At 45.7% G+C, this 232,001-nt stretch overlaps 10 protein-coding genes across 17 annotated transcripts in view; 4 read left to right on the top strand and 6 right to left on the bottom strand.

Annotated features, from left to right (window-relative positions):
• Positions 1 to 11,140, bottom strand: part of MCRIP1 (MAPK regulated corepressor interacting protein 1) — a 58,404-nt gene extending 47,264 nt beyond the window's left edge. The window contains exons 1-5 of one of the 4 annotated variants that reach the window (XM_056549875.1): positions 10,531 to 10,648; positions 8,988 to 9,061; positions 7,615 to 7,733; positions 5,013 to 5,114; positions 1,935 to 2,261 (exon numbers count right to left, since the gene is read on the bottom strand). In XM_056549875.1, the coding sequence (XP_056405850.1) occupies positions 2,197 to 2,261; positions 5,013 to 5,114; positions 7,615 to 7,733; positions 8,988 to 8,995 (294 nt within the window). In that variant the 5' untranslated portion in view covers positions 8,996 to 9,061; positions 10,531 to 10,648 and the 3' untranslated portion in view covers positions 1,935 to 2,196. The other 3 variants (XM_056549876.1, XM_056549877.1, XM_056549878.1) reach the window with 3 other exon arrangements.
• A 12,441-nt stretch (positions 11,141 to 23,581) lies between these two features.
• Positions 23,582 to 39,412, bottom strand: PPP1R27 (protein phosphatase 1 regulatory subunit 27). The gene is made up of 5 exons (XM_056550378.1): positions 39,390 to 39,412; positions 36,174 to 36,233; positions 35,526 to 35,662; positions 31,080 to 31,230; positions 23,582 to 24,303 (listed from the first exon to the last, which is right to left on the bottom strand). Exons 1-5 carry the CDS (start codon positions 39,410 to 39,412, stop codon positions 24,180 to 24,182), a joined length of 495 nt encoding a protein of 164 aa, XP_056406353.1. The 3' UTR covers positions 23,582 to 24,179.
• A 1,949-nt stretch (positions 39,413 to 41,361) lies between these two features.
• P4HB (prolyl 4-hydroxylase subunit beta) lies at positions 41,362 to 67,698 on the bottom strand. The gene is made up of 11 exons (XM_056550689.1): positions 67,466 to 67,698; positions 52,407 to 52,613; positions 52,084 to 52,217; positions 49,515 to 49,655; positions 47,414 to 47,518; positions 46,539 to 46,664; positions 46,059 to 46,259; positions 43,407 to 43,527; positions 43,138 to 43,319; positions 42,513 to 42,596; positions 41,362 to 42,283 (listed from the first exon to the last, which is right to left on the bottom strand). Exons 1-11 carry the CDS (start codon positions 67,602 to 67,604, stop codon positions 42,206 to 42,208), a joined length of 1,518 nt encoding a protein of 505 aa, XP_056406664.1. The 5' UTR covers positions 67,605 to 67,698; the 3' UTR covers positions 41,362 to 42,205.
• MAFG (MAF bZIP transcription factor G) lies at positions 67,656 to 129,422 on the top strand. 5 transcript variants are annotated; one of them, XM_056550694.1, is made up of 4 exons: positions 67,656 to 67,789; positions 74,310 to 74,406; positions 127,148 to 127,211; positions 127,982 to 129,422. In XM_056550694.1, exons 3-4 carry the CDS (start codon positions 127,173 to 127,175, stop codon positions 128,432 to 128,434), a joined length of 492 nt encoding a protein of 163 aa, XP_056406669.1. In that variant the 5' UTR covers positions 67,656 to 67,789; positions 74,310 to 74,406; positions 127,148 to 127,172; the 3' UTR covers positions 128,435 to 129,422. The 5 variants fall into 5 exon arrangements, with proteins under 5 accessions (XP_056406669.1, XP_056406668.1, XP_056406667.1 ...); XM_056550693.1 differs by lacking the exon at positions 67,656 to 67,789 and adding an exon at positions 67,847 to 68,070; XM_056550692.1 differs by lacking the exons at positions 67,656 to 67,789; positions 74,310 to 74,406 and adding an exon at positions 123,538 to 123,718.
• On the bottom strand, positions 109,041 to 121,657 carry ARHGDIA (Rho GDP dissociation inhibitor alpha). Its single transcript, XM_056550690.1, has 6 exons — positions 121,504 to 121,657; positions 115,144 to 115,351; positions 112,351 to 112,434; positions 112,183 to 112,259; positions 112,034 to 112,097; positions 109,041 to 110,787 (listed from the first exon to the last, which is right to left on the bottom strand). Exons 2-6 carry the CDS (start codon positions 115,331 to 115,333, stop codon positions 110,588 to 110,590), a joined length of 615 nt encoding a protein of 204 aa, XP_056406665.1. The 5' UTR covers positions 115,334 to 115,351; positions 121,504 to 121,657; the 3' UTR covers positions 109,041 to 110,587.
• An 8,067-nt stretch (positions 129,423 to 137,489) lies between the features above and the next one.
• Positions 137,490 to 151,502, top strand: SIRT7 (sirtuin 7). Its single transcript, XM_056549755.1, has 10 exons — positions 137,490 to 137,762; positions 137,836 to 137,973; positions 139,618 to 139,722; positions 140,962 to 141,032; positions 141,119 to 141,191; positions 141,462 to 141,560; positions 144,023 to 144,259; positions 145,102 to 145,182; positions 148,373 to 148,479; positions 151,107 to 151,502. The coding sequence occupies exons 1-10, from the start codon at positions 137,685 to 137,687 to the stop codon at positions 151,291 to 151,293; spliced, it is 1,176 nt and encodes a 391-aa protein (XP_056405730.1). The 5' UTR covers positions 137,490 to 137,684; the 3' UTR covers positions 151,294 to 151,502.
• A 156-nt stretch (positions 151,503 to 151,658) lies between these two features.
• PCYT2 (phosphate cytidylyltransferase 2, ethanolamine) lies at positions 151,659 to 182,008 on the top strand. Its single transcript, XM_056549754.1, has 13 exons — positions 151,659 to 151,791; positions 164,799 to 164,887; positions 166,576 to 166,737; positions 168,763 to 168,829; positions 168,908 to 168,998; positions 169,078 to 169,122; positions 173,020 to 173,158; positions 174,894 to 174,976; positions 175,154 to 175,231; positions 176,169 to 176,234; positions 178,645 to 178,710; positions 178,951 to 179,039; positions 181,013 to 182,008. Exons 1-13 carry the CDS (start codon positions 151,712 to 151,714, stop codon positions 181,113 to 181,115), a joined length of 1,158 nt encoding a protein of 385 aa, XP_056405729.1. The 5' UTR covers positions 151,659 to 151,711; the 3' UTR covers positions 181,116 to 182,008.
• A 14,530-nt stretch (positions 182,009 to 196,538) lies between these two features.
• NPB (neuropeptide B) lies at positions 196,539 to 199,116 on the bottom strand. The gene is made up of 2 exons (XM_056550049.1): positions 198,655 to 199,116; positions 196,539 to 196,803 (listed from the first exon to the last, which is right to left on the bottom strand). The coding sequence occupies exons 1-2, from the start codon at positions 199,108 to 199,110 to the stop codon at positions 196,675 to 196,677; spliced, it is 585 nt and encodes a 194-aa protein (XP_056406024.1). The 5' UTR covers positions 199,111 to 199,116; the 3' UTR covers positions 196,539 to 196,674.
• A 5,521-nt stretch (positions 199,117 to 204,637) lies between these two features.
• ANAPC11 (anaphase promoting complex subunit 11) lies at positions 204,638 to 207,521 on the bottom strand. Its single transcript, XM_056549874.1, has 2 exons — positions 207,264 to 207,521; positions 204,638 to 205,056 (listed from the first exon to the last, which is right to left on the bottom strand). Exons 1-2 carry the CDS (start codon positions 207,370 to 207,372, stop codon positions 204,911 to 204,913), a joined length of 255 nt encoding a protein of 84 aa, XP_056405849.1. The 5' UTR covers positions 207,373 to 207,521; the 3' UTR covers positions 204,638 to 204,910.
• A 7,674-nt stretch (positions 207,522 to 215,195) lies between these two features.
• Positions 215,196 to 225,010, top strand: ALYREF (Aly/REF export factor). Its single transcript, XM_056549871.1, has 6 exons — positions 215,196 to 215,625; positions 215,708 to 215,839; positions 221,613 to 221,760; positions 221,839 to 221,902; positions 221,987 to 222,170; positions 224,610 to 225,010. The coding sequence occupies exons 1-6, from the start codon at positions 215,401 to 215,403 to the stop codon at positions 224,622 to 224,624; spliced, it is 768 nt and encodes a 255-aa protein (XP_056405846.1). The 5' UTR covers positions 215,196 to 215,400; the 3' UTR covers positions 224,625 to 225,010.
• The last annotated feature ends 6,991 nt before the right edge of the window (positions 225,011 to 232,001 follow it).

Genomic DNA, 232,001 nt, shown 5'->3' with positions numbered 1-232,001 from the left:
CTTCTAAACTGGGCGTTTCCCGAGACAGGTATCATCAGAGACCACTTAGACAGAATAGAACAACTCAACTTCAGAAGCTCATAAGTACTGAAAGGATTAAGATTTTTTAATAGAAGTAATTTACAAATCTGTTTAACTTTCTGGAGCCAGTTAATATACATAAAAAAGTTTTTTCCTGGAATACCCCTTTAAGGGTCTATTACAGCGTTTCCCAACCAGGGTGCCTCCAGCTGTTGCAAAACTACAACTCCCAGCATGCCCGGACAGCCGTTGGCTGTCCGGGCATGCTGGGAGTTGTAGTTTTGCAACAGCTGGAGGCGCCCTGGTTGGGAAATGCTGATCTATTCACACCTACGGTATCTTGTGCATTTCTGCTGTACAGGATTTGAAGCTACAGAGTTCAGTGTAAAATAAATGACTGATCACAGTTTCAAACATGCGCAGGATAGTGTACATGTGAACAGTCCCTAATGGTCAGTTCACACATGCATATTTTCTGCTGCGGATTTGTCTGCCAGTTGAACTCAATGGGAAGCAAAATCTGCTGCAGAAAATCTGCAGCAGAAAATATGCATGTGTGAAGTGACCCTTAAAAAGGGGTACTCTAGAGGAAAATCAACTAGTGCCAAAAAGTTAAACAGATTTGAATATTACTTCTATTAAAAAAAAAAAAATCTTAATCCTTCCAGTATTTATTAGCAGCTGTATGCTATAGAGGAAATTCTTTTCTTTTTGGATTTCTTTTCTGCCATGACCATGGGCTCTCTGCTGACACCTTTTCCTCTTTCCTCTTTTGTCTTGTCCACAGTGCTCTCTGCTGACACCTCTGTCCGTGTCAGGAACTGTCCAGAGCAACATAGGATTTTCTCCTGCTCTAAACAGTTCCTGACACGGACAGAGGTGTCAGCAGAGAGCACTGTGGTCACGACAGAAAAGAAATCCAAAAAGAAAAGAATTTCCTCTGTAGTATACAGGCGCTAATAAGTACTGGAAGGATTAAGATTTTTTTTAATAGAAGTAATTTACAAATCTGTTTAACTTTCTGGCATCAGTTGAGTACCGGAGTACCCCTTTAAGGGTACGTTCACATGTACAGGATCTGTTGCATATTTTGCTTCCCATTGAAGTCAATGAGTAGCAAAATCCGCAGCGGAAAATATGCAGCAGATACTGTACTATAAACGTACCCTAAGGATAGAGTCACGCGTGCAGTATTTTTTTTTCTGCATATTTTCTGCAGCTGATTTTGCTATCAATTGACTACAATGGGGAGGAAAATACGCAGCTGCAAATACGCAGCAAAATATGGCACTTGTGATTCTACCTTAAGGGAATATTCCATTGAGTATTTATTTTTTATTTATTTTTTAATAATTAGCCTCAGAATGCTGTAAAATAAAAAAAAAAAATTATAAGAATAAAATTTTAATAATAAAAAAAAAAAAAAAACTATACTCACCTTCCCCCAGCATTCTGACCCAGCCAGGTCCAATTGTGCAGAACTTCCTGGTGTCAGTGTCAGCACAGCAAACTGTCTGCCCAGCCTATCATTGGCCGCAGTGGTGTCCCGCCTCGGCAGGAGATTCCCAGTACTGACACCACAAAGTGCTGCGCAGCAGGACCTGGCTCGGTCACAATGGCTGTGGGAAGAGCAGGAAAGATGAGTATAGGTTTTTTTTTCTATTTCACAGCAGCCGGAGTCTAATTTAAAAAAATAATAAATAAATGTAAAAAATAAAAGACAGGATACCCCTTTAATATAGTGATCTCCCATCTCTCCAGCTGTTGCAAAACTACAACTGCCAGCATGCCCTGCCTTTCATTAAGTGCAGACAGAAGCCAGACACCAGGTTATAAGCCATTTAATATCCGGACAATCTTGCGGAGTTTGGTAACCCAGGTATAGCACAATGCACAACAGCATTGATACATACCACTAAACCAGGTCCTCAATCAATACGGATTGCAATGATCCCCTAGAATGTGGGCATCAGATGCACTGGGGTAAAGGGGCGAACACATGTGGGGATAGGAAAGGTCTAAGGGGCTTAAGGGGGATCAAACGGAGAACAACTCTGCCAAGTCCACACGGTACAGTCCCAAAGTTGTCCTTTTATGTCATCAATGAACAATGAAAGAGAATGAAAGTCCAAAGTATGTGTCAGTGGAGGGAAGAATCAGCCGCAGGGGAGAAAATTAGGATTTTTTGGGGTCTTGTGCGCTTCTCCTCTTCAGGTCATTGAGATCAACGGGCTTAAAAGCTGGGAAGACAGAAGGTAAAAATGATTAACATGTAAAATAATGAGAAGAACCTTTATCTGAAATGGGCACTGTCCCTGCAGCTACTGCCCGTGGGTCTGTGGGAAGACAAAATACAGGGAGTGAGGGCAGGATAAGAAGGACTCTGTGCACACTCCTGGCTTGTCAGTCATCATGGGAGTGAGATGGGAGTGAGTAACAGAGCCTCAGTGTACAGAGCCCCGCCTGTCCTCAGTGTACAGAGCCCCACTCATCCTCAGTGTACTGAACCCCGCTTGTCCTCAGTGTACAGAGCCCCGTCTGTCCTCAGTGTACAGAGCCCCACTCATCCTCAGTGTACAGAGCCCCGTCTGTCCTCAGTGTACAGAGCCCCACTCATCCTCAGTGTACTGAACCCCGCTTGTCCTCAGTGTACAGAGCCCCGCTTGTCCTCAGTGTACAGAGCCCCGCTTGTCCTCAGTGTACAGAGCCCCGCTCGTCCTCAGTGTACAGAGCCCCGCTCGTCCTCAGTGTACAGAGCCCCGCTCGTCCTCAGTGTACAGAGCCCCGCTCGTCCTCAGTGTACAGAGCCCCGCTCGTCCTCAGTGTACAGATCCCCGCTCGTCCTCAGTGTACAGATCCCCGCTCGTCCTCAGTGTACAGATCCCCGCTCGTCCTCGGTGAACAGAGCCCCGCTCGTCCTCGGTGTACAGATCCCCGCTCGTCCTCAGTGTACTGAACCCCGCTTGTCCTCAGTGTACAGAGCCCCACTCATCCTCAGTGTACTGAACCCCGCTTGTCCTCAGTGTACAGAGCCCCGCTTGTCCTCAGTGTACAGAGCCCCGCTTGTCCTCAGTGTACAGAGCCCCGCTTGTCCTCAGTGTACAGAGCCCCGCTTGTCCTCAGTGTACAGAGCCCCGCTTGTCCTCAGTGTACAGAGCCCCGTTTGTCCTCAGTGTACAGAGCCCCGCTCGTCCTCAGTGTACAGATCCCCGCTCGTCCTCAGTGTACAGATCCCCGCTTGTCCTCAGTGTACAGAGCCCCGCTTGTCCTTAGTGTACAGAGCCCCGCTTGTCCCACCCATTTTGTTCCTATATTGTGTCTCTGCACAGGGAATAGCTGCAGGGACAGCATTTTTAACCAATTTATATTACAAATATACAAATAATGTTATCTAGATGATATAAAACATTTTTACAAATGATACTGAAACGTGTTTTTTAAATCTGTTTCTATTTTCTGTCTTTTTTTTCCCATTTCATTGTTTTGTACATTATTACAGCACAGCAAAGTTTACAAGGCAACTACTGGAGAAAGGCTGCAGGGTGGGCCCTCAGGTGGGCTCAATATAGTCCAAATAGAAGACAACCCCTTTAAATAATCAGCCAGAACCCCTAAAATGTCTTCTTATTGGGATTCTAACCAATTGGCCAAAATAAAAAGCAGAGATGTTGCATCTAGTGTGAACTTCTGGCTCTAAGCTATTTTAGGCTTAAAGAGCACCTGTCCCAAATAAAACTTTTACTATAGTGTATAATTAGCAGACACTTTCCCATTAACTTGCTTTTAAAATTATCAACATAAATATGTTTAAAATGTAATAGAAAAAATGGCCAATAGGTGGCTCGGTTCTGTTCCATGCCACAATTAATACAGTGAGTTTGGTCTCCTCCCGGCCTTGCAGGAGTCCAAACTTAGGAAGTGTTTCTCTGCACTAAGCCTCACTGAAAGCTGCACAGAGCCTCACTGAAAGCTGCACAGAGCCTCACTGAAAACTGCACAGAGCCTCACTGAAAGCTGCACAGAGCCTCACTGAAAGCTGCACAGAGCCTCACTGAAAACTGCACAGAGCCTCACTGAAAGCTGCACAGAGCCTCACTGAAAGCTGCACAGAGCCTCACTGAAAGCTGCACAGAGCCTCACTGAAAGCTGCACAGAGCCTCACTGAAAGCTGCACAGAGCCTCACTGAAAGCTGCACAGAGCCTCACTGAAAGCTGCACAGAGCTTGAGGTCTTCTATTCATCACAGCACTGCAACCATTTGAGGGCGAAAGTTGCCCCCCAGCAGGCTTCAGTGACGCCATGCCTGCTGGGAAACGCCCACTTTCTCCTGCTGGGAGATTGAACTATGTGAGAAAGAAGAATGGTATGATACACAGCTTTTTAAAGCTCTGAATTTTTTGGGAGTGGGAGGAGTGTTAGGAGAAGTTAGGGAACAGAGCCTGATGTAGTTTAGAAAAGTTTATTTGGTGACAGATACTCTTTAAAGGGGTACTCCGGTGGAAAACATATGTCTCTAAATCAACTTGTGGCAGAAAGTTATACAGTTTTGTAAATTACTTCCAAAAAAATCTTAACCCTTCCAGCTGCTGTATGCTCCCGAGGAAGTTATGTAGTTCTTTCCAGTCTGACCACAGTGATCTCTGCGGACACCTATGTCCATGTCAGGAACTATCCAAATCCGCACACCAATCCTCTCCAATTCTGGACAGTTCCTGACAAGGACAGAGGTGTCAGCAGAGAGCACTGTGGTCAGACTGGAAAGAACTACACAACTTCCTCTGGAGCATACAGCAGCTAATAATTACTAGAAGGATTAATATTTTTTATATAGAAGCAATTTACAAATCTGAATAACTTTCTGGCACCAGTTCATTTGAAACCATTTGTTTCCTATCTGAGTACCCCTTTAACCTTCCTTGGTTTATCTGACACTGAATTAGGTGACTCTCACAATTTTTCTTTCTTCATTTTATACCGGCATTAACACTAACATTTCAGGTTGTTGCTTGGCTGTTTCTCCACATATTCTTCCACAAGTCCACGGTCTACACCAGATACTTGGTTTCTCAGGTCCCGCTCCACACACTGCCACGCTGGAAAGACAAAAACAGAAAGAGGAGGCTGTTACCATAGAATTATCAGCCCTTATATCAGAGTTTCCCAACCAGCAGACCTCCAGCTGTTGCAAAACCACAACTCCCAACATGTCTGGACAGCCAACAGCTGGAGGTACAATGGAGAATTCCTGAGGAAAATATATTACATATATATAAAATGAAAAAAATTATTCTATATTATATATATATATATATTTCATGTTCTATTTATTTTTTTAAATACTAGCCCCAGCAAAATTATATATTTATTTATTCTTTTGCTGGGGCCAGTGTTAAAAGAATATATATTTATTTATTTATTTTTTATTTTATATATTTCATAATTTTTTTTATATGTACAAAATACATTTTTATATTTATACTATTTATTCTATTAAAAATAAAATAAATACACTGGATCTGTTGGGGATATTTTATATATATATATATATATATATATATTTTTTTTTTTTATTAGTTAATTAATATATATATATATATATATATATATATATATATATATATATATATATATATATATATATATATATATATATATATATACACATACATTTTATATCAAAATACCCCTTTAATACATCATAAAAACAATTTTGGTGAACATTTGTGCACTTTTCCTCTGTTATCTGTCTCTACGCACGCCCTCTGTCCTAACACCTGCACCCAGTTGGCTCCTTTCTAGTAAGAATAAAGGGCACCTATTATTTTTAATCTTTTTTTGACACATCATTACGGGGGGGGGGTGTAAGCATCTTTATCCCCATTGAACAAAACTTCTCATATGTCACTATCACATATCATACCTTATTGCTCTATGATGACTATTACATCTTGGTGTCATTGGGGGAGTCGGATGCATCAAACTGACTCAGTGTATATGTTTACTTCAGGGATATGATCCAGTTAAAGGGGTTCTCCGGTAGAAAACTTTTTTTTTAAATCAACTGGTGCCAGAAAGTTAAACAGATTTGTAAATTGCTTCTATATAAAAATCTTAATCCTTCTAGTACGTATTAGTGGCTGTGTACTACAGAGAAAATTCTTTTCTTTTTGGAACACAGTGCTCTCTGCTGACACCTCTGTCAACAGTACTTATTAGCAGCTGTATACTACAGTGGAAATGTATTTCTGTTTAGGTTTCTTTTCTGTCTGACCACAGTGCTCTCTGTTGACACCTCTGTCCATGTCAGGAACTGTCCAGAGCAGCAAATGTTTGTTATGGGGATTTTCTCCTGCTCTGGACAGTTCCTGACATGTACAGAGGTGTCAGCAGGGAGGACTGTGGTCAGACAGAAAAGAAATCCCATAAGAAAAGAATTTCCTCTGTAGTATACAGCCGCTAATAAGTACTGGAAGGATTAAGATTGTTTTTAATAGAAGCAATTTACAAATCTAAGAACAAAGGAAGATGGATGCACTCACCACTCCAAAGACGTAACAAAAGGACTTTATTCGGACATGCGTCCGAATAAAGGACAGGGGGTGCAGGATGCCGCCAGCATTCAGGTTACAGCCGTTTCACCCGCGCATGCGGGCTTCTTGGTGTGGTCTGAAGAAGCCCGCATGCGTGGGTGAAACGGCTGTAACATGAATGCTGGCGGCGTCCTGCACCCCCTGTCCTATACGCTTCTTGTAGCGTCTCTACAACTGATGTCCGAATAAAGTCCTTTTGTTACGTCTTTGGAGTGGTGAGTGCATCCATCTTCCTTTGTTCTTGGATATTGCAATGCGCCTTGTGCTTTAACCTGGGTAGCACCACCACATTAAACGTCCATTCTTGGTCACCATTCACACTGCGGTTGTCTAGAAGAGGGTATTATTGGTGAGCCCGGAGTATCCTGCGGCTGTGCCGAACGGACTCTGTTTCTGCTTAAAGGGGTTATCCAGGAAAAAAATTTTTTTTTAGATATCAACTGGTTCCAGAAAGTTAAACAGATTTATAAATTACTTCTATTAAAAAATCTTAATCCTTTCAGTACTTATGAGCTTCTGAAGTTAAGGTTGTTCTTTTCTGTCTAAGTGCTCTCTGATGACACGTGTCTCGGGAACTGCACAGAGTAGAAGAGGTTTGCTATGGGGATTTGCTTCTAAACTGGGCGTTTCCCCAGACACGTGTCATCAGAGAGCACTTAGACAGAAAAGAACAACCTTAACTTCAGAAGCTCATAAGTACTGAAAGGATTAAGATTTTTTAATAGAAGTAATTTACAAATCTGTTTAACTTTCTGGAGCCAGTTGATATATAAAAAAAATAGTTTTTTTCCTGGATAACCCCTTTAATGCAATTTACAAATCTGTTTAACTTTCTGGCATCAGTTGATTTAAAAAAAAATAAAGGTTTTCCACCGGAGTACCCCTTTAATGCTATGGATAGACTGCGCTGAACTCTAACCCACTCGATCCTGGTCTCCCCTGACTCAGACATGGCGGGTCGGTCCTTATAAGACACTTGACAGCATCTGCTGCCGTTTCCTACCTTCGTAGATAAAACGCACGTTCTCCTCATGAGCTGGGGTGAATATGTCGCTGCTGCTGGGAGAGCGCGTGCTGCTCGTTGGCCGCTTTCCGTTATACACTACGCGAGACACCGGGGAGCTTAGAAAAATAAAATACAAAAAAATTAAGAAGCATTTGTTAAAAACCAATTAAATTGCTATAAATCCTCTTTCATAACAGGACACGGCAAAGCTGCTTGTTTAAAGGAGTTGTTGGTTTATTTATTTTCCTGCTCACTCTGCACAGACCAGATTTTAAACAGAATGTTTTTGCCCTTTAACCCCTTGAGGACACACAACATAAATTGCGGCGTGTTCACCGACTATGAAGCGAGCGCTGGAGCTACGCTCGCTTCATAGACTGTGGTTCACGCCACTAATGGGTGGACAGCAGCGATCATTCCGTTTACCCCTTTGCTACAGTCATCACTGCATCTAAAAGCAGTGGTCTCAAACTGTGGCCCTCCAGATGTTGCAAAACTTCAACTCCCAGCATGCCCGGACAGCCGTTGGCTGTCCGGGCATGCTGGGAGTTAAAGTTTTGCAACATCTGGAGGGCTACATTTTGAGACCACTGATCTAAAGTCTTAAAAGGGGTACTCCGCCCCTAGACATCTTATCCCCTATCCAAAGGATAGGGGATAAGGTGTCAGATCGCTGCGGTCCCACTGCTGGGGACCCCGGGGATCGCCGCTGCAGCAGCCCGCTATCATTACTGCGCAGAGCGAGATCGCTCTGCACGTAATGACGGGCAATACAGGGGCCGGAGCATCATTACGTCACGGCCCACCCCCGTCAATACAAGTCTATGGGAAGGGGGCGTGGCGGTCGTCACGCCCCCTGCCATAGACTTGCATTAAAGGGACGGGCCGTGATGTCATGAGGGGCGGAGCCATGACGTCACGCTGCTCCGGCCCCTGTATTGCCCGTCATTACGCACAGAGTGAACTCGCTCTGCGCAGTAATGATGGCAGGGGTGCCGCAGCGTCGATCCCCGGGGGTCCTCAGCAGCGGGACCGCGGCAATCTAACATCTTATCCCCTATCCTTTGGATAGGGGATAAGGTGCAAGGGGCGGAGTACCCCTTTAAGGAAGGTTGCCGGTGGAATGGGTATGCACATCAAACCCCCGCAATGTGATTGCAGGGGTCCGATGAGCTAAAATGGTGGAGGAGGTCACTTTCTCTCCTGCTGCTGACCGGATCATGGCTCCAATGATTTAGCTTGGCCAATTTCCCTGTACAATGCTATTCCTTTTATGTCTCTTAAAAGGTGAGGAGGAAAAATAATGAAAATAGGGCTGTGGTATAAAAACACCCCCATGTCTCAATGTTTTATCCTGATCGGACACTCACCTGGTCATTGCTGAGCAGTCGGGGGGTTTTGTCTGGAAAGCGATGTGCACTTTCTGGTCAGAAGGCTTGGAAATCTGAGAAGAAGAGAGAAGTCAGATTCAGGTATATACAGAACACACAGAGATCATGGAAGGGCCTATCACATGACCCACTATACATGTCCTGCACAGGACTGACAGACCCTTCACAAGCAGATAAAAGTCTACACCAGTGTTTCCCAAGTGTGGTCCTCAAGTCCCCCCAACAGGCCATGTTTTCAGGTCTTTTACAGGTGATAATTGTGGTGATGCCGGATTCACTGACCATAATTATATCACCTGTAAATGACTAAGGAAATCCAGAAAACATGACCTGTTGGGGGGACTTGAGAAACACTGCTCTACACCCTCGGTCAGAGCTTTCCAAATTCTTCATATTGGTAACACAATCCTCGCCGTACCACCAATTGTAAATTTCCCTTTATCACCCCCAGTGCCATTTATCCCCCCCTTCATCACCCCCTGTGCCATTGTTCAGGGATATCATCTTTTTGCCAAAATAGCGCGTTTCGACCACTGCATGGCGGGGCAGCCGACACGCCCCCTAAATCCATATCTATGGCAGAGGCGGAGACTGCTGAATGCAGCGCTCTGGCTCTCCCATAGAGATGAATTGAGGGGGCGTGTCGGCTGCCTCGCCATGCAGTGGTTGGACACGCCCCCTGGCCGCTGAATGTCGGGGTCCCCGTACGGGAGATCGTGGGGGGCCCCAGTGGTCGGACCTCCCGTGATCTGAAACTTATCCCCTATCATTAGGATAGGGGATAAGTTTTTTTTTTATCCCGGAGTACTCCTTTAAAACCCCCCTGCTTTATCATCCTCTTGTACCATTTCAATCCCCCTTTATCACCCTCTGAGCTACTACATCATTCCCCCTCCCCGTGACATTACCCCCCTCCCTCTGATCCCGCGCTGTGCCTTTGTATTAACACCTGACCCGTGTCTCTAGGAAAACTCCGGCAGGCGGCATCTCGGGGGGTCCGAGCGACGTCCTTCTGCGCAGCGCAACACGTCGTAACGTCAGGGGCGTCACTTGTCAGTCCCGGCCGCCATCACAGGTCACTGTTCAAGATCAGCAGCTCGGGCTGCAGCCACTTTAGAACACTGACCAGCGGGGGCTGCCGATGCGGGTCCGTACACACACCAGGGTGCTGCCGCCAACCCACTAATGTGTCGCTGCTCCTAATTTGGAAAGCCCGGGCACTAGGACTTTAAATTGTGACCCTCCAGCTGTTGCAAAACTACAACTCCCAGCATACTGCGAGTTGTAGTTTTGCAACAGAGGCTGCAGTCACTTAGATTACTGTGCCTCACAGGAAAGGAGGTAAAGGGGCTGTTTGGCCATCGGAGGTACGCTTAAGATTAACCCTTTAAGGACACACTCAGTAATTGTACGGCACTGCAGAGAGTAACTTCGCGCCCATCGCCGTACATCCGCGACTATGAAACAAACACTGCCTGTGAACACTGGGGGCGCTGTCTGCCAGGATAGGACGATTGTGTACATGTATATAGCCTGCATGTATTTCTTGGTTCCCAACTGGAATGCTATGGTCGTCCGGCGGGGAAGATGGCAACCTGACCCACAAGGACCCCTGTTGCTTAGCAACAACACTTAGGGTAAGAACAGGTAGTGGTCTCCAAACTGTGGACCTCCAGCTGCTGCAAAACTGCAACTCCCAGCATGCCCGGACAGCCAACGGCTGTCCGGGCATGCTGGGAGTTGCAGTTTTGCAGCAGCTGGAGGTCCACAGTTTGGAGACCACTGATAACTGCTCTCTACAATCATTAGAACACGCTCAAGCACTGTATGAGGATTGCTGAGACTTGTAGTCACACATACACCGGGGCTACATCCGCTAACCCCCCACCCTCACATACTACGGACCAGCAGAGGAGCGAAAAAAAAGCGGTAATACGGTATAACCGCCGCCTTCCGGTTAAGCAACAGCCACTTCCGGCGCCTTACCAACTACCACTGTTGTTTTTGTTGACGTTTCTCCGGTTCCCCAGCTGGCAGGCCCGGAGCGGAAGTGACGTCACGGCAGGCGCGCCCACGAGCGGAAGTGCTCAGAGGTGGCGCGAGCGCGCGGGGTAGACAATAGGGAAGAAGGCCGGTGGGCGCATGCGCCAGCCATCGGGCCACGGCGATTTAGCTGCAGACTGGAGCGCCAGTCTTTACGCAGGAAACATGTGACCTCCACTTCCTGTGTAAAAAAAAAAAACTTGAAGCATCAATGGGAGGGATAATGTTGCCCCCTAGTGGTCGGTTACTCAAAAAAAAGATAAAATCCCATTCTTAAAATCTGTATAGAACAAGAGTGGTGCAACCAATCAAATGGCTTTTTTCATTTTTTCAAAGGCCTTGTTAAAAATGAAAGAAGCAATCAGATTGGTTGCTATGGGCAACTGCGCCAATGTTCTTTTACACGGGTTTTGATAAATGATGGGGGGCGCAGACACTAGAAGGTGACAGGCAGGGCCCCACCTCCAGCGCGCAATTAACTGAACACAGCAACGGAATTTCGCCAGGCGATACTACAGGAGCGACTGGACCGAATTTAGTCAGCGAGCCCTCTTTGGGTGATCAGGGTGTCAGCTTTCCTTTAACGCCTTAAAGGGGTACTTCGCTCCTAGACGTCTTATCCCCTATCCTTTGGATGAGGGATAGGATGTTTAGGGGCGGAGTACCCCTTTAAGGCAGTGGTCTCAAACTCTGGCCCTCCAGATGTTGCAAAACTTCAACTCCCAGCATGCCGGACAGCCAATGGCTGTCCAGGCATGCTGGGAGTTGTAGTTTGGCAACAGCTGGAGGCACACTGTTTATGAAACACTGATGCAACAACTCAACCCTGTATGTGTTGTGCTGTGATTGGCCAGAGAAGTAAGGGAGGAATTATTGGTGTGTGTACTTCTGACAAACAGCTTAGCGCTGGGGTTGTATGCTGGGAGTTGAAGTTTCACAACATCTGGAGGGCCACAGTTTGAGACCACTGCTTTAGGCCCATTTTGGCCTTGAGGGCGCAGGGAATTTTCATTTTTGCGTCTTCATTTTTTTCTCCTTGCCATATAATTCCATCCACAGACCCATACGAGGACGACTAATTCTTCTTTCCATCCGTGACAGAAGACCTGGTCCTTTCTTGTAGAGGGAAGCAGGACCATGGGTGATTTCCACTGTGCGCTTTAGCCCCAAAACGCGTTGTCCTACTGTATTCTTATCACTGAAAGATAGAGACCCCTATGGAGAAATCTCTACAGTCAGTGAGTTATTTTTCGGGTTGGGCAGCCATTCTGCGGTTCCAAACCCTCATTTGTATCTTGTGTTCCAAATATTCGAAGTTCACATCAGCATTGCGATTGGCGGAGGGTAATTGTCTGGTGAAACTGCCCTAGGGGGCGCATCACCTCTCTCTTTTTGTTTTTATTTTAATACCAAGTCCACATGATATATCAGTGGTCTCCAAACTATGGACCTACAGCTGTTGCAAAACTACAAATCCCAGCCGAAACGCGTCAGCTTTCACGTCTATGAGTAAGGCTAGGTCTTCCACGTCTATGGGGGGTGGGGCTCTTGCCAAAACAGGTCAAGACTATATACATGTGGAATGTCTATGTGTCTGGCTATTGGCGAAATACGTCAGGCTATATACATGTTGTACGTCTATGAGTAAAGTTATTGCCAAAACGCGTTGTCTATATACATGTTACACGTCTATGAGTAAGGCTGTTGCCGAAAAAGGTCAAGACTATTTACATGATGCACGTCTATGTGTGAGGTTATTGCCAAAACACGCCAGGCTGTATACATGTTGCACGTGTATGAGTGAGACTATTGCCAAAACGCGTCAGCCTATATACGCGTTGTATGTCTGAGTAAAGCTATTGCCAAAACGCGCTGACTATATACATGTTACACGTCTATAAGTAAGGCTATTGCCGAAACAGGTCAAGACTATATACATGATGCACGTCTATGTGTGAGGCTATTGCCGAAACCCGTCAGACTGTATACATGTTGCATATCTATAAGTAGGGCTATAGCCAAAACGCGTTATTTATATACATGTTACACATCTATGAGTAAGGCTATTGCTGAAACAGGTCAAGCTACAGGCTTGTGTTGCAAAACTATAACTCCCAGCATGCCCGGACGGCCATTGGCGCTGTCGGCACTAACACCTCTCGGTTACGCGCCGTCACCATTGATGGCAACGCGTATCCAAGCAGAGCTGTCGTGTCAGGAACTGTCCAGAGTAGGAGCAAATCCCCATAGCAAACCTATCCTGCTCTACAAAGTTACTGACATGGACAGAGGTGTCAGAGAGCACTGTGGTGGAGCATCTAGCAGCTGCTAAGTACTGGAAGGATTAGATTTTTATATAGAAGTAATTTACAAATCTGTATAACTTTCTGGCACCAGTAGATTTTAAAAAAAGTGTTTTCCACCGGAGTACCCCTTTAGTGGTGGTGCAACATATCCGAATGTGCTTTGCATTCTGTAGTGTGAACACGCCCTCATTCTTTCGGCAGAGTCCCAATTTAGCCTACACAATCAGTCAATGAAGACATAAAAAGCATTACTTACATGGGATATATATATATATACTAGCTAAATACCTGGCGTTGCCCAGTTTTTCCTTCCTAATCCTTGTAGGGGAGGAAAATAAACAAAGGAGGAAGCTTTTGACTTCATATCCCGTCCTCATATATTGTTGTCATATCCCAACCCCATATCCTGTCCTCCTATCCCGTCATCATATCCCGTCCTCCTATCCCGTCTCTCGACCTCCTTTCCCGTCTCTCGACCTCCTATCCCGTCCTCATATCTCGACCTCCTATCCCGTCCTCATATCTCGACCTCCTATCCCGTCCTCCTATCCCGTCCTCCTATCCTGTCCCGACCTCCTATCCCGTCCTCCTATCCCGTCCTCCTATCTTGACCTCCTATCTTGTCCTCCTATACCGTCCTCCTATCCCGACCTCCTATCCCGACCTCCTTTCCCGTCCTCATATCCCGTCCTCCTATCCCGGACCTCCTATCCCGGACCTCCTATCCCGACCTCCTATCCCGTCCTCCTATCCCGGTCCTCCTATCCCAACCTCCTATCTTGACCTCCTATCCCGTCCTCCTATCCCGACCTCCTATCCCGACCTCCTATCTCGACCTCCTATCCCGACCTCCTATCCCGTCCTCCTATCCCGACCTCCTATCTTGACCTCCTATCCCGTCCTCCTATCCCGACCTCCTATCCCGTCCTCCTATCCCGTCCTCCTATCCCGACCTCCTATCCCGACCTCCTATCCCGACCATCTCATCCTCCTATCCCGACCTGTAATATGTGTACCAGGTATTGAAATATCTCCAGCCATACAGAAGTTATGTGGGAACATACATTTCCCATTGATTTGCATGGGACTTTAAACAAAAACCCCGACCCTCACAAATGGGGGTAGTTAAGGGTTAAATGAACTATCCTATATTTTAAGTGGACATATAAGTAACATGTGACCAAGTATTATGGAAATATCTCCAGCCGTTTGGAAGTTATGCAGTAACATATATTTCCCATAGACTTGTATAGGACTTTAAACATAAACCCCGCCCCTGGCAAATGGGGGTGAGTAAGGGTTAAATCACCTATCCTATGTTTGTTGGTGACATATAAGTAACATGTGGTCAAGTATCATGACTTTCTCTGGCTTCACATTGACACCATGACCTATAACAGCAGTGTTTCCCAACCTGAGTGCCTCCAGCTGTTGCAATACTGTAGTGTGAAGATGAATATGCCTCCGCTCCCCTGCATGTACTTTTAAAGATCGTATTCTTATGTACCAACAATCAAGAATCGGGCAAGTGCTCCAGATCTCCTTTTTTCCTGTGTTTACGGTTTCATGCACCACGTTGTCTTATGTACAGATGAATCTCACCATACGCCTGCAAGTGATTGACAGCCAGGTAGCTGTCTCCTACTGGACTTTCTTAAAATTTAAAACATACACTGAGATCTTGTAAAATGTAAAGGGTTAACATTTCTTGTACAGTGGTCCCTCAAGTTACAATATTAATTGGTTCCGGGACGACCATTGTATGTTGAAACCATTGTATGTTGAGACCAGAACTCTATGGAAACCTGGTAATTGGTTCTGAAGCCACCAAAATGTCATCCGAAAATAGGAAAAAGTGAGGATTATAGAAAAATAAGTAGATAACTAATATAGATAAAGCAAATCCTTACATATAAAAGTAAGAAAGATCTGCTGGGAGCTGTAAATCACTGTCTATGTCAGTGCTTCTCAAGCAGGGAGCCTCTAGCTGGCGCAAAACTACAACTCCCAGCATGCCCGGACAGCCAAAGGCTGTCCGGGCATGCTGGGAGTTGTAGTTTTGCAACAGCTGGGGGCATCCTGCTTGGGAAACACTGGTCTATGTAGAGGACAGGAGCTTCTTCAGGGTCCTGTACAGTACACAGTGTCCTAAAAAAGTAATGGAGTCTCCCTTACTTGGTGTCCAAAGGAGCAGCTAACCCTGGTACAGGTAAAGAGTACAGAACATGTAATACCTCCCTGTACTGTAGGGGGCGCTACCAGACACCAGTTAGTACATACACTTCTGTAATACAGGTAAAGAGTACAGAACATGTAATACCTCCCTGTACTGTAGGGGGCGCTACCAGACACCAGTCAGTGCATACACTTCAGTAATACAGGTAAAGAGTAGTACAGAACATGTAATACCTCCCTGTACTGTAGGGGGCGCTACCAGACACCAGTCAGTACAGACACTTCTGTAATACAGGTAAAGAGTACAGAACATGTAATACCTCCCTGTACTGTAGAGGGCGCTACCAGACACCAGTCAGTGCATGCACTTCAGTAATAACATGTAATACCTCCCTGTACTGTAGGGGGCGCTACCAGACACCAGTCAGTGCATACACTTCAGTAATACAGGTAAAGAGTACAGAAAATGTAATACCTCCCTGTACTGTAGGGGGGCGCTACCAGACACCAGTCAGGGCATACACTTCAGTAATACAGGTAAAGAGTACAGAACATGTAATACCTCCCTGTACTGTAGGGGGTGCTACCAGACACCAGTCAGTGCATGCACATCAGTAATACAGGTAAAGAGTAGTACAGAACATGTAATACCTCCCTGTACTGTAGGGGGCGCTACCAGACACCAGTTAGTGCATACACTTCAGTAATACAGGTAAAGAGTACAGAATGTGTAATACCTCCCTGTACTGTAGGGGGCGCTACCAGACACCAGTCAGTGCATGCCCTTCAGTAATACAGGTAAAGAGTACAGAACATGTAATACCTCCCTGTACTGTAGGGGGCGCTACCAGACACCAGTCAGTGCATACACTTCAGTAATACAGGTAAAGAGTAGTACAGAACATGTAATACCTCCCTGTACTGTAGGGGGCGCTACCAGACACCAGTCAGTACATGCACTTCAGTAATACAGGTAAAGAGTACAGAACATGTAATACCTCCCTGTACTGTAGGGGGCGCTACCAGACACCAGTCAGTGCATGCACTTCAGTAATAACATGTAATACCTCCCTGTACTGTAGGGGGCGCTACCAGACACCAGTCAGTGCATACACTTCAGTAATACAGGTAAAGAGTACAGAAAATGTAATACCTCCCTGTACTGTAGGGGGCGCTACCAGACACCAGTCAGGGCATACACTTCAGTAATACAGGTAAAGAGTACAGAATGTGTAATACCTCCCTGTACTGTAGGGGGCGCTACCAGACACCAGTCAGTGCATGCCCTTCAGTAATACAGGTAAAGAGTACAGAACATGTAATACCTCCCTGTACTGTAGGGGGCGCTACCAGACACCAGTCAGTGCATACACTTCAGTAATACAGGTAAAGAGTAGTACAGAACATGTAATACCTCCCTGTACTGTAGGGGGTGCTACCAGACACCAGTCAGTACATGCACTTCAGTAATACAGGTAAAGAGTACAGAACATGTAATACCTCCCTGTACTGTAGGGGGCGCTACCAGACATCAGTCAGTGCATACACTTCAGTAATACAGGTAAAGAATAGTACAGAACATGTAATACCTCCCTGTACTGTAGGGGGCGCTACCAGAGACCAGTCAGTACATGCACTTCAGTAATACAGGTAAAGAGTACAGAACATGTAATACTTCCCTGTACTGTAGGGGGCGCTACCAGACATCAGTCAGTGCATACACTTCAGTAATACAGGTAAAGAGTACAGAACATGTAATACCTCCCTGTACTGTAGGGGGCGCTACCAGACACCAGTCAGTGCATACACTTCAGTAATACAGGTAAAGAGTACAGAACATGTAATACCTCCCTGTACTGTAGGGGGCGCTACCAGACACCAGTCAGTGCATGCCCTTCAGTAATACAGGTAAAGAGTACAGAACATGTAATACCTCCCTGTACTGTAGGGGGCGCTACCAGACACCAGTCAGTGCATACACTTCAGTAATACAGGTAAAGAGTAGTACAGAACATGTAATACCTCCCTGTACTGTAGGGGGCGCTACCAGACACCAGTCAGTACATACACTTCAGTAATACAGGTAAAGAATAGTACAGAACATGTAATACCCCCTGTACTGTAGGGGGCGCTACCAGACACCAGTCAGTGCATGCACTTCAGTAATACAGGTAAAGAGTACAGAACATGTAATACCTCCCTGTACTGTAGGGGGCGCTACCAGACACCAGTCAGTGCATGCACTTCAGTAATACAGGTAAAGAGTACAGAACATGTAATACCTCCCTGTACTGTAGGGGGCGCTACCAGACACCAGTCAATGCATACGCTTCAGTAATACAGGTAAAGAGTACAGAACATGTAATACCTCCCTGTACTGTAGGGGGCGCTACCAGACACCAGTCAGTGCATACACCAGTAATACAGGGGTTTTACCAGTGAATGTTCTTCCAGACATTGACACATTTCACAGATCTGGACTGTCTGTACATTTTATGTTGAGTCTGGTTTCAAGTTACAATGGTCCAGAAAAGACCATTGTATGTTGAAACTATTGTATGTTGAGGCCATTGTAAGTTGAGGGATCACTGTATATACTGTACATAGTTGAACGGTGCTTTGGTCACATTGCTACTCCTAGCCAGTCATTGCAGGAGAAAGTGTCTATCCCAGAAGAAGGGAGGACCCAATTTGTTAGAACCAGTTGAAACCAGGCAATTACCCGAGACACATGTGTTTCTGAGCTCAGATGCTTCTGGGAAGACAAGAGAAGCTTGGCCAGAGTAACATTTCACAGCCCTGTACTTGCCGGGAGTTCCCATCAGCCGGCAAAGTGTATAAGATATAACTTCTCCTATATCCTTACAGAACGAACAGGACAAGAGCAGGAACAGTGACTTTGTTTTGGTTAAAAGGGGTACTCCGGTGGAAAACAATTTATTTTAAATTAACTGGTGCCAGAAAGTTATACAGATTTGTAAATTACTTCTATTAAAAAATCTTAATCCTTCCAGTACTTATCAGCTGCTGTATGCTCCACAGGAAGTTCTTTTCTTTTTGAATTTATTTTCTGCCTTTCCACATTTCCATGTCAGGAACTGTCCAGAGTAGGAGCAAGTCCACTCCTGCTCTGGACAGTTCCTGACACGGACAGAGGTGTCAGCAGAGAGCACAGTGGTCAGACTGGAAAGAACTACACATCTTCCTCTGGAGCATACAGCAGCTGATAAGTACTGGAAGGATTAAGATTTTTTAACAGAAGTAATTTACCAATCGGTTTAACTTTCTGGCATTAGTTGATTTAAAATAAATAGTTTTCCACCGGAGTACCCCTTTAAAGGGGTTCTCTTCCCCTAGACATCTTATCCCCTATCCAAAGGATAGGGGATAAAATGTCAGATCGCGGGGGTCCCGCTGCTGGGGACCCCCGGGATCTCGGCTGCAGCACCCACCTGTACGGCTTCCGGCAACGCTGGAGGCTTCGGATCCCGACCACAATGGCGGAAGAGCGTGACGTCACGACTCCGCCCCGTGTGATGTCACAACTCCGCCCCCTCAATGCAAGTCTATGGGAGGGGGCGTGACAGACCTCCCATAGACTTGCATTGAGGGGGCAGGGCGTGACGCCACACGGGGCGGAGTCGTGACGTCACGCTCTTCCGCCATTGTGGTCGGGATCCGAAGCGTTGCGTTTCCGTACAGGTGGGTGCTGTAGCCGAGATCCCGGGGGTCCCCAGCAGCGGGACCCCCGCGATCTGACATCTTATCCCCTATCCTTTGGATAGGGGATAAGATGTCTAGGGGCAGAGTACCCCTTTAAGGTGGCATGTCATGTGGCATTTATTAACCTAGGTATGACCTTTACAACAATTGAGTCTCTGTTCCTGCTCCCGTTTCATCCCGGCTGTGAGGATATCGTTGTACAAGATTCCTATCTCTGTAACAGAGAACTTCATCTTCAGCAAGAGAGGAGAATGCTAAACAAGGGCCTCTCTGAATTACACTGCTTTATTATACGGCTGTGGTCAGAGTCCGTGCTGCCACGTCAAGACTTCCCCGGATGCATCTTCCTGAGTGTCGTGTCACAGACGCCACCGCTGAGTGAGTAAAGTGAAGTCTACATTTTGTACCTTGCACCACGGGGAACCAACCGGTGATGAGCCTCATCGGTCTTTTCTGTAATCTCTGGTTCTCAAATTCTCAGTCCGATAACATACACATAAATCTGCATTTTTCATCACACGTACACAAGTCAATGACACATGAAGATTGTTAAATACGGTAAAGCTGCCATTAAAGCATCAACTAAAGGGACAGTGACCAAATATCCATTCTCGGGGCTGAAAAGTTGTAACATTCAAAGACATCAGAAAACAACTGTATTGCAATGGAATTGAGCAAAGAGTTCGGTAAAGTTTTCCAAGTTGGTTCCTGGAATCCTGATGTCCGGAGGTCTCATTCCTACACTTTATATATGGGAACAGCTTCACCGACAAAAGGGGTGGGGTCACAGAGGAACCACTCTAAAGCACCACCAGAGCCATTATAGGGGCACTCCGCTGCTCAGCGTTTGGAACAAACAGTTCCGAACGCTGGAGCCGGGAGCTTGTGACATCATAGCCCCGCCTTATCATGAAGTCACGCCCCTGCCCCCTCAATGCAAGTCTATGGGAGGGGGCGTGACGGCTGTCACGCCCCTCCCATAGACTTGCATTAAGGGGCGGGGCTATGACATCACAAGCTCCAGCGTTCAGAACAGCTTGTTCCAAACGCTAAGCAGCGGAGTACATCCAGGGGTACTCCCGTGGAAAACTTTATTTTATTTTTTTTAAATCAACTGGTGCCAGAAAGTTAAACAGAATTGTAAATCACTTCTATTAAAAATTCTTAATCCTTCCAGTACTTATTAGGGGCTGTATACTAAAGGGAAATCCAAAAAAGAAATGCATTTCCTGTGATGTCATGACCACAGTGCTCTCTGCTGACCTCTGCTGTCCATTTTAGGAACTGTCCAGAGCAGCATATGTTTGCTATGGGGATTTTCACCTGCTCTGGACAGTTCCTAAAATGCACAGCAGAGGTCAGCAGAGAGCACTGTGGTCATGACACCAGAGGAAATGCATTTCTTTTTTGGATTTCCCTTTAGTATACAGCCCCTAATAAGTACTGGAAGGATTAAGATTCTCCGGCGCTCCTGTCCTGTATGTTTTACTGCACGTTTAAGAAATAAAGACGTTGTCGCTAGCTTGGATGAGTGCCGCTTATTTTCTAAGGCTCTCCTGCACGTTTGAGATTTGTAAATTACTTCTATTAAAAAAATCTTAATCCTTTCAGTACTTATGAGCTTCTGAAGTTAAGGTTGTTCTTTTCTGTCTAAGTGCTCTCTGATGACACGTGTCTCGGGAACTGCCCAGTTTAGAAGGTTTGCTATGGGGATTTGCTTCTAAACTGGGCGTTTCCCGAGACATGTGTCATCTGAGAGCACTTAGACAGAAAAGAAAAACTCGACTTCAGCAGCTCATAAGTACTGAAAGGATTAAGATTTTTTAATAGAAGTAATTTACAAATCTGTTTAACTTTCTGGAGCCAGTTGATATATATATAAAAAAAGTTTTTCCCTGGAATACCCCTTTAATATACATAAGTACAGTGGCCTCCAAACTGTGGACTAGAGCCCTGCATCAGGATTGGGATCCCGCGGGCCATGCAGGGTCCAATAAAAAACTGCCATGCAGTGATGAGGTTGTTACAGGCGGTCAAAGAACATATAGTAGGTCCCACTTCTCTGTGGTCAGACAGAAAGGAAATTCAAAAAGAAAAGAACTTCCTGTGGAGCACACAGCAGCTGATAAGTACTGGAAGGATTTTTTTAAAGATTTTTTAATAGAAGTCATTTACAAATCTGTTTAAACTTTCTGGCATCAGTTGATTTAAAAAAAAAAAAATGTTTATATCAGACCATTTGTCCAAAAACAGATATTTTGTAGTACTGGGACACTTTTTTGGGAGGATGTCTTGACCATTCCGAAGATTACTTAGGGGTATGAGAAAAAGAAAAACGGGGAGAGCACAGTATATACAGTAAGTAGCTAGTATTCGTGACATAGACCTATTGCAGGAGTAAAGGTCCTGGGTCCAGAAGTCAATGATACATGTGGGGTAGTAGTATCGATAAAGAAGCATACGTAAAAGAGCATACGTGCACTCACCGCTAAGTAGGTATCTGCCAGTCTGGGATCGCGGACTCTTGAATTCAGACGCTGTGGAGCGCTCAGAGGCAACGCCTCTGAGCGCTCCACAGCGTCTGAATTCAAGACCCCGTGATCCAGGACGCACAGATACCTACTTAGGCTGGGTTGGGTTCACACCGCGTTTTTGCCATACAGTTCGCGTATCAGGTTTTTGATTAAAAAAAACGGATTCCTCAAAACCGGACTAAACTGTATCAAAATGTGTACAAATTTAATCCGTATACGGTTTGAAAAATGATGTCTGGTTGCATCCGTTTTTTTAAGAAAAAAAACGTATAAGTTTTTAACTTTTCACTCCATTATGAATAAAGTTTCACTTGTTTGATTGAAATTCCAAGAAAAAAAAAACTGTGCAAAGTCAAAAACCGTATAGTGAAAACCTGATGGAACCGTTCGCACATACGGTTCTGTACAGTTCCCATTGACTCCCATGTTAAAAAAAATATATATATATATATATATATATATATGTTTCAATACGGTTTTTCACCCGGACCAAAAACCGCGGTAGGCTACAGTTCTGGGTACGGGAAAAAAAAGACAAAACCGTACAGGACGCAAAACGGACACAACCTGATGCATCTTTTGGCATACGGTTTACAATGGAGAGTCAATGCATACGGTTTTCAATACAGTTCCGTACGGTTTTTAACTTGAAAAGGTATACGGGAACTGTATAGCAAAAACGTGGTATGACCCCAGCCTTAGGGAGCACGCACACCACGTTTTTGTAATACAGTTCCCGTATACGTTTTCAAGTTAAAAACCGTATAGAAAACCGTATGCATTGATTTAACATTGTAAACCGTATGTCAAACGCATCACCTGGTTTAGTCCGTTTCGCGTCTTATACGGTTTTGTCCGTTTTTTTTTTACCCGTACACAAAACCGTAGACTACCAAGTTTTTTTGGTCCGGGTGAAAAACCGTATTAAACCGTATACGTATTTTTTTTTTTTACATAGGAGTCATTGGGAACCGTACATAACCGTATGTGCGTACGGTTCCATCCGGTTTGCACCATACGCTTTTTGACTTTGCACAGTTTTTTTTTCTTGGAATTTCAATAAAACAAGTGAAACTTTATTCATAATGGAGTGAAAAGGTAAAAAAGTACAGTGGTCCCTCAACATACGATGGTAATCCGTTCCTAACGACCCATCGTTTGTCGAATCCATCGTATGTTGAGGGATCCGTGCAATGTAAAGTATAGGAAGCTGTACTCACCTGTCCCCGTCGCTCCAGACCAGGTCCTCACCGCTCCCGATGCTGTCCCGCTGCTCCGGTGTCTTCTTCGCGATCCTCCGGCTTCTTCCGCATCTTCTGCAGGGTCCGGGCCTCGCTTTCTGGTGACGTTATTACGGTGCTGCGCCGGCGCGGCGTGCGTAGTGACGTAATAACGACGCCGGAAAGCAAGGCCCGGACCCTGGAGAAGATGCGCAAAACACCGGAGGATCGGGAAGTGGACCCGGAGCAGCGGGAATAGGTAAGTGAACCTGCCCGGGATGCTTAAACTGCTATCCGACAGCAGCTTAAGCATTTTGCGCTGTCGGATAGCAGTTAATGCGATGGCCCCGACATATAAAAGCATCGTATGTCGATTTTATCATATGTCGGGGCCATCGCAGGTCGGGGGGTTACTGTATACGTTTATTTCTTTTAAAATAGATGCAACCGGACATAATTTATCAAACCGTATACTGGATGAAATTTGTACGCACGTTTTGATACAGTTTAGTGCGGTTTTGAGGAATCCGTTTTTCATCAAAAACCTGATACGGGAACTGTATTGTAAAAACGCGGTGTGAACCCGGCCTTAGCGGTGAGTATGCTCTTGTATGTATGATTCCAAAGATTACATTGACTCATTGGATCCCCACCATAGACGTGAAGGTGATACCTCTGGCTGCTCCGTTCTGGTGTCTAGAGTTCATGACCACGGCCGGTTAGGGGTCCCAGGACTTTTCTGAATATATTCTATCCAGTGCTGAACCTGTTTATGTAAAATGAAGTCATACACTACTTAAACACATGTGTATATATATATATATATATATACATAAATGTATGTACATTCCAGGACACTTCACAATCATACACAGAGTGATGTCACTTGTCCTGATGTTTAGCGCCTCCAGGAAGAGCCGCGTTCGCACCGGTGAGAAGTCCGCCGATGGTCGCCCGGCCAAACAGGCCTTTCCCTTGGGGCGGTAAAGATAAGTTCTGCTCGGTCACCATGCCGACCTTTCCAGTAATTTTGGTGACTGTCAAAACTCCTCAGGCGTGAGAGATAGATTTAGAAGGTGAGAACGCGGAAAAGAAATCTCTGCAGTCTGCGTCCTCTCACCTTGAAGGATCAGCAGAGGATATGAACGCCCCCCCCGGATCAGAGGTCGGTCAGTCGCCCTCCTTAGTGGAGAAAAGCTGCACTAGCTCCTCGCAGTCTGAGTCTATCAGTTCACAGGGCTTCTCTCCATCGCTGTTCACAACGTCTTTTTCTGCGCCAATTGAAAGCAGGTACCTGGGTGGAGATAGAAGGAGTATGTGGGGTTATATATATATATATATATATATAAATATATATATATATATATACACATATATATATATATATATATATACATATACATATATATATATATATATATATATATAATACATACATGGTTATACAATTGGTCTCATATTATGTTGTACAGAACAAAATGAGATATTACAGTGAGTGCAGCCTTTAAAGGGGTACTCTCCCCTAAGACTTCTTAGCCCCCTATCCAGCGGCGGGACCCCCACAATCTTCCTGCTGCACCCAGTGTTCGTTTAGAGATTCGGAGGCTCGTGACATCACGGCTACGGCTACGCCCCCCTCAATGCAAGTCTATGGGAGGGGGCGTGACAGCCGTCACTCCCCCTCCCATAGACTTGCATTGAGGGGGCGTGGTCGTGACGTCACGAGTGGGGCGTGACCGAAACGTCTTGAACCTTCGCCCTGCCAGACATCCTGCACGGATCAAAGTCCGCTAAGTGTATCGGATGTCTTGGGTGCCGCATCCGAGATCCCGCGCTCAGACATCTTATACTCTATCCTTTGGATAGGGGATAAGATTTCTGGTTAAGGAGTACCCCTTTAAATAGGTCAACCAGGCCCAGGTTTCAGATGCATAGCTGAGAAGGGGTAGGCAGATTTAGATTTTGAGGTGAATTTAGTCAGGTTAAAGGAACCATTAATGGGATTGTCCAGTTTTAAATGGTGCTTTGGTCACATACTACTCCTAGCCAATCAGTGTCTATCATTAACCTCTTAAGTGCCATGATCAATAATGATGAAAACACTAAAGAGCCGCAATGACTGTCCCCCTGCCCAATCGGCACATAATATATTTGTGCGGGTTGTCTGTGAGTACACAGCCCATGCGCGCACAACTCGAACATCCCTGTGTGTCTACTCGTAGTGACGGATTGCCGCTACCAGCAGACAAAGCAGGATACGCGGGAACAGCAGGGGGCACACTCTAGGGACGGTCAGTAGCCCATCCGCAGCGTCAAATACATTACGTGTGACCCTGCCCTAAGCATGGATATGGATTTAATCGCATTGACCCACAGAATAAAGATTACATGTCCGTTTTACCGTAAAGTGCATTGCGTAAAACCAAAACATTTTATTTCCAATTATATATTGTTTACCCTACATTTTAAAGGGGTACTCCGGTGGAAAACATTTTTTTTTTTTTTTTTTTTTAATCAACTGGTGCCAGAAAGTTAAACAGATTTGTAAATTACTTCTAAAATCTTTACCCTTCCAGTACTTTTTAGCAGCTGTATGCTACAGAGGAAATTCTTTTCTTTTTGAATTTCTCTTTTGTCTTTTGCACAGTGCTCTCTGCTGACACCTGATGCCCGTATCAGGAACTGTCCAGAGTATGAGAAAATCCCCATTGCAAACCTATGCTGCTCTGGACAGTTCCTGACACGGACAGAGGTGTCAGCAGAGAGCACTGTGGACAAGACAAAAAAGAAATTCAAAAAGAAAAGAATTTCCTCTGTAGTATACAGCTGCTAAAAAGTACTGTAAGGGTAAAAAAAAATTAATTTAATTTACAAATCTGTTTAACTTTCTGGCTCCAGTTGATTAAATAAATAAAAAAAATTCCACCGGAGGACCCCTTTAAGGTAAAATGAAAGGTGTCATTGTGAATTACAATTGGCCGCACAAAAAATAAGCCCCTATATGAAAAATAAACACTATATAAAGAGGAGGAAACACAGAAACGCAAAAATGAAAATTGTCTGTGTCCTTAGGGGTTAATGAAGTTCTTATCCTAAAATAGGGCATTCACATGTTTAGACCTATAATAAATTTGTATTTTTCTTGCCAAAAAATAGGAGTAAATCCCATCCGAAAAAAGTCTTTCCCTACCTTTCCCTATGGGATCGGCTCCGGTTTCCATGGAGAATGTGAATCCGATGCGGCCTGAAATAAAGCCGTATGAAGGTGCCCTGAAACAGTCGCCTGGGTGAAAGGATTTGGCGCGACCGCTGCCAAATAGCTTGTTCCCGTCTGTGCTGCCAGCGCTGTGCCCGTCTAAGTGAGCTGATCAGCTGGCTCACGTCTGACCGCCCGCTCGCCGGGGGTGCGCTGATTCACAGCCGCTCCTAATGGGGGTTCTGGGCACATCCCTAGAAGCTCAGATTACGCAGCTTAAGAGATGAAGGGCGATGAGGCTTGGCAGGACTTACCCCAGGACTTTCTCTGCCTAACATTAGCCATAAGTTATATAAATACATTCAGATGGAGAGCCAGAGTATCACACTGAGACAATCCTTTCTTAAAATGATATTGATGTGATACGGGCAAGTGTGGGCGGCTTTGTTATGGAGATGCTGGGACTCTACTATGGGGACACTGCGACTGTCTGCATACGGTAGGTTTACATTGAAGATCATACTGGGATTTTTTTTTTGCATAGAATAAATTTCCCCTCCATACCCCCTGATGAAGCAACAATGAGTGAAACACGTCGGGGTGCGAATACAGTGGATCTCAGGCATTATACATGTCTCCATGTGAATTTTTGAGGATGGGGAATTGTTATTTTTTTCTAACACTTTCTGTGCTATGTAGCCTCTTCGTTTTTTTGCAGTGCTTTTTTTTTTTTTTTGCCTGTTTGTTCCCGGATACGAGACGCATTGTATTGCCCTTTTTCCTATGTTATATCCTGGTTAAAGGGGTACTTTGCCCCTAGACATCTTATCCCTATCCAAAGGAGGGGATAAGATGTCTGATCACGGGGGTCCTGCCACTGGGGATCCCTGCGATCTCGGCTGCAGTACCCCAGACATACCGTGAACGGAGCGAACTTTGCTCTGTGCCAGAAGTGTAATGATGCGGGGTGGAGGCTCGTGACGTGATGGCCACGCCCACTCACGGCAAGTCTATGGGATGGGGCGTGACGGTTGTCACGCCCCCTCCCATAGACTTGCAGTGAGGGGGTGTGGCCCTGACACCACAAACGGGCAAGGCAGTGACGTTTTTCCCCTGTACGTAGGACCCCCTGTAGGCAGTTAGCCCTTTGTATAAAGGACCCCCCCTGTAGGTAGTTTACCCCCCCCCCCCCCGGTAGGTAGTTTGTCCCCTGTATATGGGATCCCCCTGTAGGTAGTTTGCCCCCTGTATATGGGATCCCCCCCTGTAGGTAGTTTGTCCCCTGTATATGGGATCCCCCTGTAGGTAGTTTGTCCCCTGTATATGGGATCCCCCTGTAGGTAGTTTGTCCCCTGTATATGGGATCCCCCTGTAGGTAGTTTGTCCCCTGTATATGGGATCCCGCTGTAGGTAGCCTGCCCCCTGTATATGGGATCCCCCCCCTGTAGGTAGTCTGTCCCCTGTATATGGGATCCCCCCTGTAGGTAGTTTGTCCCCTGTATATGGGATCCCCCTGTAGGTAGTTTGTCCCCTGTTTATGGGATCCCCCTGTAGGTAGTTTGTCCCCTGTATATGGGATCTCCCCTGTAGGTAGTTTGTCCCCTGTATATGGGATCCCCCCCCCCAGTAGGTAGTTTGTCCCCTGTATATGGGATCCCCCCCCTGTAGGTAGTTTGTCCCCTGTATATGGGATCTCCCGCTGTAGGTAGTTTGTCCCCTGTATATGGGATCCCCCCTGTAGGTAGTTTGTCCCCTGTATATGGGATCCCCCTGTAGGTAGTTTGTCCCCTGTATATGGGATCCCCCTGTAGATAGTTTGTCCCCTGTATATGGGATCCCGCTGTAGGTAGCCTGCCCCCTGTATATGGGATCCCCCCCCCCTGTAGGTAGTTTATCCCCTGTATATGGGATCTTACCCCCTGTAGGTATTTTGCCCCCTGTATCTCATACCCCCTGTAGGTATTTTGCCCCCTGTATCTCATACCCCCTGTAGGTAGTTTGCCCCCTGTATCTCATACACCCTGTAGGTTGGGCCGACAGCACCTGCTCATACCCTGCACCCTGTCTGTAGCCCTATTCTCTGTAAAATGTAGCTCCGACCCCCATTCTTCCGCACCCATGCGCTGGCTGAACAGCTTCCCCCCCATCCCTAACACGGTGTAGTGTGTGACCATACGCGTCACTCAGCCTGTGCTATAGTGTTATTTGGTGCTCAAGGACACCATATTACGGGGTGCAGTATATCAGTAAGGGCCCTTACCCAACTGTGTTCTGCTTTTGCCGGAACAGGAGGCAACAATGTCAGGGTTTGATAGCAAGTGGTAATATGTACGACGTCCACTAGATGACGCTATATAACCAGAGCTATGTCTGTTCCACATTAACATATCATTTACTTGGAGAAGGAATAGGAGAAGGGGGGGGGAATACCACCAGGCATTTCAAGAAGCGGAAAGCTATGCACAGCCTATTCTTGAAACTACGACTGGTCTACGAAGACTGTCATGTGATGCAACGAGGGGACAGGACAGGCCCAACGCATGATCTCCTCTCCCGCAGCATGTGAATGTGTCATTCCACCATGATACAGGATCAAATAAATCCCTCCCTAAAACAGCGTTTCCCAACCAGGGTGCCTCCAGCTGTTGAAAAACTACAGCTCCCAGCATGCCGGGACAGCCGAAGGCAACAGCTGGAGGCACACTGTTTGAGAAAACACTAGTTGGGGAAACACTGATGAAAATCATCAGCCCAGTATGTGTTGTACTGTGATTGGCCAGGGAAGTAAGGGAGGAATTATCTGTGTGTGTACTGTTGGCATACAGCAGTTTTGAAACAGCTGGAGGCACACTGGTTGCAGTTTTGCAAAAGCTGGAGGCACACTGGTTGTAATTTTGCAACAGCTGGAGGCAGACTGGTTGGGGAAACACGGATGAAAATCATCAGCCCAGTATGTGTTGTGCTGTGATTGTCCAGAGAAGTAAGGGAGGAAATATCTGTGTGTGTACTGCTGGCATACAGCTTGGCTCTGTTTGTTGTCTAATGTTGCAGAACTGCTTCTACTACCAGGATCTACACCTGGCACCTTGGCCATCATCTGATTTGGGGGCAGGTCAGGCATTGGCATTGTTTCTTGTACACAATGACTCTACATTTTGATTCAGGAAACCGTCCCTTTACTTGACAAGTCTATCCAGGTTGGCAGCCTTAGGCTACCCGAGCATGCTGGGAGTTGTAGTTTTGCAACAGCTGGAGGCACCCTGGTTGGGAAACACTGTTCTAAGCTATTTAGGTTACCTTAGCCTTACTCATAGACATGCGGCACGTATATAGTCTGACACACTTCATAAATAGCCTTACTCATAGACATGCAGCACGTATATAGTCTGACACACTTCATAAATAGCCTTACTCATAGACATGCAGCACGTATATAGTCTGACGGGTTTTGGCTATAGCCTTACTCCTAGACATGACGCACGTATATAGTCTGACACACTTCATAAATACCCTTACTCATAGACATGCAGCACGTATATAGTCTGACGGGTTTTGGCTATAGCCTTACTCATAGACAAGCAGCACCTATATAGTCTGACACACTTCATAAATAGCCTTACTCATAGACATGCAGCACGTATATAGTCTGACACACTTCATAAATAGCCTTACTCATAGACATGCAGCACGTATATAGTCTGACGCACTTCATAAATAGCCTTACTCATAGACATGCAGCACGTATATAGTCTGACACACTTCATAAATAGCCTTACTCATAGACATGCAGCACGTAAATAGCCTGACGGGTTTTGGCTACAGCCTTACTCATAGACATGCAGCACCTATAAAGTCTGACACACTTCATAAATAGCCTTACTCGTAGACATGCAACACGCATACAGTCTCACGTGTTTCGGCAATAGCCTTACTCATATACTTGCAATATATATATATATATATATATATATATTCTGATGCGTTTCGACCATAGCCTTACTCATGGACATGCAACGCATATATAGTCTGACACATTTCAGCCATAGCCCTACTTATAGGCATGCAACGCATATATAGTCTGACACGTTTTGGCAATAGCCTTATATAGTCTCACACGTTTTTTCTATAGCCTTCCCTATAGGCGTATGTCTGTGAGACTATATACATATGGTATTAGATGGATATGAATGTATTATAAAAGCTGAAATAGAGAAGTTCTTTACAAAATAGCCAAACCAGCTCTCATGATATGAGATGTGCACTGAAGCACATAGCAAACTTCTTCTTTATTTCAGCATTTAAAATACATGCATTGCCTTCTAATGAAACATGTACGTAGTGTGACGGGTTTCGGCCATAGCCTTACTCATAGACATGCAACATGCATATATTCTGCTGGGTTTGGGCAATAGCCTTACTCATTGACATATTAGTAAGAGCAATGCTGAAACGCATTAAACTCCAGCTGTTGCAAAACTACAACCAGTTTGCCTCCAGCTGGTGCATAACTGCTGTCTGCCAGAAGTACACACACAGGTAATTCCTCCCTTACTTCTCTGGCCAATCACATACTGTGCTGATGATTTACATCAGTATTTCCCCAATCAGTTTGCCTCCAGCTGTTTCAAAACTACAACTCCCAGCATGCCCGGACAGCCAAAGGCTGTCCGGGCGTGCTGGGAGTTGTAGTTTTGAAACAGCTGGAGGCACGCTGGTTGGGAAACGCTGTTCTAGGATGGCTATGCATGTATTTTAAATGTTAAAATAAAGAAGCATTATTGGGATCACACAGTGCTGTAACTTATTTATACAGAAGACATAAACATAGGAGGGAGGAGAGGATGTTATTCTAGTGTCACATGATGTTAGGTTACCTGGCAATGTGCGGATGGGCATCACTACAGGCCATATGTAAGGGGGTCCAGCCGTTTTCATCCCTCTGCTCTATGTCCGCTCCGTATTTCACCAGCAGCTTCACACAGTCTAGGTTCCCAGAGAGGACGGCTTCGTGCAGCGCACCCATACCTGAGGGATGGAAACAAGTGTCAGATGAACATTTTATACCTTTTTTTAGTTTCTAAAATTATTGGACAGGGGTCTCCAAACTGTTGCATGCTGGGAGCTGAAGTCTTGCAACAGCTGGAGGTCCAGTGGGAATTCTGGGAAGTATATGCAGAGTTGCTCTCCCAACACCTTTTCCAGGCAGGTTTCTCTTAAAAGTCAGTGTTTTACTATAAAGAGTCTTAGAACATGACTGGGAATGTATGTCAGAATGAAGGAAAACCCATGTGCAGGCAGCTGTTTAGGGATTATTACTCCTTGTCAGTACAGAGATGGGTGCTTGCTGGCTAGTAAGACACCTATCATTGTTGGACTAAAGGGGAATGTTTGTCCTTGAGGAGAGCGCTATGAAGACTTGTGGAGAGTTACAGGCCATTCACGATCCACTGGGAATTCTGGGAAGAAAGTATATGCAAAGCAGCTCTCATACCACCAGCCAGACCCCCTCTCTTTACTGATCAAGAGCAATAACCCTTTAACAGCTGCCTGCAGAAGGGTATTCCTTCATTCTGGAATACATTCCCAGTCATGTTCTAAGACTCTTTGAAGTGAAACACTACCGCTATCTGGGAAATGGTGGTGTGAGAGCAGCTCTGCATACACTTTCTTATAAACAATTGTCTACAGATGAGTACTTCTTCCTTCTGGTTTGGCATACATTCCCAGTCATGGTCTAAGACTCTGAAACGTTGACTTTTAAGGGACAGCTGCCTGGAATAGGTGGCGTGAGAGCTGCTTTCCATGTCCTTTTTTGCCAGAATTCCCAGTGGAGCATAAAAAGTGTCCACACGTCTTTATGATGCTTTCCTCAAGGAGAACTATACCTCCTTTGGTCCTACAATTATAGGCCTCTAACTAGCCAGCCAGCACCCTGCTCTGTACTGACAAGGTGCAATCACCCCAAAACAGCTGTCTACAAATGGATATTCTTTCCTGCTGGTGAGATCTCTGTCTTGGCATACATTCCCAGTCATGTTCTAAGGCTCCATGTACAAGAAAGGTACACAGAAATGGTGGCGCGAGAGCTGCTTTACATATCATTTGTTCCCTTTTATTAAAAACTGTTTCTTTACATGGTATTATGCCCCCAGATGTAATAGGGACAGGCCGCTTAGTAAACATGACACATCTTTGACCGCCTGTGAGCCACGGTCTATGTCAGCTATAATTTGTGTTATAATTAACCCTCATTTTCTGGTGTAAATTATAGTAAATGGCTGTGAAGACCTCACCCTACCCTATTAAGAAAAAGTGCAAATTTGTGCTCAAAGATGTTTGTGCATAAATGTGAAACCTTTGTATGCTCGAAAACTGGTATATGTGGTTTGCTAAACCAACTCCCAGCAAAACTACAACTCCCAGCATGCCCGGACAGCCAACAGCTGTCCGGGCATGCTAGGAGTTGTAGTTTTGCAACAGCTGTAGGCACTCTGATTGGACATGTGAGACTGACAGTGACATATTGAGTACATTAATACACCCAAATTTTCTCCTTAAAGGGGTACTCCACTGGCCAGCATTCAGAACATTTAGTTCCGAACGCTGTGTGCGCGCTGCGGGGGTTGACCACGCCTCCCTAATGCATGTCTATGGGAGGGGGCGTGGTAGCCGTCACACTCCCTCCCATACACTTGCATTGAGGGTGCGTGACGTCACGAGGGGGCGTGGCCGACCCCCCCGCAGTGCGCACACAGTGTTTATAACTAAATGTTCCGAATGCTGGCCAGTGGAGGACCCCTTGAAAGCGTAGCTGTCATTTCAGGTGACTTTTCAGGATAAGCTGCCCTGTGTGTCTGTGTGTACATGAGGAGCAGCACTATTTCTGCCAACCATATAACTTGTATTTGGTATTTTTCAGCGGATTTCTGCTCTGCAGGCTTCATTACTAATTTGCAGTTCTCCCAGAGCTGGAGGGCAGAGCTTCTTTCTTTTCCCTCCATTGACTTGTATCGCCTGTCTTGAGCTTCCACCTCCATAGACTTTTATTGCTTGTCTAGAGCTTCTTCCTCTCCCCTCCATAGACGTGTTTTGCTTGTACAGAGCTCCCCCTCAATAGACGTGTTTTAATTGTACAGAGCTCCCCCCTCCATAGACTTCTTTTGCTTGTCTGGAGCTTCTTCCTCTCCCCTCTATAGACTTGTTTTGCTTTTATGGAGCTCCTCCTCCATAGACTTGTTTTGCTTGTATGGAGCTCCCCCTCCATAGACTTGTATTGCTTGTATGGAGCTCTCCCTCCATAGACTTGTATTGCTTGTATGGAGCTCCCCCTCCATAGACTTGTTTTGCTTGTATGGAGCTCCCCCTCCATAGACTTGTTTTGCTTGTATGGAGCTACCCCTCCATAGACTTGTATTGCTTGTATAGAGCTCCCCCTCCATAGACTTGTATTGCTTGTATGAAGCTCCCCCTCCATAGACTTGTATTGCTTGTATGGAGCTCCCCCTCCATAGACTTGTTTTGCTTGTATGGAGCTCCCCCTCCATAGACTTGTTTTGCTTGTATGAAGCTCCCCCTCCATAGACTTGTATTGCTTGTATAGAGCTCCCCCTCCATAGACTTGTATGGCTTGTATGAAGCTCCCCCTCCATAGACTTGTATGGCTTGTATGGAGCTCCCCCTTCATGGGGAGGGGTGAGAAGAAAAGTTTGATAACAGGAGAAAGAAGCATTTTTTTGTTAATAAGATATATTACAAAGTTTCTTATATTCGCTTGTACTGTTGATCTATGCAGAGTTTGTTCAAATAGCCTGATTAGAAGAATATTTACCCCTCAGTTGTCGAATTCTGAATATCCACATAGATAATTAACTATAATACAAGTCTATGGAGGGGAGAGGAGGGAGCTCAAGACAAGCAATACAAGTCTATGGAGGGAGGAGGAGGGAGCTCAAGACAAACAACGCAAGTCTATGGAGGGAGAGGAGGGAGCTCAAGACAAGCAATACAAGTCTATAGAGGTGGAGGAGGACGGAGCTCAAGACAAGCAATACATGTCTATGGAGGGAGAGGAGGGAGCTCAAGACAAACAACGCAAGTCTATGGAGGGAGAGAAGGGAGCTCAAGACAAGCAATACAAGTCTATAGAGGTGGAGGAGGACGGAGCTCAAGACAAGCAATACATGTCTATGGAGGGAGAGGAGGGAGCTCAAGACAAGCAACGCAAGTCTATGGAGGTGGAAGCTCAAGACAAGCAATAAAAGTCTATGGAGGGGATAGGGGGGAACTCAAGACAAGCAACGCAAGTCTATGGAGGGAGAGGAGGGAGCTCAAGACAAGCAATAGAAGTCTATGGAGGGGTTGGAGGGAGCTCAAGACAAGCAATACAAGTCTATGGAGGGGGAGGAGGGAGCTCAAGAGAAGCAATACAAGTCTATGGAGGGGGGAGGAGGAGCTCAAGACAAGTGCAACAGAAGTCTATAGAGGGGGAAGGAGGAGCTTAAGACAAGCAATAGAAGTCTAAGGAGGGGAAGGAGGGGAAGGAAGGAGCTTAAGAAAAGCAATAAAAGTCTAAGAAGGGGGAGGAGCTCAAGACAAGCAATACAAGTGTATGGAGGGCAAGGAGGAAGCTTAAGAGAAGCAATTCAAGTCTATGGAGGGGAGAAGGGTGCTAAGTCCACCAGCTCAGGGAGAACTGCAAATAATAAATGAAGCCTTCCGAGCAGATGTCTGCAGAGAAATACTATGTACAAGTTATATAATGGCCAGAAATAGTTCTCCTCGTGTACACACAGTCACCTGGAATGACAGGTACGCTTTAAAGACTTACAAAGATGTCCCCTTAATAGCATGTTATATGCAGAGGTATAGAGCAGTGGTCTCCAAACTGTGGACCTCCAGATGTTGCAAAACTAAATTTTGGAGACCACTGATATAGAGAATAACCCCCCAAAGATGATGTAAAGTCATCTCCTCAAATGCAGAGAACCTTGGATGATTCTGCTCCTGGACGGACCTGCTTATCTACTGTACCCAGAACGGCACCAACGAAACTGGAAGTTTCCATATGTTCTTGTCACAGCACAACAACAGCAAACAAACAAGTGTCAAGCATGTCACCGACGCCATCGGTGGAGAGGCCTTGACAAATATGCCTAAGACTGGAGAAGTCCCAGGAGACGGGAAGCCACGGTGCATAACATCTCCGGCTATTTTTACTTACGGTTGCGACCATATTTTTTTTTTTCTTGCTTGCTCCAAAAGGACCCAAAACTCCTACTTGACCAGAAAGGCGATCAAGGAGATGGAGGAGACGTCCTCACCTGTCAGGTAGATTGTATCCAACGTCACCTTCCGGGCTCGGATAAACCTCCCCACTTGCTCCAGGTCGCCCTGTCGTATGTGATCCAGAAAGAGCACGTCGTTCGGGAAGCGCACCGTCCGCAGGCTGCGCGGCCCCCTGCGGGAAGAGTAGTACCTCATCCTGAGGATGCCGTGATCGGGGGTTGCGGAGGGGGAACTTAGCGCCAGCGCTGTCACTTGAGTTAATTCCGATTGAGCAGAAAATTTTGGTAAATTTGTGCCAAATTCCCCCCCCAAGCCACCTTTTTTAAGGAATGATGACTTCTGCAAGACAGATCCGAGTGCTGATGGCCAATTACTCGCATAGAGCGGCGGCACACGAAACCCCCCACTTTTTATAGCTCTGCCTTCCCATCTATTTAAGGGACTCTCATCTCATCGCACTGTAAGGCAAGCGACCAGCGCAGACGCCCACTGCAGTTCAAGAGAGGCTCATCTTACCAGGTCAACTGATCGTGAGAGCAGCTGCTGCTCACAGCCTCGCAGGGTCACAAGCAAAGATACCAAAAAAATTGGCTGCAAGTTTTGGGGTGGGGAGAGAGAGAGAGAGAGAGTGCGACCTTACGAGTAATGAGCGGCAGCACGGCAAAACACCATCAGACACTTACCCAGTCCGCCCACTGACTAGGATGTTACAAGGTGGCAACGCTAAATAGGGGTCAATAAAGCTAGGTCAGTCCGTCTAGCCAGGTTCTGAAATAAAAAAAAAAAAAAAGGGGGAAGGTTTAACGCCGGAGTGAAAAAAAAATGGCTCCAATAGTGCCAAGAAAGAAACATCTCCCTGCTGACAAATGGTACATGGTTTACATTGCAAGACAGATTAAGAAAAGAATTAGAAGACTTGAACGTGCGGGGCTGGAAGAGACAAGAACTAAATGAGTTATAGATAATATCAAGAGGACAAAAACAGCAAGAAACAATATAATGGAAGATATATAAATAATACCAAATAAATAATATAATGGAAGATATATAAATATAATAGTAATGCTACAGAAACAGTATAATGGAAGATATATATATATATATACTAAATAAATAATATAATGGAAGATATATAAATATAATAATACCAATTAAATAATATAATGGAAGATATATATATATATATATATATATATATATATTAATGCTACAGAAACAGTATAATGGAATATAAATAAATAATATAATAAAATATACATATATAATAATAATACCAAATAAATAATATAATGAAAGATATATATACCGTATATATATTATATATATATATATATATATATATATATATATATATATACTAATACTAAAGAAACAATATAATGGAAGATATATATATAATACCAAATAAATAATCTAATGGAAGATATATAAATATAATAATAATGCTACAGAAACAGTATAATGGAAAATATATATATATATAAATTTATAGATACACACACACTAAAGAAATAATATAATGAAAGATATCTATATATATATATATATATATATATATATATATATATATATTAACATTAAAGAAACAATATAATGGAAGACATATTTTTTATTATATATATTTTGCATTGTAGTTTTTCTTTAGTATTATTAAGTATGAATCTTCCTTTATTTATTTATAGTGTTATTATATATTCATCTTTCATTGTTATTTCTTTAGTGTTATATATATCTTTCACTATATTGTTTCTTTAGTATTATTATAATATACAGTATGTATCTTTCATTATATAATTTATTTGGTATTATTATTTTAAGAGCAATGACATCCCTAACCCCTTAAATGGGTACTCCGCCCCTAGACAAGTTATTCCCTATCCAAAGAATAGAGGATAAAATGTCTGATCATGGGGGGGGGGTCCCGCCGCTGAGGATCTCAGCGATCTCCAGGCCGACGCTGCAGTGTTCATAAACACGAGAGCCTGGGGCTTCTATGTTTATGACATCACACCACGCCCCCTCCATTCATGTCTATGGGAGGGGGCGTGACGGCTGTGTAATATCCTTTGGATAACATGTCTAGGCGCGGAGTACTCGGCTGTCCAAGCATGTTGGGACTTGTAGTTCTGCAACAGCTGGAGGAACACTGGTTGGGAAACACTAGGGTAGAGAGTCTAGTCCAGTACTCCCCCTGTTGCAAAACTACAACTCCCAGCATGCCCAGACAGCAGTTGTTTGGGAAACACTGGTCTAATCAGTATGAAAACAACTGTGGATCTGCAAAAATTCTGCTGCTTAAGTTCATTTTTATGCTGGGAGTTGTAGTCTTGCAACATCTGGAGGGCCAGTTTGAAGACTGCTGCTTTATACAATGGATGAAAAGGGCCACTATAGTACATCGCTACCCTGGACATACACTACAGCCGAAGGCTGTCCAGGCATGCTAGGAGTTGTAGTTGGGAAACACTGCACTACACACAGTATGACTAGTATACAAAGCCTCCATACTGTTCCAATGTGCAGGAAGCGAGTGACCTTCCCAAATTCAGCATGACCTGGACGCTGGGGGTCACATACGTCAGGGATGGCAGACGCCAGACTAAAAGGTTTGGATGTTGACCTACAGACCCTGTGAGCTTACGCTGCTTTTTATGTGTGCAGTAATATCTATACCCACCTTAGGTGCACGATTTAGTGCGGGGTTTGCAGCTGCAGATATAAAGGGGTACTCCAGTGGAAAACAAAATGTTTTTAAACCTACTCGTGCGATAAAGTTATACAGATTTGTAAATTACTTCTATTTAAAAATCTTACAAAATCTTAAGTTGTTGTGTAGTTCTTTCCAGTCTGACCACAGTGCTCTCTGCTGACACCTCTGTCTGTGTCCGGAACTGTCCAGAGCAGCATAGGTTTGCTATGGGGATTTTCTCCTGCTCTAGACAGTTCCTGATACGGACATCAGGTGTCAGCAGAGAGCACTGTGGTCAGACTGGAAAAAAAAAAAAAACTACACAACTTACTGGAGCATACAGCAGCTGATACGTACTGGAAGGATTAAGAACTTTATATAGAAGTAGTTTTCCAAACTGTATAACACCAGTAGAATTGAAAACCTTTGTTTTCCACCGGAGTGCCCTTTTAAAGGGGACCTGTGGGCAATATACATATATATTTATAGTGTGTGTGTGTGTGTGTATATATATATATATATATATATATATATATATATATATATATATATATATATATATAAAATAAAGGGCCATTGCTAGACATCTTATCCCCCTACCCATAGGATAGGGTATAAAATGTCTGATCACAGGGGTCCTGCCAAGGAGACCCCCACGATCTCCATGGAGAGGGGGCATGACAGCTGTCAGGATGCTGACCTGACTCGTTGGCTGTCTGGGCATGCTGGGAGTTGTAGTTTTGAGACACTAATTGGAAAATACTGGTCTGTGCATCATCCTGACCCATTTTCAGGCTTACAGGAGTGGAATACAAGTAGGCCGAAAATTTTATATATTTGTAATCAGCATTTTCAAACCTACTGTATTCAGAGGACTATAGATTTTGGGAGGTTTTTCTACTGTAAGGCTCCACACCACGATTTGGCCTTCCGATGCATAGATACGATTTCGGAAGCTCAAATCACCTGAAACTATCTGTGCAGGGACAGGTCCTGACCGATACAGAGCCATTAACTATTATGGGGCCGCGGACCCGATATAATCTGCTAGTGACCACCACCATCTGGTCATTTTCTCAGCACGTCAGATTTTTGACACCGACTGAAAATCTTTGCAGACCACAAGCTTCCGAAACCATATCTATGCATGGGAAGGCCAAATCGTGGTGTGAAGCCAGCCTAGATGAAACAAAAATAAACTTTTTCCTACCATCTTTCCTTTGAATTAGCCATTACTCGTATTGTTGTGGTCACATGACCCAGCTGCTGTATTGGAATGCATTAACAAAGCAGAGCTGAGATGAAACCAATGGCACTGCAGGAATAGAGGAGATTGGGCATTGTATAGGCCAGCGGTTTTCATTCCGTGTTCTGCAGGAGCCTGCAACAATGACCAGCCATGCTTCACTGTAACTTTACTAGCTGGGACTATGTACACACCCTGCCAGGAGGAGAGGCAGAGCCCCCGGCCATTCATTCTGCCAATAGCACTGCAGCAGGTGGGCAAGATGTCTGCCTCTCCTGTAAGTGCAACCAGCCCAAGCAGCAAACACAGTAACCATTAAGCAAGTGTGATCCATGTTTAGGTGGGTGTTTGCTTTAATACGTGAACACTGCTATCCCTGAGGGGAGAATGGAAGGTACACATTGTGGGGTTGGCTCAAACACAACGCTAGGCATGAGGGTAATTCACAAGGCTGGCGAGGGCTGGCAGGTTTACCACCACAATAGAGATTTACATTTTGGTAAACTCCACCAGATGTGTGCAAGTGCTTCATTCACAAGGGTCGACATTTATCCATTTTTTCTGTAGGTATCCGTTCCAACGCCATTTTGGAAGATTCTGAAATTAATATCCGGACATCGCTTTTGATTTCTTTTACTAACGTCATAAGGCCAGACCCGCCTGCAGAGGCGGCTGTATGAAACCACTCACTGTTGTAAAGTCATTACCAACAGAATACTGATCTGTGTGAACAAGACAATATTCAGGAATAGAAAAAGAATAGAAATAGAATCCAGCACCACCCTTATCATAGGGTGTATGCGGTATTACAGCTTGGTTCCACTTCAAATGGAATGGGGCTGTAATCTCTCACCCAAGACTGTTGGTGCTTTTTTTGGAAGAAATCAGCTCATTCTAATCCTGGATTACTCCTTTAATGATGTCTTAGTATCAGACACCAATTTGTACCACAGTACATGGGAAACTAGTGTTAGGCTGGGTTCACATCACATTTTTGTGATACTGTTTTCAATCTGTTTTTCTAAAGAAAACTATGGCAAAAAAACAGATGACACAGTATGGGGGAAAGTACACTGTATGAGTCATTAAACCGTATACTGTTTTTAAAACGGCATACAGTTCCGTCAATTTATAGAAAAAATACGTTTTGGAAGATGTCCATTTTTAATGGGAAGGGTCTTCGGTGGGGACTTTGCACATGCGCATTTGCATCCTTAAGTAAAAACCATATACGTTTTCCCATATGTAACGTATACATGTGCGTTTCCCATTTAAGTCCATGTTAAAAAAAACGTATGCGGTTGCAGTATGGTTTTTAAACTGATGTCAAAACAGTGGTTGACCACGATTTGGTCTCCGGTTTAAAAACCGTACTGCAACTACATATGCTTTTTTTTTTTTTAACATGGACGTCAATGGGAAACGCACATGTATACGGTTCCATACAGGAAACCATATATGGTTGTTATTTTGCACATGCACATTTGCATCCTAAAGTCCCCACCCAACACCCCTCCCATTAAAAATTGACAATTTTCAAAAAGGTATTTTTCTTCTATAAAAACTGACGGAACTGTATGCACTTTTTAAAACCCGTACAGTTTATTTTCCCATACTGTTCCATCCATTTTTTGCCATACGTTTTCTTTTGAAAAACGGTATAGCAAAAAACGTGATGTGAACCCAGCCTTAAACTTCAGTCAATGCATCTAAACCAGACATCTTGACCATTGACTGCTTTGGTCTACATAAGCTAGGTCTGCAGGTGCCTGGAAAAGCTGGATACAAACAAACACTGTCTTCCTAGACTTTTCTAGGCACCCAGAGCATTTTATACAGAACAAAACAATCAAGGCGCCCAAGTTAAGATTTACTGTAAGTTCACTGAACCCCATCAGGACCCACCGTGTGGAGGAGGAATATAAAGACCCAAATATTTTTATTAAAATGTTTTTTTTATTTTATTTGGCCAACACGCCCAAACTTAAATATGATGGAATGCTTTTCGGGATCAGACGTTTCATACCTCTAGTGACAAAAAAACAAAAAAAAGTGTCATATGTTGCAATCTCAGAGGCTGTAGTCCCTTAGGACAAAAACACAAATGGCATTAAATGTATTAAAGTACCAGTGTTGATGAGGGGAAGGGTGGGGGCTGCATCCGGTGGGCACCTATATCAGGGAGGACCTCACACTGCATCAAATACTGAAAGCTGCCACAAGATACCCACAGACTATTAAAGGGCAGCATGGAAAAGGTGCTGAACTGGGGGGAGACATTACTGCATATAAAGCTCTAATTAGGGACCCCCCCAATTCTAATTAAGAGTGGCTGTGATGGGAGAGGAGGGGGCAGCCCTTATTCAGGTCACCGGCCATGCAAATTTGCACTCATTTAGTTTTATGACATTTACAATTAAAAAATAAAACGTAAAACAGGACATAACACAATACAGAAAGCGACAAGTGCCAAAACTTACATCAGGGCAAAAAATTACTGAAAAGTGTAAAAAAAAAAAAAAGAAAATTACACATATATATACGCATCACAGTGAAAAATAAACTCTGCAGACCATAACACATTAGGTCATGAAGCTCCCATACCACCTCCCGCCCCCCCATAAATTTTAAAGGACCCTAATGTACAGATTGGGACGAAGAGTTTCCCTGGATTTTTCAGAGCTCTGACAATGTAAAACATTCCTAGAAGTTTTTAATTTCCTCCCCTCCATCCACTCTTAGTGTCTTCTGGCTGCTGTGGACTTTAAGCTCATTGTCCCTTATAATTCGTCTTTTTTGTGGTCATCTTCGTCATCATCCAATTCTGGCTCGTCTGCCTCATCCAGGTCCTCGAGGTCCTGTAGACATTGCAAGAGTTAATAGATATTGAGACTGGGACCACACGTGTTAAAATTGGAGCAGCGTTTTCCGATCAGTATGCCTCCAGCTGTTGCAAAACTACAACTCCCAGCATGCCCAGACAGCTGTTGGCTGTCTGGGCATGCTGGGAGTTGTAGTCTTGCAACAGCTGGAGGCACCCTAAATGGGAAGTGCTGCTGTGGAGTTAGTCTGCAATAGACATCTTACCTCATCTGCTGCTACATCTTGTCCACCACTTGTCAAGAAGTTTGTAAAGCCATCTAGTGTTCTCTCCCCATTGTAGTCGACCACCTGGAACAGACCGGTTATGAGCCAAACCATATAAATCAGTGGTGTGGCCAAGATAAGTGTGGGATTAAAGGGATTATCCAACATAAGGTGACACTACTATTTACCTTTCATACAGTAATGACACTCTTTCCAAGTATCTGTGCTTGTGTTGGTGGCAAGTGGCCATTTCCTGTTTCTATGCCCTCCTTCCAACTACAATCCCCAGGAGCCCTTTTCTAGGTGGGAGGAGTCTTCTCTCTACCACACATCACCCCGCCCTTTGCAGCACAGCTAAGCTCACTTCCATGTGTGCTGTGCTTTAAACTACAATTCCCTGCAGCCCTGTGGAGAATCATCTTCACTGCTCTCATTGAAGCACAGACAGGCTCCCTTTCAACACCTGACTAGTGATGTAATGTCATGGGCCACACTGCAAGCTGGGAAAGGCCCGAGAAAACATCTTGTATACTGCTAAAAATTTAAAGGGGCAAAGATCACAGAATTGCAAGACCACCAACTTTACAGCCCCAGTAGCATAGTCAAAAAACAGCCTTTAACTTACCTTCCTCTCTGATCCCGCAGGAAAATATTTTAGTGTAGGGAAGCTGTGTATCTTGACTGCTTCGATTTCATTGGCTGTGGAATCCATTTTAGCAATGACAATGTTCTCATGGTCCTTGAACTTCTCCCCCAACTGGTCCCAGATTGGTGTCAGCTGCTTGCAGTGACCGCACCAGGGAGCATCTAAAGAGAAGATCCATCACTCAGTATCATTTTCTTTCCTGGGCAAACCAGAAATGAGCAGGAATGGAATTTTAGCCTTATACTCACAGAACTCAACAAATACATTCTTGTTCTCATCAAAGGCCACTTCTTCAAAGTTCTTTCCAACCAATACCCTGACAGGGGTCTTGTCCCAGTCCTCAGGGATTTCCTGGCTCATAAGATGGGGCTGTGTAGGAAGAGAAAATGAGTTGTCCAAACAGCCAAGTCTACTTTTGCCAACAAATTGTTATTCTCTCAATGCATATTAAGTGATTTGAATTTTTTTTTTTTAAATACATTTATGCTTTACACCCATTCTACAGCAGTCCTATACCCAATAGTTTCCATTTACACCAATAGCATTATGTTTCTACAGGTCATGTGCAATACGTGTCCATGTAGCAGACAGATCCTGACATCACAGTATGTACAGGTAGAAATGAGACATTAGGAATACTATGTAGAATACCGTCAGTGTTACCATAGCTAAGCAATTGTTTTGTCAGGAGCAGTAGAAGAGAGAAGAGCAGTGTCTAACAATTACATATTTTTTACTTTGATGCATTGTGAGAATAATTTTTTTTGCAAGTGTGTACAGAACCTTTATCTGGCACATTCTACAAAGCCCATTAAAACCCACTCTGCCCACTAAATATCAGTCATTGAGCACATGGACACTACAGAATATCCTGCCCTAGAGAAATCCAGCAGGTACTGCTGTAATGAGTCAACACCATGACAGACATGTGCCGGCCCCATTAAGAGCAATGGAGTTCTACACGATATTCCACCCTGAGAACATACATCTTAACCCCTTAAGGACTCAGCCCATTTTGGCCTTAAGGACTCAGACAATTTAATTTTTACGTTTTCATTTTTTCCTCCTCGCCTTCTAAAAATCATAACTCTTTTATATTTTCATCCACAGACTAGTATGAGGGCTTATTTTTTGCGTGACCAGTTGTCCTTTGTAATGACATCACTCATTATATCATAAAATGTATGGCGCAACCAAAAAACACTATTTTTGTGGGGAAATTAAAATGAAAAATGCAATTTTGCTAATTTTGGAAGGTTTTGTTTTCACGCCGTACAATTTCTGGTAAAAATGACATGTGTTCTTTATTCTGAGGGTCAATACGATTAAAATGATGCCCATTATTATATACTTTTATATTATTGTTGCGCTTAAAAAAAATCACAAACTTTTTAATCAAATTAGTACGTTTATAATCCCTTTATTTTGATGACCTATAACTTTTTTATTTTTCAGTATAAGCGGCGGTATGGGGGCTCATTTTATGCGCCATGATCTGTACTTTTTTTTGATACCACATTTGCATATAAAAAACTTAATAAATTTTTTATAATTTTTTTTAATAAAATGTATTAAAAAAGTAGGAATTTTGGACTTTTTAAAATTTTTTTCGTTCACGCCGTTCACCGTACGGGATCATTAACATTTTATTTTAATAGTTCGGACATTTACGCACGCGGCGATACCAAATATGTCTATAAAAAATGTTTTTTACGCTTTTTGGGGGTAAAATAGGAAAAAACGGACGTTTTACTTTTTTATTGGGGGAGGGGATTTTTCACTTTTTTTTTACTTTTACATTTTTTTTTACACTTGAATAGTCCCCATAGGGGACTATTCATAGCAATACCATGATTGCTAATACTGATCTGTTCTATGTATAGGACATAGAACAGATCAGTGTTATCGGTTATCTTCTGCTCTGGTCTGCTCGATCACAGACCAGAGCAGGAGACGCCGGGAGCCGCACGGAGGAAGGTGAGGGGACCTCCGTGCGGCGTTATGAATGATCGGATCCCCGCAGCAGCGCTGCGGGCGATCCGATCGTTCATTTTAATCGCGAACTCCCGCAGATGCCGGGATCTGTATTGATCCCGGCACCTGAGGGGTTAATGGCGGACGCCCGCGAGATCGCGGGCGTCGGCCATTGCCGGCGGGTCCCTGGCTGCGATTAGCAGCCGGGATCAGCCGCGCATGACACGGGCATCGCTCCGATGCCCGCGGTTATGCTTAGGACGTAAATGTACGTCCTGGTGCGTTAAGTACCACCTCACCAGGACGTACATTTACGTCCTGCGTCCTTAAGGGGTTAAAGGAGTAGTGCAGTGAAACAGGATAGGGTATAAGTTCTAGATTGGCAGGGGGTCGGACAGGAAGACCGCTGGGACTCCCACGATCTCCTGGACAGGAACCTGGCATTCTGACAGAAGCTGCTGTTCCGACCCCTGCAGAAAGCTGCGGCCGACACTCTCCCTCCATGTATCTCTCTACAGAACTCCTTTAGTTCGTTAAGCAAAGTTTGGAATTTAAGTTTCTGCCAAAGAAATTCAGCAATATGCCAAGTACAGCAGAATCCCATTGGAAACAATGGGAGACTGCTGCACTGGAAATTCCAGCGTGCAAAGGGCAGTATATTCACATGTCAGAAATTTAGATTGCACAGAGTCTCAGTCATTGAGTTATAAGCTGGAAGTGTGGCAGCTCTCACCGGCTCATTCGTGCCATAGACTAAAGCAATTAAAGAGTCAGATTTGATTGACAGCCAGAGAGGGGTGCAGAATGCCCAACTCACTACAGCAATGGGTTTCGGGACTGAGAGTCACTGTGATCTTAAATTTGACATGTCAAAGTGCTCAAGTGATTAACACTTTATGCATTAAGGCAATGCAAACAGATGGCACCTTGACTTTTCCCTCCAAGAAACGGTTACAGAAATCCTTGATCTTCTCAGCTGAGAGGTCATCAGACTCCGGCTTGTACTTGGTCATCTCCTCCTCCAGGGTGATCAGTCTCACAGCCGGGCATTCTTCCTTTTTCAATCCGAAAAATTCCAGAATACGTTGGTTGTCCGTGTGGTCGCTATCTATGAAGATGAAGAGGATCTGGCAGAAAAAGAAACTGCAGCTGTTAATTGCACAACTAGATTACTATGTTTGCCCTGTGTCTCCAGCTGGATTGGCCATCACTCCATTTAATGCAGTGCTTCCCCAACAGGTATGCATCCAGCTGTTGCAAAACTACAACTCCCAGCATGCCCGGACAGCCTTTGGCTGTCCGGGCATGCTGGGAGTTGTAGTTTTGCAACAGCTGGAGGCACCCTGGATAGTTGCTGGACGTTGTAGTCTTGCAACACCTTTGTCTACAACTACACCAATGCTTACCTTTCCCTTGAAGCTTTCAGCTGCTTTCTTAAAGTTGTCCAGTTTGTCTTGGTAGTCAGGCAGACTCTTTGGCAGGAACTGCAGAATGTGTGTCTTAATCTCCCCACCGAAGATCTTTGGTGCTGTCTAAACATTTTAGAAAAATTTTTATTTTACACATTTTAAATTCTAATATTATATACATTTTAAATTCTAAGTTATAATTAAAAATGTATAAAAATATTTAATAATATTTTATACACATTTTTATTAATATTTTATACACATTTTTAATTATAATATTTTATATACATTATAATTCGAGCTGAGCTAACTTACAGTAAATTCGATTCGTTATGAACTTCTCGGCTCGGGAGTTGATGACTTTTCCTGCATAAATTAGTTCAGCTTTCAGGTGCTCCGGAAAAGGTGGATACAGTCCTAGAAGACTTTCCTAGGACTGTATCCACCTTTTCCAGCCCACAGAAGCACCTGAAGGCTGAACCAATTTACGCAGGATAAGTCATCAACTGTTGAGCCGAGAAGTTCGTGATGAATCGAATTTACTGTAAGTTCGCTCATCTATTATAATATTTTATTTTAACACACACACACACACACACTTTCCTTCACATTGAAAGGACAGATTTGGGAATTTGGTAGGGATAGAAATGATACTGTATGTTTCAATGAATTGTATTTTTAATGACAATGTTTTTAAGTGTGTACATTACATTTTTATAGAATAAATAAAAATTTTTATATTTTAAAAATATTATGCCTGGGCCCCACCACCAACATTAGCAAAACTATTCAGCGGCCATGAGGCCCTGACTGCAGCCACAGAGCTCAGTTGTCTCCCAATATACTTTAGTGCAGGGTCATGTTTCTCTTACCTGTTCAGTAAACTCAATGACCAAAGGCAGCTGGTTAGATCTTAAGAAGTTTAGGAAGCTTTCCTTTGTTAGTTCCCCATCATAGTTGTTCCTTCCTTCATCGAACTGTAAGGAAGAGAATTAATTGTTTCAAGTTCACTAGTATAAGCAGCAACTGACTTAACCCCCTGATGAAGCCTTAGTGAGAAATGTACGTCGGGTGTGGTTTTAGACAGCACGCATGGCAGGTATACACTTTGTTTTTGCCTCTCGTGTTTCTTTGTAGCAAAGCATCTCCATATTTACATATTATCTTTGTCGTTTTGTCCAGCTATAGCTTCTTCACATGGTTCCTTGGATATCTTTTTTGCTGTGGTCGACACGTATTGGTTACAATAATGTGTGAACTGCTACCATTCGCCAGTCTTCTGTGCTTGTAACCCGTGTGCCTCATTTCTTACCATGTCCCCTTTAACAGAGGTTTTTACAAAGATTTGTAACATTTTGTATATTACTTTGTGACTGGCGTCTTTGGTGGGGGATTGATTTTTAACCAGATGTAAGGAAAAGTAAGCTGGGACTAAACCAAGTAGTTCTGGAAAGACAGACAAGGGATGCTTATCTAACAGGGTTACCTACATTCTTAATTATACTAGAAAACTTTAAAGTGCCAGTATTAAATAGCCTTTGCATACACTGCCCATAGGTCACAAGGAGACAGACAATGCCATTCAGTTGCCTAATGTCCTGTCATACATTGATCTAACCTGGAGATGTGCCAGGGGCAGTTCAGATGAAACACAGAACACCCCCTTCTCACATTTCCTGGTAAGTTCTTAGAAGCAAACAGTCTAAAAGCATTAAGCAAGCCCCGGAGAACAGATCCGGTATGTACAAAATCTCAGCTGCTGTTCACATGTTGGCTCTCAGATACTAAGTGTTTATTTTTATTTTTTTAACACATCCTCTGATCTGTAGGGTTTTTATCAGCTGAAATCCACCACATTTTCCATGGAAACCTTAGTAAATATGTTGGGTTTTTGAGAAAATGTCAGGAACAGGCCCCTTTTTGGTGACCACACCCCCTTTCCCCTTTTTCAGGTTCCTGTATCCAGGAAAAAAATAAAATAAATGTATCGAACCGTATCTATAGACACTTCATTGTAAGTGGTATGCCAACCGTAGCATCAGGTTGTGTACGTTTTGCATCATTTACCTGTTTATACTGTTTTTACCTGTACACAAAAACCATAGTCTACTACGGTTGTGTGTCCCGGTGAAAAGCCGGATACAACCCATATATGGTTATTTTAAAATGGGAGTTCTATGGTAACCGTTAGAGATGAGTGAACTTACAGTAAATTCGATTCGTCACGAACTTCTCGGCTCGGCAGTTGATGACTTATCCTGCATAAATTAGTTCAGCCTTCAGGTGCTCCGGTGGGCTGGAAAAGGTGGATGGTGTCCTATGAAAGTCTTAGGACTGTATCCACCTTTTCCAGCCCACGGGAGCACCTGAAAGCTGATTTAATTTATACAGGATAAGTCATCAACTGCCGAGCCGAGAAGTTCGTGACGAATCAAATTTACTGTAAGTTCACTCATCTCCAGTAACTATGTGCGTACAGTTACATCCGGTTTTCACAATGCGGTCTCATTTTTTGGGGAAATTCAATTAAAAAAACGAACTTTATTTAAAATGTTAACAAACAAGAAATTAACAAACAAAACTAAGTTTCCTTCAAGGAAAACTTATTAAAACTTATGCAAACGGGCATCAGTTTTCAAACTGTATACAGTTTAAAAATGTGAGGAGGCATATACGGTTGCATACGTTTCAGTCCAGGTTTGTAGACTTTTGTACAGAAACGGGACCTGCAAAAACGAAATGTGAATGCAGCCTTAGCCGGGTTTTTCTTCCATTCTGGCGCAGACAATTTCTGGCGCAATGCACCAGAATCTGGCGCACAACCCGACAAAACATATCGGGTTTGCAATAGTAAGTGTGGGCTGTTGTGTACTGAAGCTGTTTATAGTAGATCCGGACACGCATGTGAACAGATCAGCAGAATTCTCCAAGACAACATTAGGCCAACTATTTGTAGTAATTGAAAGTTAATACCTTCTTGAAGAGGACGGCCTCATTGTCCTTCTGAACTTCATACTTTGAGAATGCCGCCTCACTTGACGTGATCCCAAATGGAATGTCATCCACAGCCTCTGCTGCCTGCAGGAACATCTTGGCTAGGTCAGATGTTTCGTCCTGTGGGAAATTAGAGAAAAAAAAATAAAAATGAAAATGAAATAAAAAAAAAACACACATCTCACTTTCAATATCCCTAATGTGCCATTCTCTAAATTGGTTCTCAAAATGTAAAAAAAAAACTTTCCTATCCACAGCATTAGAATCTGACCACTTACAATTGGGGTCAGCAGAATGACTGGTGTAGGAATAAGGGGCCTCTGTCCTCGTGATTGAGGGGAATCTGGAAAGTCAGACCCCCTGACTTGACCACAGGATAGGTAACGTTTTCCCAACCAGGGTGCCTCTAGCTGTTGCAAAACTACAACTCCCAGCATGCCCAGACAGCCTTCGGCTGTCTGGGCATGCTGGGAGTTGTAGTTTTGCAACAGCTGGAGGCACCCTGGTTGGGAAACACTGAGATAGGTAATAAGTGGCTGAACTCTGAGGATATACTGCGGTGTACTGTGCAGGCAGTCTACATCTTTATACAATGCAGAAAAAGTGACCACCTCAAATCATTCTGCAGAAAAAGCTCCGAGTCTGGGGTCCAAACTTTCTGCAGCAGAAAGTCAGCCGAGAAAGTTCTGTAGTGTTAAAGGGTCCTTAGAGGTAGGCAAAAGTTATCCCTCCGGCAGAAAAAAAAAAAAAAAAAGTTCTCCCTCTGGTAAGCCTACATGTAAGAGGGGCTGGAAACCTGGCCAATATATTTAGAGATGAGCGAATTTACAGTAAATTTGATTCGTCACGAACTTCTCGGCTCGGCAGTTTATGACTTTTCCTGCATAAATTAGTTCAGCTTTCCGGTGCTCCGGTGGGCTAGAAAAGGTGGATACAGTCCTAGGAAAGAGTCTCCTAGGACTGTATCCATCTTTTCCAGTCCATCGGAGCACCTGAAAGCTGAACTAATTTATGCAGGATAAAGTCATCAACTGCCGAGCCGAGAAGTTCTTGACGAATCGAGTTTACTGTAAATTCGCTCATCTCTAAATATAGTCTTAAAAGGTGTTGTACAGGATTAGGAAAACAGATGATTTACTTCACATTTATCAAAAAGGATATAGGTTAATAGTAGAGATGAGCGAACTTACAGTAAATTCGATTCGTCACGAACTTCTCGGCTCGGCAGTTGATGACTTATCCTGCATAAATTAGTTCAGCTTTCAGGTGCTCCCGTGGGCTGGAAAAGGTGGATACAGTCCTAGGACTCTTTCCTAGGACTGTATCCACCTTTTCTAGCCAACCGGAGCACCTGAAAGCTGAATTTATGCAGGAAAAGTCATCAACTGCTGAGCTGAGAAGTTGGTGACGAATCGAATTTACTGTAAGTTCGCTCATCTCCAGTTAATAGCTTACATCTAAGCAAGCTTTAATGGGAGTGGCTTAGTAAAAACCTGCAACAATTTTAAGTTGTCACGAATGATTAATCAGCAACTACTGCAAAAGTAAAAGCTCCTTTAAGAACTAAGGCATCAGTCACATCAGCATCATGAAGTTCTGTTCTAGAGCTCAGAAGAGCAGCCGATAACCGTGGTGGGATGGAGGGTGTCACAATTACCACCGGATCCCAACAGGCCCCGCACCCTCTGAATAGGGTCCATCAGGGTTCTGTTATTTTTCAAGACTTGAGCAGGATCTTCTATCCACTGCAGCCAATATCAGCTAATGGCGCTCCATAACAGAGCTTCGAACACCGATGTAAACATAGCTTTAAAGGGGTACTCCGCTCCCCAGCTTCCACAAAATTCCACCTCACACCGGAACATTGAGTTCCTGGATGCGGTGTGCGGCCTTCAGTGTTCACACCCGCCACCTCGTTCCGTCATATGATGCCACATCCTGCCCCCTCAATGCAAATCTATGGGAGGGGGCATGACGGCCGTCGCACCCCCTTCCCATAGACCATTGATGGGGCAGGCCGTGACGTCACGAGGGGGTGGACCTGAACACTGAAGGCCGCACACAGAGTCTAGGAACTCAGTGTTCCGGTGTTAGGTGGAATTTTGCGGATGCTGGGAGCGGAGTAACCCTTTAAGACAGGTACAGACTACAACGATACTTACCTGGTCCTGTTCCATGCTGTGGTCCTCACGCTGCATTTCCCATTCCGTGGCTGACTTGAAACATGGGCAGAGCTTAGTGACATCATTGCTGCCGTTGTCTGCTAGCAGCGGTGACGTCACTGCGCTCCACGTCAGCCCAAGAACAATAGATACGCCAGAAGATTGTGGGAGAAGCACAGCAAGGAACGGGACCAGTTCAGTATTTGTCAGTGACCCCTGAACTACATGTCTGTACTGAGATTAGTGCTGGTCACACTGATAAGATTTCCTTGAAGTCTGGACTGAGACTGATCAATAAAGATTTGACATGTCAAATTTTCTTCTTCTAAAACCAGGAACAGATTACAGAGGGAATACATTTTTTTATTTTTTTTTATTTAGCTCACCTTAAAGAAACCAATAACCGCAACTTCACTGGATTCAATCAATGCGGCCACAGCAGCTTCGTCAGCCAGAGTGGTAGCAGCCGGACCGGTACGTTTCTTCAGCCAGTTGATGATGTCGGCCGCCTCCCTGCCAGCTGTAAGGAAGACTGGTATTAAATGCCCAATTCCTGAAAACACTTGTAAAGCCCATTCCCACCACAGTGCTCGCCAACTAGGATGCCTCCAGCTGTCTGGACATGCTGGGAGTTGTAGTTTTGCAACAGCTGGAGGCACCCTGGTTGGGAAACAGCTCCAGCTATTCAGAAATTGAACAAGGCCTTTACCTGAATACTCTTTAGGTGAAGATTTATCTCCATTTTTAAAAAATTTGATGGTTGGATACCCTCGAACGCCAAACTCTTGCGCCAACTCTGATTCTTCCGTGGCGTCTACCTTGGCCAAACGGATTTTTGAACCTTCCTCTTTTAGTTTCTTAGCAGCCTTCTCGTATTCTGGAACGAGCGCCTTGCAGTGTCCACACCAGGGAGCATCTAAGAGAATAGATAGATATGTTAAAAAAAAATATATATAGAAAAATTATAAATAAGTTATATATTTTAAAAAAATAAAAAATATCTACATTTTTATATATAAATAAAGTTATATATATTTTTATAATATATAAATGAAAGTTATATAAAAAAAAAAATGTACCGTATTTTTCGCCGTATAAGACGCACTTTCTTCCCCAAAACTGGGGGGAAAAAAGTTGGTGCGTCTTATGCGGCAAATAGACCCCTATCGCGGGGGCCCCTGCGGCCATCAACGGCCGGGACCTGCGGCTAATACAGGACATCAACGATTGCGGTGATGCCCTGCATTAAGCCTTCAGACGCGGAGATCAAAGCTGACCGCCGTGTCTGAAGGGAAAGTGACACTAACTTGGCTGTTCGGGACCGCCGCGATTTCACCACAACAGTCCCGAACAGCCCGACTGAATAGCCAGGTTAGTGCTTACAGGACACCGGGAGGGACCTTACCTGCCTCCTCTGTGTCTTCTCCGTTCAGGGATCCCCTGTATGGCCGGCGCTCTCCTTCCTCGTCATCGCGTACGTGCATCGGCGTGCGTAACGACGTGATGGCGGTGACGGAGAGCGAGGATACCCGGCCGGCAGAAGAGACGTTCGAGCGGCAAGGACACGGCGACAACGATTGAGCGACAGCCAGGGCAGTGGTGACGGGTCCGGAGCGGCGGGGACACGCGAGTATTACCTCCTATGCAGTGGTCTTCAATCTGCGGACCTCCAAATGTTGCAAAACTACAACTCCCAGCATGCCCGGACAGCCAACGGCTGTCCGGGCATGCTGGGAGCTGTAGTTTTGCAACATCTGGAGGTCCGCAGATTGACAACCACTATTGGGTTCAAAATCTTTTTTTAGATTTTTCACCTATAAATTGGGTGAGTCTTATACGCCGGTGCGTCCTATAGGGCGAAAAATACGGTATGTATAAATTAAATGAACTAATATTTTATAAATTTATATATAATTTTTTTTACATATAATTTGTTTAATTTATATTTGTATTTTTTATATTTCCACATAAAAATACTAATTCTAGATAAAAACACTAAATCTACTTTCATAGGACGGGAGTGACAGATCGAGGAGCTCAGATCCTCCTATGAATGGTTTAGTTAAAGCTGCCGTGGCAGAGGACCAGACGTGCCCAACATTAAACACTCATTAGGCGCATTACACAGGGCGGACATTGCAGAAGATGGCTTTATTTTAATGCCCAGTCCTAAAAAAAGGCAGGACAGCTGTGCACAACAAGTTTGTCTATCCCTCAGAGACCGGGCATAACTCGCATCACCGCGCCACAAATAGTGCTCGTGTTATAGGGGGCTAAAGTATCAGCAATTGGTTAATGGGGTCCGTGTCTCCCCCTCACTGCTGTACATCTGGGTAAAAAGGACGAGACTAGTCGATTCCATTGATCTTTACTTCCTCCAAACACTTTAGATGTCATAATCGCAATTGATTGCAGCATCTTTAGTGTTTCCCAGAGTTGATCCAAAACTACAACTCCCAGCACACACCATAGCTAAGATGATAGCCAGCAGTACACGCACCGATAATTCCTCCCTTACTTCTCTGGGCAAACACCACATCACATCCTGGGCTGATTTACCTCAGTTTTTCACAACCAGTGTGCCTCCAGCTATTGCAAAACTACAACTCCCAGCATGCCCAGACAGCCAAAGGCTGTCTGGGCATGCTGGGAGTTGTAGTTTTGCAACAACTGGAGGACCAACTCTGGAAACTACTCAAGATGCTGCAATCAATTACAGTCATCTCCATCCGTGTGTCCGTCTCAATCACTGTCCCCTTATTCCCTGTGTGTCAGTAATTACTTTCCCCTCATCTCACATTTGTCTTAAGTGTCCCTTCCTCTATGCTACGCGTCACTATCATTACTGTCCCCACATCTTCTCCAATGTGTCACTGTCATTAGTGTCCCACCCCATGTGTGTCACAGCCATTACTGTCCCCTCATCTCATATTTCTCTTAAGTGTCCCTTCCTCTATGCTACGTGTCACCATCATTACTGTCCCCTCATCTTCTCCAATGTGTCACTGTCCCTTCCCCCCCCCCCCCCATGTGTCACAGCCATTACTGTCCCCTTTGTGCATCATCTCTGTCAAAGTTCCTACACCGATCCCCTGTTCTCCAGTATTCAGAATCGGATTTCTTCAGTCAGAACCCAGATGTCAAATGACTGTTGTAGCCAATCAGCAGCCTTGCTGTAATGCTCCATACTCCTGAATGGCCGTGGCGGTCAGGGGGGGCAATTTCAACCATTTTATTATTATGGGGGGGAGGGGGAAGCCCATTTATACTTTTAAGACCATTTTTATACACACTTAGGGTACCATTCTAATAGGGATCGTCCGATAGATTTTTTAGGGCAGATACCGATAATCTGTGACCTTTCAGGCTGATATACCGGAATATCTGTATAAGTTATTGGCCAAGGTATCGGCTATCACCCCCCCCCCCCCCCCCCCACAGAAGCAGTTGCAGATCAATGATTTAAAACTGGCGCTTTAAATCAATTAACTGCAGCGGCTTTTGCGGTTCCAGAGACCACCACTGCCGCCCGCCCTCCCCCTGCCTGTCCTGGAGTCCAGCCACCACTGCCCCATCCCCGGTTTTATAATTTTCTGTTCCCAGGGGCTGGGGTCCGCGCTACTTCTGGAGGCATCCTGAGTGGTCACTGTGCGCAGAACGTCGCAGGAGCCAGAAGTAGCGCAGACCCTGGGCCCAGGCAATTATAAAACCGGCGATGGGGGAGGCAATGGGGCAGCGGCGGCATTATCGGCATATCAGCAAGTAATTGCCGATACTGATAATGTCCAAAATCATGAACATCGTCCGATAATATCGGCTAAACCGATAATCGGTTGATCCCCACATTAAGCATAATTTTGATTTCATGTACTGATCAGAACTATCAGGGATCAGCTTGTACAGCCTTGCCTGAGACAGACCATACAAAAAGGACTACTTTCTAAATATGGGGAGGATCCCAGCATTCGGACCGCCCTCAGACACCTATCCCCAATCTGGATAGGGTAGGGGAATAACAGATCTTTAAGCCTCCATAGGAGAAAGAATCCTTATAATGGCCAATTGCTTCCTCTGTACAACGATATACTGATCAGCGATCTGCTTATATGGGAAGAGCAACAAGCTGCAGTTAGGGGGTAAAGAGACGCCAGTAGACCCCAAAAATCTCACTACGGGGGTCCAGTGGGAGTTCTGAACCCACCAGCAACAGTCATTCCAGCTTTTTAGATGCAGCGATCAGCATTGATTTCCACATTGAAAGGTTAATGGCAGATGTGACGTAATGGTGACCATCAATGGCAACAATTATTGGCAAGTCCCAGCTGCTGATAGCAGCCAGTACTCACCATCTATCCACTGAATAAAAAGCTTCATGGTGTGTGCGCTAGGGATCGACCGATATCGTTTTTTAGGGCCGATACCGATAATCGGTGGAGGTTAGGGCCGATAGCAGGTAACTTATACAGATATTCCGGTATAAGTTATCTTATCCCCCCGCGACACCGCTGCAGATCATTGATTTAAAGCGGGCGTTTTAAATCAATGAACTGCTGCGGCTTTTGCGGTGCCATAGACCGCCGCCACCACCCGCTTCTCTCCCCCTGCCTGTTCGGGGGTCCCGAGTCTTATTCACCGCCACCGCCCCTCCCCCCCTCTTGCCCGCACCGCTCCCCCCACCGCTGCACTGCTTCACGTCCCCCTACCGCCCCACTGCCTCCCCATCCCCGGTTTTATAATTACCCGTTCCCGGGGTCCACTCTACATCTGGCTCCGTCCTCCTGAGCTGTCACTGTGCGCAGTGATGGTGACGTCATGTCAGTCGCCATTGCACACAGTGTAACGCAGGACGCAGCAGGAGCCAGAAGTAGCATGGACCCCGGCAACAGGTAATTATAAAACCGGGGATGTGGGAGGCAATGGGGCCTGGCCGTGGTGCATTATCGGCAAGGTAATTGCCGATACCGATAATGCCCAAAATAGTGATTATTGGCCGATAATCGGTCGATCCCTAGTGTGCGCACCCACCATACTCCTGTGTTTTCTTCAGGACATTGCAGACTAGGACTATACCTAGGAAAACTGTGCAATTACCTGACCCCAATATTTAAAGGGGGTCAACTACTGCTCTGCGTTATTCCATGATCAGCGTGCTCGCACACCAAGTTTTTGCTATACAGTTCCCCTATACAGTTTCAAGTTAAAAACCGTACGGAACCGTATAGAAAACCGTACGCATTGACTTAACATTGTAAACCGTATGTCAAATGCATCATCCGGTTTAGTCCGTTTTGCATCCTATACAGTTTTGTCCTTTTTGTTAACTCGCACCCAAAACCGTAGACTACCACGCTTTTTGGTCTGGGTGAAAAAAAAAAAAACTATTAAACCGTAAAAGTTTTTTTTAACATGGAAGTCGATGGGAACCGTATGTGCATATTGTTCCATACGGTTTTTGACTTTGTACAGTTTTTTTTCTTGGAATCTCAATCAAACAAGTAAAACTTTATTCAAAATGGAGTGAAAAGTTAGACGTTTATGTTTTTCTTAAAAACTGATGCAACCGGATATAATTCGTCATTCATACGGTAAATTTTTTTAACCGTATATGGGTTGAAATTTGTACACACGTTGCGATACAGTTTAGTCCAGTTATGAGGAATCCTTTTTTTTATCAAAAGCTGATACGGGAACTGTACTGCAATAAAGTCATCGTGTAGCAACCGAACATCGACCTATACTCCCAACCTGGATAGATTTGCCAGGTATAGGGATGGTTTCCTGAAAATAAAGAGTCAAAATGAAGAGTCATTGGGGAGATTTATCAAAACCTGTGAAGAGGAAAGTTTGTCCAGTTGCCCATAGCAACCAGATCGCTTCAGGATCTCAAAAATCCGGTTGCTATTGGCAACTTTTCCTCCGGACAGGTTTTGATAAATCTCCCCCATTGTGTACGAGGAACAATGACAATACCCGACCTGCCATCAAGTCATGGCCCAGGCGCCAGGTGTAGATCCTGTTAGAAGCAGTTCTGCAACATTAGACAAAGAGCAAAGCTGTATGCCAGCAGTACACACACAGATAATTCCTCCCTTACTTCTCTGGCCAATCACAGCACAACACATACTGCACTGATTATTTCCATCAGTGTTTCCCCAACCAGGGAGCCTCTAGCAGTTTCAAATCTACAACTCCCAGCATGCCCGGACAGCCTTCGGCTGTCCGGGCATGCTGGAAGTTGTAGTTTTGCAACACTTTATGGAATAAGTCACTAGAATTTTCTTCCTTTATACGTACGCTGTGGCGAGATCCTTTTTGCTGTATAAATGGTGGCTCCTGACTGATTCACACCGTACATTGGAGTATTCCTACAGGTGCTGCTCCCCCCCCCTATTGCTTCGTGTGTAGAGACAACTACTTGGTGGTTACACGATGGACGGGTTTATTCTGATTTTATTAAGTGACGACATAATGTTCTGTCATCATCGTGATTGGTCAGACCTTGGGTGATTGTGAGCGAGACAGTGCAGAGTTATTTCCCCCCCCACCCCCCCCCCCCAACTGTACACAGACATCCATATTTACTTAAGGGGGGGGGTTCCCTGTTGGGTCATGTGGAGGAATTACATTTATGGGTAAACAGCAGCCAGAACCTCAACAATCAAAGGAGTGAGGCTCATCCCTATAGTGGGAGGTCTCATTCCTGAGGGGTCAGCTCTGCATGTTCCCTATAGGGGCTGCTCCTCCCTCAGCCCTGCAGGTTCCCTATAAGGGGGCACACTCCTCCCTCATCTCTGCAGGTTCCCTATAGGGGGCGCTCTGAAGTGTCAGCCCTTCAGGTTTCCTATAGGGGGCACACTCCTCCCTCACCTCTGCAGGTTTCCTATAGGGGGCACACTCCTCCCTCACCTCTGCAGGTTCCCTATAGGGGGCGCTCTGAAGTGTCAGCTCTTCAGGTTCCCTATAGGGGGCTCTGAAGTGTCAGCTCTTCAGGTTCCCTATAGGGGGCGCTCTGAAGTGTGAGCTCTTCAGGTTCCCTATAGGGGGCACACTCCTCCCTCACCTCCGCAGGTTCCCTATAGGGGGCACACTCCTCCCTCACCTCCGCAGGTTCCCTATAGGGGGCACACTCCTCCCTCACCTCCGCAGGTTCCCTATAGGGGGCACACTCCTCCCTCACCTCTGCAGGTTCCCTGTAGGGGGCACACTCCTCCCTCACCTCTGCAGGTTCCCTGTAGGGGGCACACTCCTCCCTCACCTCTGCAGGTTCCCTGTAGGGGGCACACTCCTCCCTCACCTCTGCAGGTTCCCTGTAGGGGGCACACTCCTCCCTCACCTCTGCAGGTTCCCTGTAGGGGGCACACTCCTCCCTCATCTCTGCAGGTTCCCTATAGGGGGCACTCTGAAGTGTCAGCCCTGCAGGTTTCCTATAGGGGGCACTCTGAAGTGTCAGCCCTGCAGGTTTCCTATAGGGGGCGCTCTGAAGTGTCAGCCCTGCAGGTTTCCTATAGGGGGCGCTCTGAAGTGTCAGCCCTGCAGGTTCCCTATAGGGGGCGCTCTGAAGTGTCACCTCTGCAGGTTCCCTGTAGGGGGCACACTCCTCCCTCACCTCTGCAGGTTCCCTGTAGGGGGCACACTCCTCCCTCACCTCTGCAGGTTCCCTATAGGGGGCACACTCCTCCCTCACCTCTGCAGGTTCCCTATAGGGGGCACACTCCTCCCTCACCTCTGCAGGTTCCCTATAGGGGGCACACTCCTCCCTCACCTCTGCAGGTTCCCTATAGGGGGCACACTCCTCCCTCACCTCTGCAGGTTCCCTATAGGGGGCACACTCCTCCCTCACCTCTGCAGGTTCCCTATAGGGGGCACACTCCTCCCTCACCTCTGCAGGTTCCCTATAGGGGGCACACTCCTCCCTCACCTCTGCAGGTTCCCTATAGGGGGCACACTCCTCCCTCACCTCTGCAGGTTCCCTATAGGGGGCACACTCCTCCCTCACCTCTGCAGGTTCCCTATAGGGGGCACACTCCTCCCTCACCTCTGCAGGTTCCCTATAGGGGGCACACTCCTCCCTCACCTCTGCAGGTTCCCTATAGGGGGCACACTCCTCCCTCACCTCTGCAGGTTCCCTATAGGGGGCACGCTCCTCCCTCACCTCTGCAGGTTCCCTATAGGGGGCACGCTCCTCCCTCACCTCTGCAGGTTCCCTATAGGGGGCACGCTCCTCCCTCACCTCTGCAGGTTCCCTATAGGGGGCACGCTCCTCCCTCACCTCTGCAGGTTCCCTATAGGGGGCACGCTCCTCCCTCACCTCTGCAGGTTCCCTATAGGGGGCACGCTCCTCCCTCACCTCTGCAGGTTCCCTATAGGGGGCACGCTCCTCCCTCACCTCTGCAGGTTCCCTATAGGGGGCACGCTCCTCCCTCACCTCTGCAGGTTCCCTATAGGGGGGCACGCTCCTCCCTCACCTCTGCAGGTTCCCTATAGGGGGCACGCTCCTCCCTCACCTCTGCAGGTTCCCTATAGGGGGCACACTCCTCCCTCACCTCTGCAGGTTCCCTATAGGGGGCACACTCCTCCCTCACCTCTGCAGGTTCCCTATAGGGGGCACACTCCTCCCTCACCTCTGCAGGTTCCCTATAGGGGGCACACTCCTCCCTCACCTCTGCAGGTTCCCTATAGGGGGCACACTCCTCCCTCACCTCTGCAGGTTCCCTATAGGGGGCACACTCCTCCCTCACCTCTGCAGGTTCCCTATAGGGGGCACACTCCTCCCTCACCTCTGCAGGTTCCCTATAGGGGGCACACTCCTCCCTCACCTCTGCAGGTTCCCTATAGGGGGCACACTCCTCCCTCACCTCTGCAGGTTCCCTATAGGGGGCACACACCTCCCTCACCTCTGCAGGTTCCCTATAGGGGGCACACTCCTCCCTCACCTCTGCAGGTTCCCTATAGGGGGCACACTCCTCCCTCACCTCTGCAGGTTCCTATAGGGGGCACACTCCTCCCTCACCTCTGCAGGTTCCCTATAGGGGGCACACTCCTCCCTCACCTCTGCAGGTTCCCTATAGGGGGCACACTCCTCCCTCACCTCTGCAGGTTCCCTATAGGGGGCACACTCCTCCCTCACCTCTGCAGGTTCCCTATAGGGGGCACACTCCTCCCTCACCTCTGCAGGTTCCCTATAGGGGGCACACTCCTCCCTCACCTCTGCAGGTTCCCTATAGGGGGCACACTCCTCCCTCACCTCTGCAGGTTCCCTATAGGGGGCACACTCCTCCCTCACCTCTGCAGGTTCCCTATAGGGGGCACACTCCTCCCTCACCTCTGCAGGTTCCCTATAGGGGGCACACTCCTCCCTCACCTCTGCAGGTTCCCTATAGGGGGCACACTCCTCCCTCACCTCTGCAGGTTCCCTATAGGGGGCACACTCCTCCCTCACCTCTGCAGGTTCCCTATAGGGGGCACACTCCTCCCTCACCTCTGCAGGTTCCCTATAGGGGGGCACACTCCTCCCTCACCTCTGCAGGTTCCCTATAGGGGGCACACTCCTCCCTCACCTCTGCAGGTTCCCTATAGGGGGCACACTCCTCCCTCACCTCTGCAGGTTCCCTATAGGGGGCACACTCCTCCCTCACCTCTGCAGGTTCCCTATAGGGGGCACACTCCTCCCTCACCTCTGCAGGTTCCCTATAGGGGGCACACTCCTCCCTCACCTCTGCAGGTTCCCTATAGGGGGCACACTCCTCCCTCACCTCTGCAGGTTCCCTATAGGGGGCACACTCCTCCCTCACCTCTGCAGGTTCCCTATAGGGGGCACACTCCTCCCTCACCTCTGCAGGTTCCCTATAGGGGGCACACTCCTCCCTCACCTCTGCAGGTTCCCTATAGGGGGCACACTCCTCCCTCACCTCTGCAGGTTCCCTATAGGGGGCACACTCCTCCCTCACCTCTGCAGGTTCCCTATAGGGGGCACACTCCTCCCTCACCTCTGCAGGTTCCCTATAGGGGGCACACTCCTCCCTCACCTCTGCAGGTTCCCTATAGGGGGCACACTCCTCCCTCACCTCTGCAGGTTCCCTATAGGGGGCACACTCCTCCCTCACCTCTGCAGGTTCCCTATAGGGGGCAGCTCCTGCCCGGTCAGCCCTGCAGGTTCCCTATAGGGGGCGCTCTGAAGGGTCAGCCCTGCAGGTTCCCTATAGGGGGCGCTCTGAAGGGTCAGCCCTGCAGGTTCCCTATAGGGGGCGCTCTGAAGGGTCAGCCCTGCAGGTTCCCTATAGGGGGCGCTCTGAAGGGTCAGCCCTGCAGGTTCCCTATAGGGGGCGCTCTGAAGGGTCAGCCCTGCAGGTTCCCTATAGGGGGCGCTCTGAAGGGTCAGCCCTGCAGGTTCCCTATAGGGGGCGCTCTGAAGGGTCAGCCCTGCAGGTTCCCTATAGGGGGCGCTCTGAAGGGTCAGCCCTGCAGGTTCCCTATAGGGGGCGCTCTGAAGGGTCAGCCCTGCAGGTTCCCTATAGGGGGCGCTCTGAAGGGTCAGCCCTGCAGGTTCCCTATAGGGGGCGCTCTGAAGGGTCAGCCCTGCAGGTTCCCTATAGGGGGCGCTCTGAAGGGTCAGCCCTGCAGGTTCCCTATAGGGGGCGCTCTGAAGGGTCAGCCCTGCAGGTTCCCTATAGGGGGCGCTCTGAAGGGTCAGCCCTGCAGGTTCCCTATAGGGGGCGCTCTGAAGGGTCAGCCCTGCAGGTTCCCTATAGGGGGCGCTCTGAAGGGTCAGCCCTGCAGGTTCCCTATAGGGGGCGCTCTGAAGGGTCAGCCCTGCAGGTTCCCTATAGGGGGCGCTCTGAAGGGTCAGCCCTGCAGGTTCCCTATAGGGGGCGCTCTGAAGGGTCAGCCCTGCAGGTTCCCTATAGGGGGCGCTCTGAAGGGTCAGCCCTGCAGGTTCCCTATAGGGGGCGCTCTGAAGGGTCAGCCCTGCAGGTTCCCTATAGGGGGCGCTCTGAAGGGTCAGCCCTGCAGGTTCCCTATAGGGGGCGCTCTGAAGGGTCAGCCCTGCAGGTTCCCTATAGGGGGCGCTCTGAAGGGTCAGCCCTGCAGGTTCCCTATAGGGGGCGCTCTGAAGGGTCAGCCCTGCAGGTTCCCTATAGGGGGCGCTCTGAAGGGTCAGCCCTGCAGGTTCCCTATAGGGGGCGCTCTGAAGGGTCAGCCCTGCAGGTTCCCTATAGGGGGCGCTCTGAAGGGTCAGCCCTGCAGGTTCCCTATAGGGGGCGCTCTGAAGGGTCAGCCCTGCAGGTTCCCTATAGGGGGCGCTCTGAAGGGTCAGCCCTGCAGGTTCCCTATAGGGGGCGCTCTGAAGGGTCAGCCCTGCAGGTTCCCTATAGGGGGCGCTCTGAAGGGTCAGCCCTGCAGGTTCCCTATAGGGGGCGCTCTGAAGGGTCAGCCCTGCAGGTTCCCTATAGGGGGCGCTCTGAAGGGTCAGCCCTGCAGGTTCCCTATAGGGGGCGCTCTGAAGGGTCAGCCCTGCAGGTTCCCTATAGGGGGCGCTCTGAAGGGTCAGCCCTGCAGGTTCCCTATAGGGGGCGCTCTGAAGGGTCAGCCCTGCAGGTTCCCTATAGGGGGCGCTCTGAAGGGTCAGCCCTGCAGGTTCCCTATAGGGGGCGCTCTGAAGGGTCAGCCCTGCAGGTTCCCTATAGGGGGCGCTCTGAAGGGTCAGCCCTGCAGGTTCCCTATAGGGGGCGCTCTGAAGGGTCAGCCCTGCAGGTTCCCTATAGGGGGCGCTCTGAAGGGTCAGCCCTGCAGGTTCCCTATAGGGGGCGCTCTGAAGGGTCAGCCCTGCAGGTTCCCTATAGGGGGCGCTCTGAAGGGTCAGCCCTGCAGGTTCCCTATAGGGGGCGCTCTGAAGGGTCAGCCCTGCAGGTTCCCTATAGGGGGCGCTCTGAAGGGTCAGCCCTGCAGGTTCCCTATAGGGGGCGCTCTGAAGTGTCAGCCCTGCAGGTTCCCTATAGGGGGCGCTCTGAAGTGTCAGCCCTGCAGGTTCCCTATAGGGGGCGCTCTGAAGTGTCAGCCCTGCAGGTTCCCTATAGGGGGCGCTCTGAAGTGTCAGCCCTGCAGGTTCCCTATAGGGGGCACGCTCTGAAGTGTCAGCCCTGCAGGTTCCCTATAGGGGGCACGCTCTGAAGTGTCACCTCTGCAGGTTCCCTATAGGGGGCACGCTCCTCCCTCACCTCTGCAGGTTCCCTATAGGGGGCACGCTCCTCCCTCACCTCTGCAGGTTCCCTATAGGGGGCACGCTCCTCCCTCACCTCTGCAGGTTCCCTATAGGGGGCACACTCCTCCCTCACCTCTGCAGGTTCCCTATAGGGGGCACACTCCTCCCTCACCTCTGCAGGTTCCCTATAGGGGGCACACTCCTCCCTCACCTCTGCAGGTTCCCTATAGGGGGCACACTCCTCCCTCACCTCTGCAGGTTCCCTATAGGGGGCACACTCCTCCCTCACCTCTGCAGGTTCCCTATAGGGGGCACACTCCTCCCTCACCTCTGCAGGTTCCCTATAGGGGGCACACTCCTCCCTCACCTCTGCAGGTTCCCTATAGGGGGCACACTCCTCCCTCACCTCTGCAGGTTCCCTATAGGGGGCACACTCCTCCCTCACCTCTGCAGGTTCCCTATAGGGGGCACACTCCTCCCTCACCTCTGCAGGTTCCCTATAGGGGGCACACTCCTCCCTCACCTCTGCAGGTTCCCTATAGGGGGCACACTCCTCCCTCACCTCTGCAGGTTCCCTATAGGGGGCACACTCCTCCCTCACCTCTGCAGGTTCCCTATAGGGGGCACACTCCTCCCTCACCTCTGCAGGTTCCCTATAGGGGGCACACTCCTCCCTCACCTCTGCAGGTTCCCTATAGGGGGCACACTCCTCCCTCACCTCTGCAGGTTCCCTATAGGGGGCACACTCCTCCCTCACCTCTGCAGGTTCCCTATAGGGGGCACACTCCTCCCTCACCTCTGCAGGTTCCCTATAGGGGGCACACTCCTCCCTCACCTCTGCAGGTTCCCTATAGGGGGCACACTCCTCCCTCACCTCTGCAGGTTCCCTATAGGGGGCACACTCCTCCCTCACCTCTGCAGGTTCCCTATAGGGGGCACACTCCTCCCTCACCCCTGCAGGTTCCCTATAGGGGGCGCTCTGAAGGGTCAGCCCTGCAGGTTCCCTATAGGGGGCGCTCTGAAGGGTCAGCCCTGCAGGTTCCCTATAGGGGGCGCTCTGAAGGGTCAGCCCTGCAGGTTCCCTATAGGGGGCGCTCTGAAGGGTCAGCCCTGCAGGTTCCCTATAGGGGGCGCTCTGAAGGGTCAGCCCTGCAGGTTCCCTATAGGGGGCGCTCTGAAGGGTCAGCCCTGCAGGTTCCCTATAGGGGGCGCTCTGAAGGGTCAGCCCTGCAGGTTCCCTATAGGGGGCGCTCTGAAGGGTCAGCCCTGCAGGTTCCCTATAGGGGGCGCTCTGAAGGGTCAGCCCTGCAGGTTCCCTATAGGGGGCGCTCTGAAGGGTCAGCCCTGCAGGTTCCCTATAGGGGGCGCTCTGAAGGGTCAGCCCTGCAGGTTCCCTATAGGGGGCGCTCTGAAGGGTCAGCCCTGCAGGTTCCCTATAGGGGGCGCTCTGAAGGGTCAGCCCTGCAGGTTCCCTATAGGGGGCGCTCTGAAGGGTCAGCCCTGCAGGTTCCCTATAGGGGGCGCTCTGAAGGGTCAGCCCTGCAGGTTCCCTATAGGGGGCGCTCTGAAGGGTCAGCCCTGCAGGTTCCCTATAGGGGGCGCTCTGAAGGGTCAGCCCTGCAGGTTCCCTATAGGGGGCGCTCTGAAGGGTCAGCCCTGCAGGTTCCCTATAGGGGGCGCTCTGAAGGGTCAGCCCTGCAGGTTCCCTATAGGGGGCGCTCTGAAGGGTCAGCCCTGCAGGTTCCCTATAGGGGGCGCTCTGAAGGGTCAGCCCTGCAGGTTCCCTATAGGGGGCGCTCTGAAGGGTCAGCCCTGCAGGTTCCCTATAGGGGGCGCTCTGAAGGGTCAGCCCTGCAGGTTCCCTATAGGGGGCGCTCTGAAGGGTCAGCCCTGCAGGTTCCCTATAGGGGGCGCTCTGAAGGGTCAGCCCTGCAGGTTCCCTATAGGGGGCGCTCTGAAGGGTCAGCCCTGCAGGTTCCCTATAGGGGGCGCTCTGAAGGGTCAGCCCTGCAGGTTCCCTATAGGGGGCGCTCTGAAGGGTCAGCCCTGCAGGTTCCCTATAGGGGGCGCTCTGAAGGGTCAGCCCTGCAGGTTCCCTATAGGGGGCGCTCTGAAGGGTCAGCCCTGCAGGTTCCCTATAGGGGGCGCTCTGAAGGGTCAGCCCTGCAGGTTCCCTATAGGGGGCGCTCTGAAGGGTCAGCCCTGCAGGTTCCCTATAGGGGGCGCTCTGAAGGGTCAGCCCTGCAGGTTCCCTATAGGGGGCGCTCTGAAGGGTCAGCCCTGCAGGTTCCCTATAGGGGGCGCTCTGAAGGGTCAGCCCTGCAGGTTCCCTATAGGGGGCGCTCTGAAGGGTCAGCCCTGCAGGTTCCCTATAGGGGGCGCTCTGAAGGGTCAGCCCTGCAGGTTCCCTATAGGGGGCGCTCTGAAGGGTCAGCCCTGCAGGTTCCCTATAGGGGGCGCTCTGAAGGGTCAGCCCTGCAGGTTCCCTATAGGGGGCGCTCTGAAGGGTCAGCCCTGCAGGTTCCCTATAGGGGGCGCTCTGAAGGGTCAGCCCTGCAGGTTCCCTATAGGGGGCGCTCTGAAGTGTCAGCCCTGCAGGTTCCCTATAGGGGGCGCTCTGAAGTGTCAGCCCTGCAGGTTCCCTATAGGGGGCGCTCTGAAGTGTCAGCCCTGCAGGTTCCCTATAGGGGGCGCTCTGAAGTGTCAGCCCTGCAGGTTCCCTATAGGGGGCGCTCTGAAGTGTCAGCCCTGCAGGTTCCCTATAGGGGGCGCTCTGAAGTGTCACCTCTGCAGGTTCCCTATAGGGGGCACACTCCTCCCTCATCTCTGCAGGTTCCCTATAGGGGGCACACTCCTCCCTCATCTCTGCAGGTTCCCTATAGGGGGCACACTCCTCCCTCATCTCTGCAGGTTCCCTATAGGGGGCACACTCCTCCCTCATCTCTGCAGGTTCCCTATAGGGGGCACACTCCTCCCTCATCTCTGCAGGTTCCCTATAGGGGGCACGCTCCTCCCTCATCTCTGCAGGTTCCCTATAGGGGGCACGCTCCTCCCTCACCTCTGCAGGTTCCCTATAGGTGGCGCTCTGAAGAGTCAGCCCTGCAGGTTCCCTATAGGTGGCGCTCTGAAGTGTCAGCTCCGCAGGTTCCCTATAGGGGGCGCTCTGAAGTGTCAGCTCCGCAGGTTCCCTATAGGGGGCGCTCTGAAGCGTCAGCCCTGCAGGTTCCCTATAGGGGGCGCTCTGAAGTGTCAGCTCCGCAGTAGAAAGTCCAGACCTCACACTGACATGTCTCCACTACTAAGTACACGTCAACCAAACTTTCGGCCCCGCCCACCACTTGCTGATTGGCTGAAGATGAGAATAACCTCCCGTGATTGGCTGCGGCCGCTGCCCGTCTATGCCAGGATGCAGTCCTGCGTGTATCCCCCCCACCCCACCAGGTGTGCCCGAATTCTTAGGGCGCCCCCCAGCGGAATGACTTATACCGATATAAACCTGTTCCCCGTATACCCGCCGCCGTCTCCCCTCACCCCGGTACACAGAGCCCCGGTGCCCCCCCCTCACTCACAGAACTCCACCATCAAGAAGTCATTCTCCAGCGCCTTGTCAAACGTGTCCTTCTTCAGCACCAACACGTCGTTCTCCTCGGGGATGTCGGCCCGGACCAGGAAGGCGACGAGGATAACGAGAGCTACGGAGCGCAACATGACGGCTCAGGTGTACGGGACGTGGCGCTGTGAGGGCCCCGCTGTCCGCGCATGCGCTTTATATCACCGGCTCAGCGGCTCGTGGTGCGCTGTGACTGGGCTGCTGGACAGGACGTAGGACGTCAGTGGGCGGGAAGCGCCGTGATTGGCTGAGCGGCGCGTCACTCAACCGCGGGACTCCTGAGGTAATTGGGACCCGCCCCCTGACCCCTCCGCTGTACGGACGTGACTCGGGGAGCATAGACCCCAAACACCCACCTCCCCCTCCGGCCACAGCGCCCCCCTACTCCGGGTGTGACACGTCGTGGTCACGTGTGTCACCAAAACTGTTTCCCAACCAGCTGGCTGTTGCAAAACTACAACTCCCAGCATGCCCGGACAGCCGAAGGCTGTCCGGGCATGCTGGGAGTTGTAGTTTTGCAACTGCACAGTATCCATCAGGTCAGAACCGAACCAAATGTATAAGGTTTGTTACGTTTTATTAATTTCTTAGGGTGGGTTCACACACGTTTTTTTCAATACAGTTCCTGTATCAGGTTTTTGATTAAAAAAAAAAAAACTGATTCCTCAAAACCTGACTAAACTGTATCAAAACGTGTGTACAAAACTTTATCCGTATACGGTTGAAAAAAATGACGTCCGGTTACATCCGTTTTTTAAGAAAAAAAACCGTATACGTTTTTAACTTTTCACTCCATTATGAATAAAGTTTCACTTGTTGAATTGAAATTCCAAGAAAAAAAAACTGTGCAAAGTCAAAAAACGTATGGTGAAAACCGTATGGAACCGTTCGCACATACAGGTCTGTACGGTTCCCATTGACTCCCATGTTTAAAAAAAAAAAAAAAAAAAGTATACGGTTTAATACAGTTTTTCACCCGGACCCAAAACCGTGGTAGGCTACGGTTTTGGGTACGGGGAAAAAATACTGATAGAACCGTACAGGGTGCAAAACTGACACAACCTGATGCATCGTTTGACATACGGTTTCCAATGGAGAGTCAATGCGTACGGTTTTCAATACGGTTCCGTACGGTTTTCACATTGAAACCGTATACGGGAACTGTACTGCAAAAACGTGGTGTGAATGCAGCCTTAGGCAGCATTCACATCTCGATTTTTGCAATACGGTTCCCGTATCAGGTTTTTTGTAAAAAAAAGTTTGTCTCAAAACCGGACCGAACCGTATACACCTCAGTACGGTTTGAAAACGAATGTCCGGTTGCATACGGTTTAATAAGTAAAAAAAAAAAAAAAAAACGGATAAGGTTTTATGTTTGTCTTTAATTAAATAAAGTTCTTCTTGTTCTATTTGTGGGAAGAACTTTCGGCGTGCACTGCGCATGTGCAAACCCGTATTGTGCAAACCGGATGGAACCGTACGCACATAGTTACGTACGGTTCCCGTTGACTACCATTTAAAAAAAAAAAATGTATACGGTTTGTATCCATTTTTTCACCCGGACATAAAACCATAGTAGACTACGGTTTTGTGTGCGGGAAAAAAAAAACCGGATAAAACCGTAAATGATGCAAAATGTACACAACCTGATGCTACGTTTGGCGTACGGTTTTCAATGACATGTCGTCTATACGTACGGTTTACAATACGGTTCGATACGGTTTTTACACTGAAACCGGATACGGGATACGAGATGTGAATGAAGCCTAAACTGTATCAAAACGTGTGTACAAATTTTTATCTGCATACGGTTGGAAAAATGACGTCCGGTTGCATCAGTTTTTTAAAGAAAAAAACATATACGTTTTTAACTTTTCACTCCATTATGAATAAAGTTTCACTTGTTTGATTGAAATTGCAAGAAAAAAAACTGTGCAAAGTAAAAAACCATATGGTGAATACTGGATGGAACCGTACGCACATACGGTTCTGTGCGGTTCCCATTGACTCCCATGTTTAAAAAAATAAAATAAACGTATACAGTTTAATACGGTTTTTCACCCGGACCCAAAAACCGTGGTAGGCCACGGTTTTCTGTCCGGAAAAAAAAAAAGTAAAAAACCGTATGGTTTGAAAAACGGAGAGACAACCGTATACATTATGGTGAATACAGTTTTGAATGGGAAGTCTATGGGCGCGGTTTTCTGTACGGTTGCATACGTTTTTTTTTTTTATGAAACCGTATAGTAAAATCGTGGTGTGAACCCAACCTTACTTAATTAACCCCTTCCCCCCCCCCTCGCCTTATAACAACCACAACTCTTAATTTTTCCCATCCACAGACCCATACGAGAACTTGCTTTTTTTTTTTGCGTTTTTTCGACCAATCGCACTCCTTTTGTTTTACCATAAAATGTGCGGCGTTACCAAATATTATTAAATTATTATTTGCGCGGGGGGGGGGGGGGGCGAAATCAAAAATAAAAACTAAATTTTTCGGCTTTTGGGTGTTTTGTTCTTGTTTTTTTTACTGTACGGTAAAAAGGACCGGTTCTCTTCATTCTGTGGGTCAATACGATTAAAACGACACCAGATTTAGATTTTTAAAAAAAATTATTTTACTACAAAAAAAAAATATAAAGTCAAACTTTAAAACAAAAACAAAAAAAATCTATGTATTCAATTCTGACCCCACTATGACTTTTTTTTATTTAAGGGGCTGTATGAGGGCTCATTTTATTTGCGCCACGATCTGTAGTTTTTATCGGTACCACTTATGTGTATATGTGACTTTTTGATCACTTTTTAATCAATTGTGATTTTTTGGAGGAAAATTTAGTATTTTTGTATTTTTTTTTTATGTTTACGGCGTTCATCGTATTGGATCATTAACATTGTTACATTTTAAAGGAGTACTCCGGGATATGAAGACTTATCTCCTCTTCTAAGGATAAGGGATAAGTTTCAGATCGTGGGGCGTCTCACCGCTGGGGCCCTCCCACGATCTCCCGTACGGGGCCTCAAGCTCTTTGCCGAAACAGCGCATGTCGACCACCGCATGACGCGGCGGCTGACACCCCCCTCAATACATCTCTATGGCAGAGTCGGAGATTGCCGAATGCAGCGCTCCGCCTCTCCAATAGAGATGTATTGAGGGGGCGTGTCGGCCGCCGTGTATGCATTGTTCAGACACGCCCCTTTGCCGCTGACTTTGCTGGTTCCCCCGCGATCTGAAACTTATCCCATATTCCTAGGATAGAGGGGATAGGTTTTCATATCCCGGAGTACTCCTTTAAAGGGGTTATCCAGGAAAAAAAAATTTTTTTATATCAACTGGCTCCAGAAAGTTAAAGGGGTTGTGCGCTGCCCTGCAGTTCGGAGCTCCGCTCACAGCGTCCGGAAGTTCATTACTCCGAACGCTGTGTGCGGGCTTCGTTGTTCGCCGCCCCCTGGCGTGACGTCACGCCCGCCCCCTCTACCAAAGTCTATGGGAAGGGGGCGTGACAGCGGTCGCGCCCCCTTCCCATAGACTTTCGTTGAGGGGGCAGGCGAGACGACACGAGGGGGCGGGCAATACGTCACGGGGGCCGCGAACACCGAAGCCCGCACACAGCGTTCGGAGTAATGAACTTCCGGATGCTGTGAGCGGAGCTCCGAACTGCAGGGCAGTGCACAACCCCTTTAAACAGATTTGTAAATTACTTCTATTAAAAAATCTTAATCCTTTCAGTACTTATGAGCTTCTGAAGTTAAGTTTGTTCTTTTCTGTCTAAGTGCTTTCTGATGACACGTGTCTCGGGAAACGCCCAGTTTAGAAGAGGTTTGCTTTGGGGATTTGCTTCTAAACTGGGCGGTTCCTGAGACATGTGTCATCAGAGAGGACTTATACAGAAAAGAACAACCTTAACTTCAGAAGCTCATAAGTACTGAAAGGATTAAGATTTTTTAATAGAAGTATTTTACAAATCTGTTTAACTTTCTGGAGCCAGTTGATATATAAAATTATTTTTTTTCCTGGATAACCCCATTAAGGGGTTAAATTTGAATATGTAAGGAATGACTATGACAATTGAAGATACCTGGTGGCCCATAATGCTCTTCTTCTTGATATCCAGTCAGTTATAATATCACCAGTTTTGGTTTACATAACAATCAGCAAATGTTTCCTGTTCCAGAGAACTGATGAGTCGTTAAAAAAAAAAAAAAAAAAACTACAAATTGCAAAACTTTCTTGTTAGTTTTAGCATTTAACATGCAGACTGTGTGTGTGTATGTGTGGCCACAACATGTGAATTTAAAGGAGAACTCCAGCCAAAATTACAGTATAGGGAATAAGTAGCTGATCCCAGAGGGTCTCACCGCTGGTACCCCCTGCGTCCTCCGGGACAGGACTCAGTGAGGAGCTTGTGTCGCCAACAGTAGACAGCACGCACTCCATTAATTTCTATGGGCGCTCCGAATAGACCCGAGTCCAGCACTTGGGCGTCATCGGCGCTCAGAAAGAAATTAATGGCGCACATGCTGTGTACCGGTGGAAAACACACGCTCCTCACTGAGAGTCTGGGTTCTGTTCTGGAAATCGCGGAGGTCCCAGCGGTCAGACCCCATCCAAAGGATAGGGGGTAATATGTCTGACCAGGGGGGTCCTGCCGCTGGGACCCACCGCGATCCTTGGGCCAACACTGCGGAAGTATTGAACACAGAAGCTTGGGGCTTCCTTGTTCGTGACGCCACGCGCCCTTCATTCATGTCTATGAAAGGGGGTTTGTCGGCAGTTGTTGCCCATCATCCGGCACGGAGAGAAGTTCGCTACGTGCATCGGAATACGGAGTGCCAAGGGGACCTCTGCGATCAGACAGCTTATCTCCTTTCCTGTGGATAGGGGTTAAGATGTTTAGGGGCAAAGTACCCCTTTAAAGGGGTCCTCCACTGGCCAGAGTTTGGTACATTTAGTTCCGAAAGCTGTGTGCGTGCTGCGTGGCGGCTGTCATGCCGCCTCCCATAGACTTGCATCGAGGGGGTGTTGCCAACCCCCGCAGCACGCACACAGCGTTCAGAACTAAATGTTCTGCTAAATGCTGGCCTGTGGAGTACCCCTTTAAATCTGCCAGCAACTTTGTAGCTAGACACTTCCCCACTGCTAAAGCATACAGGATACGAATTTGCTGGAAGTCCCATAGGCTTGCATGAAACTTCCAGCTGGGGATTGGCAAGGGTCCCAGCACTCGGACCTCCAAGAAAGCAGGTACCAGTCCCCTGAGGAAGCTGGTTGTTGTACCAGACCCCTGAGGAAGCTGGTTGTTGTACTAGACCCCTGAGGAAGCCGTTCGTATTACCAGACACCTGAGAAAACCGATCAAGGTACCAGACCCTTAAGGAAGCAGATTGTGGCACCAGACTCCTGAAGAAGCAGGTTGTTGTACCAGACCTCTGAGGAGGCTGGTCATGTTACCTTACCCCAGAGAAAGCTGTTTGTGTTACCACACCCCTGAAGAAGCTGTTCGTGTTACCAGACCCCTGAGGAATATGGTCATGGTACCAGACCTCTGAGGAAGCTGGTTGTGTTACCAGAACCCTGAGGAAGCTGGTCGTGTTACCAGACCCTAAGAAAGCTGGTTGTTGTACCAGACCCAAAAGGAAGCTGTTTGTGGTATCAGCCCCTGAGGAAGCTGGTCATTGTACCATACCCATAAGGAAGCTGTTTGTGGTATCAGCCCCTGAGGAAGCTGGTCATGGTGCCATACCCATAAAGAAGCTGTTTGTGGTATCAGCCCCTGAAGAAGCTGGTCATTGTACCATACCCATAAGGAAGCTGTTTGTGGTATCAGCCCCTGAGGAAGCTGGTCATGGTGCAATACCCATAAAGAAGCTGTTTGTGGTATCAGCCCCTGAGGAAGCTGTTCATGGTGCCATACCCATAAAGAAGCTGTTTGTGGTATCAGCCCCTGAGGAAGCTGGTCATGGTGCCATACCCATAAAGAAGCTGTTTGTGGTATCAGCCCCTGAGGAAGCTGTTCATGGTGCCATACCCATAAAGAAGCTGTTTGTGGTATCAGCCCCTGAGGAAGCTGGTCATTGTACCATACCCATAAAGAAGCTGTTTGTGTTATCAGCCCCTGAGGAAGCTGGTCATGGTGCAATACCCATAAAGAAGCTGTTTGTGTTATCAGCCCCTGAGGAAGCTGGTCATGGTGCCATACCCATAAAGAAGCTGTTTGTGTTATCAGCCCCTGAGGAAGCTGGTCATGGTGCAATACCCATAAAGAAGCTGTTTGTGTTATCAGCCCCTGAGGAAGCTGGTCATGGTGCCATACCCATAAAGAAGCTGTTTGTGTTATCAGCCCCTGAGGAAGCTGGTCATTGTACCATACCCATAAGGAAGCTGTTTGTGTTATCAGCCCCTGAAGAAGCTGGTCATTGTACCATACCCATAAGGAAGCTGTTTGTGTTATCAGCCCCTGAAGAAGCTGGTCATTGTACCATACCCATAAAGAAGCTGTTTGTGTTATCAGCCCCTGAGGAAGCTGTTCATGGTACCAGCGATGCACATGGGTCAGGAAAGGGTGCAGGTCTATTGTAACATTTTGTGTCAGTTTTTATGTCTTTTCAGTTTGGATCATTTCTAATGTGTACATGTTGGTTTTCTCTAGACACATAGTTAATGTATAATTCTCCGTTATTACTATATATACAGTATAGAAGAGAAGGATTTGATTTGTATATTCTGTGTACAGTATCCATGTGGTGGATGTGTGAGACCATTTTTTATTAACTCCTTCTTTCTCTTCAATGGTTAACAATAGAAATATCCGGCACTGGTGTATGAACAGAAGCCTCTCTACCCACCGCATCCAGGACTCAGCACTCCAGGCTAGAAGGAAGCGTCACTATATGGAATATGTGAGTATCTTTTATTTCAATGGAGGAATATTGGGGGCAAAGTGCAAACTCTGCAAAGGCAAAAAGTTTGTGAAACAACAACTCCCAGCATGTCCTGATCATTGTCCAGGACACACTGAGGGCTGTAGGTTGAGGTAGTAGTAACCTTGGCATTAGGAAAATCTGATTATTAGGTAGGGTCGGATTATTAGGTAGGGTCACACGTGCATATTTTGCTACCCTTTAACTTCAATGGGTAGGAAAATAGGCAGCAGCAAATACGCAGCAAAATCCGGCACATGTTACCATACACATACACCTGCATCACAGGAGAAGCGCTGGCCGTCCGGGCAGGGAACACAGTGCTCCCTCGCTCCGGGCCGCGGCTATTCATCAGTGTCTTAGAGACACCTATACAAATGAATGAGGGGAGATCCGGCGGGCGGTCCAGATGACTAGCGGCTGCGGTCCGGATCTGGTCCGCCAGTTGACTACCCCTGCATTTTGGAGTGCTGTAATCATCTTTACTGTTATATATAGCATGCTGGGAGTTTTGCAACATCTGGAGGTCCTCATTTTGGAGACCACTGGTTTAGAGACAATAGCTAGAAAAGGTGTGTTTTCGAAAAAACTGGTAGAGACCCAAAAAATGCAACTAAGGGTATGTTGACACAGGCGGATGTGCAGTGAGTTTCCGCAGCAGATTACATTGACTTTAATTAGGTCTGCACGGCTCAAACTAGCAGCGGGAAACTCGCTATACATCCGCCCACTAGGTGACTCAGTTCAATCATAGAAATCAATTAAAGAGTGCTCCCATTAAAACAATAAAGAGTACCTCTCTTATTGTTAAAGGGGTATTCCAGGAAAAAAAAATGTATATCTCAACTGGCTCCAGAAAGTTAAACAGTAAATTTTGTAAATTGCTTCTATAAAAAAAATCTTAATCCTTTCAGTACTTATGAGCTTCTGAAGTGAAGGTTGTTCTTTTCTGTCTAAGTGCTCTCTGATGACATGTGTCTCGGGAACCGCCCAGTTTAGAAGAGGTTTGCTATGGGGATTTGCTTCTAAACTGGGCGTTTCCCGAGACATGTGTCATCAGAGAGGACTTATACAGAAAAGAACAACCTTAACTTCAGAAGCTCATAAGTACTGAAAGGATTAAGATTTTTTAATAGAAGTAATTTACAAATCTGTTTATCTTTCTGGAGCCAGTTGATATATAAAAAAAGTTTTTTCTGGGATAACCCCTTTAAATGTTATAATCCTCCCATTTCACTGCCCCCATCATGATAAACCACCCCCGGCCTTTATATTTATAATTTCTTAGTTTTCTACCTTGATATTGCTCTGTAATTTCTGCTCAGTCAGATTCACAGACTGGGAAGGGGCGTTCCCCAGCAGGCGTGACATCATCTGAAGCCATACAGGGGAGAACTTCCTCCCTCACTCTGCTACACACAGCCCAGAGCAGTTCAGTGTGAAGTGAACTATGATTGGATAAGGCTGCACACACACACCCTCAGCACTCCAGACTGCATTTCCTGATATTGGACTTCTGCCAGGCCAGCAGGAGTCCAAAGTCTGTGCAAGAGATGGGGGGGAAATGTGCTCTGGACAAGTAGGGAGACACCTAGTGGAAGCTTTTTTAAACACAAATAAAACATGAAACATTTTTTTTTAAACCAAGAACATTAGAAAGACTTTTTATTTACCATAAGGGGTGCAATAGCAAAAATTTGTTTTCATGACAGTGTCCATTTAACAGTATATTTCAGCATCCTGTTTTCGGCGGGATACCAACTTACAGGAACAGTAAAGTAGTGTGAACATAGCCTAACACATGCAGATTTCCTGGAACAAGCAATGGTGGCCGAGACGATCGCCCATTGTCCAATAAGAGAGTTTGTACGAAGCACTTTGCATTATTTTTGGCAGCCTTTGTTTACAAAAGGGGATGTGCTTCATACAGTGACGATTGGCTCCTTGTGACATGTTTACACTGGGTATTTATTGGCAACGAACATTCATATGAACGATCATTAGTGAAATCATCTCCTGAGTACAAGCCCTTAGGCTGCGTTCACACCCTCAGGCATTTAATTACTGAATAAAAAGCCTGGAAAGTATCTGAGAAGAGGAGAAGTCTCAGTCTTTCCTTTATATGTCTCCTCCATTCGTGATCTGTTCCTGGCTTTAAATTCAAGAATTACTTATTAAAAACCTGAACATGTGAACACAGCCTGAGCACCCCACTACACTCTGTGTATTCTTACTAGAGATGAGCGAACTTACAGTAAATTCAATTCGTCACAAACTTCTCGGCTCGGCAGTTGATGACTTTTCCTGCGTAAATTAGTTCAGCTTTCCGGTGCTCCGGTGGGCTGGAAAAGGTGGATACAGTCCTAGGAGACTCTTTCCTAGGACTGTATCCACCTTTTCCAGCCCACGGGAGCACCGGAAAGCTGAACTAATTTATGCAGGAAAAGTCATCAACTGCCGAGCCGAGAAGTTCATGACGAATCGAATTTACTGTAAGTTCGCTCATCTCTAATTCTTACAACTGAGAATCTAAGGGGCCGGGTTCACAGGGCAGAATGTCTGCACTGAATTCTGCTTGATAATTCAACATATATTTATAACCAATTCAATTCAATGGGATTCCGCTGTCCCAGAATTTCCACTGCAGAAATTCCATTGAAGTGAATGGGCTATAAATTCATGCAGAATTCCGTGCAGCTGTGTGAACAAAGCCTAATTCTCATAAGTGCAACCAAGTCAACTACCATTCAGGAACAGTGGTACAATTTGTGATTTTGAACACGGCTACATAAAATGCCAAAAAATCCTATTTTAATTATTTATTCTACAGCTGTGGTTACATGGCGGAACATAGCTAGCCTGCTATTCCGCTCAAATTCCGCTCTGAATGTTTGCTGTTTTGCATAATTTAAAGAGTACCTGTCATATGATCTTGTTAAATTTTACAATCCTCCCAGGTAACTGCCCCCATCATGATAAACCACCCCCTGCCTTTATTTTTATTGTTTTTTAGTTTTCTACCTTGATATTGTTCTGTATTTTCTGCTTAGTTAAATTCACAGACTGGGAAGGGGCGTTCCCCAGCAGGCGTGACATCATCTGAAGCCATACAGGGGAGAACTTCCTCACTCACTCTGCTACACACAGCCCAGAGCAGTTCAGTGTGAGATGAGCTATGATTGGATAAGGCTGCACAACCCCCCCAGCACTCCAGACTGCATTTCCCAATTTTGGACTTCTGCCAGGCCAGCAGAAGTCCAAAGTCTGTGCAAGAGATGGGGGAAATGTGCTTTGGGAGTAGGGAGACACCTAGTGGCAGCTTTTTTAAACACAATTAAAACATAGAAAACTTCTTTTTTTTTTTTTTTTTTTTTTTTTTAACAAAGTACATTAGAAAGATTTTCGATTTACCATAAGGACTGCAATAGCAAAAATTTATAGTTTTAATGACAGTGCACATTTAATCAGAATTTCTGCGGCATTTCTGGGTGCTCAAAACACGGAATTCTGCCAAAATTCAAAGCCCGTTGAGTTCAATAGGATTCTGCCTGGAATTTAATACAGAAAATTTCCAATCAAATTAATGACGTCAGAATATTAAACCTGCTCAATGTTCTGGCGGAATCCGCTGCGGAGTCATTGCCGTTTATGGGGGCTGCAATGTCCGTGCGGTCCTAGCGCCGACTGATTCAGTCGACGCTGCCCGCACCCGGGATTTCTGTGGCGGAAATTCTGCTGTGTGAATAGGACAGCGGAATCCCCATTCGTAAATTTTGCGAATTTTCCGAGTTGAATTCTCCACGGAAATTCCACGGTGTGAACATAGCCTAAGGTCCCATGCACACTGCCAAAATTCAGCAAGGAATTTCCTCCCAGAATTCCCCAGCGGACTTTATTTTGCACAGAATTTGCAGCGGTAATTAACCCCTGAAGTTCAAATTCCCTTTAACATTGGGCTTTTGCAATCAGATTTGCACCGAAAGAATGAACATGTTAATTCTTCAGCAGAATCTGCTCCGTGTTGGAAGTTCGGCTATGGATCTTTCACAGTGTGCACTGGGCAGCAGGATGCCATTGAAATCAATGGGATTCTGCTGCAAGCGAATTCTGCTCAGGATTAAAGGGGAACTCTCCTAGAATTATTATTTTTTTTAAATCAACTGGTGCCAGAAAGTTAAACAGATTTGCAAATTACTTCTATAAAAAAAAAATCTTGATCCTTTCTGTACTTATCAGCTGCTGTATGCTCCACAGGATCCTTTGGATAGGGGGATAACATGTCTAGGACCGGAGAACCCCTTTAAGGGGGTACTCCCCTGGAAAAAAAATGTATTTTAATCAATTACTTCTATTAAAAAATCTTAATCCTTCCTGTACTTATAAGCAGTTTTTTTTGCTGCACAGGAAGTTCTTTTCTTTTTGAATTTCCTTTCTGTCTGATCACAGTGCTCTCTGCTGACACCTCTGTCCATATCAGGAACTGTTCAGAGTTGGAGCAAATCCCCATAGCAAACCTCTCCTGCTCTGGACAGTTCCTAAAATGGACAGAGGCGTCAGCAGAGAGAACCGTGGTCAGACAGAAAGGAAATTCAAAAAGAAAAGAACTTCCTGTGCAGCAAAAAAACTGCTTATAAGTACAGGAAGTATTAAGATTTTTTAATAGAAGTAATTTGCAAATCTGCTTAACTTTCTGCCACCAATTGATTGAAATAAAAATGTTGTTTTCCAGGGGAGTACCCCTTTAAAGGGGTTCTCCGGCCCTAGACATGTTATCCGCTATCCAAAGGATAGGGAATAACGTGTCTGATCGTGGGGTGGGATCACCAGGCCAGCACTGCGGCTTTCCGAAAGAGGAAGTCTGGGGCTCCTGTGTTCGTGACGTCACGCCACGCCCCCTCCATTCACGTCTATGGTAGGGGGCGTGAAGGTCAGTACACAAGTACACAGCCGTCAGGCCCCCTCCCATATAGATGAATGGAGGGAGTGTAGATCGATGTCACAAACACGGCGCCGGCCCGGAGAGCGCAGGCAGTCCAGCCGCTGGGTCCTTTGGATAGGGGATAACATGACTATGGGCGGAGTACCCCTTTAATTCCAAGTGTAAAATCCATAGTGTGCATGGGCCCTAATAGTCTGTTTTACCTGGCAGACAATTAGATGCTTGGTTCCCTATGTATACGCGGAGTCAGATGTAACTAACAGCCCCTTATCTTCTAGTAAAAGATCTTCATATTAGCTAACGTTTTACTTGTTTGTAGTAATAACGGACCTGCAGTTGCGCATGTACTACTTTCCTTATCTCTCCTGCACATTAGAGCAGTGTTTCCTAACTAGCGTGCCTCCAGCTGTTGCAAAACGACAACTCCCAGCATGCCCGGACAGCCAACGGCTGTCCGGGCATACTGGGAGTTGTCGTTTTGCAACAGCTGGAGGAACCCCAGTTGACAAACACTGTACTATGGTCTACTTGCCTACAGATGAAATACCTACAATTGAGTCACGTCATGCTGGGAGTTGTAGTTTTGCAACAGCTGGAGGCACCCTGGTTGACAAACACTGTACTATGGTCTACTTGCCTACAGATGGAATACCTACAATTGAGTCGCGTCATGCTGGGAGTTGTAGTTTTTCAACAGCTGGAGGCACCCTAGTTGACAAACACTGTACTGTGGTCTACTTACCTACAGATGGAATACCTACAATTGAGTCACGTCATGCTGGGAGTTGTAGTTTTGCAACAGCTGGAGGCACCCTGGTTGACAAACACTGTACTATGGTCTACTTACCTACAGATGGAATACCTACAATTGAGTCACGTCATGCTGGGAGTTGTAGTTTTGCAACAGCTGGAGGCACCCTAGTTGACAAACACTGTACTGTGGTCTACTTACCTACAGATGGAATACCTACAATTGAGTCACGTCATGCTGGGAGTTGTAGTTTTGCAACAGCTGGAGGCACCCTGGTTGACAAACACTGTACTATGGTCTACTTGCCTACAGATGGAATACCTACAATTGAGTCGCGTCATGCTGGGAGTTGTAGTTTTTCAACAGCTGGAGGCACCCTAGTTGACAAACACTGTACTGTGGTCTACTTACCTACAGATGGAATACCTACAATTGAGTCACGTCATGCTGGGAGTTGTAGTTTTGCAACAGCTGGAGGCACCCTGGTTGACAAACACTGTACTATGGTCTACTTACCTACAGATGGAATACCTACAATTGAGTCACGTCATGCTGGGAGTTGTAGTTTTGCAACAGCTGGAGGCACCCTAGTTGACAAACACTGTACTGTGGTCTACTTACCTACAGATGGAATACCTACAATTGAGTCGCGTCATGCTGGTAGTTGTAGTTTTTCAACAGCTGGAGGCACCCTAGTTGGCAAACACTGTACTATGGTCTACTTACCTACAGATGGAATACCTACAATTGAGTCGCGTCATGCTGGTAGTTGTAGTTTTTCAACAGCTGGAGGCACCCTAGTTGGCAAACACTGTACTATGGTCTACTTGCCTACAGATGGAATACCTACAATTGAGTCACGTCATGCTGGGAGTTGTCGTTTTGCAACAGCTGGAGGCACCCTAGTTGGCAAACACTGTACTATGGTCTACTTGCCTACAGATGGAATACCTACAATTGAGTCACGTCATGCTGGGAGTCGTAGTTTTGCAACAGCTGGAGGCACCCTAATTGACAAACACTGTACTATGGTCTACTTACCTATAGGTGGAATACCTACAATTGAGTCACGTCATGCTGGTAGTTGTCGTTTTGCAACAGCTGGAGGCACCCTGGTTGACAAACACTGTACTATGGTCTACTTGCCTACAGATGGAATACCTACAATTGAGTCACGTCATGCTGGGAGTTGTCGTTTTGCAACAGCTGGAGGCACCCTGGTTGACAAACACTGTACTATGGTCTACTTACCTACAGATGGAATACCTACAATTGAGTCGCGTCATGCTGGGAGTTGAAGTTTTGCAACAGCTGGAGGCACCCTAGTTGACAAACACTGTACTGTGGTCTACTTGCCTACAGATGGAATACCTACAATTGAGTCACGTCATGCTGGGAGTTGTAGTTTTGCAACAGCTGGAGGCACCCTGGTTGACAAACACTGTACTATGGTCTCCTTGCCTACAGATGGAATACCTACAATTGAGTCACGTCGTGCTGGGAGTTGTAGTTTTGCAACAGCTGGAGGCACCCTAGTTGACAAACACTGTACTATGGTCTACTTACCTACTGATGGATTACCTACAATTGAGTCACGTCATGCTGGGAGTTGTAGTTTTGACCACTGCTCTATACTGAAAGGTGTTGTCAAAGATCAGAATCCTTTTAAAGGGGTACTCCACCCCTAAACATCTTATCCCCTATCCAAAGAAGGGACACCCAGTGATCTCAATGCTGGCACCGCGGTGTCCTGGACTCATAAACTTGGAGCTTCCGTGTACATGAAGTCACGTCATGCCCCCTCCATTCAAGTCTATGGGAGAAGTACATAGCCGCCACGCCCCCTCCATTCAAGTCTATGGGAGAAGTACATAGCCGTCACGTCCCCTCCATTCAAGTCTATGGGAAAAGTACATAGCCGCCACGCCCCCTCCATTCAAGTCTATGGGAGAAGTACATAGCCGCCACGCCCCCTCCATTCAAGTCTATGGGAGAACTACATAGCCGCCACGCCCCCTCCATTCAAGTCTATGGGAGAACTACATAGCCGCCACGCCCCCTCCATTCAAGTCTATGGGAGAAGTACATAGCCGTCACGCCCCCTCCATTCAAGTCTATGGGAGAAGTACATAGCCGCCACGCCCCCTCCATTCAAGTCTATGGGAGAAGTACATAGCCGCCACGCCCCCTCCATTCAAGTCTATGGGAGAAGTACATAGCCGCCACGCCCCCTCCATTCAAGTCTATGGGAGAAGTACATAGCCGCCACACCCCCTCCATTCAAGTCAATGGGAGAAGTACATAGCCGCCACGCCCCCTCCATTCAAGTCTATGGGAGAAGTACATAGCCGCCACACCCCCTCCATTCAAGTCAATGGGAGAAGTACATAGCCGTCACGCCCCCTCCATTCAAGTCTATGGGAGAAGTACATAGCCGCCACGCCCCCTCCATTCAAGTCTATGGGAGAAGTACATAGCCGCCACACCCCCTCCATTCAAGTCTATGGGAGAAGTACATAGCCGTCACGCCCCCTCCATTCAAGTCTATGGGAGAATTACATAGCCGCCACGCCCCCTCCATTCAAGTCTGTGGGAGAAGTACATAGCCGCCACGCCCCCTCCATTCAAGTCTATGGGAGAAGTACATAGCCGTCACGTCCCCTCCATTCAAGTCTATGGGAAAAGTACATAGCCGCCACGCCCCCTCCATTCAAGTCTATGGGAGAAGTACATAGCCGCCACGCCCCCTCCATTCAAGTCTATGGGAGAACTACATAGCCGCCACGCCCCCTCCATTCAAGTCTATGGGAGAAGTACATAGCCGTCACGCCCCCTCCATTCAAGTCTATGGGAGAAGTACATAGCCGCCACGCCCCCTCCATTCAAGTCTATGGGAGAAGTACATAGCCGCCACGCCCCCTCCATTCAAGTCTATGGGAGAAGTACATAGCCGCCACGCCCCCTCCATTCAAGTCTATGGGAGAAGTACATAGCCGCCACGCCCCCTCCATTCAAGTCTATGGGAGAAGTACATAGCCGCCACGCCCCCTCCATTCAAGTCTATGGGAGAAGTACATAGCCGCCACGCCCCCTCCATTCAAGTCTATGGGAGAAGTACATAGCCGCCACGCCCCCTCCATTCAAGTCTATGGGAGAAGTACATAGCCGCCACGCCTTCTCCCATAGACATGAATGGAGGGGGCGTGATGGCTTTGGTAGCCTGTCATCCAGCACAGAGTGGAGTTAGCTCCGTGCACCGGATGACTGAGATGCCGTGCCAGAGATCGCGGGGGTCTCGCGCTGTGTCATCTTATCCCTTATCCTTTGAATAGGGGATCAGATGTTTAGGAGCAGCGTACGCCTTTAAAGGGGTATTACAGAGAAAAACCTTTTTATATATATATATATATATATATATATATATATATATATATATATATATATATGAACTGGCCCCAGAAAGTTAAACAGATTTGTAAATTACTTCTATTAAAAAATCTTAATCCTTTCAATAATTATCAGCTGCTGAAGTTGAGTTGTTCTTTTCTATCTGATAACAGTGCTCTCTGCTGACATCTCTGCTTGTCTCGGGAACTGCACAGAGTAGAAGAGGTTTGTTATGGGGATTTGCTTCTATTCTGGACAGATCCCGAGACACGTGTCATAAGAGAGCACAGAAAAGAACAACTCAACTTCAGCAGCTCATAAGTACTGAAAGGATTAATTTTTTTTAGTAGAAGTTATTTACAAATCTGTTTAACTTTCTGGAGCCAGTTGATTTAAAAAAATAAAAAATGTTTTCCACCGGAGTACCCCTTTAAATTTTGCAGAATGTGGAATTTCTGCGGAAATTCTGTTGTGTGATTGGGACAGCGGAATCCCATTAAAGTCGCGTGGAAATTAAAAGAGTACTCCTCTTGTCATCTAAATGTTCCGAACACTGTGTGAGCGCTGTGGGGGTCGGCCATGCCTCCTCGTGATGTCACGCCATGATGACGTCACAAGGGGGCATAGCCGACCCCTGCAGTGTGCACACAGAGTTTGGAACTAAATGTCCCGAATGCGACAAGTGGAGTACCCCTTTAATTTCTGCGAGACTTCCATCGGAATATATATATATATCCTTAAGGACCCAGCCATTTTACACCTTAGGACTCGGCCATTTTTTGCACATCTGACCACTGTCACTTTAAACATTAATAACTCTGGAATGCTTTTACCTTTCACTCTGATTCTGAGATTGTTTTTTCGTGACATATTCTACTTTATTTTGGTGGTAAATTTTCTTTGTTACTTGCATCCTTTTTTGGTGAAAAATCCCAAAATTTCATGAAAATTTTGCATTTTTCCAACTTTGAAGCTCTCTGCTTGTAAGGAAAATGGATATTCACAATAAATTTTATTTTTATTCACAAATACAATATGTCCACTTTATGTTGGCATCATAAAATGGACATATTTTTACTTTTTGAAAAAAATAGAGGGCTTCAAAGTAGAGCAGCAATTTTCAAAAATTTCATGAAAATTGCAAAATCTGAAGGCACAGATGTTACAGAACTACAACTCCCAGCATGCCTGGGCAGTCTGGGCATGCTGAGAGTTGAAGTTTGGCAACATCTGGAGGGCCACCGTTTGTGCACCTCTGTAACAGTGGTTGCCACAGTAAAGATCATTTGCACGGCATGCTTGCTGAAGGATTTCAGCAGGCATGCCGTTCCGATCTCCGCCCGGTGAGCATCAGGGACCGGAAAACGCCATGACGTACATATACGTCATGGGTCCTTAAAGCCCAGGGTGCGGAGACGTATGCACACGTCATGGGTCCTTAAGGGGTTATGGCTCCAAGAAAGCCCTATTGTATGGCCACTAACTTTTGGCAACGCATGCACATGGTGTAACACCCTTCTTTACTATAATAATCAGATTTTCTTATTGCCAAGTTAGGTTAAGACCACCCTACAGTATGTCCTGGACAGTAATCTGAGTTTGCTGGGAGTTGTGGTTTCACAATCTCGGAAATTCTGTTGCAGCAGAGTCCCATTGTTTTCAATGGGATCCTTCTGCACCGTGCACATGGCGGAATTTCTACGGAGGAAACATCTCCTGCTGAAATCTCAATTCCGGCCAATGGGTACAACATTACTGCACGACGAGTCAATGCCAGCAGCGATATACAGTATACACCACATCCAGTGTTACTGCCAAGTCTATCAATGTACAAAGGTGAAAGATTGTAGGACGTGGATCTATGACAGCATGATTGGTAAGATAGTCAGGAGTCTGCATGTATTATTTATGTTAAAGCGACTTCAACTTCCAGGATATCTACATATGAAATACATGAAGGTTTATGCATGCTCGCCGATGTCTGGCATTTACCATTTAGATGCCGCAATCAAAGTTGATTGCAGCATCAAAAAGCCAAAAATACATTTGCCAACTAGCTCAGGGGGCTGATCAGAACCTCCATGGTGCGAACGCTGACATGATGGATGGGGGGCCCTCACCTACCTCCCTGCTGTCTTATCATGGCTCTGCTTCTGCAGACTAGAAAAGCTGAGGCCCGATAACACTGATCAGTTCTATGGTATGGCACAGCTTTGAAAGTTTGCATGTAATCATTTTTTTTGGTATTTTTTTTTTATAAAAAAAAAAAAGAAAAAAAAAGAAAGAAAAATAGCCAAATAGAGGCGATTTAAGCTTTTATTAGGCAAAGAGCCTTATTTACATTTATTAAAGAGTACCTGTCATTAGCAAAAAAGTTTATACCACTATATGTATATTTGTAATATACATTAGTTAAAAATATTTGTCCCTGCAGCTATTGTCTGTGTGTCTCTTTGAGGAGACCAAATACAGGAAAAGTGGGTGGACAAGCAGGGCCCTGTACACTGAGGACAAGCAGGGCCCTGTACACTGAGAACAAGCAGGGCCCTGTACACTAAGAACAAGCGGGGCTCTGTACACTGATGACAAGCAGGGCCCTGTACACTGAGAACAAGCGGGGCTCTGTACACTGATGACAAGCGGGGCTCTGTACACTGAGGACAAGCAGGGCCCTGTACACTGAGAACAAGCGGGGCTCTGTACACTGATGACAAGCGGGGCTCTGTACACTGAGGACAAGCAGGGCTCTGTACACTGAGGACAAGCAGGGCTCTGTACACTGAGGACAAGCGGGGCTCTGTACACTGAGGACAAGCGGGGCTCTGTACACTGAGGACAAGCGGGGCTCTGTACACTGAGGACAAGCAGGGATCTGTACACCGAGGACAAGCAGGGCTCTGTACACTTAGGACAAGCGGGGCTCTGTACACTGAGGACAAGCAGGACTCTGTACACTGAGGACAAGCAGGGCTCTGTACACCGAGGACAAGCAGGGATCTGTACACCGAGGACAAGCAGGGCTCTGTACACTTAGGACAAGCGGGGCTCTGTACACTGAGGACAAGCAGGACTCTGTACACTGAGGACAAGCAGGGCTCTGTACACTGAGGACAAGCAGGGCTCTGTACACTGAGGACAAGCGGGGCTCTGTACACTGAGGACAAGCAGGGCTCTGTACACTGAGGACAAGCGGGGTTCTGTACACTGATGACAAGCGGGGATCTGTACACTGATGACAAGCGGGGCTCTATACACTGAGGACAAGCAGGGCTCTGTACACTGAGGACAAGCGGGGTTCTGTACACTGAGGACAAGCAGGGCTCTGTGCAGTGAGGACAAGCGGGGCTCTGTACACTGAGGACAAGCAGGGCTCTGTACACCGAGGACAAGCGGGGTTCTGTACACCGAGGACAAGCGGGGCTCTGTACACCGAGGACAAGCGGGGTTCTGTACACTGATGACAAGCGGGGCTCTGTACACTGATGACAAGCAGGGCTCTGTACATTGAGGACAAGCGGGGCTCTGTACACTGAGGACAAGCAGGGCTCTGTACACTGAGGACAAGCAGGGCTCTGTACACTGAGGACAAGCAGGGCTCTGTACACTGAGGACAAGCAGGGCTCTGTACACTGAGGACAAGCAGGGCTCTGTACACTGAGGACAAGCAGGGCTCTGTACACTGAGGACAAGCAGGGCTCTGTACATTGAGGCTCTGTGACATGCTACAGGCTCACATATCAAGATGATTGACAAGCCAGGAGCCTGCACAGAGCCCTGCTTGTCCCCCCACACTTCCTGTATTTGGTCTCCTCATAGAGACACATAGACAATAGCTGCAGGGACCGCATTTTTTTCACCCAAAAATATACACATTTTTAACTAATGAATATTAAAAGGCTGTCCGGGCATGCTGGGAGTTGTAGTCTTGCAGCAGCTGCAGGCACACTGTTTGGAAAACACTAAATAAGACTCTTAATCTGAATGCGAAGTCCTAAAACTAAAAAAATTATTAAAAGTGAAATGTAGCAAGTGATTTTATTCCAGTGTTCAGGTGCTGAAGTCTAATGGCTTCCCGGAGCGACCGCCACATTCCATTTAGGGTAAATGAACACGGGTCAGAATATTTCTGAAGAAAATCCACAGGAAGCTGGATGGGAAATCATTCAGACAAATCAGCTCATAATTGTGCAGATTTGGAAGCAGATTTTCCTGCAAAAGCTAAAAAAAAAAAAAAGTTAATAAATAAATAAATTTAAATAAAAATAAAAAAAAATCCACACAAAATTCTGCAGGTGATCTACCGATCTACCACAAAATCGGCAACAGTCAGAAAATGTTAACAAATCCATGAACAATCTGCATTCGGGTCCGTTCACACAGGAGGATTTTGCCGCAGATTTTGGGTAGGAAAATAAATGAAAACTAAGGTAATTTCTTCCAAAAACACCACCACACCTTTCCTCAGGTTGGGTGTAGAGATAAGCGAACTTACAGTAAATTCGATTCGTCACGAACTTCTCGGCTCAGCAGTTGATGATTTTTCCTGCATAAATTAGTTCAACTTTCAGGTGCTCCGGTGGACTGGAAAAGGTGGATACAGTCCTAGGAGACTCTTTCCTAGAACTGTATCCACCTTTTCCAGCCCACCGGAGCACCGGAAAGCTGAACTAATTTATGCAGGGAAAGTCAGCAACCGCCGAGCCGAGAAGTTCATGACGAATCGAATTTACTGTAAGTTCCCTCATCTCTAGTTGGGTGCCCTCAAGGGCTCATGTATTTCTACGGATGTCCAATAACAGCCCAAAAGCAAGACATAATACAATGGCAGAGATATGTGTTAAAGGGGTACTCCGGTGGAAAACTTTATTTTTATTTTTTTAATCAACTGGTGTCAGAAAGTTAAACAGATTTGTAATTTACTTCTATTAAAAAATCTTAATCCTTCCAGTACTTATTAGCTGCTGAATACTGCAGAAGAAATTATTTTCTTTTTGGAACACAGTGCTCTCTGCTGACATCTCTGTCCATTTTAAGAACTGTCCAGAGTAGGAGAAAATCCCCATCGAAAACATATGCTGCTCTGGACAGTTCCTAAAATGGACAGAGATGTCAGCAGAGAGCACTGTGCTCGTGATGTCAGCAGAGAACACTGTGTTCCAAAAAGAAAATAATTTCAGCAGCCAATAGGCACTGGAAGGATTAAGATTTTTTAATAGAAGTAAATTACAAATCTGTTTAACTTTCTGGCACCAGTTGATTTAAAAAAAAAATAATAATAATAATGTTTCCACCGGAGTACCCCTTTAAGAAAGAAACACAACACCACAGTGCTCTCTGCTGCCACCTCTGTCTTTGCACAGTAACAAGTCCCCATAGCAAACCTCTCCTGCTCTGGACACTTCCTGACACGGACAGAGGTGGCGGCAGAGAGCACTGTGGTCAGACTGGAAAGAACTACACAACTTACTGTGGAGTATACAGCAGCTGATAAGTTCTGGAAGGATTTTGATTTTTATGTAGTAATTTACATTTACTGTATACCCTTTTGGCACCAGATGATTTGAAAATATTTTTTTCCACTTTAAAGGGGAACTCCGCCCCTAAACATCTTATCCCCTATCCAAAGGATAAAGGATAAGATGTCTGAACGCGGGGGTCTCGCCGCTGGGGACCCCCACGATCTCTGCTGCGGCACCCCAGACATCCTGTGCACGGAGCGAACTTTGCTCCATGCAGAATGACTGGCGATGCGGGGCGGAGGCTCGTGATGTCACGGCCACGCCCCCTCAATGCAAGTCTATGGGAGGGGGCGTGTCACGCCCCCTCCCATAGACTTGCATTGAGGGGGCATGGCCGTGACGTCACGAGCGGGGTGCGGTTGTGATGTTACGAGCCTTCAGCGCTCCAGGACTGCACCCGACGCTCTAAACTAATGCCTGGTGCTACAGGGAGATCACGGGGGTCCCAAGCGGTGAATCCCATGTAATTTGTCTAGGGGCGGAGTTCCCCTTTAACATTACCACGTAAGATGTCACGAGCCTTCAGCGCTCCAGGACTGCACCCGACGCTCTAAACTAATGCCTGGTGCCGCAGGGAGATCACGGGGGTCCCCAGTGGCGAATCCCACGTAAGATGTCTAGGGGCGGAGTTCCCCTATAACATTACCACGTAAGATATCACAAGCCTTCAGCGCTCCAGGACTGCACCCGACGCTCTAAACTAATGCCTGGTGCTGCAGGGAGATCACGGGGGTTCCCAGTGGGGAATCCCACGTAAGATGTCTAGGGGCGGAGTCCCCCTTTAACATTACCACGTAAGATATCACAAGCCTTCAGCGCTCCAGGACTGCACCCGACGCTCTAAACTAATGCCTGGTGCTGCAGGGAGATCACGGGGGTCCCCAGTGGCGAATCCCACGTAAGATGTCTAGGGGCGGAGTTCCCCTATAACATTACCACGTAAGATATCACAAGCCTTCAGCGCTCCAGGACTGCACCCGACGCTCTAAACTAATGCCTGATGCTGCAGGGAGATCTCGGGGGTCCCCAGCGGCGAATTCCACGTAAGATGTCTAGGGGCGGAGTTCCCCTTTAACATTACCATGTAGAAAATGATATATAGTATATAGGTCAAAAACAGACCAGATGAGCACAGCAGTGTGAACACAGCCTGAAGAGTGAGAGAAGACTTGCAGGCCAGCTCCTGAAGTGCTTCCTGGATAGGTGTCCCCAAACATGGGAGGTGTCCCCGCCGATCACACCTAGACTACAGGATGAGCAGGAATTGAGTGTGGCTGGACCTGCTGGGACACGTGTGTGACTCCTCTCATACACAAGCTGTTCACAATGTAATGACGTGGAGATCACTGACTCCTGGACACCGGGGATGGATTGTTTGCACAGTCAGGCGTGTGCAGTTTGTCCTGGGGACACGTCACACCACAATAAATGGCCGTCCGCCAGGTCAGGGGAAAGATGCTGAGAGACAAAGGATCCTGTTTCATTGTTATTCCAGATATATTGTCTGATAGCGGAGACAGAAATATAGATCATTATAATGTCAGTGTATTATTCTATCCTTCTAGGGCTTTGTTCACATGGAGGAATATCCGCAATTCCGCTCAAATTCCGTTCAGCAAAGCGTACAGAAACAGAACAGGTCTTTAAAGGGCTACTCCACTGAAAAACATTTTTTTTAATCAACTGGTGCCAGAAAGTTAAACAGATTTGTAAATTACTTCTATTTAAAAATCTTAATCCTTCCAGTACTTATCAGCTGCTATATGCTCCACAGGAAGTTATTCTCTTTTTGAATTTCCTTTCTGTCTGACCACAGTGCTCTCTGCTGACACCTCTGTCCATGTCAGGAACTGTCCAGAATAGGAGCAAATCCCCATAGCAAACCTCTCCTGCTCTGGACAGTTCCTAAAATGGACAGAGGTGTCAGCAGAGAGCACTGTGGTCAGATAGAAAAGGAATTAAAAAAGAAAATAACTTCTTTTGTGGTATACAGCAGCTGATAAGTACTGGAAGGATTAAGATTTTTCAATAGAAGTAATTTACAAATCTGTTTAACTTTCCGGCATCAGTTGATTTAAAGGGGTATTCCAGGAAAAAACTTTTTTTATATATATTTTATCAACTGGCTCCAGAAAGTTAAACAGATTTGTAAATTACTTCTATTAAAAAAATCTTAAACCTTTCAGTACTTATGAGCTGCTGAAGTGGAGTTGTTCTTTTCTGTCTAAGTGCTCTCTGATGAGGCCTGTCTCGGGAACTGTCCAGAGTAGATGCAAATCCCCATAACAAACCTTTTTTACTCTGTGCAGTTCCCAAGACAAGCAGAGATGTCAGCAGAGAGCACTGTAGCCAGACAGAAAACAACAACTCAACTTTAGCAGCTGATAATTATTGAAAGGATTAAGATTTTTTAATAAACAAATCTGTTTAACTTTCTGGAGCCAGTTGATATAAAAAAAATAAAAGTTTTTTCCTGGAATACCCCTTTAAAAAAAAAAATTCCACCGGAGTACCCCTTTAAATTTTGTTGAATGTGGAATTTCTGTGTGATTGGGACAGCGGAATCCCATTAAAGTCGCGGGGAAATTAAAAGACTACTCCTCTGGCCATCTAAATGTTCCGAACACTGTGTGAGCGCTGTGGGGGTCGGCCATGCCTCCTCGTGATGTCACGCCATGATGGGGGGCGTAGCGTGACGTCACAAGGGAGTATAGCCGCCCCCCCCCCCCCCCCCCCCGCAGTGCGCACACAGAGTTTGGAACTAAATGTTAAGAACGCGACCCCTTTAATTTCTGCGGGACTTCCATCGGAATTCTTCCTCAGAATTCCACGCGGAAATTCCGCCGTCTGAACATAGCCTAACACGTATGATTCAGTAGCAGTCTATCACGTGTACCTGTACCTCCAAATAGTTCTGTATACTTACCTGAAGCTGGGTTCACACTATGTTATTGATTCTGTCAGACGTATCCATAGGATAGGGGATAAGTTTGAGATCGCAGGGGGTCCGACCACTGGGGCCCCCTGCGATCTCCTGTACGGAGCCCCGACAGCCCGCGAGAAGGGGGCGTGTCGACCTCCGCATGAAGCGGCGGCCGACACGCCCCCTCAATACAACTCTATGGCAGAGCCGAAGCGCTGCCTTCGGCAATCTCCGGCTCTGCCATAGAGATGTATTGAGGGAGCGTGTTGGCCGCCGCTTCGTGCGGAGGTCGACACCCGCTATCTGTCCGGAGAGCCTGGCCCCCGTACAGAGAGAAATTGCAGGGGGCCCCAGCGGCAGTCGGTCCCCCCGCGATCTCAAACTTATCCCCTATCCTTAGGATAGGGGATAAGTTTTTCACCACTGGGCTACCCCTATAACAATCCGGCAGAAAAATTCCACTTGGAAATTCTGTTGTAGCAGAGTCCCATTGTTTTTAATAGGATTCTGCTGCACCGTGCACATGGCAGAATTTCCACGCCAGAAGTTTCAGATTCCCGCATGTCAATTCTGTCAGCAGAATTGGCTCAGAAATGCAGTACTTAGTGGTCCCGCCGCGGACGGCAGAATCTATGCGGATTGCGTTGTCGTCCATGGGGATGCCAGAGTCCGCGTGGTCCTAATACTGACTGATTCAGTCGGTGCCGGCCGCCCTTGGAATCTAAGGTAGAGATTCCGTAGTATTAACCTAGTCTGAGGGTACGTTTACGCCTTTAGAAATTCTGGGCGGACATTCCGTGCACAGCAGGCGCCAGCACTATGACACTCGCCGTCACCATTGACAACAATGCATATCCAAGCAGATTCCCCCAAAAGAAGGATGATCCTCTAGAACTTGAATTTAAAGGAGATATATCATGCATAAAAACCATCCCCTGTGCGCTGGGTTCCCCCGCGATCTCCTGCACTGGACCCTGCTTTCCCCCGGAAAGTAGTGTCACGACCCCCGCACTAAGCAGCGGCACCACACCTCCTCCATAGGGATATATGTCGCTTCGTGCGAGGATCATGGCGCTCTGTTTCCCGGGAAAGCAGGGTCCAGTGCAGGAGATCGTGGGGGGTTCCCTGTGCATAGGGGATGGGTTTTTATGCATTATATATACACAGTGGCCCTCAAGTTACAATATTTATTGGTTCCAGGACGACCATCGTATGTTGAAACCATTGTATGTTGAGACCATAACTCTATGGAAACCTGGTAATTGGTTCTGAAGCCCCAAAATGTCATCCAAAAATAGGCAAAAGTGAGGAGTAAACAAATATAATTACATGACTAATATGGATAAAGCAAATCCTTACATATAGAAGTAATACAGATCTGCTGGGAGCTGTAATCACTGTCTATGTAGAGGACAGGAGCTTCTCCAGGGTCCTGTACAGAACTCAGTGTCCTAAAAACGTAATGGAGCCGCCCTCACCTGGGTACAAAGGAGCAGCTAATCCTGCTACAGGTAAAGAGTACAGAACATGTAATTCCTCCCTGTACTGTAGGGGGCGCTACCAGACACCAGTCAGTGCATACACTTCAGTAATACAGGTAAAGAGTACAGAACATGTAATTCCTCCCTGTACTGTAGGGGGCGCTACCAGACACCAGTCAGTGCATACACTTCAGTAATACAGGTAAAGAGTACAGAACATGTAATACCTCCCTGTACTGTAGGGGGCACTACCAGACACCAGTCAGTGCATACACTTCAGTAATACAGGTAAAGAGTACAGAACATGTAATACCTCCCTGTACTGTAGAGGGCGCTACCAGACACCAGTCAGTGCATGCACTTCAGTAATACAGGTAAAGAGTACAGAACATGTAATACCTCCCTGTACTGTAGGGGGCGCTACCAGACACCAGTCAGTGCATACACTTCAGTAATACAGGTAAAGAGTACAGAACATGTAATACCTCCCTGTACTGTAGGGGGCGCTACCAGACACCAGTCAGTGCATGCCCTTCAGTAATACACGTAAAGAGTACAGAACATGTAATACCTCCCTGTACTGTAGGGGGCGCTACCAGACACCAGTCAGTGCATGCCCTTCAGTAATACAGGTAAAGAGTACAGAACATGGAATACCTCCCTGTACTGTATGGGGCGCTACCAGACAGCCAGTCAGTGCATGCACTTCAGTAATACAGGTAAAGAGTACAGAGCATGTAATACCTCCCTGTACTGTAGGGGGCGCTACCAGACACCAGTCACTACATACACTTCAGTAATACAGATAAAGAGTACAGAACATGTAATACCTCCCTGTACTGTAGGGGGCGCTACCAGATAGGAATTCAGTGCATGCACTTCAGTAATACAGGGGTTTTACCAGTGAAATGTCCATTCTGATTGGTCGGTTCTTCCGGCCATTGACACATTTCACAGATCTGGACTGTCTGTACATTGTATGTTGAGTCTGGTTTATAGTTACAATGGTCCAAAAAAGACCAGAAAACACCAGAAAAGATTGTATGTTGAAACCATTAAGTGTAGAGGCCATTGTAAGTTGAGGGTTCACTGTAAATGTTTGTATGTATATATGTATATATATATATCAGGCCGGAAGAAGCGCATCTTGTGCGAAATTGCTAGTAATCGCCTCTGAGCGCCCACGCACGTCTGCAGTCCTGCTCCACCAGAATGTCCTAATAGGAGCTTCAAGTCCCCTGTTGTACGGTGAGTGCAGGTTTTTCTACAGTGTTTCTGCATATATAGATATATACAGTGATCCCTCAACTTACAATGGCCTCAACATACAATAGTTTCAACATACAATGGTCTTTTCTGGACCATTGTGACTTGAAACCAGACTCAACATACAATGCTACAGACAGTCCAGATCTGTGAAACGTGTCAATGGCCGGAAGAACTGACCAGAATGGACAATTTACTGGTAAAACCCCTGTATTACTGAAGCGTATGCACTGACTGGCTGTCTGGTAGCGCCCCCTACAGTACAGGGAGGTATTACATGTTCTGTACTACTCTTTACCTGTATTACTGAAGTGTATGCACTGACTGGTGTCTGGTAGCACCCCCTACAGTACAGAGAGGTATTACATGTTCTGTACTACTCTTTACCTGTATTACTGAAGTGTATGCACTGACTGGTGTCTGGTAGCACCCCCTACAGTGCAGGGAGGTATTACATGTTCTGTACTACTCTTTACCTGTATTACTGAAGTGTATGTAGTGACTGGTGTCTGGTAGCGCCCCCTACAGTACAGGGAGGTATGACATGTTCTGTACACTTTACCTGTATTACTGAAGCGTATGCCCTGACTGGCTGTCTGGTAGCGCCCCCTACAGTACAGGGAGGTATTTCATGTTCTGTACTCTTTACCTGTATTACTGAAGTGTATGCGCTGACTGGTGTCTGGTAGCGCCCCCTACAGTAAAGATTGGAATTGCATGTTCTGTACTCTTTACCTGTATTACTGAAGTGTATGCACTGACTGGTGTCTGGTAGCGCCCCCTACAGTACAGAGAGGTATTACATGTTCTGTACTACTCTTTACCTGTATTACTGAAGTGTATGCCCTGACTGGTGTCTGGTAGCTCCCCCTACAGTACAGGGAGGTATTACATGTTCTGTACTCTTTACCTGTATTACTGAAGTGTATGCCCTGACTGGTGTCTGGTAGCGCCCCCTACAGTACAGGGAGGTATTACATGTCCTGTACTCTTTACCTGTATTACTGAAGTGTATGGCCTGACTGGTGTCTGGTAGCGCCCCCTACAGTACAGGGAGGTATTACATGTTCTGTACTCTTTACCTGTATTACTGAAGTGCATGCACTGACTGGTGTCTGGTAGTGCCCCCTACAGTACAGGGAGGTATTACATGTTCTGTACTCTTTACCTGTATTACTGAAGTGTATGTACTGACTGGTGTCTGGTAGCGCCCCCTACAGTACAGGGAGGTATTACGTGTTCTGTACTCTTTACCTGTATTACTGAAGTGTATGCACTGACTGGTGTCTGGTAGCGCCCCCTACAGTACAGGGAGGTATTACATGTTCTGTACTACTCTTTACTTGTATTACTGAAGTGTATGTACTGACTGGTGTCTGGTAGCGCCCCCTACAGTACAGGGAGGTATTACATGTTCTGTACTCTTTACCTGTATTACTGAAGTGCATGCACTGACTGGTATCTGGTAGCGCCCTCTACAGTACAGGGAGGTATTACATGTTCTTCTGTACTCTTTACCTGTATTACTGAAGTGTATGTACTGACTGGTGTCTGGTAGCGCCCCCTACAGTACAGGGAGGTATTACATGTTCTGTACTCTTTACCTGTATTACTGAAGTGCATGCACTGACTGGTATCTGGTAGCGCCCTCTACAGTACAGGGAGGTATTACATGTTCTGTACTCTTTACCTGTATTACTGAAGTGTATGTACTGACTGGTGTCTGGTAGCGCCTCCTACAGTACAGGGAGGTATTACATGTTCTGTACTCTTTACCTGTATTACTGAAGTGTATGTACTGACTGGTGTCTGGTAGCGCCCCCTACAGTACAGGGAGGTATTACATGTTCTGTACTCTTTACCTGTATTACTGAAGTGTATGCCCTGACTGGTGTCTGGTAGCGCCCCCTACAGTACAGGGAAGTATTACATGTTCTGTACTCTTTACCTGTACCAGGGTTATCTGCTCCTTTGGACACCAGGTGAGGGCGACTCCATGTTACATTTTTAGGACATTGTGTATTCTGTACAGGACCCTGAAGAAGCTCCTGTCCTCTACATAGACCAGTGTTTCCCAACCAGGGTGCCTCCAACTGTTGCAAAACTACAACTCCCATCATGCCCGGACAGCCTTTGGCTGTCCGGGCATGCTGGGAGTTGTAGTTTTGCAACAGCTGGAGGCTCCCTGCTTGGGAAACACTGACATAGACAGTGATTACAGCTCCCAGCAGATCTTTCTTCCTTTTATATATAAGGATTTGCTTTATCTATATTAGTTATCTACTTATTTATCTTTAATCCTCACTTTTTTCCTATTTTTTGGATGACATTTTGGTGCCTTTAGAACCAATTACCAGGTTTCCATAGAGTTCTGGTCTCAACATACAATGGTCGTCCTGGAACCAATTAATATTGTAACTTGAGGGACTAGTGTATATGGACTATGCCTGGAATTTCTCCAAGGTACATCCATAAGTAGGAGATGGTAAGAAGGAGAAGGACTTCTGGGGACCTCTAATGGTCGTCTACGGGAACTGATGACTGAGACAAAAAAGTTTTGACGGCCATATTTGTTTTCCAAATACAAAACAAAAACAAAAATACTCATTAATACAAAGCATTTTTTTCCCCTTGAGATGACTCTTTATTTAAATCTGATCCCAGGTGTTTTAAAGGGGTACTCTGCTGCTCAGCGTTTGGAGCAAAATGTTCCGAAAGCTTAGAGCCGACGCCGGGAGCTCTTGACGTCATAGCCCCACCCCCTCATTACGTCACGCCCCGCCTCCTCAATGCAAGTCTATGAAGGGGGCGTGGCAGCCGTCACACCCCCTCCCATAGACTTGCATTGAGGGGGCGTGGCATGATGTAATGAGGGGGCGGGGCTATGATGTCACGAGCTCCTGGCACTGGCTCCAGTGTTCGGAGCAGTTTGTTCCAAATGCTGAGCAGTGGAGTACCCCTTTAATACAAAGCCTTTTTTTTTTCCCCTTTGAGACGACTCTTTCTCTAAATCTGATCCCAGGTGTTTTAATGGGGATATCTAGGAATAGAAAAGAAACAGAGCTGATTTCTTCCAAAAACAGCGCCACACCTGTCCTCAGGTTGTGTGTGGTATTACAACTTGGCTCCATTCACTTTCATGAAACGGAGCTGCATGACAAAACTCAACCTGAGGACAGGTGTGGCGCTGTTTTCCCAATTCCTAGATAACTTCTCTAATTTCACTGTCACCTACTATGTCCACTGATCCAGGTGACTACAGGGGAGGCTGATACCAATTATATATATGACCATACAGAGGCCAGGGATCATATGGGTAGAGCTCTCTTCCTGCACAATACTTGGGATTGACCCAAGGATCTGAATAAACACTTGGTGATGGCGGTGATACATGTAATCCCATTTACTGACTGTTATAACACTGCTCTTCTCTTACGTTGTAGAGCGGCTGTATCCACTGCACCCCTGGATCAGAGAACTGGATCACCTAAACAATAAGTACTTGTATATATAGTACTGCTATAATATGTATGTCAGTACTGAACCTGCATGACTACTACCTAGCACTACTCCTATGGCGGTATAACTATGCTGATCCTACATGACTACTATCTAGCACTACTCCTATGGCGGTATAATTATACTGATCCTACATGACTACTATCCAGCACTACTCCTATGGCGGTATAACTATACTGATCCTACATGACTACTATCTAGCACTACTCCTATGGCGGTATAACTATACTGATCCTACATGACTACTATCCAGCACTACTCCTATGGCGGTATAATTATACTGATCCTACATGACTACTATCTAGCACTACTCCTATGGCGGTATAACTATACTGATCCTGCATGGCTACTATCTAGCTCTACTCCTATGGCGGTATAACTATACTGATCCTGCATGACTACTATCTAGCACTACTCCTATGGCGGTATAACTATACTGAACCTGCATGACTACTACCTAGCACTACTCCTATGGCGGTATAACTATACTGATCCTGCATGACTACTATCTAGCTCTACTCCTATGGTGGTATAACTATACTGATCCTGCATGACTACTATCTAGCACTACTCCTATGGCGGTATAACTATACTGATCCTGCATGACTACTATCTAGCTCTACTCCTATGGTGGTATAACTATACTGATCCTGCATGACTACTATCTAGCACTACTCCTATGGCGGTATAACTATACTGATCCTACATGACTACTATCTAGCACTACTCCTATGGCGGTATAACTATACTGATCCTACATGACTACTATCTAGCACTACTCCTATGGCGGTATAACTATACTGATCCTACATGACTACTATCCAGCACTACTCCTATGGCGGTATAACTATACTGATCCTGCATGACTACTATCTAGCACTACTCCTATGGCGGTATAACTATACTGATCCTACATGATTACTATCTAGCACTACTCCTATGGCGGTATAACTATACTGATCCTACATGACTACTATCTAGCACTACTCCTATGGCGGTATAACTATACTGATCCTACATGACTACTATACAGCACTACTCCTATGGCGGTATAACTATACTGATCCTACATGATTACTATCTAGCACTACTCCTATGGCGGTATAACTATACTGATCCTACATGATTACTATCTAGCACTACTCCTATGGCGGTATAACTATACTGATCCTACATGATTACTATCTAGCACTACTCCTATGGCGGTATAACTATACTGATCCTACATGATTACTATCTAGCACTACTCCTATGGCGGTATAACTATACTGATCCTACATGATTACTATCTAGCACTACTCCTATGGCGGTATAACTATACCGATCCTACATGACTACTATCCAGCACTACTCCTATGGCGGTATAACTATACTGATCCTGCATGACTACTATCTAGCACTACTCCTATGGCGGTATAACTATACTGATCCTACATGACTACTATCCAGCACTACTCCTATGGCGGTATAACTATACTGATCCTACATGACTACTATCTAGCACTACTCCTATGGCGGTATAACTATACTGATCCTACATGATTACTATCTAGCACTACTCCTATGGCGGTATAACTATACTGATCCTACATGACTACTATCTACCACTACTCCTATGGCGGTATAACTATACTGATCCTACATGACTACTATCTAGCACTACTCCTATGGCGGTATAACTATACTGATCCTGCATGACTACTATCTAGCACTACTCCTATGGCGGTATAACTATACTGATCCTACATGATTACTATCTAGCACTAATCCTATGGCGGTATAACTATACTGATCCTACATGACTACTATCTAGCACTACTCCTATGGCGGTATAACTATACTGATCCTGCATGACTACTATCTAGCACTACTCCTATGGCGGTATAACTATACTGATCCTACATGACTACTATCTAGCACTACTCCTATGGCGGTATAACTATACTGATCCTGCCTGACGACTACCTAGCACTACTCCTCCTATGGCGGGATAACTACTGATCCTGCATGACGACTACCTAGCACTATTCCTCCTATGGTGGTATAATTATACTGATCCTGCATGATGACTACCTAGCACTACTCCTCATACGGTGGTATAATTATACTGATCCTGCATGATGACTACCTAGCACTACTCCTCCTATGGTGGTATAATTATACTGATCCTGCAAGACTACTACTTAGCACTACTCCTCATACGGTGGTATAATTATACTGATCCTGCATGATGACTACCTAGCACTACTCCTCATACGGTGGTATAATTATACTGATCCTGCATGACGACTACCTAGCACTACTCCTCCTATGGTGGTATAACTATACTGATCCTGCATGATGACTACCTAGCACTACTCCTCATACGGTGGTATAATTATACTGATCCTGCATGATGACTACTTAGCACTACTCCTCCTATGGATATATAACTATACTTATTCTGCAAAACAGGCTGAATCGCTGGGTCCCGATAAGTTGAGATGACAGATAGAGGGTCCCTATCTGTCTCTGTACCGTCTGATCGGCGATCAAAGAATACAGGCAGCCTGTATAAGCAGAGCACTGATCATGCTGATCAATTCTATGCGCAAGCACCTCAGCAGATCCCAGCAGTGGAACCCTAACCTATCCGACACCAGAGTAACGCCAAAGCTAAGCTGTTTGCCAGAAGTACACAGATTGATAATTCCTCCCTTACTTCTCTGGCCAATCACAGCACAACACATCATCTACTGGGCTGATGATTTACACCAGGGTGCCTCCTGTTGTTGCAAAACTACAACTCCCAGCAGGCTCGGACAGCCAACGGCTGTCCGGGCATGCTGGGAGTTGTAGTTTTGCAACAACTGGAGGTCCACAGTTTGGAAACCACTAACCTACAGTATGTTATTTCTGTATTTTCTTGCGGTAGGTGCCAAAAATGAAGACTGACAGCAATATCATCCCGAAATGTAGCAATCTCTATATATGGCATAAGAACCCTGCGCACAAGACACAAGGACATTGTTCACCAAACACATTTCCCTTTGTGGAGGCCAAACAAAAGACTCCTTGTAGAACGGACCCGTCTCCCAATCCACTATATATAGTCCAGCCAGTTCATAGGCAATAATCTGAATTACTCTAATAGTGAGTGTGCCATAGGAACAGGTGCTACCCTGTGTATTAGATAAGGATTTATAGGTAAACAGGTACACATATTAAAGGGGCACTCCCGTGGAAAACTTTTTTTTTTTTTTTTTTTTTTTTTAAATCAACTGGTGCCAGAAAGTTAAACAGATTTGTAAATCACTTCTATTAAAAAAATCTTAATCCTTCCAGTACTTTTTAGGGGCTGTATACTAAAGAGAAATCCAAAAAAGAAATGCATTGTCAGTGCGATTAAAATGATACCCATATTTACATGCCTTTCTGTTATTGTACTCCCAACCAGTGTGCCTCCAGCTGTTGCAAAACTACAACTCCCATCATGCCCGGACAGCCAAAGCCAAAGTCACACTGGTTAAGAAACCCTGACCTAGACACTTAAAAACGAAAATAAAAAGTTTATTAAAATATATAAAAGCCCCTTCCCTACTAATCAAAATCCAAAGCACTCCCCTTTTCCCATTTATAAATCAATAAATAAAAAATAATAATGCTTCTATATGTTCCTCAATGTTTTTTTTATGTGTCTAGCTTCTGTATTTGGCTCACAAATACCTCTGTTCTTCTGCTCACTCATTCTGACATCCACTGCTCATGAAGGGGCATGTCCAAGGCAAGCACTGAGCCCGTCCTCACTCACCATACATTCACTTCCTCCCTGAGTCTGCTGTGCTGGATCTCTTCATCCAATCACTGCAGGCTGCTCTGTAACCCCCTCCTCCCTGTTTTCATGCTGCAGTCTGATAGGACAGGAGTGAGCTAGTCCCGCCCTCACTTCCTGGACTTTGTCCCAGTCTGTGCTTCAGCTGGGACAAAGATGATGCTGCAGCCGGACAGGATTATATTCTGGATGGTATGGGGACCCCTAGTGGTCTTTTTTATAAGCCATGATTACTATAAAAAGGAGATACATTTTTTATTTTTTTTAAGTATTTTAGAAAGTTTAAAGGGGGTACTCCGATGGTAAACATTTTTTTTTAGGTCTTTTTAAGTCAACTGGCTCCAGAAAGTTAAACAGATTTGTAAATTACTTCTATTAAAAAATCTTAATCCTTCCAGTACTTATCAGCTGCTGTATATTACAGAGGAAATTCTTTTCTTTTTGGATTCCTTTTCTGTCTGTCCACAGTGCTCTCTGCTGACACCTCTGTCCATGTAAGGAACTGTCCAGAGCAGGAGAAAATCCCCATAGCAAACATATGCTGCTCTGGACAGTTCCTAAAATGGACAGAGGTGTCAGCAGAGAGCACTGTGGACAACACAAAAAAGGAATTAAAAAAGAAAAGAATTTCCTTTGGAGTATACAGCTGCTAATAAGTACTGGAAGGATTAAGATTTTTTAATAGAAGTCATTCACAAATCTGTTGAAAAAATGTTTTTCCACCGGAGTACCCCTTTAATGTTTTGCCAAGATGTACAACATATAGAAAGGCTTTGATTCTGACAGCGACCATTTAAGTGTTATTTTTTCTTTCTTCTTCCACCTTATTTGACCAATAGTTATTAGATTGGGGCAGAAGTTTCTATTGAACCTATGATTCAATAATGGGGGACAAGTAAAGGGTCGGGGGGGGGGGGGTGGGGGATGGAGCAGTTTGTATATACAGATTTGTGACCTATAAACAGATGTTTGTGTAGCCGATCCCTAAGGAACGGGGTTTGCAGTTGGGTGTGAAATTCCAGGGTTAAAATATCTCCTGAAGTTCCGTCCATGTCAGACTGTGCAGGAGCCCGGCGCTCAAGTTCCTCCTCTGCAGTTGTTCCGGAATACTTCTAGGCACTTAAACCTTCTACTTGTCAAAGGGAAACGTTTTGTAGGTAGCAAACAAGTGTCTCCCCGCAGAGGCTGCCGCGAGCTTCAATTATTATTATTATTTTATTATTATTATTTTTTATTTTTAACAGACATGAGTTTTCTTATGGCCCATGCACACTACGGGGTTTCCATGCGGAATCCCATTAAAAATTCCGGTGCTGTCAATGGCATTCTGCTGCGCAGTGCACACGGAATTTCAGCCTCGCCACTGAAATTCCTCCACTGAGGAATACATTGCCATCTATGGGGAGAGGCAATGTCAGTGCGCCAGACACTCTCAAAATCTCCGCCCGTAGTGTGCGTAGAATCTTAAAGGGGTTATCCAGGAAAAAAAACTTTGTATCATATATATCAACTGGCTCCAGAAAGTTAAACAGATTTGTAAATTACTTCTATTAAAAAATCTTAATCCTTTCAGTACTTATGAGCTGCTGAAGTTGAGTTGTTCTTTTCTGTCTAAGTGCTCTCTGATGACACGTGTCTCGGGAAACGCCCAGTTTAGAAGCAAATCCCCATAGCAAACCTCTTTTGCTCTGTGCAGTTCCCGAGACAAGCAGAGATGCCAGCAGAGAGCACTGTTGCCAGACAGAAAACAACAACTCAACTTCAGCAGCTGCTAATTATTGAAAGGATTAAGATTTTTTTTAATAGAAGTAATTTACAAATCTGTTTAACTTTCTGGATCCTGTTGATATATAAAAAAAAACATTTTTTTTTTCCTGGATAACCCCTTTAAGCTGGGTTAACACGGCCAAAATGTGCAAAATGTCCGCCCGGACGGACATTCAACACATTTGAATGATCCGGTGGGCACTAGGACCGTTCTGAAATGTGCCGTCTCATAGACGGCAATGCATTTCCGAGCGGAATCCGCATAAAGAGTGGACAGGTCTATTCTTTCAGTGGATGCCAGAATCGGGAAATTCTGCCGTGTACACTCTGCAGCCCTATTGCAGCAGATTGTCAGTGGGGAATATTCCTGCGGAATTTCGCGCCAACATTCCGCTGTGTGTCCATGCGGACCTTGTGCCAACCTGAGCTGCCGTCAGACTATCCCGCCTGTAGTGCACATTGACCCTTAAGCTTTTCTGTCATTTTCATTACCTTTTAACATGTTGTTCAGACATTGTCAAACGTTTTGATTGCACAGGGTCTCACTCCTGAGACCCTCAGTGATCTCTAGTTACAAGTCGTAGAGGTTCGTGGCAGCACATACCTCACTTCCCAGCTGTCAGTCAAATCCAACCTTTTGGCAGAGAAAAGGTCGGATCTGGCGGCAGGCGGTGATTCAAGCGCAATGCTGTAGTAAGTCTTTTGTCAAGTCTGGGCAATATACCAAAAGGGTTAAATGATAGTAACCCTTTAATGTTCATATCTCTCATGCTCCTACCTGGTAGACTGTAAGCTCATTTTTAAGAGCAGTCGTCAGCAGAAGAAAGAATATTCTCAGGGTCACTGTGTAATCTGACAAGATTAAGGGCAGTGGTCTCCAGACTAAGGACTTCCAGATGTTGCAAAACTACAACTCCCCACATACAACACCAGAGCTAAGCTGTATGCCAGAAGTACACACACAGATAATTCCTCCCTTACTTCTCTGGCCAATCACAACACATCACATACTGGGCTGATGATTTAATTCAGTGTTTCACAACCAGTGGGCCTCCAGCTGTTGCAATACTACAACTCCCAGCATGATGGAAGTTGTAATTTTGCAACAGCTGGAGGTCCACAGTTTGGAGACCACAGCTTTAGAGGAAGAAACACCTTAAACTTGATGAATGAGCCCCTCTATAATAATCCCAGTGGACCCCCCAGGCCCAATAGTTGAAAAATCAAAAACCTGCTGAATTAACACTCCGTGTTCTGTCCTTGCACATGGACGGTCCTATAGGGCACGCTGACCCAAGAACGCTATTAATACAAATACTACAATGTTGATGCAACCAGGGCCGGGACACGATCCAGCGAACGAAACCCACTGTGTAAATACACGTCTCGGCTTCTTATCCATGAAATCACACTGAAACTATAGATGGGATATATAATGCACTACTGCAATAATATAGATGGAATGTATAATGCACATAGTACATCAGCAGCACTGACACAGCTTAAAGGGGTACTCCAGAGGGGGGGGAAAAACAAAACAACTGGTGCCATAAAGTTTAACAGATTTGTAAATTTCTTCTATATAAAATTTTTAATCCTTCCAGTACTTATCAGCTGCTGTATGCTCCAGAGGAAGTTGTGTAGTTCTTTTCGATGTGAGCACAGTGCTCTTTGCTGACACCTCTGTCTGGGTCAGGAACTGTCCAAAGTAGGAGCAAATCCCCATTGCAAACCTCTTCTGCTTCAGACAGTTCCTGACATGGACAGAGGTGTCAGCAGAGAGCACTGTGCTCAGACTGGAAAGTATTACACAACTTCCTCTGCATACAGCAGCTAATAAGTACTTGAAGGATTAAGATTTTTAAATATAGAAATAACTTACAAATCTGTTTAACTTTCTGGCACCATTTGATTTGAAATTTTTTTTTCTTCCCTCCGAAGTACCCCTTTAAGGTGAATTTTTTAGGATTATACCACTGCAGTTTTTGTTTTAACCAAAGCCAGAAATTGATCTAATTTATAATATTTCTTGTTTTTTTGCTGGCTTCAGCTTTTTTTTTTATTTTTTTTATATCAACTGGCTCCAGAAAGTTAAACAGATTTGTAAATTGCTTCTATAAAAAAATCTTAATCCTTTCAATAATTATCAGCTGCTGAAGTGGAGTTGTTTTCTGTCTGACAACAGTGCTCTCTGCTGACATCTCTGCTTGTCTCGGGAACTGTACAGAGTAGAAAAGGTTTGCTATGGGGATTTGCTTCTAAACTGGGCGGTTCCTGAGACAGGTGTCATCAGAGAGCACTTAGACAGAAAAGAACAACTCAACTTCAGCAGCTGATAAGTACTTCAGCAGCTGATAAGTACTGAAAGGATTAAGATTTTTTAATAGAAGTAATTTACAAATCTGTTTATCTTTCTGGAGCCAGTTGATTTATATATATAAAAAAAGTTTTTACCTGGAATACCCCTTTAAAGTGCATCAGTCACATGAATTACCCCTGATGGTCCACTATGCACCAGGGCTGTTACCCCTCTCACTGACGTCTCACCCGCTGCTCCCATTGACTGATACACAGTGGCCCGGTGTACATTGCTTGCGCTGTTAATGTACGTAACGTATTGTGGCGCACGATCGGTGAAGCTGACAGCGCAGACAACCTACACACAGAGCCATTTCAGCCAGCCGAGCCCTATGCATCAACTCAATAGGAGGGACCCCACCCAAAGGAAATCCGGAGTCATATGTAATGATATCAAAATATATGGAGCTGCCAGGCCACCCCATACATATATAAAGGCAGAAGTATGGGAAAGATTTCCCTAACAGTGTGCCTCCAGCTGTTGCAATACTATTGCTCCCAGCATGCCCAGTCATCCTAGGTCAGTGTAACTCAATCAGTGCACCTCCAGCTGTTGCAACACTACAACTCCCAGCATGGCCGGAGACGCCCTAAAATAATGCAGCATCTACAAGTGTTCTTCTAAGACAACTGCACACCTTAGATCAGCCTTTCCCAACCAGGGTACCTCCAGCTGTTGCAAAACTAACTCCCAGCATGCCCGGACATCCTAGGTCAGTGTAACCCAACCAGTTTACCTCCAGCTGTTGCAACACTACAACTCCCAGCATGGCCGGACATCAAGGATCAGTGTTACCCAGCCAGGGTGCCTCCAGCTGTTGCAAAACTAACTCCCAGCATGCCCGGACATCCTAGGTCAGTGTAACTCAATCAGTGCACCTCCAGCTGTTGCAACACTACAACTCCCAGCATGGCCGGAGACGCCCTAACATAATGCAGCATCTACAAGTGTTCTAGAAGCACGAAGCCTAAGAAGAAATAAAGCTTTAGAGTGGCCCCTGCTGACAAAAGATGGTAATTGCACATGGGACAGGGACAAGGGGCCCTAGACACAAGAGAAGATCAATCAATGAAGGCCAGCGGAAGCTGCCAGGGAACCACCTGTCTGGGCATGCTGGGAATTGTAGTTTTGCAACATCTGGAGGGCCATAGCTTGGAGACCACTGATCTCATGGTAGCTTCCCTACTCTCCCCTAACCTCAGAGGTTGTCTGGCGTTTCCAAAGCAGAATGCCTCCAGCTTTTGGCTGTCTGGGCATGCTGGGAGTTGTAGTTTTGCAACAGCTGGAGGCAGCCTATTCGGGAAACACTGAATTAGTCAGTGGGATTTCAACATGTCCAGTCCTATGTCTGGCGGCGGCCTACTTAACTGCACAATACATGCACACTTAGCCTAACTGAGCGTGCATGTGTAGAGTGGAGAAAGCTGCCTATCTAAGACAACTGCACACCTTAGATCAGCCTTTCCCAACCAGGGTGCCTCCAACTGTTGCTAAACTAAAAACCCCAGCATGCCCGAACAGAAATCAGCTGTCTGAGCATGCTGGGAGTTGTAGTTTTGCAACAGCTGGAGGCACCCTGGTTGGGAAACACTGATCTAAAGGGATGGCAGTGACGTGCCTTTAAAAAGGGAACCCCGTATCTGGTTTTGTGACTGGACTGAAAAGTCCGGTCACAAAACCGGATACAGGGAAAAAATGAGCCGACCAGAGTCACTATCCGTAGGCTCAATCAAATGAATGAGATGCGGGGCAGGGTCCGGCTGGGTTACGGGAGCGCCCGGTTTGCACATTTTCCAGCCAGATCCGGCCCCCTTATAACATAAAAATAGCGTGAATGCAGCCTTACTCTGGTACACTTGGGCGTTTCAGTAGAATCGTAGTTTAAACAGGCACTGTCGTTTGATATACTAAAAACTTTTCATATAATGTAGATAATACCATTATATGTATATTTGTAATATACAATGGTAAAAACAAAAACAAAAAAAAAAGTGTATATTTTGGGGTAAAAAAATAAAAATAAATAAAATGCTCAAAACTCAAACCACTAGAGGTCCCTCCACTGTGCAGAACACTGTCTTGTCCCTGCAGCTATTGTTTGTGTGTCTCTCTGAGGACAAGCGGGGCTCTGCGCGCCGAGGACAAGCGGGGCTCTGCGCGGCGAGGACATGCGGGGCTCTGCGCGGCGAGGACAAGCGGCGCTCTGCGCGGCGAGGACAAGCGGGGCTCTTTATACTGAAGACAAGCGGGGCTCTGTACACCGAGGACAAGCGGGGCTCTGCACACCGAAGACAAGCGGGGCTCTGCACACCGAAGACAAGCGGGGCTCTGCACACCGAGGACAAGCGGGGCTCTGCACACCGAGGACAAGCGGGGCTCTGCACACCGAGGACAAGCGGGGCTCTGCACACCGAAGACAAGCGGGGCTCTGCACACCGAAGACAAGCGGGGCTCTGCACACCGAGGACAAGCGGGGCTCTGCACACCGAGGACAAGCGGGGCTCTGCACACCGAGGACAAGCGGGGCTCTGCACACCGAGGACAAGCGGGGCTCTGTATACTGAAGACAAGCAGGGCTCCAGGCAGGGACACAAGACAGCATTTTTGCTCCCAAAAAGTATGCACAATTTTTAACAAATGTATATTACTAATATTCATATAATTGTATTATACATTATATCAAAAGTTTTTGAAACTTGGGCCCCACCAGCACCCAGTGATGCGTTTCATCCAATACACAGATAGCGGGGGGGGGGGGGACACATCATTGAGGCTGGCCACCCATGACTACTCACCCGGGTCCTGGCGGCATCTCAGTTTCATGCTGCCTGTAGTAATGGCAGGTCCCGATTCAGTGAAGTGTAGGGAGAGGCAGACAGGAGGCACGGGGGTCGCCAGTCAGAATAATTTTATTTGTCATAAAAAGGAAGCAGATGACCGGAGGTGTTATCATGCTATTCTGGCTTTTCAGGAAATGTTACAGACAAAACAAATACAAAACAAAATAAACAACAAATTTTTCCTCTGTCCGTGAGAAACTACCCCCCACATCCCCCCCAAAGACTCTGAAGGCTACAATGATCGATACCCCAAAAGTTCCCCCCCCCCCCCAAAGAGGATACCACATGAGTAGTCACTGCCTGCTGCCCGCTCCCCCCCGGGGCGGAATGGTGCATCTGGGAGTATGATAAGAAAAAGGCAATAAATATTAATAATCCAAAAAGGAGGAAGAAGAAGAAGAGCACTTACACAATTTCCCCCTGGATGTAAAGCGACCCCATTCAAGCTACAACCCCCACAATCATATGTCAGTACTAGCGTTAAGGGGTCCTCTGGAGGGAAAAAAAATCTAATCAACTTGTGCGGGAAAGGTCTACAGATTTGTAAATTACTTCTATATAAAAATATTAATCCTCCCCGTACTTAACTGCTGGATGCTCCAGAGGAAGTTGTGTAGTTCTTTCCAGTCTGACCCCAGTGCTCTCTGCTGACACCTCTGTCCTTTTCAGGAACTGTACAGAGCAGGAGAAGTTTTCTATAGGAATTTAGACAGTTCCTGACACGAGCAGATGTGGCAGCAGAGAGCACTGTGGTCGGACTGGAAATAACTAATTTACAAATCTGTAGAATTTTCTGGAAACAGTTGGTTTGAAACATTTTTTTTTTAATCCTCTGGAGTGCCCCTTTAGTATGGCGCTTCTCTCTAGGATCATCTAAGTGCAGTATGGACGTTGTGTGTGGTGAAGCAGGCAGACTACAGACAAGCAGCTTTGTAAACGCAATACTACAGAACAGGGGGTGTTCCGGCCCCTGGATGGAGACCGACACTGAACATTTCATTTTATTTGTTTGGTCCTATACAAATCTGCGCTGGAGTAAAAAGATCTCCGCTCCTCCAATAGAGATGTCATATGTGGAATAAAAGCAGCTTTAGTGACTTCACCCCATTCTGGGATAACACACTGCAGCAGGCAGACTTTAAAGCGAGGCACAACATGGAGCATCGGGCAATGCCCCTACTGCAACGAATGCAAAATCATTAAGGCAACATGGCTACAAAACATTAAAAGAAGAAGAAGACGACATCTCAATGGACAGAAATTATCATAAGGCGGTCAGAAAAAAACAACAAGTCCTTGGAATGAACTCGGGCCGGGCACGACAACATGAGCGGACAACGGGCACAACTCCTTCCGCCCAATCATCTTGCAGTATACATAATACACAACGGGGCAAGGCAAACAGCGCCCACATCAGGCAGAAACGGCAATCCCACTTGGCATTTTTTTTTTTTTTAAAGGAGGCATTGGAGGGGGGGTGGGGTGGGGGACACGCCACATGGTACAGAGTGGGGACGCGATCCGGCAGCTTCTCCCGGAGGACAGAGGGATGTTATAGACCCCACACAAAGGGGGCGGCACACGTCTTCTCCATGGACCTAGTTCTTCCAATCTTTGCTGATGGTCAGGTTCCACTCCCAGGAGAGGTGATTGGTTTTATCGTCGTCAGTGAAGAGAGACTTCATGTTGTAGCAGCCTCTGGCCAGTATACCCTTGGGGGCCTCCTCTATGGGAGTCAGAAATTCATATTCGTCCACGCGGGGGCCGTAACTTCCAACCATGTAGTTTGTTTTGTCCACTAGGAGAAAAAAAAAATAATTAAATTCTACCATTAATTCTCCAAACTGTAGACCTCGAGCTATTGTAGAACTATAACTCTCAGCAAGCCAGATTTTCATGGAATTAATTTAGTTTCCGTGTGGAGGTGCGGAGAGTCTCTAAATATTCCTTTAAACCCAGTCTAAGGGTATGTTCACACTACGGAATTCCGCGGTGTGAACTTTAACATTAGTGTGAATGGGTTTCCGCGAGACCCGGTCACACTGCGGAATTTCAGCGGCAGACAATTCCGCCGCTGAAATTGTTCCGCGCAAAGAAAGAACATGTTCATTCTTGCGTGGAAGTCCGCGAGTACTGCATAGCCGTCAATGGTGACAGTCCTACCGCCGCCGCTGGCTGCCAGGCTGAATCACCGCTCGCATAAATTCTGTTCACTCTCCCTTAGGTGTTCAGTGGCCTCCCCAACAGCAAATTTTGGAGGAGAGAAGGATCAGGTATGTTGAATTTCAATACATGATCCTTTTGTTCTTAGGAGGGAGGTAAGTCACTGTCAGTGGAGTCTGGCATCAGCTTCTCTCCCCTTCAGAACAAATGCACGCTCCGTTAGGCTAAGTGTACACATATACTTAAAGGGAAGCTTAGAGTAAGCTACATAAGGATTGGGCATGTTGAAATCAAACTGACTAATTCTTGGCTGACAATCATTGGCTGAGGTGGGAAATCACTATGGCCTGTGATTGGCTGAGCGAGCTGTCACTTGTGCTCGTCTAGAAAAGTGGGGGCCAGTTGACGCTGAGGACTGGTAAGTAGGCAGGGCTCTCTACAGGATAATTGGGGGGGGCGCAATCTTGTGTATAGGACTTAAACGTTAAATGTCTGATGCCTCTTAAAGGGGTACTCCGCTCCTAAACATCCAAAAGGATAGAGGATAAGATGTCTGGCCGCTAGGACCTCCCTCTATCTCCGGCGCAGTACCCAAGCCATCCGGTGCTTGGAGCAAACTCCACTGCGTGCCGAATGCTCGAACACAGCCGTCACGCCCCCCTCCATTCATGCCTATGGGAGGAGGCGTGACCGCTATATACTAGCCTTCACACCCCCTCCTATAGACATGAATAGAGGGGGCGTGGTGTTACAAACACGGAAGTTTCCATGTTCTGAACACCGCGGTCACTCGACATCTTTGGATGGGGGATAAGACATTTAGGAGCGGCGTAACCCTTTAAGCCAAAATAATCAATCTGAAAACTAAACCGGACCCTTACATTTTACACCTTTCCGGTAGGTCTGCTGCTGATATTTCAGTCCGGAAACGATCTCCTTGTTCACCTGTTAAGGCAAAAGAAAAATAAATGAAAAAATCTGATCTAGTCGTGCGATCTTACAGCTGACGCCTTAAGGTCCTCGTACCCACCTTAAAGCTGATTTTAATTCTGTACTCCACAGCTTCTTTAAGGCAGAATGATTGTTTCTTAAACTTCTCAAGATCTCCTGTCGTTCACAAAAAAGAAAAAAACTTTAGTCAGTATGTAGAGGGCAGGGATGATGATTCTTATGTAATGTCCAGTTCAGAGCAACTTACCTGTCAGGTCCAACTCCAGGGGGCCGGGAGCCTCTGCACAGACCAAGGTCAGTTTGGTGACCACGACATTCGGAGCCTTGGGATCTTTTAGGAAAGAAAATATATGAATAGAATCTAGGAATAATATGTAACCCTATACACTAGTAATCTCCGAACTATGAACCTCCAGCTGTTGCAAAACTACAATTCCCAGCATGCCCGGACAGCCAACGGCTGTCCGGGCATGATGGGAGTTGTAGTTTTACTACAGCTGAAGGCACACTGCTCGTTAAACACTGGTGCAAATCATCAGCCCAGTATGTGATGTATTTGTGATCAGCCAGATAAGTAAGGGAGGAATTATCGGTGTGTGTGCTTCTGGCTAACTGCTTAGCTGTGGTGTTGTATGCTGGGAGCTGTAGCTTTGCAACAGCTAGAGGCACACTGCTTGTTAAACACTGGTGTACATCATCAGCCCAGTATGTGATTTGATGGTCAAAAAAGGGAGTACTTTTTGGTGTGTGGACTAACGGCTTAGCTCTTGTGTTGTATGCTGGGATTTGTAGTTATGCAACAGCTGGAGGCACACTAGTGTAAATCATCAGCCCAGTATGGGATGTGTTTGTGATGGGCCAGATAAGTAAGGGAGGAATTATCAGTGTGTTTGCTACTGGCAAACAGCTAAGCTCTGGTGTTTTATGCTGAGAGTTGTAGTTTTCCAACAGATGGAGGCACCCTGGTTGTGAAAGACTGGTGTAAATCATCAGTCCAGTATGTCATGTGTGATGTGACTGGCCAGAGAAATAAGGGAGGAATTATCAGTGTGTGTACTTCCGGCAAACAGTTTAGCTCTGGTGTGTTGCAACATCTGGGAGGTCCATAGTTTGGAGACTACTGCTGTACACAAATCATTCAGGGGTCATTGCCCCTAATCTCACTATCCTCTCACACATTGAGGGGGAATCTATCATTGGGGTATTTTTGTTTTCTTTTGTGCAATGTGAAACCTTCTGTACAGTTTTCCCAGTTGCTGCGCACAGGGTGGCAGCCGTTCTTAAATTTGCGCAAAGCACAGGAAACCACTGGACAATGCATACAAGGGTGAATTACTTACACACGTTCCAACGACAGCCGGTCACTGGCGTACCAAGCAACTTTTGTGCGAGAGATAAAAATCCAGTGCACAACAACCTGCGCATTCTCCTAACCGTGCAAAACCTTCGCCTTAAGTCATTGCGCAAACTATGCCACATGCGCAGGTTGGCACCTGCTGTATTTATTACTTGCGCAGATGATTTTGGTACTCCTACGCCAGCCAGTCCCTAGAGTACCGTATTTTTCGCCCTATAGGACGCACCGGTGTATAAGATGCACCCTATTTTTAGGTGCAAAATCTAAAAAATTTAAGATTTTGAACCCAATAGTGGTCTTCAACCTGCGGACCTCCAGATGTTGCAAAACTACAACTACAACCTTAGGGTCTGTAGTGTACATTCCTATACAGGTGGGGGTATGTGCAGAGCATTGCACCCTAGGGTCTGTAGTGTACATTCCTATACAGGTGGGGGTATGTGCAGAGCATTGCACCCTAGGGTCTGTAGTGTACATTCCTATACAGGTGGGGGTATGTGCAGAGCATTGCACCCTAGGGTCTGTAGTGTACATTCCTATACAGGTGGGGGTATGTGCAGAGCATTGCACCCTAGGGTCTGTAGTGTACATTCCTATACAGGTGGGGGTATGTGCAGAGCATTGCACCCTAGGGTCTGTAGTGTACATTCCTATACAGGTGGGGGTATGTGCAGAGCATTGCACCCTAGGGTCTGTAGTGTACATTCCTATACAGGTGGGGGTATGTGCAGAGCATTGCACCCTAGGGTCTGTAGTGTACATTCCTATACAGGTGGGGGTATGTGCAGAGCATTGCACAGTTTGTACTGCAGACTAAGCAGCATTGCTCTGCACATACTCCACCTGTATAGGAATGTTCACACACACACTGCTATACACATAGGGTATGTGCAGACTGTAGAGCAGCGGTCTTCACACTGTGGCCCTCCAGCTGTTGCAAAACTACAACTCCCAGCATGCACCGGACAGCCGTTGGCTGTCCGGGCATGCTGGGAGTTGTAGTTTTGCAACTTCTGGAGGTCCGCAGATTGAAGACCACTGCATAGGAGGTAATACTTGCGTGTCCCCGCCGCTCCGGAACGTCTCTGCTGCCGGCCGGGTATCCTCGCTCTCCGTCGCCGCCATCACGTCGGTACACACGCCGACGCACGTACGCGACGACGTGATGACGAGGAAGGAGAGCGCCGGCCATACAGGGGATCCCTGAACGGAGAAGACACCGAGGAGGCAGGTAAGGTCCCTCCCGGTGTCCTGTAAGCACTAACCCGGCTATTCAGTCGGGCTGTTCAGGACCGCCGCGGTGAAATCGCTTCGGTCCCGAACAGCCCGACTGAACAGCCGGGTTAGTGTCACTTTCCCTTCAGACGCGGCGGTCAGCTTTGATCGCCGCGTCTGAAGGGTTAATACAGAGCATCACCGCGATCGGTGATGTCCTGTATTAGTCGCGGGTCCCGGCCGTTGATGGCCGCAGGGACCGCCGCAATAGGAGTGTATTCGCCGTATAAGACGCACCGACTTTTCCCCCCCAGTTTTGGGGAAGAAAAAGTGCGTCTTATACGGCGAAAAATACGGTAAGTTTCACAATTTTTTGGCCTATCCATGGGCTTCTTGTCATTTGCGCAAATTTATGAAGTAACGTGCACCACATAACACAAAACTATATTATAAGGTGCCGTGACGTACCAATTGCGGCGGGCACGGGGCCCAGCAGAGCCTCCTTGTACTTGCGCAGACTCTCATCGTCCTGGTCCAGAGCCTGTATCTCCTCGATGGTTTTCTGCGCCGGGGGGCGGTAGTTCACCGAATGTTCGTCCTCCTCGTTCTCGGCTGCGATCTGCGCCAGTTGCTCTGTAGTGGGTTCGTGCTCAGCCATGGTTCAGAGAGGGGCAGCCTGTAAGTAAGGAACAAGGAATCAACTTAAGCCCTAAAGAGTCAAAGCAAGTAAAGAGGTATTCTAAGTTTATATTGGGTCATTCATGTATAAATAGAAAGTTCTATTCCTTCATGGTTTCCCAGAAACATGCTTGCTGTCAGTGAATGAGAACACTAGATTACATGCAGAGGCTAGAATCCAGTCTAGGCAACGAGGGGGTCCTGGCCTATTGATCTGAATGGCCGCCATGTTATACTACATTGTTAGTACAGAGCTGATCTCCTATTACCCTCTCACCCCAGTTGTTTAACCCCTTCGCTGCTGTAGCAATTACTGTTTGTGGACCTGTGGATAGGAAAAAAGTTTCAATATGGTTCCCTATGGTCAGAGCTGGATAAAACAAATGATACCTGTCCTTTAGCTGAATGCTGTTTGCAAAGTCATAAAATCAGGTTTTTCTTCTAAGCTCAGGTGTCAGAGGCCGGGGCTAAGATGCAGCACGCATGCCTCCTTAGTCGCTCTTTCCGCCCTGCATGACTGATGTACAGGGCTCAGTGTTGAAAGCCAAGCAGGGAGGGAGGAGGCATGCACACTGCAGCACAGCACTGCTTCTATGACTCTCAAGCTTGAAAGAAACACAAGATTTTATAGCTTTACAAACAGTCACAGCAATCAGCAAAGAGGGAGATATAACAAATGATACCAGTCTCTTAGCTAATAGCTGTTTGAAAAGTTCTAAAATTGTGTTGATCTTCCAAGCTCAAGTGTCAGGGGGCGGTATTGAGCTGCAGCATGCATGCCTCCTCCTTCCCCCTTTCTGATTGGCTTCTAGCAATGTGTCTTGTACATCAACTATGCAGGGCAGTGAGGGGTAGTGGAGGGAGAAGGCAAGCCTGCTGCAGCTCAGCACTGCCTCTATGACTCAAACTTAGAAAGAAAACATTATTTTATAGCTTTGTAACAGCTATAGAGATGACACATTTATAGATCAGTACCTTCCAACCTGTGGCTCTCTAGCTGCAGCAAAACTATAATTCCCATCATGAATCGCCCCCCCCCCTCCCACACCAGTCTCACCAATAGAATCTGTCATGTAACAAAACATTAAGGGGTCCTCTGATATAATGAAAAAATGAATTGTTACCTGTAGGGTTTATATAATAAACTAGACCGCACCTAGCCTGCTCTACTGCAAATGCTCTGCCCCACCCGATCCATGTGTTTACCGGCTACTATGACGCGTTCTGCTCATAATCTGGAGAGCACGTTATCAGGGTAAGTAAATAGAGACGCTGGAGGGGGCGGGGAGGGGGCAGTGGAATTTACTATGCATTTAGAGAGGAGCGGTGGTCTGTAACATAGGCAATGAGCTGTCAACAAGGGGAGGAAAGAAGCAGATATACAAATGGTTAACCAACAAATGTGCCTCCAACTGTTGCAAAACTACAACTCCCAGCATGCCCGCATGCTGGGGGTTGTAGTTTTGTAACAGTAATTGGGAACCGCCCCTCTATTCATAGTCTAGACTTGGTGTGTACAGGGCGGGGCGATGGACGCTCGTGGTGAATATGATACTTCCTCTTTCAAAGGAAATCCTGTGGCTTTACCCAAGTCACATCCACTTGTCTCAGCAGAAAGTCGCCAATGGTGCCCTGCCGGGTATCTGGATGGCACCTAATGATTACAGCTCTGCAGTATATACAGGATGAGGAGAAGTGTGATTACAGCTCTGCAGTATATACAGGATGAGGAGAAGTGTGATTACAGCTCTGCAGTATATACAGGATGAGGAGAAGTGTGATTACAGCTCTGCAGTATATACAGGATGAGGAGAAGTGCGATTACAGCTCTGCAGTATATACAGGATGAGAAGAAGTGTGATTACAGCTCTGCAGTATATACAGGATGAGGAGAAGTGCGATTACAGCTCTGCAGTATATACAGGATGAGGAGAAGTGCGATTACAGCTCTGCAGTATATACAGGATGAGGAGAAGTGTGATTACAGCTCTGCAGTATATACAGGATGAGGAGAAGTGTGATGACAGCTCTGCAGTATATACAGGATGAGGAGAAGTGTGATGACAGCTCTGCAGTATATACAGGGTGAGGAGAAGTGTGATTACAGCTCTGCAGTATATACAGGATGAGGAGAAGTGCGATTACAGCTCTGCAGTATATACAGGATGAGGAGAAGTGTGATTACAGCTCTGCAGTATATACAGGATGAGGAGAAGTGTGATTACAGCTCTGCAGTATATACAGGGTGAGAAGTGTGATTACAGCTCTGCAGTATATATACAGGATGAGGAGGAGAAGTGTGATTACAGCTCTGCAGTATATACAGGGTGAGGAGGAGAAGTGTGATTACAGCTCTGCAGTATATACAGGATGAGAAGTGTGATGACAGCTCTGCAGTATATACAGGGTGAGGAGGAGAAGTGCGATTACAGCTCTGCAGTATATACAGGATGAGGAGAAGTGCGATTACAGCTCTGCAGTATATATAGGATGAGGAGAAGTGTGATGACAGCTCTGCAGTATATACAGGATGAGGAGAAGTGTGATGACAGCTCTGCAGTATATACAGGGTGAGGAGAAGTGTGATTACAGCTCTGCAGTATATACAGGATGAGGAGAAGTGCGATTACAGCTCTGCAGTATATACAGGATGAGGAGAAGTGTGATTACAGCTCTGCAGTATATACAGGATGAGGAGAAGTGTGATTACAGCTCTGCAGTATATACAGGGTGAGGAGAAGTGTGATGACAGCTCTGCAGTATATACAGGATGAGGAGAAGTGTGATTACAGCTCTGCAGTATATACAGGGTGAGGAGAAGTGTGATTACAGCTCTGCAGTATATACAGGATGAGGAGAAGTGCGATTACAGCTCTGCAGTATATACAGGATGAGGAGAAGTGTGATTACAGCTCTGCAGTATATACAGGATGAGGAGAAGTGTGATTACAGCTCTGCAGTATATACAGGGTGAGAAGTGTGATTACAGCTCTGCAGTATATATACAGGATGAGGAGGAGAAGTGTGATTACAGCTCTGCAGTATATACAGGGTGAGGAGGAGAAGTGTGATTACAGCTCTGCAGTATATACAGGATGAGAAGTGTGATGACAGCTCTGCAGTATATACAGGGTGAGGAGGAGAAGTGCGATTACAGCTCTGCAGTATATACAGGATGAGGAGAAGTGCGATTACAGCTCTGCAGTATATATAGGATGAGGAGAAGTGTGATTACAGCTCTGCAGTATATATACAGGATGAGGAGAAGTGTGATTACAGCTCTGCAGTATATACAGGGTGAGAAGTGTGATTACAGTTCTGCAGTATATACAGGGTGAGGAGGAGAAGTGCGATTACAGCTCTGCAGTATATACAGGATGAGGAGAAGTGTGATTACAGCTCTGCAGTATATACAGGATGAGGAGAAGTGTGATTACAGCTCTGCAGTATATACAGGATGAGGAGAAGTGTGATGACAGCTCTGCAGTATATACAGGATGAGGAGAAGTGTGATTACAGCTCTGCAGTATATACAGGGTGAGGAGGAGAAGTGTGATTACAGCTCTGCAGTATATACAGGATGAGGAGAAGTGCGATTACAGCTCTGCAGTATATACAGGATGAGGAGAAGTGTGATTACAGCTCTGCAGTATATACAGGATGAGGAGAAGTGTGATTACAGCTCTGCAGTATATACAGGGTGAGAAGTGTGATTACAGCTCTGCAGTATATACAGGATGAGGAGGAGAAGTGTGATTACAGCTCTGCAGTATATACAGGATGATGAGAAGTGTGATTACAGCTCTGCAGTATATACAGGGTGAGGAGGAGAAGTGTGATTACAGCTCTGCAGTATATACAGGGTGAGGAGGAGAAGTGTGATTACAGCTCTGCAGTATATACAGGGTGAGGAGAAGTGTGATTACAGCTCTGCAGTATATATACAGGGTGAGGAGGAGAAGTGTGATTACAGCTCTGCAGTATATACAGGGTGAGGAGGAGAAGTGTGATTACAGCTCTGCAGTATATACAGGGTGAGGAGGAGAAGTGTGATTACAGCTCTGCAGTATATACAGGATGAGGAGGAGAAGTGTGATTACAGCTCTGCAGTATATACAGGGTGAGGAGGAGAAGTGTGATTACAGCTCTGCAGTATATACAGGGTGAGGAGGAGAAGTGTGATTACAGCTCTGCAGTATATATACAGGATGAGGAGAAGTGTGATTACAGCTCTGCAGTATATACAGGATGAGGAGGAGAAGTGTGATTACAGCTCTGCAGTATATACAGGGTGAGGAGGAGAAGTGCGATTACAGCTCTGCAGTATATACAGGGTGAGGAGGAGAAGTGTGATTACAGCTCTGCAGTATATATACAGGGTGAGGAGGAGAAGTGTGATTACAGCTCTGCAGTATATACAGGGTGAGGAGGAGAAGTGTGATTACAGCTCTGCAGTATATATACAGGGTGAGGAGGAGAAGTGTGATTACAGCTCTGCAGTATATACAGGGTGAGGAGGAGAAGTGTGATTACAGCTCTGCAGTATATACAGGATGAGGAGGAGAAGTGTGATTACAGCTCTGCAGTATATACAGGGTGAGGAGGAGAAGTGTGATTACAGCTCTGCAGTATATATACAGGATGAGGAGAAGTGTGATTACAGCTCTGCAGTATATACAGGATGAGGAGGAGAAGTGTGATTACAGCTCTGCAGTATATACAGGGTGAGGAGGAGAAGTGCGATTACAGCTCTGCAGTATATACAGGGTGAGGAGGAGAAGTGTGATTACAGCTCTGCAGTATATACAGGGTGAGGAGGAGAAGTGTGATTACAGCTCTGCAGTATATACAGGGTGAGGAGGAGAAGTGTGATTACAGCTCTGCAGTATATACAGGGTGAGGAGGAGAAGTGTGATTACAGCTCTGCAGTATATACAGGGTGAGGAGGAGAAGTGTGATTACAGCTCTGCAGTATATACAGGGTGAGGAGGAGAAGTGTGATTACAGCTCTGCAGTATATACAGGGTGAGGAGAAGTGTGATTACAGCTCTGCAGTATATATACAGGGTGAGGAGGAGAAGTGTGATTACAGCTCTGCAGTATATACAGGGTGAGGAGAAGTGTGATTACAGCTCTGCAGTATATACAGGATGAGGAGAAGTGTGATTACAGCTCTGCAGTATATACAGGGTGAGGAGGAGAAGTGTGATTACAGCTCTGCAGTATATACAGGATGAGGAGGAGAAGTGTGATTACAGCTCTGCAGTATATACAGGATGAGGAGGAGAAGTGTGATTACAGCTCTGCAGTATATACAGGATGAGGAGAAGTGTGATTACAGCTCTGCAGTATATACAGGGTGAGGAGAAGTGTGATTACAGCTCTGCAGTATATACAGGGTGAGGAGAAGTGTGATTACAGCTCTGCAGTATATATACAGGGTGAGGAGGAGAAGTGTGATTACAGCTCTGCAGTATATACAGGATGAGGAGAAGTGTGATTACAGCTCTGCAGTATATACAGGGTGAGGAGGAGAAGTGTGATTACAGCTCTGCAGTATATACAGGGTGAGGAGGAGAAGTGTGATTACAGCTCTGCAGTATATACAGGGTGAGGAGAAGTGTGATTACAGCTCTGCAGTATATACAGGATGAGGAGGAGAAGTGTGATTACAGCTCTGCAGTATATACAGGGTGAGGAGGAGAAGTGTGATTACAGCTCTGCAGTATATATACAGGATGAGGAGGAGAAGTGTGATTACAGCTCTGCAGTATATACAGGGTGAGGAGAAGTGTGATTACAGCTCTGCAGTATATACAGGGTGAGGAGAAGTGTGATTACAGCTCTGCAGTATATACAGGATGAGGAGAAGTGTGATTACAGCTCTGCAGTATATACAGGATGAGAAGTGTGATTACAGCTCTGCAGTATATACAGGAGGAGAAGTGTGATTACAGCTCTGCAGTATAATACATCTCTATTGAGATCATTTTGCGACATGTCAGAAAGAGATGACACCGGTGAAGAATCTGTCTGCAGAATGACACCGATCACCCGGCAGGATTGTCTCCTAATACCTGGAGCGGAGGTGACGCCCCCTGCCGCTTGTTCCCTCTCAAGCAGCCGGACCAATCTGATCACGACACTTACCGCTGCCGGTTCGCTTCCCTGCTCTTACAGCTCCCACCCTCAGGAATGGCGAATGATGGCCGTACACGCCCCGCCGTGCGCTCTCCTCTTCCTTTCCGGGATGTGCGTCATTTCCGCCGAGGCGGCCATGTTGGTACACCCGAGAGCAGGCTATGCCCGTAAAGCGAGAGGTGATATTGCATCACTTCCGGTTACTGTGCTGCTATCCCCGGAAGTGAGGCGGATTCCGCAATCTCAGCTGTCGAGGTCATTATGACAGAACGTTTATAGGAACTTCATGAAAAAAAAAAACTATTTGTAATTAATATTTTACAGGGAACAAAAAATAATTTTAATTATCTGCTTAGTCCTGTACAACCTGGGGCAAACTTTGGAGGGATATTCCATAATGTTTGTGCCACAAGTTTACACCAAAAAGAACAAAAATTAGCACGAAGCCTCTGTTAGATTCAGTCTACATCAGTGTTTTCCTACCAGTGTGCCTCCAGCTGTTGCTAAACTATTGGGACAGCCCAAGTGCTGTGCTGCACACTCAAACACCCTGAGCTCTGCTACACGCACATCAATCACACACTGAGCTCTGCTGCACGCACATCAGTCACACACTGAGCTCTGCTGCACGCACATCAGTCACACACACTCAGCTCTGCTGCACGCACATCAGTCACACACACTCAGCTCTGCTGCACACACATCAGTCACACACACTGAGCTCGGCTGCACACACGTCAGTCACACACACTGAGCTCGGCTGCACACACGTCAGTCACACACACTGAGCTCGGCTGCACACACGTCAGTCACACACACTGAGCTCGGCTGCACACACACCAGTCACACACTCAGCTCTGCTGCACACACACCAGTCACACACACTCAGCTCTGCTGCACACACACCAGTCACACACACTCAGCTCTGCTGCACACACATCAGTCACACACACTCAGCACTGCTGCACACACATCAGTCACACACACTCAGCTCTGCTGCACACACATCAGTCACACACACTCAGCTCTGCTGCACACACAGCCACACACACTCAGCTCTGCTGCACACACATCAGCCACACACTCAGCTCTGCTGCACAGTCACACACACATCAGTCACACACTCAGCTCTGCTGCACACACATCAGCCACACACTCAGCTCTGCTGCACACACACCAGCCACACACTCAGCTCTGCTGCACACAAACATCAGCCACACACTCAGCTCTGCTGCACACAGTCACACACACACATCAGTCACACACTCAGCTCTGCTGCACACACACATCAGTCACACACTCAGCTCTGCTGCACACACACACACATCAGTCACACACTCAGCTCTGCTCTACACAGACATCAGTCACACACTCAGCTCTGCTACACACACATCAGTCACACACTCAGCTCTGCTACACACACATCAGTCACACACTCAGCTCTGCTACACACACATCAGTCACACACTCAGCTCTGCTACACACACACCAGTCACACACTCAGCTCTGCTACACACACATCAGTCACACACTCAGCTCTGCTACACACACACATCAGTCACACACTCAGCTCTGCTACACACACATCAGTCACACACTCAGCTCTGCTAAACACACACATCAGTCACACACTCAGCTCTGCTACACACACATCAGTCACACTCTCAGCTCTGCTACATACACACTGCTACACACACAGCTCTGCTGCACACACATCAGTCACACATTCAGCTCTGCTGCATACACACACGGAGCTCTGCTACATACACATCAGTCACTAACTCAGCTCTGCTCCACACACCAGTCACACACAGCTCTGCTGCGCGCACACACAGCTACACACACTGAGCTCTGCTACACGCACATCAGTCACACACTCAGCTATGCTGCACACATCAAACACACTCAGCTATGCTGCACACACATCACTCACACACTCTAAGATGCCCTCATTACAGCCCACCACCTGGCTCCTCCCACACACGTGACTGATCACATGGTCCCGACGTCACAAAGGTCCTTTAACCCACTCGGCTCCCGCACCTAACGGAGGATTCAGGGTTGAGGACTGGAGGCGGCGGGGTCATCGACTTCCGAAGTTGCGCATCACGTGATCGTCACCGGCAGCGCTCGGTCTCTGCGGGCCCCTCCCTCACGTGATGTGTGACGTCACTCTGGCCGTGATGTCATGAGGAAGGAGAAGGGGCGGAGTTGTGATTGACAGGTGCTCGCCGGGTGTGGGGTTGGGAGCGGTTGTGCCGGGTCTGTGTCATGTGTTTCCCCTCACACCCCTCAACCCTGTGCCCTGTGTGTGCCCACCCCTCACCCGCATGTGCTGTGCCCCCCACCCCGGCTTCATTCCGCTGCACCCCCCCCCCGTCACCCTGCCCTCACACACAGTCAGCTCTGCTACATCTCATCTGTAACTATACATAGCATGCCAAAGTTTACTGCCGCAATAAACTATAGCAAATATTAGTGTAAAATACAGATAAAGATTCAATTCATGTGATGTCATCAGCACGCAATGATGTCATCACACTAGACGCTCCTGTAAGTGGGTGCAGCGTAGATATGATGTCATAACTGCCCAATGACGTCATCACATTAAAGGGTAAGTAGCTGCAGCATTGATTTGATTCATGACTGCAATAATGTCATTACGCTAGAGCAGTGTTTCCCAAGCAGTGTGCCTCCAGCTGTTGCAAAACTACAACTCCCAGCATGCCCGGACAGCCAAAGGCTGTCCGGGCATGCTGGGAGTTGTAGTTTTGCAACAGCTGGAGGCACACTGCTTGGGAAACACTACAATAGAGGGTAAGTGGGTGTGGTATACATGTGATGTCCTCAAATTAGAGGGTTATTGAAGCATAGATGTGATGTCATGACTGCGCAATGATGTCATCATACTAGGTCCCTCTGTACATGGCTGAGGTATAGATGTGATGTCATGACTGCGCAATGATGTCATCACACTAGATCCCTCTGTACATGGCTGAGACATAGATGTGATGTCATGACTGCGCAATGATGTAATCACACTAGATCCCTCTGTACATGCTGAGGCATAGATGTGATGTCATGACTGCGCAATGATGTAATCACACTAGATGCCAGTGTACATGGCTGAGACATAGATGTGATGTCATGACTGCGCAATGATGTCATCACACTAGATCCCTCTGTACATGCTGAGGCATAGATGTGATGTCATGACTGCACAATGATGTCATCACACCAGATCCCTCTGTACAGGGCTGAGGCATAGATGTGATGCCATGACTGCACAATGATGTCATCACACTAGATGCCCCTGTACACGGCTGAGGCATAGATGTGATGTCATGACTGCCCAATGATGTAATCACACTAGATCCCTCTGTACATGGCTGAGGCATAGATGTGATGTCATGACTGTGCAATGATGTCATCACACTAGATCCCTCTGTACATGGCTGCGGCATAGATGTGATGTCATGACTGCGCAATGATGTCATCACACTAGATCCCTCTGTACATGGCAGAGGCAAAGATGTGATGTCATGACTGCACAATGATATCATCACACTAGATCCCTCTGTACATGGCTGAGACATAGATGTGATGTCATGACTGCACACTGATGTCATCACACTAGATGCCCCTGTACATGGCTGAGGCATAGATGTGATGTCATGACTGCGCAATGATGTCATCACACTAGATCCCTCTGTACATGGCATAGATGTGATATCATGACTGCACAATGATGTCATCACACTAGATCCCTTTGTACATGAGGCATAGATGTGATGTCATGACTGCGCAATTAGGTCATCGCACTAGATCCCTCTGTACATGGCTGAGGCATAGATGTGATGTCATGACTGCACAATGATGTCATCACACTAGATCCCTCTGTACATGGCTGAGGCATAGATGTGATGTCATGACTGCACAATGATGTCATCACACTAGATCCCTCTGTACATGGCTGCGGCATAGATGTGATGTCATGACTGCGCAATGATGTCATCACACTAGATCCCTCTGTACATGGCTGAGGCATAGATGTGATGTCATGACTGCACTATGATATCATCACACTAGATCCCTCTGTTCATGGCTGAGGCATAGATGTGATGTCATCACACTAGATCCCTCTGTACATGGCTGAGGCATAGATGTGATGTCATGACTGCACAATGATGTCATCACACTAGATCCCTCTGTACATGGCTGAGGCATAGATGTGATGTCATGACTGCACAATGATGTCATCGCACTAGATCCCTCTGTACATGGCTGAGACATAGATGTGATGTCATGACTGCACAATGATGTCATCGCACTATATCCCTCTGTACATGGCTAAGGCATGGATGTGATGTCATGACTGCGCAATGATGTCATCACACTAGATCCCTCTGTACATGGCTGAGACATAGATGTGATGTCATGACTGCACTATGATATCATCACACTAGATCCCTCTGTACATGCTGAGGCATAGATGTGATGTCATGACTGCGCAATGATGTCATCACACTAGATCCCTCTGTATATAGCTGAGTCATAGATGTGATGTCATGACTGCACAATGATGTCATCACACTAGATCCCTCTGTACATGGCTGAGACATAGATGTGATGTCATGACTGCACAATGATGTCATCACACTAGATCCCTCTGTATATAGCTGAGTCATAGATGTGATGTCATGACTGCACAATGATGTCATCACACTAGATCCCTCTGTACATGGCTGAGGCATAGATGTGATGTCATGACTGCGCAATGATGTCATCACACTAGATCCCTCTGTACATGGCTGAGGCATAGATGTGATGTCATGACTGCGCAATGATGTCATCACACTAGATCCCTCTGTACATGGCTGAGGCATAGATGTGATGTCATGACTGCACAATGATGTCATCACACTAGATCCCTCTGTACATGGCTGAGGCATAGATGTGATGTCATGACTGCGCAATGATGTCATCACACTAGATCCCTCTGTACATGGCTGAGGCATAGATGTGATGTCATGACTGCACAATGATGTCATCACACTAGATCCCTCTGTACATGGCTGAGGCATAGATGTGATGTCATGACTGCGCAATGATGTCATCACACTAGATGCTGGGAGTTATAGTTTTGCAACAGCTGGAGGCACCCTGTTGGGGGAAACACCTCTCTAAGGGTATAACATGCGGTTATGGAGTTAATTCAGTATAAACCCTATTCTATACCGCCACACTGTGCAGACTGGAATGTAAGACACGTGTCTAGTGTTTGCTCTGCTGTTGCTCATTTCTCCTTCTGGGCATTGTATGTGGCTGTGTACACTGTATATATGTCATGTGTATATATATATGGAAGCGCACACACAGGATACAGCGTGCCGCTCTCTGATACAGCGCTGTGCTGACTCAGCATGACTCGCCCGCTCTGCTGCTCTCTCCCTCCCAGTGCATTTATAAAGTTGGGTTCACTGGGGATTGTCATAGGTTTTGTCCCCCCTGAAAGCTCCTAATTACATAGGGTGACAGATCAGGACATTAGGGCGTATGGACAGCGATAGGTGAGAGGAGCGGGTGATGGGGTCATGCGGGGTCAGACGTGGGTTTGGAGGTCACACTAACCTATTGATTCCTCTCTCCCTAGTTTGCTGACACACGGTTCCCAGGGTATGACGACTCTAAGCAAGGGAAACAGCAAAGCTCTCAAGGTAAGTGGACCAGTAGTGGTCTCCAAACTGTGTCTGATTTTTATTTTTTTTTCTCTCGAACAGATAGCAACCAATCACAGCTCAGCTTTCATTTTACCGAAGCAATATGAGAAACGAAAGCTGAGGTCTAATTCTAAACTCTATTATAAATAAACGTAAAAAAAATATATATATATATATATTTATTAATTTATGTTTATTATAAATAAATAAAAATAAATACATATATAAACAAAATATTTATACACTTATACATTTATTTATAATAACTAAATTAAATTTAAAAAGAAATTAAATGAAATGCATAAATTTAAATAAATAAATACAAATACTGTCATATTTAGTATATCCTGCCCCATAATTTGCCACTATCTCCATTTAATGCTGGTGTTGGAACCAGGTCACATAACAACTGTCCAGGGAGTTGTAGTTTTGCAGCAGCTGGAGGCACCCTGGTTGGGAAACACTGGTTTATAGATATAAAAAAGGGTCAGATGCTGTGAAAGGGTCGGATTTGATTGACAGTTTATAGATTAAAAAAGGGTCAGATGCTGTGAAAGGGTCGGATTTGATTGACAGTTTATAGATTAAAAAAGGGTCAGATGCTGTGAAAGGGTCGGATTTGATTGACAGTTGGTGAGAGGGGCGTGTGCTGCCCTGCACTTTATTTAACACATATGGACAAGATGTCCGAAGTTGATTACAATGACAGTAACGGTTTATCCGCGCAGATTTCATTTGCCCATATTACCCCCCCTCTCTCTTTATAGGTTAAGAGGGAGCCAGGGGAGAATGGCACCAGCCTTACGGACGAAGAACTGGTCACCATGTCTGTGCGGGAGCTGAACCAGCATCTCCGCGGTCTGTCCAAGGAAGAGATCATCCAGCTGAAGCAACGCCGCCGCACACTGAAAAACCGCGGCTACGCAGCGAGCTGCCGAGTAAAACGGGTGACGCAGAAAGAAGAGCTGGAGAAGCAGAAGGCCGATCTGCAGCAAGAGGTGGAGAAACTCGCCTCGGAGAACGCCAGCATGCGCCTGGAACTGGACTCTTTGAGGTCAAAATACGAGGCTCTGCAGAACTTTGCCAGAACTGTAGCGAGGAATCCCATCAACCCTCCCAGGGGGCCGTTCACATCCGGCATGAGGCCTCTTATACCAGGGAAAGTAGCCGCCACTAGCGTCATTACCATAGTGAAGTCTAAAGCGGAGGCGCGCTCTTAGGGGACGGGGGGTGACAGATTTGATGGCGCTACTGACCGCCACGAGTACTCAAAGAATTCCTCAGCTACGGAAAAGAGTCCTGGCAGGAAACAAAGGGGCTCAGTAGTATAATTTGTGGGGTTTAGGGTACTGTGGTGGTGAGGGGGGGTGTGTCTCTCCCTACGCTTGGTATCACTCAGTGTTTAAGCGCTCACTACTACTTTTGGCCGTCACTATGGCGAGCGGCCGAGCTGCAGAGTCATCGGCGCGCGCTCCGGCGCGCCAGCTTTAGTTCTCCACACTTGAAAGAGTCCTTAAGATTTCTCTCTGTGTCTTGAGTTTCCTGTCCCGTGGAGCCGTTGGTGTACAGTGTGGCGTCACTATGTGCAGTGGATACTTGAAGTGCGCGGTGTCTGTGCTGTGCAGCGTCTGGTGGGATTGTGACCAACACCCTCTTGTGCGTTTGTTCTCCTTCGTGTCGTGTGTGTGGTTTGTGATTTCAGACTGTGCCGCTCCTTTACTTGATTATTATTTCGTGGCGTGAGGTCATGCGACCCTTACGGAGGGTCAGGGTGCCGTCTTGTGTCGTCAGAGTGAGTGTCCTCTTGTAGTGTCAACTTTGAGTTAGTGAACATTTTGGATTGTTCTCGATGTGATGGGATATTGTCTGAAGTCGGTGGCGTTTTCTGTGCCTAAAAATAATAATAATAATTGCATATCACAATACATAATGGCGGCATTAATGGAGGGTAGGTGTACGCTACTTATCTGTGAGATCTGCATTGTACGTGACAGGCATTTTGCATCATGCACTGAAACCTAGTTCTTCATAAGCTTTCATTGGTTATAATGTCGGCAGTGATGGGGTCGCCTCAGTAGAAGCGGAAATAACCATGGATATCATGGTTTGGCGTCACTAATTGTGGAGTAAGATTAGTAGATCCTCAGTTCATTAAAGGGGTTATCCACTGGCTCCAGAAAGTTAAACAGATTTGTAAATTACTTCTATTAAAAAATCTTAATCCTTTCAGTACTTATGAGCTTCTAAAGTTGAGTTGTTCTTTTCTGTCTAAGTGCTCTCTGATGACACGTGTCTCGGGAACCGCCCAGTTTAGAAGAGGTTTGCTATGGGGATTTGCTTCTAAACTGGGCCGTTCCCGAGACACGTGTCATCGGAGAGCACTTAGACAGAAAAGAACAACCTTAACTTCAGAAGCTCATAAGTACTGAAAGGATTAAGATTTTTTAATAGAAGTAATTTACATATCTGTTTAATTTTCTGGAGCCAGTTGATATATATCTAACAAAGTTTTTTTTCCTTGATAACTCCTTTAAGATAATGAATTGTGCAATATAAATGTTTTCCAAACAGTGTGTCTCCAGCTGTTTCAAAACTACAACTCCCAGGATGCCCGGACAGCCAACGGCTGTCCGGGCATCCTGGGAGTTGTAGTTTTGCAACAGCTGGAGACACATTGTTTGGAAAACACTGGTGTCATATAACGATACTATAACCAAGTGCAGATGCCACTTAATTCTACATTGTATTGCTAGGAACTCAAGGAGAATCCAATACCTTTTTGCCAGGGGTTCTCCAGAGGGGTAAAGACATTTCAAATCAACTGGTGCCAGAAAGTTCTTCAGATTTGTGAATTACTTCTATGTAAAAACGAAATCCATCCTGATTTATCAGCAGCTGTATGCTCCAGAGGAAGTTGTGTAGTTCTTTCCAGTCTGACCACAGTGCTCTCTGCTGCCACCTCTGTCTGTGTCCGGAACTGTCCAAATCCCCATAGCAAACCTCTCCTGCTCCGGGGACAGTTCCTGACACGGACAGAGGTGTCAGCAGAGAGCACTATGGTCTGACTGGAAAAAAACTACACAACTTCCTCTGGAGCATACAGCAGCTAATAAGTACTGGAAGGATTCATATTTTTATATAGAAGTAATTTACAAATCTGTATAATTTTCTGGAGTACCCCTAAAACATTAACATGTAATATACAGTAAGTATACATTAATAAGCTAAATAAGTGTCTACGGTAGCTTTGCTTATGTATCGCCCTGTCATCTGTATAAAGAAATATAGCTCATAATGCAGGACTAAGATTTTAGCACTGAGGGACCAAAGGGAGAATTTTTAGGGAGAAGTTAAAAATTGACTTAAAGAGTACCTGTCACCAAACTAAACTTTTAATATATTGTTCCTTATGTAATTATAAGACACTTTGCTATTTACTTGCTGTTAAAATTCTCAACCTTTTATATGTTTTTAATGTGATTCAAAAAAACGGCCACTAGGTGGCTCTGTTCTGTTCCCTGGGCAAGTCAAACAGTTAGTTTGGTCTCCACCCAGACTTGCAGAAGTCCAAACTCAGGAAGTGCGCGCGGGGCTTCAGTGAAGTCGCACCCACTGGGGAACGCCCACTTTCTCCTGCTGGGAGCTCACCCAATGTGAGCAAGGGGAAAACAGCTTTTTAAAGCTCAAATTTTTTTTTAATGGGGTACTCCGGTGGAAAAGAAAAAATTCTTAAACAACTGGTGCCAGAAAGTTAAACAGATTGGTAAATTACTTCTATTAAAAAATCTTAATCCTTCCAGTACTTATCAGCTTCTGAATGCTACAGAGGAAATTCTTTTCTTTTTGGAACACAGAGCTCTCTGCTGACATCACGAGCACAGTGCTCTCTGCTGACATCTCTGTCCATTTTAGGTAGGAACTGTCCAGAGCAGCATATGTTTGCTATGGGGATTTTCTCCTACTCTGGACAGTTCTTAAAACAGAGATGTCAGCAGAGAGCACTGTGCTAGTGAGGTCAGCAGAGAGTTCTGTGTTCCAAAAAGAAAAGAATTTCCTCTGTAGCATTCAGAAGCTAATAAGTACTGGAAGGATTAAGATTTTTTAATAGAAGTAATTTACAAATCTGTTTAACTTTCTGGCACCAGTTGATTAAAAAAAAAAAAAAAAAAAATTTTTTTTTCCACCGGAGTACCCCTTTTAAGGACAAGTAAGGGTGTGAGGAGCAGTTAGGGAATATAATCAGAGTTAGTTTAGAAAATATGGTTCTCTTTGACAGGTTCTCTTTAAACTGGGAATCTAAAGCTGTGGGCATCACTTCCTAATGTATTACTACTGAAAGATTCTAGACTGTGCTTCACTTTTTTTTATATACACTTTATTAGGTACATCTTGTTAGTACTGGTGTGGTCTTCGGCTGCTGTAGCCCATCCGCTCCAAGGTTGTACATGTTGTGCAGTCAGAGATAGTTTTCTGCAGACCTTAGTTGTAACCAGTGGTTATTTGAGTCACTGTTGCCTTTCTGTTATCTCGAACCATGTTATCTCGAACCAGTCTGCCCATTCTCCTCTGACACCATTAAATGTTTTTTTTCTTTTTCCCCCCACACACAACGGCCGCTCACTGGATATTTTCTCTCTTTTTCAGACTGTTCTCTGTAAACTCCAGAGATGGTCGTGTGTGTGAAATACTCAGACCTGCCTGTCTGGCACTAACAACCAGATCACGTTCAGAGTCTTCCCCATTCTGATGCACGGGTTGAACTTCAGCAAGTTGTCTTGACCACCTCTACATGCCTGAATGCATGTAGTTTCTGCCATGGGATTGGCTGATCAGATATTTTTGTTAACAAGCAGGTGTACCTAATAATCCAATAGTAAGGCTGGGTCCACACTGCGGTACCACCTCTAGTTTTGGCCATGTTTGGGCTGCGTGCGTTTTTTATTTCATTTTTTAAATTTTTTTGAGCCGTCTAGAGCGCGGTCTGCTGCGCTTTTGATTCCGCTGAACATAGCGCTCACAGCCCGAATACAGCCAGAGGTGGTAACGCATTTATATTATTTATATTTATTAACGTCATGCGCCAAAGTTTGACATTTTTCTGATCATTCCATTATTTATTTATTTTTCCTAAATTTGCGCGTGTTTTTATTTTTTGTTGTCCCCACCACAATCCGAGTAATAAAAATTAAAAAATTGGCAAAAAATAAGTTAACGTAACCTGAAAATGCAAAAAAAAAATAAAAAAAAATATTAGTAAACAAGCCCCATAGTGTACAATGCCTATAGAGGATCTGTGCAGAGCAGTGGTCTCCAAAGTGTGGACCTCCAGCTGTTGCAAAACTACAACTCCCAGCATGCCCGGACAGCCGTTGGCTGTCCGGGCATGCTGGGAGTTGTAGTTTTGCAACAGCTGGAGGTCCATACTTTAGATTACACTGGTATGGACCCCTCTTTATACAGTACGTTACACCACCCAATGGTCTCACTGTGAACATTCAGGTCTCCGCTCCTCCCTGCGACGCTTTTACGTGATGGGGTCCGCAGAACCCGCTTTTTTCCCGAAAAATCTGTGTCTTCGAGTCGGCGATGCGGGTTGTATCACGAAACCTGCGGCGCAAATATATATTTATTGCTAAATTATTGTAGCATTTGCAACTGTAAATAAGTTTACAAAAAAGTGTATATGATGTTATTTATTCCTGTATATTTTGGCACGTCCCATTTCTCCTCCGTGGCGTCTTCAGGGGGATCTTCTGGAGACACGTTTAGGTCCTGCCGGGAGCCATGGAGGGTTTGGGCGGAGCGCTGTTGTATATTATGTATGTTTGATATAAGGTCTATTTTATATTGCATATTGCCAATAAACAACTTATAAAGAGATGTATTTGAGTGAAGGTGTCCGGGCCCGTTTCTATATAACCTCAGAATGTATATCTCTGAAAATGCAACTTACTACGCCAGTGTTTCCCAATCAGGGTGCCTCCAGCTGTTGCAAAACTACAACTCCCAGCATGCCCGGACAGCCGAAGGCTGTCCGGGCCTGCTGGGAGTTGTAGTTTTGCAACAACAGGAGGCTTCCTGGTGTAAATCATCAGCCCAGTAGATGATGTGTTGTGCTGTGATTGGCCAGAGAAGTAAGGGAGGAATTATCAATCTGTGTACTTCTGGCAAACAGCTTAGCTTTGGCGTTACTCTGGGAATTGTAGTTTTGCAACAGCTGGAGGCACCTTGGTTGGGAAACACTGTTCTACACTGTGTAAGGACGCATCCACACTACCGAATTTCCCAGAGGAATTCCGGTGCAGCAGCCTCCTATTGTTTTCAATGAGATTCTTCTGCACCGTGCATACTGCGGAACATGTTCATTCTTTTGGCGGAATCCACTCGGAAATCCACTGCCAGCGCTCGTAGCAGCCAGAATTTCTGCCTGGAATATCTCCGGATGCAGATTCCGTAGTGCGAATGGGTACAAGCGGATTAGGTGGCTACCCATTGACTTTAATGGCTCTAAAGGAGTACTCCGCCCGAAGGCATGTGATACCCTATCCAAAGGATAGGGGATTACATGAATGATCGCGAGGGGTCTGACTGCTGGGACCCCCGCAATCTCCGGCAAGGCTACCCCAATTGACTTTAACTGCTCCGCAAAGAATCTACTTACAGGCCTCTAAAGGGGTAGTCTGCCCCTAGACATGTTATCCCCTATCCGAAAGCACTCCGTTATCCGATGTACATAGTGAACTCTATGACGGGTGACCACCGCCATCACGCTCCCTCCATTCATGTTTATGGGAGGCGGCGTAGTGGCTGTGTACCAGTCGTCACGCCCCCTCCCATAGACATGAATGGAGGGGGTGTGGCTTGACGTCACAAATACGGAAGCCCCTGGATTTACACCACAGCACCGACCTGGAGATCCCGGTGGGGTCCCAGCAGCCGGACCCCATGTGATGAGACATGTTATTCCCTATCCTTTGGATAGGGGATAACATGTTTAGGGGCGGAGTACCTCTTTAAGGCCTTTTCACTCGTCAGACATTCAGTGCGCAACAACTTCTGCAGCAGAATCCCATTGACAGCTAAGCAGATTCCGCACATAATTTTAGTAGAAATTCTGGGCAAAAATTCTCAGTGTGAGCTTAAAGGGGTATTCCAGTTAAAAACTTTTTTTTTTCATATCAACTGGCTCCAGAAAGTTCCGTAAGAAGGACGTTCCTACGTCCGCAACAGCCGGCGTAGCCCCTGAGCGCCCCTTACCATCTCCGTCTATGCCGTGGTGATCCCGGACCTTGGGCCTGCAGCAGTTTACTGGCGGTGAGTGCACGCTTTTCTCTTTTGTTGTGTATATTGATACTTCATCTAGTGTTGTAGTTTTGCAACATCTGGAGGTCCGCAGGTTGTAGACCACTGTCCTATACTTTACATTGCACGGATCCCTCAACATGCGATGGTTTTAACAAACCTGCGGGGTCTGCCTATACAGTGGTCCCTCAACATATGATGGTAATCAGTTCCAAATGGACCATCGTTTGTTGAAACCATCGTATGTTGAGGGATCCGTGCAATGTAAAGTATAGGACAGTGGTCTACAACCTGCGGACCTCCAGATGTTGCAAAACTACAACACCCAGCATGCCCGGACAGCCGTTGGCTGTCCGGGCATGCTGGGAGTTGTAGTTTTGCAACATCTGGAGGTCCGCAGGTTGTAGACCACTGGTAGAGGAAGTTGTATTCATATGTCCCCGCCGCTCCGGACCGTCACCGCTTGTCACCGCTGCCCGGGATGTCGCCGTCCATCGCTGTCGCCGCGTCCCCGGTTGTCCCCGACGCTCCGGCAAGGCCTCTGCTTCCCCGGCATCCTCGCTCTCCGTCGCCGCCATCACATCGCTACGCACGCCGCTCCTATTGGATGACGGGACAGCGTGCGCAGCGACGTGATGACGACGATGGAAAGCGTCGGCGATGCAGAGGATACTGAAGAGGACGCGCCGGAGCCCCGAGGACAGGTAAGTGATCATCAGCGGACCACACGGGGCACCGTAAATGGCTATCCAGTGGCAGCTGAAGCAGTCTGCGCTGCCGGATAGCCGTTTATGCGATGGCCCCGACATACAAAAGCATCGTATGTTGATGCTGCCTCTGAGAGGCCATCGTATGCTGAAATGATCGTATGTCGGGGCCATCGTAGGTCGGGGGGTCACTGTATATTGCATCAGGTCCGGACACTCCCAGTGACTACCTTGCGGTATTGTATGTTTGCATCTATCTGCTTAGCTACGTGGTGTGCTCTCTCCTTCTAGTATCGCCTAAGATTTGTAAATCACTTCTATTAAAAAAATCTTAATCCTTCCAGTACTTATCAGCTGTTAAAGTTGAGTTGTTATTTTCTGTCTTGCCACAGTGCTCTCTGCTTACATCTCTGTCCATGTCAGGAACTGTCCAGAGTAGGATAGATTTGCTATGTGGATTTGCTCCTACTCTGTGCAGTTCCTGAGACAGGCAGAGGTGTCAGCAGAGAGCACTGTGGTCAGACAGAAAAGAACAACTCAACTTCAACAGCTGATAAGTACTGGAAGGATTAAGATTTTTTTAAAGAAGTAATTTACAAATCTGTTTAACTTTCTGGAGCCAGTTGATATGGAAAAAAAATGTTTTAACTGGAAAACCCCTTTAAGGGCCCATTTACAGTATCTCCGCCTGGGTGGATATTTCATATGCAGCAGCTGCTGATATTGGTCACCATATACAGCAATGCATTTCTGAGCAGAATCCGCTGAAAGGACTTTCCACCACAGAAATTTATTTAGCCGCGTGCGCGGTAGAGCAGAGTCCCATTGAAAACAATAGAAGGCTGCTGCAGTGGAATTTCTCCAGTCGGAAATTCTGTAGAGTGAATGGGCCCTAAGCCCTAATGTACCTAAGTTCACATTGAGGCCTGAATTGGAAATTCCGCTGGGTTCACGGAGCAGCAGAATCCCACTGAAACAGCGGAACTTTGCTGCAACTGAATTTCCCGGCAAAATTTCCGCTCAAAAAATGTGTGAACGAGGCCTTAGTGACCAAAAAAATGTCTTTTTTTGTCTTTTCCTCCTCCTCCTTCATCTAAAGCTGTTTTCACACGGTGGAATTTCTGTGCGGAATTCCACACAAACATTCTGCAGCAGCAGAGTCCTATGGATTTCAATAGGATTCTGCTGCACTGTGCACATGGCAGAATTTCACCTCCATTCTTTCTGCAAAGTCCTCACGGAAATGTATTGCTGGCGCATTTCTGAGCAGTCCCAGCTCGGTGGAATGTCCGCATGAAGATTTTTATACATTTTTTGTAAAAATGACACGTTTATTCTGTAAGGCCAAACGATTACAGCGAAACACAATTTATATAGGTTTTGTTTTACATCTTTTAAAAAATTCTAACTTTTTTTTTTATATGAAAACCAGTGTGCTTAAAATGGTCCTTTTCTGACCACTATAACTCTTTTATTTTACCATGTACGGGGATGTATGAGGGCTCATTTTTTGCGCCGTGATCTGTAGTTTTTATCGGTACCATTTTTGTTTTGATGGGATTTTCTGATCGCTTTTTATTTTATTTTTTTCTGGCAGATGAAGTAACTAAAAATCTGCAATTCTGACGTAGTATTTATTTATTTATTCTGAAGTAAGTATTTATTTATGTGTACGCCCTTGACATAAATAATATGTTTTAAATGTTTAGACATTTATGCACATGAAAGTAGCATATATATATATAATTTAATTATTATTTTAATATATATATTATTCTTTTTTATTTTAATATATATATATATATAATTATTATTATTTTTATTTTTTATTCTAATGTATAGATTTTTTAATTCTTTATTTTAATATCTCTCTCGCTCTATATATATTATTATTATTATTTTAATATATAGATTTTTACAATTATTTTTTATTTTAATATATTTATATATTCTTTAAAAAAAAATGTTTATTTAAAAATATATATATATTAAAAAAATGTTAATATACAGTGTGTGTGTATATATATATATATATATGTTTTTATTTTAATATATAGATATTATTATTCTTTATATATATATATATATATATATATATATATATATATATATATATATATAAACAAGGATAAGTTGGCCAGCACATACTGATACCGAAACTACAGCATGGATCCTGTTTATGTATATATATAATTTTAACTTTTTCATTTTATACTTTTAAAGTCTCTATCTCCCAACCAAGGTGCCTTTATCTATTGCAAAACTACTACTACTCCCAGCATGCCCGGACAGCCAGTGGCATCTGAAGGGTTAATGACGCTGCCGCCCTTGGTTTCTAGGCGAGCGTCCTGTTGCTGCCCACGTGACCGCTCCTCTGTACTGCTGCGCTGACTACGTCACATCCGGCGCAGCTCCGCGGAAGCGGAAGGCGTTTCCGGCTTCTGAAGTTACCGGTGTAAACATGGGCCGGGCGGAACGAAAAGCAGAAGCCCGGGAAGAAATCGTCCGCCGTGAGCAGCACCGGGAGCGGCGGAGACAGGTATGACGGAGCGGACGTGTTGTCGATGCGGTGACTTACGGATCCTCCTGACCGGCTGTTTATTTCTCTGCAGATTATCCGGATTTTGCGCAAACCGGCGGCCGAGCGGAGTCCCGGGGAGCGGGAGCTGCTGGAGAGCCATGCGGAGCTGGTGCGGGAGCTGGAGAAGCACCGACACCGGAGGGAGCGGCTCCTGTACCGGGAACAAGAGGTCGGTATCTGTCACTGATGACGGATGTTACCATGGAGACGTAGTCTGTATATCGCATCACTGTGAATACGGTCTTTACGGTGTGTGCGGCTTCATAGTGGCCGATAGGTGGCAGCACACTACATCAGCTTCACTGTCCAGTGTAGAATTAAAGCCTTAGAGCAGGGTTTGTTGAAAAACTACAACTCCCAGCATGCCTGGACAGCCGAAGGCTGTCCAGGCATGCTGGGAGTTGTAGTTTTGCAACAGCTGGAGGCACCCTGTTTGGGAAACACAGGTCTATTATTTTATATCATATCTATGTCTGCTGTCAAAACTATAACTCCCATCTTGGCTGTCCGGGCATGCTGGGAGTTGTAGTCTTGCAACAGCTGGAGGCACCCTGTTTGGGAAACACAGGTCTATTATTTTATATCATATCTATGTCTGCTGTCAAAACTATAATAGAGCAGTGTTTCCCAAACAGGGTGCCTCCAGCTGTTGTCTAACTAGAACCAGCCAAGTTGGGAGTTATAGTTTTGACAGCAGACAGAGATGATATAAAATAACTCCCAACTTGTTGGGCATGCTGGGAGTTGTAGTCTTGCAACAGCTGGAGGCACCCTTGTTGGGAAAAACACTGGTCTATTATTTTATATCATTTCTACGTCTGCTGTCAAAACTATAACTCCCAACTTGGCTGTCCGGGCTTGCTGGGAGTTGTAGTTAGGCAACATCTTTGGCATTTTGTAACATAATAGGGGGAGAATTGCAAAATTGCCCGTGCAACATGTATTACTTCAGCACGGATCTACAGTGACCCCGGTGCTCCGGTGATGTCACTTACCTGTCCTCGGGGCTCCGGTGCCTCCTCTTCGGATCCTCTCCATCGTCCTCATCACGTCGCTGCGCGCGCCGTCCCCTCATCCAATAGGAGCAGCGTGCGTAGCGATGTGATGTCAGCGACAGAGAGCGAGGATGCCGGGGAAGCAGAGACCTTGCTGGAGCATCGGGGACTCGGCTACAGCGATGGAAGGCGACATCCAGGGCAGCAGTGACGGGTCCGGAGCGGCGGGGACAGGTGAGTATAACCTCCAATACCAGTGGTATTCAACCTGCGGACCTCCAGATGTTGCAAAACTACAACTCCCAGCATGCCCGGACAGCCGTTGGCTGTCCGGGCATGCTGGGTGTTGTAGTTTTGCAACATCTGGAGGTCCGCAGGTTGTAGACCACTGTCTTATTCTTAACATTGCACGGACCCCTCAACATACGATGGTTTCAACAAACGATGGTCCATATGGGACGGATTACCATCGTATGTTGAGGGACCACTGTATTGGCACAATGTGTGGTTTTCCCAATCGCTACCTAAAATTGACCAAAATGTCAGGAAAGTGCAAGTCGCACACGTTACTGCACAGACACGTATTCTGAGCAAAAAAGCTTGTCAGACAGTGGCCTCCAAACTGTGGCACTCCAGCTGTTGCAAAACTACAACTCCCGGTGCATAACTACCACTCCCAGAATGTCCAGTCAGCTGTTGGCTGCTGGGAGTGGTAGTTATGCACCGTCTGGGGGGAAATAGTTTATATAAATGTTGGGTGTAGTATGAACGTGATCTTGGGTGTTGAATTTTGAATTGTTTTTATCCTTTTCCTTCAGGTTGTTGATGGAGCGGACGTCCTCCAGAAGAAGGTTTTGGAGCTGGCGGACGCGGTGCGTGGAGCGGAGTATATGGTGATCTACACTGGAGCCGGGATCAGCACAGTAAGAATTACATATTAATATATATATATATATATATATATACATACATAAAAAAATATTTATTTACACTATGAATCAACAACCTGTCCAGAGGAAAAGTTGCCCATAGCAACCAATCAGATTGCTTCTTCTTTATTTTTAAAAAGGCCTCTGAAAAATGAAAGAAGCGATGTGATTGGTTGCTATGGGTAGGATTTGCTCTGGACAGGTTTTGATAAATCTACTCCTTTGTGATGGTGGCAGAGAGTAGGGGTTGTGGAGTATTGGGATCCCACAGGACCTGTTGATAGATTTGTGCGTTCAGGCTGTATTACTTATGTTGTGGGCAGTCGCACACTATACCTGCTAGTCCTGCAAATCCTGCGCACTCCCGCATCGCACAATACCCAGCATTCCCCGGCTCTCTGCTTTTACCATGTCCCAACAAAAACGGCCCTGACCTGAAGTCACTTTCATCTCACCGAACATCATTGGGAGAAGTCAGCCACCAATGTCGCGCCGCGTGCGGCCTCTGGTGTGTCGCGCCGCGCTCGTCCTCTGGTGTGTCGCGCCGCGCTCGTCCTCTGGTGTGTCGCGCCGCGCTCGTCCTCTGGTGTGTCGCGCCGCGCTCGTCCTCTGGTGTGTCGCGCCGCGCTCGTCCTCTGGTGTGTCGCGCCGCGCTCGTCCTCTGGTGTGTCGCGCCGCGCTCGTCCTCTGGTGTGTCGCGCCGCGCTCGTCCTCTGGTGTGTCGCGCCGCGCTCGTCCTCTGGTGTGTCGCGCCGCGCTCGTCCTCTGGTGTGTCGCGCCGCGCTCGTCCTCTGGTGTGTCGCGCCGCGCTCGTCCTCTGGTGTGTCGCACCGCGCTCGTCCTCTGGTGTGTGGCGCCGCGTGCGGCCTCTGGTGTGTGGCGCCGCGTGCGGCCTCTGGTGTGTGCCCCCGCGTGCGGCCTCTGGTGTGTGGCGCCGCGTGCGGCCTCTGGTGTGTGGCGCCGCGTGCGGCCTCTGGTGTGTCTTATCTAGATCTTCCAGGCTCCTGAATGACATATCTGCTTAGTAGAGAAACCATATGGCCACCATTACCAGCCCGGAATGTTTGCGGGAGGGGAGTTCTAGCACAGTACAGGGGGTTGGCGTCATATATATGTATACATAAGGGGGAGATGTGTCATATATAAGATATATCAGTATACGGGGGGTCATATATAAGTATACATAAGGGGGGGTGTCATATATAAGTAACAAGGTTTTCTTGCTTCTGTTAGGCAGCGGCGATTCCGGACTATCGTGGACCGAGTGGAGTGTGGACTCTGCTGAATAAGGGCAGGAGTGTGAGGTGAGGGGGTGAGTGGTGGTGGGGGGCCCCTTACCTCACATTTCCAACAGTAACACTTACTAATCTTCTGCGCTTTATTCTTGTAGCCCGGGTGACCTAAGTGAGGCCGAGCCGACCCTCACACACATGTCTATAGCTCGACTGCACCAAGCAGAGCTGGTGAGTGACTACAACTCCCATCATCCTCAGATGACCTCTGTATGATGTCGTAACTTCATCTATCTGCTCACCCATAAATTTTACTGCAGTGCTTCCCATCCAGGGTGCCTCCAGCTGTTGCAAAACTACAACTCCCAGCATGCCCGGACAGCCGAAGGCTGTCTGGGCATGCTGGGAGTTGTAGTTTTGCAACAGCTGGAGGGACACTAGTTGGGAAACACTTGTGTTAGATTAATCTATCAGATATTAACATACGTTCTATCTTCATAGGTGCAGCATGTCGTCTCCCAGAACTGCGATGGGCTTCACCTCCGTAGTGGGTTACCGCAGGGGGCAACCTCTGAAGTTCACGGAAACATGTATATAGAGGTAAAGGGAAGTTTTGGTTGTTAGGGAGGCGGTTCTTTAGCTTTAGAAACGCATCGCAGTTTTAAAAAACAAACACACAAACAAAACAAAAAACAGCGCCATACTTGTCCTCAGGTTAGGTGTGGTAATGCATCTCTGTTCCATTGAAGCGAATGCAGCCCTGGTGTAATACCACACACAACCTGAAGGTGGTGCTGTTTTTTGGAAAAATAAAATTCTCCTTTTTCTTATTACTGAATAACATCTATAAAGGGAACCTGATGTGTCTGCTGTCCGATCCATAGATGTAAAGAAATGAAACTTTTACCATCATTGTGCGCCATATTTAAATTACCTACATTAGGGCTTGACGGTATACCGGCTTATACCGAATACCGAAATTTTTGGACTGCACGATATGAATTTTTCCCATACCGCAATACCGGTTTGGCCCCTCCCCCTTGGTAATGAATTATCAGCCCAGTGCTGCGCTGTCCTCACAACGGGGAACTAATCATACGTGACCCGCCAGCACTGTTCTACTCCCCCCCCCCAAATCATGTTAACCGCCAGCGCTGTTCTGCTCCCCCACCAAATCATGTGACCCGCCAGCACTGTTCTGCTCCCCCCCAATTAATTATCAGCCCAGCGGGGTACTACTCACAAATGTCACCCGCAAACACTGCCCTCCTCCTCTGTGTTGGGGGCCGCCGGCGCTGGAACTCACTGTACGCCAGTGGTCTCCAAATGACGGCCAACGGCTGTCCGGGCATGCTGGGAGTTGTAGTTTTGCTACAGCTGGAGGTCCGCAGGTTGGAGACCACTGCTGTACGCTGTATCCCTATGCCCGGGCTGCAAAAGATAAAGAAAATAAACTTTTTACTCACCCACCTCGGCCGCACGCTGGGGACGGACTGCTATCAGCCTATCAACGGGCGTAGCGATGCCCCGCCCCGGCCAGTGATAGGCTGAGCCCACTGTCATGTAAGAAGCCAACTTCTTACATGACAGTGGGCTCAGCCTATCACTGGCCAGGGCGAGACATTGCTCCGGCCGGTGATAGGCTGACGGCTGTCCGGCGTTCCCATCCCCAGCGTGTGGCCGAGTTAAAAGTTTCTTTTCTTTATCTTTTGCAGCCCGGGCATAGGGATACAGCGTACAGCAGTGGTCTCCAACCTGCGGACCTCCAGCTGTTGCAAAACTACAACTCCCAGCCGTTGGCTGTCCGGGCATGCTGGGAGTTATAGTTTTGCAACATCTGGAGGTCCGCAGGTTGGAGACCACTGGCGTACAGTATAGAGTTCCAGCGCCCGGCAGCCCCCAACAAAGAGGAGGAGGGCAGTGCTTGACATCTGTGATTAGTACCCCGCTGGGCTGATCATTAATTGGGGGGAGCAGAACAGTGTTGGAGGGTCACATGATTTGGGGGGGGAAGCCGAACACCGTGCGCGGGTCACATGATTGGGGGGGGGGGGGGCAGAACAGCGCTGGCGGGTCACATGATTTCGGGGGAGGGGTGATAAAATACCGTTATATACCGTGGAACCGCCGTAAGTTAAAAAAAATACTGTGATACACATATTTGGTCATACCGCCCAGCTCTACCCTCCCCCCCCCCTTTTTTTTTTTTTTTTTTTTTTTTTTTAATAAAAAAATAACACATGTTGTATCGCCCTGTAGGTAAATGTCTGCACTATTAAAATATAACTTAATCAAAACCACACGCACAATGGGGTAAATGTAAAAAAAAATACCAAAATCCAGAATTGCTGATTTTCGATCACTTTGACGATTTTAAACATACTGATTTTCTTACAAAAAGTTATAATTTTTAAAAGTAGTAAAATAAAATAAAACCTTTATAAATTGGGTGTGACTGTAATAGTTTGGACCTACAGGATTAATATATAAGGTGTCATTTTTACCGTAAAGTGCACTGCGTAGAAACGGAAGCCCCCGAAAATTGTTTTTTTTTCCTCTTATATATTATTTTTTTTTTTTTGCCACATAAATAAATAATTATTTTATTTTGCTTGGTCATAAATAGAGATGAGCGAACTTACAATAAATTCGATTCGTCACGAACTTCTTGGCTCGGCAGTTTTCCTTCATAAATTAATTCAGCTTTCCGATGCTCCCGTGGGCTGGAAAAGGTGTATACATTCCCAGGAAAGAGTCTCCTAGGACTGTATCCACCTTTTCCAGCCCACGGGAGCACCGGAAAGCTGAACTAATTTACGCAGCAAAATGCATCAACTGCCGAGCCGAGAAGTTCGTGACGAATCGAATTTACTGTAAGTTCGCTCATCTCTAGTCATAGATTTTGTAGTAAAACGAGTGATGTCATTGTAAAGTAAAATTGTTTCCCCATAAAACAAGCCTCATATGGCCGTGTAGGTGGAGAATTGAAAAACATATATAGCCCCCTGATCTGTGTACATTGCCGCAGGTTTTCGCCCTCACCCCGCTCCTTTCTCCCATAGGTCTGCACGTCGTGTTCACCGCACAGAGAGTACGTTCGATTGTTCGATGTGACGGAGAGGACGGCCCTTCACAAGCACAACACTGGACGCTCTTGTCACAAGTGCGGGGGCGACCTGAGAGACTCCATTGTGCACTTTGGGGAGCGGGGGAAGCTGACACAGCCGCTCAACTGGGTCGGAGCGGTGAAAGCTGCAAAAAAAGCCGACGTCATCCTCTGCCTTGGCTCCAGTCTCAAAGTAGGTGAAGAGCAAAACTACAAGTCCCAGCATGCCCAGATATAAAATTGTAGCGTGAGAAAGTCTAGGTCGGTGTTTGCCGGTCTAGGTCGGTGTTTGCCGGTCTAGGTCGGTGTTTGCCGGTCTAGGTCGGGGTTTACAATTTGTAGTTTTGTAACAGCTGGAGGCACACTGGTTGGGAAGCACTATTAGATATTCTGCCCCTAAAGGGGTGCTCCAGGGAAGTGTGTGTGTGTGTGTGTGTGTGTGTGTGTATATATATATATACTACCTGGATATGTTCCCTGTAAACCAACCTGTCTGATGTACATGACTCCTGTAGCCCCTGTTGTCTTCTCTGGCTTGATATACTTTGCCATCCTTCTCTCCCCTTGCCCACATTTCCCAGCAATCATTGCAGCTCTGATCTGCCAGCAGTCTCACTCCCTCCTAGAGAGCAGCCCCCACCCTCCTGCTCTGAGCAGCAGAGAGCGATTCGGTGTTTGATTGGCTGAGGCGGCACACACCTCACACATCTCAGCACTAACGGGATCATGACTCATCAGTGCAGTACAGAAACCACATGGTCTGTGTCTCTCAGGAGGGTGGGGGCTGCTTTCAGAGAGGGATTTGGACAGACAGAGTGGATGGCAGGATGATGTCATTCCCTCACTTCATGTTTGTATGCGACAACCAAAGAGGGGACACTGCTCTATATAGCTAATGAATGATATTTAGACAATTTAATAGGTTGATGAGAGGGAAAGAATGGCCAATAGGTTTACTTCCTCAGAGTACCCCTTTAACTTACCACCCCCTCCTTGTCTCCTAGCCTTGACTGATCGCTAACTTTCCCTCCTCAGATCCTGAAGAAATACCACTGTCTATGGGGGATGAACAGACCCAGTACACGGCGGCCTAAGCTTTACATTGTAAATTTGCAGGTAAGATGTAGTTTAAAAAAATAGCATATATATATATATATAATGTGTGTGTGTTGAAGAAGAATGAATGAATGAAGTCGCACTCACCGGGGTTGTTCTTCAGCAATTCGTGGAATCTTTATTCCTAAATCATAGCAGTGAAACAGATAAAACAATGTTCCATAGCGGGGAGCGAGAGCCGGCAAGCTCGCGGATGCGGTAAAAACCAAAGAGGCAACTAGTTTCACGTCACTTGCGGACGCTTCTTCCGGCCAAGGTGCACTTATCTCAGGTGGTAAGTGTCTTTTTGTATTCAGTATACTGTATGTTATATCCCTGCAATTATTTTTATATCAGGAAGACAAAACCATATACAGTGACCCCTCGACCTACGATGGCCCCGACATACGATCATTTCAGCATACAATCACTCTCAGAGGCAGCATCAACATACGATGCTTTTGTATGTCGGGGCCATCGCATAAACGGCTATCCGGCAGCGCAGACTGCTTCAGCTGCCACCGGATAGCCGTTCACTGTGCCCCGTGTGGTCCGCTGACGATCACTTACCTGTCCTCGGGGCTCCGGCGCGTCCTCTTCAGGATCCTCTGCATCGTCGGCGCTTTCCATCGTCGTCATCACGTCGTTGCGCACGCCGTCCCGTCATCCAATAGGAGCGGCGTGCGTAGCGACGTGATGGCGGCGCCGGAGAGCGAGGATACCGGGGAAGCAGAGGCCTTGCTGGAGCATTGGGGACGCGGAGACAGCGATGGCGGGTGACATCCAGGGCAGCGGTGACGAGCGGTGATGGTCCTGAGCGGCGGGGACAGGTGAGTACAACTTCCTCTAACAGTGGTCTACAACCTGCGGACCTCCAGATGTTGCAAAACTACAACACCCAGCATGCCCGGACAGCCAACGGCTGTCCGGGCATGCTGAGTGTTGTAGTTTTGCAACATCTGGAGGTCCGCAGGTTGTAGAGCACTGTCCTATACTTTACATTGCACCGATCCCTCAACATGCGATGGTTTCACCAAACGATGGTCCATTTGGAACGGATTACCATCATATGTTGAGGGACCACTGTATACGGATCAGAGAACATTTGTACTCCCTCCGAACGGGCACGGGTGCCCCCTGCTTTATTGCCCATATGGCTGAATGCCATGACAATAGCAAAGTGTGCTTGAAGTTTGCCAGATTGGAGAAAGTAACAAATGTCCCCGCTGGAGAAAATAAAGACACTTATCTATTATGCAGAGAAGCACTTTGGATAATAAAATTGAACGCTATAGGTCCTCTGGGGTTAAATAAAGGAACAACTTTTCCCCTTTCCTGTGAGTCCTTTTTATCCTGTTTTATATGGTGGTAGTTTGCACAAGTTTGTTGTTATGTTTCCATGGCTACCCTATACTGAGTACAAAAAGACACTAACCACCTGAGATAGGCGTGAAAGGTGTCCGCAGGTGACGTGAAACTAGTTTCCTCTCTTTGGTGTGCCCTGTATCCGCGAGCTTGCCAACTCTCGCTCACCGCTATGGAACATTGTTTTATCTGTTTCACTGCTATGATTTAGGAATAAAGATTCCACGAATGGCTGAAGAACAACCCGGGTGAGTGCGACTTCATTCATTCTTTTTCAACAGTTCTTATATAAATCCCTATATTTACCTGAGGTCTGCACCAACGAGCACAGCTTTTTGCAGTTACACAAATCAAATAAGTAAAGGACGGCACTCCAGCGATCCAGGGAAAAAGATATATAATTTATTCACCCAATAAAAGACCTTGAAAAAGACCTCATTGAGTAGGTTGAAACATCGCTTGTTCACTTTGGGTGAATAAATTACCGTATTTTTCACCATATAAGACGCTCCGGCATATAAGACGCACCCAATTTTAAAGGGTGAAAATCTAGAAAAAAAGGATTCTGAACCTTCAACCTGCGGACCTCCCAGATGTTGCAAAACTACAACTCCCAGCATGCCAGGAGTTGTAGTTTTGCAATATCTGGAGGTCCTCAGGTTGAAGACTACTGGTGTAGGAGGTAATACTCGCGTGTTCCCGCCACTCCGGACTCATCACCGCTGCCCTGGATGTCGCCCTCCATCGCTGTCGCCGCGTCCCCGGGGTGTCCCTGTCGCTCTGGAACGTCTCTGCTGCCCGGTATCTTCGCTCTCCGTCGCCACCATCACGTCACTACGCACGCCGCTACACACGCCGCTCCTATTGGATGACGGGACGGCGTGCGCAACGACGTGATGACGACGAAGGAGAGCGCCGCCATGCAGGGGATCCCGGCACGGAGCAGACACCGAGGAGGCAGGTGAAGTCCCTCCCGGTGTCCTGTAAGCTGTTCCGGACGCCGCGATCTCACCGCTGCAGTCCCGAACATCCCGACTGAGCAGCCGGGTTAGTGTCACTTTCGCTTCAGACGCGGCGAACAGCTTTGATTGCCGTGTCTGAAGGGTTAATACAGGGCATCACCGCGATCGGTCATGTCCTGTATTAGCCGCGGGTCCCGGCCGTTGATGGTCGCAAGGACCGCTGCGATAGGACAGGGTTTTAATGTGTATTTGCCGTATAAGACGCACCAACTCCCCCCCTCCCCCCCCAGTTTTGGGGAAGAAAAAGTGTGTCTTATACGGCGAAAAATACGGTATATCTTTTTCACTGGATCGCTGGAGTGTCGTCCGTTACTTATATATATATTTAGATATATTTACATATGTGTGTAATAAATAAATATATACATATATATATATATTTACATACATACATATATATTATACACGTGTAAAAATATCTTGGTTCTCTCTCTCTCTCTCCACACCCCCTTCCATAGACTTACATTGAGGGTGCGTGTCAGTGACGTCATGGCCGCCCCCACCCAACGCTGGGTGCTGCACAGTGATCATGAGGTGTCCCCAGAGGCGGGTCCCCTGCAATCAGACATTTTATCCCCTATCCTTTGGAAAGGGGATGAGATGTCTCAGGGTGGAATACCCCTTTGACTCAAGGACGTATCCCATTTTGGGGTTTTGGTTCTTATTTCTATTATCTGTATAGCAGTAGTTAATGTCACAAGCTGGAGCATTGATCACACTGGATTCCTACCCTCTGAGAAGTGACAGCGGCCTCTGTATAAGGAGATAATGTAGACAGGATAAGGAGCCACAGTGTCACCCATCAGCACTGTGTATTTCCTCAGTGGACGCCGAAAGATGCACTAGCCACCCTGAAAATCCATGGGAAATGTGACGAGGTCATGCGGCTTCTGATGGATGAGCTGAAGTTGGACATTCCCGAATATAAAAGGTGATTTTTAATTGTAAATATTTTATTTCTTTAATCTGTTTGGGTCTGACGTTCCATAAATTACCCCCGAGCCCTTTGGTGCCCATTCCTATAGCACTTTGATTTTCAGACCTGGAGAAAATGAATAATCCCCAATGGGACTGGAGCTGCAGTGCTCGGACTCAACAAGCGGCTCCATTCAGTGTGCCCAAGGTAGCCGCACATTGTACTAGACAACGAATGTCGTTAAATTCTGCTGACCTTCCCATTTGGGAGACCTCCCCCTGTATAGCTCTTAAAATGCAACAATATATGTGTAAACTTGCCGGGCAGTCTCCTAGCCCAGTGGTCTCCAACCTGCGGACCTCCAGATGTTGCAAAACTACAATTCCCAGCGTGCCCGGACAGCCAATGGCTGTCCGGGCATGCTGGGACTTGTAGTTTTGCAACATCTGGAGGTCCTCATGTTGGAGACTGCGGTCCTAGCCCCAACATGACAGGTTCAGGAGTCAAAATGCAGCAGTCGCCAATTTCATAGTTATCTTCACCTTTTATATTTCATAAGGACTTTGGGCAACACAAAAACAGGACAATGGTTGGTTGATCTGTGTGGGGGGTGCACACTGACGACAACCCGAGGAAGCCCCCCTAAACCGATCGTTGTCAGTGAGCGCCCTGCACAGACCTAGCACCTATTGTCCTGGTTATGTTTTGCCTTTTGTCCTTATGAACTATAAAGGCGACGATAACTATGAGATGAGCAAGTGAAACGCTTCAGGCAGAGGAGTCATGAAAAATGAAGGCAGCATTAAAGGGGGACTCCGGTGGAAAACTTTTTTTTTTAAATTATCTGTTGCCAGAAAGTTGACAGATTTGTAAATTACTTCTATTAAAAAAATTCGTAATCCTTCCAGTACTTATTAGCTGCTGAATACTGCAGAGGAAATTATTTTCTTTCTGGAACACAGAGCTCTCTGCTGACATCACGAGCACAGTGCTTATCAGCTGCTGTATGTTCCACAGGAAGTTCATATCTTTTTGAATTTCCTTTCTGTCTGACCACAGTGCTCTCTGTTGACATCTCTGTCCATTTTAGGAACTGTCCAGAGTAGGAGGAAATCCCCATAGAAAACCTATGCTGCTCTGGACAGTTCCTAAAATGGACAGAGGTGTCAGCAGAGAGCTCTGTGGTCCAAAAAGAAAAGAATTTCCTCTGTAGTATTCCGCAGCTAATAAGTACTGGAAGGATAAAGATTTTTTTTAATAGAAGTCATTTACAAATCTGTTTAACTTTCTGGCACCAGTTGATTTAATAAAAAAAAAATAAAAAAAAAAAGTTTTCTACCGGAGTACCCCTTTAAAGGAGTAGTGCAAAGTAGGGATCGACCGCGTCGCACCCCCCACCGTGATACTGGGCGGTATACCGGTATGGATTTTTGCCCATACAGCTATACCGGTCGGGCCCCTCCCCCACTCTCGAGTCAATAAAAAAAAATTTAAACTTACCCGTAATGGGGGTGGTCCGGGCCATCCATCGTTCCTGTAGTGTCCGGGGGCGTTCCGGGTGAAGGGTGAACCGGTCCGGGCTGTCCTTCTTCTCCGGCGGTCATCTTCTCCACACCGGGCAGGCTCTGGCCTAGTAGCTGCATAGACGCCGCTACGCCGTGACGTCAGGTGCGTCGCTGCGCACGGGCGTCACTGCGCAGCGGCGTCTATGCAGCGTACTAGGCCAGAGCCTGCCCGGAGTGGAGAAGATGACCCCCGGAGAAGAAGGACATCCCGGACCAGTTCACCCGGAACGCCCCCGGACACTACAGGAATGATGGGTGAATGGCCCGGACCACCCTGACAGGTAGGGGGAGAGAAGCGGGTGGTGGCGGCGGCCTATGGCACCGCAAAGGCCACTGCAGTGCATTGATTTAAAGCGCCCGCTTTAAATCAATGATCTGCAGCGGTGTTGCGGGGGGATAAATAGCCGATAACTTATACCGGAATATCGGTATAAGTTATCGGCCCTAACCTGTACCGATTATCGGTATCTGCCCTAGAAAAAATGATATCGGTCGATCCCTAGTGCAAAGGATAGGGGATAAGTTATAGATCGTAGGGGGGGGTGCAATCGCTAGGACCCCCCTGCAATCTCCTGGATGGGGCCCCAGCAGTCTGCCGGAATCGTCCGTTCTGACCCCCACATGAAGCCACTGCGGACACTCTCCCTTTATATATCTTTGTGCAGGGGTTGGCATACCCCCTACCAGCAGACTGCTAGGGGGGAGATTGGGGGGGGGGGGGATCTAAAACTTACCCCCTATCCTTTGGGCTGTCAATCACTATGCTGGGGCATGATTACAGGCTTATGAGAGGATGGCTTCCGCCCAGGGGATTGTGAGGAGGAAAACTTTCATATACAACAGAAACATTATATATGGTGATCTCTGATGTCAGGTTCTCTTTAAAATAAATAAAAATGCACTGTACTTACCTCTCTTGCTTTCCCCGGTAATGCTGCTCCACTTCCCGGTGCTGGGGGTTCACAGTCTTTATTGAAGTCTTTGGAATTTTATTTATTTTTTCTTTATTGGTAAAGCCGTTCAAGTTTGGATGCTATTTTTTTTACCCACGTGAACGTTCCCCTTATTGATTTTTAGATCCCTGGATCCCATCTTCTCTATGGCTGTACCCCTGCGCCCGGGAGAAGAAGGCAGCCACAGCCGGAGCCTCATCAAGGCTGCAGAGACCCCCAATAACTGCGCCCCCGATCCACCATCCCTCCCACAGGCTATCAGCGGGGGCTGGTTTGGTAAAGGATGCAGCAAGGGAAGAAGAAAAAAGTGATGATCCTGGAGGGGCGGTGGTGTTTCCCAACCAGGGTGCCTCCAGCTGTTGCAAAACTACAACTCCCAGCATGCCTGGACAGCCAACGGCTGTCCAGGCATGCTGGGAGTTGTAGTTTTGCAGCACTTGTTGGGGAATGCTGTGAATCATTTGCACTTTTTGTCTGTTTTTTTGTTTAGCTTTTTTATTACAATTTGTGATGTTTTAAATAAAACTTTGCATCAGAAATCCTCGCCCCCTCTCTGTGTGTATTTATATCATTGTGCTGGACAGATGCCCGTGACAAAGATGGCCGCCTGGTCAAAGCGCGTTGGCCGTTGCTATGGGAGCGTCGGGCTCCTGCGCGTCACTTCCGGTGGGCGGTGCCTTCGGCTTGTGGGATGTTTCCGGTTGGCTGACACCTCATTACAGTCCCAGGATGATTCGGAACGGTCACGGCGGCCCCGCCCAGGAGCAGACGTTATCCCGGAGGACCGTGCGGGTGTGGTGCGATGGATGGTGAGAGTTGTAGTCCGTCATGTGTTGGTGATGTACGTGTAGCCGGGGGCGGGGGTCACAGGACAGCCTGGACGATGGGATCAGTGGGGGCGCTGCAGGGGGTCACATACATAATACTGAGAGCAGGGTGCGGCCGAACCATAACTCCCAGCATGTCCTGACATTATGCTGAACTATAACTCCCAGCATGCCCTGATATTCTCCTGAACTATAACTCCCAGCATGCTCTGACATTATCCTGAACTATAACTCCCAGCATGTCCTGACATTATGCTGAACTATAATTCCCAGCATGCCCTGATATTCTCATGAACTATAACTCCCAGCATGTCCTGATATTCTCCTGAACTATAATTCCCAGCATGCCCTGATATTCTGCTGAACTATAATCCCCAGCATGCCCTGATATTCTCCTGAACTATAATTCCCAGAATGTCCTGATATTCTCCTGAACTATAATTCCCAGCATGCCCTGATATTCTCCTGAACTATAACTCCTAGCATGCCCTGATATTCTCCTGAACTATAATTCCCAGCATGTCCTGATATTCTCATGAACTATAACTCCCAGCATGCCCTGATATTCTCCTGAACTATAATTCCCAGCATGTCCTGATATTCTCCTGAACTATAATTCCCAGCATGCCCTGATATTCTCCTGAACTATAACTCCCCGCATGTCCTGATATTCTCCTGAACTATAATTCCCAGCATGCCCTGATATTCTCCTGGACTATAACTCCCAGCATGCCCTGATATTCTCCTGAACTATAATTCCCAGCATGTCCTGATATTCTCCTGAACTATAATCCCCAGCATGCCCTGATATTCTCCTGAACTATAATTCCCAGCATGTCCTGATATTATTCTCAACTATAACTCCCAGCATGTCCTGATATTATTCTCAACTATAACTCCCAGCATGTCCTGATATTCTCCTGAACTATAATTCCCAGCATGTCCTGATATTCTCCTGAACTATAATTCCCAGCATGTCCTGATATTCTCCTGAACTATAACTCCCAGCATGTCCTGACATTCTCCTGGACTATAATTCCCAGCATGTCCTGATATTCTCCTGAACTATAATTCCCAGCATGTCCTGATATTCTCCTGAACTATAATCCCCAGCATGCCCTGATATTCTCCTGAACTATAACTCCCAGCATGTCCTGACATTATCCTGAACTATAATTCCCAGCATGTCCTGATATTCTCCTGAACTATAATCCCCAGCATGCCCTGATATTCTCCTGAACTATAACTCCCAGCATGCCCTGATATTCTGCTGAACTATAACTCCCAGCATGTCCTGATATTCTCCTGAACTATAACTCCCAGCATGCCCTGATATTCTGCTGAACTATAACTCCCAGCATGTCCTGATATTCTCCTGAACTATAATTCCCAGCATGCCCTGATATTCTCCTGAACTATAACTCCCAGCATGCCCTGATATTCTCCTGAACTATAACTCCCAGCATGCCCTGATATTCTCCTGAACTATAACTCCCAGCATGCCCTGATATTCTCCTGAACTATAATTCCCAGCATGCCCTGATATTCTCCTGAACTATAACTCCCAGCATGCCCTGATATTCTGCTGAACTATAACTCCCAGCATGTCCTGATATTCTCCTGAACTATAACTCCCAGCATGCCCTGATATTCTCCTGAACTATAATTCCCAGCATGCTCTGATATTCTCCTGAACTATAACTCCCAGCATGCCCTGATATTCTCCTGAACTATAACTCCCAGCATGTCCTGATATTCTCCTGAACTATAATCCCCAGCATGCCCTGATATTCTCCTGAACTATAACTCCCAGCATGTCCTGGTATTTTCCTGAACTATAATCCCCAGCATGCCCTGATATTCTCCTGAACTATAACTCCCAGCATGCCCTGATATTCTGCCGAACTAAACTCCCAGCATGTCCTGATATTCTCCTGAACTATAACTCCCAGCATGCCCTGATATTCTGCTGAACTATAATTCCCAGCATGCCCTGATATTCTCCTGAACTATAATCCCCAGCATGCTCTGATATTCTCCTGAAGTATAATTCCCAGCATGTCCTGATATTCTCCTGAACTATAACTCCCAGCATGTCCTGATATTATTCTCAACTATAACTCCCAGCATGCCCTGATATTCTCCTGAACTATAATTCCCAGCATGTCCTGATATTCTCCTGAACTATACCTCCCAGCATGTCCTGATATTCTCCTGAACTATAATTCCCAGCATGCCCTGGTATTCTCCTGAACTATAATTCCCAGCATGCCCTGATATTCTCCTGAACTATACCTCCCAGCATGCCCTGGTATTCTCCTGAACTATAATTCCCAGCATGCCCTGATATTCTCCTGAACTATACCTCCCAGCATGCCCTGGTATTCTCCTGAACTATAATTCCCAGCATGCCCTGATATTCTCCTGAACTATAACTCCCAGCATGTCCTGACATTCCCCTGAACTATAAATCCCAGCATGTCCTGATATTCTCCTGAACTATAACTCCCAGCATGTCCTGATATTCTCCTGAACTATAACTCCCAGCATGTCCTGATATTCTCCTGAACTATAACTCCCAGCATGTCCTGATATTCTCCTGAACTATAACTCCCAGCATGTCCTGATATTCTCCTGAACTATAACTCCCAGCATGTCCTGGTATTCTCCTGAACTATAATTCCCAGCATGTCCTGGTATTCTCCTGAACTATAATTCCCAGCATGTCCTGATATTTTCCTGAACTAGAATTTCCAGCATGCCCTGATATTCTCCTGAACTATAACTCCCAGCATGTCCTGGTATTCTCCTGAACTATAACTCCCAGCATGTCCTGATATTCTCCTGAACTATAACTCCCAGCATGTCCTGATATTCTCCTGAACTATAACTCCCAGCATGTCCTGGTATTCTCCTGAACTATAATTCCCAGCATGTCCTGGTATTCTCCTGAACTATAATTCCCAGCATGTCCTGATATTTTCCTGAACTAGAATTTCCAGCATGCCCTGATATTCTCCTGAACTATAACTCCCAGCATGTCCTGGTATTCTCCTGAACTATAACTCCCAGCATGCCCTGATATTCTCCTGAACTATAACTCCCAGCATGTCCTGATATTCTCCTGAATTATAACTCCCAGCATGCCCTGATATTCTCCTGAACTATAATTCCCAGCATGCCCTGATATTCTCCTGAATTATAACTCCCAGCATGCCCTGATATAATGCCAAACCTCTGGCCATTAGAATGTACAGGGAGTTAGAGAAGTAGAACGTCTGGAGGAGCACAGAGAATTGCTTCAGAGGGGAGCACCCCATGTATGTGATGTCACATGATGATGGGGGGGGGGGGACCCTCTGGTGCCCTCTCTGTATGAAAGAAATGTGACTGGGTCATGTGGGTAACAGGATCTCCTGTCACGTGACCCTCTCCAGGAGCACCCCTCTCCCTCCCCACCCACCCAAAAAGAAATAAAAATAAAGAAATCCCCATACTCTGCATACTGCTGGGAGTCCGTAGGGAAACATGAAACACCGTTTTTAGTTTTTTTTCCCCCCCTTTTGCCGCCTCAGGGGCAGATTTCCAAAATGAGTGTGCGCTGAGGGTTATAGCAGGGTTTGTTCTGTTTTATTTTATTTTTTATTTTAATGATATCTCTTGATGTTTTACTTCCCAGAGACGTCTATGGGAGGACAAAAATGCTCTAAAAATACTTCTCTGTGTGTATTTTCAGATTGGTTCCTTTTTTTCTGGCACAACCCCCCCCCCCCATCCAATTCTTCAATAGAAAAAAAGAAATAGAAAAATGCACCAGATAAAACTCCAATAGAAAATAATATATATATATATATTTATTTTTTTATTTCTTTATTTTAATTTATTTCTTTATGTATTTATTTCTTCATTTAGTTTATGTATTTTGTTTTTTTTATTAGTATAATTGTTTTAGTTTAATTATTGTTTTAGTTTTGTTTATTTACTTTAGTTATATATTTAGTTTGTTTTTATTTTTATATATATAGTTTTTTTACCCCATTCACTTGCATAGAATACATTTTCAGTTGCAGAAAATTCTGCCGCGAATCTGCCGCATGTGAACACAACCTAACCCCCTTCCCACAGATGAGCGTGTATAGAAATATATATATATATATATATATATAAACTAAATTAATAATAAATATTACTTATTATATTTTATTTAATAATAAATTTGACCCCATAGCTGCAGCCTCAGTAATCCCATTAGGGCAGCTATCAAACCACTGGAAGTTGTAGTTTTGCAACATCTAAATGTCCATAGTTTGGAGAACCTGCTGCGTTATCATAGACCCCCCCCCACCTTCTGGCAGGGATTGTATTTATTGGCGCGTCCTGTTCTTCCGTAGTGGACTGTGCAGGACTTTGGCCCGTCCGGGTGACGCAGCTTGTACCATGTAATGATATTTTATTAATATGTTATCTCGTGGACCCGTGGTCCTGTAATGCTACAGGAACGACTTGTTCCGCCATGGTGGACTTTGTGCCTCTCCTTGTATTACCTATGTCCGATAGATAAGCAGTTGCTGGTTAGGTTCCGCCTGTCATAGTTGTGTCAGTGATTAGATCTAGTACATTGCCCATTATGGCAGCTTAGAACCTGTCCACAGAATAGGTCAGGGCTCCACAAATCCTAGGCTCCAGGCTGACTGAGAATTTGTCCTGGCGCCTAGGTTATTGTCAGTCCTTCCCAACTTATGACTTACATTTAAGTCATGGGTCTGGTAAAGGTGGCATGTGTCGCGTCGTACACAGCAGGTAGTGGCCGACAGCTGCCTGTAATGATGGACATCGGAAATAACTATGACATGTCATTTAACTGTTTAGACCTGGTGGTCTAGTGGTCCGATTTCTTCTCCCCCTCATCTCCTGTAATGTAATGTAATCATGGGGTGCCGATTTGGTTCTAAGGCCAGCCCAAGGCTTTTACAAGGCCTCTCGCAGTTCATGAGTTGGCAATTGATACAGTTTGCCTCAGGCAGGGTATGAGTTAGCAATTGATACAGTCTGCCTCAGGCAGGGTATGAGTTGGCAATTGATACAGTCTGCCTCAGGCAGGGTATGAGTTGGCAATTGATACAGTCTGCCTCAGGCAGGGTATGAGTTGGCAATTGATACAGTCTGCCTCAGGCATTGTGTGAGTTGGCAGTTGATACAGTCTGCCTCAGGCAGGGTATGAGTTGGTAATTGATACAGTCTGCCCCAGGCAGGGTATGAGTTGGCAGTTGATACAGTCTGCCTCGGGCAGGGTATGAGTTGGCAGTTGATACAGTTTGCCTCGGGCATTGTGTGAGTTGGCAATTGATACAGTCTGCCTCGGGCAGGGTATGAGTTGACAATTGATAGCCTGCCTCAGACAGGCTGTAGCATTGGGGCATCAATCTCATACATTGATGTAATGTATATACAACGATTGATTGATGGATCTAAGCAATCAAACAATTGCTTATAATTGGCCCTTGAAGGACCAAAAAGTGGATGATTAGGATTAATAGAAAAAAAAGTAGAATTTTATTTTTTAAATAAAATAAAAATCCTCCCAATAAAAATTCAAACCGCCTTACCACTTTCCTATTTTCAAAAAAAAAAAAAAAAAATAAATAAATAAATATATATATATATATATATATATATATATATATATACACACACACACAAAGATATTTGGTATTTATGCATGTGTAATTGTCCAAATTATAAAATAATCACATTCCTGATCCCACATGGTTAATGGTAGAGATGAGCGAACTTACAGTAAATTCGATTCGTCACGAACTTCTCGGCTCGGCAGTTGATGACTTATCCTGCATAAATTAGTTCAGCTTTCCGGTGCTCCGGTGGGCTGGAAAAGGTGGATACAGTCCTAGGAAAGAGTCTCCTAGGAATGTATCCACCTTTTCCAGCCCACAGGAGCACCTGAAAGCTGAACTAATTCATGCAGGAAAAGTCATCAACTGCCGAGCCGAGAAGTTCGTGACGAATCGCTCATCTCTAATTAACCGTGTAAATGCAAAAAAATGTTAAATGCCAAAAGTGTCTGGCTCAGAAAGCTATTACTGACAGCAGAGGAGGGATCGGAGTATTAATACGTAACATTATAAGTGAATAAGATTTATTGACATAAAACAAAACAATGTGTTTCCCATCACAGGGTGGGGTCACTGTCGCCCGTGTTGTGTCTCTCTCGCCCGCACACTATGACCTTGCCCTGGTGTCCGTTCTGTGTTCCTGATTTCTTGGTAATAGATAGAGATGCTCTGCGGTTATCTGCATTGTATTCCTCCGCTATGTGATGGTTGAGCGGAGCTGGTGTCATGTGATCAGGGCCCGGAGGGGAAGGTGACGCTGCCGGCTGCCTGGATACCTGCAGCAGGTGACACGACCTGTATAGGAATGTAGAGAGCAGGTAGAACGTCGCCATCCGCATCCGGCAGACTGTGATAAAATGTACAGAGCTACAGGAGTCATTATTAGGGGGGGTCTGTGATAACCCTATAGCAGTGGTCTTCAACCAGCGAATCTCCAGATGTTGCAAAACTACAACTCCCAGCATGCCCGGACAGCCAACGGCTGTCCGGGCATGCTGGGAGTTGTAATTTTGCAACATCTGGAGGTCCGCTGGTTGAAGACCACTGTCCTATAGCATAGGTCATATGGTGGGGTGTGACTGTCCGCACCCCACCAGTGCTGGTATTAAAGGGGTACTCCGGTGGAAAACTTTTTTTTTTTATATAAATATACTGGTGCCAGAAAGTTAAACAGATTTGTAAATTCCATCCAGTACTTATTAGCAGCTGTATGTTACAGAGGAAGTTCTTTTCTTTTTGAATTTCTTTTTTTTTTGTCTTGTCCACAGTGCTCTCTGCTGACACCTCTGTCCGTGTCAGGAACTGTCCACAGCATAGGTTTGCTATGAGGATTTTCTCCTGCTCTGGACAGTTCCTCAGGTGTCAGCAAAGAGCACTGTGGACAAGACAAAAAAAGAAATGCAAAAAGAAAATAATTTCCTCTGTAGCATACAGCTGCTAAAAAATACAGGAAGGATAAAGATTTTTTTTTTATAAAAAAAAAAAAAAAAAAGCCACCGGAGTACCACTTTTAAGCCGGTTCCCCTAAGCGAGAGCCTAGTCATGGCTGGAGGCTGAGGGTGTAGTCCGTACCGGCTGCCCTAGTCATGGCTGGAGGCTGAGGGTGTAGTCCGTACCGGCTGCCCTAGTCATGGCTGGAGGCTGAGGATGTAGTCAGTACCGTCTGCCCTAGTCATGGCTGGAGGCTGAAAGTGTAGTCCGTACCATTCTCTCTAGTCATGGCTGGAGGCTGAGGGTGTAGTCAGTACCGGCTGCCCTAGTCATGGCTGGAGGCTGAGGATGTAGTCAGTACCGTCTGCCCTAGTCATGGCTGGAGGCTGAAAGTGTAGTCCGTACCATTCTCTCTAGTCATGGCTGGAGGGTGTAGTCAGTACCAACTGCCCTAGTCATGGGTGTATTCTGAAGGTGTAGTCAGTACCATTCTCTCTAGTCATGGCTGGAGGCTGAGGGTGTAGTCAGTACCAACTGCCCTAGTCATGGCTGGAGGCTGAAGGTGTAGTCAGTACTGGCTGCCCTAGTCATGGCTGGAGGCTGAGGATGTAGTCAGTACCTTCTGCCCTAGTCATGGCTGGAGGCTGAAGGTGTAGTCAGTACTGGCTGCCCTAGTCATGGCTGGAGGCTGAAGTTGTAGTCAGTACCATTCTCTCTAGTCATGGCTGGAGGCTGAGGGTGTAGTCAGTACCAACTGCCCTAGTCATGGCTGTAGGCTGAAGGTGTAGTCAGTACCATTCTCTCTATTCATGACTAGAGGCTGAAGGTGTAGTCAGTACCATTCTCTCTAGTCATGGCTGGAGGCTGAGGATGTAGTCAGTACTATTCTCTCTAGTCATGACTAGAGGCTGAAGGTGTAGTCAGTACCATTCTCTCTAGTCATGACTGGAGGCTGAGGGTGTAGTCAGTACCATTCTCTCTAGTCATGACTAGAGGCTGAAGGTGTAGTCAGTACCATTCTCTCTAGTCATGGCTGGAGGCTTAGGATGTAGTCAGTACTATTCTCTCTAGTCATGACTAGAGGCTGAAGGTGTAGTCCGTACCATTCTCTCTAGTCATGGCTGGAGGCTGAGGGTGTAGTCAGTACCATTCTCTCTAGTCATGGCGGGAAGCTGAGGGTGTAGTCAGTACCATTCTCTCTAGTCATGGCTGGAGGCTGAGGGTGTAGTCAGTACTATTCTCTCTAGTCATGGCTGGAGGCTGAGGGTGTAGTCAGTACCATTCTCTCTAGTCATGACTGGAGGCTGAGGGTGTAGTCAGTACCATTCTCTCTAGTCATGACTAGAGGCTGAAGGTGTAGTCAGTACCATTCTCTCTAGTCATGACTAGAGGCTGAAGGTGTAGTCAGTACCATTCTCTCTAGTCATGGCTGGAGGCTGAGGATGTAGTCAGTACTATTCTCTCTAGTCATGACTAGAGGCTGAAGGTGTAGTCAGTACCATTCTCTCTAGTCATGACTGGAGGCTGAGGGTGTAGTCAGTACCATTCTCTCTAGTCATGACTATAGGCTGAAGGTGTAGTCAGTACCATTCTCTCTAGTCATGGCGGGAAGCTGAGGGTGTAGTCAGTACCATTCTCTCTAGTCATGGCTGGAGGCTGAGGGTGTAGTCAGTACCATTCTCTCTAGTCATGGCTGGATGCTGAGGGTGTAGTCAGTACTATTCTCTCTAGTCATGACTAGAGGCTGAAGGTGTAGTCAGTACCATTCTCTCTAGTCATGACTGGAGGCTGAGGGTGTAGTCAGTACCATTCTCTCTAGTCATGACTATAGGCTGAAGGTGTAGTCAGTACCATTCTCTCTAGTCATGACTGGAGGCTGAGGGTGTAGTCAGTACCATTCTCTCTAGTCATGACTATAGGCTGAAGGTGTAGTCAGTACCATTCTCTCTAGTCATGGCGGGAAGCTGAGGGTGTAGTCAGTACCATTCTCTCTAGTCATGGCTGGAGGCTGAGGGTGTAGTCAGTACCATTCTCTCTAGTCATGGCTGGATGCTGAGGGTGTAGTCAGTACTATTCTCTCTAGTCATGGCTGGAGGCTGAAGGTGTAGTCAGTACCGTCTGCCCTAGTCATGGCTGGAGGCTGAGGATGTAGTCAGTACCATTCTCTCTAGTCATGGCTGAGGGTGTAGTCAGTACCATTCTCTCTAGTCATGGCTGGAGGCTGAGGGTGTAGTCAGTACCATTCTCTCTAGTCATGGCTGGAGGCTGAGGGTGTAGTCAGTACCATTCTCTCTAGTCATGGCTGAGGGTGTAGTCAGTACCGGCCGCCCTAGTCATGGCTGGAGGCTGAGGATGTATTATTAATAACCCTTAATAAACTTTTATAAGAATCATTTGTGAGATCTTCTTCAGTCTCGATGTAAACACGGCCATCCTGATGTTTACCCTGACGGGCATGAGCGGGTGAGGGGCGGGTGACGGGCAGCATCTCTCCATACAACTGACTGTCAGCAAATCCTAATGAAAACATCCGGATCCTTCTACACGAGTCCAGTGTGTATTCTGCAGGGCGGGTGGGGGGGGGGGGGGGTGGTGTTCACCATCTGCCTCGTGCGGTATAATCCTGTACATGAGGATGTTAGCAGTATACGGGTATATACACACCTGACGTCTCATGTGATGTAAAGAAAGCAGCAAATAGCCAAGACCGTTCCATGTGAACAACAGAGGTTGTGAATGGAGATAGGTGACCGCTGGGGGTGGCGGCTGCTGTTTTATACCATCAGATATAACAGACATGAATAGGTGGCAAATTAAAAATTATAATCTTACTAGTTTTATGTAGTTTTCTCAAAATTCTACATTCTGAAGATATACAGGATGGCCAGGTTCCTGCAGCATGCGCCGTAATCTCCGGCTCATCCATCTTCTGCCTCCATAGACGTTCATGTGACAGCTACAGGACATGCACAGTAACTGTTTGCCCAATCTATCCTGCTTCTCCATAGACTTCAATGGGACAGCTATAGGGCATTGCGCAGTAATTCCCGGCCCATCCATCCTGCTTCCCCATAGACTTCAATGGGACAGCTGTAGGGCATGCGCAGTAATTCCCGGCCCATCCATCCTGCTTCCCCATAGACTTCAATGGGACAGCTATAGGGCATGCGCAGTAACTACCGGCCCATCCATCCTGCTTCCCCATAGACTTCAATGGGACAGCTATAGGGCATGCGCCGTAATCTCCGGCTCATCCATCCTCCTTCTCCATAGACTTTAATGTGACAACTACAGTACATGCACAGTAACTGTTCGCCCCATCCATCCTGCTACCCGATAGACTTCAATGTGACATCTACAAGGCATGCGCTGAACCCTCCAGCTCATCCATAATTTGCTTCCATAGACTTTAAATGTGACTGCTACAGAGCATGCGCAGCAACTCTTGGCCCCATACATTTTGATTTTCCATAGACTTCAATGTGACAGCTACAGGGTATGCGCAGTACCTCCCAGCCCCATCAATCCTGCTCTTCCATAGACTTCAGTGTGACAGCTACACAGTATGCACAGTAACTCTTGGTCCCATCCAGTCTGCTTCCCTATAGACTTCAATGTGACTACTACAGGGCATGCACAGTAATCTCCTGACCTGTCCATCCTTCTCCTCCATAGACTTCAATGTGATATCTACAGGGCATGCACAGTAATCTCCTGACCTGTCCATCCTTCTCCTCCATAGACTTCAATGTGACTACTACAGGGCATGCACAGTAATCTCCTGACCTGTCCATCCTTCTCCTCTATAGACTTCAATGTGACTACTACAGGGCATGCGCAGTAACTCCTGACCCCATCCATCCTGCTCCTCCATAGACTTCAATGTGACTACTACAGGGCATGTACAGTAATCTCCTGACCCCATCCATCCTGCTCCTCCATAGACTTCAATGTGACTACTACAGGGCATGCGCAGTAACTCCTGACCCCATCCATCCTGCTCCTCCATAGACTTCAATGTGACTACTACAGGGCATGTACAGTAACTCCTGACCCCATCCATCCTTCTCCTCCATAGACTTCAATGTGATATCTACAGGGCATGTACAGTAACTCCTGACCCGTCCATCCTTCTCCTCCATAGACTTCAATGTGATATCTACAGGGCATGTACAGTAACTCCTGACCCCATCCATCCTTCTCCTCCATAGACTTCAATGTGATATCTACAGGGCATGTACAGTAACTCCTGACCCCATCCATCCTTCTCCTCCATAGACTTCAATGTGATATCTACAGGGCATGTACAGTAACTCCTGACCCCATCCATCCTTCTCCTCCATAGACTTCAATGTGATATCTACAGGGCATGTACAGTAACTCCTGACCCCATCCATCCTTCTCCTCCATAGACTTCAATGTGATATCTACAGGGCATGTACAGTAACTCCTGGCCCCATCCATCCTTCTCCTCCATAGACTTCAATGTGATATCTACAGGGCATGTACAGTAACTCCTGGCCCCATCCATCTTTTCCCTTTATAGACTTTAATGTGACATCTACAAGGCATGCGCGGTACCTACCAGCCCCATCAAAACCTGCTGTTCCATAGACTTCAGTGTGACAGCTACAGAGCATGCGCTGTAACTTTTGGCCCCAGGTCATGTCTGGTACTGCAGCTTAGTCCCATTCACTTCAATGGAGCTCAGCTGCAATACCAGACACAACCTGTGGTCAAAGAGTGGTGCTGGGTTTTTTTTCTGCATAAACAACATCATGCCTGTTCACTGGCCAATTTATATTATTTATTATATTTTTATTATTATTATTATTATTATTAAAAAAAAAAATAATAATAATAATAATAATAATAATAAAAAATTGGATTATTATTTCATTTTTTTTTTATTATTTAAGTACTTATTTATTTACTTATTTATTTTAGTATAATTTTTTACTGCTAGTATAATTGTTACTGCAGCTCAGTCCTATTCACTTCAATGGAGATTAGCTGCAATACCTGACACAGCCTGTAGACCAGAGTGGCACTGTTTTTTGAAGAAAAAAAAAAAGGATGTTTTCTAATCCTGGACAACCCCAGCAATATCTTGGATCCTATCCTATGTAATTCTTAAGGGTATGCTCACATGTCGGGGCGGGCTCCATGCGTTTTCTGTAGAAGTGCCCCCTATCCTGGAGGACTAGAGTACCCCTTTAACCAGTATCAAATGGCATTTGTTTGTCAGTTTTAGGGACCCCCTACCCATGCGGTGCCGCCACTCTTCCTGAATTAGGAATCATAGGAGCGGTCGTATAGCCTATAGACTGGGCAGTCTCCAAACTGTGCACCACCAGCTGTTGCAAGACTACAACTCCCAGCATGCCCAGACAATCACGGTACAACACATCACATACTGGGCTGATGATTTACACCAGTGTTTAACAAGCAGTGTGCCTCTAGCTGTTGCAAAACTACAGATCCCAGCATACAACACCAGAGCTAAGCCGTTAGCCAGAAGCACACACACCGATAATTCCTCCCTTACTTATCTGGCCAATCACAAACACATCACATACTGGGCTGATGATTTACACCAGTGTTTAACAAGCAGTGTGCCTCTAGCTGTTGCAAAACTACAGATCCCAGCATACAAGACCAGAGCTAAGCCGTTAGCCAGAAGCACACACACCGATAATTCCTCCCTTACTTATCTGGCCAATCACAAACACATCACACATGATGATTTGCACCAGTGTTTAACAAGCAGGGTGCCTTCAGCTGTTGCAAAACTACAACTCCCATCATGTCCGGACATGCTGGGAGTTGTAGTCTTGCATCAGCTGGAGGTCCACACTTTGGAGACCACTGATGTATCGTGATACTTGTGTGTATACACCTAATTTTTTTTTATGTTTTCTCACACAGCTATGATATGGTACATTATGGACACTCCAACCAGCTGCGCCAGGCCCGGGCCATGGGCGATTACCTGATTGTGGGCGTGCACACAGACGGTAAGTGACTTGTGATGATTGCGGTATTGTATATATTAGGTATTCACCCCCTGGACCTTTCTACATTTTGTCCTGGTATAAACACAGGTTCCAATTTATTTCATTTCGATTTTATACAGTGGTCCTACACAAAATGGTCCAATCTTTATTCTGTACAATGACGATACACAATTTATATTATTTATTATATTTTTATTATTATTATTATTATTAAAAATTATAATAATAATAATAATAATAAAAAATTGGATTATTATTTCATTTTTTTTTTATTATTTAAGTACTTATTTATTTACTTATTTATTTTAGTATAATTTTTTTTTACTTTAAATCTTTATTTTTACTTTTTTATTGAAAATAAGTATGCCTAAAATTATGCCATTCTAGCTTTTTTTTTTTTTTTATATTTATGGGATGGCTCTTTTTTTTTTGTGTCATGATCTCTAGTTTTTATCGGGACTTTTAGATGGGAATTTTTATTCGTTTTTCTTTCATATAAAGTGACCAAAAATCAGCAAATCTGGCATTTGGTATTTTTTTACATTTACGCCATTCACCACGAGGTTTCATTAAAGGGGTACTCCGGTGGAAAACGTTTTCTTTTTTCTTTTTCTTTTTTAAATCAACTGGTGCCAGAAAGTTAAACAGATTTGTAAATTACTTCTATAAAAAAATCTTAATCCTTCCAGTACTTATTAGCTGCTGAATATTACAGCGGAAATTCTTTTCGTTTTGGAACACAGAGCTCTCTGCTGACATCACAAGCACAGTGCTCTCTGCTGACATCTTTGTCCATTTTATGAACTGTCCAGAGCAGCATATGTTTGCTATGGGGATTTTCTCCTACTCTCAAAATGGACAGAGATGTCAGCAGAGAGCACTGTGCTCGTAATGTCAGCAGAGAGCTCTATGTTCCAAAAAGAAATGAATTTCCTCTGTAGTATTCAGCAGCTAATAAGTACTGGAAGGATTAAGATTTTTTTAAGAGAAGTAATTTACAAATCTGTTTAACTTTCTGGCACCACCCCTGTCCTCAGGTTGTGTGTGGTATTACAACTTGGCTCCATTCACTTCAATGAACTGAGCTGCAATACCACACCCAACCTGAGGACAGTGGTGGCGCTATTTATTTTATTTTTTAAAAGAAATCAGCTCTGTTTTTCTAGTTCTGGATATACACTTTAATGTTTTTCAACCAGGATGACTCCAGGTGTTGCAAAACTACTACTCCCAGCATGCCCGGACAGCCAAAGGCTGTCCGGGCATGCTGGGAGTTGTAGTTTTGCAACACCTGGAGGCACCCTGGTTGGAAAACAATGATCTAAAAGTTCTCTGCACTAAAAAGTTTGTAGTGTAGCATAGACGTGACGGTCATGGTGCCACCGGCGACCGCCATATCTTCTACATTTGCGCACTCCCCTGGCTGTCTCTACTTTCTTCTGATCGTTCCGCTCACTGTAATGTGGAGACAAGAGGGTTTAGAGATTACACATCCCCCAAATGTTCCGTCTCCTCTGGCAGAGAGATATCACCGTCCTCTGTGGTGGTGGTGGGGGGGGGGGGGGTCTGCTCCTCCGCTTACATTAGTCGGGCTCCTTATCATGGTGTTCTCCCTCTGGCCACTTCTCTTATCAATGGTCGTGAGTTACAGAATTGGGGCGAGGACTTACAATGTCTTTTATGTTTAGAGGAGATCTCCCGGCACAAGGGCCCACCGGTCTTCACGCAGGAGGAACGCTACAAGATGGTGCGAGCCATTAAGTGGGTGGATGAGATCGTCCCCGCAGCGCCCTACGTCACCACCTTGGAAACCCTGGACAAGTATAACTGTGACTTCTGCGTCCATGGAAGTGAGTAGATCCGGTCCTTGTTATGGTCTTCGTTATATCAGGGCTGGAGGGGGTTGGGGGGTTATTCAGCCGGAACTCCTCTGGAATTAACATGACACAAGCAGAGAACCCGGCATTGTCCAGGCTTTCTACCTAAACCTTGTGGGAGAGGAAAAGTAGCAATGATGCTCTTGTCCCTCATATCCCAACCTCATATCCCAACCTTATGTCCTTTCCTCATACCCCATCATCATATCCCGACCTCATATCCCAACCTTATGTCCCATCTTCATATCCCATCCTCATATCCCATCATGATATCCCAACCTCATTACCCAACCTTATGTCCTTTCCTCATACCCCATCATCATATCCCGACCTCATATCCCAACCTTATGTCCTATCATCATATCCCGACCTCATATCCCATCCTCATATCCCGACCTCATATCCCATCCTCATATCCCGACCTCATATCCCGACCTCATATCCAATCCTCATATCCCATCCTCATATCCCAACCTCATATCCCAACCTCATATCCCAACCTCATATCCCAACCTCATATCCCAACCTCATATCCCAACCTCATATCCCAACCTCATATCCCAACCTCATATCCCAACCTCATATCTCATCCTCATATCTCATCCTCATATCTCATCCTCATATCCCAACCTCATATCCCGACCTCATATCCCAACCTTATGTCCCATCATCATATCCCGTCCTCATATCCCGTCCACATATCCCATCTTCATTCCCTATCATCATATCCTGTCCTCATATCCCGACCTCACATCCCATCATCATATCCCAACCTTATGTCTTGTACTCATATGCCAACCTCATGTCCCAACCTCATATCCCATCATCATCATATCCCAACCTTATGTCCTGTACTCATATGCCATCATCATATCCTGTCCTCATATCCTATCATCATATCCCATCCTCATATCTCATCCTCATATCCCATCCTCCTGTTCTTATATCTCGTCCTCATATCCTGACCTCATATCCTGTCCCCATATCCTGTCCACTTATCTCATCCACATATCTCCTTCTGATATCCCAACCTCATATCCCCTCCCCATATCCCCTCCCCATATCTCCTTCTCATATCTCCTTCTCATATCTCATCCTCATATCCTGTCCTCATATCCCGTCCCCATATCTCCTTCTCATATCTCAACCTCATATCCTGTCCTCATATCCCATCTTCATATCTCATCCTCATATCCTGTCCTCATATTCCGTCCCCATATCTCAACCCCATATCTTGTCCTTATATTTTTTCCTCATATCCCGACATGTATCTGTCCTCATATCTCGTCCTCATATATCAATCTCATAGCCTGTCTTCATGTCCCGATCTCATGTTTCGTGCCCATATCCCTTCCCCAAATCTCGACCTCCTATCTTGTGTTCATATCCTGTCTGTATATAGCAAAATCTGCTTAATCTGGTTAATGTGACTTTTATAAGCACCGATTCCAGAAATTCCTTGCTGAATTTACTCAGTGTGAATAGGCCCTTAACGTTTCTTATACGGAGGTATTTATGTTAGGAAGGGGTTAATACAGACAGAAGGTGGTACGTACAGTATTATTCATAGCCTTATATATCATACATGACCTGCACTTCCCCCATGTACTCCAGTGATCCGCAACAGTCTTCAGCTGTGTTTCCCAACCAGGGAGCCTCCAGCAGTTGCAAAACTACAACTCCCAGCATGCCCGGACAGCCAACGGCTGTCCGGGCATGCTGGGAGTTGTAGTTTTGCAACAGGTTTCCCCTCTCCTGCCCCAGTATTGTAGAGGAATTGGTAAGTATGTAATAAAGATGCAGTATATATTATGCACACTCTGCTCATTCGAGCGTGCATGCAACTAGAGACATCGTATGTAACCTGTACAATAGTGCAGCAGAGTTGTATTTATATAGGTTCTGTATGCACACTCTATAGATGTGAGCGTGCATATATCAGTATAACTGTTCTTGTTGAATATCTAATGGACAACCCTCTGTTCACCCACCCGGCAGATGACATCACCCTGACTGTAGACGGTAAGGACACGTACGAAGAGGTGAAGAACGCCGGGCGATACAGGTGGGTGGAGGTTCGGGGGTTGCCGGAGTGCCGCGGACTTGATGCATGTATTACATTGGGACTTCCTTCTCTTTTCAGGGAATGCCAGCGCACGCAGGGGGTGTCCACGACTGACCTGGTGGGACGTATGCTGCTCATGACCAAAGCCCATCACAGTGTAGTGAACAATGTGAGGCTTTACTGTGTAGAATGGAGCGGAGCTTTTTCCTCTGTGTTCAGGTTTATAAAGACATTGTCTTCTCTTTCAGGAAGCCACACAAGATTTTAAGCGCCACCAAGACAACTTTGGTAAGGTGGGTAACATTCAATCAAATTTTCTTAACCCCTTACAGGGGTACTCCTGGGAACTAAACCCATAGCCCACCATCCTTTCCCTTTCACCAATCTGTTCAATTGTCTAAATATCATTCATTAGCTTTATAAAGTAGTTTCCCCTCTTTGGTTGTCACTTACATGCAGGAAGTGAGAGAATGACATCATCCAGCAATCCACCCTGTCCGAATCCCTCTCTGAAAGCAGCCCCCACCCTCCTTAGGGACACAGACCATGTGGTTTCTGTCCTGCTTTGATGAGTCATGCTCTCCTTAGTGCTGAGAACTGGGAGGTGTGTGCAGCCTCAGCCAATCAGACACTTGACCTCTCTCTTCAGCCCAGAGCTGGAGGGTGGGGGCTGCTCTCAGAGAGTGAGCTGGATGACAGAGCAGAGCTTCAATGAGTGCTGGGAAATGTAGGCAAGGGGTAAGAAGGATAACAAAGAATATCTGGAATCCTGAGAAGACCACAGGAGCCATGCATGTCAGGCAGGATGGTTTACAGGGAACATATCCAGGTAGTGTGGTGGCTTTGGAGCTTTAGAGACATAGATATATATATATATATATATATATATATATATATATATATTTATAAATGTATATATACTTCCCTGGAGCACCCCTTTAAGGATGCAGAGATTTTTCCACCTCTCTTTCACTTTCCCCCCTACAGACCCATATGACGGCTTGTTTTTTGTGCCACCAATTGTACTTTGTAATGACATCAATCATTTTAACACAAAATCTACGGCAAAACAAAAAAAAAAAACATATTTGTGGGTCGAAATTGAAAAAAAAAATCCAGTTTGTAACTTTTGGGGCACTTTTCAGAAAAAATGAGATGTTATCTTTATCCCGTAGGTCCGTTCAATTACAGTGAACGATTTATAGAGGTTTTGTTTTATTTTCCTACTACTAAGAAATGATGTCTGCCCTCTTCTGACCCCTATAACTCTTTTTTATTTTTCCCTTTATGGGGCTGAATGAGGAATATTATTTTGCGCTGTGATCTTTATCGGCACCGTTTTTGTTTTGATGGGACATTTTTGATCACTTTGTATTAGTTTCATTCTAGTATATGGTGACCAAAAATCAGCAATTCTGGACTTTGGTATTTTTTTTTACCTTTATGCCATTCACCGTGCGGTTTTATTGATGTTTATATTTTAATAGTTCAGGCATTTTCACAGTGATACCAAATATGTCTGTCTGTTTATTTATTTCATCTATTTATTTATGTAATTTATTTATTTATATTAATTAATTTATTATTTATTTATTTCTTTTGTACTTTATAGCTGATCCACCCTCAGTATAAGACTCTTTAGTTACATTTCAGTACCCTGTCTTCCAGAGTAGTAATTCCAAATGCAGTCGGTCCGGTTTGTCAAATATTTTACTTTCGTTCTTTTAAAACTGGGTGTGTGACATTCTAAATTACCCAAATGGAGATGGCATCAGATTATAGAACACTGGGGGAGGATTACTTATCTGCAGTCACCTTGGCCCTAAAGAATATATGACACAGAGACTGATATTGATACATATCCCTTTCTTCTAATTTGTTTCTATTTTCTGATTGTAATTTTTGTTTTCTGTCTTTTTTTTTTTTTTTGTACAATATTATGGTGGCCCCCGTCTCGCCTCAGCATTAGTCATATGCTTCATGGAAAGACTCATGGACTTAGGCAACAATAGACAGGAGCCGTCCCATTCACAGAATTGGAAACATTACCGAGCATGCTCTGTGACCTTTTCAGATATCATTCGACAGGGAAGGCTGATCTGTGAGCAACAGCTATTGTGTGCACCTTTTTTATCTATAGACTGGTGTCACCTCTCACTGTAATGCTGTCAGTAAGAACAAGGAGGAGACTGCTGGGAAATTAACCGTACAGAACAGGATCTCAGCTAAGGTTTAGGTCTAGTGGTCTGCAAGATTTTATATATATTATATAATATACACTGCTCAAAAAAGTAAAGGGAACACTGCGATATCACCTCCTAGATCTGAATGAATGAACTAATCGTATGAAACACTTTCCTCTTTACATAGTTGAATGTGCTGACAACAAAATCCCACAAAAATTATCAATGGAAATCAAATGTATCAACCCATGGAGGTCTGGATATGGAGTCACACTCAAAATCACAGTGGAAAACCCCACTACAGGCTGATCCAACTTTATGTAATGTCCTTAATACAAGTCACAATGAGGCTCAGTAGTGCGTGTGGCCTCCACGTGCCCGTATGACCTCCCTACAACACCTGGGCATGCTCCTGATGAGGTGGAGGATGGTCTCCTGAGGGATGTCCTCCCAGACCTGGACTAAAACATCCGCCAACTCCTGGACAGTCTGTGGTGGATGGAGCGAGACGTCCCAGATGTGCTAAATCGGATTCAGGGGAACGGGTGGCCAGTCCATAGCATCAATGCCTTCCTCTTACAGGAACTGCTGACACACTCCAGCCACATGAGGTTTAGCATTGTCTTGTATTAGGAGGAACCCAGGGCCAACCGCACCAGCATATATTCTCACAAGGGGTCTGAGGATCTCATCTCGGTACCTAATGGCAGTCAGGCTACCTCTGGCAACACATGGAGGACTGTGCGGCCCCCCAAAGAAATGCCACCCCACACCAATACTGACCCACCGCCAGACCAGTCATGCTGGAGGATGTTGCAGGCAGCAGAACGTTCTCCACAGCGTCTCCAGACTCTGTCATGTCTGTCACATGTGCTCAGTGTGAACCTGCTTTCATCTGTGAAGAGCACAGGGCGCTAGTGGCAAATTTTCCAATCTTGGTGTTCTCTGGCAAATGCCAAACGCCCTGCACGATGTTGGGCTGTAAGCACAACCCCCACATGTGGCCGTTGGGCCCTCATACCACCCTCATGGAGTCTGTTTCTGACTGTTTGAGTGGACACATGCACATTTGTGGCCTGCTGGAGGTCATTTTGCAGGGCACTGGCAGTACTCCTCCTGCTCCTCCTTGCACAAAGGCGGAGTTAGCGGTCCTGCGGCTGGGTTGTTGCCCTCCTACGGCCTCCTCCACGTCTCCTGATGTACTGGCCTGTCTCCTGGTGGCGCCTCCATGCTCTGGACACTACGCTGACAGACACAGCAAACCTTCTTGCCACAGCTCGCATTGATGTGCCATCCTGGATGAGCTGCACTACCTGAGCCACTTTTGTGGGTTGTAGACTCCGTCTCATGCTACCACTAGAGTGAAAGCACCGCCAGCATTCAAAAGTGACCAAAACATCAGCCAGGAAGCATAGGAGCTGAGAAGTGGTCTGTGGTCACCACCTGCAGAACCACTCTTTTATTGGGGGTGTCTTGCTAATTGCCTATAATTTCCACCTGTTGTCTGTTCCATGTGAAATTGATTGTCAATCAGTGTTCTTCCTGAGTGGACAGTGGGATCTCACACAAGTGTCAGTGACTTGGAGTTACATTGTGTTGTGTAAGTGTTCCCTTTAAGGGTTATTTAAGTGTTCCCTTTATTTTTTTGAGCCGTGTAGATAATCTAATCAATAATTCTTAAACAATATTGTTTAAACCAGGCTCCCTGAACATTGTGTGCACGCTGTGGGGGGTCAGCTACGCCCCCTCTTGAAATCACACCACGCCCCCTCAATGCAAGTCTACGGGAGGGGGCGTGGCGACCGTCACGCCCCCTTCCATAGACTTGCATTGAGGGGGCGTGGTGTGACGTCACCAGGGGACGTGGCCAACCCCCGCAGCGCTGGCCAAGGGAGTACCCCTTTAAACAATTAGTAATTTTCTGATGACACATTTGCAGCAGTCATACCGCTAATCTCCTCCGGGGGGAGTTATTGATGTGCTAATGATAATGATTGCGTCATGCAGGACCCCAAGGGGCACAGTCCATGGACCGGAGTCTCCCAGTTCCTTCAGACGTCACAGAAGATCATGCAGTTCGCCTCGGGGAAGGAGCCACAACCAGGAGACTCCATCATATATGTGGCCGGAGCCTTCGATCTCTTCCGTATCCTTTTATTTCCTATATGTTCCATCTCTGTGATCCCCGACAAAACTACAGCTTGTGTGCATGAAGCGACCCAGGATCCCCTCGGTATGGGGGGGACCACCCAGTGATCATGCTGGCAGCCATCTTTCTATACTGTCAGTAGAAGTTATATAGTGTTACAATAGACTAGATACCATAAATAATACCACCATACTGTTACTGAAAACAACACGTCATATACAGACAAACATTCCCCAACACAAAATCCCCCCCCCCCCTAATTAGGCAGATAGTCCCCAGATTAACAAGGAAGATCCCCCTAGTAGTCAGGTAGTCCCCTGTTTAAAAAAGAAACCCCCTCTCTATTAGGCAGGTAGTCCCCAGATTAATAAGGAAGATCCCCCCCTAGTAGGCAGGTAGTCCCCAAATTAACAAGGAAGCCCCCCCTCTATTAGGCAAGTATTCCCCAGATTAACAAGGAAGATCCCCCCCCCCCCAGTTAGGCATGTAGTCCCCAGTTGAACAAGGAAGTCCTGAGAGGTCATAATCCGCTCCCGGTGTAGACCGCAGGCTAAAGCTGCCTGCGGCCTACATCAGAGTGTCACACACTGGTCTGGGGACCCGGCACAAATTTACTGGATTATGAAGTGGGTGGTTTAGACTGACATCCCCCCCCCGACTATAATACACAGGGGTCAGGTGACATCCCCCCCTCGACTATAATACACAGGGGTCAGGTGACATCCCCCCCCCCCCGACTATAATACACAGGGGTCGGGTGACAAACCCCCCCCCCCCCCCCCCCCGACTATAATACACAGGGGTCAGGTGACAAACCCCCCCCCCCGACTATAATACACAGGGGTCAGGTGACATCCCCCCCCCCCCCGACTATAATACACAGGGGTCAGGTGACATCCCCCCCCGACTATAATACACAGGGGTCAGGTGACATCCCCCCCCCGACTATAATACACAGGGGTCAGGTGACATCCCCCCCCGACTATAATACACAGGGGTCAGGTGACATCCCCCCCCCCCCGACTATAATACACAGGGGTCAGGTGACATAAACCCCCCCCCCCCCGACTATAATACACAGGGGTCAGGTGACATCCCCCCCCCCCGACTATAATACACAGGGGTCAGGTGACATAAACCCCCCCCCCCCCCCCCGAGAATAATACACAGGGGTCAGGTAACATCCCCCCCCCTGACTATAATACACAGGGGTCAGGTGACATCCCCCCCCCCCCCGACTATAATACACAGGGGTCAGGTGACAAACCCCCCCCCCCCCCCCCCCCCCCCCCCGAGAATAATACACAGGGGTCAGGTAACATCCCCCCCCCTGACTATAATACACAGGGGTCAGGTGACATCCCCCCCCCCCCCCCGACTATAATACACAGGGGTCAGGTGACATCCCCCCCCCCCCGACTATAATACACAGGGGTCAGGTGACATCCCCCCCCCCAGACTATAATACACAGGGGTCAGGTGACATCCCCCCCCCCAGACTATAATACACAGGGGTCAGGTGACACACCCCCCCGACTATAATACACAGGGTCAGGTGGGTTGGAGGGGGCTTGCCTGTGTCCCTTAAACCACTGTGAAACCACGAGGAGTCCCGCCACACCCTGTGGACCCCATAGGAGTTTTCGTGTAGGCCCTTGGGGAGTCAGATAAAGGTTTGGGGCCTATCTCCTTGATGTGTTTCTGGTTTCGGATCCTTCACGACGTCCTGCAGATATCGGCCACATAGACTTCCTGGACAAGGTCCACAGCCTGGCCGAGAAGCCGTACGTTATCGTGGGATTGCATTTTGACCAGGTAACACAGATCCGACCTCAGATTAGGACATGTGACTGCTAGAGGAGAACAAACCAGGTCCATGTCCGGCAACCAAGGGGGACAACTGCCAAATCAGGCATCCATTGTCCACCAGACGTGGGTCTTGTCTGCATGCAGCGGCCACACTAAGTCTCCATGCTTTTCTGTTTTCTACAGGAAGTCAATCACTACAAGAGAAAGAATTACCCCATCATGAACATCCACGAGAGGACGCTCAGCGTTTTGGCCTGCAGGGTGAGAATAGAGGAAAAGATCTTGTTTTGGCAAGTGTTGCCCAACCAGGGTGCCTCCAGCTGTTGCAAAACTACAACTCCCATCATGCCCGGCCATTGGCATGACACTGTCTCCACACTTGGTGGCATCTTAAGGATAAATTAAAGGGGTACTCTGGTGGAAAACCTTTTATTTATTTATTTTTTTTAATCTACTGGTGCCAAAAAGTTAAACTGATTTGTAAATTACTTCTATTAAAAAATCTTAATCCTTCCAGTACTTATTAGCTGCTGAATACTACAGAGGAAATTATTTTCTTTTTTTAACACAGAGCTCTCTGCTGACATGACGACCACAGTGCTCTCTGCTGACACCTCTGTCCATTTTAGGAACTGTCCAGAGTAGGAGAAAATCCCCATAGCAAACATATGCTGCTCTGGACAGTTCCTAAAATGGACAGAGGTGTCAGCAGAGAGCACTGTTCTCGTGACATCAGCAGAGAGCACTGTGTTCCAAAAAGAAAAGAATTTCCCCTGTAGTATACAGCAGCTAATAAGTACTGGAAGGATTAAGATGTTTTAATAGAAGTAATTTACAAATCTGTTTAACTTTCTCGCTCCAGTTGATTGAAAAAAAATAAAGTTTTCCACCGGAGTACCCCTTTAATTAATATATATATAATGTGTGTGTGTGTGTGTGTATATATATATATATATATATATATATATCTCAAATAAAAAAGAAAAAAAATATATATACAGATAGAAATAAATGAATGTAAAAAAAATATATATATATAATCAAATAAAAAAAAAAAATAAAAAAAATATATATATCTCAAATAATTTTTTTTTTATAAATATATATATAATTTTGATGAATTCTGCATGTTATTTTTATTTTTTTATTTTGTAACGCTTATTGTTTCTCACCACCCTCTTTATTCTTCCCCGTGCAGTACGTCTCAGAAGTAGTTATCGGAGCACCCTATTCGGTCACTTCTGATCTTCTGGATCATTTCAAGGTAAGTTACAGTCAGCAAGAAACTGAGTAAGTCTGTAGAGTCTGTGCAGGTAAAGAAGCGTTCACTTAAAGGTTATCCTAGCCACATACGGGCAGAAGGGTGGCTCAGTGGGTTAGTGCTGTTGCCTTGCAGCGCTGGGGTTAGTGCTGTTTCCTTGAAGCACTGGGGTTAGTGCTGTTGCCTTGCAACACTGGGGTTAGTGCTGTTTCCTTGAAGCACTGGGGTTAGTGCTGTTTCCTTGAAGCACTGGGGTTAATGCTGTTGCCTTGAAGCACTGGGGTTAGGACTGTTGCCTTGTAGCGCTGGGGTTAGTGCTGTTGCCTTGTAGCACTGGGGTAGTGCTGTTTCCTTGAAGCACTGGGGTTAGTGCTGTTGCCTTGAAGCACTGGGGTTAGGGCTGTTGCCTTGTAGCGCTGGGGTTAGTGCTGTTGCCTTGTAGCGCTGGGGTTAGTGCTGTTGCCTTGTAGCGCTGGGGTTAGTGCTGTTGCCTTGTAGCGCTGGGGTTAGTGCTGTTGCCTTGAAGCACTGGGGTTAGGACTGTTGCCTTGTAGCACTGGGGTTAGTGCTGTTGCCTTGTAGCACTGGGGTTAGTGCTGTTGCCTTGAAGCACTGGGGTTAGTGCTGTTGCCTTGAAGCACTGGGGTTAGTGCTGTTGCCTTGCAGCACTGGGGTTAGTGCTGTTGCCTTGTAACACTGGGGTTAGTGCTGTTGCCTTGTAGCACTGGGGTTAGTGCTGTTGCCTTGTAGCACTGGAGTTAGTGCTGTTGCCTTGAAGCACTGGGGTTAGTGCTGTTGCCTTGCAGCGCTGGGGCTAGTGCTGTTGCCTTGTAGCACTGGGGTTAGTGCTGTTGCCTTGCAGTGCTGGGGTTAGTGCTGTTGCCTTGCAGCACTGGGGTTAGTGCTATTGCCTTAAAGTGCTGGGGTTAGTGCTGTTGCCTTGTAGTGCTGGGGTTAGTGCTGTTGCCTTGTAGAGCTGGGGTTAGTGCTGTTGCCTTGCAGGACTGGGGTTAGTGCTGTTGCCTTGTAACACTGGGGTTAGTGCTGTTGCCTTGTAGCACTGGGGTTAGTGCTGTTGCCTTGTAGCACTGGAGTTAGTGCTGTTGCCTTGAAGCACTGGGGTTAGTGCTGTTGCCTTGCAGCGCTGGGGCTAGTGCTGTTGCCTTGTAGCACTGGGGTTAGTGCTGTTGCCTTGCAGTGCTGGGGTTAGTGCTGTTGCCTTGCAGCACTGGGGTTAGTGCTATTGCCTTAAAGCGCTGGGGTTAGTGCTGTTGCCTTGTAGTGCTGGGGTTAGTGCTGTTGCCTTGTAGTACTGGGGTTAGTGGTGTTTCCTTGAAGCACTGGGGTTAGTGCTGTTGCCTTGCAGTGCTGGGGTTAGTGCTGTTGCCTGGCAGTGATGGGGTTAGTGCTGTTGCCTTGTAGAACTGGGGTTAGTGCTGTTGCCTTGTAGCACTGGGGTTCTTGCTGTTGCCTTGCAGCACTGGGGTTAGTGCTGTTGCCTTGTAGCACTGGGGTTAATTCTGTTGCCTTGAAGAACTGGGGATTGTGCTGTTGCCTTGTAGCACTGGGGTTAGTGCTGTTGCTTTGTAGCACTGGGGTTAGTGCTGTTGCTTTGTAGCACTGGGGTTAGTGCTGTTTCCTTGAAGCACTGGGGTTAGTGCTGTTGCCTTGCAGGACTGGGGTTAGTGCTGTTGCCTTGTAGCACTGGGGTTAGTGCTGTTGCCTTGCAGCGCTGAGGTTAGTGCTGTTGCCTTGTAGCACTGGGGTTAATGCTGTTGCCTTGTAGCACTGGGGTTAATGTTGTTGCCTTGAAGCACTGGGGTTAGTGCTGTTGCCTTGTAGCGCTGGGGTTAGTGCTGTTGCCTTGTAGCGTTGGGGTTAGTGCCATTTCCTTGAAGCACTGGGGTTAGTGCTGTTGCCTTGAAGCGCTGGGTTTAGTGCCGTTTCCTTGAAGCGCTGGGGTTAGTGCTGTTTCCTTGAAGCACTGGGGTTAGGGCTGTTGCCTTGTAGCGCTGGGGTTAGTGCTGTTGCCTTGTAGCACTGGGGTTAGTGCTGTTTCCTTGAAGCACTGGGGTTAGTGCTGTTGCCTTGAAGCACTGGGGTTAGGGCTGTTGCCTTGTAGCGCTGGGGTTAGTGCTGTTGCCTTGTAGCACTGGGGTTAGTGCTGTTGCCTTACAAGCTGTCCAGAGCCTGAACACAGAAGCCATAGACTCTTTTGGAACCCTACGGTACCGCCGTATACATTAATTTGTACAAATGTTCCGTCAGATGCTGAATTCCGACAGTACCGCGCCATACAGTGACCAGATCGGCTTCCCCCCCCATACCGCCATGGCAACGCTAGAGCCTTAGTGTAGAATAGAATAGTAAAAGCTGTGACCCCTGAACTCTAATAATTTCTTCCTTATTCCAGGTTGACCTAGTTTGTCACGGCAAGACGGAAGTTCTACCAGATAAGGACGGATCTGACCCCTATGCGGTGAGTATCGGTGTCCGGCAGACAGGTTTTGGCGCAGTTCTCATTGTGTTGTTTACTAACACCCCCCCCCACCCCCATTCTTTCCTCTTATCTCCCTCCTATCTCTAGCCCAGAGGCTTGTGCGCCAATTTAGAATTTTGCGTCTTTGCGGTTTATTAGCTGTCACTTCATTTTCCGATGCCCTCAGGCTTTTTTTTTTTCTCGCCGCACCCGCTCTCATTCGTATGCATCATATTGCAGGAGCCGAAGCGCCGTGGAATATTCCGGGCGATAGACAGCGGGAGCAGCCTCACCACCGATGACATCGTGCAGAGGATTATCAAAAACAGGTCGGTATTGTGCAGCCTTCATATGTATTAGGCCAGTGTTTCCCAACCAGGGTGCCTCCAGCTGTTGCAAAACTACAACTCCCAGCATGCCCGGACAGCCGAAGGCTGTCCGGGCATGCTAGGAGTTGTAGTTTTGCAACAGCTGGAGGCACCCTGGTTGGGAAACACTTATCTAGATTAGAATAGAATGTGCATACATAACCTAGTTGCATGCACGCTCTGATGAGCAGAGTGTGCATGCTATATACCGCTGCTTAATTAATTACATACTGCCATGCTGGGAGTTGTAGTTTTGCAACAGCTGAAGGCACGCTGGTTGGAAACACTTATCTAGACTAGAATAGAATGTGCATACATATCCTAGTTGCATGCACGCTCTGATGAGCAGTGTGCACATTCTATATACCGCTGCTTAATTACATACCAACATGCTGGGAGTTGTAGTTTTGCAACAGCTGGAGGCACCCTGGTTGAGAAACACTTATCTAGACTAGAATAGAATGTGCATACATAACCTAGTTGCATGCACGCTCTGATGAGCAGAGTGCGTATGCTATATACCGCTGCTTAATTACATACCGGCATTCTGGGAGTTGTAGTTTTGCAACAGCTGGAGGCACCCTGGTTGGAAAACACTATATTATACAGTAAGAGTATGTATACCTGCCCTTCTGATGAGGCCGATAGACACACTTCAGATTTTCTGCTGCAGATTTTCGACCGGTAAATCGACCCGCTGCAGAAAATCCACACTTGTGAACGTATTCACACCACAGAGAAAACCTGGAGAAATTCCGTATGCAGAAGCGTCCACCGATATCAATCATCCCCTAGGACATGCGCCGTCACCACATTGACAATGCATATCCGAGCGGATTCTGCGTGTCAATGGTTAAAAAACATTTTTTCCCTTTTATTTTTTTTTATATTTATTTTGCAAAAATAGCGCCACTCCTGTACACAGGCTGTGTCTGGTATTGCATTTCAGCTCCATTGAAACGAATAGAACTGAGCTGCAGTACCACACACGACCTGTGGACATTAGTGGCGCTGTTTTTCTAATCCCTGACATCCCCTTTCATACTCCCAGTTAAAGGGGTTATCCAGGATTAGAAAAACACAGAGCTGACTTAACCCCAGAACAGCGCCACCCCTGTCCTCAGGTTGTGTGTGGTATTGCAGTTCAGTTCCATTAAGGTGAATGGAGTCAACCAGTAATACCAAACACAACCTGAGGGCAGGGGTGGTGCTGTTTTTTGAAGAAATTAGCTCTGCTTTTCTATTCCTGGATTATCCCTTTAAAGGGGTACTCCCGTGGAAAACTTTTTTTTTTTTATCAACTGGTGCCAGAAAGTTAAACAGATTTGTAAATTACTTCTATTAAAAATCTTAATCCTTCCAGTACTTTTTAGGGGCTGTATACTAAAGAGAAATCCAAAAAAGAAATGCATTTCCTCTGATGTCCTGACCACAGTGTTCTCTGCTGACCTCTGCTGTCCATTTTAGGAACTGTCCAGAGCAGGAGAATATCCCCATAGCAAACATATGCTGCTCTGTACAGTTCATGAAATGGACAGCAGAGGTCAGCAGAGAGCACTGTGGTCAGGACATCACAGGAAATGCATTTCTTTTTTGGATTTCTCTTTAGTATACAGCCCCTAAAAAGTACTGGAAGGATTAAGATTTTTTTATAGAAGTGATTTACAAATCTGTTTAACTTTCTGGCACCAGTTGATTTAAAAAATAAGTTTTCCACGGGAGTACCCCTTTAAGGGGCTCTTTCACACTGCGGAATCCCCTTTGCAGCGGGGTCCCCGCTGTTTTTAACACCGAATGCAAAATGGACGTCTGCCCATAAAACAAACACTTGACGCCTCCATTGGCGGCAACGTGTTTCCGATTCCGCCATGTTGGTCTTTTTTCCCCTCTTATGTGCTTGTAATAAGCCCCTTTAAAAATTCTGCCCCCTATAGGTTGGAGTATGAAGCTCGCAATCAGAAGAAGGAAGCCAAGGAGCTGGCGGTCCTGGAGGCCCAGCAGAGGCGAGAGCGGATTGTAGAGGGGCAAGAAGACTGAACCGCCCCCTATCATCATTCACACTACTACCCTCATCATCTGTCATATACAGAATCCTCTCCAGTAGGTGGCGCTCTGGCCGTAACAAGTCATATCTGTCAGCTCACCCTTATGTACAAACTATATACCGGTTCCCTCAGTAATTTATTATTAAATCCATCAGAAAAAGTTTCATTTATACCTATAAGAGCCGGTATCTTTTATCTTGTTTTTATTAGCATGCAATGCCACTGCCAGTCCACTGGGGGCAGTCAAGAGGGGAATAGATGACAAATACCCGTAATTCGGTGCCACGGCTCTTTAAATGTACAAAGATAAGGAATGGTTTCCTATTTTAAGATGGTCTATGAGAGTGGTCTCTAATCAGGGTGCCTCCAGCTGTTGCAAAACTACAACTCCCAGCATGCCCGGACAGCCGTTGGCTGTCTGGGCATGCTGGGAGTTGTAGTTTTGCAACAGCTGGAGGTGCACGGTTTGGAGACCGCCCGGTCTATATGTTATACCACCGCTCCTATGATTCCTAATTCAGGGAGAGGGGCAGCACCACTTGGGTCCCTAAATCTGACAAAGCGATATGTCTTTTCTTACTGCTTAAAGGGGTACTCCAGTCCTCCAGCCCGCATGGAGTGGCGCTGTTTTTGTTCTTCTTGTTTTGCAAAAACAGCTCCACTCCTGTCCACAGGTCTGTGTGTGTGGTACTGCAGCTCAGTCCTATTCACTTTAATGGAGCTGAGCTGCAATACCAGACACAGCCTGTGGACAGGAGTGGCGCTGTTTTTGCAAAAAAAAAAAATTTTTAAATTAAAACAGCGCCACTCCTGTTCTCAGGCTGTTTCCGGTATTGCAGCTTAGGTCTACTGAAGTCAATAGGACTGAGCTGCAATACCAGACCCCCCCAAAAAAAAAAAAGCATTTTCCTAATATTTATAACCCTAGTTTTTCTAACCTTAGACAACCCCCAGCAATATCTCGGATCACATGTAATTCTTAAAGGGGTACTCCGGTGGAAAACATTTGATTTTTTTTTTTAAATCAACTGGTGCCAGAAAGTGAAACAGATTTGTAAATTACTTCTATTAAAAAATCTTTACCCTTCCAGTACTTATTAGCAGCTGTATGCTACAGAGGAAATTATTTTCTTTTTGAATTTCTTTTTTTGTCTTGTCCACAGTGCTCTCTGCTGACACCTCTGTCCGTATCAGGAACTGTCCAGAGCAGGAGAAAATCCCCATAGCAAACGTTTCCTGCTCTGGACAGTTCCTGACATGGACAGAGGTGTCAGCAGAGACTAAAAAGAAATTCAAAAAGAAAAGAATTTCCTTTGTAGTTTACAGCTTCTAATAAGTACTGAAAGGATTTAGCTTTTTAATTAGAAGTAATTTTCAAATCTGTTTAACTTTCTGGCACCAGTTCATTTAAAAAAAAAAAAAGTTTTCCACCGGAGTACCCCTTTAAGAATTACATGCAATCTGAGATATTGCTGGGGGTTGTCTAAGGTTCCAAAAACTAGGGTTAGAAATATAAGGAAAATGTTTGTTTTTTTTTTTGGGAAAAAATAAAATAAAAACAGCGCCACTCCTGTCCCCACAGGTTGAGTCTGGTATTGCAGCTCAGTCCCATTGGCTTCAGTAGACCTAAGCTGCAATACCGGAAACAGCCTGTGGACAGGAGTGGCGCTGTTTTAATTTTAAAATTATTTTTTATTTTTTTTTGCAAAAACAGCTCTACTCCTGTCCACAGGCTGTGTCTGGTATTGCAGCTCAGCCCCATTAAAGTGAATAGGACTGAGCTGCAGTACCACACACACAGACCTGTGGACAGGAGTGGAGATGTTTTTGCAAAACAAGAAAAATAAAAACAGCGCCACTCCTGTCCACAGGCTGTTTTCTGGATTGCAGCTTTGGTCTACTGAAGTACTGAAGTGAATGGGACTGAGCTGCAATACCAGACACAACCTGTGGACAGGAGTGGCGCTGTATTTTGGGAATTTTTTTTTTCCTAATATTGATTGGACAACCCCTGTACTCCCAGTTATGGCCTCATTCACACTGCGGACTAAATGTCCAAAGTGTGAACAAGCCCTTTGGTTTGTTTTTTAAAATTACCCATCATCCTCCATTGTAGTCTCCATCTATGTATCCTATTCCGATCTCTCTAACACTACTCCTAGGACCTCTGCTGCAAACCTCACTATGACCGCTGCCCACCATCATGGTCCTGCTGGGACTTGTAGTTTTAGCTCAGGAGCCTCCAGATGCGGATCAGGATGAGGGGCACACAACTCTATAAAGCGTAGTCCTGGATTGGAAAAACAGCGCCACCCCTGTCCCCAGGTTGTGTCTGTATCTATACAAGGTTATATCTATATCTGTGACCATCCCCCACAGTCCTGTCTGCACTTATCCACAATGTTCAGAGATTTATCTGTCTTAAATTAAAAGATTTTATTGTTCCACTCAGTGTATGTGGTTATTGGGCGGATTCTATATGGATTGTGGTTATATATTTATATCTATCTATCTCATATCTATCTATGTATCTCATATCTATCTATCTCATATCTATCTCATATCTATCTATCTCATATCTATCTATCTATCTCATATCTATCTATCTCCTATCTATCTATCTCATATCTATCTATCTCATATCTATCTATCTCATATCTATTTATCTCATATCTATCTATCTCATATCTATCTATCTATCTCATATCTATCTATCTATCTCATATCTATCTATCTATCTCATATCTATCTCATATCTATCTATCTCATATCTATCTATCTCATATCTATCTATCCATTGGATTATTGTGCCTTCTGACTCTCTCCTTGATGTCTTCTTGGGGAGATATGTCTGGCAGTGGATTTCTTCTCTTTTTCCATTCAGCATACATGCATGCTCGGCCAAGGTGAGTGTGCGGGTGTTGGAGGGATCTGGAGAGATATCTAGATTACACTCTCTGGCCACTTTATTAGGTACACATTTTCAATTGCTTGTTAACACAAATAGCTGATCAACCAATCACATTACAGCAACATAATGCATTTAGGCATGTAGACGTGGTCAAGACAACTTGCTGAAGTTCAAACTGAGCATCAGAATGGGAGAAGAAAGTGGATATCATGACCTGGTTCTTGGTCCCAAACGGGCCGTCTGAGGATTTATAGGATTTTCATGCACAACCATCTGTCGGTGTGAGGTAGTAGAGATGTTACCTATGTTTGCTTTGTGGGGGTTTTTGTGCAGCTGCTCCAAATTTACAAAAATGGTGCACAGACTTGATACATTTTGGGCAATTGTAGAAACCAGTGAACTGCAGAACATAAAGTGCTCCACGGTGCCCCATATAGTACACCTGATTAGGAAATGCTCCACCAAAAAGAATCCGTGGCAACAGCGCAAAATATTCAGCCTAAAATAAACAAGAAAAAAGGTGTAAAACCAATGATAAATTTCCCCAATCCGTGAGCAGCAGGTGTGTGGAGGGAAATGCCTTGTTGGTGTCAGAGGGGAATGGGCAGACTGGTTCAAGATGACAGAAGGACATATAGAGGTGATGTCATCATGACCATATGGAGGAACTGTGTGATGTCATCATGTCCATATGGAGGAACTGTGTGATGTCATCATGTCCATATGGAGGAACTGTGTGATGTCATCATGTCCATATGGAGAACTGTGTGATGTCATCATGTCCATATGGAAGAACTGTGTGATGTCATCATGTCCATATGGAGGAACTGTGTGATGTCATCATGTCCATATGGAGAACTGTGTGATGTCATCATGTCCATATGGAGGAACTGTGTGATGTCATCATGTCCATATGGAGGAACTGTGTGATGTCATCATGTCTATATGGAGGAACTGTGAGATGTCATCATGTCCATATGGAGGAACTGTGTGATGTCATCATGTCTATATGGAGGAACTGTGTGATGTCATCATGTCCATATGGAGGAACTGTGTGATGTCATCATGTCCATATGGAGGAACTGTGTGATGTCATCATGTCCATATGGAGGAACTGTGTGATGTCATCATGTCCATATGGAGGAACTGTGTGAGGTCATCATGTCCATATGAAGGAACTGTGTGATGTCATCATGTCCATATGGAAGAACTGTGTGATGTCATCATGTCTATATGGAGGAACTGTGTGATGTCATCATGTCCATATGGAGAACTGTGTGATGTCATCATGTCCATATGGAAGAACTGTGTGATGTCATCATGTCCATATGGAGGAACTGTGTGATGTCATCATGTCCATATGGAGAACTGTGTGATGTCATCATGTCCATATGGAGGAACTGTGTGATGTCATCATGTCCATATGGAGGAACTGTGTGATGTCATCATGTCTATATGGAGGAACTGTGAGATGTCATCATGTCCATATGGAGGAACTGTGTGATGTCATCATGTCTATATAGAGGAACTGTGTGATGTCATCATGTCCATATGGAGAAACTGTGTGATGTCATCATGTCCATATGGAGGAACTGTGTGATGTCATCATGTCCATATGGAGGAACTGTGTGATGTCATCATGTCCATATGGAGGAACTGTGTGATGTCATCATGTCTATATGGAGGAACTGTGTGATGTCATCATGTCCATATGGAGAACTGTGTGATGTCATCATGTCCATATGGAAGAACTGTGTGATGTCATCATGTCCATATGGAGGAACTGTGTGATGTCATCATGTCCATATGGAGAACTGTGTGATGTCATCATGTCCATATGGAGGAACTGTGTGATGTCATCATGTCCATATGGAGGAACTGTGTGATGTCATCATGTCTATATGGAGGAACTGTGAGATGTCATCATGTCCATATGGAGGAACTGTGTGATGTCATCATGTCTATATGGAGGAACTGTGTGATGTCATCATGTCCATATGGAGGAACTGTGTGATGTCATCATGTCCATATGGAGGAACTGTGTGATGTCATCATGTCCATATGGAGGAACTGTGTGATGTCATCATGTCCATATGGAGGAACTGTGTGAGGTCATCATGTCCATATGAAGGAACTGTGTGATGTCATCATGTCCATATGGAAGAACTGTGTGATGTCATCATGTCTATATGGAGGAACTGTGTGATGTCATCATGTCCATATGGAGAACTGTGTGATGTCATCATGTCCATATGGAAGAACTGTGTGATGTCATCATGTCCATATGGAGGAACTGTGTGATGTCATCATGTCCATATGGAGAACTGTGTGATGTCATCATGTCCATATGGAGGAACTGTGTGATGTCATCATGTCCATATGGAGGAACTGTGTGATGTCAGCATGTCTATATGAAGGAACTGTGTGATGTCATCATGTCCATATGGAGGAACTGTGTGATGTCATCATTTCTATATGGAGGAACTGTGTGATGTCATCATGTCCATATGGAGGAACTGTGTGATGTCATCATGTCTATATGGAGGAACTGTGTGATGTCATCATGTCCATATGGAGGAACTGTGTGATGTCATCATGTCCATATGGAGGAACTGTGTGATGTCATCATGTCTATATGGAGGAACTGTGTGATGTCATCATGTCCATATGGAGGAACTGTGTGATGTCATCATGTCCATATGGAGGAACTGTGTGATGTCATCATGTCCATATGGAGAACTGTGTGATGTCATCATGTCCATATGGAGGAACTGTGTGATGTCATCATGTCCATATGGAGGAACTGTGTGATGTCATCATGTCCATATGGAGGAACTGTGTGATATCATCATGTCTATATAGAGGAACTGTGTGATGTCATCATGTCCATATGGAGGAACTGTGTGATGTCATCATGTCCATATGGAGAACTGTGTGATGTCATCATGTCCATATGGAGGAACTGTGTGATATCATCATGTCCATATGGAGGAACTGTGTGATGTCATCATGTCCATATGGAGGAACTGTGTGATGTCATCATGTCCATATGGAGAACTGTGTGATGTCATCATGTCCATATGGAGGAACTGTGTGATGTCATCATGTCCATATGGAGGAACTGTGTGATGTCATCATGTCCATATGGAGGAACTGTGTGATGTCATCATGTCCATATGGAGACCTGTGTGATGTCATCATGTCCATATGGAGGAACTGTGTGATGTCATCATGTCCATATGGAGGAACTGTGTGATGTCATCATGTCCATATGGAGGAACTGTGTGATGTCATCATGTCCATATGGAGGAACTGTGTGATGTCATCATGTCCATATGGAGAACTGTGTGATGTCATCATGTCCATATGGAGAACTGTGTGATGTCATCATGTCTATATAGAGGGACTGTGTGATGTCATGTCCATATAGAGGAACTGTGTGATGTCATCATGTCCATATGGAGAACTGTGTGATGTCATCATGTCCATATGGAGGAACTGTGTGATGTCATCATGTCCATATGGAGGAACTGTGTGATGTCATCATGTCCATATGGAAGAACTGTGTGATGTCATCATGTTTATATGGAGAACTGTGTGATGTCATCATGTCTATATGGAGGAACTGTGTGATGTCATCATGTCTATATGGAGGAACTGTGTGATGTCATCATGTTTATATGGAGAACTGTGTGATGTCATCATGTCTATATGGAGGAACTGTGTGATGTCATCATGTCTATATGGAGGAACTGTGTGATGTCATCATGTCCATATGGAGAACTGTGTGATGTCATCATGTCTATATGGAGGAACTGTGTGATGTCATCATGTCTATATGGAGGAACTCTGTGATGTCATCATGTCTATATGGAGGAACTGTGTGATGTCATCATGTCTATATGGAGGAACTGTGTGATGTCATTATGTCTATATGGGGGAAATGTGTGATGTCATCATGTCTATATGGGGGAACTGTGTGATGTCATTATGTCTATATGGGGGAACTGTGTGATGTCATCATGTCCATATGGAAGAACTGTGTGATGTCATCATGTCCACATGGAGGAACTGTGTGATGTCATCATGTCCATATGGAAGAACTGTGTGATGTCATCATGTCTATATGGGGGAACTGTGTGATGTCATCGTGTCTATATGGGGGAACTGTGTGATGTCATCGTGTCTATATGGAGGAACTGTGTGATGTCATCGTGTCCATATGAAGCGAAATCACTGAGGAACATTTCCAGATGTTGCACAACTACAACTCCCAGCATGCCCGGACAGCTGTAGTCTGGGAGTTGCAGTTTTACACCGTCCACTGTACAGTCCGCTCCTTGACTTGGTCACTCGGGGACATTTTTGTTTCTAATCCTTGGTTTTCCTTGTTCCGATGACCTTTAACCTCCCCGGTCTGGTACAGTCACTGCTGGTATTTGCGGTTGTACAGAAGGTCGCGTCTCCTCTACTTCCCTCTCGTCTTTGGTGTCCGCAGGTTCTGCATGAATCAGTGTTTATTATTACCCAATTAGTGATCGGCGGTTCCTCCCATGGCGTTAATGATGGCGCGGGGCGGCGATGCCAATCAACAGACCTTCTCATTACCAACATGCCTGGAATAGAAAGGTGGGGGGGGGGGCGGCTGAGGGGGACATCAAGCAAAGGCTACAATGTCTTCAGGAGACTGGGAAAGCTGGGGAAGTACTGTGAGCCCTGCTCTGTGTACTGCCTGTCACCCAGCTTTCCCAGTCTCCTGAAGAGAATATCTGTCTGGTAAAGCAGCCATAATGGAGCTCTTCAGGAGACTTGGAAAGCTGGGTGGCACGCATACCGCGTGCCACCCAGCTTTCCCAGTCTCCTGAAGAGAATGTCTGGTAAAGCCACCAAAGTGAAGCTATTCAGGAGACTGGGACAGCTGGTTGGCACTCATTCGGCATTCCACACAGCTTTCCTAGTCTCTCATAGCCCCTAATACTAAACAGCTGCCCCCTCGGGTGTGTCAGTATTTTGCACCTGTGTGACCCTCCCCCTCCCATATAACATTTCGTCATCATGGTGGGAATAGGTGTTCTACCCGCCCTAGTACCAGTAACCAGTGAGTACGCCACCGCTTTTCTGTCATTTTAGGCAGTTTTGATCCCATTTTATATGATGTTTTTTTTTTTGTAATGTTCGGGTTGTCGTTGTATTGTATTAGGTCTGCAAATTCACTGACAGCAAACAGAGATGCTGACGGTACAAAACACAATGGGAAGGGGGGGAATTTGTCACCTGGCGGGCGTCTTCGAAATTGTGCGCACATTGGGGAGATTTATCCGAACCTGTGTAAAGGAAGAGCGGTGCAGTTGCCCATAGCAACCAATCAGATCACTACTTTCATTTTATTCACAGGCCTCTTTAAAATGAAAGCAGTAATCTGATTGGTTGCTATGGGCAACTGCTCCAATCTTCCCCTGCACAGGTTTTGATAAATCTCCCCCCCCCCCCCCCCCTGTGTGTTTTTATGTTCTATGCGCCAAAGTTATTATGTTCATGATGTCTGCACCGGCTTTGTCATTTTTGCGCACTGCCAATGGGGGGCGCTATCCAGGAGATTCCTGTCATTAAAGTTCTGTGCGCAACATGGTTCAATTTTGCCTGACAACTGGGAAACCCGCACACTGGCATAGCGGGTTTAGCATTGGCCGAAAATCTGCGCTAATCCGAAATCCCACCCAAAATGTACCGTATATGAAAAATGTAAAACTTATATTGTATTTATTTACATTTAAAGAAAAATGTAAAAAATATTTACATTAAAAGTAAAATAAAACAATGTTAATAAATACGTTATATTACTTTTAATGTGAATATGATATTAATAATTACTAGTAATAATACATTATTATTTTAAAAATTAATAATTACTAATTATTATTAATAATAATAATACATTATTATTATTATTATTAATATTAGTAATTATTTAAGTATTTATTTACATTAAAGAAAAATGAAAACGTATTTACATAAAATAAAATTTACTTTACATTTTAATGTAAATACTTTTTCTTTTACTTTTAATGTGAATAAATAATATTGATAATTAATAATTAATACTGATAAAATATTAATAGTAATTTTTTATACAATAATAACAATATAATAAAAAAAATTATAATAATAACATTTAAAGCATTTATTTACATTAAACTCCTCACTTGTTACAACCAAAAATCTGGGAGCTTTCCTAGCCCCTCCCCCTTCTGCTTCTCCGTCAAGGTGACGTGACATCATGTATTAATACTTTAGATTTTAATTTGTGTTAATAGTTTATTTTACATTTAATGTGAGTTATTATGATTATTATTAATATTAATAAAAAACTATTATTATTATTATTATTATTATTATTAATAATAATATAGCCATAAACATTATTTTATTATTATTATTTGTATTATTTAGTTTATATTATTAATATTAATAAAAAAGTATTTATTTACATTAAAAGTTAAGCAAAAAGTATGTTTTAAATAACTTTTAATGTAAATTAATAATAATCATATTTAATAACAATTATGAATAATAATAAATACTAGTTAATAATATTAAAATGTGAAGTATTTATTTACATTAAAAGTTAAGCAATAAGTATGTTTTAAATTACTTTTAACGTAAATTAATAATAATCATATTTAATAATAATTATGAATAATAAGAAATACTAGTTAATAATAATAATTAAAATGTGAAGTATTCATTTACATTAAAAGTTAAGCAATAAGTACCGTATGTTTTAAATAACTTAATGTAAATTAATAATCATATTTAATAACAATTATTAATAATAAATAATACTAGTTATTAATAATAATAGTAATTAAAATGTGAAGTATTTATTTACATTAAAAGTTAAGCAATAAGTATGTTTTAAATAACTTTTAATGCAAATTAATAATAATCATATTTAATAACTAAATAATATAAATAATAATATAAATAATAATTAAAATGTGAAGTATTTATTTACATTAAAAGTTAAGCAATAAGTATGTTTTAAATAACTTTTAATGCAAATTAATAATAATCATATTTAAAAACAATTAATAATAATAATAATAAAAATACTAGTTAATAATAATAATTACAATTTGAAGTATTTATTTCCATTAAAAGTTAAGCAATAAGTGTTTTAAATAACTTTTAATGCAAATTAATAATAATCATATTTAAAAACAATAATAATAATAAAAAATACTAGTTAATAATAATAATTACAATTTGAAGTATTTATTTCCATTAAAAGTTAAGCAATAAGTGTTTTAAATAACTTTTAATGCAAATTAATAATAATCATATTTAAAAACAATTAATAATAATAATAAAAAATACTAGTTAATAATAATAATTACAATTTGAAGTATTTATTTCCATTAAAAGTTAAGCAATAAGTGTTTTAAATAACTTTTAATGTAAATTAATAATAATCATATTTAATAACAATTATTAATAATAATAAATAATACTAGTTAATAATAATTAAAATGTGAAGTATTTATTTACATTAAAAGTTAAGCAATAAGTATGTTTTAAATAACTTTTAATGTAAATTAATAATCATATTTAATAACATAAATAATATAAATAATAATAATTAAAATGTGAAGTATTTATTTACATTAAACTTGTCTGCTCCTTAAAAATACAAATCTGAGAACTGTCCCCCTCACCCCCCTTCCGCTCCTCTGTCGTGTATAAATATTTTAAATTTTACTTTGAATGTAAATTCATAATATTAATAATAAAATAAGAAAAATTTAAAGTATTTATTTACGTCAAACTCGCTTGTTAAAGCGAAAATCTGGTACTTCTCCTCCCCCCTCCCCTCCTCCGCTCCTCCGTCAAGGTGACAGTCGCGTCTATATAAACTAATTTACTTTTCTCTTCGCTTTTTTCCCAATCATAACCTGTATAATTGCTTCTGGATGTGATGATTAGAGCCGTGGATTAGATGCGCCGTGACCCTGGTTAATCACTGTTCCGGGTTGGGGGCGGGGTGGGGGGGGTCACCTTTATATCTTACAGGAAAGTATTGCGCGGCGTTCGCACATTACCGTATACCCGGCGCTGGTTTTACTGTGATTCTCGCCCCAGGAGGGCGGCTGCCGTCAGAGAGTCCCTGGCAGGTGTCTGTGTTATGAGACGGCGGGGGAGGGGGCATCGCTTATGCATTATTTGGACTGCGGCGCCCGGGAGCGAAAACGAGATCGGCGCTGATGTGAATGAGATCAATAAAGCCAATAAAGCGGCTTATTATCTGTATATAAACTCCGCCAGCTGCTGACTAGACCTGTCATATCCACTTGCCGGGGACGGGAGTCAGCGCTAAACAATATATCCGTCTGTGACAATTACGTTTTTTTTCCCTGCATTATCTGTCATAGAACAGTGGTCTTCAAACTGCTTACCTCCAGCTGTTGCAAAACTACAACTCCCAGCAAGCCCGGACAGCCAACGGCTGTCCGGGCATGCTGGGAGTTGTAGTTTTGCGACAGCTGGGGGGCCACTGATCTGTGAAAGGGCGAAAGTGCTGCAGTCGGGCATGCTTCAAGCCAAAGGGCAGCGCAAATGCGCAGTACGCTCAACACCCTGCATACCTATATATTCTTAACTTGACATAATATACTTTGTTATCCAAAAAAAGCAGAACAATTTTTTTTTTTTTTTAAACAGCGCCACCTCGTCCTCAGGTTGTGTGTGGTATTGCAGCTTAGTACTATCTCCCTCCTTGGTTAAAGGGGTTATAAAGGAAAAAGAATGTTTTTTATATATATCAACTGGCTCCAGAAAGTTAAACAGATTTGTAAATTACTTCTATTAAAACAAATCTTAATCCTTTCAGTACTTATGAGCTGCTGAAGTTGAGTTGTTCTTTTCTGTCTAAGTCCTCTCTGATGACACGCGTCTCGGGAAACACCCGGTTTAGAAGCAAATCCCCATAGCAAACCTCTTCTAAACTGGGCGGTTCCCGAGACACGTGTCATCAGAGAGCACTTAGACAGAAAAGAACAACTCAACTTCAGCAGCTCATAAGTACTGAAAGGATTAAGATTTTTTTTTAATAGAAGTAATTTACAAATCTGTTTAACTTTCTGGAGCCAGTTTATATATATATATATAAAAAAAAGTTTTTTTCCACGAATACCCCTTTAATATACACGGCTCCCTCACCAAGCCCCGCATCCAAGTCATGCGCCAGCACCTTTGATTCACAGGGCGACGCATGAGCGGAAAGTTTGACCGCCTCAGATACTCACTGGTGGGTTGCTTACCTATGTATTCCTATGTTGTTAGGATCTTCATGGATCACTGTTCTATAAAGAGTCAATGGGGGCCATAGTGCCGCAGTCTGACATGCTTTACCGCTCCATACCGCCACTGCGCCTCTGATTTACGTGTCGGTACATGTGTGGTACACTCATATATGTTTATATACATATATACATTTTTCTAGAAAATGAAGTATTCCTCACAGAAAAGGATTGCAGTAACACATGTTTTGCTATATACACGTTTATTCCCTTTGTGTGTATTGGAACTAAACCAAAAAAAGGAGGAAAAAAGCAAATTGGACATAATGTCACCAAACTCCAAAAATGGTCTGGACAAAATTATTGGCCCCTTAACTTAATATTTGGTTGCACACCCTTTGGAAAAAAAATAACTGAAATCAGTGGTTTCCTATAACCATCAATAAGCTTCTTACACCTCTCAGCCGGAATGTTGGACCACTCTTCCTATAACCATCAATAAGCTTCTTACACCTCTCAGCCGGAATGTTGGACCACTCTTCCTTTACAAACTGCTCCCGGTCTCTCTTATTGGACGGCGCCTTTTCCCAACAGTAATTATAAGATCTCTCCACAGGTGATCAATGGGATTTAGATCTGGACTCATTGCTGACACTTCAGAACTCTCCAGCGCTTTGTTGTCATCCATTTCTGGGGCTTGTTGTCGTATGTTTGGGGTCCTTGTCCTGCTGGAAGACCCAAGATCTCGGACGCAAACCCAGCTTTCTGACACTGTGTGGTATTGCAGCTTAGTACTACAGTGGTCCCTCAACATACGATGGTAATTCGTTCCAAACGAGCCATCTTTTGTCGAATCCATCGTATGTTGAGGGATTAATGCTATGTAAAGTATAGGAAGCTGTACTCACCTGTCCCCGCCGCACCCAATGGTGACCCCGCAGCTCCCGATGGTGACCCCGGGCCTCCGCTGGGCTCTCCGCTGTCTTCTCCGCTCCTCCGCTGTCTTCTCCGCTCCTCCGCTGTCTTCTCCGCTCCTCCGCTGTCTTCTCCGCTCCTCCGCTGTCTTCTCCTATCCTCCGCTGTCTTCTCCGCTCCTCCGCTGTCTTCTCCTATCCTCTGCTGTCTTCCGCAAGGCCTTACTGGGCCTGCGTAGCGACGTCATTACGCCGCTGCGTACGCCATTCCTATTGGATGACGGGACAGCGTGCGCAGCAGCGTATTGACGTCATCGGAGAGGGCAGAGAAGACACCGTAAGACCAGCACTGGACCCGGAGAGCACCCCGGAGCATCGTGGAGGGGTAAGTAATACTTACCGCACCACACGGGGAACATTAAGCTGCTATCCGGCAGCAGCTTAAGCATTTTGCGCTGCCGGATAGCACTTAATGCGATAGCCCCGACATAAAAAAGCATCGTATGTCGATTTCATCATATGTCGGGGCCATCGTAGGTCGGGGGGTCACTTTATATCTCTTCTTGATCAATATGTACGGCTCCAGCATCCAAGTCTTGCACCAGCATCTTTGATTCAAAGGGCAAGTTTGACAGCCTTGACAACTCACCAGTATGTGTGTATATATATGTATATATATATATATATATATATATATATATATATATATATATATTGGAAAAGATCGCAGCAATTAAGGCAAATTCGGGTGAAATTTATTCCATCCTCAGCACAAAATACATGGTGCTATATATATATATATATATATATATATATATATATATATATATATATATATATATACCATGGACCATTGCTGTTGACACCCCATGTTGCATCATAAGAGGAGTACATCGATGTTCATGACGTGACATAATATATGTCTTGAAGGGGTTATCTAGGATTAGAAAAACTTACTTAATTTCTTCCAAAAACAGCGCCCCTCCCTGTCCTCAGGTTGTGTGTGGTATTGCAACTTAGTACTATCTTTCTCCTTAATTAATATGCACGAGCCCCGCACACTAGTGTAGCCTCCCTGTACACCGACCAAGCAACTGCTCTGGGGTCTGTGGGACGGAGGGGGCGACTGCAGTTGTGGTTGAATAGTGGGGGGCTCCATAGCAAAATCAGGAGTGGGGGGCAATTCAGATGTTTGCTATTATGCCTCATGAATTTTAGTCATGCCCCTGAGCTCATATTCAAGTCTTGCACTAGTGCCTCTTAATCAATATATATATATACACCAGTTGCTGGAATCGTCATGGATCGTTGGTTTCAAGCCCCTATGTTGAATTTCTTTATTGACGTGACATAACATATATATCCTAAGGGTGTAATCATTAATGCGCAGGATTTTATGCCGCGTTCAGTCATTTAGTTTACATTAAAATCTGCAGCTTCAAGTCCTGCCCATCAGATATGCACAGTGTACTGTTCGTGTGAAATCACAAAAACAGATCTGGTTTCTTTTAAAAACAGCGCCACCCCTGTACTCAGGTTGTGTATGGTATTACAGCTTAGTACTATCTCCCTCCTTGGTTAATATGCAAGGCTCCCGCACCGAGCCCCACATCGAAGTTTTGCGGCAGCACCATTGATTCCAAGGGCAGCGTGTGCGCGGTAAGTTTGGCCGCCTCAGGTAGTCACTGGTGGGTTTCTTACCTAGGTATATGCCAGTTGTTAGGATCTTCATGGATCACTGTTCTATGAAGAGTCAATGGGGGCCATAGATTCGCAGTCCGGCATGTTTCACCACTCCCTTCCCCTCCTGCGCCTTTGATTCAAAGGGCGGTGCATGCGCGGTACGCTCATCCGCCTCATATACTCACTGGTGGGTTGCATACACACAGCGCCACCCCTGTCCTCAGGTTGTGTATGGTATTGCAGCCTAGTACTATCTCCCTTCTTGGTTAATATGCAATGCTCCAGCCCCGAGCCCCACATCAAAGTTTTGTGCTTGTACCCTTGATTTAAAGAGTGGCGCATGCGCGGTACCCTCGACTGCCTCATGTACTCACTGCGCATGCTCTTAGGGGGGCTGCCTACATTTGTATATGCCAGTTGCTGGGATTGTTATGGATTATTGACAATAATACTGAAGCGAATAGAGCCAAATCGTAATACCACCCACTACCTGAGGACAGGGGTGGCGCTGTTTTTGGGAAAAATAATATTACATCATAATACATAATACATTTTTCATCTTTAATCATTTGTATTTTCACCCGCGCACAGTGACACACAGACGCAAGAAGGCGAGTCATCCATTTACAGAGTTTATTTATTGAACCATTTAATCAGGTACAAATCTACACAAAGGTCTGGCCCCCAATCTAAAGGGTCAGGGGTCCTGCAGAATTAAGGAAAGGGGTGCATGGCAAGTCTCTAGGGTCAGGGATTGAGACAGTCGGAGCTGTCCAGTGAAAGGTAAATCTGAGCTTTGCACTGGAAGGTGCTGGAGGTGTCTGGCAGCAGCTCGCAGCTGTGGAGGTTCGGGGATACGTCTTTTACGCACAGAGCCTGTGGGGGGGAGAGAAGACATAATGAGAAAGACATTGGTAATAGTTGTGTTAACTTAAATAGCACTGCTATATACCATACTGCACCCAATTAGTAGGAGTATATAGAGGTCGACTATATAAAGGTAGCGCTAGGGAACGCTACCCATCATATAGGACAGCGTTTCCCAACCAAGGTTCCTCCAGCTGTTACAAAACTACAACTCCAATCATGCCCGGACAGCCTTTGGCTGTCCGGGCATGCTGGGAGTTGTAGTTTTGTAACAGTTGGAGGCACCCTGGATTTATAAAGACAACCACCTCTATACACACAGCTGATTTATTATGCACTATAATCATTTTTTTTTTATAATACAGCTCTGTATTCATTTTTTATAATGCTTTGCTATAATCATTTTTATAATGCTGCACTATAATTACTTTTTTTTTTACAATGCTGCACTATAATCATTTTTTATAATGCAGCTCAATAATCATTTTTTATAATGCTGCACTAGAATTACTTTTTTATAATGCTGCACTATAATCATTTTTTATAATGCAGCTCTATAATCATTTTTATAATGCTGCACTAGAATTACTTTTTTTTATAATGCTGCTCTATAATCATTTTTTATAATACTGCACTATAATCTTTCTTTTTTTTTTTTTATAATGCTGCACTATAATCATTTTTTTAAAATTTTTTTAGTTTATAGCTCCAAGTTGACCACAATGCATACTATTCAAGACCAATTTTGGAAAATTGGAGCAAGGGAGGAGAAGCCCCCCCCTCCCCAGCAGCCAGATTTCACCTTTCATTTACTGCCATGGACAACTGTTTAATTTTTCCCTTGCACAAGTGTTGATCTATCCCCACCATTGTCCCAGATTAATCAATCTGCCCTGAACCAAAACTGTCCGGTTTTGGGCAGATTAATAAAGTCATGTCTGAGCTTTTATTTTACCAGCGCTTGGTAAGATTTGAGCCATGATTGGTCATTATGGGCAAAACCGGACAGTTTTGGTTTCTGGCAGATAGATTATATCTGGGACAATTGGGGAGATAGATCAACACTTGTGCAAGGGAAAAATTTAACAGTTGTCAGTAGCCATTCAGGTTCCTGTTTTTGTCTTTTACAATGGATGGTAAAATCTGGTTGCTGGGGGTGGCAACTTCTCCCTTGCTCTAGTTTTGATAAATGTCCTCGATTGAATAGATTTGCGTAGTGGTTTCAATGAAATTTCTAGTCTGACTGACTTTGGTTGGCAGTAATATGTAACCTAAAGCTAAGCCATAAAAAGATAAAGTGCTTAAGGGTGCGTTCACACGCTCTTTGTTTTTGCGGGTTTTTCGCTGCGTATTTGAAAGGGGGCGGGCTCTTCTCGGCTATCCGCAGCAGATTTTCTACGGAGGAATTTACGCTGCGGAAAATCCGCCGCAAGCCCCATTGAAGTCAGTAGGGACTGCGGCGGATTTTCCGCAGCGTAAATTCCTCCGTAGAAAATCTGCAGCGGACAGCCGAGAAGAGCCCGCCCCTTTCAAATACGCAGCGGAAAACCTGCAAAAACAAAGAGCGTGTGAACGCACCCTTAGTGCACATCTTCATTAAAACTCCGACTGATGTGAATCAGCCCTAAGGTTGTTTTCTTGTAAAACTGACACTAGTAGAATAGATACATACTTCCTTTAATATATGTGTGTGTGTATATATATATATATATATATATATATATCCCATTTCTTATTTCTTTTGTATCCACTTCTAGTTTTGGCTACCAAAACAAATAAAAAAAAGTCCCGCGTGTGACGCCAACCATACCATTAACATCAATGGCAGACACTGAGAAGATAGATAAAACGTATACTCACCATACTTTTGAGTAGCGCCCCTTGCCGTTGGCTGCCGAAGTTGTTCAAGAAGTTGTCTTCCATGTTCTCCGCGCTGTCCCCTGCATTTTCGGGCTCTGAACGTCGTATGTCTGGAGATCTTCGGATGCCAGAAAGCAGCCCCGACGCTCTCCCCACCGAGTAATAGCTGGGGCCGGTGGACTGCTTGTACCAGGCGTTGGTGCGTTGGCAGGAGAGCAGCAGGGCTAGGGCACTGCACACCAAGGTGAGTCGCAGGGAAGAGCGAGAGCGAAGAGACAGCATGATGAGGAGGAGGACGAGGAGCTGGTCGGGGGCTGTCGTGAGGAAGAGTTCTAACAGGAGGAACGCTTGGCAGACTTTTATAGAGGAGAGGGGGTATGCATGCCAGCTCAGAGCAGGAGGGGGTGGCGGAGTGGGAGATGACTTGGGGGGGTGGAGGGACTTCATTATCCTCATATTAAGCCCATGACAGCTCTCTGATCAGTCAGTAAATCTGCGCGACGCCTAAGGCGAGGGATATGGAGATGTTCTGCCGAGTGACAGATCCGATCTGACGCTTCAGTAAGTGATAAAGAATCAGCAGCGTCTCGTTACGGCGTGACAATTGACCCCAAAAAGCCGATCTGCATAGCGACAGGCGCCGTATGTGCCGTACTATGCTAAATAGAGGAGGAAGCCTACCGAGATGTGGAGGCACTTCGTTACCCATAAAGCAGTCCTATGTATAAGCGACGCCTGACATCGGCCGTCACAGTCCCGCAGCTGTCCGTCATGGTGTCATCTTCAATATCTGCCGCCGCTGATCTGACACGACCCACTAATCCGACAGCTGAAGAATCGATCGGGTCTTATCTTGGTCGGGGCCGTGGACCAGCGGGTGACTCACAAGACTCCTACGATAGATAATCAGGGAGGATTAAGAGATCCGAGGGGTGGAACATGACATATTGGGTGGTGGGTAATGTGTGACACGCTGAAAAAATAAAGTCGTGCCATACACCGGAAGACTGATGGGAGTGAGCAAAGTATTGGTGGTCAGAATGGTTTCCAAACTGTGGTCCTCCAGATGTTGCAAAACCACCACTCTCAGCATGCCCGGACAGCCGTTGGCTGAGAGTTGTGGTTCTGCAACATCTGGAGGTCCACAGCTTGGAGACCACTTGATTAGCTACAGGGTTGGCCTTTGCCTTCATCCTTAGTGGCATACAAGGTGCTGGAGATGTCCCTTAGAGATTTATGTCAATATGGACATGATGACATCACACAGTTCCTCCATATAGACATGATGACATCACACAGTTCTTCCATATGGACATGATGACATCACACAGTTCCTCCATATGGACATGATGACATCACACAGTTCTCCATATAGACATGATGTCATCACACAGTTCCTCCATATGGACATGATGACATCACACAGTTCCTCCATATAGACATGATGACATCACACAGTTCCTCCATATGGACATGATGACATCACACAGTTCTCCCATATGGACATGATGACATCACACAGTTCCTCCATATGGACATGATGACATCACACAGTTCTCCATATGGACATGATGACATCACACAGTTCCTCCATATGGACATGATGACATCACACAGTTCCTCCATATGGACATGATGACATCACACAGTTCTTCCATATGGACTTGATGACATCACACAGTTCCTCCATATGGACATGATCACATCACACAGTTCTTCCATATGGACATGATGACATCACACAGTTCCTCCATATGGACATGATGACATCACACAGTTCCTCCATATGGACATGATCACATCACACAGTTCTTCCATATGGACATGATGACATCACACAGTTCCTCCATATAGACATGATGACATCACACAGTTCCTCCATATGGACATGATGACATCACACAGTTCTTCCATATGGACATGATGACATCACACAGTTCCTCCATATGGACATGATGACATCACACAGTTCTTCCATATGGACATGATGACATCACACAGTTGCTCCATATGGACATGATGACATCACACAGTTCTCCATATGGACATGATGACATCACACAGTTCCTCCATATGGACATGATCACATCACACAGTTCCTCCATATGGACTTGATGACATCACACAGTTCTTCCATATGGACATGATGACATCACACAGTTCTTCCATATGGACATGATGACATCACACAGTTCCTCCATATGGACATGATGACATCACACAGTTCCTCCATATGGACATGATGACATCACACAGTTCCTTCATATGGACATGATGACATCACACAGTTCCTCCATATGGACATGATGACATCACACAGTTCCTCCATATGGACATGATGACATCACACAGTTCCTCCATATGGACATGATGACATCACACAGTTCTTCCATATGGACATGATGACATCACACAGTTCCTCCATATGGACATGATGACATCACACAGTTCTTCCATATGGACATGATGACATCACACAGTTCTCCATATGGACATGATGACATCACACATTTCCTCCATATGGACATGATGACATCACACAGTTCCTCCATATGGACATGATGACATCACACAGTTCCTCCATATGGACATGATGACATCACACAGTTCCCCCATATGGACATGATGACATCACACAGTTCCTCCATATGGACATGATGACATCACACAGTTCTCCATATGGACATGATGACATCACACAGTTCTCCATATGGACATGATGACATCACACAGTTCCCCAATATGGACATGATGACATCACACAGTTCCTCCATATGGACATGATGACATCACACAGTTCCTCCATATGGACATGATGACATCACACAGTTCCTCCATATAGACATGATGACATCACACAGTTCATCCATATGGACATGATGACATCACACAGTTCCTCCATATGGACATGATGACATCACACAGTTCCTCCATATGTACATGATGACATCACACAGTTCCTCCATATGGACATGATGACATCACACAGTTCTCCATATGGACATGATGACATCACACAGTTCCTTCATATGGACATGATGACATCACACAGTTCTCCATATGGACATGATGACATCACACAGTTGCTGCAGATTTGTTGGACGCAATTTATCCATCGGTGTACACCTGCAAAATCATGCTTTTATTTTGCGTGTTGCTCTAACTTGCACAATGGAGGCAGGGAACAGGCACGCCAAGCTCCCCTGCCTCATTAATATACAATCCCGGCCAGCCCCCTTCTGTGATGTCAGAGCCTGTGGGTGGGGGGGGCTGAGCTGAGCTAAAGTGGGTTGTAGCGAGCAGTGGAGCACTCATCCCTCTTCCCCAGGCTCTGATGTCACGGACGTAGGCGGTCGAGAGAGAATACTGATGATGCAGGGGAGCTGGACCGTCCCATCCCACAGCAGCCGTCGCCGGTCACTGTTCTAATGTGGTCACAGCCCTGCTGCTGATCTTGGACTGGCAGCCGATACCTCTGCCACTTTAAATCAGTGAGCTGCGGTGGCTTCTGGGACTTCAGACGTTGTGCGTCCCAAGATGCTAAACTGGCGGGGGGGTGTCACCAAACTATGCCACATCTAAAAAAGGTTTCACCAACATGAAAAGTTTGGAAAGCCTCATCATTTGCACAAATTCATGAAATGCGCGCCATTTTTTTCAATTATGAGCAGCAACACACACAGGTTTGGCGTTGCAAAAAAAAATACCCCACAATCTGTCCCACTTAAAAAAAAGATATAAAAAAATAAATAAATCGCTGTGAGACACTGGAGGGGATTTTCCATTTGCGTAAATTTTGGCGCAATTCAAAACCAGCTGCGCGAGTGTGTAGAAAAGCGGCAATATGTCGTTCAAGGATTAATAAAAAAAAAAGTGTGTATATATATATGTATATATATATATTATTATTATTATTTTTTTTTTAACGCTGCCTGATCTAACAATAAGGCAGCGTTTCCCAAGCAGGGTGCCTCCAGCTGTTGCGAAAGTACAACTCCCAGCGTGCCCGGACAGCCTTTGGCTGTCTGGGCATGCTGGGAGTTGTACTCTCACAACAGCTGGAGGCGCCTTGCTTTGGAAACACTGTACCAGAGAAGTCAGCTCTGCCATGCTGATTCCAACACAGGCAGTGGCGTTGTAACGTATAACATTGGCGCATCTCATTACACGTTCTACAAATCTTAAAGAAGGACTCCGCACTGATGTGTTGGCAGCTCCATATATGAAATATTCATGCAATGCTCTGCAGTGCAGGAGCGCACAGCTGGCACCACTACATCCCCACCACCACCATTAAAGGCCGACTGGGAACGCAGCTGGTATTTACAAGTAGTTAACACGGTTATATGGCCGCGCCATTCTACACTGCTCGGAAGCCACAATCCTTTACAGTCCCTTATGGTTTATGATGCGTTCTTTATGATCACGAGTCACCGGGAAATGATTCCCCCTGGGAGCGGAGAACCAACACAGGCGGGTGTGCGGTCACCAATAGGGGCGGCCAGCGCTGCGGTCTCATAAAGAAACCCCGTATACGCTAACTGGCTAATTTATTAGGTACACCTGTTCAATTGCTTGGATTCTCACAGCAGCACAGAGAGGATATAATGTCCTGACTGGTGATCTCACAGCAGCACACAGGATGTAATGTCCTGACTGGTGATCTCACAGCAGCACAGAGGATGTAAAGTCCTGACTGGTGATCTCACAGCAGCACAGAGGATGTAATGTCCTGACTGGTGATCTCACAGCAGCACAGAGAGGATATAATGTCCTGACTGGTGATCTCACAGCAGCACACAGGATGTAATGTCCTGACTGGTGATCTCACAGCAGCACAGAGGATGTAATGTCCTGACTGGTGAACTCACAGCAGCACAGAGGATGTAAAGTCCTGACTGGTGATCTCACAGCAGCACAGAGGATGTAATGTCCTGACTGGTGATCTCACAGCAGCACACAGGATGTAATGTCCTGACTGGTGAACGCACAGCAGCACACAGTATGTAATCTCCTGACTGGTGATCTCACAGCAGCACAGAGGATGTAATGTCCTGACTGGTGATCTCACAGCAGCACAGAGGATGTAATGTCCTGACTGGTGATCTCACAGCAGCACACAGGATGTAATGTCCTGACTGGTGATCTCACAGCAGCACACATGATGTAATGTCCTGACTGGTGAACTCACAGCAGCACAGAGGATGTAATGTCCTGACTGGTGATCTCACAGCAGCACAGAGGATGTAATGTCCTGACTGGTGATCTCACAGCAGCACACAGGATGTAATGTCCTGACTGGTGATCTCACAGCAGCACACATGATGTAATGTCCTGACTGGTGAACTCACAGCAGCACAGAGGATGTAATGTCCTGACTGGTGATCTCACAGCAGCACAGAGGATGTAATGTCCTGACTGGTGATCTCACAGCAGCACAGAGGATGTAATGTCCTGACTGGTGATCTCACAGCAGCACAGAGGATGTAATGTCCTGACTGGTGATCTCACAGCAGCACAGAGGATGTAATGTCCTGACTGGTGAACTCACAGCAGCACAGAGGATGTAATGTCCTGACTGGTGATCTCACAGCAGCACAGAGGATGTTATCTCATGACTGGTGATCTCACAGCAGCACACAGGATGTAATGTCCTGACTGGTGATCTCACAGCAGCACACAGGATGTAATGTCCTGACTGGTGATCTCACAGCAGCACAGAGAATCTTATCTCCTGACTGGTGATTCCTAACAGTACGGCAGTGTTTCCCAACCAGGGTCCCTCCAGCTGTTGCAAAACTACAACTCCCAGCGTGCCCAGACAGCCTTTGGCTGTCCGGGCACGCTGGGAGTTGTAGTTTTGCAACAGCTGGAGGCACCCTGGTTGGGAAACACTGCAGTAAAGATATAAACCGTATTATTCCCCCTCCTCCCCCCGTCATAATCGTCATCGTCCCCACAAAACACAATTTCATTTCTCGCATCAATAAACAAGTTTTGCGCTTTATTCAATTTGCAGCTGGAAATGAAAAATCTCAGGTGTCACAATACGGAGACAATTTAATAACAAAATAGGAGGCGGCGGTAATTTACCGGCTGAATATTTTACCGAGCGGCACCTGGGACGGTAGAAGTGTATGGGGGAGGGGTGGCTGACGGATCCTATAGGATAGATTGTCCATTCTATCCATTTACATCCTGTAACATGGGAGTCTATGGCCGCTGGGACTACAATGACCAGCAAGCCCGACAGTGTTTACTCCTTGAATTTCCATTCCTGCCGGCACATGGGGCAATGCTGCTGCACCTGCTGGGAGTTCAGCCACTTCAGGATACAATGCATATGGAAGCAGTGTGAACAGTGCCCCCACACTAGGGGGCAGTCATCTCCGGGGACCTTACCTGTAGGGGAGAAAATAGAGAGGAGGTCATTGGGAGCAAATAGGAGCTAAGCTGTGTAGAGGAAGAGTTGGGCAGTTGCCCATAGCAACCAATCAAATCGCTGCTTTCATTTTCACAGGCCTTTTAAAAAAAAAAATGAAAGCAGCCATCTGATTGGTTGCTATGGGCAACTGCACCACGTTTTTGATTTTGCGCTGTACACACATGGGGAGATTTATCAAAACCTGTGCAGAGGAAGAGTGGTGCAGTTGCCCATAGCAACCAATCAGATCGCTTCTTTCATTTTCCACAGGCCTCTTTAGAGGCCTGTGGAAAATGAAAGAAGCAATCTGATTGGTTGCTATGGGCAACTGCACCACTCTTCCTCTGCACAGGTTTTGATAAATCTCCCCCACAGAGCCTGCTCGTAGCAGATGTACAATCGGAAACGCCGCTATGAGCAGACACACAGAGCTACAGGCCGCAGCAGAGAGCTCCCTCTTGTGACTGCCGGCGGATCCGCAGCATGAAATACACCCTTAAAGGGGTACTCCGGTGGAAAACATATTTTTTATTTTTTTTTTAAAGGGTGCGTTCCCACACGGCGTATACGCAGCGTGAAATACGCTGCGTATACACCGTATGGGAACGCACCCTTTAAAAAAAAAAATGGACGGCAGCAGCGGGAAATACGTATTCCTTGCTCACTATACACACAGGGCTTTCCGGCGGTAGCCCTATGTGTGCAGTGAGTTTTGGAGGCGGAGTCACGCCGGCATGCGGCCCCGCCGCTAAAACTAACTACACGCATAGGGCTGCTGCCGGAAAGCCCTGTGTGTATATTGAGCAAGGGATACGCAGCGTATTTCCTGCTGCTGCCGTAAATTTTTTCGCAGCATCAAATACGCTACGTATACGCCGTGTGGGAACGCACCCTAAATCAACTGGTGCCAGAAAGTTAAACAGATTTGTGAATTACTTCTATTTAAAAAAAAAATAAAAAATCTTAATCCTTCCAGAATTTTTTAGCAGCTGTATGCTACAGAAGAAATTTCTTTTCTTTTTTAATTTCTTTTTAGCCTTGTCCACAGTGCTCTCTGCTGACACCTCTGTCCGTGTAAGGAACTGTCCAGAGCAGCATGGGTTTGCTATGGGGATTTTCTCCTGCTCTGGACAGTTCCTGATACAGGCATCAGAGAGCACTGTGAACAAGACAAAAAAGAAATTCAAAAAGAAAAGAAATTTCCTCTGTAGCATACTGCTGCTAATAAGTACTGGAAGGATTAATATTTTTTAATAGAAGTAATTTGCAAGTCTGTTTACTCACCGGAGTACCCCTTTAACATCTCAACATGCCACGATTTTGGGACTCCATCTAAGCCTGAAAACACCACAAACATAAGCGACATGTGGGCTAACATCTGGCTGCAGCGAATTTGCCTACTCCCCCGCCCCCTCCCCCCCCCAAAAAAAAAAATAATAAAATAAAATAAATAATAATAAAAAAAAAAATTTTTATAATAATAATCATCATTAAAAATAGATAATAAAAAAAATTATATTAATAAATAATAATAAATCCCCCTATGTGAGGATGCTTTTTTTTGGGGGGGGGGTATTTTTTTTTCCCTTTTCCTCCAGCTTTTGTTGCCCGTAGCGACCGATCAAGAGGCGTCTTTCTGCTCTTGTATAAAGTTGCATCCTCACTGGTCGCAATGAGTGATTATTATTATTATAATAAAATAATAATAATAAAACAATAATATTAATAAAATAATAATAATATAATAAAAATAAATAATAAATCCCTATATGTGAGTATGGTGTTTTTTGGGGTATTTTTTTTCTCCAGCCCTTTATGAAGCCATCTTAAAATAAAGATCAGCCTTTGTTGCCCTTGGCGACCGATCAAAAGAGGCGTCTTTCTGCTCTTGTATAAAGTTGCATCCTCATTGGTCGCAACGAGCGATTTATTATTATTATTTATTTTGAATAGTGTCATTAATCTATAGGCTGGATGTGGCGCCATCTTATGGCGGACAGGGGAATGATGGAAGCAACACTTTAGAGATTAGTGGTCTCCAAACTGTGGCCCTCCAGCTGTTGCAAAACTGCAACTCCCAGCATGCCCGGACAGCCGAAGGCTGTCTGGGCATGCTGGGAGTTGTAGTTTTGCAACAGCTGGAGGCACCCTGGTTGGAAAACACTGGGGGGGGGCACATTCTTACAGTCCGGGCAGCAGCCATTGAAGGCCATACGGCAGATCCCGCAGTTCTCGTCATTCGCCACCCACATCCACGAGGCGACGCCATTCCAGGCCTTAATGTGAACCTTCATCCTGCGGCTCTTCTGTGCTGTCACCAATAACCGGATGCGGTACCGCGTCTCCTTTACATCCCGGTCCGATCACTACATCCGGCTGCGGCAGATTTACTGATCCATTGCTCCTGTCTGGGGGCCGCTCCACACTTGCGTTCCACACTTGCGTTCCACGTGCTCGATTGGTCACGTCTGCCTGGGGGGCGTGGCTTCTGAGCATTGGAATCCTAGGTGACAGTGATTGACGTGCCCCTTAACCCTTTATGGTTTGACTCACAGAGGATTTGTATTTATCCATTTGTATGTTTATTCATTTTGTTATGTATGTGTTCATTATTGTATTTATTAATTAAATAATTTTTATTTTTTATTTAATTAATAATTTATTTATTCATTTATATGTTTATTCATTTTATTATGTATGTGTTTATTATTGTATTTATTATTTAATTAATTAATTAATTTCTTAATTTATTTATTCATTTATGTTTATTCATTTTATTATGCATGTGTTCATTATTGTATTTATTATTTAAAAAAATAATTAATTAATTAATTAAATTAATAATGTATTTATTCATTTATATGTTTATTCATTTTATGTATGTGTTTATTATTGTATTTATTATTTAAATAATTAATTAATTTATTTATTTAATTAATATTTTATTTATTCATTTTGCTGTTTATTCATTTTATTATGTATGTGTTTATTATCGTATTTATTATTTAATTAATTAATTAATTTAATTAATAATTTAGTTATTAATTTATATGTTTATTCATTTTATTATGTATGTGTTTATTATTGTATTAATTAATTAATAATTTATATATTCATTTATATGTTTATTCATTTTATTATGTATGTGTTCATTATTGTATTCATTATTTAAATAATTAATGTATTTATTTATTTAATTAGTAATTTATTTATGTATTCATTTATATGTTTACTCATTTTATTATGTATGTGTTTATTATTGTATTTATTATTTAAATCATTTTAATTAATTAATTTATTTAATTAATAATTTATTTATTCATTTATATGTATATTCATTTTATTATGTAAGTGTTTATTATTGTATTTACTATTTCATTTTTATGTTTATTCATTTTATTATGTATGTGTTTATTATCGTATTTATTATTTAATTAATTAATTAAATTAATAATTTATTTATTCATTTATATGTTCATTCATTTTATTATGTATGTGTTTATTATTGTATTAATTAATTAATTTAATTAATCATTTATTTATCCATTTATATGTTTATTCATTTTATTATGTATGTGTTCATTATTGTATTTATTATTTAAATAATTTATTTATTTATTTAATTAATTAATAATTTATTTATTTATTCATTTATATGTTTACTCATTTTATTATGTATGTGTTTATTATTGTATTTATTATTTAAATCATTTTAATTAATTAATTAATTTATTAATTTAATTAACAATTCATTTATTTATATGTTTATTCATTTTATTATGTAAGTGTTTATTATTGTATTTACTATATAATTAATTAATTAATTAATCATTTATTTATTTATTTTTATTATTTGTGTGTGTAATTAATGATGTATACGAAGAAAGGAAGATGTCCAGCAAGCGGAGTGGATGCAAACAGGAACTCTTCATTGGGTCACATCAGATACAAACAGCCTTAAAATCGCCTACGCATTTTGAATCTCACTGGATTCTTAGTCATGCCATGACTAAGAATACAGTGAGATTTGAAATGCGTTGGAGATTTTAAGGCTGTTTGTACTTGGTGTGATCCAATAAAGAGTTCCTGTTTGCATTCTCTCCGATTGCTGGACATCTTCCTTTCTTAGTTTGAATTTTCCTGGGGGCATGGAACGCTGCCGCTCCGTCCGTACACAGGTGTGAGAGCTGTGGATTGTGTAGCTGTTTGCACTTCTATTCATTTAATGATGTGTATTTTTATTTAATAATATATTTATTTATTCATTCATTCATTTTATTATTTTAATGTTTCTTTATCTATTGGTTTTATTTATTCATTCATTTATTTATGTGTTTATTTATTCATTAATTTTATTATATGTGTATATGTTTTTTAATGTATTTATTCATTCATTTATGTATTTCCTTATTTACTTAGTTATGTGTTTATTAATTCCTAAATTTATTTATTTATTAATGTATTTATTGTATTATTTATGTGTTTATTTATTATTGTATTTATTATTGAATTAAGTAATCTATTTATGCAATTCATTTTATTATTTGTGTGTGTATTTATTTATTTTTTTATTAAGTTTTTAAGTATTTATTAATTTATTTACGTATTTATGTATTTATTTATTCCTTTATTCACTTATTATTTTATTTATTTACTCTTTTATTCACTAACTCTTTTATTCATTTACTTATTTAGTTATTTATTTTGTTATGTGTTTTATCTATTTATTTTTAACCCAGAATTGATGAAGCTCTACACAACTGGTTGCCAAACTACAACCCCCCCCCCCCCCCCCCCCTCCAACCAATCCCCTCCAATCATGGTGATGGTTGTAGTTCGGCAACATTTGCAGAGCCACAAATTTGGGGAGTAGAGAGTTTAGGGCTGCAGTTACACAGGGTTTTTTGTCTTTGTTTCCATATAAAAAAAAGTAGCCAGCTACACTATTGTGTAAGGATACGTTAAAAGAGAAAGAAAACGCTGCGTAAACACAGCCTTGCGTGTCGTGTAATGGTACAGCACCACCAACTAGCCGTTAGGGAGACAACGTCTTATGCAGGCAATGCTTCCCAAAAGCAGTGTTTTCCAATCAGTGTGCCTCCAGCTGTTTTAAAACTACAACTCTGTAGTAAATCTTATTTATCACAGTATAAGATCTTATAGAATTGTACATCTTGACTTATCCATTGACTTTTAGTGACAACTTTCCTGTCTGGGTTGGTGCTGTATATTAGTAGTAGTCTTGCCTACACGTCCAGGTTGCCCCGATGTTATAGGGGTGATGGGCCGGAGGGGCGGTCAGTGCCAGTTGTTCACTCCTTTCTGAGAACTGGGAAAGATAAATAAACCATTAGTGTCCATCATCACCTCTGGAGATCAGGGTGGCCGCTCTCACCTGCTGCAGAACTTCAATCATGTCATCTGTAGCATTGTTCTGTCCAAGCTTTGCAGGCCTGTAATACCTCACAACTGGGGTATTACTGGGGTTTTGTGTCTGGCACTGCTATGGGGTTTTGTGTCTGGCACTGCTATGGGGTTTTGTGTTTGGCACTGCTATGGGGTTTTGTGTTTGGCAATGCTATAGGGTTTTGTGTCTGGCACTGCTATGGGGCTTTGTGTATGGCACTGCTATGGGGTTTTGTGTTTGGCACTGCTATAGGGTTTTGTGTTTGGCACTGCTATGGGGTTTTGTGTTTGGCACTGCTATAGGGTTTTGTGTTTGGCACTGCTATGGGGTTTTGTGTTTGGCACTGCTATAGGGTTTTTTTGTCTGGCACTGCTATGGGGTTTTGTGTTTGGCACTGCTATAGGGTTTTGTGTTTGGCACTGCTATGGGGTTTTGTGTTTGGCACTGCTATCCAGTTTTGTGTCTGGCGCTGCTATAGGGTTTTGTGTTTGGCACTGCTATGCATTTTTGTGTCTGGCACTGCTATGGGGTTTTGTGTTTGGCACTGCTATGGGGTTTTGTGTTTGGCACTGCTATGGGGTTTTGTGTCTAGCACTGCTATAGGGTTTTGTGTCTGGCACTGCTATGGGGTTTTGTGTCTGGCACTGCTATGGGGTTTTGTGTCTGGCACTGCTATAGGGTTTTGTGTCTGGCACTGCTATGGGGTTTTGTGTCTGGCACTGCTATGGGGTTTTGTGTCTGGCACTTTTGAGGGTTCTGTGTACCCACTTATTGAAGATACTGTATATGTATTTCTATATATATAGTTGGTCTAGTATTTGTGTTTATACTATATATGTATCTTTATAGTTGGTCTAGTATTTTATGTTTATACTGTATATGTATCTCTATATATAGTTGGTCTAGTATTTGTGTTTATACTGTATATGAATCTCTATGTATAGTTTATGATTATACTGTATATGTATCTCTATATATAGTTGGTCTAGTATTTATGTTTATACTGTATATGTATCTCTATAAATCGTTGTTCTTGTATTTAGGTTTATACTGTATACCCAGTGTATTATATTGGTAGAGAACTGTATGATCACATTTCTCCCATATTCACATCCCTGCCCTGGAGCACATTGGTAGTGAATAGGTCCCTGCCTGTCCTTATGTTGTCACCACATCTGACCCATTGACACGACACAATGACTTTCACTCTGACTCGTAGAGCTCAGTAGGGGGCGCTGAGACCTTCGGGGATTTTTGATATATGTAGTTTAGGAAAAGTTTAGAAAGCTCTCAAAACGGACACAATTTTTTAAAAGATAAAATGGACAAAATTGTGTGAAAACTACCATATGCCTAAGGCTGTATTCACACAACATCTGTGGCGTACGGCAACCGGATCCGAAGGGGAATTTCAAAACTGCCTCCAGAGCCATTTCCCTGCCAGACCCATGGACTGAAAAAAGCGCAATAGACCATGTATTTATCTTTTTATTTTATTTTTTATTTCTAACTGAAGTGCTGCCGCCCCCTCCAACACTGCCACACTAGGCACAGGCCCACAATGTCCAACGGCAAAAACAGGCCCACATTAGGCACAGGCCCACAATGCCTAACAGCAAAAACAGGCCCACAGTAGGCAAAGGCTCACAATGCCTAACAGCAAAAACAGGCCCACACTAGGCACAGGCCCACAATGCCTAACGGCAAAAACAGGCCCACACTAGGCACAGGCCCACAATGCCTAACGGCAAAAACAGGCCCACATTAGGCACAGGCCCACAATGCCTAATGGCAAAAACAGGCCCATACTAGGCACAGGCCCACAATGCCTAACGGCAAAAACAGGCCCACACTAGGCACAGGCCCACAATGCCTAACGGCAAAAACAGGCCCACATTAGGCACAGGCCCACAATGCCTAACGACAAAAACAGGCCCACATTAGGCACAGGCCCACAATGCCTAACGGCAAAAACAGGCCCACATTAGGCACAGGCCCACAATGCCTAACGGCAAAAACAGGCCCATACTAGGCACAGGCCCACAATGCCTAACGGCAAAAACAGGCCCACATTAGGCACAGGCCCACAATGCCTAACGACAAAAACAGGCCCACATTAGGCACAGGCCCACAATGCCTAACGGCAAAAACAGGCCCACATTAGGCACAGGCCCACAATGCCTAACAGCAAAAACAGGCCCACATTAGGCACACTGTATAAAAGAGAAAGACCAACGGGCGGCGCCTCGTGTATTACCCCAATATATATGCGTAAGAGGTGGGGGGAATAAGGGGATGATCCCACGGGGCTTATAGATGGCTGCTCACCTCAAGACGGTAGTAATAGGCATAGAACCCCAGCAACATGGGGTACCATCAATCCTAGAGACGCTGTCAAGCCAGTGGGTTGCAGGAATCGACCCAGGTCGTCCTGTAGAAATGTGAGAAGAGAGTGCGGCAAAAGGGTTCTTTTTGCTACACTCTCTTCTCACATTAGGCGCAGGCCCACAATGCCTAACGGCAAAAACAGGCCCACACTAGGCACAGGCCCACAATGCCTAATGGCAAAAACAGGCCCACACTAGGCACAGGCCCACAATGCCTAACGGCAAAAACAGGCCCACACTAGGCACAGGCCCACAATGCCTAATGACAAATACAGCCCCATTGGTCGGCATACATTTTTAGGGTCCGAATGTTTCGGGCCTACCTCCCATTTACTCTCCATTCGTTTATATGGGAAGAGTGTGTAGTGTGAATTCGAGAATGCCCGCCCAATACACAGACCATATGGACATAAGGGGGTCCTCACCTTCAGGACCCGTTCTATAACCCAGAGCCCAAGACCAGCTGCACACCATTAATCTCTGGAGGACTCTGAGTGTCCGTGTATTGAATGGCCGCCCAATAAGTATTAGATTACATTTTTCAGAACCCAAGGCTGGTTTAAAAGGGGCGAAGTATTATGGTGTCCCCTTCATAATCACATTGAGACCCCCGGCTGATGATAATGTGACGGCATGCTGTTGCAAAACTACCACTCCCAGCATGCCGGGACAGCCGTTGGCTGTCCCGGCATGCTGGGAGTTGTAGTTTTGCAACAGATAAGAGAGTCACAGTTTGGAGACCACTATACTAGTTTCAGGCCTTCGTTTTCAACATGGGGAGGCACAGGCCACGCTGGGCGGTTCAGTTGCTAAGGCAACCGTACCAGGCTCCGCAAAGTTCCGTGCACGAATCCCGTTCTCCTGTACGGAATGTCGTAAAGCGTGGTACCGTTACCTTGGCAATGGTGGCACCCAGCAAGGCCTGCGTCTCCCTACGCGGGACTGAAACGTCACCAGGTCAATTTTCCAATCCCCTTCTGGGAGGAAATCCTCCCTTCCGGGGAGCAATACCCTGTCTGTAACCCAATTAAAATATAACTTTTATTTATGTTACTTAAAAATTTAACTGTGGTTGTGAAACTTATATATATTTAAAATTATCAGGAAAGGCAGTGTTCCTTTTGTATATGCCCGCTTAGTGGTGCTATATTACTGGTGCAAGAGTTATCCAATTTCTCGCTGTGTGTGGTGAGTATGTTACTCTACTGACACACAGTAACTCTGCACTTATTGGACACTGTCTTCCTGTCTAAAATCTAGATGCTTTGCTAGAGCAAAGCATCTAGATTTTAGACAGGAAGACAGTGTCCAATAAGTGCAGAGTTACTGTGTGTCAGTAGAGTAACATACTCACCACACACAGCGAGAAATTGGATAACTCTTGCACCAGTAATATAGCACCACTAAGCGGGCATATACAAAAGGAACACTGCCTTTCCTGATAATTTTAAATATATATAAGTTTCACAACCACAGTTAAATTTTTAAGTAACATAAATAAAAGTTATATTTTAATTGGGTTACAGACAGGGTATTGCTCCCCGGAAGGGAGGATTTCCTCCCAGAAGGGGATTGGAAAATTGATTATTGAACCCATAACCCAATGGGACTACTGGTGTTGGATGAAACGTCACCAGGTGACTCCGCTATATGGAAATATTGCACACGGCCTTAACGGAGCCATGAATCGACTCTATTGAAACAAATGGCGTCTGCTGCTTTCCGTTACAGTGTACGCGATGAAGTGAATGGAGTCAAGTTGTAATACCGCACACAAAATAAGGACAGGGGTGGCGCTGTATTTTTGGGAAAAAATAAGGCTAGGTTCATAGGGGGAGATTTATCAAAACCTGTGGAGAGGCAAAGTTGACCAGTTGCCCATAGCAACCAATCAGATTGCTCATTTAATTTTTCACAGGCCTTGTTAAGAATGAAAGAAGCGATCTGATTGGTTGCTATGGGCAACTGGTCAATTTTTGCCTCTCCACAGGTTTTGATAAATCTCCCCCTATGAACCTAGCCTTATTTTTTCCCAAAAATACAGCGCCACCCCTGTCCTTATTTTGTGTGCGGTATTACAACTTGACTCCATTCACTTCATCGCGATTGAGCTGCAATACCACACACAACCTGAGGACAGGGGTGGCGCTGTTTCAGAAAGAAATCAGATTTGTATATGGTTAATTTTAGGGATGAGTAGTAGGAGTGTGTACTGGGTGTAACTTGTGCGTCTTTTATTCATTTTATGATGTACATTGTACAATGGAGGACGGTTGCGGTCACATGACCCACAGCATCACTGCTGATTGGCTGCAGGAATTCCCCAATGAGCAGCAAGGAGGGGGGAACGGAACAGCGTCTCTTCGTGACGTCGTCGGCAGCAGGAAGTGACGTTAGCGGTGGCGGGCTAGTGAAGGGGCGGAGCTATATAAGCGCGGCTCACCACAGCGGTTGTATTGTTACAGCGGAAGCCGCGCCCGGACACGTGATCTCGTAACACCGGAGGGGCCGCCACCGAATACACCATCATGGGGGACAAGATGGACATGTCCCTGGACGACATCATCAAGATGAACCGGAGCCAGCGGCCGGCGAGAGGGCGAGGAGGGAGAGGCGCCCGCGGTGGTGGCTTGTCCCGCGGCGGAGCAGTAGGCCGCATCGGCGGAGGTGGCGGTCGAGGAGGCGGAGGACCCCTGCGGACGAGGCCGATGCTGAACCGAGGCGGAAGGAACCGGCCCGCGCCGTACAGCAGGGTATGAGGAGGGGAGCCCGGCCTGAGGAGGAGGGGGCCCCGGTGTCCGGCCTCCGCTCATCCGTCTCTTCTGTCTCTTACAGCCCAAGCAGCTCCCGGATAAGTGGCAGCACGACCTGTTCGACAGCGGCTTCGGGGCCGGGGCGGGAGTGGAGACCGGGGGGAAGCTGCTCGTCTCCAACCTGGACTTCGGGGTCTCAGACGCGGATATTCAGGTACGTGCAGAACCGGAGGTCACCGCGGGGGGAGCTGTGTATAGTCATATGGAGGCCAGGAGGAGGGAAGGCCTGTGTACTGAGGGGGGGCCAGGAGGAGGGAAGGCCTGTGTACTGAGGGGAGGCCAGGAGGAGGGAAGGCCTGTGTACTGGGGGGGGGGGGGGGGACAGGAGGAGGGAAGGCCTGTGTACTGGGGGGGGGGGGGACAGGAGGAGGGAAGGCCTGTGTACTGGGGGGGGGGGGACAGGAGGAGGGAAGGCCTGTGTACTGGGGGGGGGGGGACAGGAGGAGGGAAGGCCTGTGTACTGGGGGGACAGGAGGGAAGGCCTGTGTACTGTGAGGGGGGGGAGCTGTGTAGGGTTATAAGGGGGGGGGGAGCTGTGTAGGGTTATAAGGGGGGGGGGGAGCTGTGTAGGGTTATAAGGGGGGGGGGGGGGAGCTGTGTAGGGTTATAAGGGGGGGGAGCTGTGTAGGATTATAAGGGGGGGGAGCTGTGTAGGGTTATAAGGGGGGGGAGCTGTGTAGGGTTATAAGGGGGGGGAGCTGTGTAGGGTTATAAGGGGGGGGGAGCTGTGTAGGGTTATAAGGGGGGGGAGCTGTGTAGGGTTATAAGGGGGGGGAGCTGTGTAGGGTTATAAGGGGGGGGGAGCTGTGTAGGGTTATGAGGGGGGGGAGCTGTGTAGGGTTATGAGGGGGGGGAGCTGTGTAGGGTTATAATGAGGGGGGGAGCTGTGTAGGGTTATAAGGAGGGGGGGGGAGCTGTGTAGGGTTATAAGGAGGGGGGGGGAGCTGTGTAGGGTTATAAGGAGGGGGGGGGAGCTGTGTAGGGTTATAAGGAGGGGGGGGGAGCTGTGTAGGGTTATAAGGAGGGGGGGGGAGCTGTGTAGGGTTATAAGGAGGGGGGGGAGCTGTGTAGGGTTATAAGGAGGGGGGGGAGCTGTGTAGGGTTATAATGAGGGGGGGAGCTGTGTAGGGTTATAATGAGGGGGGGGAGCTGTGTAGGGTTATAATGAGGGGGGGGAGCTGTGTAGGGTTATAATGAGGGGGGGGAGCTGTGTAGGGTTATAATGAGGGGGGGGAGCTGTGTAGGGTTATAAGGAGGGGGGGGAGCTGTGTAGGGTTATAAGGAGGGGGGGGGGGAGCTGTGTAGGGTTATAAGGAGGGGGGGGGGGGAGCTGTGTAGGGTTATAAGGAGGGGGGGGGGGGAGCTGTGTAGGGTTATAAGGAGGGGGGGGGGGAGCTGTGTAGGGTTATAAGGAGGGGGGGGGGAGCTGTGTAGGGTTATAAGGAGGGGGGGGGGAGCTGTGTAGGGTTATAAGGAGGGGGGGGGGGGAGCTGTGTAGGGTTATAAGGAGGGGGGGGGAGCTGTGTAGGGTTATAAGGAGGGGACAGGAGGGTCACACAAGAGGTGGTGGAGGGTGTATAGTCCGGGGACAGGTGTTGTGGATTGTATCATAAGCCCTTTAGGGTTATTTACACCTGATCAGCAGATATTAAAGGGGTACTCCGGTGCTTAGACATCTTATCCGCGCCGCTGGGGACCCCTGTGATCTTGCACGCAGCACCCCGTTTGTAATCAGTCCCCGGAGCGTGTTCACTCGGGTCTGATTACGGGTGATCACAGGGCGGGCGGTGATGTCACGCCTCTGCCCCGTGTGATGTCATGCTCCGCCCCTCAATGTAAGCCTATGGGAGGGGGCGTGATAGCTATCACTATCCTTTGGATAGGGAATAAGATGTCTTAGCACCGGAGTACCCCTTAAAGCAGTGATCAGTATAATAAATGTTTTGGTAACTGTCTACACTGTAGGAATCTCCTGTAAACACGTTCTGTACGGACTCGTTCACACTCCCATATTTGTCATCTTTATGTATTGATAAGACAATAATTTACCTATAGGAACATATTGATCCATATTGGACAAACACTTCAGCCCTAAACCAAAGTGTTCAAAGTAAAGAACTTGTTCTGCTTGTGCTCAGGTCACATGACCGTAAGGTTTTCTATTTAAACCTGTATTTCTGCCTCGTCACAAACCAGCAAAAGTACAGGGGGGTTTCCTCACCTCTGATTGGGCGCTGTGTACGTCACCAAAGCACAGTCCACCAATGGGACATTCAGTCATGGCGGTAAATGTTGTCCCCCCTGAAATCTTTCTATAAAATGAAGTATTTCTCACAGAAAAGGATTGCAGTAACACAGGTTTTGCTATACACATGTTTATTCCCTTTGTGTGTATTGGAACTAAACCAAAAAAGGAGAAAAAAAAGCAAATTGGACATAATGTCACCAAACTCCAAAAATGGTCTGGACAATATTATTGGCACCTTAACAATATTTGGTTACACACCCTTTGGGAAAAATAACTGAAATCAGTCACTTCCTATAAGCATCAATAAGCTTCTTACACCTCTCAGCCGGAATGTTGGACCACTCTTCCTTTGCGCCTTTTCCCAACAGTAATTATAAGATCTCTCCACAGGTGATCAATGGGATTTAGATCTGGACTCATTGCTGACACTTCAGAACTCTCCAGCGCTTTGTTGTCATCCATTTCTGGAGGCTTTTTGATGTATGTTTGGGGTCATTGTCCTGCTGGAAGACCCAAGATCTCAGACACAAACCCAGCTTTCTGACACTGGGCTGTACAGTGCGACCCAAAATCCATTGGTAATCCTCAGATTGCAGGGGTGCCAACACTTATGGTCATGACTGTATATTCATGTAAATAATTAATATAATAAACCCTTTAAGGACTCAGGGTTTTTCCGTTTTTGCATCAGTCATTTTACATAAAAATCTACGTTGAAATGGAAAAAAAATAATTGTGCGTCAAAATTGAAGAACACCATTTAGTAACTTTTGGGGGCTTCCGTTTGTACGCAGTAGATTTTTCGGTAACAATGACACCTTATCTTCTGTAGGTCCATACGGTTAAAATGATCCCCCTACTTATATAGGTTTGATTATGTCATATTTCTGGAAAAAATCATAACTACATGCAGGAAAATGTATACATACATATTCTGACCACTAACTTTTTTTTTTTCTTTTACCAGTATCGGGGCTCATTTTTTGCGCTGTGATCTGAAGTTTTTAGCGCTACCATTTTTTGTATTGATCAGTTTTTGATCGCTTTTTATTCATTTTTTTCATGATATATAAAGTGACCAAAAATGTTTTGGACTTTGGAATTTTTTTTACGCGTACGCCATTGACCATGCGGTTTAATTATTGATATATTTTTATAGTTCGGACATTTACGCACGCGGCGATACCACATATGTTTATATTTTTTTAAATTTTATAATTTTTTATGGGAAAAGATGATTATTTGGACTTTTATTAGGGAAAAGGTTAAATCACATTTATTAACTTTTTATTTTTTTGGGCAATGTTATAGCTCTCATAGGGGGCTAGAACGTTGCACACACTGATCTTCTACATTGTTCAATGCAAAGCCATAGCTTTGCATTGATCAGTATTAATGGCGGTCGATTGCTCAAGCCTGGATCTCAGGCTTGGAGCAATCAATCGCCGAAGGAAAGAGGACCTCCGCTCACGTCCCAGCTGATCGGGACACCGTATTTTCCCTGCGGTGGTCCCGATCAGCCCCACGGTGCAGCTGGGCAGCTTTCACTTTCGTTTTAAACGCTGCGTCTAAAGGGTTAATAGCACTCGGCACCGCGATTGCGCCCGCACGCTACTAGCCCCGGGTCCTGGCTTCAGATACATGCCGGCACCGACCCTATACGACGCGGGGTCACCGCGTGACCCAGCGGGAGCCCGTTTAAGTAGGGCTGGGTCGTAAACCGGTTCATACCGAATACCGACATTTTTGTGCTGCACGATATGAATTTTAACCCATACTGCAATACCGGTTGGGCCCCTCGTGAATGAATGAGCCCAGCGCTGCGCTGTCCCCAAATCGGGGAACTAATATGTGGCCCACAAGCGCTGTTCTTACCCCAATTATCAGCCCAGCGCTGTCCCCATCGGGGTAAATACTGATGTCTCCCACATGCGCTGCCCTCCTCATCCTCATGTATGTTGTGGCTGCCGGCGCTGATACTCTATACCAGTGGTCTTCAACCTGCCGACCTCCAGATGTTGCAAAACTACAACTCTCAGCATGCCTGGACAGCCATTGGCTGTCCGGGCATGCTGAGAGTTGTAGTTTTGCAACATCTGGAGGTCGGCGGGTTGAAGACCACTGCTCTATACTGTGTGCTATCCCAATGCCCGGGCTGCAAAAAATAAACAAACTTTAACTCTCCTCCCGTTGGGCCGGTACCGACTTCATCTGCTTCCTAGTGAATGGAACGTCGGACAGCTGTCAGCCTATCACCGGCCGCAGCGACGTTCCGCCTCGGCCGCTGATAGGCTGAGCCCACTGTCTGAAGCCACCCAGAGCTTATCAGCGACCGAGGCGGAACATCGCTGCGGCCGGTGATGGGCTGACAGCTGTCCGACGTTCCTGTCCCCAGCGTAAGGCCGACGTCGGAACATGCGTTAGTTTATTTTGTTTACCTTGTCTGCGGCGGTGGCAACAAACAGCACAAGGAGGGCAGCGGGTGACATGTGAGTATTTACCCCGATGGGGCGGGGGGGGGGGGCAGAATAGCGCAGCGCTGGGCTGATAATTAATTTGGGGGGGGGGGAGGGGAGGAAATAGTGTGGAACCGCCGAAAGTTGCAAAAATACCGTGATACAGATTTGGTCATACCGCCCAGCCCTACCGCTAAGGATGTAAATATAGAAGTCATTGGTAGTTAAGGGGTTAAATATCTTTTGAGAATTTTTTTAAACCCAATCTAAAATAAAAATCTGTGTTCTATATATTTAAGTTTATATAAAATTAAAAAAAATATATAATTTAAAATATATTTATATTAATCATAATTTAATATAGATTTTAATTTGATATAAATGTAACTAGTAGGCTTGGCTTAGGGTCACACTGGGTTTATGCCGCATTATGCTTCCCGATCTTGGTACATTGGATCCCTGTGACACGTCACATGCTGCATAACCTATAGCAGAATAGTGATTAATGAACTTAATTAATTATTGTTATACGGTGGTGTGAATGAGGCCCTACATTGGGCTTGTGCAGTTTACTGTTGGCTCTTTCCTCTGGACCCTGGTGTTGGTGTACACCAGTGGTCTCTAAGCTGTGGACCTCCAGATGTTGCAAAACTACAAATCCCAGCATGCCCGGACAGCCTTCGGCTGTCCGGGCATGCTGGGAGTTGTAGTTTTGCCATGTTTGGAAACCACTGCATTAGCATTATTTTAGGTTGAAGGTTCCACTAAATATCCTTCTTTGTCCCCTGGGTTTCCGGTGTCTGGATCTTAAAGGGGTTACCAAGGAAAACTTTTTTTATATCTCAACTGGCTCCAGAAAGTTAAACAGATTCGTGAATTACTTCTATTAAAAAAATCTTAATCCTTTCAGTACTTATGAGCTTCTGAAGTTGAGTTGTTCTTTTCTGTCTAAGTGCTCTCTGACACCTGTCTCGGGAAATGCCCAGTTTAGAAGTAAATCCCCATAGCAAACCTCTTCTAAACTGGGCGGTTCCCGAGACAGGTGTTATCAGAGAGCACTTAGATAGAAAAGAACAACCTTAACTTCAGAAGCTCATAAGTACCGAAAGGATTAAGATTTTCTAATAGAAGTAATTTACAAATCTGTAACTTTCTGGAGCCAGTTGATATATAAACATTTTTTTTCTCTGGAATACCCCTTTAATCTGTTTGTCGTCTTGCAGGAGCTCTTTGCGGAGTTTGGCACTTTGAAGAAGGCGGCGGTACACTACGACAGGTCGGGCAGGAGTTTAGGCACAGCTGACGTCCACTTCGAGAGGAAAGCAGACGCGTTGAAGGCGATGAAACAGTACAATGGCGTACCGCTAGATGGTAAGACCCGGCCCTTCTCCCCCGCAGCCTCCATGTCGGGGTCAATGAGCAGCGTATTGATCTGTCTGTATCCTATAGGTCGGCCCATGAACATACAGCTGGTCACATCACAGATAGAAGCACAGAGAAGACCTGTAACGAGGTGAGTGGGCACTTGAGTGGTCTCTCAGGGGTCAGGTGTAGAGTAACACCTCCTTATAATAACCTGTATCTTCTTCTCTTGCAGCCCGACCAGGGGTGGAATGATAAGACCACGAGGAGGGGGACCAATAGGTTTCGGCGCTGGGGGAGGAAACAGAAGAGGCGGCAGGGGAGGGAATCGGGGTCGTGGACGGGGAGCGGCGCGAAACACAAAGCAACAGTTATCAGCAGAAGAACTGGATGCACAGCTGGACGCCTACAATGCCCGGGTGAGTATTGCGATTAGTTGTGTATATGGTCGGTTTGGCAACTTTACTACTACAGCTCAAAGAACAGTCGCTGCCGGTCAGGGGGGGGTGTTTGCTGCCGGTCAGGGGGGGGGGGGGTGTTTGCTGCCGGTCAGGGGGTGGTCAGTTGGGCGGTCAGTTGGGCTTGAAGTGGTTATCCAGTGTTTTAATACAGTATAATGCAGGTCTCATAGATGTGGGGTAGAGTCCTCTGGGACAGGGTTTGTCACGTGTGGTCCAGTGTTTGTCACGTGTGGTCCTCAACATCCCCCCCCCCCCCCCATCATTCTTGATTTACCCTGCTCCAGGGTCACACTTGGGGTTTTATTTTATACTTTACCAGGTCAGGAAAATCATTGCTCAATTCCTGATAGGAGCCCTCCTGATCATTTGATAGTGGGGAATCTATGAAGTGTGAGGCCATGTATAAGATTTCTTATGTGGGTGGAGGAGAAGTGTCTGAGCACGGGTGGTCCGAAAGCTTGGACCCAGGGACTGTAATCTCCTGTACGGGCCGCGGCTCTCCTGTGCACGTGATGTGCCAACAGCGCCTTGACTCCACATCCTACACTCCCTCTCCATGTGTCTCTATGGGAGAGGCAGAGATGCAGCGTTCACTCATCTCCCATAGAGCTGTATGGAGGGGCACAACCTCAGACATGTGCATTATGCCTGGTACGGAAGATAGTGGGGGTCCCAGTGGTCTGACCCCCCCCCCCCCCCCCCGTGATCACACTTATCTCCTATCTAGGGGTCCAGTGTCTGCAGGATAGTGGATGTGACTGCAGTACTCTGAGGGGGTTTCTCTTCTCCTTGGTGGGGGGGGGGGGGGGGGGGGGAATTGTTAAAGCCCAATAAACAATCTGCAAATAGTAAAAAATGGTTCTAGCCATTGTAATTTACGTCCCCCCTATCTTCCAGCTTCCAAGATAAATGCTTGATGTGGTGGCTGTTTTTCCCAACCAGGGTGCCTCCAGCTGTTGCAAAACCAACTCCCAGCATGCCCGGACAGCATGCCCGGGCATGCTGGGAGTTGTAGTTTTGCAACAGCTGGAGGCACCCTGGTTGGGAAAAACTGCCTTAGATAACCCCTTAACTTATGCACAATTGATTCCAGTGAAGGAAATGGTCTGATTGCCTTTTACTATAATTTTAGAATATATCCCTCAGAAAACCGCCCCTCTTGGGGTTTATTTCACATGAGGTATTGGCCCCCCACATTGCCCCAGTTCCATCCCCCACTGTACTGCAGGGTCACCGGCTGCTTTGTCTGTGGATCAGAAGTCTCTTTAAGTCGTAGTTGTCACAAAGCGAATCTCCCTGCGGCTGGTTGTACTGAGGACAGGCACCAGTGCAGTATTTGGGGGGACACCCTGCTAATACTGGACACCCCCCTCATTTATTACAGTAGAAATCCCTGCAATGTACAGTCCTAGTAAGGAGTCATGTTTCCCAAACCAGGTTGTGTCCAGCTGCTGTATACAACTCTCAGCGTGTCCCAACAGCTGAAGGCTCCTCAGTCACTAATGGTTGTCATGGTCCTTACTTCTATGTGCTGTCTTAAGAGACTTAAAGGACAACTGCAGCGGCATTACACTTATCCCCTATCCACAGGATAGAGGATAAGTGTTTGATCACGGGGGGGTCCGACCGCTGGGACCCCCTATCTCCCATGGTGAGCGCTAAGGCGCGTAGCATCGACCTAGAGGTTGACGGTGACTCCCTGTCTCCTCCCCATCCCCATACAGTTCTATGGGGGATGCGGGGAGGCACGAATGCTGCCTCCCTGCCTCTCCCATAGAGATGTATGAAGGAGGCGTGTCGGCCGCAGCATCATTCTGGGGCTGGCACACCCCCTGCACAGGTCAACCGTGGCCCCGTACAGGAGATCGCATGGGGCCCCAGCGTTCGGACCCCCCGCAATCAAACACTGCAGATGTCCTTTAAAGGGCTATACCAATCTGGTCAATGGGCTCAGGCCTGTGTGACACTTCTTGATTTTTGACAATGGGGTCTCCACTTTCTACATTGTGTCACCAGAGGAGAATACTGTCGGCAGCTCCATAGAGTAAATGTGAAGTCTGTGCTGATGCTGTTCAGTCTAGTTCCCCGACTTTATACTGAACAGCGTCAGCACAGGTGCCCTTCTTTCCTATTCACTCTATGGAGATGCCGAGACCAAGCATATACCCTATTATGGGGAGAAGTTTTAGGTTCTGAAATACCCCTTAGTCACATGACTGACTTAAACACAACTTCATTCTCCTGGGTCTATCGTACTGCTGTGAAGTCTCGGGTGCCCCCCTCTCCCGGGCAGCATTTATTTTGTTGCCGCAGCTGTTCCTTGTAGTACTTTGTGGGCAGCTGACGCCCTGCCAGCTGTTCATTCTTGTCCCTAATCCTGTCTCTTCTCCTCCACAGATGGACACCAGCTAATCCCTCCCGTCCCCCGTGCTGCAGTCCTGGGCTGTGGAAGTTTCTACAAACCGGAATCTTTTTTTTATTTTTATTTTGCTTTTATTTCTGATAGGTTTTTAAACTTCTGTAAACTTCATTTTTTTTTTTTTTTTTTTTTTTTAAATTCGGCAGACCTCTATATAATTTTTTTTTTTGTAAGAATTTTTTTGGGACAAGTTTTATTGGTTGTCATGAGCAGCTGATCTTTAACTTCTAAATAAAAAATACAAGTGTTTTTTGGTATATTTGTTCCTGTTCTTGGTTGGACACTGCACATCCTGTGCCCTTGAGGCTGGACAGTTTTTTGGGGGAGGGGGTTTAGGGGGTACACCATCCCAATGTAACATGCTCTTTTTATTGAAAGTATCTCTCTGCCAAGTGGCACTTAGAGTATTGTAACTATTAAATCCATTTTTGGTTCTGTCAATGGGTTTTGTCTTTTCGTTTTGTTTCATTCAGGTTTTTTTTTGTTGTGTTTAATGTTTAGTCATGTATGACATCCTGGGACAGTGTTTCCCCAGCCAGGGTGCCTCCAGCTGTTGCAAAACTACAACTCCCAGCATGCCCGGACAGCCGTTGGCTGTCCGGGCATGCTGGGAGTTGTAGTCTTGCAACAGCTGGAGGCATCCTGGCTGGGGAAACTGTCCTAGTAGGACAGGACCCAAAAGCAAAAATACAATCGCTACCAGAACATTGTCATTTTGTAGCCTTTGACAGGGATCAGGAGTAGAGATGAGCGAACTTACAGTAAATTCAATTTGTCACGAACTTCTCGGCTCGGCAGTTGATGACTTTTCCTGCATAAATTAGTTCAGCTTTCATGTGCTCCGGTGGGCTGGAAAAGGTGGATACAGTCCTAGGAGACTTTCCTATGACTGTATCCACCTTTTGCAGCCCACCGGAGCACCGGAAAGCTGAACTAATTTATGCAGGAAAAGTCATCAACTGCCGAGCCGAGAAGTTTGTGACGAATCGAATTTACTGTAAGTTCGCTCATCTCATCAGGATGTGGATTTGCCTTATGTCCCATACAAGTCTACAGGAAAGTAACAGATTTGTAAATTACGTCTATGTAAAAAAAATCTTAATCCTTCCAGTACTTATCAGCTGCTGTATGCTCCACAGGCAGTTGTGTATTTCTTTCCAGTCTGACCACAGTGCTCTCTGGGAGCAAATTCCCATACCAAACCTCTCCAGCTTTGAACAGTTCCTGACATGGACAGAGGTGTCAGCAGAGAGCACTGTGGTAAGGCTCGGAAGAACTACACAACTTCCTGTGAAGCGTACAGCAGCTAAGTACTGGAAGGATTAAGATTTTTATATAGAAGTAATTTTAACTTGGCACCAGTTAATTTGAGAAATATTTCACCGAAGTGCCCCTTTAATTTAGTCAGAATGTGACTAGCCCCTGTATTGGGGTGCGGTTAGTCCATTGCATACACGTGTGCCAAAAGTGAATGGAAAAACAAATGGCATACAGCAGCGCCTGCTCATGTGTTCCGAATGCTGGTGCTGGGAGCTTGTGATGCCATAGCCCCACCCCCTCATGACATCACACTCCGCCCCCTCAATGTAAAGCTATGGGAGGCGGTTGTGACTACCATCCTCCCATAGACATGCATTGAGAGGGCGGGGTGTGATGTCATGAGGGGGAGGGGCTATGGCATCACGGCGCTGGCTCCAGTGTTCAGAACTGTTTGTTCCAAATGCTGAGCAGCGGAGTACCCCTTTAACTGGTTGCCGACAGAGGACGAAGCTAAATTGTGACGGCATGTAAACATGTGACATGAGTGATGGTCACAGACATCGCCCACAGGACACTCCCTGTGGCTGGCCCTGCCCCCAACTGCTGTGATTGGTCACTCAATCCAGACTGACCAATCACAGCAAAGGCAGTTGAAGAAAAAAAATTGCCTTTCAGAGCTCCAATCTCCTGTGCAGTGAGATCAGAGCTGTGTACAATATAACATCACATGTCCCCTACACAGGATCAGTAAAGGGTAACAGGCAGGGTTTTGGAGTCTTTGGGGACATCAGTTGTCTTTGTCGGCTGATTGTCACTAGAGATGAGCGAACTTACAGTAAATTTGATTTCTCACAAACTTCTCGGCTCGGCAGTTGATGACTTTTCCTGCATAAATTAGTTCAGCTTTCCGGTGCTCCCGTGGGCTGGAAAAGGTGGATACAGTCCTAGGAAAGAGTCCCCTAGGACTGTATCCACCTTTTCCAGCCCACGGGAGCACCTGAAAGCTGAACTAATTTATGCAGGAAAAGTAATCAACTGCCGAGCCGAGAAGTTTGTGACGAATCGAATTTACTGTAAGTTCACTCATCTGTAGTTACAATGTTTCAGTCTGAAGCTCATCTCTAATTGCCACCATGCAGTGATTTCTGCAAACTGTGAGCATAAGGAATGTTGCTAAACTACAACTCCCAGCATGCCCCGCTTGCTGTTGGCTGTTTGGACATGCTGGTTTTTGTAGTTTTGCCACATCTGGAGGACCACTGTTTGGAGGCCACTGGAGACTCAAGGTGCTGCGCAGAAAGTGTAACTTAGACCGGTGGTCTCAGATGTTGGCTGTCGGCATGCTGGGATTTGTGGTTTTGTAACATCAGAGACCACTGGTCTAAGTGACACTTACTTTGTGCAGCAACTTGTACAGTTGTGGGGGTCTAAGTCAGTGGTCTGCATACTGCGGCCCTCCAGATGTTTTGGGGCTGATTGTGGTCTGTGCCACCAGCGCCTGTTTTGTGTGGCTGGACCATACCCCATGTGCAGATTGCTGATCAGTGATTTATTCGTGATCAGCACTTTTTTAGGGTGTTTGTAGTCTAAGCGCACAGAACAGTCACTGGTGGCACAGACCGCAAATGCCCACAAAAAGTGCAAAAAACATCACCAAAAAGTGCTGATCAGTAAAGCTGGGTTCACATCACGTTTCGTTCCATACGGGAGCATATACGGCAGGGGGAGCTGAAAACTTGCGCCCCCGTATGTAATTCATTTCAATGAGCCGACCGGAGTGAAACGCTGACTCAGTTTGGCTCATTTTTGCCCTGTATGAGGTTTTCCACCGGTCCTAAAATCTTAGTCTACCACTATTTTAGGTGTGGTGGGAAAACCGCATATGGGGCAAAAATGAGCCGAACTGAGTCAGCGTTTCACTCCGGTCGACTCTTTGAAGTGAATTACATACGGGAGCGCAAGTTTTCAGCTCCCCCTGCCGTATGTGGTCCCGTATGGGACAAAACGTGATGTGAACCCAGCCTAATAAAGCACTGATCAGCAATCGGGTCAGTTATCTCCAGCCACACAGCGCAAAAGTCTCTGGTGGCATTGACTGCAAACTCCCCCCAAAAAGGTGCAAACAAACCTACAGCATAGGTCGCCCTCAGGTCTGGAAGATAAGGTCCATTAGGAACATTCCTCATGACCTTTTAAAGGGGCACTCCAGTGGAGGAAAAAAATCAAATCAACTGGTGGCAGAAAGTTAAACAGACTTGCAAATTACTTCTATTAAAAAAAACTTTAAAAAAATCTTTATGCTTCCAGAACTTATCAGCTGCTGTATGCTCAACAGGAAGTTGTGTAGTTTGTTCCAGTCTGACTGCAGTGCGCTCTTCTGACAATAAAAATATAAACGTGTTATCGCTGCGTGCATAAATGTCTGAAGTATGAAAATATATTAATTAAACTGGTCAATGGTGTATAGTCAATAATAGCAAATTTTCTGTCACTTTTATATGATAAGTGGAATAAAAAGCAATAGTCCAATCAATACAAAAATAGTACCAATAAAAACTTCAGATCATGATGCAAAAAAGCCCTCATATCGCTCCATAGACAGAAAAAGTTATAGGGGTCAGAAAATGACAATTTTAAACGTATACATTTTCATGCATGTAGTTATGATTTTTTTTTTTTCCCAGAAGTACGACAAAATGAAACCAAAATCAAAATTTCGTAAATTTTGGGGGCTTACGTTTTTTTGTGAAAATGACACCTTATCTTCTGTAGGTCCATACGATTAAAATGATATCCTACTTATATAGGTTTTATTTTGTCGTACTTCTACGTACTTTACGTGCGGTTTAATTAACTTTATAGTTTGGACATTTACGCACGCGGCTACCACATGTTTATATTTATTTTTACTTATTTTCTTTTTTTTATGGGAAAAGGGGGTGATTCTGACTTTTATTAGGGAAATGGGTTAAATCATAACTTTTTTCCCCGCAATGTTTTAGCCTCTGTAGGGGACTATAACATGCATTACAATGATTGCCAGCACTGATCAATGACATGCCATAGCATAGCATTGATCAGTGTTATCGTTGATCCACTGCTCCTGCCTGGATCTCAGGCGTGGAGCAGTCAACTGACAATGAGGAGGCAGGTAGGGACCCTCCTAATGTCCGTACAGCTGATCGGCCCAACTGAGCTGCCGGGAATGTCTTTAAAAAAAAAAAAAAAAAATTTAGATGGGGCCAGCAATCAACTTTGATCGCCGCTTCTGAAGGGTTAGTACTGGGCATCACCACGATCGGTGATGTCCGGTATTAGCCGCAGGTCCTTTCCGTTGATAGCCGTCGGGACCGGTGGAGGACGTAAATATACTTCTTGTGTTAATAGAAGTAATTTAGAAATCTGTATAACTTTCTGTAGCCAGTTGAGTTATGGTTCTTTGGGATTGAATCTCAATGTCATGTTTACCAAGATGTGTAGACTGTCAGTGGGCAGCCTGATACACAGGTCATATATATGCTGCTTCTCATGCTGGAGGCCCAGTTTGATGCTCTCTTAGGTGCAGTAAATGGTGGCTCTTCCATTATTATTTACTGATGACATTGAGAAGTAGCAGCTGAGGTTTTCAGATCTGTCTGTAGGTCAGTGGTCTGAACTTCTACATATGATGTGGATGACCAGGGTTCTAATCCTGCTCTCCCAGTTTGTTATAAGGTAAGTCATTTATTTAACCTGTGCTCCTCTTCAATAATGACATTGAGAAACCAACATTGGCTTCTCAGATCAGGAGTTGGCTCAGAGGGATAAAGATCAAAGTGATACAGCTGAGATGTTGGGGTCCATGGTTCAAATCCTGGAGTCCCTGGTCTGAATACTGTGCATGCCAAGTATAGTATATAAGCTATGGGTCATGTTTGTGCTTGGGACTCCCCTTCAATTAACTAATCAATTAGGCTAAAATCTCATTCTCTTTGGAGCCTTCAAAGACCTTTTACTTCCTAGAATTTGTATCAACATTCTCTGAGGTCCTTGTAAGCCCACTCACATCCTTAACTGTAAGCACACTCACATCCTTAACTGTAAGCACACTCACATCCTTAACTGTAAGTTTTTTGCTACAGTCACTGGGCTTTAGAGGACTTGAACCTGGGCCTCCAGTATGAGCAGCACACGTGCCACCTGAGCTATCATGCTACCCACTGGGGCTAGATGTATAGAGTAGTCCTCTTCTGGGCTGGAACTTATGGTTCTTTGGGAATTGCATCTAAATGTCATGTTTACTAAAATGTAGAGCCTGACGACTGTGGGCAGCATGACAGCTCAGGTGCTATGTGTGCTGCTGCTCATACTGGAGACCAATGTTCAAACCCTGTGAGTGGAGGCTGTAGGAAAAGCCTTACAGCTATGGAGTCAAGCCCTTATTGTGGTAAAGACTGTCCATAAATTCAGTTAAAATTCTTCATAGAAAAAGTTAGGTTATTTTTTAACTTAGTAATATATGAAGAATCCTCATCTGTAAAGGGCTTTTTCTAAAGTGATTAGAGGGAACATGAAACATGAAGTTCTGTGGTGAAGATCTGTGTAGACATTTGATGGATCTTAGTTGTTTTTTTCCTCTTTCTCTTAATGTTCCCCAGTGATTTGTCTCTTCTTAGGACATTTATAGTCACTGTTGTGTATCACTTCCATTGATATTTACTGATGACACTGAGAAGTATCAGTCAAGGTTTTCAGTTCTGTCTATAGGTCAGTGGTCTGAGCTTCTACATATCATGTGGATGACCAGGGTTCTAATCCTGCTCTCCCATTTTGTTACAAGGTAGGTCATTAATTTCACCTGTTCTCCTCCTCGGTAATGACATTGAGAAACCTTCACTTACTTCTCAGGCCAGGAGTTGGCTCAGAGGGGTAAAGGACCAGATGACACAACTGAGATGTTGGAGTCCATGGTTCAAATCCTGGAGTCCTGTTTCTCAATACTGTGAATGCCAAGTATAGTATATAAGCTAAGGGTTCTGTTTGTGCTCGGGACTCTTCTTAAATTAACCTAAGTTCTTTCTAAAAGAAAGTTCTCCTTATAGACCTATTACTTGCCACAATTTGTATTAACACCCTGTGAAGTCTTTGTCACTCACATCCTTAGCTGTAAGTCTTTTCCTACATCCACCACTCACCAGACTGTAGAGGGCTTGATCCTGGACCTCCTGCATGATAGACAGCACACATAAACAATGAGCTGTCATGCCACCTGTTGTTAGCATACTATATAGAGTAGTCCTCTTCAGGGTTAGAACTTATGGTTCTTCGGGATCACATCTAAATGTCATGTTTACAAAAATGAGCAGGTGTTTAGTGAGCAGTGTGACAGCTCAGTGGGTATGTGTGCTGCTGCTGCTCAGGTTGCAGGCCCAGGTTCAATCCCCCTAAGGTCCAGTGAGTGGAGGCTGTAGGAAAAGCCTTACAGCTGAAGAGTTACATGGCCCCTAAGAGGGTATTATGAGTGTGTAAGAGGCCTTTAGATGGATAGGAAAAGGGATGTTGAGAGAGGCAGAAATTTTGCCTAAGTGACATTGGGAAACCTTCACCTACTTCTCAGGCCAGGAGTTGGCTCCGATGGATAAAGCACCAGCTGACACAGCTGAGATGATGGAGTCCATGGTATAAATCCTGGAGTCCCTTGTCTCAATACTGTGAATACCAAGTATAGTATATAAGCTATGGGTCCTGTTTGTGCTTGGGACTCTCATACTCTACTTCAATTTATAATCAAAATTCTGCATAACACCTGAGCTGTCATGCTGCCTGTTGACAGGTTGTACATTTTGGTAAACATGACATTTAGATTTGATCCTATAGAACTAACTATAGGTTCCAGCCCTGAATAGGACTGCACTATATGAGCTATTGTGCAGGCAGCATGATAGCTCATGGGGTATGTGCTCTGCCTGTCTTGATGGAGACCTGGGTTCAAATCCTCTGAGATTTGTTAGAATTTATCTGTTGAACAATCTCTGTAGTTTAGGGTTAACCCCAGGTGTAGAAGGTAATTTGAAGATTATTTTCACCTAGGATTAAAATATCCTCAAGAGGATTTTGGACTCTCAGCTGCA

The sequence above is a fragment of the Hyla sarda genome, chromosome 13, assembly GCF_029499605.1.
Source record: "Hyla sarda isolate aHylSar1 chromosome 13, aHylSar1.hap1, whole genome shotgun sequence".
Taxonomy (NCBI): Eukaryota; Metazoa; Chordata; class Amphibia; order Anura; family Hylidae; genus Hyla; species Hyla sarda.
This window is presented reverse-complemented; position numbering and strand designations above follow the sequence as displayed.

Excerpts from the sequence above, each read along its gene's own strand:
- PPP1R27 (XM_056550378.1), bottom strand. The coding sequence starts at position 39,412 with ATGGCTAATTCAAAGGAAAGATG. Across the intron at positions 36,234-39,389 it reads GCTAATTCAAAGGAAAGATG|CTTTATTGACCCCTATTTAG; the intron begins GTAGGAAAAAGT and ends GGACTGACCTAG. Across the intron at positions 31,231-35,525 it reads GGATACAATCTACCTGACAG|GTATGGGTGCGCTGCACGAA; the intron begins GTGAGGACGTCT and ends TCCATCCCTCAG.
- P4HB (XM_056550689.1), bottom strand. The coding sequence starts at position 67,604 with ATGTTGCGCTCCGTAGCTCTCGTTATCCTCGTCGCCTTCCTGGTCCGG. Across the intron at positions 42,597-43,137 it reads CTGCGGGATCAGAGAGGAAG|GTGGTCGACTACAATGGGGA; the intron begins GTAAGTTAAAGG and ends GGTCTGTTCCAG. Across the intron at positions 42,284-42,512 it reads AAGATGTAGCAGCAGATGAG|GACCTCGAGGACCTGGATGA; the intron begins GTAAGATGTCTA and ends CAATGTCTACAG.
- ARHGDIA (XM_056550690.1), bottom strand. The coding sequence starts at position 115,333 with ATGGCTGAGCACGAACCCACTACAGAGCAACTGGCGCAGATCGCAGCC. Across the intron at positions 112,260-112,350 it reads CCTGGAGTTGGACCTGACAG|GAGATCTTGAGAAGTTTAAG; the intron begins GTAAGTTGCTCT and ends TGTGAACGACAG. Across the intron at positions 110,788-112,033 it reads CTACCGGAAAGGTGTAAAAT|TGGACAAAACAAACTACATG; the intron begins GTAAGGGTCCGG and ends TTTTTCTCCTAG.
- MAFG (XM_056550691.1), top strand. Across the intron at positions 127,212-127,981 it reads GAAACAGCAAAGCTCTCAAG|GTTAAGAGGGAGCCAGGGGA; the intron begins GTAAGTGGACCA and ends CTCTCTTTATAG.
- SIRT7 (XM_056549755.1), top strand. The coding sequence starts at position 137,685 with ATGGGCCGGGCGGAACGAAAAGCAGAAGCCCGGGAAGAAATCGTCCGC. Across the intron at positions 144,260-145,101 it reads GCCTTGGCTCCAGTCTCAAA|ATCCTGAAGAAATACCACTG; the intron begins GTAGGTGAAGAG and ends TTCCCTCCTCAG. Across the intron at positions 145,183-148,372 it reads TTTACATTGTAAATTTGCAG|TGGACGCCGAAAGATGCACT; the intron begins GTAAGATGTAGT and ends GTATTTCCTCAG.
- PCYT2 (XM_056549754.1), top strand. The coding sequence starts at position 151,712 with ATGATTCGGAACGGTCACGGCGGCCCCGCCCAGGAGCAGACGTTATCC. Across the intron at positions 168,830-168,907 it reads AAGAACGCCGGGCGATACAG|GGAATGCCAGCGCACGCAGG; the intron begins GTGGGTGGAGGT and ends TTCTCTTTTCAG. Across the intron at positions 179,040-181,012 it reads CAGAGGATTATCAAAAACAG|GTTGGAGTATGAAGCTCGCA; the intron begins GTCGGTATTGTG and ends TGCCCCCTATAG.
- NPB (XM_056550049.1), bottom strand. The coding sequence starts at position 199,110 with ATGAGGATAATGAAGTCCCTCCACCCCCCCAAGTCATCTCCCACTCCG. Across the intron at positions 196,804-198,654 it reads GGGCGCTACTCAAAAGTATG|GCTCTGTGCGTAAAAGACGT; the intron begins GTGAGTATACGT and ends TCCCCCCCACAG.
- ANAPC11 (XM_056549874.1), bottom strand. The coding sequence starts at position 207,372 with ATGAAGGTTCACATTAAGGCCTGGAATGGCGTCGCCTCGTGGATGTGG. Across the intron at positions 205,057-207,263 it reads CAATGGCTGCTGCCCGGACT|GTAAGGTCCCCGGAGATGAC; the intron begins GTAAGAATGTGC and ends TCTCCCCTACAG.
- ALYREF (XM_056549871.1), top strand. The coding sequence starts at position 215,401 with ATGGGGGACAAGATGGACATGTCCCTGGACGACATCATCAAGATGAAC. Across the intron at positions 215,840-221,612 it reads TCTCAGACGCGGATATTCAG|GAGCTCTTTGCGGAGTTTGG; the intron begins GTACGTGCAGAA and ends GTCGTCTTGCAG. Across the intron at positions 221,903-221,986 it reads CAGAGAAGACCTGTAACGAG|CCCGACCAGGGGTGGAATGA; the intron begins GTGAGTGGGCAC and ends CTTCTCTTGCAG.